At 43.7% G+C, this 256,793-nt stretch overlaps 1 protein-coding gene across 1 annotated transcript; it reads right to left on the bottom strand.

Moving 5' to 3' along the window:
- Window positions 1-15,191: 15,191 nt before the first annotated feature.
- Window positions 15,192-188,232, bottom strand: LOC126184394 (voltage-dependent calcium channel gamma-7 subunit-like). Its single transcript, XM_049926778.1, has 5 exons — window positions 188,022-188,232; window positions 119,265-119,382; window positions 28,821-28,945; window positions 15,732-16,039; window positions 15,192-15,533 (listed from the first exon to the last, which is right to left on the bottom strand). Exons 1-5 carry the CDS (start codon window positions 188,230-188,232, stop codon window positions 15,192-15,194), a joined length of 1,104 nt encoding a protein of 367 aa, XP_049782735.1.
- Window positions 188,233-256,793: the final 68,561 nt, after the last annotated feature.

The raw sequence follows: 256,793 nt of genomic DNA, 5'->3' as shown, positions 1-256,793 counted from the left end.
TGACAATAAAGGTCTATATCTTATCCAGTTACTTCTGTAGATCCAAACATGAAGGTGATGGAGATTCCATATCTAATAAAAGAGTTAAGTCCCTAACAACTGCAAACAGTAAAGGTGTGGGATTACTCACAGTTAGAGAAAAAGACTTTGAAATTACAGGTGCTGTGATGTAGTGACTGATGATTTTAGATTGTTTTGTGTGTACAGATCACCAAGTGGCAAGATTAACATATTTCTGAAAAAAAAATGGTAACTTACTAAGAAAGAATATGAAGAAAAACATTGTTATATGTGGAGACTTCAAAACTGATATGGGAAAACAATTGAAACCAAGACAAGATTTTGAAGAATTGTTAATCCAATACAATATTAAGACGCCAATATCCGCACCAACAAGAGTGACCTCAAAGTCAGACAGTTATTGCCAACATCATTACCAATATCAGTAGGTGTAGCTATGAGATATATGTAGTACAAACAGAAATATCTGATCGTCATGGACAGCTGATCTGCTTCCACATTAATAAAGACATAATATAAGAACCAAAACAAGCAACCAAAGAAATCAGGAACATCAGTGAGCAAAATATTAATATATTTAGAACAATATTAAGCAGGGAAACCTGAAATGAAACCCTACAGGTGCAGAAAATGAAAAGTATGATTCATTTGCTAAATTTTATGTAGCATTCGCCAAAGTAAAGAGAAGAGAAAAGATGCAGGATCAGACAAAGTGGATAACCAGTGACATAACAGAACTGCAAAGAAAGCTGCAGGATCTGAGATGGAGGGGTGAAGCTGAAAATTACAAAATGCTACGAATAAAGTATAGAAAAATAGTAAGAGACGTAAAAGCAAGAGCAGTTAATGCCACCATAATGAAATCAAAAAACAGTCAGCTTGGAATTAATGGTGAACGAAATGAAAAAGCTTGATTGAGAAAATGAAAGAGATATCAGGTCAATGAAAATAGACAACATAGTGGTTACAGGCGGTAGAGAAATAGCTAACATACGCAATGATAACTATATAAATGTGATAGAGAACTTAAAATTTGAATGGAATAGTCCACTAAAGAAGGTTAGTTATCAAAACAGCAAACAGAAGCATGTTCTTGAAACCAGTCACAGAAGATGAATTGAAGAAAACTACACAAAAGCTGAAGTCTAAGGAATCAGCTCGTGATGACGAAATATCTAATCATAGAATAAAACAAGTAAGTGGGGCAATTATCTCACAAATGCTGGATATGGCAAACAGGTCTTTTAGAGATGGAATATTTCCAGAGAAACTGAAGATAAGTAGCGTGGTATCAGTGTACAAGAAAGGGGATAACAATGGCCCCAACAACTACAGGCCAGTTTAAATGATACCAGGTTCCCCATAAATCCTGGATATACTTATGTATAACAGATTAGTTGATTATCTGGACAAATACAACATTCTTATACCATCACAGAATGGTTTCAGGAAGAGTAAATCTACAGAATCAGCGATTGCTAGACTGACAGAATAAATTATAGAGTCCTTAGACGAAAAACAAGTTGTATCTGCAATGATTCTGGATCTCTCCTGAAATACTGATAAGAAAGTTGGAAAACTATGGTATCCGAAGGCAAGCAGGCGAGTGGGTAGAATTATACTCTTGCAACAGGAAACAATATATACCAATAGGGAATGCATATCATTCATAAACCAAAGCCATCAAATATGGGATGCCGCAAGCATCCCCAATCGGGCCATTGCTGTTTAATCTGTTTGTTAATGACATAGGTGTTGAAGAGAGAGAGAAGAAAATATTGTATGCAGATAACATGACAATACTGAACAGTGATCAAAATGTGGTACAGCTTGAGAGACGAGCACACTTGTCTGCAAACACCACAGCTCAGTGGCTCCTTGAAAATGGACTTGTTATAAACCTAAAAAAAGATTATGTATACAGTGTTTAGAAATAAAGAGAAGGCTGTGCGCATGGGTTAGAGGTGGATGAAATGAATCTGGAAGAAGCATAATACGCTAGACTCTTAGGTATTACTGTGGATAACGAACTGAAATGGAAACAACATATTAATTCTGGCTGTAATAAACTCAGCTCCGTCATATTCATAATGAGGCAGCTATCACAATATACAAACAGCTTCTGTGCAGTATACCAAGGACTCTTCGAACCATACCTGTAGTATGGAGTGATAGTGTTGGGAAAATGAAACTTTCAAGAAATAAAAAGGTGTTCACATTACAAGGAAAAAGCAATCAGGAGCATATTAAGAAGAAAATGTCCAATGTAGCTTCGGACGAAACATCAGGGTAGAAGAGTTCCATGGACCATGGTCATACAACCCGGAAGAATTCTCGGCAGTTGTTACTTATAATCAGTGGTGTTAGAATGTAAGAAAAATGATTAGGAAGTATGTGATAATAAATGTCTTCTATTTTTGACGTGTCATGTATTACATGTACACTCACTGTACGCTATGTAATCCTATCAAATAAAATTCAATTCAATTCAATTCAAGATTATCACACTAGATATTGACATATTATTTACAGCTATAAACATCCCTCCACCAACTGGATCAAACCCATTTTGTAATTTACATTCCAGTCAGAAATAAAAATGTCAGTGTTGTTTACTTCCAGTTTAACTCAGCTTTCTATTCCTAGTACTGGCATTACGAATATCAGAGTTTATAAGCAAGACTTTCTTGAGACCTCTCCATGGACTCTCCTGCAATTATCCGATTCTCTCATCTGAAATAATTCAGTAGTAAATGGGGTGAAATGCTCTCCTATTCAAAACCAGTAACTAATTTTTTATTGGGGCTGAGGAGTGGTTACTCTTTCACAAGAATCCATGTGTGTACACCATACATATTTGGCTACCATTGTAACCACTTCCTGTCTTTAGAGTGAATATAAGCTGTTGGGGGAGGGGAGGTTCTATAGGTTTCCATTTTATAGTGGATGTTGAGAAATCCTCCTCTAAGGCATTAAAGAATCATCTGACCTGTTATTTAAGCCCTGAACTCAGCTACAAACCAGACGACCATGATCAGTTTTAGAAACAATGCTGCATAGTGCTAACTCAGCTTACAATTCATATGCAAAATGCAAAGTTATCTGATTTTACCAATTCAGCCAGCTACTTGTAAGAATCAAGAATGGCCTCCGATTCCAGATGTTGGGCATTATTCGTGCCAGTGTGAGCCATGATTTGCAGTCAGCTGCACCCTGTACATTCAGCCTTCTCTAGATCTTAGATTACACCCCCCCCCTCCCCCACCACCACCAATAAATATATCAAGTAGGCAACTGCCTTTCTTCGAGGTCTGTCTGCTATTTCCCTGAGGAATTCCATCACAAACCTAGTGCTGAAGGTCTCAGTGACTGGCAACCATACCTCTTTGTTGTCCAGAGCTTCCAAGGTAATCGCCCTCAGTCCCAACGCTCAAACGTATTCTCAGAAATAGTTATGACTTCAAATTTGGTTTTAAGGCGTAACGGAATAGCTATGCAGCCAGGACCCACTTTCACTTTCTACCCAGAGATTCACAATACTGTCACTTTTCATCATTCACATTGATTCATAGCAATGAACAGTCCTATCCCACTATCATACGTTTTCAAGATACTACACCCTACTAAAAAGCAGAGCAATATATTAAATAAAAAGGGAACTGGCATCGTTTGTGTGAAATCAACAAATTTCTGAAAATACATGAGTCATAATGGATATACAACAAGAATGATGCACCCAAAAGGAATTGATGGATTATTGTTGAGTTATGAAAGGGATTTGAGTGAAAAATGGTCAGGTGTAAGATGTCAACTGTTAGATAGCTATTCTAGCATAAGAGCTTTTCTTGTATGGGCACAAAGATTATATGTGGGAAAATGAAATATTGGCGTGATGTCCAGGCCATTACTGAGACTCGTGGAGGAAGTGTGGTAAACAGTTCACTATATCAGCACTATTACTTCTTAAATTTTCAGTCATCTCATGTTATGGCTGTTTGTAATAGAATCTAACTATCCAATACTTGATATTACATTTAGCTCTTCAGCACTGACTAATATTTCTCTTTATGGCAGCGGCAGAAGAGGTATAAATTACTAAAAGCATCTTCAGAGGTATGAGACATATTTAGGTTATTTGAAGGATTGAGCACCGTGTGTTGAAACTTAAATGTGGGTTTATCTCTCTATCCGTCAGAAAAGTCACTGCTCGTAGTAACTGATGGAAAGTCATCGAGTAAAACAAGTAATGTCTGGTGTTCGTCAGGGAAGTGCTATACGCCCTCTGCTGCTCGTGATCTACATACATGACATACGAGACAATCTGAGCTGCCTACTTGGATTGTTTGCTGATGATGCTGTCATTTGCCATATTTTAAAATTGATAGATCAATAAAACCAATCGCAAAATGATTTAGACAAGATATCGGTATGGGCGAAAAGTGGCAATTGACTCTAAATAATGAAAACTGTGAAGTTATCCACATGAGTACTGAAAGACATCTGCTAGATTTCGGTTACATGATAAATTACACAGATCCAAAGATTCTAAACTCAACTGAGTACTTAAGGATTACGATTGCAAATAGCTTTAGCTGGAATGATCACCTAGATAATGTTGTAGGTAAGCAGACCGAAGACTGCGAGTTACTGGCAGAACACTTTGAAAACGCAACATATCTACTAAGAAGACTGTTTACATTACGCTTGTCCGCCCTCTGCTGGAGCATTATCACTGCGTGTGGGACCCGCATCAGATGAGGCTGATGAAGAACATGGAAACAGTTCAAAGAAGGGCAGTTCGTTTCGTATTATCACGAAATGGGGGAAAGGGTGCCAAGGACATGATACGTGACCTGGGGTGGCAGTCATTAAAATAACGGCGTTTGTCATTGCGACAGGATCTTATTGTGAAATTTCAGTCAGCAACTTTCTCCTCCGATTGCGAAAGTTGCGCTCACCCATGTAGGGAGAAATGATTATCATGATAAAAAAAAGATAAATCAGAGCTCGCATAGAAAGCTCGTTTTCTCCTGATCTACGTTAAAGTGTGGAACGGTAGAGAAATACCTCAAATCTGGTTCAGTGAACCCTCTGACTGGAATTTAATTGTGAATTACAGAATAATCACGTAGATATTATGTGGATCTGGCATATGCTTTTAGTTTACTACAGTATGTCATTTTCAGTGTGAATTCGTGCAGAGCTTACCTTGTACTAGCAGTTTACTTCACTTTTATTTAGAATCAAATAACAGTTGCAAATTAGTTTTTTCCTCTTTATTTCAGTCAACTTGAGCCATTTTGTGTGTACAAATGGAAGAAAATAGTAAGCTTAAAAATATCTTAAAGCACTAGCGTTGGGGGAGTTCTCAGTCATGCTATGAAACACTACTGTATGCTGACAGCTTGCCAACAAGCTTCAAAACATTGCAAACATCCAATCATTTTCATTTTATACATCACTGGAGTTTTCTGGTTTATAAATGTCCAGAGCAGTTACTGTAAAATACTTACACAAATAGTCTTAATCTTTAAGCCACATTTACTGCATAACACAGTTTTTGAATGTGAAGTGTCCATTACTTGCTGTTTTTATATACAGCTTAGAGACATTTGTTTTTATAGTAATGTTTCAAGAAGTCTTTCATGATTATACTTGCAAAGATGATAGAAAACCACAGTACAACATTGTCTACTTATTGAATAATGCGACTAGATTACAGATAAAAGTAAATTCAACTACTACATTTGAAATACATACACATCATTCACAAACATTTTTATAGAAATAGTGAAGTATTTAGAAAATTCTAATATATATTTGATAGGTGTCTCATGTATAGTTAAGTATCAGAGAGTCATTGTAGGGTGACTGACGCTATTCAAATGCCATATGAAAATCGTTTTGTGATCCAATGGAGTCGTTATCAGAGTTTCAACTTTCATGTCCGATGATTTGGAAAATATTATATTTGCCGATGCTAAACAATATTGTTTCAATAACATTTGACATTCAAGCATGGTAATAAACTTACGGTGCTGGATATAATAACAAGTACTAGTCTTGGTGTGATATAGTTATTCACGCAACTGTGAATTTTTCAAATTATAATTTCTGTAATAAATAAATAAATATTCATATCAAATAAAGTGTAATAAAGGCTGAGTCCAGTATACCTGGCTGTCAGCACTATTCATTTAAATGAATGTTGTTATATTGTCTGAAGTCATTGGCTACACATTAATGAATAAGCCATTTCATTATCTAAAACAATAATTTTTTCCAGACCTCTTCTCCAGCAGCTGATATAGTATTCTCAAAAGGGTAACACTGAAAGAAACAAATTTTGAAATAGAAAATACTTTCGCCTGATGATTGTGTTTAAAGTAGCATTTATGAAGAAATTTTGTCAAGTACGTTATAATGATAAGAAATAATTGTTTCTATATGATGAAGTAGGTTGGTCACAAAAGTACTGTATGTAATATAAAAAACCAAGGAGACAATCCTATAGTTATTTCTGTAATGCAGTGTGATGAAGTGCTTTTCACATAGACTCAGAATCCTTTACTGCAAATCAGTAGTGGTCCAATGTTACTGGATACAAAATACGAGAAACAGAAGCTCAGGCCAGGTGCTAAATGATTTATGAATGTCGGAAAGTAGAACTCATATGGGGTCATAGTTTTCAAATCTGAATGGTGTATATGTATGGAAGAAACTGGAAACTGACTGCAAACTGTACCTAATTGAAAGTGAAAGCTATGAAATAACAGATAGTATGCAGCAAATTATTGGTATTCATTCTTGTCAAATACACTGATCAGCAAAAACATAATGACCGCTGCTCACCGCGGTGGTGCTACGGGCACGTGACTTGGCAACAAAATTGGAGCAGGATCACCCTAGCGAAGATATGGGTTGCAAATGTGGGAATCCACTGTATAAGCGACTTTGACAAAGGAAGATTATTATTACGCTGATCCTGTGAACTAGTATCTCGGAAACGGTGAAGTTGATCGAATGTTCACATGCTACTGCCGTGAGCATCTACGGAATGAGGTAGAAGCACAGTGAAATTACCAGTAGGCGCTAATTGGTTGGACTTTCACGACTCTTCGCAGAATGTAGGATAAATGGCGATCTGTGGCATCTCTGCCGAAAGAGCACAATGCTGGTGCACGCACAAGTGTTTCGGAGCACACAGTTTATCGAACATTGTTGATCATGGAGCTCCGCAATGGTCCACCTCTACATGTTCACATTTTGACCAAACAATATCGTCAATTACGATTGCACTGGGCACGGGACCATCGGGATTCGACCGTCGATCATTGGAAAGGTGTCGGCTGTTCAAGTGAATCACAGTTTTGCTACACTGGGTCGCAGGTCGTCTCCACAATCGCCGTCATCAAGGTGAACGGTGGCTTGTAGCTTGCAGCGCGCCAAGGATGTAGGCTGTTGGGAGCGGTATTATGCTATGGGAGACATTATCCTGGGCTTGCATGGGACATGTGGTGGTACTCGAAGACACGCCGATAGCTGCAAACTACCTGTATCTCTTCATGCTTGATGTCTTCACTGACGACGAGGTCAGCTTTCAGCAGTATAATTATCCGTATCTAGGAGTCAGAACCATGCTACAGTAATTTAAACAGCATTATAGTGAGCTCACGCTGATGTCTCGGCCACCAAATTCGCTTGATGTAAATCCTATAGAACCCATCTGGGTCTATATCGGCCACCATCATCGCGTACGCAAATCAGCGGTCCGTTATTTACGAGAATTACGTGACCTGTGCGTAGATATCTAGCGCCATATACCACCACAAGCCTACCAACAAATCGTCGAATCCCTAGTACGCAGATTCTGTGATGTATTTCGTTCCAAAGACTGTCAAACAAGCTATTTCGCAGGTGGTCATAATGTTTTGGCTCATCAGCGTATGTTCTTCCACTCTTGTAACAATATTGCAACATATTTTAGCACCATAGCAGTTATGTAGAATATTATCAATTCTTCTAACGAATTTTATGTGGAAACATTCATTCACATACTTTCAAAAATGTCAATGACATACTTCTTCTTACAATCCAAATTTAGTATCACATAAATAGTTAAACACACAATAAAATATTAATGGAGGAACTGTTTCACCAGAGCATGAGTCTAAGTGGCAACTTGTAAAGGATACAGTATCAAAAAATGAGAACCAGATACATGTTGTTTGTATATGACAAACATATTTTGACTGCAGACTGCATGAGTTAGTAACGTAATTTCAGTGTTATACATTATCTAAAACAATGGATACTAGGGAAACCATTGTAGTAATGGTAAAGAATTTGATTGACAGAACAAGTAAAAGATCAAGAAAGGTATCATTCCAGTATGAAATCAGTGAATATGAGCTTGGAATGATATTTTGTAAGTCATTCAAGAGTAGATTATGAACTTTTCGTGTTTAACAGATGACTTAACTTCACTATACTTCTCAATTATTCCCTTTATTGACTTAGAGGTATCATTTTATTATGCATATGCAGTAGAGATCACAGAATTCAACCTTTCAGTTTCAAACATTCTATAAAATCATCCCTTTAAGTACAAAGTATTAGGCTATGGTGAATTCTGTAACTGGTCTACAGTTAGCAACACCTTTATTATGCTCATCATCTCTTCCATTTGGTTAACGGTTATCCTTTCACATGCCATTGTCTAAACTGTAAAGAGATATCCATTATGGTATGTGACAAAAAATATATGTGCCATAACTGTCACATACAACTCGGAACTGCGATGTTTAAATTTTAATAAACTGTACTTTTGAATGGTTGGTTACGAAACTACCTGAATTTTTTTGTGATATCAAGTGCGTGATGAATTAGATAAAGAATGAAAGCAGAAAGCACTTTGACTGAGTCACTTTCATGGTAATCACTGAATGGTGATAACTGGTAGGAAGTACTTATGTACATTATGTTGAGCATTTTTATTTTTCAGAGTAGATTGTCTTGAGGGTACTGTGGTAAGGTTTATGATTTATACTTCATTAGAATTACAGTGCAAGAACCACATTAGGTTTAAGGTTCATTAGATAAAGTAAATAAAGTTGCAAAAAAAAGAAATTCTGTTACCCGAGTATGTGGACCCATTTATTAGAAACTTCTTGTCATTTTAGTCAAAGCCATAACCGTGCCTCTACTTCAATTTTTGATCTCATTGAAAGTAAGCTCATGACCAGACATTTTCTCCAATCATGAAACTCATACAAATCAAACATGGACCATTTGAGATTACAGCACTATGTGCAAGGATGTCCTAGTTCAGTAGAACACGAGAAATTCGAAACTTCCAAGAAGATTAAGATCACATATGGATTCAAGGCTCAAACCCGCACCTTTCACAGGCAGTGCTAACAAAAAGTTGGGTTCAATGTCCAATCTGGTACACAGTGCTAAAACTGTTAGGAAGTTTCACAACTAAGTACACTCCTAAGTAGGGTGAAAGTTTGATTCTTTAGACAAGGAATGCTCATTTACAGTCTAGCATTAGTAAGAATGAAGGTAATAGCTCTCATAAAGAAGCCTTTCCTGATGGGCTTTATCAGTTTCAAGAATATAACGAAGTTATTGATGTAATAATTACTGGTAGATCAAACAGACAAGTAAAATTTTAAACAAATAGTGCAAAATTTTATGAAAGCACTTGGTCGTACATAACTAAAATATGCTGAAATACTCTGTTGAATACATTTAGCTATAACATTGTTTTGGTCCGTACGATATCCATATGTTTAGAAACGTGAATAGAAAATCGGAGATGGGCACTGCTGAATAGAGTAGCAGACAGTAGAGAACATCACTGAATCACGACATAGTCACCTAAAATTTCTTCGGTTAACTAGCCGTGATATGGTGTCCCTGTGAAGATGCAGAGTTATAATGAGAGTAGACAAGAGTGTACCCTGGACCTAGGAATCTGAGTTGGAAGGAGGGGGGGGGGTGGCAACTTGTATTAGTGAATGCCAAAATAGTTTTGATATTTCACAACAAATAGTTCTGTGTGCATTTGCTACTATCGTTTTCCACTACATGCTGCTCTTTCTTCAAATTGATCTCAATTACGAAAGAAATTTCAGACATTTAGCTGCAGTGGGGCACTGAGCGAACTCTAGGGTCGCGGATGAAAATTTGTGTCTGATCGGGAGTGCAACCCGTATTTACCGCTTTACAAGAGAGATCGCCTTAACCACATCGGCTACCCGAGCGCGTTCTCCGTTATCACACGCTACAGAATAGCGCCCCCTATCCATTACTCCACTTGTTCGCAGCCCAGCTGTGTTCCTGCAAGGCTTCAGATACTCGTGTGCATGTGCACTGGAACACCGCAACGTCGTTTGGTGTACGTATTAAATATGAATGGTGTGTGTTCTTTCGGACACGCATCTGGACATGTAGCTGCACTGAAATATTGCAACGCCGTCTGGCGTATACTTTTTCTGTGTTTGGTTCTGTTTTTTCGAACATGCATGTCCGAAGCAACAGACATCATTCACATATAATTTATATGCCAGACGATGTTTCGATATTTCAGCGGAGATGCACACCAGTATCCGAATTCTTGCGGGAATACAGATAAGCTGCGGGCGAGTGGAATACTGTAGCGTGTGGCACACGGAGATCTGGATCGGACGAGAGACGTGTTCGGATAGCTGAGGCGGTTAAGGAAACCACTCGCTTAAAGCGGGAAATCCGGGTTACACTCCTGGGATGGCAGAAATGTTCATGTGTCGCATTAAGTTCACTGAGTGGCCCACTGCAGCTAAATGTCTGAAATTTCTATCGTAATTCAGTATCAGTTTGAAGAAAGGTGGAGCATGTAGTGGAGAAAGATAGTAGCAAGTGCACCCAGAACTATTTGTTGTGAAATCTCAAAAGTATTTTGCCACTCACCAATGTGAGTTACCACCCCCCTCCCCTCCTTCCAGCTCAGATTCTCGGGTCCTGGGTACACTCTTGACCACTCTCATTGTAACACTACAGTTTCACAGGAAAGCCAGATTGTGGATACTTACCTGAAGAAATTTTGGATGACTAGGTCGAGGGTGCCTTCCCCCCCCCCCCTCCCCCCTCCCCCATGGACTTTCCGACGGTGGGGTGGCTTGCGCGCCTCAGCGATACAAACTGTCGTACCGTAGGTGCAGCAACATCGGAGGAGTATCTGTTGAGAGGCCAGAGATACGTGTGGCTTGAGAAGAAGGGTAGCGGCCTTTCCAGTAGTTGCAGGGACGATAGTCTGGATGATTTACTGATCTGTGCCGGTACTGCGAAGAAATGAAAGCAAGTGGAAATTACAGCCGTAATTTTTCCCGTGGACATGCAGTTCTGCTGTATGTTTAAATGATGATGGTAACCTCTTGGGTAAAATATTCCGGAGGTGAAATAGTTACACATTCGGATCTGTGCGTGGGGACTACTTAGGAGGATGTCGTCATCAGGAGAAAGAAAAACTGACATTCTACGTATCTGAGCGTGGAATGTTAGATCCTTTAACCGGGCAGCTAGGATAGAAAGTTTAAAACAGGCAAATGTACAGACTGGAACTAAACATAATGGGGATTAGTAAAGTTCGGTGGCAGGAGGAACACGACTTCTGCCCAGAAGAATACGGGGTTACAAATACAAAATGGCTCTGAGCACTATGGGACTTAACAGCTGTGGTCATCAGTCCCCTACAACTTGGAACTACTTAAACCTAACTAACCTAAGGACATCACACACATCCATGCCCGAGGCAGGATTCGAACCTGCGACCGTAGCAGTCGCGCGGTTCCGGACTGCGCGCCTAGAACCGCGAGACCACCGCGGCCGGCTACAAATACAAAGTCAGATAGGATAATGCAGGAGCGGGGAAATGCGGGTAAGGTGCTATGAACAGCATAGTGAACACATTATCGCAGCCAAGATAAACACGAAGCCCACGCCTACCACAGTAGCGCAAGTTTACATGCCAAGTATCTCCGCAGGTGGTGAAGAGATTGAAGAAGTGTATGGTGAGATAAAAGAAATTATTGAGGTTGTTGAAGGAGCCGAAAATTTAATAGTGATGGGGGACTGGAATTCGACAGTAGAAAAAGGAAGAGAAGGAAAAAAGTAGAGGAATCCGCCTGGTAGAATTTTGCACAGAACATAATTTAATCACCGCTGACACTTGGTTTGAGAATAATAAAAGAAGACTGTATACGTGGAAGAAACCTGGAGAAGCTGGAAGTTTCAAACTGATTATAAAACAGCTAGATTTAGCAACCAGATTTTAAATTGTAAGATATTTACAGGGCCAGATGTGGACTCCGACCACAATTTATTGGTTGTGAGCTGTAGCGTAAACCTGAAGAAATTGGAAAAAGATACGAAATTAAGGAGATGGGACCTGGATAAGTTGAAAGAACCAGAGGTTGCTGAGAGCTTCAGAGGGAGCTGTAGACAATGGTTGATTAGAACAGAGGAAAGGAAACCAGTAGAAGACGATTGGGTAGCTTTAAGACATATAAATAGTGAAGGTAGCAGAGGATGAAATAGGTAAGAAGACAAAGACTAATGGAAATACTTGGATAACACAAGAGATACTGAATGTAATTGACGAAAGGTGAAAATTTAAAAATGCAGCAAAAGATGCAGGCGAAATGGAATACAAACGTTTAAAAGATGAGACTGACAGGAAGTGCAAAATTTCTAAGCAGGAATGGTTAGAGGACAACTGTAAGGATTCAGAAGAATATTTCACTAGGTTAAAAAATAGATACTGCCTTCGCAAAAATTAAACAGGCCTTTCGGGAAAAGATAAGCAGCTATATTAATATCAAGAGCTCAGATGGGAAAGCGGATAGGTAGTAGAAGTATATGGACTCTCTATACAAGGGAGATGAACTTAAAAGCAATACTACAGAAAGAAGTGGACATAGATGAAGATGAGGAGGAGGATCTGTCAAAGCTCTGAAAAATCTTAGTCGAAACAAAGTCCCGAGATTAAACGATATTCTGTCAGAACTGCTGATATCCTTACGAAAGCCGGCCGTGACAAAACTCTTCCATCGCGTGTGTGAGGTGTAAGAGACAGGCGAAATACCTTCAGACCTAAAGAAGAATGTATTAATTCCAATTCCAAGGAAATCATTTGCTGAAAGGTTTGAAAATGACCGAACAACCAGTTTAATAAGTCTTGGTTGCAAAATACTAACACGAATCCTTTACAGAAGAATGGGGAAACTGGTGGAAGCAGACCTCGGGGAAGATCAATTTATCAATTTAGATTCCAGAGAAATATATGAGCAAGCGAGTAAATACTGGCCCTACGACTTATCTTAGAACAGAGTTTAAGGAAAGGCAAACCTACAGTTACAGCATTTGTAAAATGAAATTCTGAAGATAGCAGGGGTAAAATACAGAGAGTAAAGGCTATTTATAGCTTGTACAGAAATGAGACGGCAGTTGTAAGAGTCGAGCGGCATGAAAGCGAGGCAGTGATTGAAAATAGAGTGAGACAGGGTTGTAGCCTATCCCCGATGTTATTCAATATGTACACTGAACAAGCAGTAAAGGAAATCAAAGAAAAATTTCGAGTAGGAGTTAAAGTTCAGGGAAAAGAAATAAAACTTTTGAGGCTACCAATGAAATATTAATTCTGTCAGAGACAGCAAAGGAAGAACAATTGAACGGAATGGATAGTGTCTTGGAAGGACAATATAAGATGAACATCAACAAAAGCAAAACAAGGATAATGGAATGTAGTCGAATTAACTCAAGTGATGGTGAGGGGCACACATTAGGAAACGAGACACTTAACGTAGTAGATGATTTTTGCCATCTGGACAGCAAAACAACTGATGATGGACGAAATAGAGGATGTAAAATGTAGACTGGCAACTGCAAGAAAAGCATTTCTGAGGAAGAGAAATTTGCTAACGTCGATTATAGATTTAAGTTTTAGGAAGTCTTTTCTCTGGGTATTTGTCTGAAGAGTAGCCATGTATGGAAGTGAAACACGGACGATAAACAGTTTAAATAAAAAGATAATAGAGTTTCCGAAATGGGGTGCTACAGAAGAATGCTGAAGATTAGATGGATCGATAACGTAACTAATGAAGAAGTTCTGAACAGAGGCAAGAAATTTGTGGCACAACTTGATCAAATGAAAGGATTATTTGATAGGACACATTTTGAGACATCAAGGGATCACAAATTCAGTATTGGGGGGAAACGTGGGAGCTAAAAATCGTAGAGGAAGATCAAGAGATGAATACAGCAAGCAGATTCAGAAAGATGTAGTTTGCAGAAGTTTTCGGAGATGAAGAGGTCAGGATATAGTAACATGGAGAGCTGCATCAAAATAGTGTTCGCACTGAAGGCCAGAACAACACATGTCGAGGTTCAGTGATGTTCTGTACTGCCTGCTTCTCTATCCAGCAGTGCCCATCTCCAAAAAACTGTTCAAATCTTATGGGACTTAACTGCTAAGGTCATCAGTCCCTAAGCTTACACACTACTTAATTTAAGTTATCCTAAGGACAAACACACGCACCCATGCCCGAGGGAGGACTCGAACCTCCGCCGGGATCAGCCGCACAGTCCATGACTGCAGCGCCTGAGACAGCTCGGCTAATCCCGCGCGGCTGCCCATCTCCGACTTTTTATTCACCTTTCTAAACACATTGACATCGTATGAGTAAAAAAAATGCTATAGTTAAATGTGTCGAAAAGAGCTTTTCGGCCCATTCTTAGTTATGTACGACTAAGTGCTTTCATAAATGCAATCCTATTTGTTTGAGTTGTTTGATCTAATAATGATTATCACATCAATAATTTCATTATGTTCTTGGAACTGGATATTTAGGGAATACGCTTCGAAAACAGTCTGGTTTGAATGAACTACTGTGAACCTGAACGTAGGCCTAGAAGCGTCGGCTGGTCCAGTTTTGTCGAACGATCACACAATGGCAGCGAAGAAGCTAGGAGCACACTGCTGCCATCTACGAACGAGACGGAGGACGTGTGCTACTCTAGCACAGTCAGTAAGGACGATTTTCACTCAGTACGTTTATAGGAAGACGAGGAGCGCTGGAGAGCTGGGCGTTCCGAGACTATAGCCTCGTCTCGGCCTCGAGCAGAGGCTAGGCGCGCTCCTGCGGCTGCTGCAGCGGCGGCGCGCGCCACAGGTCGGCTCCGGCGGCGCCCCATCCGCGCGGCGTGTCGTACTGCTCCAGGGAGCTGAACGTGCTCACGTTCACCGCCTTCTTCTTGGCGGGCGGCCGCAGCGTCTCGTAGCGGCCGGGGCGGAACGACTGTCCTCCGAACTGCTGCTGCAGCTGCTCCGCGAACAGGAACGGAGTGGGCGTCGGCGTCGCCGTCGCCGAGGGTTGCGCGCCCGCCGCGGCGGGGTCTTCGAGGCGCTCCGGCGCCTTCTGCTGGGGGCCCATCAGTTTGATCGGCACGGTGACGGCGGCCGACGCCAGCTCGTAATCGGCGACGGCGTCCGCGACGATGGCGGCGTCTGGCTGCGCGACGGGAGGGGCGCGCGAGGCCAGCGGCCGCTCGGCGTCGGCGTCGGCGGCGTCGGCGTCGCGGCGCGGCTGCGGGCTTCCCGCCGCCTCCTTGGCAGGGTTGGAGGAGCAGACGTCGGGCGCGGCGGCGGCGCCGGCCCCGGAGGCGGCGGCGGGCAGCAGCAGCGGCCGCTTGGCGTACAGGCCGCGCGGGCTCGTCCACAGGTTGCGCACCAGCCGCTCGGCGCCGGGCACCGCGGCGCTCACCATCTCCTCGACGGACGGGAAGCGGCGCAGGTAGGCCGTCACCGACAGCAGCGCCGCCAGCTCCGACATCAGGAAGGAGGCGCACGCCACGAAGAACGACCAGCCGTAGCGGTAGTCGAACAGCGCCGCCTGCTGGGTGCCGCGGGGGCGCTCCAGGTAGGCGTCGCTCAGCACCGACGCGAACACCACCAGGCCCCCGCCCAGCGACAGACCTGAACACCGAGAAATTCTGTGTCCTCTTCCCAAGGAAACGTCTCTCTTATAACGGGAGACGATTAGGTTTGTTTATAAATAAATAAATCTTCTGCTACCAGCCACGATTTTTTCTTTATTTTACTACTCGCTCGACGCGTTTCGAGAAATAATTCCCCTTCTTCAAGTGCGGTTTTTGGTGTCTATTAAGCCATTTCTTTTGATGTTGTCAGTGTGTGTGAGTGTGCTTCATTTTGTTGACTTTTACTGTAATACATAAGAAACACGCGATTTTTAGTCGGGTATCAATTCTTTTAGCTCTGATGAGTGGAACGGGGAATTGTATCTATGCTTTATAGATCTAGAAAAGGCATATGTCCGGGTTCCTAGGAGGAGGTTATTGTCTGTTCTACGAGATTATGGAATAGGAGGCAAACTTTTGCAAGCAATTAAAGATCTTTACATGGATAATCAGGCAGCAGTTAGAGCTGACGGTAAACTGAGTTCATGGTTCAGAGTAGTTTCAGGGGTGAGACAAGGCTGCAACCTGTCGCCACTGTTGATCATATTATTTATGGATCATATGTTGAAAACAATAGACTGGCTGGGTGAGATTAAGATATGTGAACACAAAATAAGCAGTCTTGCATATGCGGATGACTTTGTTGTGATGGCAGATTCGATTGAAAGTTTGCAAAGTAATATTTCAGAGCTAGATCAGAAATTTAAGGACTATGGTATGAAGATTAGCATCTCCAAAACGAAAGTAATGTCAGTGGGAAAGAGATATAAACGGATTGAGTGCCAAATAGGAGGAACAAAGTTAGAACAGGTGGACGGTTTCAAGTACTTAGGATGCATATTCTCACAGGATGGCGACATAGTGAAAGAACTGAAGCGAGGTGTAGCAAAGCTAGTGAGTGCTCAGATACGATCTACTCTCTTCTGTAAGAAGGAAGTCAGTACCAAGACTAAGTTATCTGTGCACCGTTCAATCTTTCGACCAACTTTGTTGTATGGGAGCGGAAGCTGGGTGGATTCAGGTTACCTTATCAATAAGGTTGAGGTTACGGATATGAAAGTAGCTAGGATGATTGCAGGTACTAGTAGATGGGAACAATGGCAGGAGGGTGTCCACAATGGGGAAATCAAAGAAAAACTGGGAATGAACTCTATAGATGTACCAGTCAGGGCGAACAGGCTTAGATGGTGGGGTCATGTTACACGCATGGGAGAAGCAAGGTTACCCAAGAGACTCATGGGTTCAGCAGTAGAGGGTAGGAGGAGTCGGGGCAGACCAAGGAGAAGGTACCTGGATTCGGTTAAGAATGATTTTGAAGTAATAGGCTTAACATCAGAAGAGGCACTAATATTAGCACTGAATAGGGGATCATGGAGGAATTTTATAAGGGGGACTATGCTCCAGACTGAACGCTGAAAGGCGTAATCAGTCTTAAATGATGATGATGATGATGAATTCTTTTTGTGAGGTTAGTGGTTAAAATTTAGAAGAATTTGTACTTACAGTTTTCTAATGGTCCATTTGTATAAGGTCTCACACACACTTAACATCACACACAACTTGTTATACACTTTACACATCAAAAATATCTTATATAAACAAAACCTACAAAGATCTTCTTACAGGTACTATTAAAGAACACACATTTCCTGTTGACAGAAACTGAAAAGAAATACCTTACATGTATGAATCCAAAAGCACCACGCCTAAGAGCACAGCCAAAATTTAAACTGTGGACTACCTGTAAGAAGATCTTTGTAACTGTTTTGTTTATATAAGATATTTTCGATGTGTAAAGTGTACAACAAGTTGTGTGTGATGTTAAGTGTGTGTGAGACTCTATACAAATGGACCATTAGAAAACTGTAAGTACAAATTCTTCTAAATTTTAGCCACTAACCTCAAAAAAAAATTGATACCCAACTAAAAATCGCGTGTTTCTTATGTATTACAGTAAAAGTCAAGAAAATGAAGCAGACTCACACACACTGACAACATCAAAAGAAATGACTTAATACACACCAAAAAACGCACTTGAAAATGGGAATTATTTCTCGAAACGCGTCGTGCGAATAGTAAAATAAAGAAAAAATCGTGACTGGTAGCAGAAGATTTATTTATTTATAAACAAACCTATTGTATCTACAGTCGCAGGCTTTCAAAAACCACTTATAATGGATCAAATCAGGGAGAAGATTAGGCAGTGCTTGTCTGCGGGCTTAGGGAACAACGAGAATTAGTAAACGCAGACATCACCCGCGGGGGACACAGTGGACGTTGTAATTAAAGTACAGAACGCACCACAGGTCGCGTATTATTTGGTTTACTTTGTTGGTTTTGCTAGCCACACGCAAATATCTTCAGATATTCACTGAGCTAGTGGCAATATGTTACAAGTCAAAAGCACCACTTTGTACCTGGTGAAATGGGTTCTGCCTGAAACCAAATACACTACTATCCATTAAAATTGCCACACCTTGAAGAAATGCAGATGATAAATGGATATTCATTGGACAGATATATTATACTAGAACTGACATGTGATTATATTTTCACGCAATTTGGGTTGCACGCTGAGAAATCAGTACCCAGAATAACCACCTCTGGCCGTACTAACGGCCTTCATACGGCTGGGAATTGAGTCAAACAGAATTGGATGGCGTATACAGGTACAGCTGCCCATGCAGCTTCAACACGATACCACAGTTCATCACGAGTAGTGACTAGCGTATTGTGACGAGCCAGTTGCTCGGCCACCATTGACCAGACATTTTCAATTGGTTAGAGATCTGGAGAATGTGCTGGCCAGGGCACCAGTCGAACATTTTTTGTATCCAGAAAAGCCCATACAGGACCTGCAACATGCGGTCGTGCATTATCCTGTTGAAATGTAGAGTTTCGCAGGGTTCGAATGAAGGGTAGAGGCCGGCCACGGTGGCCATGCGGTTCTAGGCGCTTCAGTCCGGAACCGCGCGACTGCTACGGTCGCAGGTTCGAATCCTGCCTCGGGCATGGATGTGTGTGATGTCCTTAGGTTAGTTAGGTTTAAGTAGTTCTAAGTTCTAGGGGACTGATAACCTTAGAAGTTAAGTCCCATAGTGCTCAGAGCCATTTGAACCATTTTTTTGAAGGATAGAGCCACAGGTCGTAACACATCTGAAATGTAACGTCCATTGTTCAAAGTGCCGTCAGTGCGAACAAGAGGTGACCGAGACGTGTAACCAATGGCACCCCATACCATCACGCTGGGTGATACGCCAGTATGGCGATGACGAATACACGCTTCCAATGTGCGTTCACTGCGATGTCACCAAACACGGATGCGACCATCGTGGTGCTGTATACAGAACCTGGATTCATCCGAAAAAATGACGTTTTGCCATTCGTGCACCCAGGTTCGTCGTTGAGTACACCATCAAATGGCTCTGAGCACTATGGGACTTAACATCTATGGTCATCAGTCCGAGTACACCATCGCAGGCGCTCCTGTCTGTAATGCAGCGTCTAGGGTAACCACAGCCATGGTCTCCGAGCTGATAGTCCATGCTGCTGCAAACGTGGTCGAACTGTTCGTGCAGATGGTTGTTGTCTTGCAAACGTCCCCATCTGTTGACTCAGGGATCGAGACGTGGATGCACGATCCGTTACAGCCATGAGGATAAGATGCCTTTCATCTCGACTGCTAGTGATACGAGGCCGTTGGGATCCAGCACGGCGTTCCGTATTACCCTCCTGAAGCCACCGATTCCATATTGTGCTAACAGTAATTGGATCTCGACCAACGCGAGCAGCAATATCGCGATACCATAAATCGCAATGAGCGATAGGCTACAATCCGCCTTTATCAAAGTCGGAAACGCGATGGTACGCATTTCTCCTCCTTACACGAGGCATCACAACAACGTTTCCCCAGGCAACGCCGGTCAACTGCTGTTTGTGTATGAGAAATCGGTTGGAAACTTTCCTCATGTCAGCACGTTGTAGGTGTCGCCCCCGGCGCCAACCTTATGTGAATGCTCTGAAAAGCTAATCATTTGCATATCACAGCATCTTCTTCCTGTAGGTGAAATTTCGCTTCTATAGCACGTCATCTTCGTGGTGTAGCAATTTTAATGGCCAGTAGTGTAAAATAAAAAAAAGCACCACTCGGTAGTCGTCAACATAAAGTAGGGGGAATGCCGGTGGCTGACGAGGGAAACCAGTCAAAATAAATCAAATAATACGTGACCTGCTAGTGTGTCCTGTACATTAAAGAGAAATTATTTGATTAAATTATACGGGAGTTATTTAGAAAGTTAGGTCCGATCGGTCGCGAAATGGAAACCACAGTGAAAATATGATGAATCTTTGCATAGATGGGTTGGATAGTGCCTCCAGTATGCCTGTCGATCGCATCAAGTCGCCCTTTTCATTTCTAAGATCACAGTGAGCACATACAAATGCCTAGAAAATAGCGTCTCCCATTAAGTGTGAGTGCCTATGAGAGATTTCGCCTGATTTCATGCATCCCACACAACGTAACTTCCGTGCATTTCCTTCTTCGTGACAATTCCCTACCGCACTCTGCAGGGGCAATATGAACGCTCCTGCAGCGTTTTCTGCATCTACATCTACATTTATACTCCGCAAGCCACCCAACGGTGTGTGGCGGAGGGCACTTTACGTGCTACTGTCATTACTCCCTTTTCTGTTCCAGTCGCGTATGGTTCGCGGGAAGAACAACTGCTGGAAAGCCTCTGTACGCGCTCGAATCTCTGTAATTTTACATTCGTGACCTCCTCGGAAGGTATAAGTAGAGGAAAGCAATATATTCGATACCTCATTCAGAAATGCACCCTCTCGAAACCTGGACAGTAAACTACACCACAATGCAGAGCGCCTCTCTTGCAGAGACTGCCACTTGAATTTGCTAAACATCTCCGTAACGCTACCACGCTTACTAAATAACCCTGTGACGAAACGCGCCGCTCTTCTTTGGATCCTCTCTATCTCCTCTGTCAACCCGATCTGGTACGGATCAAATGGCTCTGAGCACTATGGGACTTAACATCTATGGTCATCAGTCCCCTAGAACTTAGAACTACTCAAACATAACTAACCTAAGGACAGCACACAACACCCAGCCATCACGAGGCAGAGAAAATCCCCGACCCTGCCGGGAATCGAACCCGGGAACCCGGGCGTGGGAAGCGAGAACGCTACCGCACGACCACGAGATGCGGGCAGGTACGGATCCCACACTAATGAGCAATACTCAAGTATAGGTCGAACGAGTGTTTTGTAAGCCACCTCCTTTGTTGATGGACTACATTTTCTAAGGACCCTCCCAATGAATCTCAACCTCGCACCCGCCTTACGAACAATTAATTTTATATGATCATTCTACTTCAAATCGTTCCGCACGCATACTCCCAGATATTTTACAGAAGTATCTGCTACCAGTGTTTGTTCTGCTATCATTTAATCATATATTTCGATGGGAAATGTTTGATCACCCACCATACAGCCCGGACTTGGCTCCCTCTAATTTTCATCTCTGGCCACATGAACTACTGGCTATGAAGACAACATTTTAACACAGACAAAAAGCTGCATATCAGCGTAGAGAATTGCCAGAAAGCACAGGCGGCTGCCTTCTATGATAAGGGTAGTGGGAGGTTGGTACAATGCTAGGACAATTGCCTCAGTCTGAGCGGTGACTATGTAGAAAAGTAGAGAAGCAGCTGGAAGTTGTAGCCAACTGTTGTAAATACAACATTTCTGATTTTCACTGTAGTTTCCATTTCGTGAGCGATCGGGTCTTACTTTCCGTATAGCTCTTGTAGTTTATTTATAAACTGGTTATTTTAAATGGTATAAAAGCAGAAATCAAAACGAAAAATCAGTTCAAATGGTTCAAATGGCTCTAAGCACTATGTTACTTAACATCTGAGGTCATCAGTCCCCTAGTCTTAAAACTACTTAAACCTAACTAATCTAAGGACACCACACACATCCATGTCCGACGCAGGATTCGAACCTGCGACCGTAGCAGCAGCGCGGTTCCGGACTGAAGCGCCTAGAACCGCTCGGCCACAGTGCCCGGCGAAAAATTATTAATATGAGCAGTGTAAGTAATGTGAAACTGTTTCCACAAAACATACGATTCCTTTTTAAGGGGAGTAGGACGTCAAACGGGACGACTTGGAGTAGGAGAGACACCACAGGAATTTTTAATTTCCACTGTCTATGCTTTTAAAAATAAATTCATAAAACTTTGTTAGAATGACCAGAAAGGATTCAGGATTTACACTTATAGTGGTGGAAGTTCAAAAATATAAGAAAATAATTAATTTTTTTACATTTGTATTTCACCTTTTTTTCACTTACCATTGGCTGCATTTGTTGCAATAGGTGCACTTTTCTTCATAAGTGAGGGAGATTCTTCGCGGAATTTTGTACAGCATACAAACCATACGTGCAGGTGTATGAAACTCTAGAATTTTCCAAATCTAATAAAAACTGCGGTAAAATTGAGATAATTAACTATAAAATTTGAGTTTTTTTTAAACATGAAGTTTAAAATGTAACAGCACATTCATTGTTTCATAAATTAAATAATTTCTAGGGTTTAATACACCTGTAAGTATGGTTTGTACGCTGTACAAAATTCATCGAAGAATCTCTCTTACTTATGAAGAAACGTGTACCTATAGCAACAAACGCAGCCAACGGAAGTGAAAAAATGATGAACTTCCACCTGCAAAAAAAAGAAAATAATAAATAAATAAATAAATAAATAAATAAATAAATTATTTTGTTATTTTTTTTTGAACTTACATTGCTATGATTGTGATTCCTTAATCCTTCCTGGTCATGCTGACAAAGATTTATGAATTTATTCGTAAAAGTATAGACAGTGGAAATTAAAATGTCCTGTGGTGTCTCTCCTGCTCCAAGACGGCCCGGTTGACGTCCTACCCACCCTTAATGAAAATAGTTGACGAAATATTGATAATACGTAGAACTGCTGTAGGTGGTGCTTGGGTAAGAGCTATGAGCAGTACTTCATCCTCGAAAAAAGAAAAGGAAGGAAGATTAGTGTTTAACGTCCAGTGGACATAGAGGTTATTAGAGACGGAGCTGAAGCTCGAATTAATTCAAGGATGAAGCCGTCATGGAATTCGCCTGGAGCGATTTTGGGAAACCACTATAAACCTAAATCAGGGTGGCCGGACGCGCGTTTGAACAGTCATCCTCCCAAATGAGAGTCTAGTGTGTTACCTACCGCGGCACCTCATTGGCCTCTTCATCTTTGATACTGTGAAATAAATTTCTTCTTTTGGAATCTCTTCGCTTTCCATATTTTGAGAAGTGGTTGTATGGACCAAAAAAGAACAAAATGTCCAGTGAATATGGGCTCTAAATTGAATTCCTTAAGAGCTGTGAGCACTTGTTCACCTTCGCTACCGTGAAACACATCTTTTCTACTGAACAAGTGCTCATCGATCTTTAGGTATGCATTTGAGACCCCATGTTTACTAGACGATTGTTTCTTGTATACTTGACTTTCTTGGATCGAATGATGGTTCCTGTCACATCCCCGAAGATTGATCTTTCCTCCTGGGACATCCTATATAGTATAGTGGAAAGAATACACGATAAAATTTGTATTTGATTTGGCAGTACACGAGGTTCGAAATTTAGTGCACTGTGCAGCCATCTGGCCTTGGATCGAGTCAAACTGAGCTTCAGTGACAGATGCATCCGCATCATTCCGTGATGCTTCAACTCTATACCAGAATTCATCAATCAGACGATTGCCAGTGGTTGCGCGGCAGTCTCATGGCAACCCATATCCAAATGTTTTCAATGGATGAGAGATTTGGATGAGGTGCTGTCCAGGGAAACAGTCGAACACCCTCTCTATTGAGGTAGGTGAGGACAGCACATGCAACGTGCAATATTGTGTGGTCTTGTTGAAAGATTGTGGTGTCACCGCCAGACACCACACTTGCTAGGTGGTAGCCTTTAAATCGGCCGCGGTCCATTAGTATACGTCGGACCCGCGTGTCGCCACTGTCAGTGATTGCAGACCGAGCGCCGCCACACGGCAGGTCTAGAGAGACGTCCTAGCACTCGCCCCAGTTGTACAGCCGACTTTGCTAGAGATGGAACTGACAAATCGCTCTCATTTGCCGAGACGATAGTTAGCATAGCCTTCAGCTACGTCAATTGCTACGACCTAGTAAGGCGCCATTTATCCTTTGCTATGTATCGTGTGAAGCATGTACCATCAGACCGATGTACACCAATTATGGATTAAAGTTAAGTATTCCAGAAGCTATGTACTATTTTTGGCTACTATAATTTCTTGTCATTTTCCAGACCTCACGCCAGCCTGCGTGAGCTTAAACGCGTGCCTTTCGGCTTCCTCCAAACTCCGTGAATTGGCTCCTGCCAATTCACAACAAAGATAATATCACTGAGATGTAGAAGATAACGCACAGCCATCGGCCTTTACACACAGGAAATGTAACGCCGCTGTCCAAATTACTGGTTAATCAGACCTAGTCAAGCAGCGCTCCGCGAGCGAGAGACTCCGTCTGGACTCCTGCTTAGTGCTCCGAGAACAGCGGAGAGAGGAGCTGAGGTATTAGGAGGAACAGGGAAATGAAGGTTGCAGCCAGAAGCAAATCACTCGCCTTGTCACTTGCTAAGCAGTTCGCTAACAGTACTATTTGCGTTAAATCAAATTAACCTTCTGCATTTGCAATATTACGGTGTCTACGCCATTGTCTAAGAAAGATAAAGTAGAGAAGCCACATCGTTAAGCTCCGAATGGGAACTGACTTACTTTCTGCATAGTTTAAAGGCCATGCAAAGTACTTAATATACCATTATGAGCTTGAGAAACACTTCTTGGAACATCATTACAACACCAGCCACAAAGGCGGTATGATGGAACTTGTCTTCTGACGAACGACAGTAAATGTTGGCTGAACTGAAGACGGCCATTAGGAAAAAACTGGGTGAAGAGAAAGTAGAGTGGTGACAAAATCCCTTATGGTCGACATCATCAGTTATTCGTACTCATGGAGAATCATTTGGTAACAGACATTGCAGACAAGATTGATGCTGTCAAATAAAAAAGTAATCCTATAGAAAAATCAGCTTCAAGTTCGTGATGCGGAACATTTCCCGTAACTCAAGGCAGTCATTTGTGGACCATACATGAGTGACTACGTTTCACGAATTGAAACATTTCATCATGAGTGCTCAAAGAGATGCCAAGACATTGCACGACTGAAGACCGATTTTGATTTATTTGTCAGACCGTTCTCGCTTTTGGCTGCTAATGATCTTCATTACTTCAAACTTGAGCTGATAGTCGTACAGTGTAGCGACCAACTCAACGATCTGTTTGTCCAATCCAGGAATTTATAAGACTTTTATAAAGTGTTACGCCAAGAGCAACATCAGTGAGTTGAGCTCACTGTACTAGCCCTATATAATGTACTTATTTAACCAAGTAATAAAAGTTATTTCTTTAGCCAAAAAATAAAAAGTTGAAAATAAAAATACGTGACAAAATCCTGCTTGTAAAAGTACGCTGCAATAATCGCCTCTTATAAGTAGTTCCACTATGTTTGCAAAGACGTCTTGAAAAGCTTCTGGCGCGTGCAGCCTTCACATATACCCGTCTTACCTACACACCTGATCGGAAGAGCGCAGTGGTAGGCGAAGCAGGAGTGCTGAGCACACTCGGCTGCAATCGCAGAGTGCGAGCGCAAATCTTGGCCAGGCATGATCTAAGCGAACTAGAGGCTTAGTGTACTCATACCATCACGCCTGGTGCTGGATCCGTACGACGGTGACGAAGGAAATGTGTCAACGTTCGTTTTCCACGGAACCTCCACACATGGGTATGTCCTTCGTGATTCTGGATGCCGAACTGGGGCTTGTCCGAAAATACGACGTAATCTCACGCCTGTGTCCACTGTTGTCCCTGGGCACACCACTGTCGGCGAGACTCACATCCGTGGTGCTCCAGTCGTCGTTATATTATCCTCATCGCAAGGAGACCTGTATTTAACACCCAGTCGACAATGAGATCATTAGAGATGGATCGCAAGCTCGGATTAGTGAAGGAATGGAAAGGATGTCAGCCGCCTCTTTCAATGTAACTATTCCCCGGAATTTGCCTTAAGCAATTTTGGAAAATTACGCAAAAAGCAAAATCTCGACGGCTGGGATGGGATTTGAATGGTTGTCCTTCCGAACGCGGGTACAGTGCGCTATCAACTACGCCACCTCTCTCGGTATATCAGAATGGATGCCTGTCTTGTGCAAACAAGTCCATTTCCTGATCCAAAGTACAGGACATGTTTGTGAGATCCTGAATAGCCGAGCGAATAATACGTCTGTCCTCTCGGGAGCTAGTTGCACAAGGCCACTGCGATCCTGCATGGCTTTGAGTACGTCCCTCCTGTAATAATCCATTTCATCATACTCGCATGACAGTCGTGTGACCCCGAGCATCGCGAGCAGCAGTATCGTGGAATTATACGCTGCAGTTTCGATAGACCTCGTTGCTACCTCCGTCGAACTCCGACACGTGCTGCTAAACGTATCTCCTCCTTACACGAGGCATAATACGATCTTATCACAAACAAACAACATTCAAATGGTATTTATGATGAGAAACCCGTTGTGTAATTCTTTTTACACAGGACACAGATGGCGTTATTCCTACGCACATTGTACAGTTGAGGTGAAACGCTAATCATTTGTATGTCGTCTTCATTGCATTACAATTTTTATGGCTAGCAGTGTAGTTTCCGTCTAATGGACGAACTGAGTAAGAGCAAGAATGAAAGTAATCGAAAGGGGTCAGTTTTCTGAACTGGTTATCTCCAAAAGTGGGACCATTACCTACGAAACCTCTGAGACTAATAGTTACGAAAAAGTTGTAGTCCTTTTCACGTGTGTTATAAAAGTAGTTTAGGGAGTTTTGGAGTCGACATTATAATCTAAAGCTAAATTGTGAATTACAAAATTCACAATTTAGCTTTAGATTATAATGTCGACTCCAAAACTCCCTAAACTACTTTTATAACACACGTGAAAAGGACTACAACTTTTTCGTAACTGGAGGAATGAAGTGGATTATAAGGGGCAGTGAAATGAAAACGAGACATATGTATAAAAAAAACCGTAAGCACAGTGTTTATTATTTCAAAAGTGTTCGCCTAACTGTTAACACATTTACCCCACTGTGAGAGAAGACGGTGGGTGCTTTCATGGGAAAATGTTTGTGGTGCCAAGGCGTACACTACTTCGCCCGAAGCCGCGCGGTGTTCAAAAATGTTCAAATGTTTGTGAAATCCTATAGGACTTAACTGCTAAGGTCATCAGTCCCTAAGCTTACACACTACTTAATCTAAATTATCCTAAGGACAAACACACACACCCATGCCCGAGGGAGGACTCGAACTTCCGCCGGGACCAGCCGCACAGTCTTTGACTGCAGCGCCTGAGACCGCTCGGCTAATCCAGCGCGGCCGAAGCCGCGCTGTCTGGGGCGTCTTCTCACGGTCCGCGCGGTTCCCTCCGTCGGAGGTTCGAGTCCTCCCTCGGGCATGTGTGTGTATGTTGTCCATAGAGTAAGTTAATTTAAGGTAGATTAAGTAGTGTGTAAGCTTAGGGACCGATGACCTAAGCAGTTTGGTCCCATAAGATCTTACCACAAATTTACAATTTTTTTTCTTCAAAAAAATGGTTCAAATGGCTCCGAGCACTATGGGACTTAACTACTGAGGTCATCAGTCCCCTAGAACTTAGAACTACTTAAACCTAACTAACCTAAGGACATCACACACATCCATGCCCGAGGCAGGATTCGAACCTGCGACCGTAGCGGTCACGCGGTTCCAAACTGAAGCGCTTAGAACCGCACGGCCACACCGGCCGGCTTTATTTCTTCGCCAGAAACAAATCGACGGCCACGAATGTCTTTCTTCAGAGCTGGAAAAATATGGAAATCGAACGGGGAGAGATCGGGATTGTATGGAGGATGTGTAAGGGCTTCCCAGCGAAACTTCTGTACCGTGGGTGGATCCACATTTTGCCAAGGTTGTTTCGACTACGCTGCACAAGTTTCTCAGGAAAGCTCTTACACATCGTGTATACAGTCCTGATGTCATGCCATTTCCATATTTTTAGAGCTCTGAAGAAAGATTTCAGTGGGTATCAATTTGCTTTGGACGAAGAGGTGCACACCTGGGTACTATCATGATTCCGTGCGCGCGGCCTAGGGTGCATTGCGACGGTCCTGATTTGAGCGGTTCATCGCGTCGGAGGTTCGAGTCCTCCCTCGGGCATGGGTTTGTGTGTTGTCTTTAGCTTAAGTTAGTTTGAGTCAGACTAAGTAGTATGCAAGCCTAGGGACCGATGACCTCAGCAGTTTAGTCCCATGGGAACTTATAACAATTTTTCAAATTTCCATGGTTCCGTAAGCAACCAGAAACATTTTTCCATGGAGACACTGACCGTCTTGTCTCACAGTGCGATGAATGTGTTAACAATTATGGCGATTACTTTTGGAATAATGGACGGTTTACTTACTTCATTTCCATCCGTCTCGTTTTGATTTGACTGCTCCCTATAATTAACAATGATACTTACCTATGAGCCTAGTTCATAAATCGTTCCTGTGCTTATACCGACTATAAATTGCAATCGGACGACCAGAACAAGGAACATGGGCTTCTTTGGCGACATATTAAACTGTTACATACCTCCGAGGATGTAGAGTCCACATGCGATGAGCATCTTGTGGTCACAGCTGCAGTGTCCCATCACGGCGAACAGCGTGGCGATTAGGATGAGTAGCAGACCCACAGCTTCAAACGGCATTGAAAGCCTGAAGAAAGCCAAAGAGAAAGTGTATATAGATAGCCATATCACAAAAGACTGCTTTAATTTATCTGTAAACTAGTAGTGGTGCTTCTTAACTATAACTTGGAAATACTTCAGTGTAACAATTTTCCACTACCAATGTATTCCACACGACGAATCTTCTGAGACGATTCTCATACAACGTGAATACAACGTGAGTAAAAACAGCTAGTTAAATTTCTGTGTTGGTTTAATCTTAATTGAAATATGTAGAATTATGACTTGGGATGTTACTTTATGATATATTACTCGCTAGCTGTTTGCGAAGTGTGTAAATTTAAATACAGCTCGAGTAAAAACATGAATAACTTTGAAAATTCAGCGTAAACAATATTTTGTCAAGATATCGCAGAAAATAGTAGCCAGCGAATCGTTTTTTTTTAAAAGATCTTGTTCTTTCGGTCAAGGACTGGACCCTTGACCGTTTCGATTAAAGAAAATAGTAACGTATATTATCTGAATTTACTCTAGTAGCAGCCAACTCCTCTGTTTCCATTGTTTCATATTTTATCCTGCTTGATATATTATGTGACATTTCTTCGAATGTACAGATGTGGACGAAAATAATAAAACGCCAAACCCACGACACATCACCATCCCTAATACGGTGTTGGAAAGCCGTTGGCATTGAAAACAATTTCCAGTCGTCGTCGAATTGATAAATACATGTCCTGTATGGCTTTTAAGGGAATCTTATACCATTCTTCCAGCAAAATAGAGACACGTTCAGATAACGATGATGGAGGTGAATTGCAATCACGCACCCGTCTCTCCAAAGTAGACCAAAAAGGCTCAATAATATTGCAATCTGGCGCCTGTGGTGGACAGAGAAAATGCGACAGTTCATCCTCTGCTCACGAAATCAATCCTGGATGATGCGAGCTGTGTGAACAGGCGTCCTGTCGTCTTGGAACACAGCACCATCATTGGTAAACAAACATTGTACCATGGGACTGACTTGATCAGCGAAACTGGTCACACAGTCTCTGACAGTAATGCGACCTTGCAGAACAACCATGGGACCTCTGGAATACCGCCATATGACTACCCAGATGATCATCAAACTTCTCCCATGTTCCACTCTCGGGACGTAAACTCGGCCAGAAGTTGGAAACGCTGGGGAACAAAACTCAATCGAGTAACTGGCTTTCCTCCATTGCTCCATAGCCCAGGCTTTAAGGCTTTGGTGCAAAGTTTTCCTGTTACGGGCAAGTGCATCTTTAATGAGTAGCTTGGAATTCTAGCTCGACCTGCAGTTCCCTGCTTATGGACCACCTTCCTGTTATTTTGGTGGTGACAGGGTTCGCGGCTGCGACATCCAGCTCTGCAGTGACTTTCACCCCTGTCGTTCGCTTATTTTTCGACACAGTCCTCTTCAACGACCGTCGGACTCGATGTACTTAGACCGTTGATGACCTGCAGCCGTCTAGAACGAAATTAGAATTAATTTAATACCTTCAGCTGCTGACGGGCGTTGATATATATCAACGGTGATAGGTGAAAATGGGTGCCTCGACCGGGACTCGAACCAGGGATCTCCTGCTTACATAGCAGACGCTCTATACATCTGAGCCACCGAGGGCACAGAGGATAGTACGACTCGGGCACGCCTCCTGCGAGACCCACATTCTCATCTGGTATGTCCGCACACTACATTCGTAGTGTCCCACCCCAACACACTCATTACTCGTGGAAGACATTCTTACCAAGTCCCGTAAGAGTTCGGGGAATATGTGTGAATCCACACTGAAGAAGAAGGTCATGGCTGGTATTGCCAGAACTACATACACTCCTGGAAATGGAAAAAAGAACACATTGACACCGGTGTGTCAGACCCACCATACTTGCTCCGGACACTGCGAGAGGGCTGTACAAGCAATGATCACACGCACGGCACAGCGGACACACCAGGAACCGCGGTGTTGGCCGTCGAATGGCGCTAGCTGCGCAGCATTTGTGCACCGCCGCCGTCAGTGTCAGCCAGTTTGCCGTGGCATACGGAGCTCCATCGCAATCTTTAACACTGGTAGCATGCCGCGAAAGCGTGGACGTAAACCGTATGTGCAGTTGACGGACTTTGAGCGAGGGCGTATAGTGGGCATGCGGGAGGCCGGGTGGACGTACCGCCGAATTGCTCAACACGTGGGGCGTGAGGTCTCCACAGTACATCGATGTTGTCGCCAGTGGTCGGCGGAAGGTGCACGTGCCCGTCGACCTGGGACCGGACCGCAGCGACGCACGGATGCACGCCAAGACCGTAGGATCCTACGCAGTGCCGTAGGGGACCGCACCGCCACTTCCCAGCAAATTAGGGACACTGTTGCTCCTGGGGTATCGGCGAGGACCATTCGCAACCGTCTCCATGAAGCTGGGCTACGGTCCCGCACACCGTTAGGCCGTCTTCCGCTCACGCCCCAACATCGTGCAGCCCGCCTCCAGTGGTGTCGCGACAGGCGTGAATGGAGGGACGAATGGAGACGTGTCGTCTTCAGCGATGAGAGTCGCTTCTGCCTTGGTGCCAATGATGGTCGTATGCGTGTTTGGCGCCGTGCAGGTGAGCGCCACAATCAGGACTGCATACGACCGAGGCACACAGGGCCAACACCCGGCATCATGGTGTGGGGAGCGATCTCCTACACTGGCCGTACACCACTGGTGATCGTCGAGGGGACACTGAATAGTGCACGGTACATCCAAACCGTCATCGAACCCATCGTTCTACCATTCCTAGACCGGCAGGGGAACTTGCTGTTCCAACAGGACAATGCACGTCCGCATGTATCCCGTGCCACCCAACGTGGTCTAGAAGGTGTAAGTCAACTACCCTGGCCAGCAAGATCTCCGGATCTGTCCCCCATTGAGCATGTTTGGGACTGGATGAAGCGTCGTCTCACGCGGTCTGCACGTCCAGCACGAACGCTGGTGCAACTGAGGCGCCAGGTGGAAATGGCATGGCAAGCCGTTCCACAGGACTACATCCAGCATCTCTACGATCGTCTCCATGGGAGAATAGCAGCCTGCATTGCTGCGAAAGGTGGATATACACTGTACTAGTGCCGACATTGTGCATGCTCTGTTGCCTGTGTCTATGTGGCTGTGGTTCTGTCAGTGTGATCATGTGATGTATCTGACCCCAGGAATGTGTCAATAAAGTTTCCCCTTCCTGGGACAATGAATTCACGGTGTTCTTATTTCAATTTCCAGGAGTGTATATGGATATGGTGTCTGTTCTTTCGGACAAATCCGAAAGAACAGACACCATTGATGACCTGCAGCCTTCAGCCGGCACGGTAGCTCAGCGTGTCCTGTCAGAGGGTTAGCTGCCCTCTGTAAAAAAAAAAAAAAAAAGCCCCGAATAAATACAACGATCCGTTATGACCAAAATGAGATAAAAAAGAAAGAGAGAGATGGATAGACCGTTGCCATGTAAGCAGGAGATCCCGGGTTCGAGTCCCGGTCGGGGACCATACGAGCACCAACAGTTCGCTCACGTTCGATTTCACTTAGCTCCGACATAATGCACTCACAACTACACAGAACACTTTTGTGACAACGGCTGACAGTTGCAAATTACTGAGGACATTGCACATGTGCTGTTCGTGGCCAAATACAACAGCGCAACTTTAATGCTCTGCTAGCGTCTGCATTTATGTCCAAGCATGCATTTCTCGCTTACATTTCTGTCCAAAAACCTGTACGTTAATCATGAGAATGTTACGAACTTCGAATGATTGTTTGTTTAGTAATATTCTACGAAAAACTGATCTATAATCACTGTCTGTTTCACCTACTACAAGCTGAAACGATGAAGTACCGTGAATGGTACGTTTCTGAAATACTAAGGCCGGCTTCGTAGAGAAACTAAAACAATCAAAACAAATACAAGAGAAGCTTCAAGGAAGATTTCCTGTCCATATTACAAATAAATATTTCTAAAGGGCACTTACATCTTCGTCCTTTTGCCTGCGACAAATTCTCGTGTGTTTTACCTAAAACGAACTAGTTTAAGTAAAGAAAATCACATAGCCCTCCAAAGTAGTAACTTTCGCAGAACTCGTCTTAAGATTCCGCAAGTTAACTTCGTCGAATCCAAAATGACGCTGAAGTCAGGTTAGCGAGGTGCTTTCAGCTAGTGTTGTGAGGAACACTTTTGCCAGTTAAACGAATTAGGTCGTGTAAAATTTTAGGGATCGATGCATTCCCTCGGTCTCAGTTTTATTAGCTGACAGACTATTGGGTTGATTCTTTGCGTCTAGGTCATCATCGGAGATAAAGTGAATCACTAACAAGCTATTCTGATTTGACAATAGCACTGGGGCGGGGGGAAGAATATGGGGAGAAGAGAGCTTCATTACACTTCGCAGATCCGCCTTCCTCTCTGGAGGTGCTTGATTGTACCATTGAGGCGCTCTTTAACTGCTGATTCATTAATATGAAGAGTGTAGCAGATATAAAACCAAGTTTCAAGAGGAAGCTAATTTTGTTCTCCTTCTTCCGCCCAGCTAGTGATTTTAACTACAAGTGATTGTATAGTGCAATAACAACGGAATAGAGCAACATTCATGATGACTTATCAGATCCACGTATTATTTTATGTTCTTAAATATACGTGTCCAGCACGTACATTCGTGTCTACATATGACAAGATTTTGAGAAAACTTATATGATCCACATCTTCGTGTCCCCCGTGGGTGGCAAAAGTGTACTGGTCGCTTGAGTTTTTAAGCAGGATCTGGCAGATAATATTGCAGAGTCAAGGGACATACAAGGATTGGACAAAAATACGGAAAAAAACACGAGAAATGCATGCTTGAAAGTAAATGCAGATGCTAGCCAGCCCCGCAAGTTCTGCTGTTGCATTTGACATTGAACGACACCCGTGCAATGTCCTCAATACGTTACAAGTGTCAGTGTTTGTGTAGTTGTGAGTGCATTATGTCGGAGCTAAGTGAATTCGAGCGTGGGCAAATTGCTGGTGCACCTATTGTGGGTGCTTCCGTAAAGAAGGTAGACGAAGTGTTTGGTTATCAAGAGGAACCGTATCGACGGCTTATATTGCATAAAGGGAAAGTGGAAAAATATAATTTCCCCTACAATTTCCTGCTTATGGAGCTGCCTTCCTGTTGTTTTGGTGCTGACAGGGCTCCTGCAATGTCTTCTAAGTCATTTTTTAATGCTTACAATTAATAAAACCGTAAAAACTGTTTAATAGCATGATATGCAAAAAAAATAAGTCTAAAACAGTTACTGTAGGGCTGTCCGCTAAGAACATCTACATAATTATCGAGTTCACCTTTCCTCAAAATATCGATGTATCTTGAAAAATATTAACATTGTTTAATTTTTTAAACAAATGGTTCAAATGGCTTTGAGCACTATGGGACTTAACTTCTGAGGTCATCAGTCCCCTAGAACTTAGAAGTAGCGGTCGAGCGGTTCCAGACTGTAGCGTCTAGAACCGCTCGGCCACCCCGGCCGGCAATTTTTTTAACAAGTACTTTTTTGGCTTACCGCGGGCTATACTTACAGTAAAAGTCAAGAATGCGAACGTGAGTGTTAACGAGTTATAGAGAACCAAATTATTAACGTTCTTTTCGATAGGTCTCGAAACGAAATAAAGAGTCGGTGATTACAAAAAAGATCAACAAGAGCCTCTCGATATATCTTTTTAAACCCTACTACTTTCTCAGTGAACCTTTTTCGACCGGTGCAATAGCTTTTTACATATTTAAGAAAAACCGTGTTTTATAGTTTTGCGGATTTTTTTGACTATTTTCGTCATTGTTGATAGAGTTTCATGCAAAAGAAACTCGATTTAAAATTTAATTTATTTCACGCTCATATATTTTGTTTTCAGGGAATAATTTTTGCAACAACTTCTCCATAATGCTTGGAATATGGTGCAAGCACGAGTTTCGAAGCACTGCGTTGCAAATTTAACATTATGCTATTGCAGAATACTTGGACTACCAGTGTTGTACTTTGTTGTGAGATCTGCCACAGATCTCCACTTACTTTTCTTTACAGAGTGGGCAAGGATCCAACTTCAGCTTTCTGTCATAAGGCGTGGACTTGCAACACCTTGTCGCCTATGCGTCGTCTCACTTCTTCCAACAACTTTCCACAGATGCTCACGACAGTAGTACGCGAACAGCCGATAAGCTTCGCTGTTTCCCAGATGTTCGTTCCCTGGTACCGCGTCATAACAGTCTGCCCCTTGTGTAAAAGTCTCTTATGCCAGTGGATATCCCTGTTGCAGCTAGTATTGTTATTAGAATGATTCCCCATTCGTCTCTGCTCCGCCTTTTACATGCATTTCTTACCGCGTCACATGCCCGCAACGCCACTTGGCCTTATTCAGTCTCGCGGGGGGCATATGTCATAATGTTTTTGCTTATCATTGAAGACATGTATGCTGTATACAGTAAGGGCGCGCCATTATAAAAGTGCTGAAAATTGTAGCATTTGTGACTGGATTAAGAATCTTTTCGTAGGGAGAATACAACACGTTATTTTGCCTGGAGAATCATCAATTGTTCAAATTTGTGAGAATTTCTAAGGGGCACAACTTAAACTAACTTACGGTAAGAACAACACACACACCCATGCCCGCGGGAGGACTCGAACCTCCGACGGGAGGGGCCGCGCAGTCAGTGACATGGCGCCTCTAACCGCGCGGCCAATCGGCGTGGCGGAGAATCATCGAGCGATGTGGGAGTATTATGTTGGTGCATAAGTTCGTGGCGGTTTTCGTTTGTATTTTGGTATTCCGGTTGCTGAGTGTTTATTTATCGATTGTTATTTTTTATTTGTAGTTCGCTGTTGCTATTTGAGTTTGCATCTTCTCATTTTGTTCAAATGGTTCAAATGGCTCTGAGCACTATGGGACTCAACATCTTAGGTCATAAGTCCCCTAGAACTTAGAACTACTTAAACCTAACTAACCTATGGACATCACACACACCCATGCCCGAGGCAGGATTCGAACCTGCGACCGTAGCAGTCCCGCGGTTCCGGACTGCAGCGCCAGAATTCTCATTTTGTCATTTGGAGATAAGTGAGTGGAGCTGTGGACGCTGGGAAACGTAGTGACAAGTGGAGAAATCGGAACATTTCCGGCATATTCTTCTATTTTAAGTCAACAGAGGGCTGACAGCAGCGGAGGCAGCCAGAAACGTTTGCGGCCGGCCGCGGTGGCCAAGCGGTTCTAGGCGCTTCAGTCCGGAACCGTGCGACTGCTACGGTCGCAGGTTCGAATCCTGCCTCGGGCATGGAAGTGTGTGATGTCCTTAGGTTAGTTAGGTTTAAGTAGTTCTAAGTTCTAGGGGACTGATGACCTCCAATGTTAAGTCCCATAGTGCTCAGAGCCATTTGTGCCAAACGTTTGCGCCCTGTATGGGAATAATGCCATTGGACAGAGCACGGCTAGAAAATCGATTTCTCTTTTTAAGGAGGATCGTTTTGACGTGACTCTTCACGTTCAGAAAGACATTCGGGGTTTGACGAAGATGGTTTAAAAGGCATTAATCCACAATGATCCGCGTCAGTGTACTCGAGAACTGGCAAATGTGATCATTCCACCATCGTGTGACGTTTGCATGCAATGGGGAAGGTTCAAAAATCGGGTGTATGGGTACCGCATGCTCTAAGCCAAAATCACAAAAATCAGCGGATGGCCATACGTGCATCTCTGCTCGCTCGTCATCAGGTGGCTCGTAAACAACACCGAATATTCCTATCCTGTATCGTTAATAACGACGTCTTTATGCTAACATAAGGAAAAGAAGGGACTGGATGAGCCCAAACAAGTACAAAGACCTGCAAACATCCACAAAGATAATGTTATGCGTGGGGTGGTGGAGCAGCGACGGTGTGGTGTACTACGAATTGTTTCTCCGAAGTGTAGCCAGCCCTGCTGAGTCATTATCAACAACTGAAACGTCAAACAGACGCAGTCCGAGAACAACGACAAGGAAGACTGCGTGACGTCATGCTACTCCACGATAACGGCCGCCCGCATTTTTCTAGACTGACAAAAACCACGATACAGGAGTTGGGTTGGGAAGTCATCCGGCACCCCCTTATTCACCTGAACTTGCGCCCTCAGATTTACACCTTTTCTGCTCACTATCGAACAACCTCTAAGGAACTTTCTTTCCCGATGTAAATGCGCTCTGAAACTGGCTCGACGAGTTCTTAGCCTCAAAACCACTTGATGTCTATAGTAGCGGAATCGAAGTTACCCCAGAATTGTCAGACTGTTGTCAATAGTGACGGAGACTAAAGTTTCTATTTCGTGTACCTGTTGCGTTTATTTAACTTACGGAAAAACGCTATGAACCTGTGCACCAACCCAACAACTTCGAGTGTGCCCCACTGAACTGTGTTGTGACTCTTGCTGTTCATGCTATGTATTAATGGCCCTGCGGACACTGTCAGTAGTAACCTCTGACTTTTCGCAGATGATGCAGTTATCTACGAGGTGCATTCAAGTTCTAAGACCTCCGATCTTTTTTCTCCGGACTCGAAAGAGATAGAAACATGTGCATTGTTTTAAAATGAGGCCGCGTTCATTGTCAATACGTCCCAGAGATGGCAGCACCGTACGGCAGATGGAATTTTACCGCCAGCGGCGAGAATGAGAACTGTTTTAAATACTTAAAATGGCGACGTTTTCCTTACTTGAACAGCGTGCAATCATTCGTTTTCTGAATTTGCGTGGTGTGAAACCAACTGAAATTCATCGACAGTTGAAGGAGACATGTGGTGATGATGATGATGATGATGTTTGGTTTTTGGGGCGCTCAACTGCATGGTTATCAGCGCCCGTACAATTATCCAATCTTTGCTCAGTCCAATTTCGCCACTTTCCTGGATGATGATGAAATGATGAGGACAACACAAACACCCAGTCATCTCGAGGCAGGTGAAAATCCCTGACCCCGCCGGGAATCGAACCCGGGACCTCGTGCTCAGGAAGCGAGAACGCTACCGCGAGACCACAAGCGGCGGACACATGTGGTGATGGAGTTATGGATGTGTGGAAAGTGCGTTCGTGGGTGCGACAGTTTAATGAAGGCAGAACATCGTGTGACAACAAACCGAAACAACCTCGGGCTCGCACAAGCCGGTCTGGCGACATGATAGAGAAAGTGGAGAGAATTGTTTTGGGGATCGCCGAATGACTGTTGAACAGATCGCCTCCAGAGTTGGCATTTCTGTGGGTTCTGTGCACACAATCCTTCATGACGACCTGAAAATGCGAGAAGTGTCATCCAGGTGGGTGCCACGAATGCTGACGGATGACCACATGGCTGCCCGTGTGGCATGTTGCCAAGCAAATGTTGACGCGCAACGACACCATGAATGGGACTTTCTTTTCGTCGGTTGTGACAATGGATGAGACGTGGATGCCATTTCTCAATCCAGAAACAAAGCGCCAGTCACGCGGTCCGGAACCGCGCGACTGCTACGGTCGCAGGTTCGAATCCTGCCTCGGGCATGGATGTGTGTGATGTCCTTAGGTTAGTTAGGTTTAAGTAGCTCTAAGTTCTAGGGGACTGCTGACCACAGCGCCAGTCAGCTCAATGGAAGCACACAGATTCACCGCCACCAAAAAAATTTCGGGCAACCGCCAGTGCTGAAAAAATGATGGTGTCCATGTTCTAGGACAGCGAGGGCGTAATCCTTACCCATTGCGTTCCAAAGGGCACTACGGTAACAGGTGCATCCTACGAAAATGTTTTGAAGAACAAATTCCTTCCTGCACTGCAACAAAAACGTCCGGGAAGGGCTGCGCGTGTGCTGTTTCACCAAGACAATGCACCCGCACATCGAGCTACCGTTATGCAACAGTTTCTTCGTGGTAACAACTTTGAAGTGATTCCTCATGCTCCCTACTCACCTGACCTGGCTCCTAGTGACTTTTGGCTTTTTTCAACAATGAAAGACACTCTCCGTGGCCGCACATTCACCAGCCGTGCTGCTATTGCCTCAGCGATTTTCCAGTGGTCAAAACAGACTCCTAAAGAAGCCTTCGCCGCTGCCATGGAATCATGGCGTCAGCGTTGTGAAAAATGTGTACGTCTGCAGGGCGATTACGTCGAGAAGTAACGCCAGTTTCATCGATTTCGGGTGAGTAGTTAATTAGAAAAAAAGTCGGAGGCCTTAGAACTTGAATGCACCTCGTATAATGAAGTACTATCTGGAAGAAGTTCTAAAAATATTCTGTCACATCTTGATAGAATTTAAAAGTGGTGCAAAGATTGGTAACTTATTTTAAATCAGTCCACTCAGACAAATACCTGAGTGTAAAAAATTGTAGGAATATGAAATGGAACGATCAGATAGTCTCAATTGTAGATTAAGCAGGTGGCACACTGCGATTCATTGGCAGAACACAAGGGAAAAGCAATTAGCCTACAGAGTAGACTGGATACAAAACACTTGTGCGACCCATCACTGTACCAAACAGGACTAACAGAGGTACAAAGAAGGGCGGCACGAATGGTCGTAGGTTTGTTCCATCGATGGGAGACTGTTACAGAGATGCTGAAAGAAGTAAAATAGCAGGCGCTTGAAGATAGACGCAAAGTATCCTATGAAATTCAACTTAGAAAATTTCTGGAACTAACTTTAGGTGATGAATCAAAGAATACGTTGCAAGCCCCTGTCTCACTCACAGAGACAGCGAAGACAAAAGTAAACTAATTACAGCGCTCGCAAAGGATTTGAGCAACGATTCTCCCCGCGCTCCATACGTGAATGGAGCGGGGAAAAGCCATAATAAATGTTACAGTGGGTAGTACCCTCTGCCACTCACTTCACAGTGGTTTACAGAGTGCGGATGTGGATGTCGCTGTAGCTGTAGATGTACAACTGCAGGTGACCAACTGCAGTGTGGGTAGCTGTCCTCGAACGAAAAAAGTTAACTGAAAACTGAACGTTGTTTGATTACACTAGCAGCAATCAATCACAGGAGTCAGTCACAGCAGTTAAATATATAAAGGTATCCACGCAGAGAGATTTAAAGTGAAATGGCCTTACACACACATCAAAAAATGTTCTGCATCAAGCGGGTTTCCAGAACTCCTGACGATAGACGTTGACTGTGGATATTGTATCACAGACACAGTCACTTTGACTGTTCAGAAATGTTACTAAATCCGCCCAAAGATGTAAACAACCATGCATGAGCAGCGCCTGTTAGACGGAGCCGATCAGTTCCAGTTATTCTACTTATTCCAGGAAGGAGGTACACTGCACCTGTTGTCAGTAGTTCAACCATCCCTAGACGGTCGATGCCGCGGTTCGACCGCGCCCGCATTGTTACTTTGTGCCAGGAAGGCCTCTCAACAAGTTAAGTGTTTAGGCGTCTCGGAGTGAACCACAGCGATGTTGTTCGGACATGGAGCAGATACAGAGAGACAGGAACTGTCGATGGCATGCCTCGCTCAGGCCGCCCAAGGGCTACTACTACAGTGGATGACCGCTACCTACGGATTGTGGCTCGGAGGAACCCTGACAGCGACGCCGTCATGTTGAATAATGCTTTTCGTGCAGCCAAAGGACGTCGTGTTACGACTCAAACTGTGCGCAATAGTCTGCAGGATGCGCAACTTCACTCCCGACGTCCATGGCGAGGTCCATCTTTGCAACCAAGACACCATGCAGCGCGGTACAGATGGGCCCAACGACATGCCGAATGGACCCCTCAGGATTGGCTCAAAAATGGCTCTGAGCACTATGGGACTTAACTTCTGAGGTCATCAGTCCCCTAGAACTTAGAACTACAAGGACATCACACACATCCATGCCCGAGGCAAGATTCGAACCTGCGACCGTAGCGGTCGCGCGGTTCCAGACTGTAGTGCCTAGAACAGCTCGGCCACTCCGGCCGGCATCGGTAGGCAGGGGGATCGTCTTATTAGCCAATAAACAGAGTGTAATAATACTTAGAAAGTTTATTTTTTGTGCAAACATACACTTTTTTAAATGAACAATGCCTATTGACATTAACAAACTAAAGGAAGGGCAAATTAGAATGTCAGTGGTGTTTGTTGCAGGACTCTATGGGGAGTCGTTTGCGAAATATCTGATTTTGAAAAGTCCCCACACTGACACTTGTTTGTGGCATTCAACCTGCGTCGTTGCTAGGCATGATGTTGTTATGTTTGCTTACAGTGTGCTTGTGTGTGCCTCGAGTGCAGTGCTACTTGCTGGACATTTAGTGTGTGACAGTCCAAGCGGCATGTCTTGAGTCGAAGATGGGATTTGCCAATGCAGAAAAAGCCTACATGCTCGTGATATATGGAGAGCGTGGGAAGAATGCAGTTCGTTGTTGTACGGTGTATTCGGCAAGATATCCCAATACACGTCGCTCATGACGCCAATTATTTATCAACCTTTTCAACTAGTTACATGAAAGTGGTAGTGTAACACCTAGACGTCCTTAGGTTAGTTAGGTTTAAGTATTTATAAGTTCTAGGGGACTGATGACCATAGATGTTAAGTCCCATAGTGCTCAGAGCCATTTGAACCATTTTTTTTTTGTAACACCTAGAGAACGTAAAAGAAGAAAACAAGTGACGACAAAAGAGGGGGAATTAATGTTCTTGCTGCTGCTGCAGTTTATTCAAAATTTAGCTTTCGCGCTATCGCACGAGGAATTGACAAGAGTCAGGCAAGCCTCCTATGCATTCTCCTTAGGCACAGATTCCGTCCCTATCACATCTCTCTCCATCAAGTGCTGCATGGAAATTATTATGGGAACCGTGTTAGCTTTTGTACATGGGCGTTAAGACAGGATATTCCAGATATATCAGGTATCTTGTTTAGTGATGAAGCCACATTTACCAATCATGGTCAGGTAAAAAGCCGAAACAAGCATTATTGGTCTGTTGACATTCCCCGCTGTCTTCCTCAGATGGAACGTCAGCGTTCATGGAGTGTAAACGTGTGGTGTGGGATAGTGAACCATCAGATCATAGGCCCGTTTTTCATCGACGGCAGACTGAACGCTCACAAGTATCGCAGCCTCCTAACAGATCACCTTCCACGGATGCTAGAAGACGATCCTCCGCAGGCTAGGAGGAAGCTGTGGACCAACATGATGGCTATCCAGTCCATAGTGCACGAAGTACTGCAGCATGTCTTCACGAATTCTTTCCAAATCGTTGGACGGACGCTAATGACCTGTACCTGGGCCGGCCCGTTCCCCGGATTTGGCGCTTGTAAACTTTTTTCTATGGAGAAAATTGAAAGACGGCCTACAAGGACACACCAACAACATCCGAAGATATGCGACGACGTATTTCTGCAACCTGCTCGAACATCTCGCTGAAATGTTAGCACGTGTTAAGCAGTCGTTCCATACCAGACTGGTAATGTGTATTGCCGCTGCCGGTGGTGATTCTGAACACAACCTGCGATGGTCAGTTATCTCATTACTGGTCAGAATCCACATAAGTACTGTATGCACTTGTGTTGTTCCTTAGTGTGTGCTACCACAGGTATTGTAAAAGTGTCGTGTGGGAACTTTTCAAAATACGATATCTCGTAAACGACTCGCACTAAAATCCTGCAACAAACTCCTTGACATCTAATTTGCCTGACTTTTAGTATTGTAGTGCGAACAGGCATTTTTACATTTTAAAAAGTGTATATCTACACAAAAAATACACTTGGTAAGTACTATTATAATCTAGGCGAAAACTGAACGTCGGCGACGAATCAGCTTTGCGAAGCCCTTTCACTTTGCAACCAGACAGAAAATGTTAAATTAAATGAGCTAAATTATACACTAATAATAATGATAAACAAATTTTATTATTGTAATATACAAGGAATATACAAGGATTATTACGATAACAAAGTTACATTAAACACACACACATTAAAATGAACGAAACTTCCGCCTTTTCGCCACACTGAGTTCGTTTAAGATTACGTCGTAGTTAATATCAGCCGCTATTTTCGCTTCAGTTGATACTACTGACAAAGCAGATAGTCTTTCTTGGCTCATAGTGCTTCTTAAGTATATCTTAATCAATTTGATTTTGAGAAACTTCTCTCGGCAGAAGCTGTCCTGACCTGAACTGTGAGCATTATTCTGATTGTTATGTAAAGATTTGGATATACTACTTTCAAATCATTTTCTAATACGTACTGAGTAAGTTGTTTTGCGTCTTTGACTGAGTCCTGTAGGTTGGATTTTAAAAGTTGGAGTTCCTCATAAAGTTAGAAAGGCTCTATGTCGCTATTTTCGCCTTCTCGAAGTATTATACCTAAACATTACAATTTTTGCGAAGGTTGTCCTTGGATAACGATTTCAAATAATTAATATCGCAAATAAAACCAAATCGTTCAAAATATTCGTCGAGCACTTTCAATCGACATTCGGTATAGACTGTTATAGCGTCTACAAAAAGCTAACTCTGTACTGCATTTCAGCAGATTTTATAGGTTCATCAATATGTTCGTAACCGAACACTCGGTTTTCCTGTGCTATTCTTTTTTTTTAAATTGAGACTGAATTTCGTAACTACTATCTGCGATGTTGCTTTTCACCGTTGCTCAATGTTCTAGTACAATGAAATTTAGTAAAATGTACTTTATTTGCGTCTTTGGGGTAACTTTCAGCAGGTTTCTCTAGGGTTTGTTGGGAACCATTTTGAATTAAATCATGACGCAGCGAATCTGTTACTGGAAATACCCACTTTCCCGGATCTAATTCTATAAATGACTCTCTTATGTGAACGCTTTGCTCTTCATTATCACTTCTGAAGTCTTGCTTTGGCTCAGAATCTCGGATCACAGCAGTTTCACCAAACTCTGATGCTGTATCAGAAAGGGTACCAGATTCAGTCGACCCTGAAGCTGGTCCTGTTTTAGAAACTAAAGACACTTGGATAAGAGCTTAATTGGAGGCCTCTGGAGTAATTACACCTGAAGTTTTCTTACGAAATTTCATCATACTTAAACTCGTAGCTTGGTTGATATAATCGTCTCGGCCTTTCTGTATGTTTTTGATGCACGGGATTCCCATTTTCTCCCCACATCTCTAACTCTTGAGTGTCCTCCAGACATGATGATCTAAAAAACATATTGTGCTAAGTACGTTGATAAGTACACTAGGGTACTTAAAATACTCAGTGTCATAGAATAGAGAGAATAGGCTGTGCGATTTTCACACATGGCAGAATATCTTTTTTTTTTATTCTGTCATATATGACAGTAGCCAAATAAATACGCCAAGAAATGTATTTGTATTCTAACTTACCATAGAATGGGGTTCTTTTTAGAATGTATGGCTGAAATTGATATAACCACACCTTCAGAAATAAAAGACTTGTTCACTTGTTCCAGTTCAATAACTTGAAAAAAGAGTGAAGTGTCACTTGGTAGGACTGGTTTCAGAGACAATGGCCACTACAATGCTCCTGCCTGTACTCTCTCTTCCTCTCAGCATTGTTGCATTTGCTTGTTGTTGGATCGAAGTGGCAACTTGGAAAAACTGTTCGTACCAAGCGAACTGTGAATATGGTATAAAGAAAGCTAAGTGTTTTTTCCGTTTAACATGCATCTTTATTTAATATGGCAATCAGCTTCCTCTCTAAGTATATAATTTAATAATTTATTTTGTAAAATTTTTTTGGTCTATATGAACGACTTTGCAAAAAAATAGTCTCCTTCGAGTACCATGCGTTACTGCCGTCTAGTGAGCATGCGCTGATTCGCGACAGGTATATCCAGCGCGAATCGTTTATTGTAATAGGCCTGCCAGAACCAGTCTGCAGTCGCAAAGTTGTACGACTGGAGCGCTGGCGCAGAGGTGTGCGCCTTAGATGCGTCTTGTAATGGGGCTTAATGTTGCCAGACGATCCTTGATAAATAATATTACATTCGTACGGAAATAGAGACGCACAACTAAGTACCTAAAATTTTTACAGCTTCAACAACTTTTATGCGAGGCCTGCACAGGCACGAGGCCGTCAGCGGTCGCCGACGTTGGCGATTTCTAATACCGCCGCTGACTACCAATATATTCTGGGAATACCACACATCAGTAGCACTTTACATTGCCGAAATATCTGCGGTGCAAGTCCTAGGTGATTCACCTCGTATATCTAGTTGCAGATGTGGGGAAGAAAATTATGGAAATGTTTTCCAACCACTAAGGAAACCACGTCAGATTATTCGCCTGAGCGATATTTGTGCACTGGTCATCAATATGTGACCTTTACAAAGTTTTCTTATGGAAACAGAAAAAAGAAAATTTAAATCAAAAGAAAAAAGAACTGGACGATTTTGACACAGATTGTTGAGGTAAACGTGAGAGCTTGAAAGAATACTCAATAATCTCCAGAGGGAGGTGCTGTAGTGAAGACGTTGTGTATCACTTAATGGCATACTCTTGAAATACTTAAAGTGGTCGTTTCACGAGGAGTCAAGAAATGCACCGCTTCGCGCCAAATAATCTCACTAGAGATGCAGACTTACACGGAAATGTTTCGACTGTCTGTCTTCTCGCACTCCATCAACAAAGGCATATGGAAATGGAAATGAGCGTTTGGCGTCTACATCTACATCTACACCTACATTTATACTCCGCAAGCCACCCATCGGTGTGTGGCGGAGGGCACTTTACGTGCCACTGTCATTACCTCCCTTTCCTGTTCCAGTCGCGTATGGTTCGCGGGAAGAACGACTGTCTGAAAGCCTCCGTGCGCGCTCTAATCTCTCTAATTTTACATTCGTGATCTGCTCGGGAGGTATAAGTAGGGGGAAGCAATACATTCGATACCTCATCCAGAAACGCACCCTCTCGAAACCTCGCGAGCAAGCTACACCGCGATGCAGAGCGCCTCTCTTGCAGAGTCTGCCACTTGAGTTTCTTAAACATCTCCGTAACGCTGTCACGGTTACCAAATAACCCTGTGACGAAACGCGCCGCTCTTCTTTGGATCTTCTCTATCTCTTCCGTCAACCCGACCTGGTACGGATCCCACACTGATGAGCAATACTCAAGTATAGGCCGAACGAGTGTTTTGTAAGCCACCTTCTTTGTTGATGGACTACATTTTCTAAGGACTCTCCCAATGAATGTCAACCAGGCACCCGCCTTACTAACAATTAATTTTATATGATCATTCCACTTCAAATCGTTCCGCACACATACTCCCAGATATTTTACAGAAGTAACTACTACCAGTGTTTGTTCCGCTATCATATAATCATACAATAAAGGATCCTTCTTTCTATGTATTCGCAATACATTACATTTGTCTATGTTAAGGGTCAGTTGCCACTCCCTGCACCAAGTGCCTATCCGCTCCAGATCTTCCTGCATTTCGCTACAATTTTCTAATGCTGCAACTTCTCTGTATACTACAGCATCATCCGTGAAAAGCCGCATGGAACTTCCGACACTATCTACTAGGTCATTTATATATGGTGTGAAAAGCAATGGTCCCATAACACTCCCCTGTGGCACACCAGAGGTTACTTTAACATCTGTAGACGTCTCTCCGTTGATAACAACATGCTGCGTTCTGTTTGCTAAAAACTCTTCAATCCAGCCACACAGCTGGTCTGATATTCCGTAGGCTCTTACTTTGTTTATCAGGCGACAGTGCGGAACTGTATCGAACGCCTTCCGGAAGTCAAGAAAAATAGCATCTACCTGGGAGCCTGTATCTAATATTTTCTGGGTCTCATGAACAAATAAAGCGAGTTGGGTCTCACACGATCGCTGTTTCCGGAATCCATGTTGATTCCTACATAGTAGATTCTGAGTTTCCAAAAACGACATGATACTCGAGCAAAAGACATGTTCTAAAATTCTACAACAGATCGACGTCAGAGATATAGGTCTATAGTTTTGCGCATCTGCTCGACGACCCTTCTTGAAGACTGGGACTACCTGTGCTCTTTTCCAATCATTTGGAACCTTCCGTTCCTCCAGAGACTTGCGGTACACGGCTGTTAGAAGGGGGGCAAGTTCTTATCTTATTACATTCGACGCCACATTGGGTGACCTGCTCGCCGGATGGGGATGAAATGATGATGAAGACAACACAACACCCAGTCTCTGAGCGGAGAAAATCCCTGACCCAGCCGCGAATCGAATCCTGGCCCGTAGGACGGCAATCCGTCACGCTTACCACTTTTTTTTATCGTTGTGTTTGGTCGTTGCGGACGTCGCAAGACATCCTGTCCCAGTTCGGTGGTTGATCCTTCCACTCAGTTTTATATTACAGAGGCCAACCGGCTCTCTGACCGAACACGCTGAGCTACCGTGCCGGCTGTCCACTCAGCTATCGGGGCGGACAACAAAGGCATGTAAAATAATACTAGTATACTGTGTATCTTTCCTTGCACTCCTTATGATGGCTTGCGGAGTACATGTACTCGTGTACATTATCTTTGCAACAAGGGGAAAGAAAAGTGTAACCTCAATCGCTACTTGCGTTGAAACGAGAGCAAGAACTCAACTAGGCGGCAATTACTGGGAACGCTATTGGTATATTTAAATTAAGGTAAGTACAGCGAATAGATAGTGTCTTAAATATTTTTCGACAGCATATACGAAAATAAGGTGTCCATGCCATTATTATTTGCATCAGGCCAATAAGAAAAAACCAAAAAGCTGTGAGAGGCAACGAAGACTTCACCGACTTTCGATAATTATATAGTTGAGCGTGCAGTTATTACGTAATCAACTACAAAAACTCATTTGTGATCGAGAAAACATAATTAGTAATACATCTGAAAATTTTCTATTTTTTCTCATCAATATAGTTGTAACGATAATGATTAAAGAACAAAAACTCTTGTATGTCATAGGGTAGACACTACTGTTGCGGAGGAGAGCATTTACTGACTCTTGCTTGCTCACGAGTATCCATAATACAGTAAAACGAAATCGACAATCTTCGAGGGGCCCTAATGCTGTTTCTAGGAACAGTTTGGAGTTAGCCGGCCGCAGGGGCCGAGTGGTTCTAGGCGCTTCAGCCTGGAAGCGCGCGACGGCTACGGTCGCAGGTTCGAATCGTGCCTCGGGCATGGATGTGTGTGATGTCCTTGGGTTAGTTAGGTTTAAGTAGTTCTAAGTTCTAGGGGACTGATGACGTCAGATGTTAAGTCCCATAGTACTCAGAGATATTTAGTTTGGAGTTAAAAACCATGTCCGGGAACAGTGTCCGACGAGGCTGCAGGGCATCTAATTTATAGTGGCCAACGCCTGTCAATAAACTACCCCTTTGGTAGCGAAATTTGTGTAAGCTCACGCATTGGTTATTAATTGAAACCCTCAGCTGCCGAGAGGTGTTGTTAACATACCTCGATGGGGACAGCTGAAAATGTGTGCCCCGACCGGGACCCGAACCCGGGATCTCCTGCTTACATGGCATCTGAGCCACCGCGGACACAGATGATTATCGCTTCCCGTGAGACCCACCTTCCCAACTGTCCACAATCTACATACGTAATGTCCCGGTCGGGGCACATATTTTCAGCTGTCCCCATCGAGGTATATCAACAGCATCTGTCTGCAGCTGAGGGTTTCAATTAATTATCATTTATTCTAGAGAAGCGGCACCGTCATCAATGATATCTGTTCTTTCGAGAATCTTCATATATACTCGGCGTTGGTGTTTTGACAGGCGTGGAGGTGTTTGACACCTTTTAACGCCCTGAATGCTGTCAGGCCGTTTGCGAGAAGTTCCGTTTGCAGCACCTCAGCGTACTACCTCACGTTTACTGTCGAAGTTGTAGTCTAATGGCAGGCTCTGGTCCTTAAACTTCGATGCCCGTTGGTGTATTTGGATGACGTTACCGGACATAGGCTCCTACCACAATTTGCCCAGCAAGACGCCATCTATCAACCCTCGAAGTTTGTTGCAATTTTTGTTGTTGCATCTTGTATATTTCTAATAGTGGCAAGCCATCACTCGATCTTTCCTTCAGGTAAAACAGACAGAAAGACTCAGTAGTGTATGATTACAACAAAATTGCAGAACAGTCATTGGAAGCAGTTGTTTCCGTAAAAATCTAAGAGTCTGTGTAGGGAGCGATGTGATGTGGAACGACAACACAAAATTAATAACGAGTAAGCCAGATGCCAGACTGAGACTCATTGGTAGAATCCTCAGGAAATGTAGTCAATGAACAAAGGAAGTAGCTTACAAAACATTCATTCGACCAATCCTTGAATATTACTCGCCAGTGTGGGATCCCTACCAGATAGGACTGCTAGAGGAAATGAAGAAGATCCAAAGAAGAGCAGCACGTTTCTTTACTTTTTCATTTAAAGAGATGGTCAGCCAACTCCAGTGGCAGACGCTGCAAGAGAAGTGTTTTGCATCACGGTGTGGTTTATCGTTAAAGTTCCGAGAGCGTACATTCCTAGAAGAGTCAAGCAATATATTGCTTACTCCTAAGCGAAAAGACCATGAAGATAAATTAGGAAGATTCGAGCCCACACGGAGACTAGACAGCAATCGATCTTCACGCGAACCACACGCTAATGGCGCAGGAAAAGGGGGGAAGTGAAACTGGTACACAAAGGACCCTCCGCCTCACTCCGTAAAGTGGCTTGCAGAGTATAGTTGTAGATGATGTAATTAGCACTGGTATTACGGGGTCACCATAAAGTCGCATAGTCATTTAAAAAATCATCACTTGCAAAGTATTTGAGATTGAGCATCAAATTTGGTTGTAAAACGTTTACCAGGTCTCAAAGATTTTATCTGTTATGCGACAATACTAATGTGTGACTTACTAGTGGATCGTGGAACATCAAGGCGATATTCGAGTTCTGCCCACTCATAGGTCATCGTTGCATCACCGACAGTTCTGATTCCTTCATTCATTCGTGCAAGAAGGCTAGCATTGTCATTGTGCTGTGTACACGTGATACTTGACATAATCCACAAAAAGAAGTGTAATGGCTTGACACAGGGAGCGCACGGGGGCCATGCGCTGCGACCATCACGCCCCTTCTATCTCTCAGGAAATGTGTCATTCAGCACATCACGCACGTTTCAAACTCCAGTGTGGGGTTGCATCATCATCCTGTACGATGATGCACCGTAGCAGATCTTTCATCTGTGGTAGCACGAACTGTTCGAGCATGTCTAAGGAACATTTCCTGTTACGACTTTCTCAACGACGAAATTGGACCTATAAGCCTATAATGCATTATACCACCTAAGCCTTAGACTATTGTGTCCGTGTGTGTTGTGTGGGTTTCGGGGCATCAAATCCTACTGTTCTTGTCTCTTCCAATGACCAAAAATGTGGAACGTCGCTTCTTCTGAAAATAGCCACTTCTTCAGTAAGTAGTTTTCAGCATCTATGGCGGCCAGCATGGAACACGCGAGTGCATACCGCAGAGAACGGTCGTTTGGCTGCAATGCTTGGACCATTTGCACTTTGTATGCAAAAGTTGATCATGCTTCCTGCAGTTCACGTGATGCACAATGAATTGACTTCCTGGGGGCTGTGTCTAAATGCAACTTGCACTCTGTTAACACGTGTTTCAGGTACAGGGTTACGTCTACTTCGAGGAAGGTCTTCGACGAGGCCAGTCTCTTTGAAGTTTTTGAACCACCTCATTATGCTTGTTTTTACTCGTGGTAACCTCCCATACTGTGTCTATAATACCGCAGTATCTTCATCACAGATTTGGATTCTGCATAACAGATGACGCATTGCTCCTTCTCCTGGTCTGTCGCAGTTTTGATGGAGTGCAAGTAAAATCCGCAAGTAAGGACAAATGAAAAAAATCTTTGAGAGTTGCTAAACGTTTTACAGCAAACCAAAATTCTCTAACAGTTCCCAAGTTATGAGTTTTTGGAGTGATAGCGGGACTTCATGGATGTTTTTTGGTTTATTCAGCACCAAGAGAAGTGACGAAAGACTGGGGAATTTACGCCTTATACTATATTTTTGGACAACAGCCCCGTTAGGGTTTACCAGTGCATATGGCTGACTGCTTCCTCACCAATGACACTCTATTGGTGTTGCTATCTCCTGCTGCGGTACGAGTCTGTCCATCGTCCAATTCCATGTATGCCAAACTTTACCTTTTAGTTTCTCTTGTCTTTATACAAACAGCGTTTACTACACATTTCCAGCAGCGAAATCTGCGCAATTTCGCAGCGTAGCCTAAATAAAAATATCGAAACTGTTACTTTCTTCTTCAGCCTACTCATCTAAGGAAATAAGAGAAATGTTGGAGAGGACATAAGTCAACTGTAAGCTCGGAGAAAGGGAAACCGAGAGTAAATATGCCGATTATATTGGGGAAACGAGGAATTCAGAAAAGCCTAATTAAATCATTTCTATGAATGCGTGGCGTCTGTTCTTTCGGACACAACACATTCGTGTAATTGACTCGCCCCGATGGACAGTCAATCCACAACTTTCAGTGCGGTTGCACATTTACATCCGACTGCCTGAGAGAATCTAAAATTAGAGAGCTTGGAGGACATGGACAGGGACTGCGAACAATTGGCGCTGGATGAGAATGTGGGTCGGCAAGGGAGCGTAGCCAGATAGTCTGAGCAGTTGCGCTACACACTGAGTTCGGATGGGGCAGTGGTTAACACAGCTGCCTAGTAAACAGGATATTCCGCGTTCCAGTCCCAGTCTGGTACACATTGTCACTCCACGCTGCTGATTCCTCATGAAGTCCTGATGCAGCTGATATCATGATTCACCTACCTTGGACTCACCACTGACCGTCACCTCACCCAGATCCCTCATCTCAGCTCTATCCAATCCAAAGTCCACAATCCCCTCTGTCTCCTAAACTCCTCTCTGGCTGGACATGAGGGTTGAACCCCTCTACCATTCTCCACACCTACAAATCGATAATCTGTCCCATCCTCTGATATGCCAGTCCCTCCTGGATATCAGCCCCCCCCCCAAATTCTGTAAGTCCCCCCAGATCCTCCAGTACCACGCACTCTGCCTCGCCTTCTGTATATTCCTCCCATCCCCCACTTGGATCCTCTATGACCTGGTTCATTTCCCCCACCTGCTCCTTTCCCTCAAACACGTCTGCATCCTCTACACCTCCTGCTGACTTGATTCCCCTCATCCCCTGGTTGCTCCTCTCCTCTCCAACACCCACCTGCTGTCATGCCTTCACTGTTGTGCCCCCCTACCCTCCACCTCTACACCCTTCATCTTCTTTCCCAAGGTGGCTTCCATCAACTCCCCCTCCTGGATGATGCCCTCTCTCCCTTCATTTATCCCTCGTATCAGCTATGATCCTCACCTCCCCCTCCCTCCCTCTGTCCTTTCCCCAGGCTTCCTCACCCCCTTCCATCTTGTTTTTTCTCCACCTTCCCACTCCTTGACTCAATTCTCTCCCCTTGGTCCTTTTTCTTTCCTATCCATTGCCTTCCCCACTCCTTCTCGCATCTGCCCTGCCCCTCTTTACCTGTGTCCTTTCCCTCCATTGGCTCCCTCCTTTTTTCCTTTCCTCTCCTCCCCCCCTTTTTCCCCTCATCAGTCCCAGTACTTACCCTCCCCCCCTCCATCTGCCGCCGTGTCTCCTCTACAGTGCTGTTTTAAGAGCACATTCAGTGTTGTGCATCCCCCATCAGTGCTGCGAACGGACACCATACTGTCGCTAGGTGTGTTTTCAAACTGCTGCGAACAGAAACCAACTGTCGCTGTGTTTTTTTAATTGTGCCTGTTTATTTACTACGTGTTTTAATCAGCATCACCGACCGTTTGTTTTTATATTCTTCGCAATTTTTCGCCTTGTTCCATTTTTAATCAGTCATAGTTTTATCGCCTTTTTTTATTTTTATGATATCTCCTAATTTTGTTTTTAACTTTCCTGTAGGCTGCTGAGCGCCCCCCCCCTCCCCCCCATGGCCGAGGCAGGATTCGAACCTGCGACCGCAGCGGTCGCGCGGTTCCAGACTGCAGCGCCTAGAACCGCTCATCCACTCCGGCCGGCTGCGATCTGGACCTGGATAGTATTTCACCTCGTGATCTTCGCTGTCAGTCACCACTGGAACCACCACTTTCGTTCCGCCGGTTTCCTCGTCACCATCAGTGAGAGTAATCATGATCTGTGTTTCTGCTTTCGCAAAGTAGGATAGATAATTTAATGTGCCCCCTGAATGCTCGAATGAATTGATTGCTTGTGCTCTTACTCAACACTGTGTAGTCCTATCAGTGGCAAATGAGAAATGGTCTGGTGCCTACAGATACAAAGATAACAATGGCGACACATGTGTTCGCGTAACCTGAAGAAACACATCCCCTTATATGTCAACACTAGCGGACGTCGAGCTCAGATCACGTACTTTGGTCAAACCCGAATCTGTTCCATCAGTCATTCTACGGAACACTTAAGGATGGACTCTACCCGTAGACCCCGCTGCAGCTTCCTTGTGAGCGTGTTGTGGACCGTGGTAGCACTCTTGTTCCGTTATTGATGAGGAGAACACGACAAGTGCCACATCCCGATTTCCCAGTAACCTCGCTCAGTGGAAAATGAGCCAAAATAAGCGATCAGTATCTCGAAATGTCCGTAGATCTCTGTGATAACGACGTTCAGTGTTTTCATGGTACTTTATGTGCCTTATAGCGAGCAATAAGTTGAACCGAAGAGTTGGAACAGGTGCTAGCGGCGCAGCTTCAAAGTTTTCCGCCTGGTGTTCGAAAGCCGATTATTAGTTTCACTTTTGTTTTTCATTTTTCTACCCATATCCGTAGAAGATTACTACACACATGTTTCCAGTGTATGTTGAAATAACGTTGTCCTTATTTGTCTACTAACTGTGTGTCTGGTGGATGAATTAAAATAATAAATAAATTAATATAAAAATTATTTGAAATTGTTTCCGGTGAAATTCTTGCAGTATATCTTTCATTCATAATCAGCTGAAAGCACCAGTTTTCGGTAAAGTGATCCGTCATGCGTGGTTTGTGGCGAAGTTATTGTCAACTCATGAAATCTTCAGCACTGTTAACGACGTTTCTTTCCTGGATGAGATTCATACGAAGAAATATCACTGTGGCAAACCTGCCCTCGTGCGATGTTCCTGGTGATCGTAATTTCTATGTTTCGTATGTTTTTACGATCTATATCGTCTAAGGAAATGCACCAAATCTTCCTGAAGAATACACATAAGAACAAAATGTAAGAAGTAATATAAGAATTGATATAAGAATGAAATATAAGAGCCGGGCGTTGGAGCCGAGCGGTTCTAGGCGCTTCAGTCTGGAACCGCGCGCCCGCTACGGTCGCAGGTTCGAATCCTGCCTCGGGCATGGATGTGTGTGATGTCCTTAGGTTAGTTAGGTTTAAGTAGTTCTAAGTTCTAGGGGACTGATGACCTCAGATGTTAAGTCCCATAGTGCTCAGAGCCATTTGAACCATTTTTGAAATATAAGAATATGAGAATTTAAAAATATTGTGAACTCTGAAAATACCATACGCGTATCTCTTATATAAAAAATGTGGGACACTTAGTGTGAAACACAGTTGTAATCTTACAATTAATAAGACTCTCTTCTATCCCATAACCTGACGACACACGTTCGGGTACTAACCTTCTAGAGACAAGGGCAGGTAAATGAAAAAATAAATAAATAAACACAATAATCGGGTTTCGAACACAAGGCGCAAAACTGAGAAGCCCCGACGCTAGGCACTGTGGCATCATCTCGACTTAGCGTATCGTGCGGTAAAAAGCAGATAAAGTGTACCTCGAAAATTTTGACCGTTTTTTTTTCTCAGAAACGGTTGAGTATGTACGGATAAGCCGAGACAAGTGTTCGTTTATTTTGATTCTCCTTCCACTGACCGAAGTTCTTGGGAACTATGGCACTTGCCGCCCTCTCCTCGCGAGATATTCGCGGGCACGATAGCACAACCCAACAAACTGCACAAGTAGACGAAATGAAAGCTCCTGTTTCTTTACACACCGTCACTAGTGAGACACAGGAACAGATGGAGGTAACTCCGGCTCCTTAACCCTCTTCGGAACAGTTACAGGGTGCACACCAGGAAGCACCGGTTGAAGTGGAAAGCACTCCGAGTGAGTTTCCGGAAGAAATGGAGGCCTCTTTACCTCCGCCGCTCTCGCCGGAAAAAGGTTCCGGTGGACAACAAAAAATCATGGAGGAGGAGGAGCAGAGGTAATAGCGGCAAAGAACAGAACACGGATACTTTGCTGAACATCCCTGTGTCGGAAAGCAGAAGAGAAAGAGAAAGTCAATCTTCGTGTTTTACGCATGACGAGAGCGTCATTTCGTCAAGTCCGGATCCTTGAAGAAAACGAACACTTGAACATTCATCTTAACACGGCAAAAGTGCGGGCTACGGCACCCGATAAGCGGAGAAACGAAGAGAGTGGCGAGTAGCTGCTACAGAGCACATTCGATGGCAGTTTCTAGCAAAGAAATTCTTAGTAAAGAGACACACGGACCCAAATAACGTGGCGATCAGGATAATCCAGCAACTACCTCAGGTCCTGTACCAAAAAAGAAGGCAATCATACTCATAAAACTCCTCTTCTAGAAACTATCATCAGCTCCAAGCATTATTACCATTACTACCACGACACAACGATGTACCAGAATTAAGCCGCCTGTACGACCTAGCTTCTTTGGGAAACAAGGTATACTCAAAAACTTGTCACACGACGCACCACGAAGGAATTATCAGAATGGCACGAAATCTGAGGATGATTTCGCCACTTTCCTGGATGATGATGAAATGATGAGGACAACACAAACACCCAGTCATCTCGAGGGAGGTGAAAATCCCTGACCCCGCCGGGAATCGAACCCGGGACCCCGTGCTCGGGAAGCGCACGAAATCTGTAGATGTAATGTAAATATACAGACAAATAAATGATTATAATTTCAGAAAAATTGGATGATTTATTTAAGGAGAAGAGCTTCACAAATTGAGCAAGTCAGTAACACGTTGGTCCACCTTTGGACATTATGCAAGCAATTATTAGGCTTGGCATTGATTGCTAGAGTTGTTGGATGGCCTGCTGATGGATATCGTGCCAAATTCTGTATCCCACCGATGTCCAGGGCGTCTTTGTTAGTCATCGAGGCTCAGTTCGAAGCGGGACTCATCCACTGGGCTACATATTGGTAATGGTCGGTTCTTTTCACGTTTAGGGTCCAGTTTAGTTTGCAAAAAGATAGAGGTTTCTATTTGCCGAGTTGCTGCAAGCCGTCACCATATATCAAGCATTAACTTAAAACGAAATGAATGCCTACGAACCGCTGTACTCTTCGGCGGTCACACCTAACTTGTATTTCGTTTGAAAACGACACGGCCGTCCTCCTTTCCCATCGTCCACGAATCCGAACTTGGGTTCCGTCCCTAACGACCTCGTCATCGACGGGATGTTAAATCCTAATCCCCTTTCATTTTTCTTTCCATATGGAATACTGTGGCTCCGTAACTCAATAACTATGAAATCTTGATGAATATGTACAGTCTTACGATAGCGCAGGACGCGGTAATTTTATCCAAAATTATGGTGAGTGACTCGCAGGGCGCACAGCCAGCTGTTCAGTGCATGGAACCACTAACTCCAAATCTCGGTCTCATTATCAAGGACCTCCTCAAGAGAAACACTAACAGCATCACACATAGTTGCATGTCCTCTGTTGCTGTTTGGTATAAATATTCTCCGATTTGAAGTTACTTGCGTTATGCTAAACTGGCAATCTGTTTTGTACAATTAATGTACGTGTCGAATTCTCACATTACTTCTTCTGTTTTGTTTGTGTTGCGTTTTCATGTTTTCGTCGAAATTTAATAGTGACGGTAGACTGTTACTTGATTTGTGGAAACTAGTGTATACAGCATGTTTCTGAAGAAACCGGTTTTAAAGACTGATAGTATAAACAGTAATGAAGTGCAAAAAAGTGTTGACCTGCTCTCAAACGTTTGTAACATACAGTAGTTTCGAACTGTCTGGAATGGGAGCGGTGCAGGGGATCAAAAACAACAGACCATTACTTATTATGTTGTATTATCAGTTTCACTTTACAACTCGTGTTCAAAAGTGCCAATGATAACTTCAGTGTGCTCGTACTTAAAAATAGCGCTCGCGTAGGCAGATAGTGTAACGCAAATCCGGTGTTGGTGCTATGTTCTTTCACACAAGCACAACGTTTGAATCTCAGACAAGAAATTACTTTCTTCTGTACAGTTTTTGCCTGCAGAATACACACTTTAATCAACTTCGTAAGCAACCTAGAGGACTGGCATGAAATTTATGTGCATACAATACCACCATGATCATACCAGAGGTCAGCCTACTCTTCGTTTTGTAATGTGGTACTAATCCTCGCGTTATGTTGGAAGCACACTTTAGTCCACATTTTAGTCCATGGTTGCCAAATAAACATCATTCAGATACTCCAACATGAGATTATTCGGGAATTTCAGCTGCCTTGTTTTGTAAAGATGACTGCATACGCCGGCCGCTGTGGCCGAGCGGTTCTAGGCGCTTCAGCCCGGAACCCCACTGGTGCTACGGTCGCAGATTCAAATACTGCCTCGGGCATGGATGTGTATGCTGTCCTTAGGTTAGTTAGGTTTAAGTAGTTCTAGATCTAGGGGACTGATGACCACAGATGTTAAGTCCCTTAGTGCTTAAAGCCATTTGATTTTTGACTGCATACAATAACTGAACCACTCAGTTTCTCATCAACCATGCTCCGTTATCCCATCCTTTTAATCAAGAATTTAGTATATGTGTATCTCAAAGGCGTTGAGAGTAGAGCATCTATGTACGTTATGAGGTCTTCCTTTAATGTGGCCCATACTTCATCATTTAACGTGGCTCAGATTCCTCCTCAAACATACTGCTAGTTTTTTCGTTTATGTGGCTGCCTGTGGTGTTCTCTGACGAGAAAATACGAAATACCGAGCTCATTGCCATATATATCAGATACTGTGTCGGTATTAGTGTGAACCAAGAAAATAAAAGTCGTCTAGACTGTGATGTAAACGACGAAGTAAGAAAGTGAGAAAAATATACCTAGCAAATATTCTGTCTGGCATTAAAAAGTCAAGGAACTATTGGATTTAAAATAAAGTACAACACTGTAGTCTGGCAGCTGTTAATTCAGACATTATTGAAACTTCCTGGCAGATTAAAACTGTGTGCCCGACCGAGACTCGATCTCGGGACATTTGCCTTTCGCGGGCAAGTGCTCTACCATCTGAGCTACCGAAGCACGACTCACGCCCGGTACTCACAGCTTTACTTCTGCCAGTATCTCGTCTCCTACCTTCCAAACTTTACAGAAGCTCTCCTGCGAACCTTGCAGAACTAGCACTCCTGAAAGAAAGGATACTGCGGAGACATGGCTTAGCCACAGCCTGTGGGATGTTTCCAGAATGAGATTTTCACTCTGCAGCGGAGTGTGCGCTGATATGAAACTTCCTGGCAGATTAAAACTGTGTGCCCGACCGAGACTCGAACTCGGGACATTTGCCTTTCGCGGGCAAGTGCTCTACCATCTGAGCTACCGAAGCACGACTCACGCCCGGTACTCACAGCTTCTTCAGAAATTATTGTTTGTCAAGAGGGTAATGTTTGAATCTTTAGGGAGTACCCTAACAATGCTATCATACAGGGTGTTTCAAAAATGACCGGTATATTTGAAACGGCAATAAAAACTAAACGAGCAGCGATAGAAATACACCGTTTGTTGCAATATGCTTGGGACAACAGTACATTTTCAGGCGGACAAACTGTCGAAATTACAGTAGTTACAATTTTCAACAACAGATGGCGCTGCAATTGATGTGAAAGATATAGAAGACAACGCAATCTGTGGGTGCGCCATTCTGTACGTCGTCTTTCTGCTGTAAGCGTGTGCTGTTCACAACGTGCAAGTGTGCTGTAGACAACATGGTTTATTCCTTAGAAGAGAGGATTTTTCTGGTGTTGGAATTCCACCGCCTAGAACACAGTGTTGTTGCAACAAGACGAAGTTTTCAACGGAGGTTTAATGTAACCAAAGGACCGAAAAGCGATACAATAAAGAATCTGTCTGAAAAATTTCAACGGACTGGGAACGTGACGGATGAACGTGCTGGAAAGGTAGGGCGACCGCGTATGGCAACCACAGAGGGCAACGCGCAGCTAGTGCAGCAGGTGATCCAACAGCGGCCTCGGGTTTCCGTTCGCCGTGTTGCAGCTGCGGTCCAAATGAGGCCAACGTCCTCGTATCATCTCATGCGCCAGAGTTTACACCTCTATCCATACAAAATTCAAACGCGGCAACCCCTCAGCGCCGCTACCATTGCTGCACGAGAGACATTCGCTAACGATATAGTGCACAGGATTGATGACGGCGATATGCATGTGGGCAGCATTTGGTTTACTGACGAAGCTTATTTTTACCTGGACGGCTTCGTCAATAAACAGAACTGGAGCATATGGGGAACCGAAAAGCCCCATGTTGCAGTCCCATCGTCCCTGCATCCTCAAAAAGTACTGGTCTGGGCCGCCATTTCTTCCAAAGGAATCATTGGCCCATTTTTCAGATCCGAAACGATTACTGCATCACGCTATCTGGACATTCTTCGTGAATTTGTGGCGGTACAAACTGCCTTAGACGACACTGCGAACACCTCGTGGTTTATGCAAGATGGTGCTCGGCCACATCGCACGGCCGACGTCTTTAATTTCCTGAATGAATATTTCGATGATCGTGTGATTGCTTTGGGCTATCCGAAACATACAGGAGGCGGCGTGAATTGGCCTCCCTATTCGCCAGACATGAACCCCTGTGACTTCTTTCTGTGGGGACACTTGAAGACCAGATGTACCGCCAGAATCCAGAAACAATTGAACAGCTGCAGCAGTACATCTCATCCGCATGTGAAGCCATCCCGCCAGACACGTTGTCAAAGGTTTCGGGTAATTTCATTCAGAGACTACGCCATATTATTGCTACGCATGGTGGATATGTGGAAAATATCGTACTATAGAGTTTCCCAGACCGCAGCGCCATCTGTTGTTGAAAATTGTAACTACTGTAATTTCGAAAGTTTGTCCGCCTGAAAATGTACTGTTGTCCCAAGCATATTGCAACAAACGGTGTATTTCTATCGCTGCTCGTTTAGTTTTTATTGCCGTTTCAAATATACCGGTCATTTTTGAAACACCCTGTAGGAACTATCACCAAACACTTTTAAAGTGGTTGATGTCATTTTATTGCTCATTACTATCAGTTTTTTAAGTCTCCTTAACTGCTTCTTAAATGATTGTAAACCACAAAAAAATACTTCTGGTGGATATAAACACCAAGATGTTACAAATCAACTGGTTAGACATTTACAATAACAGTGTTCATACAGTGTCTGTATATCACTGCAGTCAACTAAGAAAGAACTCCCCAACTGCGATTGTGGTTTCGCATCAGCTGCTGAATATTTTCGAACAAATGAAAAGTTATGCCGAACCGGGACTTAAACACGAATTTTCCGCTTGTCGCGAGCAATCGCCTTTACAAATTCGCCTATCTCTGCAGGCTTCCAGGAGCGCCACAGGAGTAGGCACAACCACAAATGGATTTCCTGCTTATCGCAGGTGGTCGCCTTTACCATTTCTTTTTATTTATATGTTGGGTCCATGTTTCTGTGTACACTCGGATGCTGGAATTGTGGTGGTAGGAAGCAAAACGCCTCTTTTGCTCCGTAACAATAGAAAACTGAAGGAAATTTAACATTTTTAAAATTTCCTTCTGAGAAAAGCAACGAACTCCTCTTCCTCGCAGAGTAAGGTGTTCATCTTCAGTTGTAGCCAAAATATGTTTTCTTTTTCAAAAATTGAAACATTTCAGCATCTAATTTGAAATTAATCCTTCCCTGGAAACAGTGAGCGGCTCTGTTGCGTTTAAAATTGAAATTGTTGATTCTTCCTGACAGAAATGAGCCACTTTACCAACACATAAATTAAGAAACGAAAGAAGAAGAAATAAAATCATGCAACAACAGCTGGGAATGAAAAAATATTTGCCTTCTGCAAGCCAAAGGAAGCTCCAATACGAACTGGCTAAACTCCTCTTGTGATAAAAAACGTGAAATGATAACGTCCAGTCTAAAACCTAGCAAAAGTGTTCTGCAAAACAAAAACACTCCTCTTCAGAGCACTAGAACTAGTCCACACTTAGCATAGCTCCAGGGCAACAAAGTAAAATCTAGTAGATTCCATCCCTGAAAGCTGTTACTAAGATCAAGTACGAAGAGCCTTCTTATAACCATACCGTAGGACAGCCGACAAAAAGATGGCAAAGAATTCTTGATATATGTCAAACTTTTAAACTTTCAGTTAGTATTCCTATAAATACACCAAAAAAGAAACAGCATCACTAGTTTGAATACCTATGACGGCATAGACTGCATGGCCGAGCAACCGCAATTTCGTATTATGCTTCGCCTTTGGATAGAGTTTAAAATCGGGCAGGATAACACTGCTGACGGGCGCATTTCCAGGAATGGTCCGTCGACGAATGCCACCATGATTCGGCAGAGTTCTCTCACTGCTTTGACAAAGCGACGGTGAAATCAGTGTTCCTCTGTGTCGGGGTCACCACACCTTCCACTTGCAGTTGATGCCCGTAGACTGAAGTCCACGAGTCGCTGCTTTGTTGTATTATTCACTACTTTGTCCCACAGCACCCGAATATCTGGTGGAAGCGCTGGGTGACAGATGTTCTTGCACGTCTGCTGCCAGTTCGCTGTAGGCAATCGAACTTGCAGCTTGTGGACTTGTGATCAACCGAGAATGGCAGCATAAAGTCGCCGAACCGTCATATGCCTGTCGTGGCCGTCCATAAAATGTAAATACTGGCGCGGAAGTACTCACGTGCAAAAGACATGTGGGTGCGGGATGAAATGAAATGTCGTATGGCTAGGGCCTCCCGTCGGGTAGACCATTCGCCTGGTGCAGGTCTTTCGAGTTAACGCCACTTCGGCGACCTGCGCGTCGATGGGGATGAAATGATGATGATTAGGACAACACAACACCCAGTCCCTGGGCGGAGAAAATCTCCGACCCAGCCTGGAATCGAACCCCGGCCCTTAGGATTGACAGTCTGTCATGCTGACCACTCAGCTACCGGGGGCAGACGGGTACAGGATGCCCGACGCTGACACTAGGGCTCGCTCTGACTGCGGCCAATAGCTGGCCGGAAGTCCTGCCGTCGATCCATCCGAGTTGCCGGCTTGCCATGCGGCTGCGCGGTGGACGATCCGCGCCGCGCACTTGCGTTTCAAGTCGCCCAGTACGAGGCCCCCAAGTGACAAGGCCCCCGCACTAACTTCAAAAATCTTCTGCCTCCAGGGTAGCCGCTGTACAACCTGCGAGACTGACCTGCTGAGATGCTTTGGTACACCTAGGGATTGAGCAATGTGCCAGGGCTTGGACGGGATGAACTTAATTAGTATCACGTTTCGAAGTAGGTTGAGCTTCATATTTGCGTGGATTCTGCAAAGATCCTTTGTAGTAACAAGGATTTGTAGTCCGGTTCGTGCCTGCATTTGTTGCAGACATGCAGTGACGTCATTTCCCATTATCGTGTGCTCTCGTACGACACAGCACTAAGATCGTTCGTAGTCAGTTCCATGCTCGCCAGTTTGGAGGAGGACTATTTTATGACGATTGAGTGCTGCACCCGAAGAGCGTTCTTACTCTCTGAGTTACTGTCGAAGTCACATCGGGAACGGTTGCGGACCAGGATCGCTTTCGCCTGATGGATGCGAAGGACATTTATTTTAATTTTACTGAGACGCGGGTGGAGGTTGGCATCGTGACATGCAAGGGTGCCGGGTGTATCTTGGAGACATTGTTGATAAAATGCAAACGCAAGCCTTTTCCAGAAGGATACTTCGCGACTGTAACTCAAAGCAGCAATCCTCAACTGTGGTTCTGCAAGGTTGGTCCATCACGCGAGGATGGAGCTATAACTGCCCACTTTTTGTATGCAGTGTTGCAACACAAGATGTACCTCCGCGTGGAGACCGGCTGCCACAAGATGACTTGTACTGAATTTTCAGAAACACTGAGCTGTCACGGAACTATCACCCTCCAGTTTCATTTAACATGCAAATCCACAGTGGTCACTGAAAGCCACAGAGTGCACTGCAACACTTCGCAAATCGTCTGTGAGCCACTTTGAGACATAGATCCTGTCGATCCTACTGGCACCACTATTAAAGATATGCGTGAACTGGAAGTTGGATGAAAGAGACGCAATGTGTCCGATAGTTCTCTAGTAGCCAAGGTCTCCGCGGGTTCGGGACATTTAGTAGGCATAGGATGCTGGTCGGCCGAGGCTGTGACAGAGTTGAATCGCCGCCGATTACTGTTGGCTGGGTCGTGGCCTAAAAGGGACAGGAGCCTTAATAAAAAAAAAAAAAGGCTCATCTGGCACGTCTGTTATCTGCGCCAGACGGCACATAAATATTGAGAAATTGAACCACCCTGATACACGATATGGGGCGGCCATTCCATAAAAGTTGGATGTCCATTGGAGCAATCGCGTCTTTATAAAGAATTGCGGTTCCACATTTAGTGCTGAGGTTAATACTGAGGACAGCTTCATAGCAGTTATACTATCAAAACTCTTAGCAGTCACTTCTTGAAGTAAAATTATGTGTTTATTTATTGCTTAGTTAGCCTGACCAAATTAGGGTCTTAAGGCCCTCTTTTACATTTGACCAAGAACAACACATACGAAGAAAATTTACGTAAAAGTCGCAATAATAAATTGCAGTGTTAATAAAAATAATAATAATTGGCAATAGTTATATTAATAGTAACATTGACAATGGTGATAAAATAATGGAGGAATTAAGAATGATATTAATTAGTTATTACATAAAAAACTCAATAATTTTCATTATTAACAAAAGTAATAATTTGCAGTAATAATAATAACAGCGACAATAATAACAACAAAATAATGGAGGCAGTGAGAGTGATATCGATTAGTTTAGCACTTTCGAAGCCTTTCTTGCTATTGGAAGAAGTGGAAGGGATAATGAAAGAGGAGAGAACTGAAATGAAAGTGACGATGGTTTCGCCGGCCGGTGTGGCCGAGCGGTTCTAGGCGCTTCAGTCCGGAACCGCGCGACTGCTACGGTCGCAGGTTCGAACCCTGCCTCGGGCATGGATGTGTGTGATGTCCTTAGGTTAGTTAGGTTTAAGTAATTCTAAGTTCTAGGGGACTGATGACCACAGATGTTAAGTCCCATAGTGCTCAGAGCCATTTGAACCATTTTGACAATCGTTGCTAGAAAAGAAGACAATTTCAATAGAGAACTCTGCAGGTAAGGGAAGGGAAATGTGGTTGGGGGAGAGGGGGGGGGGGGATTGACGAGAATGAGCTACAAGAAGGAACAGTTATTATGATAGAAGGTAGGCTATTAGCTGACTTTTCAATTTTGAAAGGATTTTAATTTCTTTAATATTTTGAGAAAGATTGTTCCGAAGTCGAGTTCCTGATACAAAAACTCATTTAGAGAAAATGGCAGTGTTATGTAGTGGTACAGAGAGGTAAATTACTATGAAATCGCCGTACTTTAAAAAATTAATAAAAGATACTATTTTATACAGAGTTGAAATTGCATTAATATTAAGTGTTAAGTGGAAAACACTTAGAACTATATGTTATTAAAGGCATATAACGTTGTGCACTCAGTATATGGCGTAAAGAAACAATCATTTGCTTCTATAAGTAAAACCGGCGTAAAAAAACAAAACTAGCGTAAAATTAAAAACTAGCTTAAAATTATTGCTTTGTAGAAAACTCACATGATTCACTGGTTTTCAAAATTAACAGAGCCTGCCGGTGTGGCCGAGCGGTTCTAGGCGCTTCAGTCTGGAAGTGCGCGACCGCTACGGTCGCACGTTCGAATCCTGCCTCGGGCATGGATGTGTGTGATGTCCTTAGGTTAGTTAGGTTTAAGTAAGTTCTAGGGGACTGATGACCTCAGATGTTAAGTCCCATAGTGCTCAGAGCCATTTGAATTTGAAAACTAACAGACACTGTAAGAATACCGAAATCATGTCACTACTTTATTACTAGGCCTTTGTGTAAACTTGAAGACATTTCTTCCGCGACAGACGACGGCGGGGCAGGGGAATGCTACGGCATGTTTTCCTCCTCCTGCTGGCTCCACGGCCCGCGGCCGTCGACGTAACGTGCTGATGACGCGCTATCCTGCCCACCACCGTCCCCTGTCGCGTCGCTCGAGTGGCCGCTTCCGCCTGGCCGCCGCTAGGGGTGGAGCGCGTCACTGTCGTAGTCGAATATACACGTGTGCGCTGTACAGCTACTCGCCACTCTCTTCGTTTCTCCGCTTATCGGGTGCCGTAGCCTGCACTTTTGCCGTGTTAAGATGAATGTTCAAGTGTTCGTCTTCTTCTACAAAGACTGCACTGATCAATGATTTTTTCCTAGCTCCCAAATACTTTCTCATAGCTCTGTACTGTAGTTTGGCCAATCCATCTAAAACATTATTTGGCGCATTTCCGCAGCATGTACACTTACAATCTGGAAATGATCTTAATAAGGACATGTAGAAGATCAGATGAGAGTCTGTCGCAGCTACCTACGATGAGCGGGTGGCGGATCGAAGGACATTCAGTACGTGATTAGATTTAATGTTAGGTATTTGATGTATCGGTACTGTGACAATTTTCAATCTAGATGACAGCCCTAGGAACGTGACTGATGGTTCATTAGAGAACGTATACGGAGCCAGTCGAATAGTGTCTGTTGTCGAGGTCAGATTTATCCTTGTAAAGGAAATTTGCTGATTGTATGAGTCCAGATTTTAGCGATCATGTGCAGAGTGCTATCATTGCGTCATTAAGCCAAAAATGATTAACGCATAAGATGTAACGTAACTGCATATATCATCTGCAATATTGGAGAGATTTGGTATTAGGAGAAAATATATTTTCAGTGTAGGTTCAGATATATGAGGGGCGTTGCGACAGTTCCTAATGGTTACTGCTCGTGTAGTAAAAATGGTTCAAATGGCTCTGAGCACTATGGGACTTAACTTCTAAGGTAATCAGTCCCCTAGAACTTAGAACTACTTAAACCTAACTAACCTAAGGACATCACACACATCCATGCCAGAGACAGGATTCGAACCTGCGACCGTAGCGGTCGCGCGGTTCCAGACTGTAGCGCCTTTAACCGCTTGGCCACCACGGCCAGCTGCTCGCGTAGTAGCTCTTCCTAACTGCATCCCATACGAGCAAACCAGTTACGTCTTTACGTGTGGTTACTAGTACTTTAGGTATTTGAGCTATACACGGCTCTGTTTAAAAAGAATAGCTCGAGGTAGTCATAGGGTCGAGCCACGCACATCTGCTTTATTGCTCCACAGCTAATTCGCTGCTAATAATAACTTGTCGCTGTGATTCTGCGGTCAAACAATCTACGCGTTGTACAGAATTGCGAGTTAATGAAACACACAGAAACACAAAATAAAAGTCAAACCACATCTGAAATAAACGGGAAGCGGTCCTACGAGATTCAGTTAAAACAGACAGAAAATACCATTATCAAATGCAATAATGTTACGTTGAGAGCATTACGAGAATGATAGCTTAATCCCCAAACTAAATTTTAGTCAAAGATAAGCGAAAACTAAGTACATTTCGTAATCAGAATACACGAAATATTCACCAGCTCAAAATAGTTCAGAGTTCAACACGATTATTTACAAATTAACACTCGAGAGATAACTCATACTCTGTCTATCCTCAGCTCCGTAATACAAACGGGAAAAGTCAAGAATCCTATTCTGGAAAATATTCAGACGTCTCGAGATATAAAATTTGTTCGGAAGTTTAAGTATGGTAGTGGCCGTTCCCCACCTAGAATCAATCTCCTAGACGACCGAATCACGCACGTTGCTGTAGACAGGTCTGCCTTATTCCAGAACTCTCGTAAAAGTGTCAAGAATAGCTCCCTTGAGCTCTTCACCCGAAAAGACCCAGTCTCCACTTAACTCCCATAGTGTCTGCTTTTCCACTGGCTGAGGACCGACCCCACCAAAATACATCGTCCTTAAGTGCTACAGACATGATTTCACTTGAAACTTCCTGGCAGATTAAAACTGCGTGCCCGACCGAGACTCGAACTCGGGACCTTTGCCTTTCGCGGGCAAGTGCTCTACCATCTGAGCTACGGAAGCACGACTCACGCCCGGTACTCACAGCTCTACTTCTGCCAGTACCTCGTCTCCTACCTTCCCGGTGAGTACCGGGCGTGAGTCGTGCTTCCGTAGCTCAGATGGTAGAGCACTTGCCCGCGAAAGGCAAAGGTCCCGAGTCCGAGTCTCGGACGAGCACACAGTTTTAATCTGCCAGGAAGTTTCATATCAGCGCACACTCCGCTGCAGAGTGAAAGTCTCATTCTGGATGATTTCACTTATCTTGACCACTTTCCCTCAATAAATTAATAAATTACAACAATAGTTAAATAAAGAAATGTTATAAACATTCGGTCACACTCAGACCATTTATAATAAATATAAGGGTTTGTCCATGAATAAATAAGCCAGTATTCTTGAGCAAATGTGCTCACTATAAATGAACAGATTGTCGTTAAATATTTAAACAATTATTCAGGTCTGCTTGTCTGAAGTATCTTTTTTTTACAAAGGTGGTGTCAGTTTAAAAAAAACGATTGATGATTTTATATTGTTGTTGTTATTGTCGTTGTTGTTGTTGTTCTGGTCTTCAGTCCGAAGACTAGTTTGATGCAGCTCTGCTCTATCTTGTGCTAGCATCTTCACCTCTGAGTAACTACTGCAACTATACACGCTTCTGGCTCTGTTTAACGTATTCACCTCTTGGTCTCCTCTACGATTTTTTTACCCCCTCCCCTTCCCTCCAGTACTAAATTGGTGATCCTTTCATACCACAGAATGTGTCCTATCAACCGATCCCTTCTTTTAGTGAGGGTGTTCCACAAATTTCTCTCCTCCCCAGTTCTATTCAGTACCTCCTCATTAGTCATATGATCTACCCATCTAATATTCAGCATTCTTCTGTAGCACCGCAATTCAAAAGCTTTTATTATCTTCTTGACTAAGCTGTTTATCGTCCATGTTTCACTCCCATACATGGCTACAGTCCATACAAATACTTTCAGGAAGGACTTCCTGACACTTAAATCTATACCCGATGTTAATAAATTTCTCTTCTTCAGAAACGCTTTTCTTGCCATTGCCAGTCTACATTTTATATCCTCCCTGCTTCGACCATTATCAGTTATTTTGCTTCCCACACAGCAAAGCTCATCTACTACTTGAACTGTCTAATTTCCTAATCTTATTCCGTCAGTATTCGACTACATTCTATTATTCTTGTTTTGCTTCTGTTGATGTTCATCTTATATCCTCCTTTGAAGACACTGTCCATTCCGTTCACCTGCTCTTTCAAGTCCTTTGCTGTCTCTGAGAGAATTAAAATGTCATCGGTAAACCCCAAAGTTTTTATTTCTTCCTCCTGGACTTTAATTCCTACTCCACTCCCTTCTCAACCACTGCTTTCCTTTCGTGCCCCTCTACTCTTATAACTGCCGTCTGCTTTCTGTACAAATTGTATATAGCCTTTCGCTCCCTGTATTTTACTCCTGTCGCCTTTACAACGCTGAAAGAGAGTCTATCAGTCAACATTGTCAAAAGCTTTCTCTAAGTCCACAAATGCGATAAACGCAGGTTCGCCTTTCCTTAACCAATCTTCCATGAGAAGTCGTATGCTCAGTATTGCCTCGCGGGTTCCTACATTTCTCCGGAATCCAAACTGATCTTCCCAGAGGATAGTTTCTACCAGTTTTTCCATTCTTCTGTAAAGGCTTCGTGTCAGTATTTCGCAACTGTGACTTATTAAATTGATTGTTCGGAAATTTTCACACCTGTCAGATCCTGCTTTCTTTGGAATTGGTATTATTATATTCTTCCTGAAGTCTGAGGATATTTCGCCTGTCTCATGCATCTTCTTCACCAAGTGGAAGAGTTTTGTCATGGCTGGCTCTCCCCAGGCTATCAGTAGCTCTGACGGAATGTTGACTAGTCCAGGGGACTTGTTTCGGCTTAAGTCTTTTAGTGTTTTGTCAAATGCTTCACGCAGTATCATATCTCACTTCTCATCTTCATCTACGTCCCCTTCCATAGCCATAATACTACCTTCAAGGTTATCTCCCTTGCACAGACCGTCTGCATACTCCTTCCACCTACTTTCCCTCACTGGCTTAGAGCTGTTTTTTCATCTGGCCTCTATATATTCATAGAGGTGGTTTTCTCTGCCACCATGCTTAGCCATTTTGCATTTCCTGTCAATTTCTTCTTTTATTCGTTTGTATTCCTTTTCGCCTGCTTTATTTACAGCATTTTTATATTTACTCCTTTCATCGGTTAAATTGAATATCTCATGTGTTACCCAAGGATTTCAACTAGCCCATGTCTTTTTACCTACTTGATTCTCTGCTGCCTTCACTATTTCATCTCTCAAGGCTACCCATTCTTCTGCTAGGGCATTCCTTTCCCCTGTTCTCGTCAATCGTTCCCTAATGCTCCCTCTGAAACTTTCTACGATTTCTATTTCTTTCAGTTTATCCAGGTTCCATCTCCTTAAATTCCCACCTTTTTGCAGTTTCTTCAGTTTTAATCTGCAGTTCATAACCAATAAATTGGGGCCATAGTCCGCATCTGCCCCTGGAAATGTCTTACAATTTGAAACCTGGTTCCGAAACCTCTGTCTTAACATTATACACTCCTGGAAATTGAAATAAGAACACCGTGAATTCATTGTCCCAGGAAGGGGAAACTTTATTGACACATTCCTGGGTCAGATACATGATCACACTGACAGAACCACAGGCACATAGACACAGGCAACAGAGCATGCACAATGTCGGCACTAGTACAGTGTATATCCACCTTTCGCAGCAATGCAGGCTGCTATTCTCCCATGGAGACGATCGTAGAGATGCTGGATGTAGTCCTGTGGAACGGCTTGCCATGCCATTTCCACCTGGCGCCTCAGTTGGACCAGCGTTCGTGCTGGACGTGCAGACCGCGTGAGACGACGCTTCATCCAGTCCCAAACATGCTCAATGGGGGACAGATCCGGAGATCTTGCTGGCCAGGGTAGTTGACTTACACCTTCTAGAGCACGTTGGGTGGCACGGGATACATGCGGACGTGCATTGTCCTGTTGGAACAGCAAGTTTCCTTGCCGGTCTAGGAATGGTAGAACGATGGGTTCGATGACGGTTTGGATGTACCGTGCACTATTCAGTGTCCCCTCGACGATCACCAGTGGTGTACGGCCAGTGTAGGAGATCGCTCCCCACACCATGATGCCGGGTGTTGGCCCTGTGTGCCTCGGTCGTATGCAGTCCTGATTGTGGCGCTCACCTGCACGGCGCCAAACACGCATACGACCATCATTGGCACCAAGGCAGAAGCGACTCTCATCGCTGAAGACGACACGTCTCCATTCGTCCCTCCATTCACGCCTGTCGCGACACCACTGGAGGCGGGCTGCACGATGTTGGGGCGTGAGCGGAAGACGGCCTAACGGTGTGCGGGACCGTAGCCCAGCTTCATGGAGACGGTTGCGAATGGTCCTCGACGATACCCCAGGAGCAACAGTGTCCCTAATTTGCTGGGAAGTGGCGGTGCGGTCTCCTACGGCACTGCGTAGGATCCTACGGTCTTGGCGTGCATCCGTGCGTCGCTGCGGTCCGGTCCCAGGTCGACGGGCACGTGCACCTTCCGCCGACCACTGGCGACAGCATCGATGTACTGTGGAGACCTCACGCCCCACGTGTTGAGCAATTCGGCGGTACGTCCACCCGGCCTCCCGCATGCCCACTATACGCCCTCGCTCAAAGTCCGTCAACTGCACATACGGTTCACGTCCACGCTGTCGCGGCATGCTACCAGTGTTAAAGACTGCGATGGAGCTCCGTATGCCACGGCAAACTGGCTGACACTGACGGCGGCGGTGCACAAATGCTGCGCAGCTAGCGCCATTCGACGGCCAACACCGCGGTTCCTGGTGTGTCCGCTGTGCCGTGCGTGTGATCATTGCTTGTACAGCCCTCTCGCAGTGTCCGGAGCAAGTATGGTGGGTCTGACAAACCGGTGTCAATGTGTTCTTTTTTCCATTTCCAGGAGTGTATAATAAATCTGAAACCTTCCGGTCTCTCCAGGTCTCTTCCACTTATACAACCTTCTTCCATGATTCTTAAACCAAGTGTTAGCTATGATTAAATTACACTCTGGGCAAAATTTCTACAAGGCGGCTTCCTCTTTCATTCCTTTCCCCCAGTCCATATTCACCTGCTACTTTTCCTTCTCTTCCATTTCCTGTTATCGAATTACAGTCCCCCATGACTATTAAATTCTCGTCTCCCTTAACTACTCGAATAATTTTTTTATCTCATCACACATTTCCTTAACCTCCTCCTCATCTGCAGAGGTAGTTGGCACATACATTTGTACTTCTTTGGTGGGTGTGGGCTTCGTGTCTATCTTAGCTACAATAATGCATTTACTATCTGTTCGTAGTAGCTTATCCGCGTTCCTACTTTTTTAATTCATTATTAAACCTACTCCTGAATTACCCCTATTTGATTCTGTATTTATAACCCTGTATTCACCTGACCGGAAGTCGGATTCATCCTGCCACCGAACTTCACTAATTCCTACTATACCTAACTTTAACCTAACCATTTCCCTTTTTAAATTATCCCACCTACGTGCCCGATTGAGGGATCTGACACTCCACGCTCCGATCCGTAGAACGCCAGTTTTGTTTCTTCTGATAACGACGTCCTCCTAAGCAGTCCCCGCCCAGAGATCCGAATGGGCGACTATTTAACTTCCTGAATATTTTACCCAAGAGAATGCCATCATCATTTAACGGTACAGTAGAGCTGCATACCCTCGGGAAAAATTACGACTGTAGTTTCCCCTTGATTTCAGCCGTTCACAGTACCAGCACAGCAAGGCTATTTTGGTTGTTACAAGGCCAGATCAATCAATCATCCAGACTGTTGCCCCTGCAACTACTGAAAAGGCTGCTGCTCCTCTTCAGGAACCACACGTTTGTCTAGCCTCTCAACATTTACCCTCTATTGTGATTGCACCTACAGTACGGCTGTTTGTATCGCGCCGGCCGCGGTGGCCGTGCGGTTCTAGGCACTTCAGTCCGGAACCGCGTGACTGCTACGGTCGCAAGTTCGAATCCTGCCTCGGGCGATGTCCTTAGGTTAGTTAGGTTTAAGTAGTTCTAAGTTCTAGGGGACTGATGACCTCAGATGTTGAGTCCCATAGTGCTCAGAACTTACTTCAAAGGAAGTAGGTTACAGTACGCTTGTTCGCCCACTGCTTGAATACTGCTCAGCAGTGTGGGATCCGTACCAGATAGGGTTGATAGAAGATATAGAGAAGATCCAACGGAGAGCAGCGCGCTTCGTTACAGGATCATTTAGTAATCGCGAAAACGTTACGGAGATGATAGATGAACTCCAGTGGAAGACTCTGCAGGAGGGACGCTCAGTAGCTCGGTACGCGCTTTTGTCAAAGTTTCGAGAACATACCTTCACCGAAGAGTCAAGCAGTATATTGCTCCCTCCTACGTATATCTCGCGAAGAGACCATGAGGATAAAATCAGAGAGATTAGAGCCCACACAGAAGCATACCGACAATCCTTCTTTCCAAGAAAAATACGAGACTGGAATAGAAGGGAGAACCGATAGAGGTACTCAAGGTACCCTCCGCCACACACCGTCAGGTGGCTTGCGGAGTATGGATGTAGATGTAGATGTAGATTTTTTGTTTGTATCGCACAGGCACGCAATCCTCCCCACCAACGACAAGGTCCATGGTTCATGGGACAATTGTATTTAATATTTACATAAAGTTACCGGAAAATTAGTAAACTGTTCGTTAAATAAATATGCAAGTATGACAAAAGGTGAGATACTCATAGGTCAATAAACAAAACGGATACAGATGAGTGGCTTTCTGGGATGATAATTATCATGCAATGTTATCATCTGATATACTGTTTGTTGAAATCGCATGAAGAGTTTCAAAGCAGTTATTTCAGAAGTTGATTATGAAGATGTTTATTCGCTGTGAAATATTAACTTCTGTAGTCTTAAAGATAGTGGAATACCGTTGTCTCTCAGGATGCGGTTCATTTTTCTGAGATCGCAGAAGTATTCAGTTTTGCTTTATTGTTTAACTGTGAATTATTATAGATTCTTGAAGAGCTGTAAAAACCATCTTTCAGCTTGTCTGACACTCCACCATTGTCTGCCCTGTTAAACACCAAAATTCACTGTACCATCCTTTTCCCCACATCCGGCCCTTTGCTGACGCCCTTGCACCTAGCTGGCCTGTACCGGTTGCTGTGGCTTGCCCAGCAGCAGCGCTTTGGCAGGAGCGGCCACGCCGCTCCCTAAGCACCAGGCCCCCACAAGAAAATTCATTATATCTCCTGCAAACTCAAAGCAGCCAAATCCTCGCCTACATAGGCGTAACGTTACAGCGTTCAATAAGTAATGCAGCACATTTCTTTTCTCGGCCACTCTCGGTTGAAGAAGTGCGGAGTTTTTGTAGGGCATCGTGGAAAATTACCGCTTGAGTCCCTATGGCTTCATGAAATTCCGATAGGTGGCCTTGCTATGCTTAACCTTCAAAATGTCGCATGTAACAGAGGTGCGTTCCAGGCAGAGAGCTGTCATTGAGTTTATTTTGGTGGAAAAACAAATCATCGCAGATATTCGTAAATGCTTAAAGACTGTTTACGGAGACGTGGTGAAAGGTCTCTGTTGGATTCCTTTCATGTTATTTCTTAGAACTGTTGTCATTTACGGCATACATTCCACTTCTAAATTTACTGTTGTGTTTTTGACTATCTGGGAGGAGACTGAGCAGTGTTACTTTTACACATAAACAAGAACGATCTGTCACACTACTACACTTTAAAACACAGTTTATATGTAATTCATGTCACACAGTCTCATACAGAACCTAAATCCGCTTTCTTTTATATACTGTATATGATAAGATACTGTCATCCCCCTTCCCGTCTGTGTGAGAGGATGAATGAGCAAATGTATTTCTAGTTGCGTGCTTGATGGTAGCAGAAAAGCCTGTCTGCTAGGGAACAGTAGGACCAACGTCGGAACAGGTAGCTACGCTTTCTAAAAGCAGAGAGGTTTCTATTCTTGGTATGGTCCTGTCCGTCCCTTGTCATGTTGGTATAGGAAGCTGCCTCTCTGGTCACTTCCGTTTGTATCTGTTAAGCACCCTCGGTAGGGGCCCAGGCAGTCTGTCCGCAGCGAGCGTCTGAAGTGGTAAGATCTCCGGCTAAGCGCGTGTCTGCTAAGTCCGTAGGACAATGGATTTCTTAAGTTCAGCCTAACTGAAAATTTAATCACCTTTATTTCAGGTTTAGATCTAAAATATCTAATGTTATCTTAAATTGCAACGCAGTGTAATTCGAGTGTGAAGTTCAGAATATCTTCCAGTAGTTGTTTTGTCACTACTTTGTGAGTAAAGTGGAACAACGTGTGGATGATCCGTAACTCTAACTAAGATCATCAATCTTAAATGCGAATGTGCGTGATATTATAACGTCTCGTCTTGACAATATTTTTCAATATAGCAACTTTTCTTTATGTTCAACCCACGTGGGGTGTACTTTGTGAGACCAGTACCACGTGCTTATACAGTTGTTTGACCCATCAGGTTAATAGTAAGACGATAGTAACCAGTTCGAGGTTTTCTTTTATAATTTGTGTTTCGATGTAATTTATTTTAATTATCAAAATTATTGTGGAGTTACACTCTTTGTGTAGACCAAGTTGACCACGTGAAGCATGTAGTGTAATCATCAAAGTAGCTGTCAGCTATTCTATACGGGAAGATTTCACAGACAGTTAGTATGAATTTAGTATACTAGTGTGTGGTAATTTCATGACGGACAGGATTGCGCTACGAACGTAACTTCTCTGGGTGAAAATTGAATCGGTTGGTTGTGGTTAATTTCCTCTTGCATATGTTTCAACGTCCTTCGTGTGTTATTTTATGAATGCAGTGTTGTATGCAGTCTCCCAATCTTGGCTTCCTATTTGATGTGTTCCGTAAGATTACAAACTCACATTTTCACAATCCTGAATAAGGCACCAGTTTATTTATGAATCAAGTTTAATATGCTGAAATTTTAACGGAACAATGATCAATGTTAAAATAAATGTCCAAATATAAACTGATTTATTTCTTTTTATTTAAATTGTCTTTTCATATATATATATATCACCGGTTATCGTAAGATGACTACTAAAAGATTATAATTAATGTTAGTCTGGTTGGGAATTTGGTAAGCTAGACTGGATACCTGGTGAAACAGTTGCTCAGTAATGCAAGGTTAACTTCCCCAGATAGCTCACAGCTTTTAACTCGCTTTTATTGTCTTGAATATCAGCACCGCTTCCAGAACAAATTAATGCATCAACATTACAGTGGCAGTTATCAAAAGCACGTTGAGTCGTTGGGTGTGGCGTCTTTCGTCATCGCAACAAAGTCACGCAAACCTGTCCGATCTGCCGGCCGCGGTGACCATGCGGTTCTAGGCGCTGTAGTCCGGAACCGCGCGACTGCTACGGTCGCAGGTTTGAATCCAGCCTCGGGCATGGATGTGTGTGATGTCCTTAGGTTAGTTAGGTTTAAGTAGTTCTAAGTTCTAGGGGACTGATGACCTCAGATGTTAAGTCCCTTAGTGCTCAGAGCCATTTTTTGAACCTGTCCGATCTCCTGCATGCCAGCTGGCCACCACAGTTGTGACTGCTGCCGTGTTGGAATCTGCGAACACTCTTATTCGAGATGATCGACGAATCACAATCAAATACCTCGCAGCTCATCTGGACGTCTCTGTTGGTAGTGCCTACATAACTACACTGGACTGTTCTTCCTCATCCACTCTACAGCCCGGATCTCGCAACTTCCAGCTACCATCTGTTTGGCCCAATGGGCGGACGCACTCTGAGGGAAGCAGTACGTGGATGATGGGGAGGCTATTGATTCAAGGAGACGTTGGCTCCGACGTCGATTAGTAGAGTGGTACCATGCGGGCATACAAGCCCTCCATCAGGATAATCTCGCTGTTACCATACGTTCTGCTTACTCGTACATTGAGGAACGTCGCTGCCAGGGATCCTTGTTCCAGAAATTTACGTTCTATGTCGAGTTTTAGGATAACAAGATCTTTTCTTTCCTAAAAATAAGCTGTGTGTGGTAACAAGGTGTGTTTTTTCTAACAATCATTCTAAACGTACTTTTACAAATTTTCAAACTTCTGACAGATTCAGAACGACAGAGAGATGGTTAGCGAAGAATAGACCTTGCAAGGATCCTTTCCTGGTTTCGGAATAGGAATTAGTGTGAGTGTGCTCTGCTCTGTCGGAAATGTACTGTTACACCACAGTACAAAATAAATTCCGATGAGCGTTTTCTTAGCAGAGTTCAGGAGTCGAGAAATCATTGAATAGGTTATGTAGTCGAATACTGCTGCTGTATTAGTCCTTAACTTCATTGCCAGTTCCATCTGAGCTGTCGCAAATGGTTTTTCCAGTATCGGTACTGGATTTCCGTGGGTGTTGGAGGGTCCAAATGTAGGCCGGCCTCTTATAGACGGCCATTGCGGGCGCGGCGCGACTCTGTCCGCGAATTCCTCAATCCATCATCTCTGAGAACGATGTTTATTTGGTTTCTTCTCCAGATAAAGCGTCTGACAAAGCAATGTCTTTACTGATATTTTGACAAAAATCGTGCCAAATACACTACCAGGAAAAAAATTAGTACATCCTTTTAGAGGTTTGCAGTTCACTCAAGATTTATTGTTGCAACAGTGCATATGGAGTGCATGAAATGATTACATTTACGGATCTATAGCACAGGTGGCTCTGATGTACCAGGTATCGACACATGCTAAACCCTCATATTAATACGTGGTATAACCTCCGCGGGCGGCAATGCAGGCGCCGAATCTGACATCCAGTCAATAGTGCAGATGGCGAATATTGTCTTGGAATACGTTATGCCACACCTGCTGGACCAGTTCACGTTGTTCTGTAAAAATTGTTGGTTGACGACTTGCACGAGTTACTTCTCCTCCCATCATATTCCACACATACTCAACTGGAGGCAAGGCCGGAGATCGTGCCGGCCACGGAAGTTGCTGTACGTCTTGCAAAGCACGTTGAGTGTGTGGGCGACCGTTATGCTGCTGGTACATCACCTTCCTGTTGCAAGAACGACAATAAAGCATGTCTAACAACATTCTGCATGTACTGAGTGCTGGTTAGCGTCCCCTCTAGAAACACCAAAGGTGAACGAGAGTTGAGGCTTATCGCAACCGAGACCATAAGGCCTGGGGTGGGGCCAGTATGACTTGAACGAATGCTGTCTATGAGACAACGCTCATTAGGTCTACGTCATAGCGCAGACGACCATCACTTACGTGCAGGAAGAATCTGCTCTCATTGCCGAAGACCACAGCAAGCCATTCCATCTTCCAAATGACCCTCTGATGGCAGCAGTCGAGCCGTGCACGTCATTGCTGTGGTGTGAGTGGAGGACAGGCTAAAGGCGTGCGTGCCCGTAGTCCCACTGCTAATAACCGGTTCGCAATGCTTTTTGTTTACACAACTGGACTCTCAGTCCTTCCTATCTATGCTGTGGCAGCTGTACGGTCTGCCACTGCTGTCCTCACAGTATACCGAATCTATTATCTCCCAGGCGGCATATGCTGCCATCGAATCAAAATCGACGTCGTCTCTCCTGATGTACTAATCTCTTTTACGGCAGTGTATAAATGTGCGTTTCGATTGAAACCGGATTTTCTTAAGCATTTCGTGAAATTATCCAAATCAGATGTCTGTTTAAATACATTACTGGCCATTAAAATTGCTACACCACGAATATGACGTGCTACAGACGCGAAATTTAACCGACAGGAAGAACATGCTGTGATATGCAAATGACTAGTTTTTCAGAGCATTCACACAACGTTGGCGCCGGTGGCGACACCTACAACGTGCTGACGTCAGGAAAGTTTCCAACCGATTTCTCATACACAAACAGCAGTTGACCGGCGTAGCCTGGTGAAACGTTGTTGTGATGCCTCGTGTAAGGAGGAGAAATGCTTACCATCACGTTTCCGACTTTGATAAAGGTCGGATTGTAGCCTATCGCGATTGCGGTTTATGGTACCGCGACATTGCTGCTCGCGTTGGTCGAGATCTAATGACTGTTAGCAGAATATAGAATCGGTGGTTTCAGGAGGGTAATACGGAACGCCGTGCTGGATCCCAACGGCCTCGTATCACTAGCAGTCGAGATGACAGGCATCTTATCTGCATGGCTGTAACGGATCGTGCAGCCACGTCTCGATCCCTGAGTCAACAGATGGGGACGTTTGCAAGACAACAACCATCTGCACGAACAGTTCGACGACGTTTGCAGCAGCATGGACTATCAGCTCGGAGACCATGGCTGCGGTTACCCCTGACGCTGCATCACAGACAGGAGCGCCTGCGATGTTGTACTCAACGACGAACCTGGGTGCACGAATGGCAAAACGCCATTTTTTTTCGGATGAATCCAGGTTCTGTTTACAGCATCCTGATGGTCGCATCCGTGTTTGGCGACATCGCGGTGAACGCACATTGGAAGCGTATATTCGTCATCGCCATACTGGCGTGTCACCCGGCGTGATGGTATGGGGTGCCATTGGTTACACGTCTCGGTCACCTCTTGTTCGCATTGACGACACTTTGAACAGTGGACGTTACATTTCAGATGTGTTACGACCCGTGGCTCTACCCTTCATTCGATCCCTGCGAAACCCTACATTTCAGCAGGATAATGCACGACCGCATGTTGCAGGTCCTGTATGGGTATTTCTGGATACAGAAAATGTTCGACTGCTGCCATTGCAAGCACATTCTCCAGATCTCTCACCAACTGAAAACGTCTGGTCAATGGTGGCCGAGCAACTGGCTCGCCACAATACGCCAGTCACTACTCTGGATGAACTGTGGTATCGTGTTGAAGCTGCAAGGGCAGGTGTACCTGTACACGCCATCTAAGCTCTGACTACATGCCCAGGCGTATCAAGGCCGTTATTACGGCCAGAGGTGGTGGTTGTTGTGGGTACTGATTTCTCAGGATGTATGCACCCAAATTGCGTGAAAATGTAATCACATGTCAGTTCTAGTACAATATATTTGTCCAATGAATACCCGTTCATCATCTGCATTTCTTCTTGGTGTAGTAATTTTAATGGCCAGTAGTGTATTTTAAAGGTTTCTTTCCGTTTCCTTAGGACTTAGATGCAGTCTTTATTTCAACAATGTTTCGATGGTTCTTTCGGTGAGTAGACTGGATTAGTTGCAGAAAATGACACAGTCGTTGTGTCACTGATAATACAATACTAAAAAATATCGTAGTAGCTTTCTAATGGTGACGATATTGATTTTAGCCTCTTACTTCTTTCCTCTTGTATTCCTTAACATTTCACGCATTACATTTTGTTAACTTTCCACTTAATTGGTGCGTTAGTGGGCATCCGAGGATAATCTCGAGTTGTTCATATTTCTATTGTACAGTGATCTGATTCCATGGGATACTCGAGGATAATCCGCAGGAGATCTGTAGCAATGTTTGGTGAACACATAGCTACGTCGGTAGCGGGCAGGCGTCTTCCTGGTTTCGAAATCCATCATTCAAAACATCTCTAATCTATGAAGACCGAAGTCATCTTCAATTTTAAGTAAAGCTGCTCCGTAACTTTCTTGATAGTGACATCACCGAGCATGACTGCGGGCATTAAAATCTCCGCACACAATTCATAGTGATTTTATGTATCTCATGAAATTGTGCAATTTCTTTCTTGGATAACTGGTCTCATTGGGCAATACAAGGACACTGTCGTTATATCTTTGTCAATTATTCTGGACCTAGTGGCCACATCTGTTAAATCACTAATATTCGGTAAATCCATTTTTATTTCATCAAAAGTAAAATGTGATGTAGTAATATAATTACTCCTCTTCTTGCATTTTCCCGATCACATCTAAACAAACTGCCTATTGGCTTCTGTCTCCGATTCTTCAACCGACGTTCATCTAATGATTTTACTGACGTTTCGCCAGCACGAGTGGCTGGCATTGTCAGAGGTTCACCCTACACTGCCGGTGGTGAACAGGAGCCGAGCTCGCGGGCGCAGACTATGCGTACCTGGCGCACCACCGTCCGAGGGCTTCTCCGAGGTCATTTCCGGTGCGGTTCTCCTCTTGCTGCCTGCGACATGTCACACACAGTGGTCAACCTCACTGAACAACAGATGGCCGAAGAGGAAGTGTCTGTTCTTCAACAAGGAGGGAATTTCGCTATCATCCCGAGAACTATACCTATGGAGGACATCATTGCCAACACCGAAGCAGCCATTCGGATCCTTCCTTGTGAAACGGCAGAGGAAATACGCACTGAAACGGCCAGGATACTGCCCCGAGCAAAACCACCAGCTTGCAACCTGAAGAAAGAAGAGGTACAAGCCATTAAGAATCTCAACGCCGACAAGAGTATATTGTTACTGCCTGCCGATAAGGGAAATGCGACCGTCGTAATGAAGATCGAAGATTATGAGGAAAAGATCCGAGACCTATTAGATCCGACGACGTACCGCAAACTAAGCGCAGATCCGACGCAGCGTATCACACGGAATACGAATTGATTAATCAAGGCGTCTTCTCTGCCGGCGGACGTACAGAGAAACCTGCGCAGCACAGAAGCCCTACCACCTCGGCTGTATGGATTACTCAAGGCCGGCCGGGTGGCCGAGCGGTTCTAGGCGCTACAGTCTGGTACCGCGCGACCGCTACGGTCGCAGGTTCGAATCCTGCCTCGGGCATGGATGTGTGTGATGTCCTTAGGTTAGTTAGGTTTAAGTAGTTCTAAGCTCTAGGGGACTGATGACCTCAGATGTTAAGTCCCATAGTGCTCAGAGCCATTTGATTACCCAAGATCCATAAGAACAACGTTCCACTGAGACCGATTGTTAGCGCTCCTGGCTCACCGACGTATAAACTGGCAAAACACTTGGCCTCTCTGCTCCAGCCACACGTGGGGAAGACCGACACATACATAAAGGACTCAGGACATTTCATTGAGAAGCTGATGAAACTAAAACTTGCACCAAACGACATCCTGGTCAGCTTTTATGTTGTTTCGTTGTTCACGAAAGTGCCACTCAGTGACGCTCTGGAGCACATCGGTTCCTATTTTCCCGCAAGTCATCAAAAAGCTCTTCCGTGTATGTCTCACCACGAGCTATTTCACGTGGAATGGCGATTTTTACGAACAGCTGGAAGGCGTCGCCTTGGGTAGTCCTCTTAGTCCAAATGAAATGGCTCTGAGCACTATGGGACTTAACTTCTAAGGTCAGTAGTCCCCTAGAACTTAGAACTACTTAAACCCAACTAATCTAAGGACATCACACACATCCATGCCCGAGGCAGGATTCGAACCTGCGACCGTAGCGGCCGCGCGGTTCCGGACTGTAGCGCCTAGAACTGCTCGGTCACCACGGCCGGCCTCTTAGTCCAGTGGTGGCCAACGTCTTTATGGACCAATTAGAAGCAGAGCCACTGGAATTGGCGACTTGCAAACCTAAGGTGTGGTACAGATACGTCGATGATACTTTCGTGGTGTGGAGCCATGGTGAAGAACAGCTCGGTGACTACCTAAGACACTTGAACAGCCTCCATCCCAACATAAAATTTACCATGGAAGTAGAAAAGGACAAGAAACTGCCATTTCTGGATGTGCTGGTCACAAGGGACGACGAAAATCTGGGACACAGCGTGTATCGAAAACCAACACACACGGACCGGTTCCTGCACAAAATATCAATCCACCACCCGAGCCAGAAAAGGGACATGATTAATACGCACGTAACGCGAGCAGGACGAATATGTGAGCCGCAGCACCTCAGACGAGAAATGCAACACCTGGAAAGTGTTCTGAGGAGCAATAGGTACTCCACAAATTATATTAGTAGTGTAACAGAGCCAAACACTCGGCGAAGTAAGGAATCAGAAAAAGAAATGTCGGGTACGGCCTTTCTGCCATACATTCCCAGAGTGACGGACAGAATCGGCCGTATATTGCGCAAACATGGCGTAAAGACGATTTTCAAACCGACAAGGAAGATCAAAGAGCGTCTTAGATCGGAAAGGAGAAAAGGGACCCACTTGCAATGTCGAGAATATACCGTACACCATGCACATGCGGAAAAGTTTATGTCGGAATGACTGGACAATCAACTGCAGGTTGGGGCAGGTGGAGAAATCGGCCGTTGCGGAGCACGCACTGAGTGAGACCGACCACGTCATAAAATTCGCCGACACGGAAGTTCTGGCTGTAGAGAAGCACTATCACACGCGCTTGTTCAGAGAAGCTGTAGAAATACAAAAACACGCGACCAGTTTGAACAAGAAAGAGGAAAGCCTTAAGGTAAACGGATCCTGGCTTCCCGTACTGCAGCGAACGACCGTCACAGGCAGCAAGAGGAGAACCGCACCGGAAATGACCTCGGAGAAGCCCTCGGACGTTGGTGCATCAGGTACGTATAGTCTGCGGCCGCGAGCTCGGCTCGAGTTCACCACCGGCAATGGAGGGTGAAGCTTTGACAGTGCCAGCCACTCGTGCTTGCGAAACGTCAGTAAAATCATTAGATGAACGTCGGCCGAAGAACCCGAGACAGAAGCCAATAGACAGTTTGTCAACAAGTGGCCACGAAAGCCTCAACAATTTCTCATCTAAATACATAAAACGAACATTCCACTGTAGAGGGTGTTTTTCATACCTAATATGTTACGTTTTTACTTTTAGATCGACTGTAGATGAATGGCCCCTGATGGCACTAACTTAGCTTCTTCAGTTATGTTTATTATAAATTCAATGATTTTTCTATTAATAACCGGTTCCCACTTATTGAGATCGTGAGACTAAGAGGTTGTGGTTGGTATCGGTCATGTAAGACAGGGGGTATGGGAAGACATTATGGCATAAATATTTCTAGATTCATCTGTGCGTAATCCTGTTAGCATTCACCGTTACAGTTGCGTGATTTAAGCTGATTCCTAGGGTTTGATGGTAGGCTCGATCCCTCCAGCGACCGTTCTCTGTACTGTTGTTGCCCTGGGTGTCGTACTGGATGCTTTATTTGCTATTAATGTTGTTGTCGTCGTTGTTGCTTTGGTATTGGTTGCGCTACATCAGTTCGTCAGTCTTGAGAAACAGGTGCTCTTATTGACTGGCAGATTCATGTCTTAGTGGTGAAAATTACGTATAAGTATTATATGCGGGGGATTTCTTCACGATTTTTGCATTTTGTTCATCAGCAAGAAAGCTGACGAGTCAAAAGACGGCAGTTTTTAGTTTTTGTCACTGAAAAATACGTGTGAAGTGCCTCAGCGCGCATTAAGAACTTCACATCTCTATCTTGCGATTTGTCCACTTCAGGGCAGTTTTGTCAATTTTGCTTCAGGCTAGTTCATGATTCGCCAAAACAAGAACAGCGTCACCTCACCGGTCCTACTGGCAGGTGTGCATGCATCATTCAAGATGAGCGACGCACTCTGACTTCTGACACTTTTCGCGTATTAAGTAAGTTGAATGTCGTTTTCAATATTGTATCACTGATTATTACAATATCTGATTTATACTATGTCCGTATCTTACACTACAGCGTCCTTCAGACATGCATGCACTGACAGTGCTTTGACCATTACAGCTGTTGTAATATTCATAAATTTCGTGCCTTGCAGCGTACAAGAAGGAAAGGAAATTTATGCTATAAAGAAAGTTTATATTGAATCCCTTTTCTTGGAGAAAAGTATTCCTACATTATGTAAGCCCATTTATGCTTCCAGTTTTTCGTAAACTGTGTTTCTTAAATTGTATGTAACTCATGTTGTTTTTAAACTGTATTAATTTTCATAAAATGTTCAAATGTGTGTGGATTCCTAAGGGACCAAACTACTGCGGTCATCGGTCCCTAGACTTACACACTACTTAAACTAACTTATGCTAAGAACAACACACACACCCATGCCCGAGGGAGACTCGAACCTCCGGCGGGAGTGGTCGCGCAATCCCTGACATGGCGCCTCTAACCACGCGGCTAATTTACATAAATCACAATTTTGCGAGTAATTTTCTAATACAACAATTTCAAATTTATTTTGACTTCAGTGGTAAGTTTGCCTTATTGAGGTTCGAAGGTATTATATGACATTAAGCAAAAAAAAAAAAAAAAGTATATTATTTGGAGTGGAATAGTAGCAAAAGTATTACATGAGGTGTCATAAAAACAGTTTTTAGAAAATCGAGAAAAGTGACGCAACTAAAAGAATTAATAATAATTACCTAATAGCACTTTACATTCGGCGAGAACAGAACTACATGTCCATATTGCTGTTATATAGACTGTAATGGAATTTACTTCCGAAATTACTTACTTGAAATTTAAAGGACGCTTACACTATTTCAGTAAGTTTTATAGCATTCTTTAAGTCGATTTTTCTTAAGTATTGCATTTTTGAGTTGTGTCATTTCTTTCCGGGGTGCGATATGTGGTCTGCTGTTGGTATGGATTTCTCATCTTTATTGCTGTCATACCGCGTTTTGTTTCTTGTTGGCGTTTATACGCTTGATGTATCTTGTCGGTGTTTTTTTCCTTGCAAACATCTATTGAATGCGGTCCGCCGCATTTATTGTATTTATTTTAACTTCTTCACTACGGGTTGAGTTGTGTCATAAATAATTCCGGCATTGTATAAGTAGGGCAAAATATGGTTCTACAGAACCTCGTACCAAAAATTTTAAAGTAATGCGATAGAATTTGTGGCCTAAACGCAATCTTTCAGACCGAGAGCGGCACATTCCTTTCTAGGTTTATACCAACTTTCCACGTAACGCCAATAAATAGGTATTCACTCCGTATTTCCGTTTGATTTCTTTATCTGTTGGATTTGTATCAACGTCATATATGATCTCGTGTTTACGTAGCAGAAATTAGGGATATCCTCATTCAATTTTTTAAAAATATGGATAGTTTTTGTAGTGTATTCGCAGTCATAGCTGATTTCACTCTGTTCCTGGGTGTCGGACTCATGTTTGTGATATTTTTTTTTAATTGGGTGCTGTACGAATACATCAATTTCCCAATGGATAAGCGATATGCATCTCCAGTATTTTTGTCTAGGCTTTCAATGAACACAAAGAAAGACCCCAGGCCCGTTCTGCTGTACTTGTTGTTATTACTCCTACGTTCATGCATATTTTAGACTGGAGGAGATTGCTGGCTCCTCACCTGATTACTGACTTCTTGAACTGATACTGTAAACGAGCTACTTTCAACGGAAGGTATCTACTGTCTTTACTGTGTCAACATATCCATTATATTCTGCGTTGGATTCAGTACAAACGCATTTATGTTGTGATTCAGTACGTTCTTGGATTATAGCAGTTGCACCTGCATTCGACAATAACCTTATGCTACTTCCACGGTGCTTAAGGTTTTCTGAAATTAACATCATCTGAATTTTTGCTCCAGGTTGTGTTGTTGTCCTTGTAGTAGAAACTAGCGTTGCTCATGTCGCTGTTACAGCAGTTCGTGCTGATGTAGCTCCTGTTGTTACTGATGTAGAATCTGCTGTTGCCGGCACTGCCGACATTGTTTCCCGTGATGGTGTACTGTCGCTGTTGTAGAGTGTGCTTTGGAGATTTTTGTTCTTGTTGTAATACCACCGTTGGCTGCAGTGTACCATGTTGTACAGGAGTCTGGTAAAAGGCTTCTGTCGCTGCCTGTATAATCTGACCCGTGTCTGGTGGAACCACCATTTCTTCTGTATATAACACACTGTTAGGCACACTTCAATAAAACTGAATGTCGCACTCGCTTGCTGGAGGAAAGTAATTCTCTACCTCGTGGAGCGCACTGAATAACACGTCCTTATTGCGCGAGAGTTTGCACATTGACGGACAGTTTGCGGAACTCCTGGCAGTGGGCCTTATAGCAATGAGTGCGTTGGATGGCGTCCATTGGGTTTACTTCTGTCACAACACTTTAGAGAGTACAAGATCACTGCAATTGCTGAAGGGATGGCATAGCGCAGACGTTTGCCTCTGTAATTTCAACACTCTGTAGCGAAATTTGATGACTTATCCGGACATGGAGTTCCAATCTTCAGTTTTCTCCTCATAAAACGTTCTATAATCCCTGACAGTTTGTCGTTATCGGTTCGTTTCACTCTAAAACGTAAAGCATCGATTATTGGCTTGGTACGCAGCCATGAACCGATCCTTGTGGTTGGAGAACGTGTAACTAGAAATTGTGTCTGCTGTCTGTAATAACAGAACAACGAATATTTAAGCGTTTAGAAACCTTAGAATTTGAGCTACCTAAAATCTCCCCTTGTTACGAACGTTTACGCAGCTTGCGGAGATTATGTCTGAGTGAAGAACCAATATGTCTCTTAATAAATCTCGCTGTTGACTCCCGATCTAAGTAAAGATAATGGGATAATGATAACTCCTGCACTGGAGTATGTGCGGGGCCTAAGGATTACGTTGCAGGGGAGGCTTATGTTAACAAGCTGTACTTTATTATGCCAATAGCTGTGTTTGTGCTTGATCCACAGCGGTATAAAATTTTTTGAGAAAATTTTTGTTGCGTGAGGGTGTTTTTTACTTGAAACAAACATTTTATTTAATTGGGGATTAGCTAATTGCATCTCTTTCGGTATTAAAAGCAACATCTACATTTAAATGACTACCACTTTTTATTTATTTACTTTTATTTCATTTATTTATTGAGTTATTTAACCTGGTAAGATTAGGACCATCAGGCCTCTCTTACATCTAACCAGGCATTCTACTTATATTGCTTTCATATGTTTTAGTAGGCATGTTAAGCCACATCCAGTACAAAAAGTGAAATAAACAATTACAAAGGTACACTTGGAAAAATACATACACATACAGTTTATATTCGTAGATGATAAGTACTGCTATAATTAGACATTATGGTTCAAATGGTTCAAATGGCTCTGAGCACTATGGGACTCAACATCTTAGGTCATAAGTCCCCCAGAACGTAGAACTACTTAAACCTAACTAACCTAAGGACATCACACACACCCATGCCCGAGGCAGGATTCGAACCTGCGACCGGACAGTCCCGCGGTTCCGGACTGCAGCGCCAGAACCGCACGGCCACCGCGGCCGGCCATTATGACACAGACACATTTTAGATAGGAGTACTAGCAGCAGGGGGTATAAGGGAAACTGATGGTGGAGGGTGGAGAAGAATAGGGATATGATGAAACACAGTTAACGAAATAAAGGAAAAGAAGATTGTGTGGCTGATGGAGACAGGTGAAAAGGAAGACGAGAAAGGAGCAAGATAGGAGACACTAGCTTTGCTATTTGACAGAGGGGAGGATTGGACTTGTACATTAATTTAGTGGAAAACGCTATCAGGATGATAGTAGGAAATGCTTCAACTTCTTGTTAAAAGTAGAAGGGGACTGAATTTTGCGCAAGGTAAGGGGCAGTTTGTTCCAGAGGCGAACAGCGGCAACAGAGAAGGAGTTTGCAAATGTTTTTGTTTTATGAGTGGGCACAGTTAGGATACCAAATAACAATGACCTCGTGTTTCGATTATGATGGCATGAAAGGTGTTTAATCTCTGAAGCAAGATACTGGGGTGCTTGCGTGACAAGGAGCCGGTGAAGTAGACACAGAGTGTGGTAGTCATGCAATTTTTCTGGCCGCAGCCACCCTAGCTGGGAGTATGAAGCACTAACATGGTCATATCGGCGAATGTTGCAGGTGTAATGCACACAGGCATTCATTATTAGTTCTAACCGTCTTTTGTTTTCACTACTCGTGCCTTGCTAAATTACATCACAATAGTGGAGGTTCAGTAGAACGAGTGCTCGCACGAGCTGGCGTTTCACGTCCTGTGGAAATACGTTCCGAAACTTTTTGAGATCATAGAGGTAAGCGGACGTCTTCTGTCACACTGCGACTGTATTCTCTGCCCAGTTGAGATGCTCATCCAAAGTTACTCCCAAGTTCTCAACTGTTTTCTGGTGTGGTATTAGAATACCGTCGAGAAGAATAGAGGCCAACCGATCGCGGAAATCTGAACTTATTAATTTCTGATGAGCTATTAAGATTACTTGTGTCTTTTTTCCGTTTAGTTTACGCCCCAGGTTTTTCTCCCATGTCACCACTGAAGACAGATCATCATTTATCTGAGCGATTGCAGTGTTTATATCATCAGGTCGGACGCTTAGGTAAAGCTGGAGGTCGTCGGCATAGAAATGATATTTACAGGAGGACAGAACCGAGGAAATATCATTGACATATAAGGAAAACATAAGTGGTCCTAAGACTGATCCTTGTGGCACTCTTGAGGAGACATGTTTCCAGGAAGAGTTTTCATTTACACAGACAACACATTGCTGTCTGTCTTTTAAATACCTTTCAAACCACCTCACTGCAGCCATCGCATTTTTCTGAGCAATATGTCGAAGTTAACAGTGTCAAAAGCCTTGCTGAAGTCTAGTAGGGTCAATATTGTTACTTTTCGGCTATCGATGGCATATTTCAGGTCATCAGTTATTTTAATTAGAGCAGTGTTTGTGCTGTGGTGTTTACGGAAACCGGATTGAAATTTGTCATATAGGTTGAGTGCATTCAGGTATTCAGTGATTTGATCATGAACAATATATTTAAGTGCTTTGGAAACAGCAGGCAGTATGCTAATTTGTCGGTAATCACTAGACACTTGAGGGTTTTCGATCTTAGGGATGGGTCGCATGATGCTTCTTTTCCATGCAGTGCGGTATATTCCGTTCACGAGGGAAAAATTAAGTATGTCAGTTAATACAAGTACTAAGACACCAGCAACATTTTTAATCATGGTTATACTGATACTGTCAGTGCTTATCGCATCAGAAGAGATTCTCATTATTTCTTTTCTTGCCGTATTTATTGTCATGTGTTTTAGATGGAAGGTATCGTGGTTTGTTATCCAGTTAGGGGATTCTTCTGGACGGTAATTATCAGCCGTATGGGTATTCAGAGGTGCAGAGAAGAATTCATTTAATTCGTTATCTGAGACATGAAAAGCAGTTTCCAATTTTGCCTTTCCGACCCCCAAGCTACGGAGATTCTTCCACAGAGTCGTGGGCGTCAGATCGCTGCATACAAGGGAGTGAGCGTGCCTGATTTTAGCATTACGAATGCATTGTTTCACTCTGCTCTGTAGCTTTCTATACTCCTCGAAACGCTCGGGTTTCGGATCTGCCTTGAAACGCCTGTGGACAGCATCCCTATTATTCATCATTTGACGTAATTCAGTTGTCAGGCATGGAGCAGGAGATTTTCTTACACGGATTGTGCGTACAGGTGCATGTTTGTCATAAATGGAGTGAATTTATCATCAAGGTCGTTAATTTTGCCATCGATTGTAGGTTCTTTGATTATTTGATGCTATAAGATTTCTGAGCAATCGTCTGTTAGTGCGTCAAGATCAATACGTTTCATGTTCCTACAAGTTACGTAACACAACGGATGCTAATGGGAAGAGATCTGAAGGCGAAAAGCCTTCTTTGCCAGTGACGAATACCATTCTTCGACTGTTTCCGTTTATAGCTCCACACAGCAGTAACTGTCAGTGTATATTGGCTTATTAAAAGTATCCGGATATCCCTAAGTACCACAGAATTGACCACTAGAGGTCACGAAGAAGTGCAGACATGCCAGCTATAAAGTGAAGCGGGGAGTATTGTGTTGTCGATAGAGAAGCAGTATCAGCATAATACGAGGTGCTACAATAAAGTAATGAGACTGATTTTCTTTGGAAGATGTGGCAACCCTGTAGGTTTGTGTAGGCACAATACATTTGACATTGATCTATAAGCTGCTTCTAGTCCAAGCGGCACATCGATGCAACTGCTCAGTTGTGAGTTTTGCTGTAATAAGTTAACACGTGTTTGTGTCTCTCGTCATGGAAATGGAACTGAACAATATTGCGGAATGGTATGCCATTTCTTTTTGCGTTAAATTGAGTGAAAACGCGACGACAACTTAAGGTAAGCTTCAGAATGCTTTTGGACAGGAGGTTATGTCAAGAGCTCAAGTTTTTCGTTGGCATAAAATGTTTAGTGAAGGCAGAACGAATGTTGAAAATGAAGACCGCAGTGGGCGACCATGCATACTTGTGTGCTTTTTTGATTCCAAGGGAATCTTTCTGGACAAACAGTTAACCAGTATTACTACATACAAATTTTAGAAAGACTTCGTAAAAGAGTTCTTCGTGTCCATGCTAATAATTGCTAATTGCTAATAATTGGATTCTGCATCACGATAATGCGCCATCCCATACTGCTCTGTCGGTACAGCCATTTTTAACCTCAAAACAAATTTCAGTACTACCACAGCCACCTTATTCACCAGATATCGCCCCGTGCGAGTTTTTTTCTATTTCCAAGAGTCAAAATGGCGGTCAAGGGACACCATTTTCAAACAACACAAGATGTCCAAAAAGCTGTGACGAGGGTCTTGGAGGATATTACACAAGATGAGTTCCAGAAACGTTACCATCAACGGCAGAAGCGCTGGAAAAAGTGTGTGCAATCAGAAGTGAAATGCTTTGAAGGAGACAACACTAAACTTGACTAAAACGGTAAGCAACATTTTTTTCACATCAGTCTCATTACTTTATTGTTGCACCTCATAGGTCGGTCAGGAGAGCTCAGTGACTTTGAATGTGGACTAATTAATGGATGTCAAATGAGCAACAGTTCCATCAGGGACGATTAAACCCTTCTAAGGCTGCTCAAGTGGACTATTGGTGATGCGATTATAAAGTGGAAACGCGAAGGAACAATCGCAATTAAACAAAGACCAGGCAGACCTCATGTACTGATAGACAGGGACCATCGAGCACTGCGGAGGGTGGTTTTAAAAATTTGCATGAAATCAGCATGAAGGAATCACTACTGAGTTCCAAAGTGGTACCAGCAGGCTAACTAGCACAATGACTGTGCGTAGGTAGTTAAAAGAAATGGGGCACAGTGGTCTTGCACCTCCTCATAAGCCACACGTTTCTGTAAACGACGGCTGAGTTGGTGTAAAGAGTGACGCCACTGGACGGACTGGACGATTTGAAACAAATGATTTAGAGTGATGAATCACACTATATCCAGTGTCAATCCAATGGAAGGGTTTGAGATTGGCGAATGCCAGGAGAACGTTACCTGCCATCATGTGTAGTACAAACAGTGAAGAACAGAGGAGGTCGTGTTACGGTATTTGGGTGATTTTCGTGGTTGTGGTGTCATCCATTTATTGCGCTTAAGAGAATGCTAAATGCGGACGGATATGAACTTGTATCAGTATGGCAATGTACCCGATCATAAACCAGCATCTGTGAGGCAATCGTTTGTGAACAATAACGTTCCTGAAATTGCCTGGCGTCCTTCAAGTCCCGATCAGAACCTAATGGAACACCTTTAGGGTGGATTAAAACACTGACTTCACTCCAGTCCCACGCGTATGTCACTACCATCTCTGGTTTCGGCTCCCGAGAAAGAATAGCCTACCAACCGTTCACAGACATTCAGACACCTAATCGAGACTGTGCTAAGCAGAGTTCAAGCCGTCATAAAGGTGAACGAGGGAGAGTGGGACACGCCATAGTAGTGTCCACTAAGCCCGCCCGGCTAGCCGCGCGGTGTAACGCGCTGCTTCCCGAGCGGGAAGGCGTGCAGGTTCCCGGCACGATTCCGCCCGGCAGATTAGCGTCGAGGTCCAGTCTGCTGGCCAGCCTGTGGATGGTTTTTAAGGCGGTTTTCCATCTGCCTCGGCGCATGCGGGCTGGTTCCCCTTATTGCGCCTCAGTTACACTATGTCGGCGACTGCTGCACAAACACTGTCTCCACGTACGCGTACACCATAATTACTCTACCACGCAAACATTTGGGGCTACATTCGTCTACAATAACCATGAGTTCGGTGTGGGGCGACGGTGGGGCGGGTGGACTGCTGTTGCCTGTTGTGGTGTTGTGAAGTACTGAGGGCTACGGCGGGCAAAATGGCCACTAAAACGTGTCCGAATACTTTTCATCAGATAGTATACGTACCTACTTTGGCTTTCCCCATGTTACATGAAGCCCTATAAGAAGAGGTTCTCACCAGTACTGAGATGGAGTTTCTCATAAGTTTAGAGATGATCAGCTTGCTGAGAACCTGACCGTAATTAAATAAAAATTGAAGTAGCCAGCAGTTCATTTATTCGTGTTTTCTGAAATAATTAATTTCAACCTAATAGCAATCTATCTTGGTAACAAAGCGATAAAATTAACTTTTGGTGACGTGCTTCCATAGTAAAAGAAACCATTTTTCGTCTTTGGTTGTAACTGTTTTTATTGTTCTATTGAAATTTCAGTTTATGTGCCATTGTTAAATTCAAGGCTGGACGTCATATTATGGCATATAACTAAGTTAAAAATAGGAACGTCCTAGTAGGGCTGTCACCGCTGACGGTAATATAGTCAAGTGTGATACACCACTGCAATGCCTTTGTTATTTTAACCTGTCTCTATGCCGTAATGTGACGTCGAGTTTTATGGTTGACAATGGTACACAAGCCGAAACTGCAGTAGCAGAATGAAAAAAGTTACTACCAAAAAGGGAAAATGGTGTCATTTAAAGTGAAAAAAGATGATTGTACGGCACTGACGAATACTGAATTTTTAGGGTCGATGTACACGGGCGATATATTGTCGTTAGCTCTCAGCGTCATTTCCTGACACGTTTTAGCAGTACATGTGAAACAATGGAACCACGCGAACGGCGGTAGTGAAAGTACGAACTCACAGAGAGCATGCTTCTAGAGATTTGTGCTCACCAATCACAGCTCCTTAGCGATCTCGCCACTGTACTTCACTGGAGCAGTTCTTAACAATGTCGCACATAGGTTATAATGATCCAGTTGTGTCGGATCTTTTGCTTGTTCACAGAAAGCTACGATACCGTCTGAATGTTGTCCCAATTTTAACACATTATAATTTGTAAATTATGTAACCCACATTTGAGAATGATTACTGATTTTTATGGTTTTAAAAACATGTCCCTGTTTATATTTTTATTTATTTACTGTCCATGTGTAATCGATATTGCAACATGACAGGAAGTTTCCCATTTTAATATTTAATATCTGTAAATTTTGTAACCTTTGTTATCAGCTATTGATACTAAAAATCTTGACTTAAATACATATCTTCAGACATTCAGTACACTAGATCTAATTCACAATTTAAAAAAGGAGGTCACTTTAGCAATATTTTGAGCCATCGAAAACAAAGTATGTAAATTACATTACGTCTTTTTTGCGTCAGTTGAGGCAGTCTTATGTAAGACTCGCATATACTGTTTTTGACATGGCGTGAGTTAACATATAGAGAGACACTTTGGAATGTGTGATGTGCTCTAAGTTTTATGTTCCGATATTTACCTGTGGCATTGTGAAAGTACGTTTGAAATGTTATGTGGAATGATGAATAAACCACACTTTGAAACAAAATGGTTCAAAGGGCTCTGAGCACTATTGGACTTAACTTCCAAGGTCATCAGTCCCCTAGAACTTAGAACTACTTAAACCTAACTAACCTAAGGACATCACACACATCCATGCCCGAGGCAGGATTCGAACCTGCGACCGTAGCGGTCGCGCGGTTTCAGACTGTTGCGCCTAGAACCGCTCGGCCACCCCGGTCGGCACTTTGAAACAGAAGAACTATTTTTTCCATGGCGTTTCATTTGACATAGTGGATCTCATATATGATTTTACGCAACGTTTCATTGTTTCTGGATACTGATGCCACCTTAAGCTACAGGGCGACAATTATTGACATCGTCATAACTTTTGAACGGTTTGCGTTAGGACGTTCGTATTGCACGGTAGGCTGCTGGGCACAATGGGAATTAGTATGTGAATATGTTTTGGTTTAGTGACCAAGACCACTTTTATTTGCATGGGTTCGTCGATACGCAAACTTGGTGCATTTGGGGGACTGAGAATCCGCATTAGGTGATCGAGAAGTCTCTTAATCCTCAACGGATGAAGATACTGTGTGGTGTGCAATGTCCAGTCACGGAAAAATCGGTGCGATATTGCTTGATGGCACGGTGACTATCGAACGGAACGTGAAGGTTTTGGAAGATGATTTCATCCCCATTATACAAAGTGACCCTGTCACTGGAGTACCCAGAGGCCACTGGCATGGGCCTCGATTGGCCACCATATTTTCTGGATCTGATCATAAAAAAAAGAAAAAGGCTCTGAGCATTATGCAACTTAACTTCTGAGGTCATCAGTCGCCTAGAACTTAGAATTAATTAAACCTAACTAACCTAAGGACATCACACACATCCATGCCCGAGGCAGGATTCGAACCTGCGACCGTAGCGGTCGCCCGTATCCAGACTGTAGCGCCTAGAACCGCTCGGCCACTCCGGCCGGCGGATCTGAACACATGCGACTTCTTTTTGTGGGGCTATATTAAAAATAAGGTGTACAGCAATAACCCCAAAACCATTCTTGAACTGGAAACAGCCATTCAGGGTGTCATCGACAGCATCGATGTTCCCACACTTCAGCGGGTCATGCAGAATTTCGCTATTAGTTTGCGCCACATCAACGCCAATGATTACAGGCATATAGAACATATCATGACCTAAATCCGAATATCTGTGGTGACGTTCACATGTTGAATAAAGTGTATGCACGCCGTAGTTTGTGGCTAATTTATATTTTTTCATGTAGTTAAATAATTGTCACCCTATAAGTGAACATTTTTCTATTTTTTTAATGTCACCTTCCTTGGGCTTGAATATACATTGCCAATTATACAGTAAATGTTTTTGAGCAATGTCGACGTGCATTGTAATCGTAAAATTATTTAACAATAGCATAGGAGGTGCGTCATAAGGTGCACTTGGTTTGATGAAACTAGTATCGTTTACACGCTGACCATTTCGTAAAATTCTTGTGATTCCTCTGCCATTAGTTACGGAATATATACAGATACCACAGTTTCTTTTTCGTAGCTCCTCAGTTTATTATTTATCTCCACCGCTGTTATTCCGTTCTTAGTACGATTTGAAATGGTGAATACCTGAGGTCAAAGCCGGCCGGTGTGGCCGAGCGGTTCTAGGCGCTTCAGTCTGGAATCGCGCGTCCGCTACGGTCGCAGGTTCGAAGCCTGCCTCGGGCATGGATGTGTGTGCTGTCCTTAGGTTAGTTAGGTTTAAGTAGTTCTAAGTTCTATGGGACTGGTGACCTCAGATATTAATTCCCATAGTGCTCAGAGCCAGTTTTGAACCTGAGGTCAACAGTTCATACCTTTTACTCTGCAGCACATAATAGTTCATCAGTTTCGGCGTACGAAGTAAAGCCTTTTGCACCCAATGAACTCTGACGACTCATCACTTGTTGACTCCACAGAAAACTGATTAACATACCTTAACGAATCTTCAAGTATCTTAACGTAATTTTTGGAGTTCTTTGATTCACTGAGGAGCGATTCTGTCACAACTTCGATACACATTTGAACTGCTGATTCACGACCGTTACATTTTAGTTTGCAATTACGTGCTTTTTCTACTTAGTGACTTACACGAAACATTCAGAATGATACCATTTCTGAAGCGTTGATCATATCCGGTCACAATTTATCGGCTTTTCACGACACAAAAGATACATAGTAGAGATAAAGTAATAGTGCAAAACAATAGTCACGGCAGGATTGAGCAGTGCACATGTGTTTGCAACCCTAATGACAACTCACATCGGCCTGCCATGGATACAGCCGGTTTGCATTTGGAACACTTATCTAAGAGGTCAACATACCACGAAATATGGGACAAATCTCGCAAGGAGTGCCATGATTATATTAAGAAGAGAACCGCGTGGTTTCAAAAGTATGAAAAGTTTTGTGAGGTTATTGCTGCGAAACTGGATCAGGAGAGAAATATGTAGGCAAAAATTATTCCATTTCACCTAGGCGTGTTGGTACAGCAAGCTTATGATTGCTGTTATTTAAAAAACGGTCATAGATTTCCCAATGGGCAAGAATGACGCCTTTCACCTGGATAGTGCATCATCAGGTTATCTGTCCATTCTCACATGAATCATTGTCAATGATTTCCCGTTCTCTTCCACGCGGATATAGATTTGTTCTTTCTCTGCAAAGTTATGTAGTGCGATAACTCCTCCAACAGAATACAATACATCGTTGCCCATAATATACGGAGTATTTCCTTTTATTGCAGTCTGTAAGCCCAGAACTAGATGTGGATGAAATATACTACTACAATGGCTGCTGCCAGTTTTCATCCACATCTTGTTCTGGGCTTATTTTTTGTAAATACTGGAATAAAAAGAAATGCTCACCATATTAAGGGCGATGATGTATTGTATCCAGTTGGAGTAGTTCTCGCACTACATAACTTTGCAGAGAAAGAAGAAAGCTATATCCTCTAAGAAGAGAACGAGAAATCTTTGACAATGATCAATGTGAGCACGGACAGATAACCTGATGATGCCCTCTCCGGACGAAATGCGTCGTTCTTGAGTTAATAAAGAACATTTGTCATCTGTTTTTAAATATTAATATAGACAAGTATCACTCTTTAACAATTTGTGTTTCTGTGCTAGTGGTAACGGTTTTGCTCCAACGTGACCAATCAGAACCTGAGACAGTCCTAACCAACAAACGTTTTGCTTTCGGGCGAGAGTCTTTCCATCTAAAAGTGGAAATCTTTATACCATGATAAAAGTTCAAAATACATTTTCTTATTTCGGCCGGTTCACTGTAATCACTGCTTTCTTGTACAACAGCCATACTGCCTGCTTTCTCTTGCCTACGTTCACAGCGGTTGCCTTCCAGTTTAGTATACTGCTGCTCGTTTATCGCTGCGGTGTCGTCGTCTGTGTACTGAACGATTTCTGACGCTGAGAAGTCGATGCGAGCACGCGCATTTGTTACTCGCTCGTGTGTATCGGGCCATACAGAGGCTTCCGCAGCACATGTGAGACATTTATTGCCGCCAGTAGAATGAACTTTTGGAAGCTTCCGTACGAACTAATCTAAGCGGGATGCAGTGAAAATGTCCCCTTTTGTGCAACCGAGTCTGCCATGTTTCCGTCAGACTTCGTGCACGGTCAAGTTAAAGTTTGCTAACTATTAAGTCGCATTAGTATTCAGCTTTGTGGTCGTTCTGGCAGAAGAGCGAGCAGGGGCGCAGTTAGGTGTTAACAGAGACTGCGACCAAAGAACTTGTTGACTCGGCGGTGGGGCGGTCGGGCTGACAGAGGCGTGGGGAATCCGTGCAAGAACCCGCAGCCGCAGCCCGGCGCATTCCCTGCAACGCGCCGTTATTGATCTTGCATCCGGCGCAGCACTCACCACAGCCTGTTTACTTCGACAGTCCCGGCTCTTCCCGTCTTCCCGCTGCCCGACTGATACTTTCACTAGCGGTCCATCCAAAGTGAAACAGTGTGGCGCACTTCGAGGACTGTGCTGAATTGGTGACTATGAAGTTCGATGTTCTTCCAGTGAACTACTACTTGGAACCAGTTAAAAGCCTTTAATGTCATCATATTCATAAAGGCTTAAAATATACAAGAAAAATGCAGACGAAGAGAAGAAAAATGGAATTTATTAAGTAGGCTTAACACATAATCAAGTCTCTACGGTCGCAGGTTCGAATCCTGCCTCGGGCATGGATGTGTGTGCTGTCCTTAGGTTAGTTAGATTTAAGTAGTTCTAAGTTCTAGGGGACTGATGACCTCAGATGTTAAGTCCCATAGTGCTCAGAGCCATTTTTGAACAGAATCAAGTTCTGACAATTCTGCCGCATTTCGAAAAATGGAATTTATTAAGTAGGCTTAACACAGAATCAAGTCGCTACGCCGGCCGAAGTGGCCGTGCGGTTAAAGGCGCTGCAGTCTGGAACCGCAAGACCGCTACGGTCGCAGGTTCGAATCCTGCCTCGGGCATGGATGTTTGTGATGTCCTTAGGTTAGTTAGGTTTAACTAGTTCTAAGTTCTAGGGGACTAATGACCTCAGCAGTTGAGTCCCATAGTGCTCAGAGCCATTTCAAGTCGCTACGGTCGCAGGTTCGAATCCTGCCTCGGGCATGGATGTGTGTGCTGTCCTTAGGTTAGTTAGGTTTAAGTAGTTCTAAGTTCTAGGGGACTAATGACCTCAGATGTTAAGTTCCATAGTGCTCAGAGCCATTTTTGAACAGAATCAAGTTCTGACACTTCTACCTCATTTCGACTGGAGCTTTTACAACATCGCCTTCATTTACGCACAGTGTCAACAATAATTACTGGCACGACGCCTTTTCGCATGTAATAAAAAATGTATAAATACTAGGAACATTATTGTATACCATTAACTCTAATTCAGTATAGGAAATAATTTGTATATTAAAATATTTTTCCAACACAACAGAAACACGGGTAATTAATTGAATGTGGGTTTTTCTCATATTGAAAAAGTTTTGGAACACTGTACGACGTTTGTTATTGTGCTTGAGACACAGAGCCGCACGTACAAGATTTGTGCGATTGGAGTAGGTAAACAGTTCAGTCGCTTGCCTGACGGCCACTATAAGGGACATTCACTAGTCACGATGAGTCCGTAGGGGAAGCGGCATTCCGCGTCGTTCCGCAAGAAGGCAGTTTTATTGCATTCGCAGGTTAGAAGTTACTGTGAGATTGGTAAAGAACTTTCTTAAGACACAAAACAGTTACAGACATTGGCTGTGAGTGAGCATTGACTTCAATAAATGGGGAAAGTTGAAAATTTGTGCCGGACCGAGATTCGAACCCGGGTCTACGGTTTACTAGACAGATGCTCTGACAAATTTTTTTGTTTTTTTTTTTCTTTTTCAGTCTGTTCGTTATTATTCGTTGCGTTTGGTTTGGGTGTTTGGTGGAAGCCACATGACATCCGTTCAAGTCCATCGTTGATTCCTTCACCCAGGGTATTTTTTTTTTTTTTCACACAGAGCAGGAAGCCCCAAGACCGAACACGCTGAGCTACCGTGCCAGCTAGCCATTTGGACACAGTTCTCATTGCCACCTGCACGGGCTACCATAGCACACCTCCACCTCCGGTCAGACGCAAATTCTCAACTTAAGTACACACTACAGTTGTAGTGCCCCTTGCCAAGTATCCTCATAACTCGCTGCATTTCGCCGATTCTCGTAAGAGTTCGAGCCAGGTTTGCTTCCGCACTGAAGAGATCATCCGCGTCTTAATTATGTATATAAGATGTATGTTCTATCGGACATGTCCGAAAGAACAGACAACACATATGTGAAGGACTTCATGTTAATTATACAACAGTGCGGGTAATCGTCAAGAAGTTTGAAGAGACTGGTACAACACACAATAAACTCAGATGTCGACGTCCAGGAGGGCTTAAATGTAGGGAGCGTCGAAGGATATTTCGTCTTGCACAAAAAGATCCCATTAAAAGTGCAGTCGACGTTCAACAAACGGGTCAGTGCTCAAACTATTAGGAATGTTTTGAACGCAGCTGATATTCAAAGCAGATGTTCCAGAAAGAAATCATTTATTTCGGGAGTTAACCGAAGAAAACGCTTGCAGTTGGACAAACATTATGACAATAAATCGATTGAATTTTGGGAAACTCTGCTATTTCTAACAAATCCAAGTTTAACTTGTTTCGGTCTGATGGAAAGGGAAAAGTAAGGCGCAAACCAAATACAGAGTTCCAATTACAACACATCCAACCTACAGTATAACATGGGGGAGGAAGCACAATGTTTTGGAGACGCATGGCAGCTTCTGGTGCCGGTGACTTGGCAATCATTGATGGTGTCTTGGATCATCAGAAATATATCGATGTGTTGCGAGGCCAATTATGTAGCAGTCCACAGAAAGTGGGTCTTGACGCCGTCTTTTACTTTCAACAAGACAACGACTCTAAACATACGACTCTAAGAGTTCGGGAGTGGTTATTATATAATGCTCCGGGATTAAACCGTCGTCCTCCCGAATGCGAGTCCAGTGTGCTAATCACTGCGTCACCTCTCTCGGTCTAGAATTTGAGATACATGAATTAGGGAGAGACTAACCTAATTTTTAAGTAGGCGTACCAAAACTTTTTGATGAGTAGAGCAACAGATTTCATTTTGTAAACTAATATTTTTGTTGTGAAAAACCAATTATGCTAGAAGAATCTTGTGTTTACTACTGTACATTTAAATAAATATAACATTGTCTTGGCACCACCTTTATTTGTTTGTAATGTATACACTTATATAATAGCAGGTTAAACAATACTTTGTGGTGCCGCTTTAAGCCTGTAGTGTCCATATATCTCCAATTGTACTTACTTTTCTATTTTCTCTTTGTCCTGGGAATGCCCTTATGAAGGAAACATTCAGTTGCAAGATAGCAGTCCCTCTGTCCTCTTCACACACTAAATGGAAATGCCGTGTGGCTAGGGCCTCCCGTCGGGTAGACCGTTCGCCTGGTGCAAGTCTTTCGAGTTGACGCCACTTCGGCGACTTGCGTGTCAATGGGGTTGAAAGGATGATGATAAGGACAACACAACACCCACTCCCTGGGCGGAGAAAATCTCCGACCCATCCGAGAATCGAACGTGGGCCGTTAGGTATGACATTCCATCGCGCTGACCACTCAGCTACCAGGGGCGGACTTCATACATTTATTAAGGGCATAAAACCAGCCTATCTTGCATTTCTGAAATACGTATTTGCATACGTGCAAATTAATGTCATTTCGCTACCGTATTACATCGTCGTGCAAAGTTGGTACTCTGATGCTATGTACCGGGATGTACATGATTGGGAGTAGGATGCATGCATATCGTAATTCTGTTTATTTTACGAAGGAGATGAGGGGAATTTTTTGGGCTGGGAGGAGGTCAACTGCTCACAATAGCAGAACCAATACATATAACTGAAGTTATACGAGGATTATTACAAAAGCATGTTTAATTTAGTTACCTGCATATCGATTTTTTATTCCTGGTAATTCATAAGAGTAGTTTTAGAAGTACATGGTGACGGGTAGCATAGGATGCCCGATTTCGTTAATGATAAATACTACTTAATAGTCCTAGAAGGAAGCCACCCATCCATTCACTTCTAAGTCCTTTACTTGCGCAAGTTAGTAATTGATACACTATTTATGGCAAACCATAGGATAAAGCTGCCTATCTTGTTCATTGTTAGTTATCTGTGAGTATAGAAATTAGATTATCATTGTCTAATGTTAGGGTATTCCTTTTTGCATCTACAAGAGTGAGAAATACTGAGATCCATAGTACTTTCATTCACTTGCATATACAGGGCTATTACAAATGATTGAAGCGATTTCATAAATTCACTGTAGCTCCATTCATTGACATATGGTCACGACACACTACAGATACGTAGAAAAACTCATAAAGTTTTGTTCGGCTGAAGCCGCACTTCAGGTTTCTGCCGTCAGAGCGCTCGAGAGCGCAGTGAGACAAAATGGCGACAGGAGCCGAGAAAGCGTATGTCGTGCTTGAAATGCACTCACATCAGTCAGTCATAACAGTGCAACGACACTTCAGGACGAAGTTCAACAAAGATCCATCAACTGCTAACTCCATTCGGCGATGATATGCGCAGTTTAAAGCTTCTGGATGCCTCTGTAAGGGGAAATCAATGGGTCGGCCTGCAGTGAGCGAAGAAACGGTTGAACGCGTGCGGGCAAGTTTCACGCGTAGCCCGCGGAAGTCGACGAATAAAGCAAGCAGGGAGCTAAACGTACCACAGGATGCTGCTCCACCGCACTTCCATCATAATGTTCGGCATTTCTTAAACAGGAGATTGAAAAACCAATGGATCGGTCGTGGTGGAGATCATGATCAGCAATTCATGTCATGGCCTCCACGCTCTCCCGACTTAACCCCATGCGATTTCTTTCTGTGGGGTTATGTGAAAGATTCAGTGTTTAAACCTCCTCTACCAAGAAACGTGCCAGAACTGCGAGCTTCCATCAACGATGCTTTCGAACTCATTGAAAGGGATATGCTGCGCCGAGTGTGGGAGGAACTTGATTACCGGCTTGATGTCTGCCGAATCACTAAAGGGGCACATATCGGACATTTGTGAATGCCTAAAAAAACTTTTTGAGTTTTTGTATGTGTGTGCAGAGCATTGTGAAAATATCTTAAATAATAAAGTTATTGTAGAGCTGTGAAATCGCTTCAATCATTTGTAATAACCCTGTATTTTTAAGAGTTGTGGACTACGCAGTGTTGTACAGTAATCCACAATGGGGCTCGAGAAGCGACGAAGCGCGGCACAGTACGCGAGCGGTCGACAGAGAGGTGAGCTGGAGGGAGAGAATAGCTGAGCAGCTGACTGATGCGCGGAGCGAGGACGGAGACATTCCCCAAGAGATCAGGGTAGCATAATCCCCGGCCGCTACATTCGCTGTAGGCGAGAAGGTGTAGTGGATATGGGCGTGGGACTGTTCACAGACACAGGTCGCGCCAGACACGGTAGCGCCACAGTCCGCCAAGTGGGCCTGGCACGCTCCACTGATTCGAGACTGCTTATCTCCCCAGGGGAGGCAGACAAGAAGGGGCTGACGCGACACGCGCGGGGGTAGGCAGCCTGTAGCAGCCAACGAACCACGCCCGCCTGTTGACACTGGCCTGGAACTGGCATCTGGCTCATGGGAGAGGACTGAACTGAGGCAATGAACTTCTACATCTAGATGGATACTCTGCAAATCACATTTAAGTGCCTGGCAGAGGGTTCATCGAACCACCTTCACAATTCTCTATTATTCCAATCTCGTATGGCGCGCGGAAAGAACGAACACCTATATCTTTCCGTACGAGCTCTGATTTCCCTTATTTTATAGTGGTGATCGTTTCTCCCTATGTAGGTCGGTATCAACAAAATATTTTCGCACTGGGAGGAGAAAGCCCAAATCCTGTATCATACAATAGAGTCGGCCAAGGTATGCCTCGCTACCCAACTCTTTCACATGGCTAATAGGCTAATAGTGTACCACATGGGGAACGCACACGGCTTCATGTGGTGCAGCAGTAGTGGGAAACTTGTACCGCAATATCTCGCCATCAAAGAGCTATCCAATGGACGCCTGACGAGAGTCTGTGCAGTTGACAGCTGCATTGCTCCAAATGCTCTCCAGCGGTCGTGGTACATGTGACCACACCATTTGCAATCATCTCTTCCTCTCTCGCCACACGCTCAACATGGTTCCACTCACCTTTTACTTGGACAAACCACGCTACATTGTAGACACTGCGTGTGACAAATGTTTTGTGTTGACATGTGCACGTGGAACTTCCTTCACATTACAGTCGTTATCGCTGTTTCATTGGTTGTTGTTGTTGTTGTTGTTGTGGTCTTCAGTCCTGAGACTGGTTTGATGCAGCTCTCCATGCTGTGCAAGCTTCTTCATCTCCCAGTACCTACTGCAGCCTACATCCTTCTGAATCTGCTTAATGTATTCATCTCTTGGTCTCCCTCTAAGATTTTTACCCTCCACGCTGCCCTCCAGTACTGAATTGGTGATCCCTTGATGCCTCAGAACATGTCCTACCAACCGATCCCTTCTTCTAGTCAAGTTGTGCCACAAACTCATCTTCTCCCCAATTCTATTCAATACCTCCTCATTAGTTATGTGCTCTACCCATCTAATCTTCAGCATTCTTCTGTAGCACCACATCTCGAAAGCTTCAATTCTCTTCTTTTCCAAACTATTTATCGTCCATGTTTCACTTCCATACATGGCTACACTCCATACAAATACTTTCAGAAACGACTTCCTGACATTTAAATCTATACTCGATGTTAACAAATTTTTCTTCTTCAGAAACGCTTTCCTTGCCATTGCCAGTCTGCATTTTATATCCTCTCTACTTCGACCATCATCAGTTATTTTGCTCCCCAAATAGCAAAACTCTATGCATGTTATCCTCTGTTCACTAAGAGCAACGTTGCATTCGACAATTATGCATTTTATTATCTTACACAGCCCTACTTTTGTGATGTGGATGTATGGGATTTGACTCTTGCTCTACACGTGTTTTTTAAATGCATGAACATGATTGGACATTAGGTCAACTTTAATGGATTATGCACTAAACATTTGTTGTCCTGGGACACATGTTTGTGTGTTGTACTTACATTAGTTGGTCTCCATACTTTTTCTTTGGGGATGTCTGTGGTGATTTCTTAATGATACATGTAGACATTTTGATTATTGTAGTTTGTTATTTGTAAACATTAATTGTAATGACCTTGGTCCAATCTGGCACATTCTCTTCAAATATCTTGGGTAGCAGCCCGGTGTTCGGTTCTCTGATTGTGTGAGGTAAACAGAGAGTAAGTTTGGTGCCCCAAAGGATGCCTCCATGTTGTCTGTTTTTGTTGTGATGAATGTATACAGGGTTGGTAATTCTTAACCTCTGTTACTCCATTGAAACCTTTGGTTCATTTTGGAATGCTGTGAAACGTTCGAGTTAGGTGTGATTTTTTGTTGGTACTGTGCCATACTATCCTCGTTTTTGAAGTGTGAGATACACACTCACACACGATACAAAGAGAAATCTAGTGTGAGCGGCGGAGTAATGCAGTATGACAGACTTTCTGGCCTCTTCACACACTTATTATGGGGCATTAAACCAACCTATCTTTAATTTCTGAAATCTGAATTTCCATACATGCAAATTAATGTCATTTCACTGTCATATTACACTGTCACGCAACGCAGGTAATCAGTTGCTATGTATCGGCGTGTACATAATCGGGTGCAGAATGCATGCATATCACAATTCTGTTCATTTCACGTAGGAGATGAGCGAGAACTTTCTGGCCGTGAGGAGGCAAACCGTTCACAATATCAGGACGTGGGGGGATATCCGACCCTGGCTGGCGACTTTCTCTGTTGATGTCAGGTCTCAGGAGCCGGAGCGATTGATGCTCGCTATTTTTACAATTGCTGGGGGCAGTTTTCTCGTGAAGACTTTTGATTTGTGCAGCTCGGAACCACAGCTGTGCTTTATTTTGGACATTTCGGAGAAATGGTCGCCGAGCTCCACGGGATAGCTGACAGAACGGCGCCACACGTAACACCCAAATTACGAGGTGCATTCAAGTTCTAAGGCCTCCGATTTTTTTCCTAATTAACTACTCACCCGAAATCGATGAAACTGGCGTTACTTCTCGACGTAATCGCCCTCCAGACGTACACATTTTTCACAACGCTGACGCCATGATTCCATGGCAGCGGCGAAGGCTTCTTTAGGAGTCTGTTTTGACCACTGGAAAATCGCTGAGGCAATAGCAGCACAGCTGGTGAATGTGCGGCCACGGAGAGTGTCTTCCACTGTTGGAAAAAGCCAAAAGTCACTAGGAGCCAAGTCAGGTGAGTAGGGAGTATGAGGAATCACTTCAAAGTTGTTATCACGAAGAAACTGTTGCGTAACGTTAGCTCGATGTGCGGGTGCGTTGTCTTGGTGAAACAGCACACGCGCAGCCCTTCCCAGACGTTTTTGTTGCAGTGCAGGAAGGAATTTGTTCTTCAAAACCTTTTCGTAGGATGCACCTGTTACCGTAGTGCCCTTTGGAACGCAATGGGTAAGGATTACGCCCTCGCTGTCCCAGACACCATCATTTTTTCAGCACTGGCGGTTACCCGAAATTTTTTTTGGTGGCGGTGAATCTGTGTGCTTCCATTGAGCTGACTGGCGCTTTGTTTCTGGATTGAAAAATGGCATCCACGTCTCATCCATTGTCACATCTGACGAAAAGAAAGTCCCATTCATGCTGTCGTTGCGCGTCAACATTGCTTGGCAACATGCCACACGGGCAGCCATGTGGTCGTCCGTCAGCATTCGTGGCACCCACCTGGATGACACTTTTCGCATTTTTAGGTCTTCATGCAGGATTGTGTGCACAGAACCCACAGAAATGCCAACTCTGGAGGCGATCTGTTCAACAGTCATTCGGCGATCCCCCAAAACAATTCTCTCCACTTTCTCGATCATGTCGTCAGACTGGCTTGTGCGAGCCAGAGGTTGTTTCGGTTTGTTGTCACACGATGTTCTGCCTTCATTAAACTGTCGCACCCACGAACGCACTTTCGACACATCCATAACTCCATCACCACATGTCTCCTTCAACTGTCGATGAATTTCAATTGGTTTCACGCCACGCAAATTCAGAAAACGAATGATTGCACGCTGTTCAAGTAAGGAAAACGTCGCCATTTTAAGTATTTAAAACAGTTCTCATTCTCGCCGCTGGTGGTAAAATTCCATCTGCCGTACGGTGCTGCCATCTCTGGGACGTATTGACAATGAATGCGGCCTCATTTTAAAACAATGCGCATGTTTCTATCTCTTTCCAGTCCGGAGAAAAAAAATCGGAGGCCTTAGAACTTGAATGCACCTCGTATAATCCATCAGCACCCATTGGTGGTAAGCTTTCCGTGCAAAGTGCTGGCGGAGGATATAATAGACTGCTCGAATGTTACGTCAGCACACGTTTGCAGTCACCATCGGGATTTGCTGGGAAGGAATGGTGTTGCCGGCCGGAGTGGCCGTGCTGTTCTAGGAGCTACAGTCTTAACCGAGCGACCGCTAGCGTCGCAGGTTCGAATCCTGCCTCGGGCATGGATGTGTGTGATGTCCTTAGCTAGGTTTAATTAGTTCTAAGTTCTAGGCGACTGATGACCTCAGAAGTTAAGTCGCATAGTGCTCACAGCCATTTGAACCAAGGAATGGTATTGGCGCGTAGCTTGATGGAGAAGGGCAGAGGGAGTCTAGACGAATTTGTTCTAAGGCAATAATTGGTGAAAGCTTCGTTTATCGGTGACGATTGGCCGAGTTCTGGCACGCCGGATCGGTCGCTCTGTGGGCTCGGTGCGGAAAATAATTTTGAGAGGAGTTGGTTCCTGCTTGCCGCAGGTGCTGGTCGCGTACTTTGCCGTCCTTGCTTCAGAGCAATTTCATTCGCAGCTTCACTTGTCCGCCCACCCAGACAAACACTTAGTCTTCTCGCGTTCGCGCTTCGATCGGTGTCCAAGGCGGTGCCCATCTTCAAGCAGCGGCGCCGACCACGAGTAGCAGCTGTCATCAGCACGGCTCCTTGCGCCATATTGCGGATTTCAGTTGATTTTTCAGCTGTCCAAAATTCGAAGTGAGGTTTTTCAGCAATGGTATCTGTAGAATCACTTTGCCTCCTTACGCCATATCGTGGTACTGGATCCGATTACCCACTTGTTTATCGTTATTAACCTTTTCACCTATTCTCTTCGATCATCCTTCTCGTAGTAGAGAAGCACAGCATATTCAATGCAGTGTCGTTTGTACTAGGTTATTTCCAACACCTCTATCAAGTGATGACTACATACATGTTTGATTTACGTTAATATAAATGACTATTCCTTCTACAAATTCATGATCAATTTTGTGTTAGATTTAAAGAAAATGGCAACGGCCTTGCCACAGTGGCTACACCAGTTACCGTGAGATCACCGAATTTAATCGCTGTCGGGCGTGGTCGGCACTTGGATGGGTGACCATCCAGGCCGCCATGCGCTGTTGCCATTTTTCGGGGTGCACTCAGCCTCGTGATGCCAATTGAGGAGCTACTCGACCGAATAGTAGCGGCTTCGGTCAAGAATACCATCATGACGACCGGGAGAGCGGTGTGCTGACCCCATGCCCCTCCTATCCGCATCCTCCTCGGAGGATGACATGGCGGTCGGATGGTTACGGTGGGCCAGTTGTGGCCTGTAGACGGAGTGGTTTTTTTTTAAAGAAAATAAATGTAAATTTGTAGGACGGCGTTTATCTGTCAAACACTCACACTCACCAGAATCCTTCCCCATCATCATTTTTGGAGGAGAGCTTTGATGAGTTAATTTAATGAAAAAATTTCATGAGAGGCTAGCCACCCCAAGCAGCATTTATATCAGGGCCATTATAAGATTGAATTACACACGTTGTGCAGATACAGTGTAAACCCACTTCGGTGCGATTTGCATACTATTGTCATTCTGCCCCCAACTTGCACTATAGCAAGCATGCAGCTAGTTTCCATAGTTTCCATTGTTTGTTTATTTTTACAAATCTCACATTCTCGTTCGTGCGATGGCTACCACAAGCCGATCATCGTACTCAGTAGACGAAAGGTAGGCTGTATATAAATTCCAAAATTGTCATCTAATTATTATTGCAGTAGCAAAGAACAAAAAACTGTCATGAAAGCATTATAACAAATATCGTTTTACCTAAGATTCGTCATTTTTGTTTCCAGCGTTAGAGACTGAATGCAAATAAAGAGGACAGGATAAGCATACAAGTAATTCCATTGCTGAACAAATCGTTGTGGCATTATCACAATTCAAGATGATTGGGGAGATTTCCGAGCTCATGCCTCCCAAAAATCGATCATAGTGTCTCGATCTCTGTGACCGAGCGAGGCTACGCAGCGGCTGTATTACGAGGCTCACATTTGCATGACTATGGTTGAGATTCCCATCTTACAACACAGATACAGGATTTAAGCCGATTTCGTAAAGTACTGCATGGTGGCTGTTGCAGTGGTTGCTTTAGAAAAGTCGCCTATTGAGTTCCTGTCCCACCCTTTCCCAATCCGAGTCAGACTCGAATCCAATTTGGGGTGGGGTGGAGGGGGGGGTGAAAGGAGTGGTCATGGGGGTTATATCCTCCCCCCAGCTAATATCAATTTTATTACAAGCGTTCATGTTTTTCATCATCATCATCATCGTCGTCATCGTCATCGTCATCATCATCATCATCTTCTGAGTGTTCTACTGCTAACGCCGCTTCTCGCTTCCCGATTTCCTCTTCTTCAGACCATACCAGTCTCCTTAAAGCCCTCTCGCATCTATCACATCCCCGACGTCTCGACTCGCCCGCGGTTTCTTCTTTTCGCTGTGGAACAACTGCCAGACTTTCTCTGGCCATAGACTATCGTCCATCCTTTCCAGATTTCCGTACCATTTTAGACGTTTCATCTCTGTGGTGTCCATTATTTATTCGTCGACACTCAGAGCCTCTCTTACGTTGGTATTTGGTACTCGCTCCGACAAGGAAATGCCACAACTTCGTCTCTAAAAGTCAATCGCTAGTGCAAGCAACTTGTTTCTCTGACGCTTGTTTATTACACACTTTCTGTTCCGTACTTTGCAATGTTAGCAACAACTGAACGACGTATTACCAGTTTGGCTCTTTTTGTTATTCCAAAAGGCTGGGGACTAAAGTGGCATGAAAACCAGAAACCTAGAGAGTGGAAAAGATTGTGGAAAATTACTGTCTACTTTTCAGTTGCTTGCCTGAGGGTCTCCCGTCGTATACACATACTCCAAAAAGTATTCGTCTAATACAGAAGTTTATGTCTAAGGGTGTGTAGATAGTGGGACATTGTCAGAATGAAATGCGGCAGGGACATGGACTTGTTTATTAACCAGTGAAAAGGAGAATATAATAAAGAACCACAGATTTTTGTTTAAATAAATATAGTTAAACGTCCAAAACCAAAGATAGGCAATTTAGAATGCAAAATAAGTATTCATCTGCAATACTAAAAATGACATTCTGAACGTAGACTGTTATAATCAGTTCTTAGTTGGACTCCCTTTCCACTTTATGATCTCTTGCATTCTTCTTTGCACGAGCTTCAAAATAAATTCTGTTATTTGCACTGTAATTTTACGCCATGCTTAAATCTACTCCCTTCAGTAAGTATAACCTTCTCCCAGAAAGCAAACCCACTGGATTTATGTTCTCTTGCAAGTCCAACTCGCTTCCTTCTGTTGATTTTACTGATATATGCATTTCTCCGGGCTGTTCAGTCTCCGTACTTACATTCTAAAGCACATTTATTACAGTTTGTGCTAAAACTACTTTCGTGTATCCATTTGAATTGCAGGAGAAAGTTTTGGAGCGCTTAGTTTTGAACTTTTCTTGACTTCTTTAAGTAGCTGTCGCTTTCCTGCCTCTGACAGATCAACAAATCAGTGAATTACAATTAATGTACTTAAGAAAAATTTTACACACCAAAGTATCTGAAAACAAAGAAAAGAAAAATCCACTACAATTTCAATGTTGCTAATTTTACGCATAATTCGGTCGTTTAACTTACTACGGAAAAGGACAAGAGAAAGGTGCCCGTGAAACTCGCATCTGCTGCACTGAATGGTTTTTCTGCTGTGCCATTAATTCCTGTCACAACGGCATAGAATACGACCCCTTTTAGAGATGCGTGTGCTTCGGCTGAAAACGTTATGCAAAAGAATCTCTTGTATTTCGCTTGTAGTCATAAGATATATGAGGCGATTATATTGATAGTTCTGAATTAAGCACGAATTCTCTGCTCGAAAAGCCATCTCAGAGTGTATCTTTCCGTGCTCCAAATGGATACATCGTGCACTATGGATGGCGAAAACCATTTATGTATTGAAAAGTTTTGTTACTTGCTGAAGCTGAATTGCGACCACAAGAATAGAATGCTGCTGGTTCTGTTGGTATTTTCCTTATCACTATGTATGTTGAAGCGTGATCCGGTGACGCTTCAGAAGCCAAAGCCCCATATTTGGATTTCAGAATTCTTTCAAAAATTCTCATGTATATATCAAGTTGTCGAAAGGGATATCCTGAGTGTCGTCGTAACTGCCGTCTACTTCACATCTCCTGTGCAGCAAGCTATGTAAATTTAAGTATTAACTGTGTTTTTCTTACTTGTCACTTCTTTTTTCGTGTGTTTTCACTTTTAGGAAGCTTTAATTTTCGAGTACTTGTAATAGTGTTCCATATATTTCGTGTTTGTTTTAAATACAGTCCAGAGACAGTTAGTGCTTATTTTGATTGTTTCCAACAAGAAGTGTCCAGTAACCACAGTTTAGGCAGCTATCAGCCGCCTTTAGTGAATTAGCAGTATAGTTAAAAGTTAATTACTTAATTCTCTACAGTAAATTGTTGATTTCTTAGGATGGATAGGATGTAAGACTGCTGTGCACGGACGCAGGAGGGGCTGGCAACTGTTCGCGAACAGCTGAACGTGCTGATGGCCGCGGTCAGCCGTCTTCAGGCTGCTGCCTCGGAGTGTAGCGGCAGTGGGGAATCTGGTGCGTCGCATTGTACACCCCAGGTCCATTCTGTCGAGATATCTTCGCGGGTACTGGGCGCGGTTGGGTCACCCCCTCCCCAAGGGGAGTGGAGGGTTCAACGGTGTTCGCGTCCCACGAGGCGGAGGGTCAAGTGGAGGCTCTCCGTGTGGCATCGCCCGCTCTGCCTGTGCGTGGACATGTGGCCGCTCCTTCAGCAACAACCGAGCATGCACACGGGGGGAGGGGTTTATTAGTGAATGGAAGCTCCAATGTTAAGTGGATGATGGAGACCCTTAGGGAAATAGCGGAAAGGTCGGGAAGATGGCCAGTGTTCAATCTGTCTCCTTGCTGGCGGGTCTCATCCGAAATGTGGAGGAGGCCCTGCCGGCGGCGATAGAGACCACTGGGTGCACCTGACTGCAACTTGTTGCTCATGACAGCACCAGTGCCTCCTGCCATTTGGGTTCAGAGGTCATCCTCAGTTCATACAGGCGGTTGGCGGAGTTGGTGAAGGCGGAAAGCCCCGCTCGCGGGGTGGAATCTGAGCTAACTATTTGTAGTGTCGTTCCCAGAACCTATCACGGTCCTCTGGTTTGGAGCCGAGTGGAAGGCTTAAACCAGAGGCTCAGGCGATTCTGCGGAGATCTGGGGTGCAAATTTCTCGACCTCCGCTATCGGGTGGAGAAATGTAGGGTCCCCCTGAATAGGTCAGGTGTACACTACACGCAGGAAGCGGCTACAAGGGTAGCGAAGTACGTGTGGAGTGCACATGTGGGTTTTTTAGGTTAGAGAATTCCCTACCTAGGCCCGACAAGACGCCTCCTGAGACGTGGCAAGGTAGCAGTAAGCAAAACGCAACAGGGAATGACAATATTAATGTAGTAATAGTAAACTGCAGGGGCGTCTATAGAAAGGTCCCAGAACTGCTTTCATTAATAAACGGTCACAATGCCCACGGAAAGTTGGCTGAAACCAAATGTAAACAGCAATGAAATTCTAAACTCAGATTGGAATGTATACCGCAGAGACAGGCTGGACAGTGAAGGGGGAGGCGTGTTTATAGCGATACAAAGTGCAATAGTATCGAAGGAAATTGACGGAGATCCGAAATGTGAAATAATTTGGGTGAAGGTCTCAGTTAAAGCGGGCTCAAAACATGGTGATTAGATGACTCTATAGGCCCCCTGGCTCAGCAGCTGTTGTGGCAGTACACCTGAAGGAAAATTTGGAGCCTGCCGAAGTGGCCGAGCGGTTCTCGGCACTACAGTCCGGAACCGCGCGACCGCTACGGTCGCAAGTTCGAATCCTGCCTCGGGCATGGATGTGTGTGATGTCCTTAGGTTAGTTAGGTTTAAGTAGTTCTACGTTCTAGGGGACTGATGACCTCAGAAGTTAAGTCCCATAGTGCTCAGAGCCATTTGAACCATTTTTGAAAATTGGAAAATATTTCGAGTAGATTTCCCGACCATGTTATAGTTTTGGGTGGAGATTTTAATTTACCAGATATAGAGTGGGGGGGGGGGACTCAAACGTTTATAACGGGTGGCAGGGACAAAGAATCCAGTGAAATTTTTTTTAGTGCATTATCAGAAAACTACCTTGAGCAGTTAAACAGAGAACCGACTCGTGGCGATAACAAAGACTTTCTGCTGACAAACAGACCCGAACTATTTGAAACAGTTGACGCAGAACAGGGAATCAGCGATCATAAAATGGTTACAGCATCGGTGATTTCAGCCGTAAACAGAAATATTAAAAAAGGCAGATGCCGTGTTTCTTGACTTCCGCAAGGCGTTTGATACAGTTCCCCACAGTCGTTTAATGAACAAAGTAAGAGCATATGGACTATCCGACCAATTGTGTGATTGGATTGAAGAGTTCCTAGATAACAGAGCGCAGCATTTCATTCTCAATTGAGAGAAGTCTTCCGAAGTAAGAGTGATTCCAGGTGTGCCGCAGGGGAATGTCATAGGACCGTTGCTATTCACAATATATATAAATGAGCTTGTGGATATCATCAGAAGTTCACTGAGGCCTTTGCGGATGATGCTGTAGTATATCGAGAGGTTGTAACAATGGAAAATTGTACTGAAATGCAGGAGGATCTGCAACGAATTGACGCATGGTGCAGGGAATGGCAATTGAATCTCAATGTAGAGAAGCGTAATGTGCTGCGAATACATAGAAAGAAAGATCCCATATCATTTAGCTACAATATAGCAGGTCGGCAACTAGAAGCAGTTAATTCCATAAATTATCTGGGAGTAGGCATTAGGAGTGATTTAAAATGGAATGACCATGTAAAATATATCGTCGGTAAAGCATATGCCAGACTGAGATTCATTGGAAGAATCCTAAGGAAATGCAATCCGAAAACAAAGGAAGTAGGTTATAGTACACTTGTTCACCCACGGCTTGAATACTGCTCACTGGTGTGAGATCCGTACCAGATAGGGTTGATAGGAGAGATAGAGAAGATCCAACGGAGAGCAGCGCGCTTCGTTACAGGATCATTCAGTAATCGCGAAAACGTTACGAAGATGACAGATAAACTACAGTGGAAGACTCTGCAAGAGAGACGCTCAGTAGCTCGGTACGGGCTTTTGTTGAAGGTGTTCACCGTGGAGTCAAGCAGTATATTGCTCCCCCCTACGTATTTCTCGCGATGAGACCATGAGGATAAAATCAGAGAGATTAGAGCCCACACAGAGGCATACCGACAATCTTTCTGTCCACGAACAATATGGGACTGGAATAGAAGGGAGAACCGATAGAGGTACTCAAGGTACCCTCCGCCACACACCGTTAGGTCGCTTGCGAAGTATGGATGTAGATGTAGATGTAGATCTAGATCATGTATGCGGTTTTACTCAAACAGTAAAATCATTTATGATACCTGTATATTATTATCAGGTTACCTTACGTTAGGAAAGTGGGTGCACTCAGCGACTGTTATGTTTTTTTTGCAGGTTGTATTACGCAGATCCAGATTTCGCTTAGTGCCTAGCCATTATCAATGCTAAAAAATACAAGAAGTACATGGTCAGGTGATACAATAAAATGTTACAGCTCATGGCATAACCTACGTAGCTTATATATTAGATTACATACCACTATGTTTTGAACTCGATGCATGTTAATTCCCTGTTGTTCGGACGTCAGTCACAGTTCTTTGAATACTGCTGTATAAAGAAGGTAAGCTGTGTGGAGAACACATCGATTGGCTGCATGGCGCCCTCTATATTAACTACGTATATAAGATTTAAAGGAAAGTAAACAGCTTCAAATTTGCATAGGAATGACATAAAATAAAACATAAGTAAAATTCTTTACATTGCTGTCCGACTTATTTCACATTTGCCAGTAAACATAGAAAATATAAGAAAATTTTCAGGTTCACTCCTTGTGAGTCAGTTGTTTTATTCTTTAAACACATGTGTAACGTCAGATGGCTAAAACCTTTTTTTAATTTTATTTATAAGACACAAGGAGGTACATGCCATGTGCAACTATTAGAATTGATTTGATTTAAATGTTTTTATCTTTGTATTATTTTTTCTTTATTTAATCATCATTTTACTGAATAGTTGGTTGATGGCGCCAAATGTCAGCCAGATGGATGGTTGGTGTGACTTGGATTTCCGTTACAGATGTAGAAGTACTAGTCTCTGTGTCACTTCAAACAGATTGTACTTATAAATACAATAAAACCAATACACTGAATTGCTGTTATTAACAATGTACATGCTTATAAGCTAAGGTCCCATGGAGAAACTTCTGTAGGTTCAATGTTATAACCATCATACTTGTACAGTATTGTTCTAATGTCTGCTACATATTGGCAAGATGGCAGGACCTACTCTCCTACCCACATCCCCCCTCCCCCAAATTCTATAACTCCCTCCAAATCCTCGAGCGCCATGCCCTCTGCCTCGCCTTCCATATAGGCCTCCCGTCCCCCACGCAGATCCTCTACGACCTGATTCCTTTCCCCCATCTGCTCCTATTCCTTGAACATATCTCCATACTCTACACCTCCCGCCGCCTTGATCCCCCTCATCACCTGGTTGCTCCTCTCCTCTCCAGCCTCCGCCCTCTACCAGGCCTTCACTGTTGTGTCCCCCCTACTCTCCATCTCTACACCCTTCATCTCCTTTCTCAAGGTGGCTTCCGTCAACTCCCCCTCCTGGCTGATGCCCTCTCTCCCTCCATTTATCCCTTCTATCAACTCTGATCCTCACCTCCCCCTCCTTTCCTCTGTCCTTTCCACGGGCTCCCTCTTCCTTCCCCCCTTCCATCCTGTTTTTTCCTCCCCCTTTTCCTCCTCATCTGTCCAGGTCCCCCCCCCCCCCCCCATTCTGCCCTTGCATGCGGTATGTCATCTTCGTGCCGACTTTTTAGTGCAGTGTTTCCAGTGATTGTTAAGTGTTTTGCGTCTTTTCCGAAATGTTGCGAACGGACGTCATATTGTCGCTGGGTGTGATTTTTATATCTCTTGCGAACAGAAACCAGACTGTCACCATATTTTTTAATTGTCTGTCTACTATTTTCCCTGTCTGCTTCCTGTGTATGTTATTATCATCGCCCACCATTTGTTTTATCTTTCAACTTTCCACAATTTTCCGCCATTTTACAATTTACGTCTCCGTTTTATCGCCTGCTTTAATTGTTTCCTATCTTCTTATGTTTTAAAAATTCTGTAGGCTGAAGAGCAGCGTACTAAGCTGCTGCTAGCCCGCCCCCTTCGGGGGGAATCGAAATCCAATAAAGGAAAAAAAAGGACCTGCTCCATTTTCTGTGAGTGAAACCTTACATTGTTTCCTAGCAACAAGTTTTCAAACAATTTCCAGAATAGCGCATTTTTCGGAACGACTTGATCATTAATCAGGTTGTTGTCGGCATTCTTGTGATAGTAGAAAATCTGCAGCTCTTCTAGGAGGTCGAGGAATTTGCCCTTCTCGCATTTATGCAGCAACCTCAAATCAGGTGTCAAATTCGGCACTTTATGTTTCGTCGTAAGTAAGTGAGCAGCCATACGCGAATTTTCCCTGTTATCTTTTCTGCCTAACGCGACGTGTTCCCCAAACCTAATTTCCAGCCTCTCTCCTGTTTGGCCATCATAACAGGCCCTACAGTGTGGGCAATCAATTTTATAAACTCCAGAAGCATGAAATATGTTCTTTGCATCTACAGAGTGTTGCAAAATACATCCTAAGTTATTTCTGGTTCCAAAAGACACTGTTACATTGTGCTTTCTAAAGATAGTTGCTATTCTTGTACTCGTTTTTAGAAGCATGTACATTGTTAATAACAGCAATTCAGTGTATTGGTTTTATTGTATTTATAAGTACAATCTGTTTGAAGTGACACAGAGACGAGTACTTCTACATCTGTAACGGAAATCCAAGTCACACCAACCATCCATCTGGCTGACATTTGGCGCCATCAATCAACTATTCAGTAAAATGATGATTAAATAAAGAAAAAATAATACAAAGATAAAAACATTTAAATCAGATCAATTCTAATAGTTGCACATGGCATGTACCTCCTTGTGTCTTATAAATAAAATTAAAAAAAGGTTTTAGCCATCTGACGTTACACATGTGTTTAAAGAATAAAACAACTGACTCACAAGGAGTGAACCTGAAAATTTTCTTATATTTTCTATGTTTACTGGCAAATGTGAAATAAGTCGGACAGCAATGTAAAGAATTTTACTTATGTTTTATTTTATGTCATTCCTATGCAAATTTGAAGCTGTTTACTTTCCTTTAAATCTTATATACGTAGTTAATATAGAGGGCGCCATGCAGCCAATCGATGTGTTCTCCACACAGCTTACCTTCTTTATACAGAAGTATTCAAAGAACAGTGACTGACGCCCGAACAACAGGGAATTAACATGCATCGAGTTTAAAAAATAGTGGTATGTAATCTAATATATAAGCCACGTAGGTTATGCCATGAGTTGTAACTTTTTATTGTATCACCTGACCATGTACTTCTTGTATTTTTAGCATTGATAATGGCTAGGCACAAGCCGAAATCTGAATCATGCAAAAAAAAAAAAAAAAAAAAAGACGACTGATCGCTGCGCTGTATCATTTTATAAACCTGTACATTATTCTGTCATCTTAATCTCCTGAATCAAAAATTTAAAGTCGTTACACTGAATCGTGAAGCAGAACCAACAGACAAAGATACATAAAGATTGAAGTATGAATCGGTCAAACATAAAAAATAATGACTCTGGGGACTGAACTGCTCGTTTTTAATAAAATAATGGTGTATTTAAACAATTTGATTTGAGCGACAATTTCCTTAAGACAGATTCTTCACAGACAGTGACGTGTAAACGAAGATGTCAACCCTCTACATCTAGTTATCCGACTGAGACAGGCATCAGTTCTGTGGAACACAGTAATAAATAAATTAAAAAAAAAAGAAAAACGAGGAATAAAAGCTAGACATACTTCTGGTTGTTTCTGATTATCCGCTTAAGGGTAAAAAGACACACTTCATTGAAGAATAAGTTTTTTTTAATAATATGTGGTTTTCTCATCATATCCGCCTCACACTCTTAGGAAAATGCAGGTTTATAGGTAATATTATTAAAGTCAGTGCAGCAGTATTGTATTAATTATTAAGTGGAAGGTAATAAAGTTACGTCCGAACAATATTTTTTTAAATAAAAGGTAAAACTATTTTATATCATTCTGCGACTTTTCAAATTAGAAGGCATCTTTTCCCCTTTTCCTGCGAGTCTGAAATAACGAACAATTCATTTTTTGTGGAAAGATACCAAACTGTGTTATAAACAGACGCAGGCTTTTCGATGTAACTAACACAAAAGTGACTCAGTTCTCATCTTAGGAACTTGTTTTAACTGTTTTAATTAGGTGCTAGGTCCAGTTATACTTACGCAGTACTTTCCGTGCGCGGTATTAGCCGAGCGGTCTGAGACGCTGCAGTCATGGACTATGCGGCTGGTCCCGGCGGAGGTTCGAGTCCTCCCTCGGGCATGGGTGTGTGTGTTTGTCCTTAGGATAATTTAGGTTAAGTAGAGTGTAAGCTTAGGGACTGATGACCTTAGCAGTTAAGTCCCATAGGATTTCACACACACACACACACACACACACAAAAACACTACTTTCCGTTACATCACTTTTTGTTGTAGGGCATCAACACACTAAGGAACAAAGGAACATTCTCCACAACGACAGTTAGTTAACATCGCTTCTACTACATAAGCTATACATAAATTTAAAAGTAAACAGTTGGCTGATTATGAACCTGTCGGTTCGAAACCGAAAAGAAAGCAGTCCCTCTTTCTGGTGGGCAAGAATAATATACTAGTTCAAATGCAGAACAGGTCTGTGCACGTCGAAAATTTTGAGAACTGGATTCATATTATGTATGTGATCTCCAGACACATAAACGCTGTGTTGACTGTAACTGTGATGTGTGTAAATTTATGTATTATTAACGTATCCATAAGCTGTAAAGGAACCTTACCACAAATGTATTCGTTAAATGTTACAAAGTTAAACTGTCCCCTACTTGGAAAAAAGTTTATTTCATTTACTGCATGAGGGTTAAAAGTGCACAGTTGCTTTCCTTCTCTCGAAGAGTATTCTAGCCTTGCATTTGTGCTTGCATTCAACCAGACGTGCTTTGTAAGAAGTAGTGTTATTACATCCTGCTTCTTCCTGTTTGTCAATCAGGATGAAAACTCTGCTTATTGAAATGTTTGTTATGTGGTAATAACACAGAGTTGCTAGCACAAAAGCTAAAGAAAGGAGGAAAGAAGTAATTTTAAATATTTCGTCTCACCTCATGCGCGTGACGAAGATGGGCGTGAAGTGTAGCGGCGCCCATAAGCCCAGGTCGGAGTGCTTCACCTCGTCCCAAGACGAATACTTAACGAGAGAACACGCCGGCGACGCCACCGCTGCAATCAAAACACCCCCATACATTAACAGCAGCCACATCTAAATTATACACGTAGCTATTTAAAGACCATATCTGACTAGATTCAAGAATTTAAATCGCGTTCTTGAATAATATAAAGGCAGTTTGATATTGTTTTTACATGTTCGAATAATTAGAGACAGTGGAAACGTGAAACTGAATCTATAGACTGTTTCGATGTTCCTATAAAAATATTTTAACACATAAGTATTATTCAATCCCTTTTGCATCCAGATGTGTAACTGAGAGTCTGCCATTGCAAATTATAAAATACATTTTGCAGTACAGAGCCTATACAACGTTTTCTACACAATGACAAAACAGTCTGCTAATGTTTACTTCTCATTCCCAATGCTTTTCACCAGTTTGGGAAATACAGATGTGTAGACAACGAGCTGTGAAGAGCCGTGTTTTAAATTAATTTGAAGAAACCTATCTTCACCAATGCTGTTAATTGTTAGGTTTGAAGATTTATTAAGTTTTATGTGACTAAATACACGGTAAGTGCACACAGTCGAGTGTTTTGGCGTTTGACATATTTTAGCTGTGATTCGCGAAATATAAAAAAGATAATATGAGCGAATCTGTTTTGAGGATGTAATTTTGACAGCATTCTAATTCTTGATAAAATTTCAGTACTAATTTATTACAGATAATATGTTGGATTTGCCTCTTCCTGGGTGACGATATCAAGATGCAACAATGTAAATCTTATTTTAATATGTGAAACACATATATATGGCGAACTAGAATTTCACCGACAACATTTCAGAGGTTGTTCGAGGACGTTTTCGAAGTGTTCTGATATGGGGAAGCCGGGATGTCGCAAAGCTCGTTACAGAGTAATTGTATATTTTTTAACTCCTATTTCAATTTATCTTTATATCTGTATAGAACTGAAAAAACTGCGCGCGCCGGCCTCTGTGGCAGAGTGTTTCCATTCGCTTCAGTCCGTAACCGCGCTGCTGGTACGGTCGCAGGTTCGAATCCTACCTCGGGCATGGATGTGTGTGATGTCCTTAGGTTAGTTAGGTTTAAGTAGTTCTAAGTCTAGGGGACTGATGACCTCAGATGTCAAGTCCCATAGTGCTTAGAGCCATTTTTTGGAACTGCACGAGAGTAGATGTCGACACAATACACGCTGTCTTATTTATAAACAAACTTGATTCAATCACTCACGGTACTATTCATCCATGTTGCTATTGCACTTGGGCGTTATCGGAAACAGGCGGTGACATTACAGCAAACAAGCACAGTGGTGACTAAAGGAAACGCATTGCACTGTCAATGCTTTCCAGTCAGTTGTGCTTATACGAGGGCTATTCAGAAAGTAAGGTGCCATAGGTCACGAAATGGAAACCACAATAAAAACCAAAAATGTTTCATTTGCATCAGTTAGCTACACATTCCAGCTACTTCTCTAGATAGTGGCCTCTCCGACTGAGGCATTTGTCCTAGCATTGTATCAACTCTTAATGTCCTCGTAACCGCAAGACCGCTACGGTCGCAGGTTCGAATCCTGCCTCGGGCATGGATGTTTGTGATGTCCTTAGGTTAGTTAGGTTTAAGTAGTTCTAAGTTCTAGGGGACTAATGACCTCAGCAGTTGAGTCCCATAGTGCTCAGAGCCATTTTTTTTTTGTCCTCGTAAATGGACGTTCATGTCACCTTTGTGACCTTCGTTGACTTTCAAAGACCTTACTGTTATACATCACTGGATTCGTCTCGATAGCCGCTGTCAGAAAATAGGTGCCAAACTACAGCATCCCATTTAAAAAAACGAAGTTGACCTTCATATTTCTGAAGCCACCCCACCTAGCAACAAAATACCAATGTATAATAAGGCCCCCATTATTCCAGGCAACTTTTGTCCCACAAACTTTTCAGCTCATATCATACTTTCGGAGTTATTCTTGGTGGCAATCCTGTATATTACGAATTTCATTGGCGTATATATGTATTGTGGTGGTGCAGATAAAATACGTAACTCCTTGAAGAGGCACGTACATGACGTCTGTGAGTAACCACCATTGTCGTAGCTGCCCCTTATCAGTTAGAAAGCATGGACAACAGACAAGCAAGGTGGGCTGCCGATCTTCCTTCAAGAGCTCATATCAAACATCTGCATAAACACGGCACTACTTTGTGAAAAGCCATGTGACAGAGATCCACCAATTGGAACTAATGTGACTAACCGTAGCACTCAGCAGAATCGGTGTCAATAAGCACGCCAGCAGTGTGAGACTGGTAGTGTGTACCTACAGCTAGGACCGCTCCAGCCAGTATCTACGCTGGCTCTAGCCCACTAGACACTCGCCATAGTCTTCTGTAGAAATTTGTATCTTGTTGGGCGTAACACCACTTTGGAATCGTGTAGCGTACTATTTTGGTTCTCATTATTTCTTTTCATTCTGTTGTAACTTTTATCTGGCTTTTGCCTGTCGGATGACATACTCACACGTCTTGCGGGTTCAACAGTTTTCGCCAAAATTGATGTGCCCGATGCTTATTTGTAGCTGCCCTTGGATGAGGAATTGCAGCAGATCCTAGTCATCAATACCCCATGCGATCTTTTCCAGTGCAACCGCTTCCTGTTTGGCATTGACAGCGCCCCCACCACTTTCCAACGTTATTTGGAACACCTCACAAGTCACGTGCCCAGTGCGGCAAATTTCTGGACGATGTCATCGTTGGTGGCTCGTCCATGGTGGACCTCGTGGACAAGTTTGTTACGCTGTTTCAGGTTTTTTTCCGAGGGTAACCTGCGTTGCTGGAATGAAAAATGTGACTTTTTTGCGAGTGAGCTCAGTTTACTTGGGTTCACAATTGATGTTCGCAGTCTCCACGCCTCTAAGAAGTATATCGAGGTGACTCAAACCCTGCCTCCTCCCGCCAATGTGGAGCAACTGCAATCCATCCTCAGTCAAATTAACTATTATCGGAGTTTTATACCCCACACCGCCGAGAATTCGGCGCCTCTGACTGGGTCGTTGTGCAAGAGTGTGCATTGGGTTTTGGATGTGGCGTGTGAGCAGGCTTTCACAAGTCTCAAATCAGCTCTCTCCTCGCCTCCTTGTCTGGCTGCTTACGACCCTTCCCTGCCCGTCATCATTGCCACTGATGCATCTGACTATGGCCTGGGTGCGGTCTCCTCGCAAGTGGTCAACGGCGTTGAGAGGCCTGTGGGCTTCACATCCAAAAAATTGATCTATGCTCAAACCAAATAAAGTTAAATTGAAAAGGAAGCTTTGGCGCTGTTCTTCACGCTAACAAAGTTCTATGATTTTGTGTGTGGTCGTCATTTCACTCTGCAGACCGACCACAAGCCTTTGGTTTCTTTGTTTCACAGTGCTCACCTGGACAGTGTGGCCCCTCCAGCCTGCCTGCCAGAGCGGACTGTGAGCTTGACATCTCCCACTTGGTTTGTTCTCATGTGGAACCAAATGTGGACGCAACTCTGGACAGGCTTTCATTGAATACCAATGCTGTCTGGTGGGCCACCACTCAGGATCAGACACTGCAAGCTTTCTGCCACCAAATCACTGTGGGTTGGCTGAACAGCCTTCACAGAGTCCATGATGCGGAAGTCCAGCGTTTTTGGGATCATCTGCACCGTCTCTTTTTAGTAGTGGCATTATCCTTTTACATAGTGATCCAGACGTTCCCCAGGTGGTCATACCCCATGCACTGCACCGCCATCTTCTTGACTTTCTCCATGCTAGCCATTGGGGAATCGTCCTCACCAACCAGCTGGTCAACCAACACCTTCATTGGTACAGATTGGATAAAGACATTGCCTTCCTCATATCAGCCTGCACCACATGCCAAACATGTCAGGCAACAACCCCCAAAACCAGTATTTTTCGCAGCCAGATGCAGGTGCTTCGTGGGAATGCCTCCACTTGGATTTCGCAGGGCCATTTCATGGATCCCAGTGGCCCATCCTGATTGACTCCAGATCAGGATTCCCTCATGTATCCCACATGATGAGACTGAGACTGCTAAGACTATCAAAATACTCCAGTGCCTCTTTGCTGTCGAGGGACTCCCCAAAACAATCGTTACAGATAATGGTACAGTTTACTTTAACCGAGTTTAAGCAATTCTGTGCTGCCAATGGGATTTCCCTTGTCCACAACAGCCCATTTCACCCTGCGTCAGGCTGGCCAAAGTGGCCGAGCAGTTCTAGGTGCTACAGTCTGGAACCGCACGACCGCTACAGTCGCAGGTTCGAATCCTGCCTCGGGCATGGATGTGTGTGATGTCCTTAGGTTAGTTAGGTTTAAGTAGTTCTAGGTTCTAGGGGACTGATGACCTCAGATGTTAAGTCCCATAGTGCTCAGAGCCATTTTTGAACCACCCTGCGTCAAACGGCCAAGCAAAATGTTTTGTGCAGATGTTCAAGACCCAACTCGGTGAGCTGCTGAGGACCTCCTTCTTTTTTTGGGTACATATCGCACTGCCCTGCATGCCAGTAAAAGTCCAGCAGAGATGTTTTACGGTCAACCATTCCACTCTCCCTTATCTTCCTTGTTCTCAAGACTTCTCATCCTCCCACAAGCACTCCGGTGCACACATTCCGTGTTGGGCAGGAGGTCTGAGCGCAGATCTTCTCTCATCCACGGGTGCGCTGGGCGCCTGCAATCATCACTAAGCTCTGCGGCCGGGCAATGGCATCTCTCTTGGGGGCTGATGTGTATGCCACTTGCCGGCACCTGCTCCTGTTGCTCCTGGGGTATCGGCGAGGACCATTCGCAACCGTCTCCATGAAGCTGGGCTACGGTCCCGCACACCGTTAGGCCGTCTTCCGCTCACGCCCCAACATCGTGCAGCCCGCCTCCAGTGGTGTCGCGACAGGCGTGAATGGAGGGACGAATGGAGACGTGTCGTCTTCAGCGATGAGAGTCGCTTCTGCCTTGGTGCCAATGATGGTCGTATGCGTGTTTGGCGCCGTGCAGGTGAGCGCCACAATCAGGACTGCATACGACCGAGGCACACAGGGCCAACACCCGGCATCATGGTGTGGGGAGCGATCTCCTACACTGGCCGTACACCACTGGTGATCGTCGAGGGGACACTGAATAGTGCACGGTACATCCAAACCGTCATCGAACCCATCGTTCTACCATTCCTAGACCGGCAAGGGAACTTGCTGTTCCAACAGGACAATGCACGTCCGCATGTATCCCGTGCCACCCAACGTGCTCTAGAAGGTGTAAGTCAACTACCCTGGCCAGCAAGATCTCCGGATCTGTCCCCCATTGAGCATGTTTGGGACTGGATGAAGCGTCGTCTCACGCGGTCTGCACGTCCAGCACGAACGCTGGTCCAACTGAGGCGCCAGGTGGAAATGGCATGGCAAGCCGTTCCACAGGACTACATCCAGCATCTCTACGATCGTCTCCATGGGAGAATAGCAGCCTGCATTGCTGCGAAAGGTGGATATACACTGTACTAGTGCCGACATTGTGCATGCTCTGTTGCCTGTGTCTATGTGCCTGTGGTTCTGTCAGTGTGATCATGTGATGTATCTGACCCCAGGAATGTGTCAATAAAGTATCCCCTTCCTGTGACAATGAATTCACGGTGTTCTTATTTCAATTTCCAGGAGTGTACATCACGATTCGCCCTGTCGCGTGACGCCCCCACCAAATCCATAGGAAACGCGTTGTCGGTGTAATGATCACTTCTCGCCCGCCAAAACTACTATCTAGGCTACCCACTGTAGACGACCCTTCAGATGGGTAAGAAAAATTATCATTCCCCCCCCCCCCCCCACTCCCGGAATCCCGGAATAACGCGCGTCTTGCACCCATGTATATGTCAGCACCACATCTCGACATGTACCTGTAAATTAACATAGACTGTACAGAACTAGGCTGTCACGCTGCCAGTAGCTCTATACTGAGCGCATTTCGCAAGAAGTTGTGTCCCGCACGCCTGTTTCAACTCGCCATCGACGCATTCTCTCTTGTTCCAGTTTCGCGATAAGCGAATCACATGAATTATAAGCATTGGGACGTTTACATGAGAATGAAATCCATTACTCCAATCGGAAAGCATTTTATACGCTCGTGTAGTGCAGAATAGTAGTTCGTAGTATGCTGTTGTGATGGCGCTGCTTCACAATCCACATAAAACACGGAGAATGTGCGAAATGTGTGCAGAATTAGATAGCATTTCAGTCTGATAGTTGTTCAGAAGTACGTATACGTAAGCACTGGACTGGTTTACTATTCCAGAAGTAAAATAGACTTCCATCTTATTTTCTCACGATAACCGAGGGGCTGAGAGTACAAGCAATACAGCAAAATTTCGCAAGAAAGTGATTTGGAACGCTAAAATGTGGATCACTTCTGAGTAAAAGAAGTAAAGGCGATTTCCTGCCTATTGCCGCACCCTGTGATGATACAGTTTAATTTCTAAGACAATGCCAGGACTGCAGTTAGAATATAACTCGTGTAAGTGAAATAGTGTTCAAAGAGAATTGCTGCTATCTTTAATGAACGTTCAGGTATGTATTTTTCTGACAGTACAGCAATAGCCTAATGTCTATTCTTTTATGAGAACTAATAGTAAATTGAATGCATGTTTAAATAGGGCATACTCTGAAATGCCGCTTGTACATCTTGAGGGAAAATCAGAATACTAACAAAGTGGATCATAAGGTCCCGAACCTGCCCATAAATTATGGAATGTGATGAACATTTGTCTCTCTCTGAAAAGGCAAAGAAACACTTCAGACATATATTTCATCCCGAAGACAGAATGGAAACATTGCACCAGCTCTGCAGAAAGATTTGTGGAAATGAAAACAGAAAACTTTCTTCCTACTAAAGCCATGTTGCCATAGCAAAGCATTATTAAAGACACAGAAGGAAACATGGTACAACGCAGGAATAACAGGCGGATCTGAATCAGCAAAGAAAATCATCTTACAGTGCAGCTCAGGTATTCACTAAACCACGGTCTTTAGTTTACTGAAGCGGATTTTAGGAAGTCCAGTATTGGTTCGCTGTCAGTACCCTTTCTGCAGCCTCTGCTTCAAGATGAGTTTGAAATAAGGTTTGAGAAATTAAGGAGAAAAAGAAACTTCAGGAGATGGACTGGAACACTCCATTTTATCTTGAGTTCTGTATAAATATACTCCATTTGCAGACAGCAGTTACTATGTGAGTAAGAAGAGGATGTGGAGGGAGAACAGGAGATGGTCAAAGAAGGGAACAGGGAAGATTAAAAAATGCACCACACAATGGTACAGTATCACGAATGCTGCGAAGGATGGTCATTCTTCAAGAGATACCACAGAAGGAAATGATTATGATTTTATACACACAGACTGTATGGGATTATAGAAAGTGACTATGAATAATGTGTTGGAACAACCCCAGCATATTTTCGTTTTGGTGTTTTAATTTTAGCTGCTACTTATCTATCTTTTCAGCTCCTTATATTAATCCGCTTTCATTATTCACATATCGTCGTGTTATAATGAACGTGTCAGTACTATATGCATCACATGTGTTGTAGCAAAAAAATCTTCAAAATATAGCGCAGTAAATAAATTTTGTACTTGTACCCGTTTTACTCTAAAACGTTTTAAGACACAACGAGCACAGGTATTTTTAATTTACAATAAAAAATAATACAGGAACACTAAAATCTCTAAGTATACCTACGATTACATACAGACTAACTGACCATTAGGAAAGAATATCTGCTGTTTCAATAGTAACTCGCGTAATTTATAAATAGCCATTTAACTGTGACAGTCACACATTCAGTTTGCTTCAGCAAACACTTGGACCACTTGTACCCTCACCTCTCAACTATTATCAGTGGCGGCCGGTAGTTTCCGAAGTTAGGTGTCGCACCGTAGTTTCGATGCTGCATTTTTATATGAGACGGTTACAAGTGTGAAAATTTATCTCGGCGCCTGGCTTCCTAACATACGTTACGATGTTAACACATCTAGAATTCATAGTGTATGACGGCACAAAATCCAATTTTTTAAAAACCAATTCACAATCCTGCGGAATATTACAGATATGCGGTCGAGTCACATTAATGTGACCACCATCTGTGTTCGACGTGAACATGCTGTAACCACTCACAAACGGCAGGTGGCAACACTAGCAGTGGAGGGTATATAAAGCGTGTCAGGGGGACAATGCAGTCGTGGTCGTTATGCGGAAACGGAGCGATTTATCCGACGTCCAAAGGGCATGATCATTGGCTTTCCGGTCAAGGTTCAAAATGGCTCTGAGCATTATGGGACTTAACATCTGAGGTCAACAGTCCTCTGGACTTAGAGCTACTTAAACCTAAGTTAAACCTAAGGATAGCACACACATCCATGCCCGAGGCAGGATTCGAACCTGCGACCGTAGCAGCAGCGCGGTTCCGGACTGAAAGACCTAGAACCGCTCGGCCACAACGCCGGCTCCGGTCAAGGGCAGAAGCATTTCCGAAAAGGTTATCCTTGTAAACTCTTCGCATGCCGCCATAGTTCAAGTATTCTTTGCCTGGTAAAATGGGGCTATCCAAAATCGGCGCCGAGACTACAGTGGTGCACCACTGGTCATAAGTGACAGGGGTGTAGGACGGTTGCGGAGATGTGTACGGGCGAACAGGTGTGCAAATGTCGAGCAACTGAACTCCCAGATGAACGAAGCGACTACCAGTAGTGTCTCCTCAACGACCGTTCACCGAAAGTTGCTGCGTATATGCCTCCGCAGCAGATGTCTGAATCATGTCATCATGCTCACTGCTGTTCGTCATCGACGAAGGTTGGAATTTGGACTCCAATACCGAAACTGGACGTCCATTGAGTTGTGACAGGTGGCCTTTTCAGATGAATCACGGTTTATGCCCCATGGGTGTGGAACGTTTGGAAGCAAATAACAATCGACGGGGGAGTCCAGGCCAGATGAGGGAGTGTTATGTTCTGGGGAATGTTTTCGTGGCATCCTCTGGGTGAACCCCTTATTCTGCAAGGCACAATGAATCAACACAAGTATGCATCTATTCTTGGGGACCATGTTCACCCCTGCATGTAGTTTTTTTTCCTCGACACGATGACATCTACGAGAAGGACACTGCAACGTGGCACGCAGTTCGCGCGGTGTACGTGCGTAGTCGCAGCTTACCGCCCAGGCTTCATACAGGGGATCACATTAATGTGACGGGACAGTGTATATCTATGAGAGAAAAATATCTGTGGCAAAGAGCATGCTACGATGATTTTGCCATATTCCCTTGGCCACCAATCACCCAGGATTTAAATCCAATCGAGAATCTATGGGACCTCCTCGATCGGGCTGTTCGCACCATGGAAATGTAACTCAGCTGCCCACGACATTGGAGGAGAGGGACGAGATTAGTTTTTAACGTCCCGTCGACAACGAGGTCATTAGAGACGGATCACAAGCTCGGATTAGGGAGAGATAGAGAAGGAAATCGGCCGTGCCCTTTCGAAGGAACCATCCCGGCATTTGCCTGAAGCGATTTAGGGAAATCACGGAAAACCTAAATCAGGATGGCCGACGCGGGTTTGAACCGTCGTCCTCCCGAATGCGAATCCAGTGGGCTAACCACTGCGCCACCTCGTTCGGTACCACAACACTGGAGTCAGCATGGCTGCTCGTTCCTATGTACCTTCCAGAACCTTATTGACTCTCCTCCTGCAGATCTTGCAGCGTACCGCGCTGCAAGAGGTGATTACCCAGGCTTCTGACAGGGTATGACATTAATGTGACGGGACAGTGTATAGCTATGAGAGAAAAATATCTGTGGCAAAGAGCATGCTACGACTTATAGACTATCTAGGGAAATTGTTACCGGTATATAACGAGCTAGATTCCCAGTAGAACTGAAATACATTCGCCATTTAAAAGACTGGAAATAAGGGACAAACTACACGTTGTAAGTGCACTTATTTTTACCTCACTTATATTGAACATCTGCGGTAATATATATTATTGATGGTAACTTGCCAGTCACCCGCTGATTGAAGTCTGCCATCTCCTCACAAGATCTCTTTCAATGGAAAGCATAGCCACGACCGACAACCTTTCTTGGCTCAAGATAAGAATGATTTTATTCTTTTAAAAGTTGAAAAGCACGTTTTTGCTTCGGTCGACGTGATGGGAATCGAGAGAATTACCTTCAGCAGTTTAGAACATTCAGTGAACGTCTTCTGTAGGTTCTTGATTATCATGAACTTGGTCATGTTGATTAATCGGGTTTCTGCCGGTTATTCGTGTCTTTCCTGCACGATATTTCAACTGCGTGACTCGCAGTCTTCTTCAGGTGCAGTCTTCAGTATCAGACAGCACCTGAACGAGACTGCGAGTCACGCAGTTGAAATATCGTGCACAACCGGCAGAAACCCGATTAATCAACATGACAACGCCTCGCCGGGAGAGCATGAAGAATTACATTATAAACTTTGCTAAACCTACAGCACCAGACAATGATTAAAGTTCTTGCGCTAGGTGGATAGAAGATGGTTCACGACATAGTTTCACCTTATCCAAAAACTTATACACTGAACACACTTCCTTTGAGGTATCTTCGGGAAACTTAGAACAGTAAAAGTGCAATTTTTTTGGAAGAGTGGTTACAGCATGTTGATGTCGAACACAGGCGGTGGTCACATTAATGTGACTGGACCGCATATCTGTAATATTCCCCAGGGTTGTGAACTGGATTTTAAAAAATCTTCCAAATCTACAAGACGACCTGAGAAACTAAAATGATCTTTAGCCTCAGAAATTATCACATCGTACAACTCCTTTGCTTCTCTTTTCCACTCAGTCTTGTCCAACCTTCTTTTCTTCAATGAGCAATCAGCAGGTTCAATACCACTGGTGATGTCAGTTTCTTCTCGGAACTCGATGATAATTATTTTAAATTCCGATATGGCATTATGAGCAGAGCACGCAATACTACCGCTACTTCAGAAGGCCCCCATGACAATCGAGTGATTATAGCACAATGAAACATTGTCCAAACGTTTGTAAGTACATGCGGAAGAGATATAACAAATAAAGCATTGACAGAAACACATTTTAATTTCCAATTATGAGTGAAACCTTTGTTAACTGAGTACCATGTTTACGTTCCATGTTCCAACTGTTGCTCAATGTGACGATCATCTGCTTCCTTAACATTCTGGAACTTCACCAGAGGTTGCTCTAATGTTGCCCGAAACAATGGTAGACCGTGGAATTTTCAGTTGTCGTGACGGAGCTCGTGCACTGCTTGGAGATTGCACATTGCGTTCAGCATTGCCAGCCATGGCAACATTTGCTTCTTCAACAATTTTTAGCGTATCTAGCCGTCGGCCTCTCCCAGCTGCAATTCCAAAATCTCCAGTTAATTCGAACTTCCGACTCATGTCTTAAGCTCCAGTGACGAAAGAGGGCCTCATTATACTCCTTTGACGCATCGATACTAGCGAAGAGCAGTAGCACTGTTGCTGTAGTTTTAATAAGGCAACTTTACGAATAAACCCCTGCTCACCTGTCCAGACGCATGTTGACTACCTGCAACTGTAGTAAACTCAGATGCTGATGTTTCAGCCCTACGTCGCCGTACCAGAACCGGCGCCTAATAGCAAGTCGTGACGCAAATACTACTAATAACGCAAATCCTGCAGCGCACAGTCTGAACATCATTTCTATAAAGATGAGCACCCATACAGTAAACAGTTTTCCATCTACAGTGGCTCAAGTAGCGGAAGTTTAATCATAACCACCCTGAACTCCAGTTTTTCCGTTTCTTACACACGTGCCATAAAGGAAGAATATAATCTGCAATTGGAAAAAGAAGTTGCTACTGCAAATACACAAGCAAGATTTACGTATTGGAGTAACACTAGAACAGCGGAAAGGGTCAAAATAACCCCGTCATAATATTTTCTTAAATGTCAAATCCACTGTGTGACTTTCTGTTTTCTTCTCCTATTTACTATGATGTATTAGAATTTACAAAACATTATGTTTTCTTCCACATTTCCCTCGATACTCCTACAACGGTGGAAGGAGCCAATTTGACATCGCCGTAATCAGTCTTCGGAAAATATGCAGATAATACAACAATGAAGTGACAACAGTCAGCTGTCATGCAGAGTTGTTGCTGCTCATTGTTGCATCTTGGCACGTGTACAATCCAGTCTGCCACATTCAGATAATATACTTTGTCCGTGGAAGACATTTTCGAACATGCATCGTCAGAGTTTGATGAATAACTGTTACGTCTCTTAGAGAATTCCGACGTTGAATCGGAAACTGGCGTGGATTTTTTACCACAGCCAAATGAATATAAATCCGAAGACATGAATAAGAAGGGATTAGTGGAGGATGCTGACCTACGCCAAACTTTACCTCATCCATCACTACAGACCTAGGTGAGTGCTAATACATTACTGGCCATTAAAATTGCTACACCAAGACGAAATGCAGACGGGTATTCATTGGACAAATATATTATACTAGAACTGACATGTGATTACATTTTCACGCAATTTGGGTGCATAGATCCTGAGAAATCAGTACCCACACCAACCACCTCTCTCCGTAATAACGGCCTTGATACGCCTGGGCATTGAGTCAAACAGATCTTGGATGGCGTGTACAGGTACAGCTGCCCATGCAGCTACAAACACGACACCACAGTTCATCAAGAGTAGTGACTGACTGGCGTATTGTGACGAACCAGTTGCTCAGCCACCATCGACGAGACGTTTTCAATTGGTGAGAGATATGGACAATGTGCTGGCCAGAGCAGCAGACGAACATTTTCTGTATCCAGAAAGGCCCGTACAGGACCTGCAACATGCGGTCGTGCATTACTCTGCTGAAATGTAGGGTTTCGCAGGGATCGAATGAAGGGTAGAACCACGGGTCGTAACACATCTGAAATGTAACGTCCACTGTTCAAAGTGCCGTCAATGCGAACAAGAGGTGACCGAGACGTATAACCAGTGGCACCTCATACCATCACGCCGGGTGATACGCCAGTATGGCAGTGACGAATACACGCTTCCAATGTGGGTTCACCGCGATGTCGCCAAACACGGATGCGACGATCATGATGCTGCAAACAGAACCTGGATTCATCCGAAAAAACGACGTTTTACCATTCGCGCTCCCAGGTTCGTCGTCGAGTACACCATCGCAGGTGCTCCTGTCTGTGATGCAGCGTCAAGGGTAACCGCAGCCATGGTCTCCGAGCTGATAGTCCATGCTACTGCAAACGTCTTCGAACTGTTCTTGCAGATGGATGTTGTCTTGCAAACGTCCCCACCTGTTGACTCAGGGATCGAGATGTGGCTGCACGATTCGTTACAGCCATGCGGATAAGATGCCTGTCATCTCGACTGCTGGTGATAAGAGGCCGTTGGGATCCAGCACGGCGTTCCGTATTACCTTCCTGAACCCACCGATTCCAAATTCTGCTGACAGTCATTGGATCTCGACCAGCGGGAGCAGCAATGTCGCGATACGGTAAACCGCAATCGCGATAGGCTATAATCCGACCTTTATCAAAGTCGGAAACGTAATGGTACGCGTTCCTCCTCCTTACACGAGGCATCACAACGTTTCACCAGGCAACGCCGGTCAACTGCTGTTTGTGTATGAGAAATCGGTTGGAAGCTTTCCCCATGTCAGCACGTTTTTGGTGTCACCACGGGCGCCTACCTCGTGTGAATGCTGTGAAAAGCTAATCATTTGCAGATCACAGCATCTTCTTCCTGTCGGTTAAATTTCGCGTCTGTAGCACGTCATCTTCGTGGTGTAGCAATTTTAATGGCCAATAGTGTACAAAGATGGTCGCCAGGGATGGAATCGAACTGGATATTGCCAGTTTTTCATGCTCTAGAAGAATATCGGCTGTGAACGTTCTAAAGGAGAGAGGTAGTCCTACTACATACGTTTGTCAACGATAGACGACTCTGACATCAGTTCTTTCCGTCTTGTTTTTGACGAACCAGTTCCGCGTCTCATCAAGAAAGGCACACAATTAAATGCTCGAAAAGCATTAAAAAAATTATTGGAACATGTTACTTGATAGCTATCATGTAGTCTCGGAATGTCATATGTACAGAAGTTATGTTTGCGGATGTAATCTGGTCGCTTTCTTGGGGGTTTACTTTCATGAAGGACATTATGGCAAAGGACAGATTTCAGTAACTTCTCAGATTTCTCCGTTTCAATAAAAATCAACTGTAGCTGAGCGCATGCCAGCCAACACATTCGCTCTTGTATCCGAAATTTGGGGAAGTTAATTCTAAACAGTATTCGTTCTTAGCGAATTAGAGAAAATACAACCATAGACGAGCAACTCTTACCAAGCAAAGCAAGTTGCAGGTTGATTCATTTCTTACTAGACGAAGCAGACAATATGGTCTCAAATTGTCGATTGCTGTCGAAGTATCGACGAAGTATAAATGTAATGCTTTTCCATACGTCGGAAGGGCAGCACACGTAGAGAGAAGAACTCACTCAGACTACGTCGTTCTCCGTCTCATGGGACGGTTTCTGAATTGAGGAAGAAACGTGACGAAGGAAACTTCTTCACGTCTCTTGAACTTGCTAAGAAGCTGAAAGAAAACATCATTAGGTAGTACAATGGACAAGATCTGTCATGAAAACCCTAATGAGGCAAAGAAGCCAAATGTTGAATCAACTACCATCCCGGGCCAGACTGGCAACACAGACTGCTCTATGTCAGTATACCAAAGAAAGAAGAATAAAAATGTCAGCTTTCTAAGTACGTGGCATGTTGAAGTATCAATAAGAAGGAAAGAAGAAACCTGAAACCATAATATTTTACAGTGCAGCAGTATATGGGGTAGACGTGACTGATCAAGCAGCCCGAAAATATGTTACAAATGTTGCATGTAGTAGACTGCCGATGCATGTCTTCAAAAACATCTTGGACATGTCGGTAATAAAATCATGGGTCATCTACAAAATGGTAACAACCTGAAAGTTAGAAGGGAAAAAGTTCATACTACAGGTGGCGAACGAGCTCAAGGGAACGAAAGAGCAAGACGAAGGAAGGAAAAAGGACGAGAATACTGACCCAAAATCTTCTATAAAGCGGATGAAGTGCCTAATCAGCCGCTGCAAAGGCAACGAGGCCAGCGACAACTGTGAAGCGCCATGAAGCCGTGTGCGGAAAATGCGCGTAAAACAGAAATCACCTATGGTAAGTGCGCCCAGCTGAGTCTAATAACTTGATTAAAATGTGGAAAAAAGCCACGTGTAGAGCATTTGAGTGTAATATGGACCATACAACTAAGTATGTCTAGAACGTTCTACAAATAGTTTAGTCCACTATTTGGGAAACTTGTTACCATTACCAATAATAAATTTGTAAGATTTTGTTGCCGAAGTAAATAAATAATATATTGATTACCGTGTTAAATAATTATTCTTATAACTCGAAAAAAGGTAGGTATTAACACAAACTAAAATAAAGTATATGTTTAAGTCAAATATGAAAATATTTTATGTGGGGTCAAAACGCCCATTTCTGCCGTTTACGGAATGTGAGAAACTTTTGTCACTCTACTGTTAAATAGGATATGGAGAACTTTGCTTCCGTACTTCGAAACGCCATCACGCAATAATACTGCTTGTCGGATCCAACCTTCAACGGCGCGGATATGCGTAATTTCGGTAACTGGAATCACGCCGCGGTGTTCACGTTATTTAAAGTGCACCGTATGCAGTATTGACAGCTTCCTGGAAGAGAGCCTGGGGGTAGTCGGCCATTGATATTCATGCTAAACAGGTCACGTGCACTCTGGCCAGGCAGCGTAGAACATGGAGTCTAGCATAAAGAGTACACGTTCCAGATGGGTTGTGTACATCAGTTACTTATTAAATGATTGTCATTTTATTCACTGGAATATAGCAGCAGGCTGCCATGAACCGCTTCCACTTCCAGTATCGTATGACCATGTAGAACTTCTTGATAACAATTTTTACAAACAAATTACCGTTAAAATCTGTTATTCTGTCGGTTTTAAACGCTGCAAACGATTTTTGTGTTGCTAGGTGTGTAACATCCAGGTCGCATTTAGATGAAATGTTACCATCCGTTTTAAGCAGATAGAGATTTGAATAGAAATTTATAAACAGCTCTTTCGTGCGCCCCTTAATGCAATAAATGGTCTGGGTTCTGACATTTTCAACCAGAACTCCAACGTATGGCTACATACTAATGCTGCTTACAGTAAATCATGTATTTCCCAGTTGTAGTCACAAAAATTTGGAAATTCGTGGTAAGGTCTTATGGGACCAAACTGCTAAGCTTGCACACTACTTCATCTAACTTAAACTAACTTACGCTAAGGACGAAACGCACACCCATGCCCGAGGGAGGACTCGAACCTCCGACGGGGGAAGCCGCACGGACCGTGACAAGGCGCCCTAGACCGCTCGGTTACCCCGCGCGGCTATAGTCACATTTCTCCATATTTATTTCGATATGTAAACCTTGTTTGCGCATTTGAAACAGCATATTTTTGCAGTTGCAGCTTATATTCTTTCTCTGTGACATTTGTCTAAGCCATATACACCAATTTTTCGTTTCTTGACTTTTATGTCCTCCTTTCCAGTTTTCTGTTTCATACGCCTAACACATTAACCGTGCTTAGGAGCATATTACCGAAGTAGAGCACTTGCAGAACACTGTTAACCACACACCAGCCGTTCCATAAGTTATTTCTTCATTGATACCACATGGAAATGACTGGTAAAGGTTACAGTGAAGCATGTTGAAAATAGTGTTTGTTGGTCTTTGCTCATGGTCAAACACATGATCTACTCTTTTCCCAACTATAGGGTGGCACTCAAAAACCAGCCCCGAGTACCGGACTGCTCATTGTTTTCCGCCAATTGTCACGGACTGTTTCGAAGCTGTTGCGACTATGTTTTGTATTGTCAGTATTATCATCTAATTATTACATGTTTGTCTATTTGTTGTATCTGCTCATGGGGGCAACAATTAGTGCGTAACTGACGAGCAGTTTGTACTCTAGACCGGTTTTTCGTGCAGCATCCTGTATAACTTCAGCGTAAAGTGGTAGGCATTCATTTATTTGCTGAATCGCTACTTCCATGCCTAGGACTAGGTGTAAGACATCTAGAAAGCCACAGTTAGATACAATGTGACCATACCGTTTTAAGCAGATCCGTATCCGAATGACGTTTTGTAATGAGATTTTTCGTGAGTCACTTAATGCAGTAAACAGTTACTATTCTGACATTTGCTACCAGTACTCCATCATATAGCTATTTTTGGTTATTATGCCTGACAAAACCACCACCTTCCCATGGGTTTTCTTTGTTGGGCTTAAAAATGACGACAAAATCTAGTAAGTCATTGTCTCCATGGCAGTCATTATGGGAATTCAAATAGTAGCTAACATCTCTGGAGACCCAGACTTAACACATTACCTATTAAGAGCTTGGATTGATAGATGTGGGGTTTAATTATCATAGGAAAAATATGATGGACTCCTACTTTACTGTGGAGATGGTAAACCAGTCCCTGTGCTTACATGTACATATAACCGAAGAGCTGTCAGACTGAAACGCTAGCTAATTCTGCACACATTTCACAGATTATTTGTGGTTTATGTGGGTTGTGATGCAGCATTTTACGAATTAGTCCTCATATAAATATCCCAATACTTACATTTTATGTGATTTATCTGATATAATTAGTGCCGATTGTTGTTACCCAAATACGTATGATAAGCCGTACTTTCAAGTGATGATCCACAGAATTCTGAAAATGGTTCAAATGGCTCTAAGCACTAAAGGACTTAACATCTGAGAACATCAGTCCCCTAGACTTATAACTACTAAAACCTAACTTACCTAAGGACATCACGCACATCCATGCCCGAGGCAGGATTCGAACCTGCGACCGTAGCAGCAGCGCGGCTCCGGGCTGAAGCGCCTAGAACCGCTCGGCCACAGCGGCCGGCCATAGAATTCTCAAACTACCGTTGAAAATAAACCGAAATTGAAAGCGATATTAATATACCAAAACCAATAGCAAAAATCAACAATCTTAAAACTGAAACCGTAGATTCATTATTGGTGGACTTACAGGAAACATATGTTAATACCAAATATAATGAGTGAAATACACAAGTATAATGTACAGGGTGAAGGTATCATAAAAAGTACCGGTAAGTAGATTATGCAAAAATACAGATTTCACTGGCCTTTACTGTTCACAGTATTTTACAGAATGAACTAAAACACACAATAAAGAAATGTCATAACATGTATTTGAAATCTGAAGTTTATGAAGTAATATACAACACTTGAGACAAACAATACATCGAGCAAACAAGACGTAACTCCAGCATGAGATTTCGTGAACACACAGTAGGTATAGCTAGCAGCAAATCGTAATTTGGACAGCTTGTAATGCAGAACAAACACTTTCACGGATCTACTGAAGTTAATCTCCAAATTTTGCACAATGCCCCTGAAGTTCTATAACAAAATACAATAGGAGAAATTTAAATTTTCACGCAGAACAAAAATATCGATAACTATTGCTCAATAAACAAACAGATCTCAAAGATATTTTTTGATCTGTTTGATGACCTGCTATAGGAAAAAATGCTTGCGCCTTTTATATTTTGCTTTATACTGAAGATCACGTATTACGTGAAATAAGATTAATTTAGGCATATACATTAAGCAACCTCCAATATATTTTAACTTCAATCCAAAAACCTTTTCAGACAGCTATTTGTAATTAAGTTCAAGATAGCGACTACACAGCGCTTTGTATGTATTATAAAGGTGTATACATTACAGGTAATGCTGGACAATGGTTACATATGTTTTCTACAGGTTCTAACACGTCAAGCAACTAGCAATGTTAACACTCAGCGCTGAAGGACGACTTGTAACCAATGCGAATATGAAGACCATTCGACGCCAAACCGAAAGCTGTACAGTAGCGGCATAGAATCTATGATCACTGTCGATAAGCCGCTCATCTCACTAGGTAACCAGCGGCGTCCTGCTTTGGTGTACACAAAGTTCTACAGAGAGCTGTCCATTAAGGTGTCAACTGATTCTACTGGCTGGTCTATTACACTTTTAAACAGTATGATATGCAAGGAGATAACTTACGATAGTACCAAACGTTTGTTAAGGTTTATATTGGCTTGGCTCTGAACACTATGGGACTTAACATCTATGGTCATCAGTCCCCTAGAACTTAGAACTTCTTAAACCTAACTAATCTAAGGACATCACACAACACCCAGTCATCACGAGGTAGAGAAAATCCCTCACCCCGCCGGAAATCGAACCCGGGAACCCGGGCGCGGGAAGCGAGAACGCTACCGCACGATCACGAGCTGCGGACGAGGTTTATATTCATGCTCTCTGACATGTATAGCATATATTATATTCTTCTGGCTGAAGATGATGTAGGGTGACAGGCAAGGGGTAGAGCATCTTCTGTTGAACTCCATGACACCGCCACAAAGTGGTCAATATCAGCGGGTGGTATCCACAGTTCCTGCTCTGTGCCGCCATTTCCACACGGCCCACTGGATATAACATCAGAAGAGTCAGAGGCATGAGCGATAGTGGTGGTGAGCTCAGTGGGAACACTAATGACAATAAAGAATGATTTTATTTAACTCCGGCACATGAAGTGTCGCAGTTCAGAGAGAGAAATGCGCCTCCATGTGATAACTCTGGCCAGAGCTGATATGTGGGTACTGGCTCCTGCCCTGGTTGCTGAGATGGGACTGACGGCATACCTGTGGTAGTCCAGCAGCCTTCAGAGGCCACGGCCATTGATGTCAGTGCTGCATTATTTCTCTCACCAGCATGGAGTCATGGCGTCACCATGGCAGTGTGGGGTACGACTCGCTGCCCTCTGACAGGAGTCAGATGGAGGCTGTTGCTGAGGAACCAAGTCCGGCTAGTAATTCAGTATCTGCAGCAGCAGGCATGAACGGCAGGTCGGTGGGCTGTGGCACCAAGTCCCATGAAGCACTTAGTGCTGGTGGCAGGTGCAGTCCTGTCTCGAACTCATGGTTGCTGGTGGTGGTGCCCAGTTGTCTCGCTGTCCGGTGTAGCTCCGGCATTGTGGTAGTGCTGCTGGTCTCCGACTACGAGAAGTGGTCACTGTTTCAAAATTCAGACTTATTTATATGCCTCTGGTACGTATTTGTTTCACTAAAACCCAGCACCTAATGAAGTCATCTATAACAAGATACTTAGCCTGGTGTAGTGACATCACCCTGGTTTCTATACAATTACCGCTGCAAGATGCAGTTTACTGCTGCACTCTACTATCTTTGCCTCAAAATTCACTGTGTGTGTCATTGCGACCCACATGATGCCACACTGCCACCTACTGGCCAGCAGCTGCTACTGTAATGCTGGCTTTCTCCCTACATATTATTACTTTTGTTGAATACTTGTAGCTTTTGTTCAAAGACTGCGTAACAACACTCAAGTGCCTCCCTCAATAGAGAAGACTCAGTCCCTCGGCTCTTGCTGTGGTCCAGTACTCTACTGTAATCATCTTTATCCATAACCTGTAAAACAAGTACATAATACTAAATCGACTATTCATAACTACGAACCAATTACTATATTAATCTGCAATTTCATAAATATATATGTTTCATCCCTCGCTTGGCGGATCCAGTTTATGGGAAACTGGATTACCCCTGGATAAGGGCTAGACAAAACAAACTCCGCCTTCCTGTCTCTGTTCTGGCTAGTCATGTTGAATGACGACAGCATCTTCTTCCAATACACATCCTCGAATGGCGGCAACCCTGTGATTGTGTGTACTTTGGAGTTGTAAACACTCACTAAGAAGGATAGATACGTGTCCCACCCCGAATGGCGTGCATGAAAGTAATAACTAAGCGTATTTACAGTTGTTTGATGAACTCTTTCCGTCCTTCCGTTAAGCTTGTGGGTGAAGTGGACTAGTTCGCAGCTTATACTAACAACAGCCGACACAAATATTTCATCGGGTCTGACGAAGTTCGTCCCTTGGTCCATAAGTATTGTCTCCAGCCTCCCAAACCTCAATATCCACCTAGTAACCAACGCCTGTACGAACTGCTTGTTGGACCAGCATCGGCACCATCTCGGTGTAATGACAAAAATGGTCTATTATGGTCAGCACAAAACTATTTCCTGCTGGTGTTCAGTTGAGTTGTTCTATTACACGTCTACCGTAATGAAACTAAACTGTTCCGTTGCTTCTGGCAGTCACTGTTAACAGTACCTGCTTCCGATTTAAATCCGCTTGCTGTGCAGAATCCAAGCAGTTTGTGGCATACTGATCGACATCACTCTTCCTTCCTTTCCGCCAGCACTTTTCTGCCACTCTCCGATTCGTCGCTCTGCGTCCTTCATGGCCCGGCTGGTAGCACAATTCATGGTCCAAATTTCGTTTCTCTACACAATAATCCGTCATGCATGCTAAACCGCTGTTGGTTGCTATAATGTCTACACCCTTCTTTGGCGCTCTGAGCTGCTTGCCACTCCCCAAGGCCATGACCTAGTGATTGTATTACTGCTATTTTTCTGCTTAACCCGTGTGCATTTCCTTGCTTCTTTTCTGGTTTCTAGAGTTTAGTTCATTTAAGTAATGTTCCGTAGATCATTTTCACGATTATTTTATCGGTATGATGTGGAACAAGTCGTATTAGAAGATACATATACACAAGTGAATAGTGCTAATATTAATATTACTGAAATTTTTATGCAACTACATCTAGAGGCACAATTGTTTTTTACCAGTTCTGAAACAGAAACTCGTCCATGGAATAGATTACTTCGTACCCAAATTCACTAAGTTTTAATGCGTATCTCGTCAATCTACTGGATAGGTCCTTCAAACCTAGTAATCCCTTCAAAGCAACATAGTCTGTCACTTCCTTGGACTTACTTCCATACAGCTAACAACGGAAGTATGTGATCTCGTACACCAAGTTAAGCATTTCCCTCTCCGTCACAGAATAATTCCTCTCTACTGCATTCAACTGTCTTAATGCAAATGCAACAGTGTGTTCCTGAACATCGACTCCTAGCTCAACGCGAATCCAAGAGCGTTGTTCGATGCATCACATGACAATATGAACTCCTTCTGAAAAGTCTGGAAACACCATCACCAGACTCGACGTTATAACCTTTATCAGTTCCACAAATGCTCCCCGACATTCCTCCAATGACACAAGCATAACCCCCTTCTTCAACAACTGCGTCTTGCAGTATCTGAAAGCCCCTTCATGAACTTCCTATAATAACTTGCAAGACCCAGAAAAGATTGTAACTCATTTGGTCGTTCCTGGTATTGGAAAATCTTACACCACTTGCACTAACACAGTATAGGATCAGTTCTTACACCATCCTTACTAATCACATGCCCTAAATAGTTGACTTCTTCTAGCACAAAATGACATTTCTCCATAGTTAGTGTCAAACGAGCTGCTCGTAATCTCCTAAACACTTCCCTCAGTCGCTGCTTATGCTCCTGCATATCCTTTGAAAAGACTATTATGTCATCGAGATACATCAGACACTGACGCAGTTTTACTCCTTTCAGCATTCAATCCAGTAAACGCTGCATTTTTATCCCAAAAGGCATCCTTATCTGTAGATAGTGTTCTCAAGGTGCTGCAAATGCCGTTTCCGGTCTATCATTCAGAGCAAATTCTAACTGATGGTTCCCACTCCCCAGGTCCATTGTCGAGAAATACAGGCGTTGCCCTAGATTACCTGTCGTTTCTATGTAGTTCGGAACTGGGCAGGCATCTATTGCAGTCCTACTATTCAAATGGCGGTAATCGCAACAAAAGTAATACTGCTTCGAGCCATCCATAGACTTTTTGGGCACTATCACAATTCCCGTACCCCAGGGACTACTACTTTCCCCTAATACCTCATCAACCAATTGCTGATTTATAAATTCTTCCAAAACTGTTTGCAATGATCATGGTATTCTGTACAGCCATCGATACACCGTTGCTTCATTCCCGGTCGGAATCCTGTGCTGTGTTACTGGTGTAACAAGTAATGGGCCTTATGGAAAAAAACAGATTCTGAAATTCTAGCAACAGGTTCTCTTCCTGTGTCCTTTCTGTTCCCTTTAAATTCTTCAGTTTCTCACAAAATGCAAATGTATCCTCTCCTAGCATGTGTGGCAATCCTCGTCATCTGGATTCTCGAATGTAGCCAACAATGTTCTCTTCAACAACTTAACCTCAACGGTACTACTTTGCTTCCATCCCTCTCTTTTACGCGTACTATACTACATTTCACCGAACAACATGCTGCAACCAATACCTCACTACCCTCCACCGGTCCCACAACACGAAACATTTCACTTGGTAAGCCAGGATCCACATTCAAACCTAGCGACTTTCTGGTGCCATTTAACACATAGACATGCGAATTAAGCCTTAAAGCCATTGTTCACGGTCTAACTGGATTGTTGGGCACAGTAAACGCTCCTCGTAACAGATCAACATTGACAACAACTTCCTCTAGCCGCAATGCCTTGCCACTAAGCTCCATTATACAGTACATCGTCAGAAGCCAATTATGGCATAATGTGGAAGCAGAAAATCTGACGCTAGGATCATGCTGTAACCCTCGCTAACCTGAGACACCACTTCCACACATTGCTTAAACTTGTGAGCAATGCAACTTACATGTTGGGGGGAGGGGGCGGAGTGCTGATGGTTCCGTCTGAGGTGGCGTCGATACGTAGCACTTTCTCCATTTTGCCCCGTCGGTCGTCGTGGCCTTCCTCCTCCGTGCGGTCCAATTGACGTTTTTGCGTGGGCTGCAGGACTTTTGTTGTAGGTGCATCGATAGGTGGAACATGTTGGTGCGTGTCTGCATTAGGTGATGCGATCAATACGTTTCTATCACTTCCCTGATGGGTGAATGAAGAGGATTAGAATCCACTGGGACACTCTGCGGCTGGTTTTGCAAAGTTCGTGTAGCAGGAAAGCTGTAATTGCCACTTTCCATGGTGGAGATCGCAGCGTAGCAAACATTTTAGCGATTTGGCAGAGCCTATAGAAGTATATCAGATACTGGTACGAGTTATCACTCTTTACACTGATTGAGTACTAGCCAGGCAGGAAGTGTTTACACCGTCGTAGCGCACTGATGTTCCCTCTTACGCGTTTCGGAGCGAACTAAATGAGCAAGGTTCTGGATATGCTTATGTCCTCACTGTGCTCGTTCGGGGCCAATATTGCTGGTCAATTTTGTGGCACCTCATTCTGATGGCCTTGCCACTGCATTGTGAATTAAGATAACTAATATCTACCACGTCCGGTCGTTCTCGATAATCACTTTCGTTTCTTCTTTCATAGTTCCCGTAAGTCAGTGGCGAACGACTTTGCTGCGACTGTTTATTCCACCTGGCAGCGTTTTGCCTCAGAGGATTCGTGGCTCCTAAGTTGTAATTATCAGGTCCCTGCCTTTCCGGCAGAAAATTATTGTGCACAAAATGCACTAGTTGCAGTAGTTTCTGCATACCGACCGTAGCCCAATTCCTGCAACAAACCCTGAAAGGTTTTCACATCTTGCATGCTCCTTCCTGCTATTGTAATCTCACGCTACAGCCAATAGGGTAATATCATAAGGCAAATTCGTACAAGCTGCAGTCAATCGTATGGTACATCCAAGAATTGATTGCGATGGACCATCTTCTTGAAATATTGTATAGGATACCTGGAGTTACTATACTTTTCTATCGTAGGTATCTCTAATTTCAGTTGATCTTGGCTCGCTTTTGACCAATATTCTGCCAGAAAAGCTCACCTGAATTCGTCACAGGTCTTAAATTCTCCTATAATTATACTCATGTCTGCCACGGATTCTTCACACACATGTCACCACACAAAATTAATTTTTAGAGCTTCCAACCATGATATCTGCAATAAGTCATGTAATTAACCGATTCACATCTGCCGCCCGGAGTGGCCGAGCGGTTCTAGGCGCTACAGTCTGGAACCGCACGACCGCTACGGTCGCAGGTTCGAATCCTCCCTCGGGCATGGATGTGTGTGATGTCCTTAGGTTAGTTAGGTTTAATTAGTTCTAAGTTCTAGGGGGCTGATGACCTTAGAAGTTTAGTCCCATAGTGCTCAGTGTCATTTGAACCATATGATTCACATCTTTGGACGCAAATAATTTGATGGGTGTGGAAAGAGCAAGCACTTTTGAAATGACACAAAATGCCAGTGGCTCTCATGGTAATCATTATAATATACACACACGTAAGCGGACGGCTACAACGGCGTGCCCCTAATGCGGCATAACCTGTCAGTCAGGTCGCATAATTCTCTCTCTTCTTTTCTCCGCTTCACTCGTACTAGATCCTACATTTGCGCACTGTTATCAAAATTATCATTGCGCTTCTTGTCTCGTTGTAGGTGGAGAGACATCTCCTAATTCCTTATATTAATGTTTGCCTGAGCTTAATTGAACTGGAGTAATTCTTAAATTTCTTCATATTCTTTTCTATCAGTCAGAACTGTATGATCATACTCAGTGACTTCTTTTTTCTTATTTCGTTAGTGGTTCCTCTGATCTCTTTGACAAACGTTACTAATTTTTGATTAAATTGGTCGTTAGTTTTCTTTGTCAAATTATCGTGGATCTGTTGGCTTTAAGCATCAATTTTCATGCCTATACTCACGAATAGTTCTTCACTTATTTCGCTTAGGTGCTGGAATTGCTCACTATGGTTTTTGCTTAGGTTTTGGAATAGCTCCATATTCTGTTTATTTATATATAATAACAATGAAGTGGGTGCAGGAGGAGTCGACTCGTTACCCACGGCGCTACGCACAATCTCCCACAGCTACTTTGGGTCCTGACATTAGTACTGAGATAACCTTCGTTCTGGGGCGTTTCGATAGCACAGGTTGCATACATTCAGGGGAAAACTTGATTGATTTATAACCAGCTACGCTACCCTTGACCTATTGTTCTGCTAAGTGGTTTATGACTCCCTAAGGGTTGATTTATATCCTTCTGGGGATAATCTGTCCTTCTGAGAACACTCCCCTCACACCGCCCACACAGCCCCTGCCCTCAACCTACCCCGTCCCCCTCTGGGAGCTCCCCTCCCTGATACAAGCACACCTTTGATATCAGATTAATTGACTAATTAATTAAATTGATAAATTAACTAACCCCTACCCCTCTGGTAAATCCTCCCCAGCATCCCCCTCCCAACCCCCTCAGCCTCTCTTCCTCTCCCCAACTGGAAATTGGTGGAAAAAGGACCCTGTGCTAGAGAGGAATGATCTCACGACAGGAAATTCAATTACGTAGCGGAGGATACACTGTTTATTTATAAAATGCAATTTGCAGGGGTTGGAACTCTCTTGCTAATTATTCTCTGCTGTTTGGGAAGATGCAGGTTTTGTAAAATACATCAAAAAGAACTAATTAAATAGATTGCTTTTTTCCGATCGCGCAAAGAATACCGTCACTAAATCAACGTCATCATAACTCACTGCACGAAATTACACTGTTATTAAGCTTTCACGCTGACCGCAGGGCACAGCGCGCCCATGCCCTGACCACTTCGCCAGGCTACACCTCACGCTGGTGTCCAAGAGACCGCACTATGCCTGCTCGGGCCCAGCGACAACTGTCGGCTGCCGTACCGCCAGCCAGCTCATGCAGCACACAGATCAGAAGTCACGCTAATCCTCACACAAAGCGTTAGGTGATACCTGAGAAATTCAAGTCAAAACACTTCCCGCTGGTCCCGGCGGAGGTTCGAGTCCTCCCTCGGGCATGGGTGTGTGTGTTTGTCCTCAGGATAATTTAGGTTAAGTAGTGTGTAAGCTTAGGGACTGATGACCTTAGCAGTTAAGTCCCATAAGATTTCACACACATTTAAACATTTGAACAAAACACTCCCTCTTCCTCTCTCAGGTGGTTACATAACTCCCAGCGGGCGTCTGTCTTGTGCCACACTAACCACTCCTTTTTCCTGAACAAAGTACGGGATATCTGGCAAATTCCCAGTCATGGCTGTCTTGGAAATATTCCCTATCTCTGTCAAACTGACTTATTAATTAATTAAATCGATATCCTTTGTGTGTAGGCAATTTTTCTTTGCATCCTATTGATGGATACTGGGACTGATATATGTAGATAGATTTGATTCTGCAGCTGCCTGGTTTCCACACGCTCCCAGACTTTTTCTTTTTTTTCCCCTGGCGTCCAGTTGGTGGATAATGGCACAGAGAGGTCGTCTGGAAGGGGGTTCATCATGTTGGAGGTGGCTGAGAATTCCAAATTTCAGCTCAGTTGTATGCTATGTCCTGAAACAATCTGTGGAGGGGTCGGATTGACGTGTGTGCTCTCAGTACTGCTATTGGAAACAATAAATTGATAAATCGGGGATTTGACACCTCAATTGAAAGCGGTGCTGTATAAAATGATAGTTTGAATTTCAAATTCCAGCATTGATTTATACGGTCATGGTTGTGGAATTCCCAACTACTGCAGATCTGCAAAGTGTATGTTATAAAGCAGTGCAGAATTTCTAAGTTCATTCTCTCAGCTACAGCAGGACGAAGAACGAGGAGGAAAGGGTCTACTACATGATAGGATAGTAACAACAACAAATACCACTACAAGAGAGAGAGCACAGCAATGTATTGAGAAGTACTAAACCACATAGTTGCCCATACCCTTTTAAATTTCGTTCAATTTCTGTATGTCAGGAAGGATTCGGTATGTTTGAATGTGCAATGCAGCAGCCTCAGCTTTCAAAATAACTTTATGGTATTGTTGTTGAATCATGTCAGGTTTTTCATATCTCTCAGTACTTTCCACGGCACAATCGTATGTAGCATATAACCTTTAATATTTCTGAATCTGTGTCATAGATTGTTCGCGTTATTCTCGCCAGAACGAGCGACTGCATTCATCTGCTGAGGTGGTTTCTAATATCTCTTTTTTTGCAGCCATTGTTATGTAGGAATAGCTGAAGTGATCCACGCCGAGTTCTGTGCGGAAAAATTAACATCCAAGTAGACAGTCAACAACAAGTTTATTATTAATAACATAAATTCATTCTTCTTCGTTTTGGAACATAAACCCATAAGAACACTAAAAATACGAGGGTAGGCTGAAAAGTAATGCATACATGCACAAGGCGACCTAAATTACACACACACACACGCCAGGTGGCATGTGGACGATTATTTCCCCCTCTACAAGCATGCGCAGTTTGAACGCGTTGCGTTAGTCCAGTGCACTTAGAGTAGCGAAAGTATGGATGCGTGGTATGACACTATGTCAACACGAGTTAAACAGAGTGATGTTATCGAATTTTAGCTGCTGTAAAAGTGACTATTATTGAGGTTCATCGTCGTTTGAAAGGTCTGTGACGGGGCCACGGGAAATCAATGGTACGGGATAGCACAGAACGTTGAGGAAGGACGGGAGGCGCAGATGTGAAGGGGTTAAGATGTGCTTGGTAAATAGTACGGCGATCCTCCAATGTGGGTGTCAGATGTGTCGATCTGAACCTTGACGACGAGCATACGGGCCCCCACGTTCCCATGGAGTCCAACATCGGAACTCTTGTCACATCGCAATTGTCCAAAAATGTGGATGTTGCACGATTGGACTAGTTGGCAGAATAGAGACCCCCAATGACGCCATTTAAAACTCCATTCAGTGGCAGTTAGTCTACAACTTGGCATGTCTCTACACCCAGTAAACTTCTATGTTAAGAAACTAAAGTTAGGTAACCCATTATACTGGAATGATGTTTCAGCTAACTGAGTAGTTCATGTTTATTAAGCGATTAGAGTTTATCACAGATGACACATGAAGCTAATTTCCATATATTTCTGCTACTTCATCCGTGGAAAAGTGAACTCCGATTGCAGTATATTTTGACTTAGTACCAGGAATCGTAGATAGAGACTAATTTCGAAGATCGAAATCCTTTCACATCTGCTGGTGAATCAAGACAGTATAGTGGCAACGAAACACTCTTACCAAAGTTCATGAAGTAAAATTTCCTTGGCATCTCCCCAGAATCTGGTGTTCCCTAGTTGTAGCTGTCCAGAAGCAGTCTACGTTGTGAGGTCTAATATGAGAGTATATGCGACAAGAACTGAATTTTAAAGCACAAAAGTTTTTGTTACGTAGTTTTAGTTGCTGGCTTGAACAGCAGTTAGCATGTCTGGACTTCAGCCATCATTATATTTCTACCATCGTTCTGTCTACCCCTTCAGGTGTTTTTTTCTCACTATAAAATTTAAATGACGTAGATCTGTGCACAAATATTCTGCCTGAAGCTACTGTTTCTCACCTGTTCTGCTAATGTTGCTACGAACAGTGGCTTACAATAGCTATGGTTTATGCTCTGAGTCGTCGGCGACTGGAAGTTATTCTCATTTGCTGGGTGCCGGAAATAATTTGATATCCAAAGTTGTATGATTTAGGATGAAGAATGGTTCAAATGGCTCTAAGCACTATGGGACTTAACATCTGAGGTCATCAGTTTCCTAGACTTAGAACTACTTAAACCTAACTAACCTAAGGACATCACACACATCCATGCACGAGGCAAGATTCGAACCTGCTACCGGAGCAGCAGCGCGGTTCCGGACAAGCGCCTAGAGCCTCTCGGCCACAGCAGCCGGTCAGGATGAAGAACATACTGAACTGGCTGTTATTCTTATATAGTGGCAAATATAGAAACTTTTACTACCGACATACATAATTTTCAATTTTTAGATGATTTGTTGGATGCATCTCAAGTTCTTTAAACTGTTGTTGCTAATGTAGATATGATATCAAGAACATTCCTATGGCCTAAAACAGCATTTGCAGCTATTATAACACAGTGTGGTGCACAGTCGGCTTACGATGCGACATCTGTTTTGCTAGATAAAACCTTTCGTGCAACTTCACTGTTAAAAGTCTGCAACCTTGCTGTCTACAAAATATTCTAAACAAAATAAATCATTCAAGTTGTTTTTACTACCATTAATTCATTTTCAATACTTTCGCAACAAAGAACTGTTGGTTCCACTAAATTTACGAGTTTCGACTGATGTAACTGTCGATGTTACCTACAGTATTACTGACTACTGAACGCAGACAACGAAATGACGGTTAAAGTGTTGGTTTATTAGGAGTAGTGGCCGTTACAGCCTAAATGTGTAAGTGATGTAATATACACACAGGCTAGAGCCGTGTAGTGGACGTCCAATCGATCAAAATCCATCATCGGAAATGCGACATTATGTAGCTACATCTATAAAGCGGCAGCAAATCAGCGACAAGCGAATCAAAGTGAATGAGTTTAAGCTAGCTTGTTCCAGCTAATACCTGTTACGCTAAAGAGCGCAATTACAGGTTAAACAGCTTACGCTGAGTGTTTAAACTGTACAGTCAAATGCTGGAAAATTCCAGTACACAGCTGGTTTCGTTAAAAAGGTCAAGCTTTGCGGGTGGTTCACAGTTGTCAGCGTATCTTCGAACACTTCCACAGGTCCCATGTAACGCAGGAGAATGTCTCCCACAGCATAATACTGCTCTCACCAGCCAGTATCCATGGCGTGCTGCACGTTTCGAGCCGACATTCACCTCGATGATGGTGTTTGTGGGGAGGACCATCAACATAATGTAGCAAAAATGTGTTTCACGTGAAGAGTCGACACGTTTCCATTGATCAACAGTTGAAACTCGATGGTCCCGTGCTCACTGCAATCTTATTTGACGATGTCGTTGGATCAATAACTGAACGCTCAGGGGTGGTCTGCTGCGGAGCTCCATGTTCAACAATGTACGATAAATGGTGCGGTGTGCTCTGGAACACTTCTGCGTGTGCTCTTTCGGCAGAGAGCTACAGATCATCATCTAAAAAAAAACAACATCTACATCTACATTTATACTGTGCAAGCCACCCAACGGTGAGTGGCGGAGGGCACTTTACGCGCCACTGTCATTACCTCCCTTTCCTGTTCCAGTCGCGTATGGTTCGCGGAAGAACGACTGCCGGAAAGCCTCCGTGCGCGCTCGGATCTCTCTGATTTTACATTCGTGATCTCCTCGGGAGGTATAAGTAGGGGGAAGCAATATATTCGATACCTCACCCAGAAACGCACCCTCTCGAAACCTGGACAGCAAGCTAAACCGCGATGCAGAGCGCCTCTCTTGCAGAGTCTGCCACTTGAGTTTGCTAAACATCTCCGTAACGCTATCACGCTTACCAAATAACCCTGTTACGAAACGCGCCGCTCTTCTTTGGATCTTCTCTATCTCCTTTGTCAACTCGACCTGGTACGGATCCCACACTGATGAGCAATACTCATGTATAGGCCGAACGAGTGTTTTGTAAGCCACCTCCTTTGTTGATGGACTACATTTTCTAAGGACTCTCCCAATGAATGTCAACCTGGCACCCTCCTTACCAACAATTAATTTTATATGATCATTCCACTTTAAATCGTTCCGCACACATACTCCCAGATATTTTACAGAAGTAACTGCTACCAGTGTTTGTTCCGCTATCATATAATCGTACAATAAAGGATCCTTCTTTCTATGTATTCGCAATACATTACATGTTCAAATGTTCAAATGTATGTGAAATCTTATGGGACTTAACTGCTAAGGTCATCAGTCCCTAAGCTTACACACTACATAACCTAAATTATGCTAAGGACAAACACACACACCCATGCCCGAGGGAGGACTCGAACCTCCGCCGGGACCAGCCGCAAAGTCCATGACTGCAGCGTCTATGACCGCTTGGCTAAGCCCGCGCGGCATCATCATCTATCCTACTTTACAGAGCAGCCAAGCCTTCGAACCCCGCGTCCTGTGAAGACTCGTGGACGTCCAAACATGTAACGCCTAGTGGTAGTTTCACTGCCTTCTACCACTTTCTGCAGATGATCACGCCAGTAGCGCGTGAACATTCGAGAAGCTTCATCGTTTTCGAGATACTCGTTCACAGGCTCTGCGAAATAATAATCTGCTCTTTTACAAAGTCGCTTATCGCAATGGATTTCCCCATTTTCAGCCCATACCTTAGCTAAGGTGATCCCCTGCCCACGTCTGCTACGCTTACACACTGTTGTTACCGCGTAGCGTGCCCCAACGCCACAAGACTGCACCCAACGTCGCGGTGGGCAGTGGTCATAATGTATTGGCTTATCAGTGTAGTCACTGGATGTCAACTGAGTAAAAAATCCATCAGAACATTTCAAACCTTCCACAGCTGTCCAAGTAGACTCTTGGTGAAGTAACTGGGAAGTGGAATCGCGAAGTAACGGTCAGAGCCAAATCAGGACGAGGCAGACCTCATGTACTCATGGACAGGGACCGACGAGCATTACTGAGGGTCTTTGTAAGAAATCGTGTGAAATTAGGGAAAGGAAGTGCTCTCGAGTTCCATATTCCTACCAGCAGTCCAGTTAGTACAATGATGTGCGCAGTGAGTTACGCTACTGGCCATTACAATTGCTACACCAAGAAGAAATGCAGATGATACACGGGTATTCATTGGACAAATATATTATACTAGAACTGACATGTGATTACAATTTCACGCAATTTGGATGCATACATCCTGAGAAATCCGTACCCATAACAACCACCTCTGGCCGTAATAACGGCCTTGATACGCCTGGGCATTGAGTCAAACAGAGCGTGGATGGCGTGTACAGGTACAGCTGCCCATGCAGCTTCAACACGATACCACAGTTCATCAAGAGTAGTGACTGGCGTATTGTGATGAGACAGTTGCTCGGCCACCATTGACCAGAAGTTTTCAGTGGTTGAGAGATCTGAAGAGTGTGCTGGCCAGGGCAACAGTCGAACATTTTATGTATCTAGAAAGGCCCGTACAGGAGCTGCAACATGCGGTCATGCATTATCCTGCTGAAATGTAGGGTTTCGCAGGGATCGAATGAAGGGTAGAGCCACGGGTCGTAACACATCTGAAATGTAACGCCCACTGTTCAAAGTGCCGTCAATGCGAACAAGAGGTGACCGAGACGTGTAAGCAATGGCACCCCATACCACCACGCCAGGTGATACCCCAATATGACGATGACGAATACACGCTTCCAATGTGCGTTCACCGCGATGTCGCCAAACCCGGATGCGGCCATCATGATGCTGTAAACAGAACCTGGATTCATCCGAAAAAATGACGTTTTGATATTCGTGCACCGAGGTTCATCGTAGGCACTCCTGTCTGTGATGCAGAGTCAAGGGTAACCGCAGCCGTGGTCTCAGAGCTGATAGTCCATGCTGCTGCAAACGTCGTCGAACTGTTCATGCAAATGGTTGTTGTCTTGCAAACGTCCCCATCTGTTGACTCAGGGATCGAGACGTGGCTGCACGATCCGTTACAGCCATGCGGATAAGATGCCTGTCATCTCGACTGCTAGTGATACGAGGTCGTTGGGATCCAGCACGGCGTTCAATATTACCCTCCTGAACCCACCGATTGCATATTCTGCTAACAGTCATTGGATCTTGACTAACGCAAGCAGCAATGTCGCGATACAATAAATCGCAATCGCGATAGGCTATAATCCGACCTTTATCAAAGACGGAAACGTGATGGTACGCATTTCTCCTCCTTACACGAGGCATCACAACAACGTTTCACCAGGCAACGCCAGTCAACTGCTGTTTGTGTATGAGAAATCGGTTGGAAACTTTCCTCATGTCAGCACGTTGTAGGTGTCGCCACCGGTGCCAACCTTGTGTGAATGCTCTGAAAAGCTAATCATTTGCATATCACAGCATCTTCTTCCTGTCCGTTAAATTTCGCGTCTCTACCACGTCATCTTTGTGGTGTAGCAATTTTAATGGCCAGTAGTGTATATCGTATGAGGTACCTTGGTTCAATACTTCTCAATAATCCACAAATTTCTATGGTCAATGCCAAGCGACGTTTGAGATGGTCTAAAGTAAACCGTCACTGGACAGCCGATTAACGGAACCAAGCGATCTGGAGTGACGCATGTCGCCATATTTTGTGACAATCCAATGTAAGCGTTTGGGTTTGCGAGTCTCAGGAGAACGTTTCCTGCCATCATGTGTTGTGCCAGCAGTGGAGTATGGAGGACATGGTGCTATGGTTAGAAGGTGTTTTCCGTGCTTAGGCTGTGATCCCCCTACTGCGCTTAAAAACCACTAAATGCGGAAGGGTATAAACATATTTCAGAGCATTGTGTAATGCATGCAGCAGAGGACTATGATCCTTTCATCATTTCGCTCTTTCACAAAGCACTATCTGTGAGGCGATGAGCCGGCCACTGTGGCCGAGAGGTTCTAGGAACTTCAGTCCGGAACCGCGCTGCTGCTACGGTCGCAGGTTAGAATCCTGCCTCGGGTATGGATGTGTGTGTCCTTAGATTAGTTAGGTTTAAGTAGTTCTAAGTCTAGGGGACTGATGACCTCAGATGTTAAGTTCCATTGTGCTTAGAACCATTTTTTTTAGTGAGGCGATGGTTCGTGTACTGCGACATTCCTGGCATGGACTGGGCTGTTCTGCTCCCTGACCTGAAGCTATTGGAGGACTTTTAGAACGTGTTACAACGTCGACTTCGCTCAAAACCTCAGCATCCAATATCACTATCTTCTCTGGTTTGGGTTTTCGAAGAAAGAGAACGGCTTCCATTTCTCGAGAGACATGAAAGAATTTAAAGACTAGTGGACAATGAAAGAGCAAAAAATTGCAACGACGACAGATGGGATTCATTGCTCTGTACAACAAGAAGCACTTCGTGCTAAATTGCAGGCATGGAGCACGTGCAGACATTGGTGGTACGAATAGTAAAATTTTTGAAGTCGTACGCATTATTCCATCGTCAGTTTTCAACGGAACTGAACAAAGAGTTGGAGACTGCATATATTACTGTGAAGTACATTGGTTAAGTCAAGGGACATGTTTGGAACGAGTTTTCGATTTAGACACATAATCGAAAGTGTCCCCAAAATGGCTCAGACCTTCACAAAGGCGAAAGATGGATGTACCCAATATTAAAGGCCAGTAATTGGCGTCCATATACTTTTGATAAGACAGCAGATACGACCTTATCTTCGTCAGGATCTTAAACCCTGATCTTCCTTGCTTTGTATAAATTACACTGGTAGATAATAAAGAAGACCAGTAGAGTCAGTTGATAGTAATATGTATAGTATCGAATACACTAAAGCAGGGCCGGCCATGGCGTGCTAAATTTCATGCACGCAGCGTGCGCGGGCCGCGTGGGGGGCAAAGCCTGGCCTGTCACACGGCTTTGTTCGATCCTACTCGGAAGTATCCGGAATAGCGTCAAATTTAATTTAGCGTTGCAGTACGGCATTTTTCTGTCGGCGCAACTCTCTGAATTCTGCAGAACAGCGTTGTTTACCCTTCGCTATTTGTTTATGATACGAAGGACTTTCACGGGTCTAGTAGCTGTTTGCTCAAAAACAAGCAATACAGCGATCTATCGTCTCAATCCCTTAAAATGAATGGGAATGACAGAAGGGAGGGATAAGATTCTCAGTTCGCATTAGCGATGGGTACTGCATATTTGCAATGAAACGACATTACAGTCGAATGCAGAAAGAGTTTAAAGATGTAGTGGATAATGAAAGAGCAAAAAATTGCAACGACGACAGATGGGATTCATTGTTCTGTACAACAAGAAGCACTTCGTGCTAAATTGCAAGCACGGAGCACGTAAAGAAACTGGTGGTACGAACGGTAAAATTTTTGAAGTCGTACGCATTATTCCATCGTCAGTTGCAACAGTTTTCAATGGAACTGAACAAAGAGTTGGAGACTGCATACATTACTACGAAGTACAATGGTTAAGTCAAGGGCCATGTTTGGAACGATTTTTAGATTTAGAGCACGCTATTGTTGAAATTATGAAGGGAAAAGGAATGCAGGAACGAAAATTAGAAAATCCGGAATGGATTGCAGACTTCACATTTTAAGTGGGCTTGACGGCACATTGTTCATAGTAAGACTTTTCAAAGTAACATCTTTCTGATTTGATGGGGATGTACTTAAAAAGGAAGCCGCCTTTATAAGGGACACATTCCAATTCCCAAAGCCTACTGGCGTTAAAAAAGACACGAGGTCTGAAGAATTCATTTAGGCCTATAAATAATTACAAGACTACTTCTCTAAATGCTCCGAGAACACTGCCAATCTTACATGTTTTCGAAACCGTTTGGCATTTCAGTTGAAAGCGCCCCTGTGCATATGCAGATGTAACAGATTGACATTCAAGGTAATTCCGGTTTAAATGACAAATTTTTCACTTAAAATTGTCTAGGACATGTACATTGCTTTCCTCGGGCAGAGTTTCCAAGTCTCCGTAATGAGGCTGAGGAAATGCTATAATATTTCGACCGAATAATTAAGTCACGATTATGTGGCAACGTGAGTGCGAAACTCTGAAACTGTCTGCGTCTGTCCGTCTATGAACAGTTTGTACCAGATAAAAATTATATTATGTCTTTAGCGCCCCGAAAATAATTAAATAATGAAAATTTGTTTTGTTATCTATGTTGTTGAGAAACGTGAACTATGAAACCAAGTTGTACGCAATGCGACTGCACTGCCATTTGAATAGGGCGCTATCGTAGTTTCCCCCTCTTCCCCCTTCCAGCGTGGTAAGGTGGTGGGGAAATGTGCAACAAGGCTGAGAGCCTAGGCACTCGGACCTGGGCGTGGCACGCAAGCCGAAACCTTAAGCAGCGCCTGCACAAGAGGCAAAATCCAAGGCCGATACTAACATCACTTACATCGAGTGCGGGGGTACAGGGACTTCGTAGACATATTCAAACAACTTTTTCGGTGGCCTGCTCCCAGGCTGTTGTAAGCTGTTATTAACTGTGCAATAGTTTGTTCTTAGCCAACCCAGATTGTGTAGTTCTCGCTGCTAGAGACTATTTAATAGATGTATTTATCACACACATTAATAATGGCTCGTGAACATAAAAATCCTTAAGCACTGATCAGCAGAATATTTATTCTCATTGTAAAGCAGTTCAAAATGGTTCAAATGGCTCTAAGCGCTATGGGACTTAACATCTGAGGTTATGAGTCCCCTAGACTTAGAACTACTTAAACCTAACTAACCTAAGAACATCACACACATCCATGCTCGAGGCAGGATTCGAACCTGCGACCGTAGCGGTCCCGCTGTTCCAGACTGTAGCGCCTAGAACCGCATGGCCACTCCGGCCGGCTCTGAATAACTATTACAAATAGCTATGGAGCATGTAAGGACTGGTGAAATGAATTGTTTTAGAGATTCCTAAGAATATGGCATCCTATACAGAATTCTGAAACAATGTCTGACGAAGAACGATGAAAAGAAGATGAAATTATCACAGAACCAGTCTAACTGAAGAGGTAAGAGCTAGGTCACAGCAAATTAAGTATAAAAGCAATCTAGAATCAGCGAAACAGGCAGGCCACAAAATTACAATGATTATTGCGCTCATCGTGCCATGGATTACTACGATAAGAGTGGACCACATGTAGACCTGTTCAGCATCTCATGTGCAAAAAGGGTTGCATTAAACCTGTACAGAAGAAGAAAACATGTGCAATAACTGTGCAAAGAAACTGATTTAATGTGGAAACAGTTATGTTATTTGCTGGTTTCTTAAATCCATTTATATGTTTATTTTACATTTTCTTCTTTTTAATCTATAAATCTTGGTTTCTGAATTATGTATTTTGCTACATTGTATCCTAAATCCACAAAAATAGAGCTGGAGTCTGCTTCCGATATAATTGACATCTCATCCCGGTGCTCAAGGTGAGATGTCTAAACTACACTATTCATTAAAAAAAATCAGAACGCATGAAATTAGTAATGGCAGCATAATATCAAGTCACCTCTGCACAGAAAAGGCCCTGCCGTGAACATCAATTTAGTGTCCAATCTAAACTCGCAATTCTTAGTAAGGTTTTGATCCTCCAAACCTTAAGTTGGGCATCTTCCCCCGATCTACACTAAGTGTTTCATTCATGGACATTTATTCCGCGGTGAGGCAAGACGGGCTGTGCCTTCATGAAAAGCTGTCCGAGATTTCCAAGGAACCATGCTTGTACACAGGCTGCAGCTTTCCGTCCGAAGCAAATTGACGGCCATGGATGTCTTTCTGCAGGGCTCCAAAAATATGGAAATCGCATGGGGAGACATCGGGGCTGTATGAAGGATATGTAACGACATCCCAGCGAACCTTCTGCAGCACAGTTGAACTAACCTTGGCAACATGTGGGACGGTATTATCCTGCAAAAGAATGATGCCGTCCATCAACGTTCCTAGGCGTTTGACTTTAACGGCGCTCTTCAATTTTTGCAAAGTGTCTACGCACCGCTCTGGAGTAATTGTGGCACCGTGTTCCAGAGAGCCAATGAGCAGTGTTCCCTTGCAGTCAAAGAAAATGGTTATGAGGACATTCCTGAGCTGGCGTGCCTGTTTCGACTACGCTGCAGAATTCAAAAATGGCTCTCAGCACTATGGGACTCAACTTCTGAGGTCATTAGTCCCCTAGAACGTAGAACTAGTGAAACCTAACTAACCTAAGGACATCACACACATCCATGCCCGAGGCAGGCTTTGAACCTGCGACCGTAGCGGTCTCGCGGTTCCAGACTGCAGCGCCTAGAACCGCACGGCCACTTCGGCCGGCACGCTGCAGAATTTTCACTGGAAAGCCTTTACACATCATTCATACAAACCCAATCTCTCCCCACGCGAATTCCATATTTTTGTAGCCCTGAAGAAACACATTCGTGGCCGTTGAATTGCTTCGGATGAAGAAGTGCACACGTGGATGCAATTATGGCTTCGTAGGCAACTGCAAACATTATTCCATGAAGGCACTGACCATCTTGACTCACAGCGGGACAAATGCATTAACAGTTATGGTGATTACATTTGAAGGATAAACGGTTTATTAAATTTCTTTCTGTGTGTCGTTTAGATTTTACTGCCCTTTGTAGACAGCCTAATTCATGAGGAAAGTATGTGTACATAACCTGTAAAAAAATGGTTCAAATGGCTCTGAGCACTATGGGACTTAACATCTGAGGTCATCGTCCCCTAGAACTTAGAACTACTTAAACCTAACTAACCTATGGACATCACACACATCCATGCCCGAGGCAGGATTCGAACCTGCGACCGTAGCGGTCGCGCGGTTCCAGACTGTAGCGTCTAGAACCGCTCGGCCACTCCGGCCGGCCATAATCTGTAAATATTTCGTGCAAATTGATTGAACTGTGATAAATTAATATTCCCGTCGATTTTTCTGTCTATATGTGAAGGCTACAGCGGGATAAATGCGTTAACGATTACGGCGATTGCATTTAAAATAATTAATAGTTTACTTACTTTTCTTCCATCAGTCTAGTTTTCGTATTAATGCCCCTTATACTAGTGAAAACAGTATCTGAATTACTGTAGGGCTTTTCAGACGCTTTTCACTAATAGACTGATTCACGAGGAAGCTTTGCGTATGTAGGGTGTCTCAAGAGGAATGATGAGTATTCAGGGATAGGAACGATCATTCGAAGCAAAAAAATCTAGTAAACATGTCCTGTAAAACACAAAACTTTAAGGGCTATAAGCGCTTCATCTTCAATACAGTGAAACAAGTACCTTTTACTGCAAGCTTTTTGCTTCCCATGTTTTGAGACGTGGTAGTATGGATCAAAACAAGAAAAAATATCGAATGAACATTGGCTGTAATGTGGATCTGTTAAGAGCTACGAGCCCTTCATCTTCGTTACTGTGAAACACAGCTCTTCTATTTAAGAAGTGCCCATAGCTCTGAAGGCAAGCATTTTAGAGCCCATGTTTGGCACATCGCTGAATATTGACCATTCCTCTTGGGACATCCTTCCTAATGTATTACCACTGCGCCGTACAAGCCATCCGGCCGTACATAGAGGTACTTAAAAATAAACTTCCGCTATTTCAGAGGGCTCCCATGACAAACTTGTTGTTATAGGACAATGAAACTCTGTTGAAACATTTGCAAGGACATGAGGAAGACAGATAAGGAATAAACCACTGGCCGACATTTTAGTTTCTATATAAGAGGGAAACAATTGTTAATTGAGTATCATGTTTACGTTCCAGGATACAAACGTTGCTCAATGTGACGACCATCTACATCCATGACAGCCTAGAACAGTATTAGAGATTTCTCTAATACTGCCCGAAGCAGTAGTGAACCAAGTAATGTTGAGTTGTTGCGACTGAGCTCGCGCACACCATTAAGATAGTACATTGCTTCCAGCATTTCAGCCATGGCAACAGTAACTTCTTCAACAACTCGTGGAACAATTGGCCATTGGCTTCACACAGGAGCAATTCGCAAACGACCAGTTAGTTTGAACTTCCGAATCATGTTAAACATCGGTAGGGAAAGAGGACCTCTCCGTATTATTTTAATGCGTCGATACTCGCGAAGAGCAGAAGAACTATTGCTGTTTTATCAAAACAGCTTTACGAGTAAAGCCTTGCTCATCTTGTCGGTTCTAGGCGCTTCAGACCGGAACTGCGCTGCTGCTATGGTCGCAGGTTCGAATGCTGCCTCGGGCATGGACGTATGTGATGTCCTTAGGTTAGTTACATTTAAGTAGTTGTAAGTCTAGGGGACTGATGACCTCAGATGTTAAGTCCCATAGTGCTTAGAGCCATTTGAACCATCACCTTGTCGAGATCCATGTTGACTGTCTGCAACCCTAATTCACACTCATGCTTGTTTCAGCCCTATGTCGCCGTACCAGTACTGATGGTTAACGCCAAAACATGACAGTAACACTACTAACAACTCGAATCCTGCAGCATATAGTCGGAACATAATTTCTGCTGAGCGGGGTACCCATACGGTAAACAGATTTCCGCCTACACTGGTTCAAGTAGCGAAAAAGTTTAATTATAACCACTCTGTACTTGGTTCTACCCGAGAAAGGCCGGTGTGGGTTGCTAGTTACGTGATGGAAGGCACATGGGTAAATGAGACGGCGCATAGAGTCGAATCTTATGTTAGCAACGTAGAGCTGTTGAACCAGCATCACCTCGGCAGGATCTCAGCGATATTCTCACGGAATGATGCAGATAGTGGTAGCTGATAACCACGACTTTATGCAACTGTCTTTCATCCAACGGCACGTGCAGGTGCGATTGAGGCGGCGCAGTTGCACGAATTTCACTCAGCACCCTTTACTTTACGCGGGATTATCATTGAGGTAAGTGCTTTCTCGACACGAACACATACTAAATAACTCGCACGTTATTTCTTACCAATGCTTCAGTGGAGCGCACGCATCGTTGAACAATACTAGACAATCGTCCCGCTCAGCTTTGGATAAAGGCTTAACTCCTTGTGCTTCTCCTGCGGTTTTTTGTGTAATTTTCCCATTTATGTACACTACTGGCCATTAAAATTGCTACACCACGAACATGACGTGCTACAGACGCGAAATTTAACCGACAGGAAGAAGATGCTGTGATACGCAAATGATTAGCTTTTCAGAGCATTCACACAAGGTTGGCGCTGGTGGCGACACCTACAACGTGCCGACATGAGGAAAGTTTCCAACCGATTTCTCATACACAAACAGCAGTTGACCGGCGTTGCCTCGTGAAACGTTGTTGTGGTGCCTCGTGTAAGGAGGAGAAATGCGTACCATCACGTTTCCGACTTTGATAAAGGTCGGATTGTAGCCTATCGCGGTTGCGGTTTATCGTATCGCGACATTGCTGCTCGCGTTGGTCGAGATCCAATGACTGTTAGCAGAATATGGAATCGGTGGGTTCAGGGGGGTGATACGGAACGCCGTACTGGATCCCAATGGCCTCGTATCACTAGCAGTAGAGATGACAGGCATCTTATCCGCGTGGCTGTAACGGATCGTGCAGCCACGTCTCGATCCCTGAGTCAACAGATGGGGACGTTTAAAAAATGGTTCAAATAGCTCTGAGCACTATGGGACTCAACAGCTTAGGTCATAAGTCCCCTAGAACTGAGAACTATTTAAACCTAACTAACCTAAGGACATCACACACACCCACGCCCGAGGCAGGATTCGAACCTGCGACCGTAGCAGTCCCGCGGCTCCGGACTGCAGCGCCAGAACCGCTAGACCACCGCGGCCGGCTGGGGACGTTTGCAAGACAACAACCATCTGCACGAACAGTTCGACGACGTTTGCAGCAGCATATACTATCAGCTCGGAGACCATGGCTGCGGTTACCCTTGACGCTACATCACAGACAGGAGCGTCTGCGATGGTGTATTCAACGACGAACCTGGGTGCACGAGTGGCAAAACGTCATTTTTTCGGATGAATCCATGTTCTGTTTACAGCATCATGATGGTAGCATCCGTGTTTGGCGACATCGCGGAGAACGCACACTGGAAGCGTGTATTCGTCATACTGGCGTATCACCCGGCGTGATGGTATGGGGTGCCATTGGTTACAGTTATCGGTCACCTCTTGTTCGCATGGACGGCACTTTGAACAGTGGACGTTACATTTCAGATGTGTTACGACCCATGGCTCTACACTTAATTCGATCCCTGCGAAACCCTACATTTCAGCAGGATAATGCACGACCGCATGTTGCAGAATCTGTACGGACCTTTCTGGATACAAAAAATGTTTCACTGCTGCCCTGTCCAACACATTCTCCAGATCTCTCACCAACTGAAAATGTCTGGTCAATGGTGGCCGAGTAACTTGCTCGTCACAATACGCCAGTCACTACTCCTGATGAACTGTGGTATCGTGTTGAAGCTGCATGGGCAACTGTACCTGTACACGCCATCCAAGCTGTGTTTCACTCAATGCCCAGGCGTATCCAGGCCGTTATTACGGCCAGAGGTGGTTGTTCTGGGTACTGATCTCAGAGGATCTATGCACCCAAATTGCGTGAAAATGTAAGCACATGTCAGTTCTAGTATAATATGTTTGTCCCGTGAATACACGTTTCTCACCTGCATTTCTTCTTGGTGTAGCAATTTTAATGGCCGGTATTGTACCATTTCCTTCCATAGAGAGACAAAGTCTGCAATCTTTAGATAACGTGAATCACTGAAAACTGGTGACGAAATGTGACAGAATACGTAAGTAAAGAGAAGTAAGACCGGAGTCTTCAAGCGGTAACTTCCCACTCGATGTAATGATCCCTGAAACTCACTCACTCACTCTCATTTTCTAACCCCCCACCCGTCTCTCTCTCTCTCTCTCTCTCTCTCTCTCTCTCTCTCTCTCTCTCTATTTCTCTCTCTTGGTTAGCCAGTCAAACAACTCCTGCACAGATCACAATTAAATGGAAACTGTGTTTTTCTATTTAAAACCACACGTTTTTCGCAGCACAGTTACGGTCTAACATCCGCACTGCATCTTCAACACACATCAAGGAAATTTAACTTCCAGATGATTTATTGTATGACCGAGGTAAGTGTATCAGTGGAGAGAATAAGGATTCCTATTTGGTAATCGGGAAGACTAAGTCTAAGCATAGTGTAGCAATCCTGATTGCTGTAGGTTTCCTCTGGTTCATTCAAATCACTCTAGTCGAAAATCTTCGTGTAAAAATCTTCCTGGCAGATTAAAATGTGAACCGGACCGTGACTCTACAGACCTACCGACGAAGCTACCCAAGCACGACAGCTCTACTTTCGCCAGTACCTCGTCTCCTACCTTCCGAACTTCACAGAAGTTCTGCTAAACTTGCAAAACTAACACCCGTGGAAGAAAGGATATTGCGAAGACATGGCTTAGCCACAGGCTAGGAGGGTGTTACCAGAATGAAATTTTCAATCGGCAGCGGAGTGTGCGCTAATATGAAACTTCCTAAAACTTAACTAAATTAACTATTGCCAATTGAAAGTGGCATCACGTATTAGTTCACCCATATCTGCTAAAGTGAAAGAGTAGTCAACTGCCTACACCCCGCTTTCCACAAAACTTAAAAAAAATCGTGTAACTGTGCGATATGAGGAAATATGTTATATCCATACTGACATCGCTAGTCGACTAGATGTCATTTAAAGTTTCATGGAGAAGACGAAAGATAAAATAATAATGTCTGTTTCTGACTGCTGATAGGTAAAATGGGTAGATTTTAAGCCTCAGAAGAGAAGGAGAATATGGTATTTTACGAAAAACGAAAAGCCTGTAACACAAAATTAACACATTCAAACGACAAACTTGGCGTTTTTCGTCTCTACGATAGGCAATGTCACAGCTACCATGTGTAACGTAAGGAAAGGAAGCTACCTCGCGAGAAGAAATTAAGAGAAAGACTTGTGTTAAGGCCAAATCAAAAAAGTAAGGGGATCGGATCAGGATAATACGGTACCAAACTACGAAAAAAGCAACTGACGATACGCACTAATGGTAAAACGTCAAGCCTTTCATAGCAAAGGCACTGTCATTACAAATTAACACTCTGACTTGCGGTGGAAAGCGCAAAAATGCTCGCTGTGTAGAAATTACTTTACTGAGTGATCACACACAAGAAAAGATACACATACATTAAAATACAAAAACAGTTCATATAGTAGGAAGTGTATTATTTCTTCTAATGGTAGAGCCGAAGTTGAATAAAGCAAGCAGGGAGACGGGGGGACACAAAACGAGAATATTTAAGGCGTCGGTTATACACCGGCCACTGGAAGTGGGGTTAGTAAGGTCAAGTGCCAAACAAGACTTCAAGTTGGACAGAGGTCGCTGACACACCGCTCCGGCGGGACTTCCTTCTAGGAGAATGCATTTGAGTGTCTGCGTTAGGCGTGTGACAAATCTCTGGCGCATATATAATGAACAGTTAATTCACAAATGGTTAAATGGAAACTGTGGAACTCGTTGAAAGTATGGAATTCTAATTCAGTAGTGTTAGTGGACTGCAGCGACGAACAACTGAATTAGAGAGAGCTGCCATGTTTCAGAATGACCTTTTCCACCACCTCGTCCCAAGAATGTCACGACAGTGTTTTCTAGATGAGTGATAATCGAGCAAATAATGAGTAAGGCACCCGGCCGGACAGCAGAGCGCGTTAACCCGCCGCTACCGAGACACGGGAAGAAAAGCCTGACCCCGGTCGAATCCGCGTCTCTGATCAACGACGAGGGCTGGTGAGCTCTCCAGACTGGATTTGTTTTCCATGCCGTTTCCCGCATACCAATAGGTAAATACCGGGCTGGCACCCACGTCCAGCCTCAAAGACACGTCATACAAACATTTAGGAAACGTTCTCATACTTTCAAAGTGGATTTACTGCAGATGCAGGCAGATGGGGCACACAGATTCGGTACCGGCGGTGAATAAAAGACTGGTGACCGTAGAGGTTTAGTCTCTTTAAATCCACAATGCCCATTAATCAGGAACGCAACATCCCAGTCATATGATGTTATATCCATGGGATTTCTCCTCTTTGAAGTCATATGAACACACGTGTCCGTGTCAACAATTAATACCAAGTACCTTAGTTTGAGTTAAACTGCGGTTCTAGCGTTAACTGTCGTCGTCGAAGATGTGCGGAAGAAAAATGTCGCTACTTACAAGCTCGGTTTGCTGGAGCAGGTCCCTCCGCAATTCTGTGCTAGACTGAAACAACATCCAGAGACTACCACGATTCGTTTGTGCGCGTTGTGGTAAAGGAGCCACTGTTCAAATTTAAGTATCTTTAAAATTCTTACGTTACGTGGCCCAGAGATTACAATGAGCACAAGAGGACCGTCACTGATTAAGGTCATGTGAATTAATTATTTGTTCTACATATCGGCCCACGGCGATTCAGGAGTATGATTGTCTTGCACAACAGGGTATGTTTACTAGGTGTAAAATGAGGCTTCTCTTATGAGATGATACGCAACCTACAGCTTTTGCTATCGTCCGTCGCACGTTTTTTTCTGTAATGGTCTACTGAAAGATCGAGCGAATCCCACTGTTGTTCACTTGTATGCTAAACAAATAATCACACCCTGGCTTCCGAAACACAGTCAGGGTAATTAGATTACCACTTCGCGAACGTACGGGAATTTGTCTCGCCTTCGGGATCACATATCTTCAGCTCTGTTGATTACGTAAAGGGGCTGGCAAGATCTGGGGGGGGGGGGGGGGAAACTATAAATCATCAACCGTTGTTGCTGTAGGATCGCTAACAGAAGTTAGATGCCAATGAATCAAATACCAGAAGCGGACTACAAGTTAGGTGAACATGCAGGTTAAGGCACAGTTTTATGCATCATTCTTAGCAGAAGACTTGCACTGCACATTCATCCCAATATGTATCCTAGGACAGTAGTAAACTTAAATCGAACAGCTACATATTCGATTTAAATTAAAGAAAATGACTAAATCATTTGAAGGGAGGATAAAGGACTTCACATTTGTTGATGCTGTTGCTCAGAAAATTTTGAATGGTTTTCCCAAATTCAGTTTCCCAAGTCATCAGTGAACACTGGGCAGGTGTTGAAGCCTTTCTCCTAATTATTATAGATCTGAGGGGAAACGCAGTTTCTATGAAACACTGCAGAAATTACCCATCTGTTAGGAAACAAGCACACATGAATACCAAATGTGGAGTCCCTCCAAGCTATACCGTATCTGTAGAGCGTGTCTTTACAAAATCTCCAATCCCTAAAGGAGTCAGGCAGCTCAAGGAACGGAATTACATTGCGTGGCGGTACGTCAAAGAAGAAACTGAGGGATTCCTGCGGAACACATTCTCCGGACATTTCTTCCCGATGGCGACGCTGATAGTGACAATGTAGATGATACTCGCTTTCGAAATGAAATGCATATTGCCTAAATTAACAATGTGGTTGTACTTCCTTTTACAGACGAAGAGAGATCCTCTGTCACCTACAAGATGAGGAAAGGAAATGCTTCAGGTCTTGACAACATATCATTAGACAGCTTGTAGCAAACAGCTCCACAGATAATGCCTTCTTTAACATATATTCTTACTGTCTCACTATGACGTATTTCATATTTCTAAAAAACAACAAGAGCAGTAATTATTAAAAAACTGAAGTGATGAAGACTCATTAAATCGGAAGAGCTATAGAATACTACAGCTGAAGTCCAGGAAAGGCTCCACTGTGACCGTTTTCAGGTGCATAGAGATTCACGGGCTACACACAGTTAGTTTAAACCTAGAAACTGAGACTCTATTGCTGACATATGATACCTTAAAAGGAATGCGCGCTTGGTGTGTGGCACCGCTTGGAAATAATAGTGGCTACGATTGTGGACATGGCAGACACCTTTGATAATCTGCAATTTTTATTCGGCTAAAATATTTCTAAACCCAGAAATGCCTTTATATTGTACAAGGGATTGATGTAGTGGAAGGACTTTTGAGTGGCAAGCTGGTAGGTGAAGGTTATTAAACTCATTACTAAACACTGCCTACGGTGTTCTATCTGCTGGACGCTTTGTTGGAACTTAATCGTCGAGCCCTTGCTAGCCAGTTTATATCGAGAGGATGTCTCAGACGATGTCATCTCGTACGCAGACGACGTTCAGACAGATGTCTCTGAATATTCGAGGTGAAAGCTGGAGAAAAAAGAAATACTTTTCTATGTTTGATGCAGCAATGGTGTGAAAAGAATACTCAAAATCTGCCCATAAGACAACCTTTTTATTGATGAGGGATAGATTATCTCTAACTAGAAATCCTAACATCAAATAATAAGGAATTTCCATTCAGTGGAGTCAGATGTGCAGTTATTTAGGCTAATACTTGCAAGGAAAACGAAATTCTTCAGCTCACCGCAATGGAATCACTCAAAAGGTAGCTCGAGTTGACACTATGACCCACAAATTACTATTACGAGCAGTGGGGCCATACCATGGTGCCATCTTTACAGTCACTGCCGGATTCGCAGCAAGCAGTGGGGCCATCTGTTGCACTACCACTGTGAGAAAGCATATGACGTATACAGAAAGGGATACTTTAAGATTAAAATTAACATCTAGTACAACACCAGTAGAAGCACCGTTAGCTATTTCAGGTAGTGGGCTGCACGGTATTGGTAGCGGAAACGGGACATTGGGAAGATGAGGCAGATCACTGGCGACCAGATCTACGAACAAAATTCAGTTTAATTCCTAGAGAACCAGAATAACAGAAAGGAACTGGGACAATAAAGACACTGACGGTCGTTATACGGTTTGCTCCTAGACAGTGGCCAAAGAAAAAAAGTAGAGGCATGATACATTTCATGTTGTGTGGTGTTAATGTGTCCCCTAAATTCTGATATTAGAGACAACAACGCTGTAATAGTTCGCCTTCACTATACAATAGGAAACTGATTTCTGGACAGCTATAACATCTCCAATCAAATACCCCAAAGGGAACTGTTGAGGTTCAGGACATAAAGGAATATAAGTAGCTGATGCGTCAAGCACTTCTTAGGTGTCCTCGCATTTTCAGACACTGATGACAGGTATTGCCACCTAATACACTGAAGCGCCAAAGGAACTGCTATAGGCATGTGTATTCAAATATAGAAATATGTGAACAGGCAGAATACGGCGCTGCGATCTGCAATGCCTATATAAGACAACAAGTGTCTGGCGCAGTTGTCATATCTACTACAATGGAAGGTAATCAAGATTTAAGTTTAAAATGGTTCAAATGGCTCTGAGCACTATGGGACTGAACAGCTGAGGTCATCAGTCCCCTAGAACTTAGAACTAATTAAACCTAACCAACCTAAGGACATCACACACATCCATGCCCGAGGCAGGATTCGAATCTGCGACCGTAGCAGTCGCGCGGTTCCGGACTGAAGCGTCTAGAACCACTCGGCCACCGCGGCCGGTAAGATTTAAGTGATTTTGAACGTGGTGTTAGCCGGCGCACGAGCGATGGGACACAGCATGTTGTAGAACAAGTAGCCATGTAACACGGCGTAAGAAGAATGGTCGTTATGAGATCCTAACAGAGAGACCGGAGTACGCATCTCGTGGTCGTGCGGTAGCGTTCTCGCTTCCCACGCCCGGGTTCCCGGGTTCGATTCCCGGCGGGGTCATGGATTTTCTCTGCCTCGTGATGACTGGGTGTTGTGTGTTGTCCTTAGGTTAGTTAGGTTTAAGTAGTTCTAAGTTCTAGGGGACTGATGATCACAGATGTTAAGTCCCATAATGCTCAGAGCCATTTGAACCATTTTTTTTAGAGAGACCGGAGGCGACTGTCACACCTTGTCAATAACAGTCGGTCTCAAACCCGACAAGAAGTGTTGCTGTCAATGCATACAGGTCCGTCTCAGCCAGTTTCCGAGCTAAAGGAAACCGCATGCAATGGACATTCGGGGTCGGGTATTTTACAGAAAGAAGGTTGTTCCAAAATAGCTCTCCACACGAGTGACATCATTTGGCGCCCATTACCTTCTTATGCGACCGTTTTTTTCCGAATTGTAACTTATGTAAAACTCGAAAGAAAGACTTAAATCAAATCGGTATGAATTAATCTCCATCAGAAAATGAAATATTGGTCAGTACCAGTGAATACCAACACTTAAAAGGCCAATGATGTCTAGGGCATTCGACGCCCCGCATACTGTCTACCACGCAACTACAATATTGGCTGTTAATGACAATAGCGGGCGGGACTGGAGGTATCCAATGGTGAGCACAGCATGAGGCTACGGAACGTTGTTGAACCGCTTAGTTGACGAGTAACTCACAACAATGCTACAGCGCTACTGGTATTGATACGAAGCAGAGCAGTGGCAGCGATAAACAAAGCAAACAAATGCTTCCAATGGCCTAAGCACTATGGGACTTACTACTCAAACCTAACTATTAAGGACATCACACACATCCATGCCCGAGGGAGGATTCGAACCTGCGACCATAGCAGCAGCGCGGTTCCGGACTGAAACGCCTAGAACCGCTCGGTCACCGCGGCCGGCACAAAGCAAACATTGCGTTATATCTACAACAACAGTTGCCGAAGTTGACATTTAGTCAGAAAGGAACCCAAGGAATTTCGTACAGAGAAAGAAGCGCGAGTTGAAATACAAGCGTTTGTGGAATATGAGTCAGTGGACTGCGCAGACAATGTATATGAGGAGTACTGTGATGGAGATATGTGCTTAACAAGTGAAAATGATATTAAAACAGATGTTGAGCCAAGCTTTACATCATCCTTGTCGGACAGGGAGCCACAAATCCAGTCTCCAGCGCAACGTAGTAAAGGACAGTCGTCGTCCAAGAAGCGGGTGCTAAGCAGTTACGTACCTGGAAGATCATTCGCAGCATAGTACAAAAACAGTTATGAACATATCTGAATTAAGTCCGCAGCAACATGACCGTGTAGTGAATAAGAAAAACTATATAAATTCAAGGGAGTACAAGGCGTACTTTTTATAAAAACTGGTATTTGTGCGTTTCAAAAATGCTCGATACAATTAACAGGACGTGCCTAATAGTGACCTATTACGTTATGCACATCAAACTGCGCCTGATATAGATTACAATCATTTCAAGGGAAGCAGTGGATGGTCGCATAACTTCAGACAGTGTTACAGAACTGGAAGACGTAAGATGATAAAATTTCGAACAAAGCATCAACTTGACGATGCCAGCAAACTGCATAATCGACCCGAAAATTTGTTACGAACTTATTGCACCATTCAGTAAGGAATTTATAGAACTCCGACAACAGGGATTTGAAGAGGAAATACATGTGAAAGGCACCGTGGAAATTATAGTCCGGAACCGCGCTGCTGCTACGGTCGCAGGTTCGAATCCTGCCTCGGGCATGGATGTGTGTGATGTCCTTACGTTAGTTAGTCATCCGATTTGATCCCATATAAAATGAATGCGACTATTTTGAACAACATCACAGCAGTATGGTACCTCCACGGGATCTAATCATCGATGAATGGCTTTAGCTGGATATGGCATTCCTGAAGTACTTCCTCGCCTTATAGAGCCCATTATCGAGGATAGAGACGGTGGTAAATGGTGTTTGCGTGATGTGTCCTAGGGGTGACTCATTTTTGGTCCGTTGTGGCTAGCGTTAGATGGAAAAACGCCTCAAAAACCATCCACAGACTAGCCTGCTCACCGGACCTCGACAGTAATCCGCCGAGCGAATTCGCGCCGGGTACTGGCACGCCTTCCCACCCGGAAAGCAGCTCGTTAGACCACACGGCTAACCGGGCGGGCGGATGGTACTGAGTACAATATCATCCAGTAAATCTGGAGAATATTTTCAAACCTGTAATGTTATGTATAGATCTAGATTGATTGCCGTAGCTCCCAGTGGTGAGGGTAGCTGTAAGTGCTGCTCGTAAGATGCACCAGAAAACGCTGATCTCGATATTTTCGATATTCTGTAGTGTCGTTCGATGTGGTTTCTGATTATGGATTCATTTCCTTAATTTATTCTCCTAGACACCCTATGGAAATACTGTAATTTTTTTCAGCATCCTTTTCAATCACTCAGTACAGTGAGTGGATCACTAAGACCACTCCAAATACATCCAGAACAAATAATATATCGACGTAGCGTATTTGGTAAGTTATATGAGACGTGTGTCGAGTTTTGTGACGTCTGCAACTACCCCATTACTATACCGACACTGATTCTTTTAAAACCATCACTAGAGTGGAGTGGCCGGCCGGTGTGGCCATGCGGTTAAAGGCGCTACAGTCTGGAACCGCACGACCGCTACGGTCGCAGGTTCGAATCCTGCCTCAGGCATGGATGTGTGTGATGTCCTTAGGTTAGTTAGGTTTAAGTAGTTCTAAGTTCTAGGGGACTTATGACCACAGCAGTTGAGTCCCATAGTGCTCAGAGCCATTTGAACTAGAGTGGAGTGCCAAACTTAAGGACGAAAGTAATGTTCGCATAATGTGTCACTGCCAAGAAAGATCGTCGAAACTTGGAGCGCACATAGAGACAACTGCTGCAGTGTAGTACAGAAGGTAACGAAGAAATACACAATGAGACGAACAGAAATGACACTGTCGTTCAGAGATAATAATTACACTGAAGCCACCGCGATTAATGATGGCCCCATTGACATTACGAAATGAGAGACTTCATTCTTCATAGGGTGTGTGATGATCACAGGCGGCAGAGCACGCTCTGCAGTGAGCTCCCATGCTGGCCACAATGTTGCTAAGAAGTCCTTGTGGTAGATTCTTCCGTCCTTCCATCAGCGAGGTTGACAACTGCTGGATGGTCGATGCTGTATGTTGACTGGCTGCAATAGTCTCCCTAACGAATTCCAAATGTGCTGGAATTGAACGCCCTACCACGAAAACCCCTTACCAACCTGGTGGCGGCATGACAGCACTTTGCAGAGCATACATTACTGTTCGTGGTGATCACAACCCCTATTAAGGACCATGTCACGCCTTTTGTAATTTCCAGGGGACCAATATTAATCGCGTTGAGTCTTTGAATGAAAGTGCAATTTCTGTTCGTCTTATTAAGTATTTTTTTAGTTATCTTCTGTGCTATACTGCAGCAGTTGTTTCTTGTATGGTCCAAGTTTTATCGAGTTATGTTACTCCGCTGTGACATCATGGGAACGTCATTTTCGTCTTTAAGCTTTGCTCACGTGGTATTTACTATTCCAGGATATATTGGGGGTGGGCTGTTTTAAGTGCCTCACACTAATCGCTAATGCTCCTTTTGTATCCCGCCTGGAAGGCGGCGCGTGGGTCTGCTCCTGTAAACTGAAGGGTAGGCCGAATGTAGTAAGTGAGTAGGAGCAGGAAAAGGAGAAAATCTCTCGGTACTGCTCTTAGAAATGGTTTTACTATATCACAATATTAACTGAATACATAATAACCTGAATACCTAACTTTGCACTGAGGAGCACGTGGATGCGAAGCCTTAGACCCGTCGTAAGTAGTGCAAAGTCTCTATATGAAGCGAAACTGAAGCGAAGTGTCCCGGCCGTCTGCTTTTGATCAAATGGGTAGAGTTTGCAGCGGCGCGCCGTAGAGCTGAACAACGCCTGCTAGAGGGCGTTCTGTCGTCGGTGTCGGTGTCGTAGTGCCAACCTATGAACTTGCGCCTACGCCGTGGCGTCGTAGCTATCGATACCACAGCTCCCTTTTCGGTTTGTGAATAGGTAACGTGGATCGAGTTAACGTCTTTCAAACGCAATGGGCGCTGTATTGCAGTTTGGTCTTTGTGTGGCAGAACTGCATAACTACTGTAATTTGAGGCACGTGTTACGAGAGGTAGGATTTTCCCTGGGGAAAATGTGACGAGACAAGGAGCTTAACGAACTTTATATTTTAGGCTTCTGAAGGTTTTGTCCCAGTTTACGGACCATGTCGACACCACGTCTTTCTTCGGCAATGTGTTTAATGATTTAAAGCTCTGGATTACGTTTCAGATGAGATGACTATAGTATTAATTAATCCTAAGAACGCTTTTAGTTCTTTAAAATTCTGGGGACGTAGCATCTCGTCTGTTGCTTTCATATACTGCTTCGTGGTTAGCACTCTGTTCTTCGGAAAAGCAAACCATAGGAATTGGACTGCTTCTTTAAAATTCACCACTTTTTAACGTTTCACGTCAATTCGGCCGTTTGTATTCTCAGTATGCTGTCACATATTTATGCCCATGTTAATAAAGGCGTTGAGATAATGTGATGAAATGCTGCTGATTAATTCTTTTGAAAATCTCTGAAAAAATCAAAATGTCGATGTGGATATTTGTAGAGGCCAGAAGGATTGTTCAACACCAGGAACTTTTGAGACACTTCGTCTAAGAGTAACTGGAGATATGCGTGCGATAGTTCTAACCTAGAGACACATTTACTACCATACCTTGGAATTCACAGCTTTAAAGTCACCACACAAGCAGATAGACACGATGGATTTCCTTACCACAACCTGTGGAGAAGTCCAAGAACGTCTATGAAAGGCACCATTATGTTTTGCTACTGCAATACTATTGAGTTCTACTTTAACAGATTCGCTCAACACAAGAAAGATCGGGATCATCTGTATATACATGTGTGTCTTTCGGTTAACCTAAACCTGACAAGAAAAATCAGCGAATGTGGCAAAGAGACTTTCTATTGGTTTTTCTGTTGGGATTATATGATCACCACCGAGTAAATGCTCTATTTTTGTCTCTAAGGGAGGTGATCTTAACAGGGTATAGATATTCCAGTAAAGCAAGGAAGCTCAGGCACCTGTGCCCACTAGACAAGTAACCCTGTACTAACCTGCTAGAAACTATTAACAGATGCTGTGGAGAGCGTGTAACTATTCCACAGAGTTATTATCTTATTTAAATGTTAACATTTCCGTGCCTTTGCTTTTTTAGATCTGTAAACACTGTTTCCCCATACTCCGCACTGAAAAAAATGCATCTCTAAAAACGCTCGGTGGACCAGTTGTTAACACACTCGACCCTCATTCGGGAGAACGACGGTTCAAACCCGCGTCCGACCATCCTGATTTAGGTGCAAATGGTGCAAATGGCTCTGAGCACTATGGGACTTAACATCTGAGGTCATCAGCCCCCTAGAACTTAGAACTACTTAAACCTAACTAACCTAAGGACATCACACACATCCATGCCCGAGGCAGGATTCGAACCTGCGACCGTTGCGGCCGGCCGGGGTGGCCGTGCGGTTCTAGGCGCTTCAGTCCGGAGCCGCGCTGCTGCTACGGTCGCAGGTTCGAATCCTGCCTCGGGCATGGGTCTGTGTGATGTCCTTAGGTTAGTTAGGTTTAAGTAGTTCTAAGTTCTAGGGGACTGATGACCTCAGATGTTAAGTCCCATAGTGCTCAGAGCCATTTGAACCATTTTTTGCGACCGTTGCGGTCGCGCAGTTCCAGACTGAGGCGCCTAGAACCGCTCAGCCATACTGGTCAGCCCCTGATTTACGTTTTCCGTGAATTCCCTAAATCGTTTCAGGTAAATGCCGGCATGGTTCCTTTGAAAGGGCACGGCCGATTTCCTTCTCATCCCTTCTCTAATACGATGGGACCGACGACCTCGCTATTTGGTCCTCTTCCTCAAATCAACCAACCTATCTAAAACTGCACTGCAAACGTGTTTTTGACAACAGTGAAAGACATGAGGAGAATCTAGCCACTTTCTTTTGTGAGAGTGAGTGACAATGAGGACGAATAATCTTAAAGCTTTATTCTCACCGAACACTGCCAGAGGGAAGTGCTTTCTTGCTGCTCGTCACGTAAGTTCCGCAATCGGAGCTGGCTCGTCGTAAGAGAAAATTCAAGACACATACACTTATTTCGACTGACTTATATACAGTTCGAAAACTCAAAACACATGTTGTTTCTCGATAATTTGCATAGTTGCCCGGCAGACATGAATAATAAAGACCACTTTGAGTGAATGTGAAAGCATCAAGAACAAAATTAATGTTATTCATTGGAAAAAGACGGAAACAAATGCTCCGGGTGGTCATTCCCAGGCAACTCACCTGTAAATCAACACACCATGTATTTTGATAAAACCATCCAAGCCATCTGACGAATGTGTGAATTCGAAACAATTAACCGTGCTTTTCGAATAGAGGGAGACAGAGAGAGACAAAACCAAACTGCAGCTGTTTCTCCTGTGTCCTATAAACATTCAGTAGTCTATAACATTCACTTTCGTCTTCTTTAATATCCTGCTTACTCTTACAGAAATGTCGGCACGTGCAAGAGAGAAAATGATATTTGTAGAAATGGTTCACGGGCGGGACGTAAGATGTTGTGAAATTACCTCAATATCTCATCGGCGCAGCTGATCGTTATCTGCAGGTGCTGCCAACACACTCCTGAACTGTGACTGAAGTCTCGTTTGCGTGGCATATGCAAGAGGCTTCTGTCACAGCTCAGAAGTGTGTTCGTCGCACTTGACCTATCGATCAGTTACGCCGATGAAATATTGTATGAAATTCACAACATTCGACGTCTCGCCCGAGGACCATTTCTACAACTAGTCCGTTGGGAAAGCCTCAAGCAATCCAAGTTGATATTTGTACTAAAATTCCGTGAACAGGCCGAGTACGCCACGCAATTTCGGTTAACGGACGTGTCGTGCTATCCCTACGGCCTCAGTAGACGTTAGTATGGAGATGCACGTAGTCATAACATTGCACATCTGCTTCAAGTAACACATCAGCTGTACTCATGACGCTGAGATACATCGCTATAGTACTCCCACAAAGGAAAACACGTATAAGACAAAAATCTTAGACGGATGCACTCCGCGGTAGTCAGACACGCTGACTGCTCGGCTGCAGGAGGGTCCACAATCATAATCATCGTCATCATCATCGCCATCATCATCGTCATCATCATCATCATCTCATCATCATCATCATCAGTATTACTATTATTATTGCCGAACAAAGAGCAGGAGAGCGTCTCCGATGAGTGTATAGCCGACAAAAGCCTGCATTCTGTCTATAAGCGACATGGTTCATGTTTCGTTGCCTACTATAAAATTCGCTGGTTGGTTATAAAAGTTGTCATATAGAAGGAAAATACGAGTAATACGAGTATACATGTAATTTATTCACCTTACACTGTCAGGGACGTTGTGACAGGAATTATTCGCCAGGATTGAAACATCACTCTACTCCCCGAGTATACGCTGTAACTAACTTCAAACAGGTCATCACTTTGCGTCACGTAGTAAATCAAACATAGAGCGCTTACAAAGTAAATATCTGGATTAGAGTTAGGTCCAGTACACAATTTTTATCTTTCAGGGAGTTCTCTGAATTACTCTGATGGGAAAAGATCTCAACAGTAAAAATTAATGTCCAGTAATGAAATTTAGGGAACAGATTAGTCTAGGAAACATATTTAAGTTATTAACATTGCAAGAGCACAGGTTAATTCAAACGAGAGAAGCCATTGCAAATGTGGAGTGATGGTACGTTAATAAACGATGTAATCGCCGGAATTTTTAATGCAAGCATGCAAACGTGCATGCATTGTGTTGTACAGCTGCCGGTAGTCAGTTTAAGGGATGGAGTTCCATGACTGTTGCATTTGGTAGGTCAATACAGGGACGGTTAATGCTGTTTGTGGATGACGCTGGAGTTGTCGCCCGATACAGTCCCGTATGTTCTCGATTGGAGACACATCTGGTGATCTAAAAGGCCAAGACATGTCGACACTCTGTAGAGCATGTTGGGCTAGAACAGCGGTTTGCGGGCGAGTGTTATCACATTGGAAAACACCCCCTGGAATACTGAGTGGCAGCACAGCAGGTCGAATCACCAGACTGACGTATGAATTTGAGATCAGGGTGCGTGGGATAACCAGAAGAGTGCTCCTACTATGACACGAATTCGCAGCCCAGACCATAACTCCAGGTGTAGGTTCAGTGTACCTAGCACGCAGACAGGCTAGTTGCAGGCCCTCAACTGGCATCTTCAGTCTGGAACTGTGCGACCGCTACGGTCGCAGGTTCGAATCCTGCCTCGCGCATGGATGTGTGTGATGTCCATAGGTTAGTTAGGTTTAATTAGTTCTACGTTCTAGAGACTGATGACCTCAGATATTAAGTCCCATAGTGCTCAGAGCCATTTGAACCATTCAACTGGCCTCCTCCTAACCTTCACACGGCCATCAATGTCGCCAAGGCAGAACCAGTTCATCAGAATACACAACAGACCTTCACCACGCCCTCCAGTGAGCTCTCGCTTGACACCACCGGACTCACAAATGGCGATGGCTTGGGGTCAGTGGAACGCACGTTACTTGGCGTCTGGCACGGAGCTGTTCTTGAAGTAACCGATTTGTAACAGTTCGTTTGTCACTGTGGTGCCAACTGCTGCTCAAATTGCTGCTGCAGATGCAGTACGATGCGCCAGAAACATACGCCGAACACGACGGTCTTACCTCTCGGTAGTGCCACGTGGCTGTCCAGAGTACGGCCATCTTGCGACCGTACAATCTCGTGACTATCGCTGCCAGCCATCATATACAGTGTCTACATTCCCTCCAAGTCTTCCTGCAATATGACAGAAGGAACTTCCAGCTTCTCGTAGCCCTATTACATGACCTTTTTCAAACTCAGGTGTTGGTAATGGCGTCTTCGTCGCCTTAAAGGCATTCTTGACACCATAAATCACCACGTCCAATCTCAGAGGTAACTAACGCTCACGACCGTTACGTGAATTCAAATCAAACCTGCTTTGCATTATCGTAGTGGCGCTAGTAGTGCCACTCTTATGAGACAGACACTAATATATACAGCTTTCGGATGTAGATACAGGCCTTTTTTCCTTCAGTGCACATGTATAAAGAAATGGTGTATCATATTAATTTAAATTAGACGTCTAAATGCCGATCAAATCCTCGTTCAGCCTTCTTCATTTAGGTTTGTGTAGTGTCCAGAAATCACTTAATGCAACTGCTAGGCTAACCCCTTAAACAAATCGCGGCTGCTTGCTTCCAGTATTTTTTGAGCATCAAGAAGTTTGCTTAGTGGTAGCTTATGATGGAAGCACTGTAAATGAGATCACCGAACAAAAAATAAGTCATCCTTTTAAAAGAGAGGGCTGGTCACTTTGGGGCACTGTAGATGGCGTAAGACGGGTAGTGGGTGGTAGTGTGACGCTCCACCGCTGACTAAAGTTATTATCAATGAAGTGGTGCCGGCCGCGGTGGTCTAGCGGTTCTGGCGCTGCAGTCCGGAACCGCGGGACTGCTACGGTCGCAGGTTCGAATCCTGCTTCGGGCATGGGTGTGTGTGATGTCCTTAGGTTAGTTAGGTTTAAGTAGTTCTAAGTTTTAGGGGACTTATGACCTAAGATGTTGAGTCCCATAGTGCTCAGAGCCATTTGAACCAATGAAGTGGTGCGTTTGGGCCAGAGGGTTGTATGGACTCAGCGCAGTAAAATAGGTTGGTGTGGAGACGTGACAGTGACTGATATGAACTGTATTATTTGGACGTGTCTATGACCACACCTTGAATCAAGTTGCCCAATTTACTGGTGCACCATCGCGGACTATCCATCAAACAATGTGTGTTCAAGGAATGGTGTAACAATCGCATCCATGCAAAGTGGCGTGAAAACAATTGTGATTAGATCCTAAAAGCCAGAGACTGGAAACTATTATTACTGTTCGTTTCAAACACAACAGGAATTGCCGTGAATGCAGGTGTTCCTCAACCAGTTTCCGAGCGAATATTACGAATGGAACCGTATGTAATGGATACTTCACAGAAGTCTATATCTCACAGAGTGACATGAAGGTGCACGTCATCAATGGACCAAGAAAAACAAAACAATTGCTAACAAGGGCGTGTAATATGGTCCGACAAAACCATTTTGCCTCTATACATGGAGGGACGGGCCAGTGAGACTTTTAGGCTGCGGTGTACGTAGGCTGTAGATCGGATGGAAGTAATTCCGTTATGTTTTGAGGACGTTTTCCTTCCCATGACCTGGAACACGCATATTACCACGAACGTGAATCTGGATGCTTATTTCGTCACTCTTTGTGACCAAGCGCTGCCCTTTGTTTTACACCTTCTTGACGAGTATACTGTGGACACTCCAGTCTTCCATGGTGAAAACATCCGTGTTTTAACGACAACACATTTGACTATACCCTGTCGCACCTAGACTGGCCTATTAAATCACGCTGACTTAATCTCATAGAAAATCTCTGGCGTTATTTGGAACAGCAGACGAAGCATAGCTATCAACATATTCGCAATTTGCTGTCTCTACAGTGACTTCCGGTAAATGTAACATACCTACAGAAATTTTTAGTGTGATCTTCGCCAAATTGAATCCATTATCAAGGCTAGACTTTACAATGCTATGTGTCCTGGACCTGCCAGTATTTTTTTTTTCTGGTGTGCTTATGCAACTTTGTTTAACTGGACTCTTTGGGATGTCCTACCACACATTCTTGTGTGTGTTAAAAATTATCTTATTTACTTATTTGCGGCTAATAATGTAAGTAAAAGTTGAAACATTCCGACAATTTAAACTTATTTCTTTCCTGACGATATTAACCGAATGAGATGGCGTAATGCTGAAGATAGTAGATTAGCATTCTATAAGGGGCGTTCAAAAAGGACCGAGCTGGAGGCATAATTACGGAAACCAGAACCTGTATGTTAGAAGTATTGACTCTGGCTGTTGAGACACTTGTCCCACTGTGACACAAGGTGGTGAAAGGCTGTCTCATAAAATTTCCGGGGCTGCGATGTTAACCAGTTCGGCACGTACAGCTGGACATCGCCGTCCACACGAGTGCAGGAAAGGTTATGCTGCCGTTCTTCTTTGGCCAAGATTCACTCCCTGCAGCACGGGACAACAGTGAATGCCCAGCGCTACTCGCAAACCTTGATCACCCTTAGCCAAGCGATCAAATTAAATTGACCAGGCCATCTCACAATTGGGGTCATTCTGCTCCACGACAATGTAAAGCCTCATACTGTCAACACAGTCGCGGCACTCCTGCAGAAATTCATATGGGAGGTTCTCGGCCACCCTCTATATAGTCCAGACGTGTCTCCCTGTGATTACCCCATGTTTGGTCCCCTTAAAAAGGCTCTGAGGGGCAAACGATTCACCTCGGACGACGACATCCAGGTGTACGAGCGGAACTTCAAATGGTTCAAATGGCTCTGAGCACTATGGGACTTAACATCTGAGGTCATCAGTCCCCTAGACTTAGAACTACTTAAACCCAACTAACCTAAGGACATCACACACATCCATGCCCAAGGCAGGATTCGAACTTTCGACCGTAGCAGCAGCGCGGTAACGGACTGAAGCGCCTAGAACCGTTCGGTTACAGATGCCGGCTACGAGCAGAACTGGTTAACATGGCAGCCCCGGGAATTCTACGAGACAGCCATTCACCGCCTTGTGTCACAGTGGGACAAGTGTCTCAACAGTCAGGGTCAATACTTCTAACATACAGGTAGTGGTTTCTGTAATTATGCTTCCGGCTTGTTTCTTTTTGAACGCTCCTTATAGAATAATAGCGTTCAAAACCCTATGAAGTCCGTCGGATGTTTATTTTTCGTTATTTCTATAGATTGCTTCAAAATAATGCAAGAAATGATCTTTTCTGCATGTTTCACTCGGGTTTCTCCCCATTCTTCTCCGAGAAAGCCGCTGTTTTCTAAACAGCTCGACATCTACAGGGCGTTACACCCTACTCTTCCTTTGTTCCTGACACAACGTCATCATCTGCCTGTCAGCGAGAGATTTAAACGGTTTCATGTTTGTTGATGTTTTCATTGGTTTGTGAGAGTATTTTTGAAGTGGTGACATATTGAACCTGACATTTGTAAAGCAACTCTGGAGCATGAACAGTGATTTTGTTTGTTGTGGAATAACATTTCTTGCTACCAGTAAGGTCTCTTCTTTAGTCTCTGCACGATACATTTCAGGAAATACGAGAGCGTGCTGAAAAGCAATGCCTCGAAATTTTTTATGTGTAAAGTCTTAAAGCTTTTTAAATAAAACAAACGTTATTAACATTCTACATCTTTACTTCTTCATGTCTATTTATTTGCATTCCTCTGCCGCTAGATGACTTGGAACTGTAGCGTGTTACATTTCGGTTTGGAACGTAACTATGTCGGTGCGCGAGATAGCGTGCCATAATCGAGTTTCGAATTGGAAAAGTTCGTCCACACATGGAGTATCCTATCCTTCAGCATGACAATGCCAGGCCACACAGGAGCACTGCGACAGCTGCAAGAATCCGACGCCTTGGGTTCACTGTCATCCATTATCTTCCACCAGTCCCGACTTGGCCCCATGCGATTTTCATCTGAGTCCAAAACTTGAAGAATACTTTCGAGGAATTCGCTTTGCCAGTGACGAAGCGTACGAGCAGAGGTGAGATTGTGGCGCCTTGAACAAAGCAAAATATCCTACACCGACAGTATCAACAAGCTGGTCTATCGTACGGAGAAATTTATTCGTGGCCAGGGTGCCTATGTTGAGAAATGTAAATAACATTCGTTTTATTTAAAAACGGTTGAAAGTTTTCAAGTAAAAACTTAGGAGGAATTACTTTTCAGCACGCCATCTTAGTTTCCACTATCGAATGAGTTTTTAGTGCGCTATGAAATTTTTAGGAGTTACGTTAGCCATGTGCGAGCTGCCACATTATTCTGATAACTGTACTGTAATGTGAAAATGTGTAATTTATACACTACTTGATATTAAAATTGCTACACCACGAAGATGACGTGCTACAGATGCGAAATTTAACCGACAGGAAGAACATGCTGTGATATGCAAATGATTAGCTTTTCAGAGCATTCACACAAGGTTGGCGCCGGTGGCGACACCTGCAACGTGCTGACATGAGGAAAGGTTCCAACCGTTTCCTCATACGTTGTTGTGATGCGTCGTGTAAGGAGGAGAAATGCGTACCATCACGTTTCCGACTTTGATAAAGGTCGGATTGTAGCCTATCGTGATTGCGGTTTATCGTATCGCGACATTGCTGCTCGCGTTGGTCAAGATCCAATGACTGTTAGCAGAATATGGAATCGGTGGGCTCAGAAGGGTAATAATGAACGCCGTGCTGGATCCCAACGGCCTTGTATCACTAGCAGTCGAGATGACAGGCATCTTATTCGCATGGCTGTAACGGATCATGCAGCCACGTATCGATCCCTGAGTCAACAAATGGGGACGTTTGCAAGACAACAACCATCTGCACGAAAAGTTCGACGACGTTTGCAGCAGCATGGACTATCAGCTCGGAGACCGTGGCTGCGGTTACCCTTGATGCTGCGTCACAGACAGGAGCGCCTGCGATGGTGCACTCAGTAACGAACCTGAGTGCACGAATGGCAAAACATCATTTTTCCGGATGAATCCAGGTTCTGTTTACAGTATCATGATGGTCGCATTCGTGTTTGGCGACATCGCGGTGAACGCACATTGGAAACGTGTATTCGTCATCGCCATACTGGCGTATCACCCGGCGTGATGGTATGGGGTGCCATTGGTTACACGTCTCGGTCACCTCTTGTTCGCATTGACGGCACTTTGAACAGTGGACGTTACATTTCAGATGTGGCTCTACCCTTCATTCGATCCCTGCGAAACCTTACATTTCAGCAGGATAATGCACGACAGCATGTTGCAGGTCGTGTAAGGGCCTTTCTGAACACAGAAAATGTTCGACTGCTGCCCTGGCCAGCACATTCTCCAGATCTCTCACCAATTGAAAACTTCTGGTCAATGGTGGCCGAGCAACCGGCTCGTCACAATGCGCCAGTCACTACTTTTGATGAACTGTGGTATCGTGTTGAAGCTGCATAGGCAGCTGTACCTGTACACGCCATCCAAGCTCTGTTTGACTGAATGCCCAGGCGTATCAAGGCCGTTATTACGGCCAGAGGTGGTTGTTCTGGGTATAGATTTCTCAGGACCTATGCACCCAAATTGCGTGAAAATGTAATCACATGTCAGTTCTCGTATAATATATTTGTCCAAAGAATACCCGTTTATCATCTGCGATTCTTCTTGGTGTAGGAATTTTAATGGCCAGTAGTGTAATTAGTGATGTAGATAATGACGAATTTGGAAACAGCTATTACTTACGGATTTCTTGTTGACGTGTTATGTAGAAAGTCAGATTATACATCATTTTCACAATTCAGAGCCTACAGGACACAAAAACTGACACATACATAAACGATCGCAAACATATGTTACATATTGTGACAGTTATATTATATTACAGATCGACCACAGAGAATACATGATATTCTCTAGTGTACAAGCCATTGTGCGTATATAATCTAAAACCATAATTTTCTAACATATCAGCCACAAGGGTGTTTAGTTTTAAGTATTACTGCTTTATTATGCCTATTGTATACGTAGGAATAAATGACCTTGTAGTTGTACAAACACTTAAGAAAATGCTGCCTGCACTAAGGAACAGCATAAATTGTCTGCAAAGCATCTTTAAAATCGTATCTCTTGACAATATGCAACATCTCTTTATAGCTTTTTGTTTTTACTGGGTAGTCAGAAACAATCTAAAGCTTGTAAGCGTCTTCTATGAGAGGCTGTGCCGAGAAATAATTGTTGTGAAAAAAATTCGACATGTTGCGCCGTCCCCGAGTTCATTAGCATTGGAGATGGGCAATCAGGCAGACGTGCGAGCCAATTCAAGAGGCTCGCCATATACAATAATTGTCCGTTGTTCTAATGTTGTCGATGATACAGCAGCAAACAGCTCAGCTTCTGGGTCGGGTTCGAGCCTTACTACCGTCCCATTTCCAATTTTTGTGCTGCTTTCTCGTTCGGTTTTAGAAGCCGGAAGAAAAATGCGTTTGGCTAAACCGTCTCTGGCGGGCGGCTTGAATTTTCGCGTGCAACGGCCGGATTGGCTAACTTCAACGCTAATTAACTCGGAAACGGCGCCGCAACACCATTAGAAGCTTTTCACACTGTTTCTGACCATCCTGTGTCGGTGTGTTTTTAACCTATACTATGGATGAACTGAAATGTGTAAGTACTATCTAAAAAATCTGGAGTTGTTAGTAACAGGCCATCAAGAAATGCATAATCAGAAGCTGATTTCGAATTATCTGGTAGCTTTTTGAAAAGCTACATCAGTAATTATGAAATCCCGCCTGTTTGCCTTACAATAAAGTCAACAGAATAATTTAGCAGCTCACACATCGAAATATCGTGCGTAAAAGTGTCATAGCATAGGCACTCGATAATGGGAAATATTTCCCGAAATGCATCGTGCAGCAGCACTAAAAGTTCCTGTACAAGAAACAAAACCATAGCCTGTAGTCACAGACGCTAAGCACCATTTCTTCTTCTTTCATTACGGTATAGGCCTTACGCACGTTCCATCTTCTTTTGCTTAGTCTGCCCAAGGATCTTCTACTTGAAGTTCTGAAATTTAAGATATGTTTTGGTAGCCTCGAACCACATTCTTCGTAGATGTTATAGTCAGCTTTGTCGATTAAACTTTATCTTATTTCTAGAATGTATCCAATGTCTTCGTTTCCTTGTCTATATAATCTTGCATAGCCCTTGACGTCTCTTAGAAATGTCATTTCTTCCGTTTCGATTCTCCTTTCTTGCTTTTTAGTAGTTGCCCAAGATTCATTTGGAAATTACCACATAAAACTTTATTTTTGTGCCTTTCGTAACTTTATTCCTCCATGTTCTATTGACTGTTCCGCATTCGTTTAAGGGGGGTAGGACGTCAAACGGGCCGACTTGGAGCAGGAGAGGCATCACAGGACATTTTAATTTCCAGTGTGTATAATTTTACAAATAAATTCATAAAACTTTGTCAGGAACACCAGGAAGGATTCAGGATTCACACTCATTGCAGTGAAAGTTCGAAAACATAACAAAATAATTTTTTTTACGTGCGAAATTTCATCTTTTTTCACTTACTAATGGCTGCATTTGTTGCTATAGGTACACTTTTCTTCATAAGTTAGAGAGAGTCTTCCATGAATTTTGCACAGCATACATACCATACTCACAGGTGTATGAAACTCTAGAATTTATTTAATTTATGAAACAACGAATGAACTGTTATATTTTAAACTTCATGTTTAGAAGAAACACAAATTTTATAGTTAATTACCTCAATTTTTACCACAATTTTTAATAGATTTGGAAAATTCTATAGTTCCATACACCTTTAAGTATGGTTTGTATGCTGTGCAAAATTCATCGAAGAATCTCTGTTACTTATGATGAAAAAGTGTGCCTATAGCAACAAATACTGCCATTAGTAAGTGAAAAAAATGATGAAATTTCACATGTAAAAAAAAAATCATTTCGTTACGTTTTCGAAATTCCACTCCTATGAGTGTGAATTCTGAATCCTTCCTGATCATGCTGACAAAGTTTTATGAATTTATTTGTAAAAGAATAGACAGTGGAAATTAAAATATCCTGTGGTGCCTCTCCTGCTCCAAGTCGGCCATTTGTCGTCCTACCCCCCTTAATACCTCTGCCGTCTGTTGTCAACCTAGAGTTCATTCAGATAGCTTATAATATTACCAGGTAACTAAAGAGACGAACAAGTGCCATTGTTTTGTTTCCTATTATGATATTAGTTCTCAGCGATTTCGTCCCTTTGAAAAACATCACTTTTGTTTTTGTAATGGATATTTTAATATTACGTTGTTTAGAAATTTAGTGAAGTATGTAGATGGATATATTTGCAGCGAAGTTTAAGTTTCGCTATCCTGTACGATTGCAAGGTCGACTGCAGAAAGCACTGTATTTGCAATTTCCCATGTGATAATTCTGGTATCGATAGCTACGATTCCACGGCGTAGGTGCAAGTTCTTAGGTTGGCACTACGACAGACACCGACGACAGCGCCCTCTAGCCGCTCCAGATTCAGCGCATTTGATCAAGAGCAGACGGCCTAGACACTTCGCTTCAGCTTCGCTTCATATAGAGACTTTGCTCTACTTACGACTGGTCTAAGGCTTCGCAACTACGTACAAAGTTATGTATGCCTCTGTATATATTCATGTACCAGTAAACCACTTTTACTTACTTGCACTTTCGACGTGTTTTACCTCACCTGCTCCTACTCGCTTCCTTCAGTCGGCCAACCTTTCAGTTTTCAGGAGCAGACCCACGGGCCGCCTTCCAGGCGGATACAAAAATAATCTTACTCCAGGATCTATTTAATGAACTACGATTCCGTAACGAACCGTTGGGCACAGCGGCTGTAGTTTAAGGAAGGATAGGAACAGCAATCAGTGGCAATCCCACACGTGTTTTATTATTCTTGCATATACAGATTTCAGCTATAGCCATCGTCAGTGCTAAAATTCAAGGAAATTGATTTCTGTGTCCCTATCCTTCCGGGATCAATTTGTTGTTTCCATGTCTAAGTCATTTCGTCAATGTATATGTTATAAAGTGTGAGTGCTAAACGACGACCTTCTCGGGTCCCTTGGCTTATAAAAATGTTTTCTGATACAGCGTGATTAGTCTCTAGTATTTTGGGGCCATTTCATTGCGGATAAAAAAGTTCAACAATCAAAGTGAGGGTCATTCTCCATCCCGGTATCTTTTAGAATCGCAGACAACTATCCAACCACACTACTGGCCATTAAGATTGCTACATCAAGAAGAAATGCAGATGATAAACCGGTATTCATTGGACAAATATATTATACGAGAACTGACATGTGATTACATTTTCACGCAATTTGGGTGCATAGATCCTGAGAAATCAGTACCCAAAACAACCACCTGTGGCCGTAATAACGGCCTTGATACGCCTGAGCATTGAGTCAAACAGAGCTTGGATGGCGTGTACAGGTACAGCTGCCTATGCAGCTTCAACACGATACCACAGTTCATCACGAGTAGTAACTGGCGTATTGAGTGAGCCAGTTGCTCGGCCACCATTGACCAGACGTTTTCAATTGGTGAGAGATCTGGAGAATGTGCTGGCCAGGGCAGCAGTCGAACATTTTCTGTATCCAGAAAGTTCCGTACAGGACCTGCAACAAGCGGTCGTGCATTATCCTACTGAAATGTAGGGTTTCGCAGGGATCGAATGAAGGGTAGAGCCACGGGTCGTAACACATCTGAAATGTAGTGTCCAGTGTTGAAAGTGCCGTCAATGCGAACAAGAGGTGACCGAGACGTATAACCAATGGCACCTCATACCATCACGCCGGGTGATACGCCAGTATGGCAGTGACGAATACACGCTTCCATGTGCGTTCACCGCGATGTCGCCAAACACGGATACGACCATCATGATGCTGTAAACAGAACCTGGATTCACCCGAAAAAATGACGTTTTCCATTCGTGCACCGAGGTTCATCGTCGAGTACAACAACGCAGGCGCTCCTGTCTGTGATGCAGCGTCGAGGGTAACCGCTGCCATAGTCTCCGAGCTGATAGTCCATGCTACTGCAAACGTCGTCGAACTGTTCGTGCAGATGGTTGTTGTCTTGCAAACGTCCCAATCTGTCGACTCAGGGATCGAGATGTGGCTGCACGATCCATTACAGCCATACGGATAAGATGCCTGTCATCTCGACTGCTAGTAATACGAGGCCGTTCCGTGTTACACTCCTGAGCCCACCGATTCCATATTCTGCTAACCATTGGATCTCGACCAACGCGAGCAGCAATGTCGCTATACGATAAACCACAATCGCGATAGGCTACAATCCGACCTTTATCAAAGTCGGAAACGTGACGGTACGCATATCTCCTCCTTACACGGGGCATCAAAACAACGTTTCACCAGTCAACGCCGGTCAACTGCTGTTTGTGTATGAGAAATCGGTTGGAAACTTTCCTCGTGTCAGCACGTTGTAGGTGTCGCCATCGGCGCCAACCTTGTGTGAATGCTCTGAAAAGCTAATCATTTGCTTATCACAGCACCTTCTTCCTGTCGGTTAAATTTCGCGTCTGTAGCACGTCATCTTCGTGGTGTAGCAATTTTAATGGCCAGTAGTGTATTTTAAACCTAAGGATAAGAATAACGGGTGGCAGGCACTCACGTTGGGAGGAGTTGTCGCGCCAGACGGTGGGGCAGACGTGCCAGAGGCCGATGCGGAAGGTGACGGTGGCCGTGGCGGCCGAGTTGAGCGGCTCCCAGGTCCAGAGCCAGCCGCTGGTGACGAAGGCGGTGAGCACCGTGGCCAGCGCCAGCAGGCCCCACGCCACCGCCAGCCGCGACACCGCCGCCGTGCTGCCGCTCGAGCACGTCATTGTCCTGCGGACACGTATACACACACCGTACTACTAGCGGCATCGTTGTGGGGGCAAAGGGAAAGGTTCCCGGTCTAACAAACAAACGGCGCACACATCCATATTAATGGAGATATACAGCGTGCTTCAACTCCGTATTTATTAACAAAAAAAATGGTTCAAATGGCCCTGAGCACCATGGGACTTAACTTCTGAGGTCATCAGTCCCATATTCTCTGCCTCGTGATGACTGGGTGTTGTGTGCTGTCCTTAGGTTAGTTAAGTTTAAGTAGTTCTAAGTTCTAGGGGACTGATGACCATAGATGTTAAGTTCCATAGTGCTCAGAGCCATTTGAACCATTTCATCAGTCCCACGGAACTTAGAACTACTTAAACCTAATTAACCTAAGGACATCATACACATCCCTGCCCGAGGCAGGATTCGAATCTGCGACCGTAGCGGTCGCGCGGTTCCAGACTGTAGCGCCTAGAACCGCTCGGCCACCCCGGCCGGCACTTTTTAACATGCTGTAAACATGGAATGAATTGCAAAACACTCAAAAAATCTTAAAGTTTTAGCTGTGCAGTTACAAATGCTCTATTGTCCAACAGCAGCAGCACGAACAGCGCCTAGATGACAGCTAAATACGCCAAACTTTACACAATGTATCTGCGTTTACAGAAGTTATGGCGGCTGTTATTCTGTTCTTCACGTAACGAAGTAAATGGGAGATGAACACTTTCCTTCACATATCCCCACAAGGAAAAAATTGCACAGGATCATGTCTGGCGATCTTGGAGGCCAAGATTGTAAGGCTGTGTCACGGGGTTCCATGCGTCCTGTCCAACGTTGAGCTACATCTACATCTACATCTACATCCACATCTACATTCATACTCCGCAAGCCACCTAACGGTGTGTGGTGGAGGATACTTTGAGTACCTCTATCGGTTCTCCCTTCTATTCCAGTCTCGTATTGTTCGTGGAAAGAAAGATTGTCGATATTCCTCTGTGTGAACTCCAATATCTCTGATTTTATCCTCATGGTCTCTTCGCGAGATGTACTTAGGAGGGAGCAATATACTGCTTGACTCCTCGGTGAAGGAATGTTCTCGAAACTTCAACAAAAGCCCGTACCGAGCTACTGAGCGTCTCTCTTGCAGAGTCTTCCACTGGAGTTTATCTATCATCTCCGTAACGCTTTCGCGATTACTAAATGATCCTGTAACGAAGCGCGCTGCTCTCCGTTGGATCTTCTCTATCTCTTCTATCAACCCTATCTGGTACGGATCCTACAATGGTGAGCAATATTCCAGCAGTGGGCGAAGAAGTGTACTGTAACCTACTTCCTTTGTTTTCGGATTGCATTTCCTTAGGATCTCACAGTCTGGCATCTGCTTTAGCGACGATCAACTTTATATGATCATTCCATTTTAAATCACTCTTAATGCCTACTCCCAGATAATTTATGCAATTAACTGCTTCCAGTTGCTGACCTGCTATATTGTAGCTAAATGATATGGGATCTATCTTTCTATGTATTCGCAGCACATTACACTTGTCTACATTGAGATTCAATTGCCATTCCCTGCACCATGCGTCAATTCGCTGCAGATCCTTCTGCATTTCAGTACAATTTTCCAATGTTACAACCTGGCTATACACCATAGCATCATCCGCAAAAAGCCTCAGTGAACTTCCGATGTCATCCACAAGGTCATTTATATATATTGTGAATAGCAACGGTCCTACGACACTCCCCTGCGCACACCTGTAATCACTCTTACTTCGGAAGACTTCTCTCCACTGAGAATAACATGCTGCGTTCTGTTATCTAGGAACCCTTCAATCCAATCACACAATTGGTCTGATAGTCCATTTGCTCTTACTTTGTTCATTAAACGACTGTGGGGAACTGTATCGAACGCCTTGCGGAAGTCAAGAAACACGGCATCTACCTGTGAACCCGTGTCTATGGCCCTTTGAGTCTCGTGGACGAATAGCGCGAGCTGGATTTCACATGACCGTCTTTTTCGAAACCCATGCTGATTCCTACAGAGTAGATTTCTAGGCTCCAGAAAAGTCATTATACTCGAACATAATACGTGTTCCAAAATTCTACAAGTGATCGACGTTAGAGATATAGGTCTATAGTTCTGCACATCCGTTCGACGTCGCTTCTTGAAAACGGGGATGACCTGTGCCCTTTTCCAATCTTTTGGAACGCTACGCGCTTCTGGAGACCAACGGTACACCGCTGCAAGAAGGGGAGCAGGTTCCTTCGCGTACTCTGTGTAAAATCGAACTGGTATCCTGTCAGGTCCAGCATTTGTAATAGCATAGCTAAAACTAAGATTTTTTTGAGTATTTTGTAATGTACCCCATGTCTGTGATATGTTTTTATCAATAAATGTCGAGGTTTGATATCAGGTCATTCTTTTTGAAAAACCCTGTATTTTCGTTGTGTCGGTACGCCTTTGACAATAACGTAAGTGGAATGTTTTCTTGATCTGAGTAATAGTTTTGTTTATACAGCTTTTTTAAAACAGAAGTTGAGGTTTGGCAAGTAGTCATTTAAGAGGCATGCGACCATGTCATATATATGTGTCTTTTCTATTCACTGTTATGATCTCAGACATAACTTAATCATAGCTAACACTTGGTTCAAGAATCATGAAAGAAGGTTGTATACATGGAAGAACCCTGGAGATACTAAAAGGTATCAAATAGATTATATAATGGTAAGAAAGAGATTTAGGAACCAGGTTTTAAATTATAAGACATTTCCAGGGGCAGATGTGGACTCTGATCACAATCTATTGGTTATGAACTGTAGATTAAAACTGAAGGAACGGCAAAAAGGTGGGGCTTTAAGGAGATGGGACCTGGATAAACTGAAAGAACCAGAGGTTGTACACAGTTTCAGAGAGAGCATAAGGGAACAATTGACAGGAAAGGGGGAAAGAAATACAGTAAAAGAAGAATGGGTAGCTTTGAGGGATAAAATAGTGAAGGCAGCAGAGGATCAAATAGGTAAAAAGATGAGGGCTAGTAGAAATCCTTGGGTAACAGAAGAAATATTGAATTTAATTGATGAAAGGAGAAAATATAAAAATGCAGTAAATGAAGCAGGCAAAAAGGAATACAAACGTCTCAAAAATGATATCGACAGGAAGTGCAAAATGGCTAAGCAGGGATGGCTAGAGGAGAAATGTAAGGATGTAGAGGCTTATCTCATTAGGGGTAAGATAGATACTGCCTACAGGAAAATTAAAGAGACCTTTGTAGAAAAGAGAACCACTTGTATGAATATCAAGAGCTCAGATGGAAACCCAGTTCTAAGCAAAGAAGGGAAAGCAGAAAGGTGGAAGGAGTACATAGAGGGTCTATACAAGGGCGATGTACTTGAGGACAATGTTATGGAAATGAAAGAGGATTTAGTTGAAGATGAAATGGGAGATATGATACTGCGTGAAGAGTTTGACAGAGCACTGAAAGACCTTAGTCGAAACAAGGACCCCGGAGTAGACAACATTCCATTAGAACTACTGACGGCCTTGGGAGAGCCAGCCCTGACAAAACTCTACCATCTGGTGAGCAAGATGTATGAGACAGGCGAAATACCCTCAGACTTCAAGAAGAATATAATAATTCCAATCCCAAAGAAAGCAGGTGTTGACAGATGTGAAAACTACTGAACTATCAGTTTAATAAGTCACGGCTGCAAAATACTAACGCGAATTCTTTACAGATGAATGGAAAAGCTGATAGAAGACGGCCTCGGGGAAGATCAATTAGGATTCTGTAGAAATGTTGGAACATGTGAGGCAATACTGACCCTACGAATTATCTTAGAAGAAAGATTAAGGAAAGGCAAATCTACGTTTCTAGCATTTGTAGACTTAGAGAAAGCTTTTGACAATGTTGATTGGAATACTCTCTTTCAAATTCTGAAGATGGCAGGGGTAAAATACAGGGAGCGAAAGGATATTTACAATTTGTACAGAAACCAGATGGCAATTATAAGAGTCGAGGGGTATGAAAGGGAAGCAGTGGTAGGGAAGGGAATGAGACAAGGTTGTAGCCTATCCCCGATGTTATTAATCTGTATATTGAGCAAGCAATAAAGGAAACAAAAGAAAAGTTCAGAGTAGGTATTAAAATCCATGGAGAAGAAATAAAAACTTTGAGGTTCGCCGATGACACTGTAATTCTGTCAGAGACAGCAAAGGACTTGGAAGAGCAGCTGAATGGAATGGACAGTGTCTTGATAGGAGGGTATAAGATAAACATCAACAAAAGTAAAACGAGGATAATGGAATGTAGTCGAATTAAGTCGGGTGATGCTGAGGGAATTAGATTAGGAAATGAGACACTTAAAGTAGTAAAGTAGTTTTGCTATTTGGGGAGCAAAATAACTGATGATGGTCGATGCAGAGAGGATATAAAATGTAGACTGGCAATGGCAAGGAAAGCGTTTCTGAAGATGAAAAATTTGTTAACATCGAGTATAGATTTAAATGTCAGGAAGTCGTTTCTGAAAGTATTTGTATGGAGTGTAGCCATGTATGGAAGTGAAACGTGGACAATAAATAGTTTAGGCAAGAAGAGAATAGAAGCTTTCGAAATGTTGCGCTACAGAAGAATGCTAAAGATTAGATGGGTAGATCACATAACTAATGAGGAGGTATTGAATAGAATTGGGGAGAAGAGGAGCTTGTGGCACAACTTGACTAGAAGAAGGGATCGGTTGGTAGGGCATGTTCTGAGACATCGAGGGATCACCAGTTTAGTATTGGAGGGCAGCGTGGATGGTAAAAATCGTAGAGGGAGACCAAGAGGTGAATACACTAAGCAGATTCAGAAGGATGTAGGCTGCAGTAGATACTGGGAGATGAAGAAGCTTGCACAGGATAGAGTAGCATGGACAGCTGCATCAAACCAGTCTCAGGACTGAAGACCACAACAACAACATGATCTCAGGAGAAAAATGTAGTCCCTTTATTTTGAGCAATTCAACTTTATTGAAGCGTTTTGAGTTAGCCGGCCGTTGTGGTCCCATAGTGCTCAGAGCCATCTGAACCACTTGTTTTGAATTAAGTCACCTTCAGAATATCAGCGGAGGTAGGGAGTTTCATACACATGTATAGGGTCAAAAAATAGTTCAAATGGCTCTGAGCACTATGGAACTTTACGTCTAAAGTCATCAGTCCCCTAGAACTTAGAACTACTTAAACCTAACTAACCTAAGGACATCACACACATCCATGCCCAAGGCAGGCGTCGAACCTGCGACCGTAGCGGTCGCGCGGTTCCAGACTGTGGCCAACCCGGCCGGCATATAGGGTCACGTACAAATCCAACAGCATAGTAGAATCAGTTCAAACCTGGTGTTGGTACTTGCAGATGACACCATACCATGTGAATGCAGCTCCCTGCCTCCTGAAGACGAGTTTACTCGAAACACGTCAATAAAATTGAGTTGCTGAACATCAAGTGTTAATTTTTTTCCAGCAACCATAATAGCAGTGTATAGAAAAGCTCCATTAAAAAAAATAGAGCAGTTTCTTCTTTTCTTAGCCGATAGCATATTTCATCCTCTTTACGGTGTGCATCCGGACAGCATTCGTTCCTCTTCCGACGTCTCTTTTAATAACTATATCGTGAGTCTGTGACAGAAGTAAAACCACTTTGACACAAAGCTGTGGAGTAAACTTGCATGCGCCAGAGGTAAGACCATAGCCCACTGGCCAAGACGGCAGCTCTCCTGGGATTTAAGAAAGATGGTCTGATTTTACGAAAGTAGGTATTTGTGAAATTCCTTTTCAGTGTGGTAAAAGTATCATAGTACAAACAATACGTACTGTACAAGAAAGGTGCACCGAACACCAACGACAAACTCCCCTTCTACAGCCCAGCAAAACTGCGGTGGCTCAACATTGTACATCCATTTACCAATCCATGGGTTACGAGCAAGTCGAGATTTTCGTTACAGCCTCATTCTATTGGGACTCTGTGGTCAAGGAACCTGTGGAAATATAATTATCAGAAAACCCTCTCAAACAAGACCTCGGTCTCTAGCTCGACGAATCGTGGAAAGCACCCTTTCACTTATGCGCTCTCAAAGAAACTGTTGCTCTGCGTCTTTGCTGCTTAACATCCCAACACATACGAGGGCTGTCCAGAAAGTAAGTTCCGATTGATCGCGAAATGGAAACCACCTTGAAAATGAGAAATGTTTTATTTGTAACAGTTAGCTCCATTTTCCAGCTGCTTCTCTACGTAGTCACCGTTCTAACTCAGACATTTGTCGTAGCGTTGTATCAACTTACCAATACCCTCATCATAGAAGACAGCCGCCAGTGCTTTCGGCCAATTCTCTATGCTGGCCTACAGGTCGTTTTCTGTGCCAAAATGTCGTCTTCATAGCCAGCTGTTCATGTGAGCAGAGATGAAACCCAGAGGGAGTCAATTACGGGCTGTATTGTGGGTAAGCAAACATTTCCAATGGAAACGATGCAGGAGCATCTTTATTGCCCCTGCAGAATGCGGCTGAGAATTGTCTTGAAGAAGAAACCGCACGACAGTTATGTAATGTTGGCTGCATAGCTTCAGGCGAAATTTCTCACCACGCCCTCGTACTTGGCGGGAGACACTAATTTCTAGACATCTTTACGCACCCAATGTGACCTCAGAAATGAAAAGAGCAACGTGATGCTATCTAGGGTCATACTAGAGACGCCGCCCAACACGCTGTCCAAAACTTTATCGGATTTTCATAGTCGTTTCCATTTCGCGACCGATCGGAAGTTACTTTCTGGACACCCCTCGTACCATCCACTTTGATAATTAACTACATAATTCGTAGCCACTACGAATTCACTGACTTCGCGCCTGCTTTATTTTATTCTTAGATGCATGAAGTTTTAGCTGTGACTATCGCTCTTGTTAACAACTGTGTTTATTTGACACATGAGCTTTTATTTGACAGCATTGTGTAAAGCGGTTTTTATTCTGCTACCGACTCACGTCTGGAGGTGAGTTATCAGGCGAAATATCCAAAGCAGAAATACGAGAGCTATTTTTCTTTTCTTTTCGTTTTTTTTAAACATCCGATTGATCGTGAAATGGAAAGCACAATAAAAACCAATATTGTTTTATTATTTGCAAGATTTACCTATACATTCCAGCTACTTCTCTACTTAGTAGCCGCTCCGACTTATTTGTCGTAGCGTGGTACCAACCTTCCAATACCCTCGTCATAGAAGGCAGCTGCTTGTTATTTACAACAATTTCCTATGCTAATCTGCAGCTCTTTGTGCCAAAATGCTGTCGGCAAAGTGGGCGTTTCATGTGAGTGAAGAGATGAAATTCAGAAGGAGACAAGGCCAGGCTGTATGGTGGGTGATCAAACAATCCCCATCGAAAATGCTGCAGGAACGTCTGTGTTGTAGCTGCAATGTGTGGGCGACCATTTTCATGGAAAGGAACAATTCCTGACGACAACATTTCTCTTTATTCGTTCTGGATTTTATCAAATCGCCTGATCCACTCGCTGAATAATATCTTCGGTTGATACTCGCTTCCTTCCCTGACTATCTGCATTATAAACATCTGTATGTCCTGCCTCTAATTCCTGCACCATTTGTAAGTAGACTGTATGTATGTTTGTATCTTGGCAGCGCTATAGACTATATTAATATCGCTGACAGTGCTCTGCGCCCTCGGTAAAAGATTCTGAGGTTGGCTGGACTAGCCGTTAGCGAGCAGACGGAGAAGCTTTCGGACATGTTTTCTTAGTGGAGACTCAGTGTTGGTAGGGCATGCATTGTAAAATAAGGATGGCTGTAATTGGTAATGTTTGGGTAGTGGAATTATTGACAACTATATAATTTTTGGAACTGGATGCCACATGAATAAGCTGGCTGTAGTTGTTGCTTACTGTAATAGCTGTAGTTCGCGTTATGAAGATTTTCTGTGAGGTAAGTGACTTATGAAATAGTGTGGGTCATTGTTAGGATTTCTTGTAATTCAGGGTCATTGTTTTGTGTTAATTATTTGAAGCCATGTTGTCATTGTATAGCAGTCAGATTGCGTTGGGTTTGTATATTGTGGGTAATATATAAATAGGTTAAGAATGAGTTGTCATTGTCAGGGAAAATTCCGTGGATCAGTGTTAAAGAGACAATAGTTTCACATTGTCGCACTTTGCTGTTACACATGACAGGTGTGTTATGTGGGCTGCATGAAATCAGGCGAAAACCTCAGGTGGACTTCACACTTGGCATGAGAGACTATTTTCTAGGCTTCTTTAGGTCCTCACTGTGCTCTCAGAACTGAAAAGTGCTATGTGACACGATGGATGGGCATACTAGATGCAATGCGCAACACATCTGTGCAAAGCTTCACTAGATTTTCACTGTGGTTTTAATATAGAGACCGATCGGATGTTGAAAAAAAAATAGCACTCTTAATGCTTCATTGGACGCACACCTGAAAGATGATGGAGTAGTGTTGTTTGTACAACGAGTATATCATCGTTTTCAGAGATTAAGAAATGATCAGCTGAACTTAAATGTGGATGTAGGAGGGGACTTAGACAGTAAGTTACAAATGCCGTACATGCGTGTAGAGGTTTTGGGTTTCCTGCAGACAGTTCTGCTGCGGTAGAGCTAACAGGTGCATCACAGTGTGGGAGTGGAATGGCACAGCAGTTAGAAACGTACACCAAAGTTGAATTACGCTGGGTCATGCGTTTCTTCTGTGCAGAAAGTCTGAATTGCACACAGACTCACTGTGAAATTCTGTTGGGATATGGTCCAAATGCACTGTCACGTGCAGCCGTAGTGAAATAATGTGAAAAATTTTACGAAGGCCGCACGGACGTGAGTGATGTTGATCGGAAAAGAACGCCATCGACATCTACTACTGACAATAAAGTCCAGACAGTCGGGGAACTGATTCGCTGCATTCTCAAATTTTCCAACGATGAGGACGTTCATATAGCTTTTCTCGAATGATTCCGTGACCAAGGAGAGGATGTCTGTCGTCGAGGGACTGAACGATTGGTAATACGTTCCGGACTCTATTTATAGAGACCTGCCGACTATGTTGAAAAAGTTGTGTCGTATCTGTGTTACTTTGAAGTGTAGTGCAGCATTCAATAAAAGTTACTTGGCTTGCCACAATAATTTTTAACTTGCTTTTTGAAGTCCCCTCGTGCTTCTCAGATGGTTCGCGTAGCGGCATCTCGTAACTGCCACTACAGCTGAAAATATGGAAAAGTGCAGAATATGGTGTTAGATCATTTGAGACAGCTGATCCCATAGGTATATCAGAAGAGGAGTTAGCACTCGTCGCATTCTTGGCATTCAATAAGCCACCTATGTGACGGCGATCCCCTCAGGGAACTCATCTTGATTGTATACCGATTTTGCGAGTTCCGTGTTCCTGATGGTTCAAATGGCTCTGAGCACTATGGGACTCAACTGCTGAGGTCATTAGTCCCCTAGAACTTAGAACTTGTTAAACCTAACTAACCTAAGGACATCACAAACATCCATGCCCGTGGCAGGATTCGAACCTGCGACCGTAGCGGTCTTGCGGTTCCAGACTGCAGCGCCTTTAACCGCGCGGCCACTTCGGCCGGCTCCGGGTTCCTGAGCTAAGAATAAATGAGTGCTGTCAGTCTCTTATTACCGCAAACTCTGGATATGCTTATGGTGTGTTTACATCTATGCAACTTCCCGGTCGCACAGAGAGACCATTGCAACGGTGCAAAGTCACACACGCCTCTAACCTGTGCGTACAGCCGAAGTCTTCCCATCCCAGTCGAGAAGACGTATGCAATAGTTGTACGCGGTTCTGTTCATTTGGTTCTTTGTTTTACTACATCTTACTGTTGAAAGATTCAGATTTTCGGAAGCACTCAAATTTGTCTTTTTATTAGCACTTTGACTGAGTGATCTGACGAGCAGAATTTGAGGGTATTATCGTGCTTTTCCTTGTTTATGGCTGGTTAATTCTGCGAATTGTACGGACAGAGAGAAGCGAAATGACTCAACAAATAAGAAGAAAGACAAACCTGCGTTCACACCTTCGACGATTACATGTTGAGGAAGAAGACTGATTTTGGGGCCCTTAATGTGCCGAAGCCGTTCTGGTTCCTTTACGAACCGCTTTGTTTCATGTGAGTAAAATGAAAACGAGACAGCTGGAAAAAAGTAATTGTTTATTATTTTTAAAGTAATAAGCAGACTTTAAAATCAGGGCAGCCTAACCATGGATATATCATTTTGAACAGGTAAGACCGCTTTAGCTGTAAGTCCTTTATTTATAGGAACCACCGATTTCGCAGTATTTCAGCTGCATCATCAGTTGTTGTCTGTACAAACTGATGGACAAAGGCTCATGTAAGCAAGAAAACCTAACAAAAATGACATGTCTCTACGGAATGAACATACAAAATCAATTCATTTTCCGATCAAGAAAAGAGAATTGGATGACCCAGCGCTCATCGTCAGCAATTTTTCGCTAAGTAGCAGACGTTAAACATAAAATAACATAGGACGCACCCGTGATACCTAGAAAGGACGGAAGCTGATAAAAATAAAACCCTAATAAGATACTTTCGGTTAGGTAAAATACTAATAAATTCCACTGACCACGAATTACAATATCTGGTGAGTTAGCGGGATCCCCATATACCAAAATAGTGCTCAAAGCACCGACCGTATATGACCTATGGGATAATGTGAAATTTGAGCAGCTAACGGTCCCTCATTTGCCTAAAATGGAGTGAAAAACATACTGGTGAGGAATCAATCATTCTAAATTGTAGTTAATCCTCCAAAAAATTCCAATATAAAACTATTTTCAAGTTTAGCAAGAAACTGCCTAAGTTAAAGGGGACTGAATACCGTATCGTACCTGGACAACTCAACTGGCAGAAAACAACGCATTGCGAAGCCAGATGACAAGAGGCTCAACTTACCAAAAACAAGCACATGCACTGCATTGTGTATTAACAGGCGGCGTGTCAATGGGCAATTACAAATGCCCCATATAGCGACATGGAGTGATGGGTCATGTAGAACGATCATGGGCATACTCGGATAAGTAGCAAAGAGAATGACAGCTGAGCTGATGTGAAGACTGGATATTCCATTATAACGTGTTAAAACCAATGTTAATTCCAAAAACTTATTAGTGCCAATGTTGTCAACAGAAAAATAGCACTTTAATGCCTACTAACTATTAGAAGTTCTAAGCTAAGGAATGCGAAGATAATTTATAAAAAGAACTAATAAAAGCCAGGATCCAGACTAGCACTATACGTTTTACAGTTATCGTGTTGGTGCTACTTTTAAAATTTTTTGTGATTACCTTACTTTGTTGGTGAGTTTTTCACCATTTTTGGTTAATTTTAAATCGAGCGCGATGGTTGTTTGGGTGTCTCTGCACGTTCCCTGTTGGAGTCCGGACACTTGTGAATGTGGATATTTGCGATCCCCTAACATTTGCGGTTTTACCTGTTCCCAACCGAAGGGTTGGATGCCCTTGTCTTCTCCTCCTCCTCCTCCTCCTCCTCCTCCACCACCACCTCCCGGCCCTGGAATTCCCCTGGACGGTGTCCAGATACTAGCGGTTTTACGTGCTCCAAAGGGATAACGCCACACTGGTCGAAACTTAAGTCTTTATTCTCACTTTTCTTCCGAAGTTCCTAGTATAACCATCAGTATTAAAATTATGAAAACGACCAAGAGCAGGCCTTCTGTTCATTAGTGGTTAGGCATATCGTAAAGTGAAGGAACCTAAACAAGATGGTGTTACGGAGGTGTGCTTACACCAAAAATGGAAGGACAATTGCAGAACGGAGAAGTGTTTGACGTATCAGAACATCTGTGGACACCTGATGCAGTTATCGAAGTGAAGAAGCAGGTGGAGAATGCGAAGAGGAGGGCTCGAGATGAAAGTGCGCAGCTATCCGACAGATACGTGGATGGAATGGGAAATCTTCATAACAAATGTCATGACTTTGTTACAGTGATGCCTGACTCAGAATTTATGAACAGGACCTTGGGTCGTCAACTGAGTCAAGGGCGGGGAAACCAACTAGAGCTTAAGAGCTCTTACGAACTTTATCTTCATGAAGATCTCTTAAAAATTGGGTATAGTAGTAGTTTTCTTCTATAAGACGATGGATTGGAGGAGAGGATACTCATTTTGGTGGAAACAAAGAAAAATAAAGCTTAAAAACATCTTCCCATTTTTATGGATGGAAAATTTAAGAGCTGCAGCAAGCAGTTTGCACAAATGAGTACCGTTCACGCACACTTAGGAGGCCCGAGTGGCGAAACAAACTTTCTCCCTGCTGTATTTGCACATCTCCCTAATAAAAAGAAAGACACATTTGTTCGCCTGTTTAGTCTAAGTGAACAAGCAGTTTCTTAATGGTGTCCTAGAGAAGTTAACGTCGATTTTGAGGCAACTGCGATATCGGCCCTTCGTTAAGTTTCCTACTCAAGTAAAACAACTGAATAAATGGATGTTTTTTCATATGAAGAAGGGTATATATGGAAAAAGACGTCAATATCTCTTTCTAACTGAGGATTTCGCCAGAACGAAGATTTAAGGCTTCTCATCAGTATATGCACAGCGCTGGCATTTGTAAAACCGGAGGACCTAAGTAAATGATGTGGTGAGATTCATGCAAAAGCCCTTAACGAAAGGGTCTCTCAATTTTTTGAATACTTTAAGGATATCTAGCTACAGCATGAGGATATCCCCATGGCAATGTGGAATCGCTACTGAAATGTACCGAACGACGAATGCTGCTGAAGGTTGGCACAACAAAATAAATAATGTTGATAACCTTCATCCTAGAATCACTTATTTGGTCGAGTGCCTCAAGGAGGAAGCGGGACTCACAAACTGCATGTATATGAGGTTAGAGATGAATCCTAAACGAAAGGAAAAGACGAAGGAACACTTTTAGCTGGGCGACTGGATAAAGAGAACCATAAAAAATTATGAAGAGACTGGCAACTTTAGGTCCTGCTTGGAAGCTATTCCCCATATTCAGGCACTGGAGTAAACTATATTAGAAGTGAAACTTCCTGGCAGATTAAAACTGTGTGCCGGACCGAGACTCGAATTTGCGACCTTTGCCTTTCGCGGGCAAGTGCTCTACCATCTGAGCTACCCAAGCACGACTCACGCCCTGTCCGCACAGTTTCACTTCTGCCAGTACCTCGTCTCCTACCTTCCAAACTTCCAAGGTTCGCAGGAGAGCTTCTGTAAAGGCACCGAGTTCGAGTCTCGGTCCGGCACACACTTTTAATCTGCCAGGAACTTTCATATCAGCGCACACTCCACTGTAGAGTGAAAATTTCATTCTGGATATATTAGAAGTAATGCATTAAAAGGCTATGAAGACCACTGAGTTCTCGCAGATTATTTAGTTAAAGTTATTAAGTATACTAAAGTAGCATTATCGGCGCAAATATTTAGTTATAGTTATTAATACAGTGTATACTGTAGTTCTTGCATAAAAAAGATGAAGCCTATTTAGACTTATGTTAAACCCGCCAGGATGGTAAATGATCATTTATCACATTGTTAATCAAAAGGCTGTGTCTAGAGTGATGGGAATTAGCCTTTATTGCTTGTAAAAATCAAAGAGTGTTTCAGGCCTCGAAACAGAATCCCTAAACAGCTTATTGATGAAAGTAGCTGGTCGCAGCTTGGTTCACTAGAGTTTAATCAATAACCAGTGGGATTTAGCTTAGCGAAGCAAACATTAAATATCACTCAAATGATTCCTCTCAACATAAATTACAGTTGCATCTAACTTATTTTCGCTCTCTCTTTGGACTTTGTCTCGCCGAACATTAAAGAATTTTTGGCCGCAAGGGATATCGAATTTTACATAGTAAATTAACATGGAGTACGTTCTTTTCAACCATTCACATACCCACTTCTTCTTTCGTTGTTGTTTTTGGACTATCAGTCATAGTAATTAAAATAAACAAAAACGTAGCGTTCAAAATGATTAGCGAACATTCTCTTTCTTTTTACTTCGTTTCCTTCCTGCTCCTCCCATGGCGATGGGCTGTTTCTATCAGGAAATCTGGAAAGAAGCTATCATACAGACGGAAGTAGGATGGGGTTATATTATGCTTGGAAGAAATAATTATATATTGACATGGTATTGCTTCAGTTTCCCAAAAGTTTTAAATATTTCGATTTCCCAGTATTGAAAAAAGCACTACATTTCGATACAATGGATCGTTGACTGGAAATATGTTAGTTTTGGATGAAAAACTATACCTAAAATACTGAAACTGCTTGTTCACTTCGACTAAACAGGCGAACATATATGTCTTTCTTCTTAGTAGAGAGCTATGCAAATACAGCAGGGAGAAAGTTTGCTTCGCCACTCGGGCCTCCTAAGTGTGCGTGTACGGTACACATTTGTGCAAAGTGCTAGCTGCAGCCCTTAAATTTTCCATCCATAAAAAATGGGACGACGCTTTTATGCTTTATTTTTCTTTGTTTCCACCAAAATGAGTAGCCCTCCTCTTGTCTATCGTCTTCTAGAAGAAAACTACTACTATATCCTGTTTCTAAGAGATCTTCATGAAGATAAGTATCCCTCTTCTAGTCTATCGTCTTCTAGAAGAAAACTACTACTATATCCTGTTTTTAAGAGATCTTCATGAAGATGAGTATCCCTCTTCTAGTCTATCGTCTTCTAGAAGAAAACTACTACTATATCCTGTTTTTAAGAGATCTTCATCAAGATAAATTTCGTAAGAGTTCTTAAGCTCTTGTTGGTTTCCCTGCCCTTTACTCCGCTGACGACCCAAGGTCCTATTCATAGATTCTGAGTTAGGCATCTGTAACAAAGTCATATATGCAGTGGGACACCATCAATAATTATATCAGTATTTTCATTAGCAACGTGATTACCAGAAGCCAAGGTGTCTAAGAAGGAGGTCCCTTACGCACTGTATGTCGGGAAATATGCGAAGACGGAGGCTTGGAAGCGAACATTAGGATTACGAGGCCTCCCTTGGCTGAGGGATTGCTGTTCAAACTACCTGGCGATTGGGGTGACCGCCAGTGTCCGGCAAACTGACCGCAAATATCCGCGATCACAACTGGCCAGCGTTCTCCCTAATGAAGGCAGCGGCGTCCATGATGCGACCAAATAGTTCATCTCGTGTATTCATCTTTCTTTTGTACACCTCAGGCTTCTACCAGCCCCATAAATAACTTGTGGCGTGAGATCTGGCGATCTTGTGGCCAGTTAATTGTACCACCACGACCAATAAAGCGATTAGGGTATGTGGGATTGAGATGTTCCATCACGCGTCTGGTAAAACATGGAGAGGCTCCGTCGTGCTGGAAGCTAATGCAGTCTGCGTGACCGAAGGAACGTCCTCTAGATATTCAATAAACGAAATTTGAGAAATGCAAGTAATTCTGTAAATTAAACTTGCGTGCGGGCCACTAACGCCCAAAAACAAATGTACATTAAATGTGTCCTATTCCCGAAAACATTCGAAATAGGGAATATGACCATCTGAAGTTTTTAGCTTAAAATAGGCGTTCCTGTCATATTCCTGAATATTGACCATGCGTTCTCGGAGCCCCTCCTCTCCGCCCCGTTTAACACTTTTAGAGATACTGGCGAAATTATTTGCACCTATTTAATTATTGTTTCCACAGCTAAATAGTCTATTTTACTAATTGTAAGAATTTTGATTACTCTCGTCCCAATACTTTAACAAATGGGCGTTAATGAACTTGCTTTGTTTCGACCCAAATTAAGGAATTCAAAATCACATAAGGAGAAATACCACTCACATTTTATATCATGAATTAACTACGAGAACATTTTATACAAGGCAGATGTGCATTTGTTGAATTATAATCACAGGCTAGTGCGCAAAAATGTTTCAGCAATTTTTCGACCATTTCAATGACATACTAACTGAAACAGCAATAAAAGCAGGGGGTGGAATCCGGTGGGCTCGCAGCAGAGACTACGAACTCGCTTTCATCTGCAAGAAAGGTTAAAGGATGTTTCTTCCTGGGTCTCGTTAATCACTACTATGAAGAAGGTAAAATAACTGGGATATACTGAGGATGTTTTCTGCACCTCAGTGAAAGAATAAGTATGAAGTGGGCTGGATTGCAAAAGAAGAAATTCAACATAAAGCCTTATTCGGTAATGGGAAAAGAGAGAACTCAAGAATCAATCACGGAACATACACTATCTCATCAAAAGTGCCCGGACGCCTCTATGTAATGCAAAGTTGGCCACTAGATATGAGATCAGTGTCTGCCAGTAGAAACAGTGGCGAGGTGTATTGTGTTTTCAGTAGAAAAGCAGTAACAGCAAAATGGATCGCTCAGAAAGCTCAGTGACCTCGAACGTGGACTAGTTATTGGATGTCACCTGAGTAACACATCTATTGGGGACATTTCAAACCTTCTTAAGTTGCAAAAGTCCATTGCTGGTGCGCCAGCCGCTGCGGGCGAGCGGTTCTAGGCCCTTCAGTCCGGAACCATGCGGCTGCTACGGTCGCAGGTTCGAATCCTGCCTCGGGTATGGATGTGTGTGATATCCTTAGGTTAGTTAGGTTTAATTAGTTCTAAGTCTAGGGGACTGATGACCTTCTATATTAATTCCCATAGTGCTTAGAGCCATTTGAACCATTTTTGATTGCTGTTGATGTGATTCTGAAGTGGAAACGTGAAGGAACAACCACAGTTAACCAAGACCAGTCAGACCTCGTGTACTGATGGACAGAGACCGGAGGGGGAGGAGGAGGAGATTAGTGTTGAACGTCACGTCGACAACGAGGTCATTACGGACAGAGCACAAGCTCGGATTAGGGAAGGATAGAGAAGGAAAACTGCCGTGCCCTTTCGAAGGAACCATCTTGGCATTTACCTTAAGTGATTTAGGGAAATCACGGAAAACCTAAATCAGGATAACGGACGCAGGTTTGAACCGTCACCCTCCTGCATGCGAGTTCAGTGTGCTAACCACTGCACTACCCCGCTCCGTGGACAGAGACTGTCGAGCATTGAGAATGGCTGTAAAAAATCGCGTGAAATCACTCGCGGGTGTCCAAGTGCTACCAGCAGTACAGCCAGCTGGACGACTATGCGTACGGAGTTAATAAGAGGATACAGTGGTCGAGCAGCTCCTCATATGCCACACATTTCTGACACGACGCTTGTGGTGGTGTAAAGTGTGATGCCAGTGGACAGTGGATGGCTGGAAACGAGTGATTTGCAGTGATAATCACGCTATACTCTGTGGCTATTTGTTGGAAGGGTTTGAGTTTGGTGAATGCCAGGAGAACGTGGCCTACCTTCATGTGTAGCACCAACAGTGAAGTACGGAGGAGCTGGTGTTATGATACGGGTGTTTCTCGTGGCTACGGAGTGATTCCCTTACTGCACTTACGAAAACGCTAAATGTGGAATCATGTGAACACCTTTTTCCGTCCTGTGTACTACGTACAGCAGAGGAGCAGTTCGGAGACGATGAATATATCAGCATGACAGTACACCCTGTCAAAGCAGCCTTTGAGAGCAGGGGTTTGTGGACAATAACATTGCTCAAAAGGAATGGACTTCTCACACACTTAACGTGAACCCACTGGAACACTTTCGGAGTGAGTTAGATTGTCGGCTTTACTCCAGACCCCAGCATCTGACATTACTATCTTCTGTGGTTTTGGCTCTTGAAGGAGAATGAGCTGTCATTCCTTCACAGATATTCACAAACCTTACTGAAAGTGTCCGTAGCACAGTTCCAGCTGTCATAAAGGCGAAGGGTGGATGTAATCCGTATAAACGTACACTAAAAGGGGTCTGGATGCTTTTAATTAGATACTTCGATCTTCTTCACTTGATTCCTGGAACATTTGACGTCCACTTGGTCTTGCATGAAAATAAAACTGTGGTAGCGTTACGAGGCCAATAAAGAGCTTATGACACACGTTAAAGGTTATTTTCAGACCTATAACAGCGCCTCAGTGATGAAATTTACTTACCGAAGGAGTTGGATAAAATGTCCTGCCCTAAACGTGGGCGATGCCGAGAAAATAAGTGCAACTTTAAACCAAATCTCATTTTTTCAATGCCAGGCCAAGAAAGTTTTCACCTCGCCCTCGAGTGCAGAAATTATAGAAGTTGAAAACAGCTTGGGACTCAACAAATAACAAAACAGCACGAAATGTGTAATATACTACAAATTAATTTAAGGAATCAAGCAACATGTATATATACCATCTGTCCCCGTAAATGAGGTCACATTGTTTTTTGAATCCTGATGGTGGAAGGAATTTTCACCTCCAGTCTTTTGGCATACAAATAAGATAAGGATATATGTTTTCAGATAATCAGAATGTCAGGTAATGTTCTGCGTACTTTCAGAAACCTCTCGACAGTATTGCACGATGCTATGGCCTGTAAAACTTCGTAGTGCTTCATCTCCTGTGGGGGCGTTAATCTCAGCGACAATCTTAGTGCCATTTAAGAGGAGTAGGGTATCTGCAGACGCTGGGCTTCATCCCCCACCCCCCTGCTTTGATTCCCATAATGGTGTATGTTGACAACGTTAAATATTGTAACCTCCAAATCCTCCAAAAATAAACGAAAAATATACCTATTCAAAAACGCAGATAAGAAATCACTTGACGCCTTTCTGAGAGAGAATCTCCAGTCCTTCCAAATTAACAATGTAAGTGTAGACCAAATGTGGCTTGAATTCAAAAAAATAATACGGGAAAAATTGAGAGCTTTATACCAAACAAAGTAACAAAGCGCGGATCTGACCCTCCGTGCTTCACAAAGCAGGTCAGAACACTGTTGCAGAAACAACGAGAATAACATGCCAAATTTGAAAGCACGAAAAATCTCTAAGATTGGCGATCTTTTACAGACGCTCTAAATTTAGCGCGGACTTCAATGCGAGATGCTTATAATAGTTTCCACAACGAAACTTTCTTTCGAAACCTGGCAGAAAATCCAAAGAGATTTTGGTCGTATGTGCAGTATGCTAGCGGCAAGACACAGTCATTGCCTTCTTCCGAAATTCCTTCACCAAAGAAAACGAAGTAAATATTCCAGGATTCGAATCAAGAACAGCTGCCAACATGAGTAACGTAGAATTAGATATCCTCCGAGTAGTGAAGCAACTTAAATCACTTTACAAAAGCAAGTCCAGACTATATACCAGTTAGGTTCCTTTCAGAGTATGCTGATACAATAGCTCCATACTTAAGAATCATTTACAACCGTTCGCTCGACGAAAGATCCCTGCCCAAAGACTGGGAAACTGCACAGGTCACATCAGTATTCAAGAAATGTAGGAGTAATCCACTAAATTACAGGACCATATCATTAACGTCGATATGCAGCAGGATTTTGGAACATATATTGTGTTCAAACATTATGGTGGATTACCTCGAACAGAGTCTATTGACACACATTCAATACGGATTTAGAAAGCATCGTTCTTGTGAAACACAACTGGCTCATTTCTCACACGAAGTGTTGATTGCTATTGATAAGGGATTTCAAATTGATTCCGTATTTCTAGATTTCCAGATGGATTTTGATACTGTACCACACAAGAGACTTCTAGTGAAATTGTGTGCTTATGGAATATCGTTTCAGTTCTGTGACTGAATTCGTGATTTCCTGTCAGAGAGGTCACAGTTCGTAGTAATTCACGGAAAGTCATTGAGTAAAACAGAAGTGATTTCTGGTGTTCCCCAAGGTAGTGTTATAGGTCCTTTGCTGTTCCTCAGCTATCTAAACGATTTACGAGACAATCTGAGCATCCGTCTCAGGTTGTTTGCAGATGACGCTGTCGTTCATCGACTAGTAAAGTCATCAGAAGATCAAAACAAATTGCAAAACGATTTAGAGAGATATCTGTATGGCGCGAAAATTGGCAATTGACCGTAGATGATGAAAAGGTGAGGCCATGAGTGCTGAAAGGAATTCGTTAAACCTCGGCTACACGATAAATCAGTCAAATCTAAAGGCCGTAAATTCAGCTAAATACCTAGGAATTACAATTACGAACAACTAAAAATGTAAATGTCGTGTGACTAGGGCCTCCCGTCCGGTAGACCGTTCGCCGGGTGCAAGTCTTTCGATTTGACGCCACTTTGGCGACGTGCACGTCGATGGGGATGAAATGATGATGATTAGGACAACACAACACCCAGTCCCTGAGCGGAGAAAATCTCCGACCCAGCCGAGAATCGAACCCGGGCCCTTAGGATTGACATACTGTCGCGCTGACCACTTTTTCTATCTTACTTTGTTCTATATTGTTCGTTGAATTTAATCGTGGCGGACGTCCGATGACACTCGTTCAGGTTGTCCGTAGGTCCGTTCACTCAGTTTTTTTATTACAGAGGGTAGATAAACCCTCTCACCGAACACGCTGAGCTGCCGTGCCGTCGTAGGGGAGAGAGTGTCACTGAAATGGTACAGGATTTGGGGTGGACATTATTAAAACAAAAGCGTTTTTCGTTGCGGCGGAATCTTCTCAAGAAATTTCAATCACCAACTTTCTCCTCCGAATGAGAAAATATTTTGTTGACGCCGACCTCTATAGGGAGAAACGATCACCGTAATGAAATAAGGGAAATCAGAGCTCGCACCGAAAGATAGAGGTGTTCATTTTTTCCGCCCGCTGTACCAGATTGGAATAATACAGAATTATTGTGGAGGTGGTTCGATGAACCGTCTGTCAGGCACTTAAATATGATTTGCAGAGTATCCATGTAGGTGTAGAACACAGCATCAGCGCCACATTGCACGAACTTTTATCATAGTCATGTACCGAGTAGTTTTAAACTTGGCACAATTCCACAAGAAAGCAACAGCACATTACGTCTTTTTTTTCTCCTTTATTTCTTGTAAACATCCATAAAATAGTGTTTCGAAATTCGTTGTCAAAATATGGCTAGGTATGTAAAACATAAAGCTAATAATGACTAAACATATTAAGTTTTCTGATTGACCGTCGGGCTTAGACAGTGTGCTGAATAATTTCTAGACTGTCATGTGTCAGAGTATTTTTGAAATCTACATTTACGAAGCACATTAAGTGTCACACTTTCAGGTTAATTAAAAAACTTCCAGCCCATATTGCGTTCAGGTGGAAGACTGCAGCCGGCCGCTGGTGGCCGAGCGGTTCTAGGCGCTTCAGTCTGGAACCGCGCGACCGCTACGGTCGCAGGTTCGAATCCTGCCTCGGGCATGAAAGTGTGTGATGTTCTTAGGTTAGTTAGGTTTAAGTAGTTCTAAGTTCTAGGGGACTGATGATCTGACATGTTAAGTCCCATAGTGCTCAGAGACATTTGAACCATTTTTGGAAGACTGCATGGTGTTACACTATCCAGCCACAATATGACCACCTGTCAGAAGCATGAATAACCATCTTTTGTAAGCCGACCGCTGTGACCGAGAGGTTCTAGGCGTTTCAGTCCGGAACCACGCGGCTCCTACGGCCGCAGGTTGGAATCGTGCCTCGGGTAAGGATGTGTATGATGTCCTTAGGTTAGTTAGGTTTACGTAGTTCTAAGTCTAGGGGATTGATAACCGCAGATGTTAAATCCCATAGTGCTTAGAGCCATTTGAACCATCTTTTATAGCGCGGACGTGCTTGAAGGGAGACAGTGGATTTCTGGAAAGTACTGACAGGGTTATGGAGCCATACCGGCTCCAGTATCATGGCAGCTGCGCTACGTTTCTAGGTTGAGGATCCATAACGCCTGATCGAGGAGGTTCCACAGATTCTTAGTTGGGTCTAAATCTGGCGAGATTGGTGGCCAGGAGAGTACAGCAAACTCATCCGGGTGCTCGTCGAACAACGCACGTACACAGCGAGCTGTGTGACACTTTGCATTGTCCTCGTGGTAAATGCCACCGTGCCGAGGAAAATCGAACTGCATATAGTGGTGAACATGGTCCCCAAAGATAGATCAATAGTTGTATCGATCCATTGTGCCTACCAGCATGACGAGAACACCCAGGGAATGACAAGAAAACATTTCCCAGAGCATAAAGCTATTTTCTCCAGCCTCGACCCTTCCGAAGATTGTTGCAGGACCGTACATGCCAACGGCCAACTGCGGAGTGGACCATGAACCGTGATTAATCTGAAGTGGCCACCTGTCCCAACTCAGTTGACATCCAGTTAAAATTCCAGCCTTTGTAGCCAATGAACAGCAGTTAGCACGGGTCCATGAAGCAAGCGCCTGCGGCGGAGGCACATATGCAGCAATGTTCGCTGAACGGTCGTGGAGGGGACATTGTTGATAACCTCTTGGTTCACCTGGGCAGTCAGTCGCTCAGTAGTTGCATGTCTATTCGCCCTTAAACTATCCGCAGCCGTCGTTCAACCCTGTCATCTATGGCCCGTAGTGCACATAGGTGCCTCGGCGCTGGTTTTGGATAGGGCTGTTTTTCCATTCACGGTATATTCCTACCACGGTGGCACACAAACAGTTTACAAATTTGGCTGTTTCGGAAATGCTTCAGTCCTTGGCTCGAAAGCCAATGATCATTCCCTTTTGGACGTCAGATATATCGCACCGTTTCCGCATTACGACAACCACTGCAGTGTTTTCCGCGTCCCCCCACCCTCCTCCACGCTTTATATACCCTCCACTGCTAGTGCTGCCATTTGTCATCTGTGAGTAGTTATTGCATATTGACGTCGAACATAGGTGGTGGTCACATTAACGTGAGTGCACCGTTTATTTCCCTTAGCTATTGTAGGTTGTGCCTCGTTCATTACTGTGCAAGAGCCTGCCGGAGTGGCCGAGCGGTTCTAGACGCTACAGTCTGGAACCGCGTGACCGCTACGGTCGCAGGTTCGAATCCTGCCTCGGGCATGGATGTGTGTGATGTTCTTAGTTTAATTAGGTTTAAGTAGTTCTAAGTTCTAGGGGACTGATGACCTCAGAAGTTAAGCCCCATAGTGCTCAGAACCATTTGAACCATTTTACTGTGCAAGATATTGCGATAAGTACACCTAAGTGTAGTGTGATGTTTGTATTTCTGAAGAACTGAAAGTAATGAGGATAATGAACCATGTTTTTGGGATGTAACCCACACTAGTTAGGCAACAGTGTGTCCATCAGTATTTCAGATCCTCATACTATGTACGAAGCATTGTCAAGCGTACCGTACGTCCTTTCGTATGGAAAGAGGTCCGAAGCTCTGTGCCCGTAAAACAGTGAAGGGTAAATGTGGGCGAAAAGTGGTCGTAGGCGAGATAGTAAACAGAATAATGGATCGACATAACTGGACTCGCATTCGGGAGGACAACGGTTCGTATTCCCGTCTGGCCATCCAGATTTAGGTTTTCCGTTATTTCCCTAAATCGCTTAATGGCGGGACGGTTCGTTCCAAAAGGGCACAGCCCATTTACTTACCCATCCCTCCCTAATCCATGCTTTTACTCCGTCTGTAATGATATCGTAACCGACGCGACGTAACTCTAATCGTCCTCCTTTTGGGCTGACGTAACATAATAAACAACAAATACGTAAACCTTCCGGACATTTCAAAACAATATCTGACGGGGATAACTGTAATACAGTCTCGTAATCATGTACAAAATTAGACTTCTGTGCATCAAAACTTCGTTATGGAGTAAAGAAAGTATTCTTAATGTTAATTGTATGTCTATGGTGAAAGGAAGAAAGGAAAAAGGTGACTGATGGATAGCAACGATAGGAAGGTAAGTAAAAGAGAAGTAGACTAAATGCTATTATACACAAATGATAACGGTAAGGTTTTGATGTTGTTGGCCGGCCGTTGTGGCCGAGCGGTTCTAGGCGCTTCAGTCTGGAACCGCGCGACCGCTACGGTCACAGGTACGAATCCTGCCTCGGGCATGGATGTGTGAGATGTCCTTAGGTTAGTTAGGTTTAAGTAGTTCTAAGTTCTAGGGGACTGATGACCACAGCAGTTGAGTCCCATAGTGCTCACAGCCATTTGAACCATTATGTTGTTGTTGTTGTTGTTGTTGTGGTCTTCAGTCCTGATACTGGTTTGATGCAGCTCTCCATGCTACTCTATCCTGTGCAAGCTTCTTCATCTCCCAGTACCTACTGCAATCTACATCCATCTGAATCTGCTTAGTGTTTTCATCTCTTGGGCTCCCTCTACGGTTTTTACCCTCCACGCTGCCTTCCAATACTAAATAGGTGATCCCTTGATGCCTCAGAACATGTCCTACCAACCGATCGCTCCTTCTAGTCAAGTTGTGCCACAAACTCCTCTTCTCCCCAATTCTATTCAATACCTCCTCATTAGTTATGTGATCTACCCATCTAATCTTCAGCATTCTTCTGTAGCACCACATTTCAAAAGCTTCTATTCTTTTCCTGTCCAAACTATTTATAGTCCATGTTTCACTTCCATACATGGCTACACTCCATACAAATACTTGCAGAAACGACTTCCTGACACTTAAATCTATACTCGATGTTAACAAATTTCTCTTCTTCAGAAACGCTTTCATTGCCGTTGCCAGTCTACATTTTATATCCTCTCTACTTCGACCATCAGCAGTTATTTTGCTTCCCAATAGCAAAACTCCTTTACTACTTTAAGTGTCTCATTTCCTAATCTAATTCCCTCAGCATCACCCGACTTAATTCGACTACATTCCATTATCCTCGTTTTCTTTCGATGATGTTCATCTTATATCTTCCTTTCAACACACTGTCCATTCCGTTCAACTGCTCTGTCTCTGGCAGAATTACCTCAAACTTTTTATTTCTTCTCCATGAATTTTAATACCTACTCCGAATTTTTCTTTTGTGTCCTTTACAGATTGAATAACATCGGGGATAGGCTACAACCCTGTCTCGCTCCCTTCCCAACCACTGCTTCCCTTTCATGCCCCTCGACTCTTATAACTACCATCTAGTTTCTGTACAAATTGTAAATAGCCTTTCGCTCCCTGTATTTTACCCCTGCCACCTTTAGAATTTGAAAGAGATTATTCCAGTCAACATTGTCAAAGGCTTTCTCTGAGTCTACAAATGCTAGAAACGTAGGTTTGCCTTTCCTTAATCTTTCTTCTAAGATAAGTCGTAGGGCCAGTATTGCCTCACGTGTTCCAATATTTCTACGGAATCCAAACTGATCTTCCCCGAGGTCGGCTTCTACCAGTTTTTCCATTCGTCTGTAAAGAATTCGCGTTAGTATTTTGCAGCTATGGCTTAATAAACTGATAGTTCGGTAAATTTCACATCTGTCAGCACCTGCTTTCTTTGGGATTGGAATTATTATATTCTTCTTGAAGTCTGAATGTATTTCGCCTGTCTCATACATCTTGCTGACCAGATGGTAGAGTTTTATCAGGACTGGCTCTCCCATAGTTGTCAGTAGTTCTAATGGAATGTTGTCTACTCCCGGGTCTTGTTTCGACTGAGGTCTTTCAGTGCTCTGTCAAACTCTTCACGCAGTATCGTATCTCCCATTTCATCTTCATCTACATTCTCTTCCATTTCCATAATATTGCCCTCAAGTACATCGCCCTTGTATAGACCCTCTATGTACTCCTTCCACGTTTCTGTTTTCCCTTCTTTGCTTAGAACTGAGTTTCCATCTGAGCTCTTGATATTCATACAAGTGGTCCTCTTTTCTCCAAAGGTCTCTTTAATTTTCATGTAAACAGTATCTATCTTACCCCTCGTGAGATAAGCCTCTACATCCTTACATTTGCCCTCTAGCCATCCCTGCTTAGCCATTTTGCACTTCCTGACGATCTCATTTTTGAGACTTTTGTATTCCTTATTGCCTGCTTCATTTACTGCATTTTTATATTTTCTCCTTTCATCAATTAAATTTAATATTTCCTCTGTTACCCAAGGATTTCTACTAGCCCTCGTCTTTTTACCTACTTGATCCTCTGCTGACTTCACTACTTCATCCCTCAAAGCTACCCATTCTTCTTCTACTGTGTTTCTTTCCTCCATTCCTATTAATTGTTCCCTTATGCTCTTCGTGAAACTACACAACCTCTGGTTTAGTCAGTTTATCCAGGTCCCATCTCCTTAAATTCCCACCTTTTTGCAGTTTCTCCAGTTTTAATCTACAGTTCATAACCAATAGATTGTGGCCATAGTCCACATCTGCCCCCAGAAATGTCTTACAATTTAAAACCTGGTTCCTAAATCTCTGTCTTACCATTATATAATCTATCTGATACCTTCTAGTATCTCCAGGGTTCTTCCATGTATACAATCTTCTTTCATGATTATTGAACCAAGTGTTAGCTATGATTAAGTTGCGCTCTATGCAAAATTCTACCAGGCGGCTTCCTCTTTCATTTCTTAACCCCATTCCATATTCACCTGCTATTTTTCCTTCTCTCCCTTTTCCTACTATCGAATTCCAGTCACCCATGACTATTAAATTTTCGTCTCCCTTCACTACCTGAATAATTTCTTTTATCTCAGCATATATTTCATCAATTTCTTCATCATGTGCAGAGCTAGTTGGCATATAAACTTATACTACTGTAGTAGGCTTGGGCTTCGTGTCTATCTTGGCTGCAAATAAACAAATTTCAGGAACGATTGATGTCTACGAATGCATAGTTTCGCTGTTTGCTAACTACCTTGTCCTAAATATAAATACTTCCCTCCATACAACACGTTTTTGTAACCTTGATAAGGATGTCATTGTTGAACATGGTTAATTGTTATCAGATGATTGATGTGAGAAACTAAAATTATTTTCCAGATTTACTGTAAGTCACTGCTAGCCTTCAAGGTGAGTAATGACTGACATAGAGACAGCAAAAGGAAATTGATTCTTTAATTACTTTCAGTAGCCATCGCTTGTTTAAATTAGGGTATGCAATATTCAGATCTGAGACGCTTCTCGATATTTCATTTTATGACTTTACAAAAAACCTGTAATCTCTCTGGTATACGTGAGTGGATACGAAACAATTGAGTAATTACAATAATACATATTGAATTAAGCCCACTCAGTAGAAATTAATGATTAAAATTCAGTTTCAGAATTACTTCATAGATATGAATAGTATTAGTTGAAAACAGTCTTGGTTGCTATTTTAATTTTTTTATTTATCAACTACGCGTTTCACCTTATTTAGGCATCTTCAGGCTGATCTATATTTCAGCCTGAAGATGCCTGAATAAGATGAAACGCGTAGTTGATAAATAAAAAAACTAAAATTGCAACCAGAAATGTTTTCAACTAATACTATTAAACACTGGTTTGTTGAGTCAAGCCACAGATGGATTGGAAGAATTTCGATAAATATAAATCATGCTTCTAAATGCACGTTAAAGATGAATTCTAACGAATCTGTCCTAATGTAATCCCAGCGGACAGAGTACTGAAGTTGTGAGCTTGGAACCGCGCCCTGTAGTCATTCGATGCCAGTATTTACTTTACTGTGGTGTCTAATATATTTTATCACCGCAGTAGTATAAAAACCAGCTCGCAGAGAACAAGCGTTGAATCCACAAAACGAAAAATAACATGAGAAGTTTGTTCATATATTGTCAAGAAAGCATCTCAGACTGGCTCAGAAAAGAAAGACACTGCCGCGCTGTAAGCAATTCGTAAAACTATACAACATTCCCTTAACTGTTTTCCTATTGTTGTCATATCGTAGCTTTGAAGATTAAGTATTCGTGCACAGTTTGCAACTGTTATGTGCAATTTTAGTGGCCACATTTGATTTTAAAAAATTAGTGAAGCATCTAAGCGTCGTAACGGAAGCGATGCCAGGCGGTACGCGTTGCTAGCGCACACTTACTTTGCGCGTGGCTCATTGCTTCAGAGCGGCGCTTGGTTCTGCAACTGGACGCGAGGAGTCAGCACCGCGTCTGCGATTGTACGCAGTAGCAGCTCGCCGGCTGGCGGACTCGCATACAGCTGACACCAGACACCGCTCGCCGCTCTCGTACCCCCTTCCGCTAGCGGACCTCTCGGGAAAGGAAAATAATAACGCGTCAATAACAAAAAACGTGAGAGCGCGGACCCGCAAGAGGCTGCGTGACTGCTACATGGCTGCGCCCGGGAAACTGCCCCGCCCAGGCCGGTGGCCGCGACGCGGGATGCTGCGCGTGCGCACGCCGCCGGCATTGACCGACGCGGCCGCAGCGCCCTCTGTGGGGGAGTGCACCCTGTTAACACCGTAAAAACCCACCCCATTGTGCTCGGCGTGGCTCTGACACGAAAGGCCAGCCATTGGCCCGTGACATGACGTCCCAATAGGGCAGATCCGCCTGAGTAGCACAGGTCGCAGAGTCAAGCGCCCGAGCTAAGCGCATACTAAACGGAAATGGAACTGGCGAAGGGCGTCAGCTCCTTATGGGCTTCTCACATCCGAATTGCTTTTCTAAATATCTCTGACGTCTTCAAACAGCTGTCCGAATGACTGAGGCTACGTCACGCCTACTGTTTGACATATTATGCTCCACATTTATCCTGTATTGGGGAGACGAACTACACATTATTCACAAGCACAGTCTCCGAAAGGGGGATCAAGATGGGTCAGGCAGTTTTCCCCTCATAGAAGCTTGAGGTTGATTTCTTATTCATTAGCGAATTCTCACACATTTCAAGCAATAATTGTCTGTGACATCACGAAACTACAGAGTCTGAACTGAAAAGAGCAGTGGTCAATAATTTGGCTTTAGCAGTTACTGTATAATTTGGATTTATTTCGTTTTAGCCCGCATCTCGTGGTCGTGCGGTAGCGTTCTCGCTTCCCACGCCCGGGTTCCCGGGTTCGATTCCCGGCGGGGTCAGGGATTTTCTCTGCCTCGTGATGGCTGGGTGTTGTGTGCTGTCCTTAGGTTAGTTAGGTTTAAGTAGTTCTAAGTTCTAGGGGACTTATGACCACCGCAGTTGAGTCCCATAGTGCTCAGAGCCATTTATTTCGTTGACAGCCGGCAGCGGTGGCCGAGCGGTTCTAGGCGCTTCAGTCCGGAACCGCGCGACTGCGACGGTCGCAGGTTCGAATCCTGCCTCGGGCATGGATGTGTGTGATGTCCTTAGGTTAGTTAGGTTTAAGTCGTTCTAAGTTCTAGGGGACTGATGACCTCAGAAGTTAAGCCTCATAGTGCTCAGAGCCATTTGAACCATTTTTTTTTTATTTCGTTGACACCACATCCTGTTCACAGGATATTACGCCGTTGGCACAGGATCCATTTCGGCGCCGTCCTGTAGATAGCCCTTTGACTCCCAACACTATGAAAAAAATATATAATTTTAAAATTTTTCACAAAATTAGCCTTACTTATAGTAGTAAGGAACGAATACAAGAAGTATTGGCAAGAAGGAAACCATCAGTGACTTTAAGGAGGTGGTTTCACATTCTTGCTACTGGGACATACAGTTTTCAACCACCGATCCTTTAATGTGATATTTGCAAGCAAATTCACATTTTTCCTACACAAAATCCCTCAGCTCGTAACTTCGATGAACTTACAACGCCTAAGATAAGTTACAGGAATCAAGAACAAGCAAAAATGAGCCTAAAAGTTAACAAATGTTGTATCAGAACTACATACTGCCTCAGTGATTTCATTTCGAAACCACCAACAAAAGCAGTACTACAAACTAAAGCATACGTTACAATAACTTTAGATATACTTTCACTGTCAATGATCTCAATATGGCCACTATAAAAAAATCCGCATCTCACAGTCTATGGCCGGCCGCGGTGGCCTAGCGGTTCTAGGCATTTCAGTCCAGAACCGCGTGACTGCTACGGTCGCAGGTTCGAATCCTTCCTCGGGTATGTATGTGTGTGATGTCTTTAGGTTAGTTAGGTTTAAGTAGTTTTAAGTTCTAGGGGATTGATGACCAGAGATGTTAAGTCCCATAGTGCTCAGAGCCACAGTCTACGTGTCGGCTGTTGATTTTAACTCTTTATGTGACTGCTACAATGCCTTACATTCGTAGAAGTACCTCAGTGTACTACTAGATGTCTGTCTTCCAATAGCATCGGTGGTTTCACGCTAAAAGCACTGCTACTTCAAAAAAATTAATGAAGTAGTGGTTCCAGGCAGGAACCACTGGTACTCGAAGGGTTAAGGTGAATGTGAATCTTTGCGGCACAGAATCGAAGTAAAGTCCCCAATCTTCTCTCTATTGCTTCTACGCACACCCTTTATCGAGATGTGGAAACGAATTGGCCCAACACCCTGACGAGTGGACTAGATGGCAGCTCCCAGACATTTTGATCAAGGCTCCCGTTTACCTGTATAACATCCGTCCCGAATCCTACAAGGCCGCTCCCTTCTTTTTACTGCGCCACGCAAACAACACAGTAGTTTCCCATTTCTCTGTGGGCAAAGAAGACACGCGACAGCTTGCTGACTTTACATTCTATTTTACACGGCACACCTACTTTTTGCCCGAAGAACACTTCCACGCTGTTCGAAAATGCGTTATCTCCAGGAAACACTATGGGTGGTGGTGGTGGGGGGAGGGGGGGGGGGAGGGCAACATCGCCCAACATCCATCATAGAGTTGCTAACCACGCAGTGCCGTTGCTGTGGATCAACGATAAACCGCGGAAACGACAACGGCTTTAGTTCAGTCCTATACTGCTAATTATAGCGGTCAGTTTAGGGTAGTTTTGGAAGATTTCCCATATTTATGTACTTTAATACTCATCCTGGGTTATGCTTTATTCAATCAACGCAAAAATATGTAGTGTCGAAAACATTTTACTCTACTTTATTTATGCTAGCTAACATTAAATAGTAAGAAGTATTAAAATCCATTTAAATGGCCACATGTTATGTTTTCGAAGCAAACAAATTATGAGGGGCAGTAGAAAGAAGAAGAGGAAGGAGAAAGTAAGTAAACTCTGTTATTTCAAAAGTAATCGCCCTAACTTTATACATAACTGTGATGCGACGGTCAATGCCTTCAGTGCACCTCTTCTTTCGAAACATATCGACGGCCTGAAATGTCTCCAAGAATTTGTAAATTGCACAGAGAGATCGGGACTGTATGTAGCGCGTGTTAGGACAACCTTGCGAAACTTTACAACACAGTGCAAACAACTGACAACAAATTGACCGCCCACTTGTTACCAAGGTTGTTTCGACTATGCTGTACAAGTTTCGTTGGGTAGCCCTTAAACATTCTCCACACAGTCCTGATCTTTTCCCATGCGATTTCCATATTTCTGGAGACGTGAAGAAAGACATTCGTGGCTGTTGATTTGATTCTGATGAAGAGATGAAAGCCCGGCTACAATCATTGTTCCGTGGACAACCGCAGACATTTTCTCATGAAGGCATTAACCGTCTTTTCTCACAGTGCGATAGATGTATTAACAATTATGGCTATTACTTTTGAAATAAATAGTTTACTTTCTTTTCCATCTGTCTCTCTTCCATGTGACTGCCCCTTATCTTATAATGTAGTTGTCATCACAGTTGAATACACGTTTTTTAAAGTTTATTTCCTTTCTCTCCACTTCGAAGAGATTTAATAGTGTATTTTTTGCAAGTTACTTTTGTTGCTGTCCAAAAGAATTTTCTCAGTCATTTCTGTTTTGTCCTGTTTTGGATTTTTAATTTTCGGAGTATACATGACGTCGCTGGTATATAAATTAAAAAAAATTGTGGTAAGTCGGATATCCTGGGTTTAATTATAAGAGAGATGTACTTTCACATCATTGAACTTAGCATATACCAATGAAATATGTATACCTTTTAGATTTCAAAGCAGTCCACCCTAAAACATTGAGATACAACAAGTTTTGTGGAAATCATGCCAAATTTCATTCTTGGGGCGCGATACGATCTCACAATCGTCGATAAACCTCCGCGTGAACTCTAATCTTCCTGAATTTCTTGTCGTAGCCGTTTTTAGAGAAGTATGTCGGAGGGAATAAAGGGAGAAATATGTTGTCCGAGCCTTCTTGGAAAACAGGCTTTCGGAATTTCGACAGTAGACTTCTCCGTGATTTTCAGTGCCCCTCTTGTAGCGTCTGTCACTGGATTTTTTATTTTTTTTTTTTGACGAAACGTGCCACTTTTGGTGGGATATTCTAAATCTCTTTTCCTAATTCCACCTCGCAAGGTTCACAGATTGACACACAGTACTCAACAACCGATTGAATAAATGTTCTGTACGCCATTTCTTTCGTGGATAAATTACCGGTCCGTGGACTTTTGTCTCTGTTTTTTAACCTAGCAAACACCTCCAAACGATGGTGGAGATTTGCCGCAAACGACACATGTTTCGGATTCCACGTTCTGCTGCGCGTCGTCTATTCCCAGTCGGATAACTGGGTAGGGAGACCCAAGTCGCTGAAGTGACATTCAATTGAAAGACTTGCATCAGGACTTTGAGCCACACGAAATAATTATTATTACTAAAATTTATTCTCCTCCTATACATATACATTGAAGTCCCCCGTCGAGTGTCGCTGTCTGTATGTCTGGATTCAGTTGCTGGTTGCTATATGCATCTCTTCCCTTTTCTGCATGTATAAACTGAAGGTCCCTACTCGCTTTGTGTACGGCCTAATCCCAGGAACTACTGTAGAGATGCTGCTATTCGCGGCGGACTGGCGCGACCGCCCGCCGACAAGCGAATGGCAGCGGAGGAACAGCGCCTTTGATCCACGGCTCGCATAGTTATCAGATTGCGGTAGGGTAGTCCGCTCACGCCCTTGGGCAGTGCAGAACGCCGACAAGTGGTGATTATTACTTAAATCATTTAATATACACTGAAGCGACAAAGAAACTGGTATAGGCATGCGTATTCAAATACAGAGATATGTAAACAGGCATAATACGGCGCTGCGGTCGTAAACGCCTATATATGACAATAAGTGTCTAGCGCAGTTGTTATATCGGTTAATGCTACTCAAATGGAAGGTAATCAAGATTTAAGTGAGTTGAACGTGGTGTTATAGTCGGCGCACGAGCGATGGGACACAGCGAGGTAGCGAGGTAGCGATGAAGTGGGGATTTTCCCGTATGAGCGTTTCACGAGTGTACCGTGAATGCCAGGAATCCGACATCGGTGCGGGCAGAAAACGATCCTGCAAGAACGGGACCAACGACCACTGAAAAGAATCGTTCAGCGTGACAGAAGTGCAACCCTTCCACAAATTTCTGCAGATTTAAATGCTGGGCCATCAACAAGGGTCAGCGTGCGAACCATTCAACGAAACATCATCGATATGGGCTTTCGGAGCTGAAGGCCCATTCGTGTGCCCTTGATGCCTGCACGACAGAAAGCCTTACGCCTCGCCTAGGCCCGTCAACACCGACATTGTACTGTTGATGACTGGAAACATGTTGCCTGGTCGGACGAGTCTCGTTTCAAATTGTATCGAGCAGATGGACGTGTACGGGTATGGAGACAACCTCAAGAATCTATGGACCCTACATATCTGCAGGAGACTATTCAAGCTGATGGAGGCTCTATAATGGAGTCCGAAAGAACAGACACTATATCCATATAAGTACCCAGTTCTGGCAATACCGGCCATGACCTTCCTCCACTGTGCGGATGCACACATATTACCCGAACTCTTACGGGACTTGGTAAGAATGTCTTCCACGAGTAATGAGTGTGTTGGGTAGGGACACTACGAATGTAGTGTGTGGACATATAAGGTGAGAATGTGGGTCTCGCGGGAGGCGTGCGCTAGATAGTCCCTTCAGTCGCACTATCGTCTGTGCCCTATGGATAGAGCGTCTGCCATGCTAGCAGGAGATCCCGGGTTCGAGTCCCGGTCGGGGAACACATTTTCATCTGTCCCCGTTGATATATATATATGAGCGCCCGTCAACAGCTGAAGGTTCAAAAATGGTTCAAATAGCTCTGAGCACTATGGGACTTAACTGCTGTGGTCATCAGTCCCCTAGAACTTAGAACTACTTAAACCTAACTAACCTAAGGACATCACACACATCAATGCCAGAGGTAGGATTCGAACCTGCGACTGAAGCGGTCGCGCAGTTCCACACTGTAGCTCCTAGAACCGCTCGGCGACTCCGGCCGGCGCGAAATAACTACAAATAGGGTTCTGAGTGAGTTCATGCGTGTTTAACAAGTGTACGGCATCAAACTAGATGGATCATGAATTTTGGGACAAGCAGAGTATCTTACATCATAGGCGACAAAAAGGTTACAAATAGCGGCAGTGTCTCCTAGTTCTACATAGATAGCAAAGGGTGTTGGCCGATGTCAGACCATGTAGATACTAACTGCTCAACTTCAGCGGCGCAATAGGCTTTATTGTTAGTTCATCTCACATTTGCGAAATATAACTATATACAGTTGCGTAGGAAGTGACTGATTCCTGTTCAAAAGTTGAATTTTTAACCTGACCATAAGCACAGTTTTAGCGGTGGTAAAACCAGAAGAACAAAGCTCATGTGGTGCTATTACCACACGTCTCGCATTGTTAGTGGTTAGTAGGATTACGCTTAGTATCTTACTCTGAATATACTCTGTTATGGTAGACAGTTGCTGATAGCCTTCTTGTTGCAATTGAATGAGAAACTTTAAAACTATGCGCGGAGAATCTCTTAAGTCGAGCTGCTAAGCAATACCAGAACTACCCTCGAGTATCTCTTACAAAGTCCCGTGTCGCAGCACCTTCTGTTTGATATCCCATTGAAGTCGTTCTACTAACGTTGGGAACACGATTATTTTGAATTAGTGGCTTCCGCGACAGCTCCGTTAATTCTGGTGTCACGCATATTTATCTTTGATTTGCAATTGCTACTGATGTACACCGACTTCACTGGAGGAAACAAGGGTCAACAATAGAGTCTGTTTGTGACAGACGCATTGGGTGTGTTCTTGCTGGCCAACCGAGCTCTTCCCAGGTTCGTCATTTAGTCCAATGATTGTATTTGTGCTGTAAGTTGGAGCGCTACGTCAGAACGATTGCAAACCAGGTAAGACAGGTGAGACTGAACAGGTAGCAGCAATGTGGATATGGACCGAGTTTCAGAAACCATCAGATTGATTGACTGTAGCGCTAGATGGTACACGTCTGTTACTACTCCTGTTGTGGGGTCTTTTCATCACAGAAGGTGCATGTTTTTGTTCTTTTCCCCTATTTTGTGTAAGTCGATGCATAAACGTTAATAGAAAATGTGAATTACGTTACAGGATGAATCACGTTTCTTGTTACACTGGTCGATGGTCGTGTTCGGATACGCCATCATCCAGGCCAATGGCTACTCGAAACTTACATCGCACCACGGACACAGGCTGGTGGGTGCGGTACTACGATATGTGGAACATTCACTTAGTCATCTACGAGGCCTGTGGTAGACGCAGTAATAGCTGTGGACAATTGTCCCTGTCTCAAGGTCAGAATCGAGTTACAGTGGTGTCTCGGACACGAATTTTGCCTGATCTGAACCTGATGGAACACGTCTGGAATGCTACTGCTTGCCAACTCCGCTCTCACAAACTACCCATCTGTAATTTACGGGCCGACCGTGGTGGCTTAGCGCTTCTAGGCGCTACAGTCTGGAACCGCGAGACCGCTACGGTCGCAGGTTCGAATCCTGCCATGGGCATGGATGTGTGTGACGTCCTTAGGTTAGTTAGGTTTAAGTAGTTCTAAGCTCTAGGGGACTGATGATCTTAGCAGTTAAGTCCCAAAGTGCTCAGAGCCATTTGAACCATTTTTTGTAATGTACGGTAATTGTGTGACCTTTAAATAGACATCTGGTGCCACATACCTCCGGAAACCTTTCAAGTGCTTGTCGAATCGCTGCTGTATTGCGTTCCGAAGGTGCTCCAACGTATTGTTATCTTGGTGGCCATAATTCGAATAAAAATATTTTGAGTTTTAGGTCGCGTCATTATGAACTAAAATACCGACGTCTGATTGTTTTTGTAGCGATCCTGTTCAGGGCGACTAACTACTGGATTCTAGTGATGGCCTTCCCCTATTGCTCTCTTATTTTAGTTGTCACATGACTACGAACTTCAGATCCCGTGATTCTGCTGAACAATTCGAAGTAAAGATTGTTATAGAGGGGTGGTTGTACGGGAGACTATCGCCTGTGCTACTTTGACATGTGACTGGTAGCCAATAGCGAATCGGCAGCTTGAACTCGGGCCCAGTCGTTTCCCCGCAGCGGGACGTTGATTGTATCTATGACTTCGTGGAACTGTTAATGTCATCAACATATTTTATTTGGCAGGGAAAATTCTATAATCAGACAGGTGGAGGGACAATGAGCTTCTGTTGCTTACCTGCAGCAGCTGACTTATTCATGGAAGCATTCGAACAGACAGCGGTAAGTTCTGCTCCATTGCGTTCACATTGTTGGCTGAGGTACGGAACGATACGTTTGTCATATGAACGCGTGGGAAGTAGAACGCAGCAAAGATTAGCTCCCCAACAGTTTGCATAAAAACACACATTTCACGCTAGAAATAGAAAATGACGGCGCTATTCCCTTTCTGAATGTAGAAGCGTACAGGACGTCTAGCGACAAACTAGGACACAAAGTTTGCAGGAAACAACATATCTGTATGCGGAGTTGCACTACTATGCAAAACAAAAGAACGATTAGAGGCCGAGTTCATCGGACTGGCGACACTGATAACCTCCAACATAAACTGAACAAGCACCGGACAATATTCCAAGCAAACGGATATAGAAACAACATATAACGAGCTGTATGGTATGGTGACGATAAATCAGAAAAAGGAACAGAAGAACTTCATCCTGTTGCTCGCTTACTTTGTGTGAGAAGCGACAGCGTCCTTGTAGGCGAGTTACTCCGCCGCAGTAGGAATTAAACCAATATTCCAGAGCGGCCGCAAGACCCGAGGTCTTTTGAGCTACACAAAGGATTCCGTAGATGCTCCCGGTGCTGCAGGGTTCTAAGAACTTCGATTTGAGCTCTGCGAAGCCTGTGTTTATGAAACCGAGAGACCGATTAGAACTTGCGTTGGAAGACTATTACTTGGAATTGGTGACTTCCATGAAGCCTCCGTGAATTCTGATATGACACAGATCCTTCTTCAATTTACAGTCGTTACTCAGTTACACCAACTTACTGGGGGACACAGGGCCTCGACAGTATTGTCTGTTGCGAATGGGACAACACAACAAATCAGCTATAGCTGAACGCCGCTAGGGTTGTGGGTGATCATGCGTTTGCTCGGCAGCTGTGGATGTATCAGCTAAAAATAAGGAGAGGCTATCGAAATAATTTAACGCCCTAACGTCTTGTTACAGGAAACACTACTCGTGGGTACAAGTTGCCAATTCACTGTTGCCTTCCAGTCACCTGCAGAGTAGCACAGGAAATAGTCTACTGTACAGCTTCCCCAACACAGCAATGTTTACCTCTAATTCTCCAGTTGCATCGCAGAATGTAATGCCAGTAGTAGCCTAACAGAAAGAAGACAGTATACAGGAGAAGACCATCGCCTGAATCCCCTGAACAGGACTGATCCAAAGACGGTCGAAACGTCGGTATTTTAGTTGGTTTTAGTGTTCCGCAATGACGCGTCCTAGTACCCACAATGACTATTCAAATTTACACTGATCATAGAAGACTTAGAACTTATGTTGGCGGTCAAAGTTTTGGTTAATCAGTGCATATTGTCCGTTGTAATCAACATTTGTGTTCTTTTTTTTTCAATTTTGGTTCTAATGTACTCGTCAAGAGAATCGTTTCATCTAACTTCAGATATATCGAAGTGAATAAAGTTATATTGGCGAGAATGTTCGGAATTTATAATGGTGTGTGTATTTAACACTAGTAAATCGACGTTTGTGGGTTACAATTACGCATTCTACGAATTGCAGCTGCATTATCTGGTTTGAAAAACCGTTTACCCTTAATCACAGCTTAGCTATTTATGTAATTAGTTCAACATTTTCACCTCTTTTCCGCTAGTTGACTAGTTCGTTGAAAGTGTAGGATCGCAAAGTAGTAAATACAGCTCTCTCTCATTCGACTGCTGTGGTATAATAGTGTGTTATGCGCATATTGTAACGATCGTATCAAGTTTCATTTGGTTACCGATTTCAACAGCAAACGATAGTCTGATGGAGAGCGGGGAGGGGAGGAGAAGAGCTAAACCTGGGGTATAGAGTATTATTAATATTTTGGAAGACGGCTTTAAGTGCCCATGAGAAAGTTCCAGTTCAGACCCTGGTAGAAACCCTCGTAATACCCACTTTTAAATCATTTACTTGAAAGGAAACAAACCTGAGAACACTATACCTTTTTACTTTACGTGATAACTAGGAGGGGGCCGTGACGTTCCCCCCTCTCCCCACTCCCCCCCCCCCCCCGCTCCCCCTTGCCCATGAGTATGGGCGTCCTTGCAACAGCAGCATGTATTTTCTGCATTTGTTATAAATTTCCACTACTTTCGATTTCATTACGTGTATTCTTTAGCGAGCATGACCATATATTTTATGAGACAGCAATATTAACGTCAGGTGCTGTGTTTGTGTTCAAAACTGACCTGAGGGCGAATGCTGGGGTGGATTTTCGGCTAGACAGGCTGGCTGGTGAAAACTCTATGGCCCTTTGTGAACAGATTGCGTTTTCACCGACAGGACGGCTCCAAACGTAACCGTTGACCGTTCAGGGCTAGCAGTCAGTGATCCAGCCGGCGTTAGTCGCCTAAAAAATATTGGAGTTCGCCAAACTCGGAGCCAAAGTAAATCAATTTATTGCCGTTGAAGTGTGTGAGTTGTAGTAAAAGCAGTGTTATCCTGGCTTAGCTTTGTCTGTTCTGAGTTCAGAACCTGGTGGAAACTTTCGCATTTAAAGGTAAAGATATAGGTGGAGGTCAATTGGGCTTCAGCTGTACAAATCAGATCTCGATCCACAGAATTCCCGAAGTTATGGATCAGCTTTTAAAACCCCTAATAATGCTGTGTGGCTATGGCCTCCCGTCGGGTAGACCGTTCGTCTGGTGCAAGTCTTTCGAGTTGACGCCACTTCGGCTACTTGCGTGTCGATGGGGATGATATGATGATAAGGGCAACACAACACCCAGTCCCTGAGTGGAGAAAATCTCCGACCCAGCCGGGCATCGAACCCGGCCGTTAGGCATGACATTCCGTCGCGCTAACCACTCAGCTACCAGGGGTGGACAAAACCCCTAATGACACAAACAATTCGTACCATCCCATCACCGAACAATTTTTTGACACTGTGCAGGTCTGAAATATTACCCAGAGACAACAACCTCTAACAGTTCCACGAATGTAACTTCCAAGGAAGTCTTCCATCTTTATACAATCTTCATTTCCCCCCTTCCCCCTACCCCTCTCCCCACCACCCATACCCCACCCTCTACCGAATAGAGAACGGGTGACATCCTATCTGTGGTCTTTGAACAAGAGAATGGTATCCGTCAAAGTAGTGTTTTTATTGTGACTGTCTTTGTTATTACAACTGACAATAAAATGTTTCTGTCAAAGATTGTTTATTTATGCATGCAAGATTTCTGTCTTTTGTTCTTTCTCTAGCCATGGAATAACGTTCTATCAGCTGCAAATGACAGTAGGAGATAGGATAGATGGAGAAGAAACTGTGTCCTTTTTATCTGTGTTCTGTTTATAAATTTTCTGAATTCAAAACGATTTTGAGCTTATCTGCTTTCCCGAATTTAGAAACCTGAAATCACAGAACCAAAATCTTTGAATATTTAAAGTGTGTTAGTTCATGGAGGGTAGACAGTGTTTACATAGCATTTGTACAATCTCCCCTTGATTATCCTTACATGACCTACGAGTCTACATCCAAACTCTGCAAGCCATCTTATGATGTATGTGGTGGAAGGTATTTGCGTCGTTTCCTGTTACACTCACGAAAGCTGCGTGAAGCACTAATATTGGTAAGCCTGCATGTGGTCTCGAATCTCTCAACTTTTATTTTCACGGTGTTTTGGTGAGGTATATGGTCTAAAGTATTTGGATACCTATTAGAGGAAATTAAACTGGGGTACATCCATCCTTTGCCATTATGACGGCCCGGACTCTGCTGGGGACATTTTCAGTGAGGCGTCTGCACGTTTGTGGCGGAACGTCAGCCATTCTTCATCAAGAGCCGATATCAGAGGCTGCGGCGAAGACGACGTTCTAACTCATCCGAAAGGTGTTCTATTGGGTTCATGCCGGAAACCTGGTCAGTCCAGTCCCTTTCAGGACTGTTATTGTCTACAAACCGTTGCTTCAGAAATGCTGCTTTATGATAGGGTGCTTTGTCTGCGAGTGGAACAGGAGAGGAAATGGCTTGTAGTGGTACAGGGTACCCTCCACCACGCACCGTACGGAGCATTGCGGAGTATCTATGTAGATGTAGATGATACAGTCAGTCATCGTCTCCAGTGTTTTCCTAAGCGCATAAAGCGGACCACACATTATCCACGAAAAACACCACCATACCGTAACCTCTTCCGTACTTCACAGTTGGCATTACATTTAAAAGCAGATAACGTTCTCCAAGCATTCGACAAACCCAAACCCTTCCATCGGATTGGCACAGGGTACAGCGTGATTCGTCACTCTAAATCACTCGTTTCAATTCATCCACTTGAAACGTCCCCTTAGAAAAATTATACAAGACTGTGCTTAAACTGACAGACTGTGCTTAACCTGACAGACTGTGCTTAACCTGACACACAATATTTTTAGCGCAACGCAATCTGACTTCCAATAATCCCTACAAAAGAATGGCCCTGACTAACATTAACCTATACCTTTCATAAATCACTTACCTCACAAAAATCTTCGTTACTGGAACTACTGCAATACAGCGAGCGCCACTACTGCCAGCTAAATAAAAGATTCAATCTACAGAAGGCACTAACTACTGATAGGGATAGTTAGCAAATGAAAGATTTTAATAGAGAACCAACAATGTATTTATCTTAATAGTCATAATATATATATAGCAGTTCATGACAAATTACAAAACTCCGCCATCTCTCTCCCCACATCCACCACTGCTGGCGGCTCACCTCCAACTGCCCAACACTACAATGGCAGACAACAATGCAAACTAGCCACAGACTGCACACAGCACAGCCAGTGATTTTCATATAGAGCGCTACGTAACTTTGCCAATAAGAAAACGTAAACAGCCTACTTACATAGGAGAAAACATAAACAGCCTACTTACATAGCCCCCATGCTCCCCACAAAAAATTTTACAAATTGTTTTGGCCAGTGGCCAATACAGATTTGAAAAAATTTTTCATAATTACAGTAAGAAAGATATCAAATGCACACACTTATTAATACAATGTTGGTCAACAGCTAAAATTTTCTCGCAGTCCATAAAGACAGTCCTGATCATTCATCACAGTAAAACTGCCGTTTCTTTTATCAAAGTCTGAGCAGTAAAAGACAATGCAGACGGAAGTAGTGGATGTCCATGCAGTCTCGAAGAAGTAGTGTTGTCCTTCCAACAGAAAGACAGTGCTGACTCTTGACATGCTGACAGGTAATGGGCCACAATGGAGCAAACCCACAGCAGAGTCATTCGAAGTTCTGAAGAATATTGGTAGGTAGGTCATCACAGAGCAGACCCACTGTAGTCCTGGTAGAGATTATGGTATTGGTGGGCCACCAGAGGTGCAGACCCACTGCAGTCCTTGTAGAAATAATGATATTGGTGGGCCATCAGAGATGCAGACCCACTTTAGTCCTTGTAGAGATGGCCAGCAGCCATCTGTTGTGACTGTGCAGGTGCACAATCACCATTGAAGAGTCTTGCGGATAATATAGCAAGTCCATAACCCACCACTTTTGCACTCACCAAAAAATTTTTTGAAATGTCCTTAGAACCAGCAATGCTGTTATCCAGTCCCTTGCTAAATTATTAACACACGTGCAAACACTAACAGTCCCTACTTCTCACATATTTTCCATATAGTATGACCAACAGAAACGTGTGCAGTGAAATGGAACTTACAAGTTACTTAATTTGATTAACTGCTGTCAATTACAATTTTATAACATAAGAATACAATAACAAAGGTACAAAATACATCATTAAAAACATAATAATACAGATAACATTTGTGGTAATATGGGCATTACAAAAGAATTGAACTAACATATACATCAGTGTTACAGGAATTATGACATAAGCAAATACATAAAAGATCAGAATAACTTTTGAAACATCAACTTTACACATGAGCATCAAAACAGAATAAATAATGTCTAAGCATCTTTACAAAGTAAATAACATATTATTAATGCCAATTATATTTGAGGATAACAGTATTCCTCATCATAGTGAATGTAGCTTAATATTAAATGAAGAAAAAATTCTATGAAACTACACAGAGGCAGAAAGAAAACAAATACACAAGGGTACACAAACACATAGTGGGATAACACAAAAGGAAAGGACAGGGTTTGTTTTACTGCAGTATTTTGCGTAGAGATCTCCCTTCGTTCATCATTATTCCCAAAAGTCCTATCTAAGCCTGCTTTCTGTATTCTGTTCACATCCTCTGTCAAAAATAGTTTTTCTCCACTGTACAGTATACTTTTTTTTTGCTCAAACCATTTTCATATAGCTTCTCAATACATTTCTTCCAAGTCATCATAGTTAGTTTCTTATATAGTCTACCCCTCTTAAGCTAACTTAAATCTACTGAGCTCAGATATATATACCAAGGGACGAGGCAATGCAGCATCACATAAAACAATTAATATAAACAGCAATGAAAAAAAACGCAGATTTGTGAAGCAAACAGCATTAAGAAATTAGCAAAGCAATTGTAATATTACAACTCATATAAGGCAATGTGCAGCAAACAATAAAAATAAATCATTAGTAAAACTGGCTTAACAGAATAATACAAAGTCAAATTCAATAACACTATGCCTGGCAAACAGCAGCAACTTATACCTAAACATGACATAGCTCAAGCAGAAAAAATATTACAATAAAAACAACAATGCAGATAAGGGAAATATATATTCACATCTTAATGTCTATGTAATTAAAGTGGTGCACCACAACTATTTCTACAAAAGAAATTACCAAGTACTTGAAAAGAAAATTATAGATGCAGTTACTGTTATTAGTCCCTTCTTATTGTTCTTTCCATTCCAAGAGCTCCTTTTTTCGAAGAATGTGGATCATAAAATAATTATTTAATAGATCTGTTGACAGAAAGTGTTCACATTAGCAAATGCATCGAAGTTTATTTTATAAAACTAACGCTGCAACACAGCTGGAAACCAGATATTAAATGAAATAAGCATTTACGCAAACCAAAACATAAAAATATCATTCAGTAGTCATGTGACATTTCACAAGTTAGTAGAAATTCTCTCAACTCTCGTAGAAAGACGCTTGTCATAATCAGGTGTGCAGATGTAAGTATCCTTCCAAGTAATGAGGGTGTCGCATTTGCAATGTTTTCTCTAAAGGAATGTCAATGGCGAGGATAATGGCCTCCCTTTTTTTTTTCACCTAATGGCTTTCTTTTGTCAGACGACTACCTCTCAGCTGGGCGCCCAAAACGCATTACGTGCAGGTGGTCACTCAACTTTCTTACGGAAATATTTACGACAGCAGTTTCCGCTACAGTGACAGTCTCATATAAAAATATTTCACAGGTCAAGAATTTGCGTTGAAAATGTGTAGAAGCAAAATCTTACAGCATAATACACATCATCGTCGTAAAAATATCATAACATCTCAGTCAATTCTCATAATCGTCGTAGCTTCCTCCAATAATTTCGAAACCTAAAAAAATTCTCTGCTCATGTCAAAAGTGTCATCTGCCTCAAACGTACTTTAAAAATCGTGATCCCATACCAAATATATCATTCAAAGCACTCATAATATCACAATGAGTCCGAAAAAATATGAACAGTTTACAAAGTACAGACAAAATACAATTTCGTAAGTGTGAAGTTATCCAACGCTGTAATTGCGTAAACGTGTGTCACTGATGTAGTAAAATAAATGTTTGTCTCTCTCAGTTAAATGATCAGATAGCTGTGTAATTTGTTTTAGAGAAATATGGTGCCGATGTGTAAAGTTGTATAAGCAAATACCATATTAGCTAGGGCTCCTTGTGCTTGCCAAACACATGATACACAAAGTAAGCGTGTACCCCCCTGAGGATTATTGTAATTATACCCTCAGGTGTTACAGATTACAGCAACGGAATGAAATGTATCACGGAAAACTTTCTTTGTAATTCAAAAATCTTTAAAAATAAATGTTTTAAGTACAAAATTAATCACTTAAATACGTGTCCTGTAGTGCTAGATGTGCGTCTTGCTGTAAGATAATCTCTGTGGAAGTGTCGTAGTTATCGTCCTCCAAAAGCTAAGTTCTGCAGAAGTCAATGTACTTACCTCATGATAAACAACATTAACCTATACCTTTCATAAATCACTTACCTCACAAAAATCTTCGTTACTGGAACTACTGCAATACAGCGAGCGCCACTACTGCCAGCTAAATAAAAGATTCAAACTACAGAAGGCACTAACTACTGATAGGGATAGTTAGCAAATGAAAGATTTTAATAGAGAACCAACAATGTATTTATCTTAATAGTCATAATATATATATAGCAGTTCATGACAAATTACAAAACTCCGCCATCTCTCTCCCCACATCCACCACTGCTGGCGGCTCACCTCCAACTGCGCAACGCTACGCGCTGTTCACATCCAGCTGCCGCTACCCAACACTACAATGGCAGACAACAATGCAAACTAGCCACAGACTGCACACAGCACAGCCAGTGATTTTCATATAGAGCGCTACGTAACTTTGCCAATAAGAAAACATAAACAGCCTACTTACATAGGAGAAAACATAAACAGCCTACTTACATAGGAGAAAACATAAACAGCCTACTTACACACTGTCCAGTTACATCGCTCTTTACGTCACCTCAAGCATGGCTTAGCAATGACTACAGCAACATTTGGCTTATGAGGATCTGCTCAACTGTTGCACCTCATTCCTTTTAACTTCCTACTCAAAGCCATTGTGCTCTCTGGACAGCTGGTTGCACTCTGGAACTCACGAGTGGTTCATTCCGCTAATTTCATGCGGTTTTTTTACAACTGCCCTCTGCACTGCTCAACGGTTTCTTGTGCGTCAATATATAAGGTCTGTCTAGTCTCAGTTTAGCTTTGGTTGTTGCTCCGCGTTTCCACTTCATAATCACATCAACAGTCCACTTGGACAGATTTAGAAGGGTGAAATATCCCTGATATGAAACTTCCTGGTAGATTAAAACTGTGTGCCGGACCGAGACTCGAACTCGGGACCCGAGTCTCGGTCCGGCACACAGTTTTAATCTGCCAGGAAGTTTCATATCATATCAGCGCACACTCTGCTGCCGAGTGAAAATCTCATTCTGGTAACATCCCCGAGGCTGTGGCGAAGCCATGTCTCCGCAATATCCCTTGTTTCAGGAGTGCTAGTTCTGCAAGGTTCGCATGAGAGCTTCTGTAAAGTTTGGAAGGTAGGAGACGAGGTACTGGCAAAAGTAAAGCTGTGAGAACGGGGCGTGAGTCGTGCTGGGGTAGCTCAGATGGACAGTCGGGTTCAGGCACTCGGCCAGTGCACATCGCGCGGTGACGGGCGGTAGCGCGGGCTAGTGTTTACGTCGCGAGCAGTGCTGAGGTGGAGAGCTGAGCAACGTGTGCGAGCGCTGTATTACTGTTGTAAGTACGATGTCGACAATTAACAGAGCGAACAGCGTTCACACTTTTCCGATCGCGCTGCATTGCGAGCGACGGCGTTTGAAATTCAAGAGTGGATTTTTGAGGATTTGATATTGCCTGAAGATATAGTCGACACGTTCCAGTTGGACTTTGTGCAGTACTCGTTATTTGTCAAATTTATTTCGAGTGACACTTATGAGAAATTCGTTGAGGAGCATGCTGGCGTGAGACCATTTCGTCATAATGATGGCAGTATTAGTAATTTCCAAATCGTGCCTTCAGGATATGGAGTGAGAATCGTCAGGGTATTTAATGCGCCGCCTGAGTGCCCTAATGATCTGATTGCACGTTCTCTGTCACTGTACGGCGCTGTTTTGTCAGTTACCAATAAAAAATGGTAGAGTGCATGTCGCTAGCAAGTTAACAGCGGCGTGCGAAGTGTACGTGTAGACTTAAAAAAGCATATACCTTCAAAAAATGGCTCTGAGCACTATGGGACTTAACTTCGGAGGTCATCAGTCCCCTACAACTTAGAACTACTTAAACCTAACTAACCTAAGGACATCACACACATCCATGCCCGAAGCAGGAATCGATCCTGCGACCGTAGCGGTCGCGCGGTTCCAGACTGTAGCGCCTAGAACCGCATATACCTTCGTATGTTGTCATTGGCGGCTGTCGCGCACAGGTAACTTACATTGGACAACCCCCTACCTGTTCGATCTGCCATTCAACAGAACATCTGCTGATGAACTGCACACGTCGACGTCCATTTCAGCTTCCACGGGAACGTCCTGCAGACGGTAGTGATAGGCTTGTCCCATTATTGAGTGAGGTAGTCGGGGGGACTGTACCACAACCCCGGCAGCCGGAACATGTTTTCGAGGCGGATATGCCAGTTCAGGTGGAATGCAGTGCCAAAGACATTCACGGTAGGACGGACGTCGATTCGGCCCCGTCATCATCGTTGGGACAATTACCGCTGGATACCAACGGTGCGCCAGCCAACTCTGAAACTAAGCTGCGTGAGACGCATTTCAGCTTCCACGGGAACGTGTTGCAGACGGTAGTGAAAGGCTTGTTCCATTATTGAGTGAGGTAGTCGCGGGGACTGTACCACATTCCCGGCAGCCGGAACATGTTTTCGAGGCGGATATACCAGTTCAGGTGGAACGCAGTGCCAAAGACATTCACGGTAGGACGGACGTCGATTCGGCCCCGTCATCCTCGCCGGGACAGTTACCGCTGGATACCAACGGTGCCCCAGTCGCCTCTGAAACTAAGCCGCGTGAGACGCAGGAGCGCCGGCCGGAGCGACCGTGCGGGTCTAGGGGCTACAGTCTGGAACCGCGCTACCGCTACGGTCGCAGGTTCGAATCCTGCCTTCGGCATGGATGTGTGTGATGTTCTTAGGTTAGTTAGGTTTAAGTAGTTCTGAGTTCTAGGGGACTTATGACCTCAGCAGTTGAGACCCACAGTGCTCAGAACCATTTAAATTTGAACGCAGGAGCGGGTGCAGATCAGTTTGCCTGAACCACCCCTACCGGCAGAGGCTGCAGCAGAAACGAAGAAAGGCCGCCGAAGGAGAAGCAAAGGGAATAGTAGCAAAGAGGAAAAGTCGGATGATTTGAGACCCGTACACACGTCAGAAAGTGGCAGCGAGACTGAACCTCAATCTTCTTGCTCAGTGCGCTGCGAGAACACCGCGAGGCAAGAACGCATTCGTGAGCAAACCAAACACCTGAAGGCACTACTGAGCACTGAGAGGGAACAGAGCTCCGTAACGGCTAAGAGGAAGAGCGAGCAGAGCAGGGAGCAGCTGCAGCAGCGCTCCCGCAGGAACTCGCTGCCGTCAGTCGCAGCCCCGCGTGGTGGCCAGGCGGATGCGACCACGTTGACAGACTCAGCTGGCGGTGGCGGGCAGGGCGGCGCGCGCACCGCGAAGCACCCCGACAGCAATGAGGCGTGGTGGCAGCAGGACGAGGAGATGCAGAAGTAGCTGCTCTCGCGCATGACGATCGCGCTGCGACCTTTTCCACTCCCTGACCCGTTATGGGTTTGACGTTTCGCCTCATACTCCAGACGTTACCAACGAGCTCGGTTCAAAGCCGTAGAGAAGAACTATCCCAATACTCAGAGCTCATTGTCCTCAAAGCGCAGTGAAACTCCATTCGCTAACTGATTTCTTGTATGGTACCAGCGTTGACATTGCCCTCCTACAGGAGGTAGTCACAGTCTTAGAAGTGCCCGGTTACGTTCTTATTGATAACATCAATGTCCAGAATGCTGTAGGCACTGCCATACTTCTGCGCGACGGTATACCCTTTACGGATGTGCAGCGGCTACCTAGTGGTCGTGGCATTTCTAAAAATGGCTCTGAGCACTATGCGACTTAACTTCTGAGGTCATCAGTCGCCTAGAACTTAGAACTAATTAAACCTAACTAACCTAAGGACATCACACACATCCATTCCCGAGGCAGGATTCGAACCTGCGACCGTAGCAGTCCCGCGGTTCCGGACTGAGCGCCTAGAACCGCTAGACCACCGCGGCCGGCATCGTGGCATTTCTCTTCGAGTGAATGGTGTGCAGGTTGTTAACGTGTATGCCCCCTCAGGTAGCACTCATAAGAGAGATCGTTCACATTTTTATAAAAACGACGTTCCCATTCTTCTTAACGCTTATCGTGCGCATCTCACCCTTGTTGGTGACTTCAGTTGTGTGCTTAACGACAGAGACCAAACTCCTAACACAAACAGATGTATCGAACTTGAACATTAAATTCATGGCATGCGTCTTCACGATACATGGGAACAACTGCACGGTGGACGGGTAGCGTACACCTTCGTAACCAGTCATTCTGCCAGTCGGCTGGATAGGATCTATGTGTCCGATGCCCTCCAGCGACACACTGTGAACTGTGACTTAGCTCCTGTCTACATCTCCGAACATTGCGCATATCAGTGTTACCTTAACCTACAACGCCAGCAGCCGGCCGCGGTGGCCGTGCGGTTCTGGCGCTGCAGTTCGGAGCCGCGGGACTGCTACGGTCGCAGGTTTGAATCCTGCCTCGGGCATGGGTGTGTGTGATGTCCTTAGGTTAGTTAGGTTTAAGTAGTTCTAAGTTCTAGGGGACTTATGACCTAAGATGTTGAGTCCCATAGTGCTCAGAGCCATTTGACCCATTTTGAACAACGCCAGCAAATTAACCGTGGGAAAGGGTACTGGAAATTGAATGTCAGCCTTCTGGAGGATGGCCAACTTGAAGAGGAGGTGAACATAAAATGGCAACAGCTCCAGCGGCACCGACGTCGTTACGCTAGCGTTCTACAGTGGTGGATTTAGTGTGTCACGCCTAAATTACGCCTCACCCTCATGAGCTTTTCGCAGAAACAGACTATTGAATGTTATTATCGCTGTTTGAGAGAACTGTACAGTCGCACTACCAATCCTTCTCGCCATATCGATGTAAATATCAAACGATATAAAGCGAAAATCACGGCGATACAACACAAACGAATGGAAGGCATCATCGTGCGAGCCCACCCCAAAGACGTTGCCGCCGAAGAACGGGCCTCTCTGTACCACATCCTGAGAACGACGAAACGGTGTGAAGCCATGTTGATCGAAGCCGTCGTTGATGACGCCGAGAATGCCATCACGAAGCAACGTGACATCATCTCGCACGTCTACGACTATTATAGTCAACTGTACAAGAAGCAATTCGTTGATGAACACTCGTGCAACGATTTTCTTAGGACCTTGAGCTGCCGCTTGTCACAACAGGATAATGCAAATCTGGAATCTGTTTTCACAGAGGACGAAATCTGACTGGCGGTCCACAGTGTAAAGAAAGGGAAATCACCAGGACCCGACGGTCTCAGCGCTGAGTTTTACCAGCGATACTGGAACCTCCTCGGTCCGACACTCCTCGAGATAGAGAATGAAATCTGTCACCTGGAAGTCATACCCAAGGCATTTACGGAAGGTATCATCTTGCCCTTATCGAGAAAAGGTAACAGCAGGAAGGTTGAAAACATGCGACCCATCACACTCCTGAATGCCGATTTCAAAATCATTACCAGATCGATTAAGCTACGGATGCAAAACGTTATGTACAAGGTTTTAGGCAGTTACCAGTACAGTGCACAGCAAGGCCGAAGTGCAATCTCAGCTGCTTGCGATTTGAGTGACATCATCTGTTCATATGCTGAAACCAAAGGACAGGGCGCTCTGATCTTTCTAGACTTTGAGAAGGTTTATGACCGTGTACGTCATGACTTCCTCTTTAAAAGCATGACGAAACTAGGATTTGGACCTCATCTCATAGAATTAATTCGCAAACTTACTACAAACGCCTCTTCAAAGGATTCTCATTACTGGCCATTTTACAAAAGATGTTTCCATTGGGCAATCCATCCGCCAAGGATGTTATCTGTCAATAATTTTGTACGCCATTGCAGTAGAGCCGCTAGTGAACAACTTAGCGCATAGCCTGTCACTATCCCATGCATCGCGTATGCTGACGATATATCAAAAAATGGTTCAAATGGCTCTGAGCACTATGGGACTTAACATCTGAGGTCATCAGTCGCCTAGAACTTAGAACTACTTAAACCTACCTAACATAAGGACATCACACACATCCATGCCCGAGGCAGGATTCGAACCTGCGACCGTAGCAGTCACGCGGTTCCAGACTGAAGCGCCTAGAACCGCACGGCCACACCGGCGGGCGACGATATATCAATGCCTAAAACAATGAGAGACAAACAACTGCAAAATAAGAAGGAATGGCTAGAGGACAAAGATAAGTTCATAGAAGAATGCATAACTAAACGAAAGATAGATAGATACCGATGACAGGGATACTAAAGAAGCCTTTTGAGAAAAAGAGAAACAGCTGTATGAATATCAAGAGCACAGATGGGAAAACATTACTAAGCAAGGAAGGGAAAGCTGAAAGGTAGAAGGATGCTACAGTATACAGGAGCTATGTAAGGGAAATGAACTTTAAGGCAATATTACAGAAAAGGAAAAGGAAGTAGATGAAATGGGAGGTACACTGCGGGCAGAATTTGACAGAGTACTGAAACAAGGCCACGAGAATAGACGATATTCCGTCGGAACTACTGATACCCTTGAGACAGACAGCCATGACGTTACTATTCCACCTGGCGTGCAAGATGTATGAGACAGGCGAAATATCCTCAGACTTGGAGGCGAATAAAATGGTTTCTGTTCCAAATAAACTAGGTGCTGAGAAGAGTGAGTACTAGCGAACATCTGTTTAATAAGGTATCGTTGCAAAATACTAACATTATTCTTTACAGAAGAACTAAGAAACTGGTAGAAGCCAACCTCGGGGAAGATCAGTTTGGGTTCCATAGAAAGTTAGTAACACACGAGGCAATACTGACGCTACGACTTATCTTGAAAGACAGATGAAGGAAAGCCAAACCTACATTTATAACATTTGTAGTCTTAGAGAAAGCTTTTGTCAATGTTAACTAGAATACTCTCTTTGAAATTCTGAAGGTAGCAGGGGTAAAACACAGGGAGCGAAAGGCAATCTACAACTTGTACAGAAACCAGATGGCAGCTATACTTGTCGAGGGGCATGAAATGTAAGCAGTGGTTGAGGAGGGAGTGAAGCGGTTGTAGCCTATCCACATTATTCAGTTTGTATACTGAGCAAGTAGTGAAGGAATCCAAAGATAATTTAGAGAAGAGCAAGAAGTGAAAGAAACCAAAGATAATTTAGGGAAGGAATTAATGTTCAGGGAGAAGAAATAGAAACCGGGGTTTCCCGATGACTTTGTAATTCTGTCAGAGACAGCAATGGACTTTGAAAAGCAGTTGAATGGACTGGACAGTGTCTTGCAAGGAGGATAAAAGATTATCAAAAGCAAAACAAGGGTTAATGGAATGTAGTGTAATTAAATCAGGCGATCCTGAGGGAATTACATTAGCAGACGGAACACAGAGTAGTAGATTAGTATCATATTTGGGCAGCAAGGTAGCTGGTGTTCGCCGAAGTACAGAGAATGTAATATGTAGGCTGGCAATAGTAAGAATACGTTTCTGAAGAAGAAATTTGTTAACATTTAGTACCGACTAAAGTGTTATTAATTCTTTTCTGAAGGTACTGTATTTGTCTGGAGTGTAGCATTGTATGGAAGTGAAACGTGGACGATAAACAGTTTAGACAAGAAGAGAATATAAGCTTTTGAAATGTGATACTACAGAGGAATTAAGGATAAATAGGGTAGCGCAATTAACTAACGAGTAGGTACTGAATGAAACTGGGGAGAAAGCTGTGTGCCGCAACTTGTCTAAAAGAAGGGATCATTTGATAGGACGCGTTCTGAGAGATCAATTTAGTATTGGAGGGAGGTATGGGGAATAAAATTTGTAGAAGGAGACCAGGAGATGAATAAGTTAAGCAGGTTCAGTAGGATGTAGATGGCAGTAGTTATTCGAAGAAGAAGAAAGAAGAAGAAGAAAAAAAAACAACAACGATCGAACAGTGATAGATACTTGAAGTCGCCAGGCATCAGTATTGAGTCGTTAGGCATTTTATTACCATGTCTGTCGCCCATTGTCTAGATGCAGTAGGTATTACATCACGTGAAGTTTACACGATCGAGTTCTACTTTGGCAATTTCCTTCATACCAAAAGGCACAGATCTAGCAATGAAAGAAACAATTAGCATTACGTTTTAATGCTGCGTGCTTTCTAAATGTTCAAATGTGTGTGAATTCCTAAGGGACCAAACCGCTTAGGTCATCGGTCCCTAGACTTACACGCTACTTAAACTAACTTATGCTAAGATCAACACACACACCCATGCCCGAGGGAAGACTCGAACCTCCGGCGGGAGGGCCGCGCAATCCGTGACATGGTGCCTCAAACCACGCAGCCACTCCGTTCGGCTGCGTGCTTTCAATTTTGTGTCTAACCACTATCATATTCATATACTTTACATAAAACGTCAAAATTACTAACGAAATATTATTAGCCGTGATGTTAACTGAATATTGTATTTGAAAATCTAAGCCGGTAAAGGCGTCTAGTTCAAAAATGTATGTTGCCCCTAGTGCAGACACTACAAAAAATGACTTTCTTAGCCACAGATGGAGTGTTTATGATCCCCACCAGTTCGGACTGAAAGAAGACATCGAAGGAATTCAGATGCGCAATGCAAGGTTTGTACCGGTAGGTTCGATGAACACGCGATTATTACGGAAATGATTCGTGATCTCAAATGGAAATCCCTGGATGGTAGACGACGTTCTTTCCGCAAAACACTTGAGGTAATTTAGAAAACCGGTATTTGTGATAGACTGTAGAAACGTTCTACTGTCGCCAGCGTACCGCCAAGACGATAAAAATTTGGGCTCGTACGAAGGCAGATACGAGGGCTGGAACTAAAATAGTGGCAACTATTTATTCACAACCGATACAAAAGAGTTACAGGTTTGTACCTGTTACTGTCCTTCAAAGTAGTCACCAGCGTTGTGTAGAACCCGTTGCCAGCCAAGTTGAAGGCGTAATACACCGTTATCAGAGCTTGCTCTGTAGATGATGCGAATGGAGCGCTCTACTGCCTGTCTAATCTCTGGAACAGTTCTGAAGCGAATGCCACGAAGTGGTTCCTTCATCTTCGGAATCAAATCAAAGTCACAAGGACTTAGGTCCGGGGAGTATGGTGGATGGTACAGTACTTCCCAGTCCCATCGAGTGAACAGAGCAGCCACAGCTTGCGCTGTATGCACCTGCGCATTGTCATGCAAACTGATGGTTGGGTTGCGCAGAAAGTGTTGCCGCTTCTTTCGCAAAGCTCGTCGTAGGTGATGCTCCAAAAACGAACAGTAATACAACGTAAGTCCTTGTGACTTTGATTTGATTCCGAAGATGAAGGAACCACTTAGTGGCATTCGCTTCAGAACTGTTCCAGAGATTCGGCAGGCAGTAGACCGCTCCATTCGCACCATCAACAGAACAGGCTCTGCTAACGGTATACTACGTCTTCCACATCACTGGCAACGGGTTCTACACAACGCTGGTGACTACTTTGAAGGACAGTAACAGGTGCAAACATGTAACTCTTTTGTATCGGTTGTGAATAAATAGTTTCCACTACTTCCAATAGTTCCAACCCTCTTATATACAGTTGTTTTTTCCTCGCTCTATCTGCGCGTGGAACAGGAAAGGAAAAAACTAGTAATGGTACAGGGCACCCTTCGTCACGCACCGTACGGTGGCTTGTGGAGTTTGGATGTTGATGTAGATAACGGAGAGGAGTGTGGACAGAGCCTTCGCCGGCCGCGGTGGCCGAGCGGTTCTAGGCGCTTCAGTCCGGAACCACGCGACTGCTACGGTCGCAGGTTCGAATGCAGCCTCGGGCATGGATGTGTGTGACGTCCTTAGGTTAGTTAGGTTTAAGTAGTTCTAAGTTATAGGGGACTGATGACTTCTGATGTTAAGTCCCATAGTGCTCAGAGCAATTTGAACCATTTTTTTGACAGAGCCTTCGGGCACTTCTGCCGTAGGGTGGAAGGTACGGAAATTCGTAATGTCAACAGTGACAAAGGTTGGAGTATTAGATAGCAAGGATGCATTAAGGCGAACACAGTTAACTGTAGGTCCATTCGCCTGGACTTGAAAAAGGAGTTTGAAAAGGAGGCTGTGCCGCGCGGGAGTAGCCGAGCGGTCTAAGGGCGCTGCAGTCGTGGACTGTGCGTCTGGTCCCGGCGGAGGTTCGAATCCTCCCTCGGGCATGGGCGTGTGTGTTTGTCCTTAGGATAATTTAGGTTAAGTAGTGTGTAAGCTTAGGGACTGATGACCTTAGCAGTTAAGTCCCATAAATTTGACACACATTTGAACATTTTTGAAAAGGAGGCTGTAATGCCAACTAGGGTAGTAGGCTTTCTCTATGTCGAGGGAGACAAAAAGAGCGCATTTGCGGGTGATCAGCTGGTGGGATAAGAGATGGGTGAGGTGCAAGCCCTGGTCATCCGAGGAGAAACTGGGACGAAGCCACGCAGGTTGTCGGGAAGGAGGAGGAGGAGGTGGTGGTGGTGGAGGTGGTGCAGGTGTTTATGAATGCGCCCGTAAAGGATGGATTCGAAGACCTTACTAGATAAAAAGGTGAGGCAAATAGAGGCGACGTGTGGAGGTATCATTAAGAGGTTAGTGAGGTTTGAGGTAAAGCGGGATGTTGAAGGTTTTAGCATTCTTTGAGGCGTTTATAGATAATGCAGTCGTCACCAGGGGATGTGTTGTAGTTTTTGTAGTACTTTTTTTGGGGAAGGGATGGTACACTATGTGATCCAAAGTATCCGGACACCTAGCTGAAAATGACTTACAAGTTCGGGGCGCCCTCCATCGGTAATGTTGGAATTCAATATGGTGTTGGCCCACCCTTAGTCATGATGACAGCTTCCACTCTCGCAGGCATACGTCCCTCAGGTGCTGGAAGGTTTCTTGGGGAATGGCAGGCCATTCGTTACGGAGTGCTGCATTGAGGAGAGGTATCGATGATGGTCGGTGAGGCCTGGCACGAAGTCGGCTTTCCAAAACCTCCCAAAGGTGTTCTATAGGATTCAGGCCAGGATTCTATGCAGGCAAGTCCATTACAGGGATGTTATTGCCCTGTAACCACTCCGCCACAGGCCGTGCATTATGAACAGGTACTCGATCGTGTTGAAAGATTCAATTGCCATCCCCGAATTGCTCTTCAGCAGCGGGAAGCAAGAAGGTGCTTAAGACATTAATATAGGCCTGTGCTGTGATAGTGACACGCAAAATAATAAGGGGTGCAAGCTACCTCCATGTAAAACAGGACCACACCATAACACCATCGCCTCCGAATTTTACTGTTGGCACTACACACTCAAATTCGGAGGGTTGGCACTACACACTGTGGTTCATGGTGTGGGTTCCTGTAGTCATGTCCTAGTTCATGAACCACGGGCAACGTATGAGTGGCCAAGTAAGTGGTCCCGACAGTCGGGATACCAGTTACTTTGGAATAAGGCTGGGCATCTCGGACATATTCTGAGTCGTGGTCACCTTTGTGCTCATAAGGCAAAGACTACCAAATCCACCGGTTAGTCCCTCAGCCGTTAGGGGTAAAACCCAATGGGACTCGGGGCAAGTAAGGCTAGCAACCTGCTTCCCTGGTACTCTAAATATGATGCTGGCAATAATCAGAGCAAAATGCCTCGGACCTTTGGAGGTGACGGAGTCCCACCTCTAACTGACAAACCAGGGACTCCTAAGATACGACTTGGCAAACAAATGGTAATGAGATGGGGAGCTATTAATATCAATGGGGGCTACTCTGGGAAGAAGGTAGAGCTGGCAGAGGCTGCAAGTAAGATGGGGCTGGACGTTTTAGCTGTTAGTGACACTCGGGTAAGGGGTGAGAAAGAAGAGGAAGTGGGAGAATACAAGGTCTACCTGTCAGGCGTCAAAGCAGGAATAGCACAATGGGGTGTAGGGCTTTACATCAGGAAAGAAATAGAAACCAGCGTAGTTGCAATAAGGTATGTAAACGAACGACTGATGTGGATAGATTTGACAGTGTCTAGCAAGAAAATTAGGATTGTGTCAGTATATTCGCATTGTGAAGGGACAGATCAAGATAAGATGGATAGTTTTTATGAGGCACTCAGTGATGTAGTTGTTAGAGTAAAGGACAAGGACAGTGTTCTGCTCATGGGTGATTTTAACGCCAGGATTGGAAATCGAACAGAAGGGTATGAAAAGGTTATGGGTAAATTTGGAGAGGATATGGAGGCCAACAGGAACGGGAAACAACTCTTGGATTTCTGTGCCAGTATGGGCTGAGTAATCACAAACTCCTTTTTTAAACATAAGAACATTCACCGGTATACTTGGGAAGGCAGGGGAACCAGATCTGTCATTGACTATATAATAACGGATCAGGAATTCAGGAAGGCTGTGAGGGACACACGTGTATTCAGGGGATTCTTTGATGACACTGATCATTATATAATCTGCAGTGAAATTGGGATTGTGAGGCCGAAAGTGCAGGAGGTCAGGTCCATATGTAGGAGGATAAGAGTGGAGAAACTTCAGGATAAGGAAATCAGGCACAAGTACATAACAGCGATCTCAGAAAGGTACCAGTTAGTTGAATGTAGTCAATTACAGTCATTGGAAAAGGAATGGACAAGGTACAGGGACACAGTACTAGAAGTGGCTAAAGAATGTCTTGGAACAGTAGTGTGTAAAAGTAGGATGAAGCAAACAGCTTGGTGGAATGATACAGTCAAGGCAGCCTGTAAAAGGAAAAAGAAGGCGTATCAAAAATGGCTACATACCAGAACCCAGGTAGACAGAGAAAGTTATGTTGAAGAAAGAAACAAAGCCAAACAGATAATTGCAGCATCCAAGAAGAAATCGTGGGAAGACTTTGGAAACAGGTTGGAGACTATGGGTCAAGCTGCTGGAAAACCATTCTGGAGTGTAATTAGCAGTCTTCGAAAGGGAGGTAAGAAGGAAATGACAAGTATTTTGGACAGGTCAGGAAAACTGCTGGTGAATCCTGTGGATGCCTTGGGCAGATGGAGGGAATATTTTGAAGAGTTGCTCAATGTAGGTGAAAATGCGATCAGTAATGTGTCAGATTTTGAGGTAGAATGGGATAGGAATGATGATGGAAATAGGATCACATTTGAGGAAGTGGAAAAAATGGTCAATAGATTGCAGTGCAATAAAGCGGCTGGGGTGGATGAAATTAAGTCGGAACTCATCAAATACAGTGGAATGTCAGGTCTTAAATGGCTACACAGGATAATTGAAATGGCCTGGGAGTCGGGACAGGTTCCATCAGACTGGACAAAAGCAGTAATCACACCAATCTTTAAACATGGAAACAGAAAAGATTGTAACAACTACAGAGGTATCTCTTTAATCAGCGTTGTGGGTAAAATCTTCGCAGGTATTGTTGAAAGGAAAGTGCGAGTATTAGTTGAGGACCAATTGGATGAAAATCAATGTGGGTTTAGGCCTCTTAGAGGTTGTCAGGACCAGATCTTTAGCTTACGGCAAATAATGGAGAAGTGTTATGAGTGGAACAGGGAATTGTATCTATGCTTTATAGATCTAGAAAAGGCATATGACCGGGTTCCTAGGAGGAAGTTATTGTCTGTTCTACAAGATTATGGAATAGGAGGCAAACTTTTGCAAGCAATTAAAGGTCTTTACATGGATAGTCAGGCAGCAGTTGGAGTTGACGGTAAATTGAGTTCATGGTTCAGAGTAGTTTCAGGGGTAAGACAAGGCTGCAATCTGTCTCCACTGTTGTTCATATTATTTATGGATCATATGTTGAAAACAATAGACTGGCTGGGTGAGATTAAGATATGTGAACACAAAATAAGCAGTCTTGCATATGCGGATGACTTAGTTGTGATGGCAGATTCGATTGAAAGTTTGCAAAGTAATATTTCAGAGCTAGATCAGAAATGTAAGGACTATGGTATGAAGATTAGCATCTCCAAAACGAAAGTAATGTCAGTGGGAAAGAAATATAAACGGATTGAGTGCCAAATAGGAGGAACAAAGTTAGAACAGGTGGATGGTTTCAAGTACTTAGGATGCATATTCTCACAGGATGGCAACATAGTGAAAGAACTGGAAGCGAGGTGTAGCAAAGCTAATGCAGTGAGCGCTCAGCTACGATCTACTCTCTTCTGTAAGAAGGAAGTCAGTACCAAGACTAAGTTATCTGTGCACCGTTCAATCTTTCGGCCAACTTTGTTGTATGGGAGCGAAAGCTGGGTGGATTCAGGTTACCTTATCAACAAGGTTGAGGTTACGGATATGAAAGTAGCTAGGATGATTGCAGGTACTAGTAGATGGGAACAATGGCAGGAGGGTGTCCACAATGAGGAAATCAAAGAAAAACTGGGAATGAACTCTATAGATGTAGCAGTCAGGGCGAACAGGCTTAGATGGTGGGGTCATGTTACACGCATGGGAGAAGCAAGGTTACCCAAGAGACTCATGGGTTCAGCAGTAGAGGGTAGGAGGAGTCGGGGCAGACCAAGGAGAAGGTACCTGGATTCGGTTAAGAATGATTTTGAAGTAATAGGCTTAACATCAGAAGAGGCACCAATATTAGCACTGAATAGGGGATCACGGAGGAATTTTATAAGGGGGACTATGCTCCAGACTGAACGCTGAAAGGCGTAATCAGTCTTAAATGATGATGATGATGATGATCACTACACACTTTGGCAGATGACGTTCACCGGGCTTTCGTCATACCCACACCCTGACATCGGATCGCCACATAGTGTTCCGTGATTCGTCACTCCACACAACGTTTTACCACTGTTCAGTAATCCAATGTTTACGCTCCTTACACCAAGCGTGGCGTCGTTTGGCATTTACCCCCATGATGTGAGGATAAGCAGCCGCTCGACCATAAAAAAAGTTTGCTCACCTCCCACCTAACTGTCATTGTACTTGCAGTGGATCCTGATGCAGTCTGGAATTCCTGTGTGATGGTCTGGATGGATGTCTGCCTATTTCACATTGCGACCCTCTTCAACTACCGGCGGTCGGTGTCAGTCAACAGACGAGCTCGGTCTGTACGCTTTTGTGCTGTACGTGTCGCTTCACGTTTCCACTTGACCATCACATCGGAAACAGTGGACCTAGGGATGTTTAGGAGTGTGGAAATCTCGCATACAGACGTAACACACAAGTGACACCGAATCACCTGGCCACGTTCGAAGCCTGTGAGTTCCGCGGAGCGCCCCATTCTGCTCTCTCACGATGTCTAATGACTACTGAGGTCGCTGATATGGAGTACCTGGCAGTAGGTGGCAGTGCAATGCACCTGATGTGCAAAACGTATGTTTTTTGGGGGTGTCCTGATACTTTTGATCATATAGTGTATCTATCGCAGACGGTTGGTAACAATACGTCATAACTGTGAAACTTTATTGGCCCTAGAACATATTAGGCTAGACATAACACAAAGGAAGACTGTAGGAAAGAAGATGTTTATGGGTTCAAAATGGTTCAAATGGCTCTGAGCACTATGGGACTTAACTACTGAGGTCATCAGTCTCCTAGAACTTAGAACTACTTAAACCTAACTAAGCTATGGACATCACACACATCCATGCCCGAGGCAGGATTCGAACCTGCGACCATATCGGTCGCACAGATCCAGACTGTAGCGCCTAGAACCGCTCGGCCACACCGGCCACCCCAATTATTATGAACTGTGACATTTCTGAGAGGGAATCACGAATACAGTCACATAACTGAGGCGATACTCCATAGTCACGCAATTTGATTAGAAGCCGCATGTGAGGAACGGTGTCAAAAACCTTCTAGATATGTAAAAATATGGAATCTATATTACGCCCCCTGTCGATGGCTTCAGATCATCAGTCCCCTTGAACTTAGAACTACTTAAACCTAACTAACCTAAGGACATCACACACATCCATGCCCGAGGCAGGATTCGAACCTGCGACCGTAGCGGTCACGGGGTTCCAAACTGAAGCGCTTAGAACCGCACGGCCACACCGGCCGGCGATGTTTATGAGCTGTCCGGCTTTTCAGTGATTAGTGACAGACAATCAGCGGTTGGCTTCCGGTGGGCATGTTTTCTTCCTGCTGTGACCGGAAATGTACTGCCAGTTCCTCTATTGCAGTTTGATTACGCTTTCGCATCCGTGCCCGTGAGTCCTGCGACCGCTTTCCGTTTGACTGGATAGCCGACATCCAGGACGCCGGAAGTTTATAAAAAAAATGGTTCAAATGGCTCTGAGCACTATGGGACTCAACTTCTGAGGTCATTAGTCCCCTAGAACTTAGAACTAGTTAAACCTAACTAACCTAAGGACATCACACACATCCATGCCCGAGGCAGGAGTCGAACCTGCGACCATAGCGGTCTCGCGGTTCCAGACTGCAGCGCCTAGAACCGCACGGCCACTTCGGCCGGCGGAAGTTTATAGCCATCCTCTATTGATATAAGGTTACTTAATAATTTCAATCATTTCTCGCATTTTTCGTTGCTGTGTCCATGACTGTTTCGCCAGCACACGTGCTTTCTGGAACATAAGTTGTCCAGTGACAGTGGTGTTCCGCTATCGCAGACATATGCTCGAAACGTCGGTTTTACAGTTTATATCTACAGCATTTTATGCAGTAAAGCGATATAATACCCAGAAAAGTTTTAATCATCTTGACACCGGCCGCTGAAGCCTACGTAGTTATGATTACTGTATGTTATCTTAGGACGTTTAGTGACCTTCAAAGACTGTGAGCCTATACGCCGGTATGTTTGAACAATAATTAGCGGTACAGATTATCTTGGTATCCACTTGAAGATCCACATTCGCATTGTTGCTGACCAGTGAGATCATCAGTTTGAATGAGTTCTAGCATTAGCACATAGTACGGACGTGGTGCTATGCAGTTTTGTGCCACGCTGTGGCGTACACCTTGGGCGTCTGACAGACAGCGGCCACATTCCCACAGTTGTTGCGAGGGAAACAGGTAGTGTCGCTCTGAGAAATTGAGGTGGCTGTAACTGCGTAAACCATCCGTGGAGGAATTTACTGTTTCGTTACACTATGGGAAAAAACACCTTATACCTTCAGCGAGAAAAGCTGCCTTCCCCAATTGTATCTCGCAGTCTCCCAGCGATGAGCATTCCGAATGTTCTTAAATTCCCTAGCCCAGTTCCTTTTGACCAACTCTGTGTCCGTTTTCCCGGGAAGCGAATCATTATTCTTCCATAAGTTAGCGACAGGCGAGTTAAACGGATATGTTAACGTAAGTTTAGCTGGAGTGGCCTCATGCGCTTCGTGGACTGGCGAGTTGAATGCAAAGTTCAGGCAACCCAAGGACTTATCAAGATACATTGAAAATCATCGTGTTAATTAACGCCGACTTCAAATTTCGATATTCTTTCAGCAAAGGAAGAGTGCGTATAATACGGGAAAGTAGTGAGAAAGGATACGCCGTTACTGAAACAAAACCTGTGAACGCAGGTCTGAGCATTATCGCTCATCAGCACCCTGGGCGACTCAGAGCGAGAGACAGCCTCTCCAAGACACTGAAGAGTCGCCTCTGTGGTTATTCCCCGGACATGGAACAGCCAGACAAAAAAACTAAAGGCGTCCACGACCACTAATACATATCTATTCCTCTTCGGGTATGGGGCAATGGTCGTAAATCTATAAATTATTTGTCCATATGACCACACTCTCGACTCGAATTGCGTAAACCCTTACGGATGTTTGGGTTTGGATTAGCATTCTCACAGTCCACACACTTGGCGGCCAACTTCCTAATATCCGAAAACAAAGTCGGCCGTGTTACGTGTTCTTTGACCTTCTCAGTAGTTTTATACTTCCTCAGGTGCCCTCCACATAAGGACCTGTGAAAATAATGAAAAACAGCTGGCAGCAACTGCTTGGGGAGACAAATGTTTGGAATTCCATCATTACGGGTATAGTAACATATACCATTTTACTTAAATGGCATCCGCTTAGCGACTTACCTTATCCGTCTCCTGATTTTCACCCAGCGTTCGTCCTCTTCCTGCTTCTGAGGCAAATATTCGAAGATCAGGGACCTCTCAAGACAATGGCATCCACGAAGGCCTCCTCATGATTCTCCTAAACTTCGGGCTCAGTTCTCAACTTCGAACATCCGGGACAACGTACCCGCTACTGCGCTGCCTGATCCTTTAATGTGTGACAAAACTGGAATGCGGAGATGTTCATGGCCCAGCGGGCAATTCGGCCAGTTTTCCGTGGCCTCTGAAGAGCTCAACTCAGACCTTGGTTGTGAGCTTTTACTTTAAAATTTAATGCTCAAGGTCAAAACGAAACTTTTCCGAGCCGTAAAATACCGCAGCCGGCCGGGGTGGCCGAGCGGTTCTAGACGCTACAAATTGTTCAAATGGCTCTGAGCACTATGCGACTTAACTTCTGAGGTCATCAGTCGCCTAGAACTTAGAACTAATTAAACCTAACTAACCTAAGGACATCACACACATCCATAGGCGCTATGGTCTGGAACCGCGCGACCGCTACGGTCGCAGGTTCGAATCCTGTCTCGGGCATAGATGTGTGTGATGTCCTTAGGTTAGTTAGGTTTAAGTAGTTCTAAGTTCTGGGGGACTGATGACCTCAGACCTCAGCAGATAAGTTCTATAGTGCTCAGAGCCATTTTGAACCAAAATACCGCAAGGGCTTCGAGTTCATAATTGTCAAACACTTAGAGGCGTAAGCAATGGGCTGACGCCCTCAGTCGTGTTCTTGTAACAGTACCGCCGCTATTCCAAAATTGGAAGCGTCAGGCTGGAGGACAAACTACGAGTACTTGTGGAAATCCGGAATCCCTAGAACTGCAGTGTTAAAAGTCTCCTTCAGGGCATCAAACGCCGTCTGCTCTGTGTCCGTCCAGTTAAAGATCTGGGCTTTCCTGTGGAGTTAATTTAGAGGTGCTGGCCAACTCAGCGAAATTCAGAACGAATTTCCCCCCAAAAATTAACATTCCTACGAAACGTGCGACTCCCCTATTATCCTTGGGCGATTTGTAGTCTCTATTAGCCTTAGTTTTTTCCTGGTCGATCTTCACACGCCGAGCCGAAATCGAGTGCCCCGAGGAAGATTACGGAATGCGCTAGATTGATTTTAGTGGGATTCACAGACCAACGCCTTTCAAATACTGCAATACTTAGCAAAAAATCTACAATACTTGTCTCATGTAATCGAGATGTTCCGAAAAGGTTTTACTGTACACAACGAGATCGTCCATATACAGTAAGTGTACACAAACTGAAACTTTAATCCTCCAAAACTGAGATCTAACAAGTAAGACAGAAATGGAACTCAAACTACATCTGCGTCTACATAGATACTTCGCAAGCCACAGTACGGTGCGTGGCGGAGGGTACCCTGTACCACCACTAGTCACTTCCTTTTCTGTTGACACGCCGTTAGAGCTAAGGAAAAACGACAGTCTACATTCCTCCGTCTGAGATCTAATTTCTCGTATCTTTTATTAGTGGTAATTGCGCGCAATGTATGTCGGCGGCAATAGAGTCGTTCGGCAGTCAGCTTCAAATACCGGTTCTCTAAATTTTCCCGATAGTTTTTCTTGAAAAGGATGTCACCTTCCCTCCAGGGATTCTCATTTGAGTTCCCTAAGCATCTCCGTAACACTTGCGTGTTGTTCGAACTTACCGGTAACAAATCTAGCAGCCAGCCTCTGAATTGTTTCGATGGCTTCCTTCAATCTGACCTGGTAAAGAACTCGAACACTTTAGCAGTACTCAAGAATAGATGGCACCATCTTACTAGGTCTCCTTTACAGGTGAACCACATTTCCACAAAATGCTCCGAATAAACTGAAATCGACCATTCGCCTTCCCTAACACAGTTCTCACATGCTCGTTCCATTTGATATCGCTTTGCAACGTTACGCCCAGATACTTAAACAACTTGACTATGTCAAGCAAGACACTAGTAATACACTATCCGGACCTTAGAGGTTTGTTCTTTCTACTCATCCTCATTAACTTACATTTTTGCACATGTAAAGCTAGCTGCCATTCATCACACAACTAGAAATTTTGTTTACATTGTCTTGTATCTTCCTACAGTCACTCAACTTCGAGACCTTACCGTACACAGTACCACCATCGGAGTCCGCAGCTCGTGGTCGTGCGGTAGCGTTCTCGCTTCCCACGCCCGGGTTCCCGAATTCGATTCCCGGCGGGGTCAGGGATTTTCTCTGTCTCGTGATGACTGGGTGTTGTGTGATGTCCTTAGGTTAGTTAGGTTTACGTAGTTCTAAGTTCTAGGGGACTGATGACCATAGATGTTAAGTCCCATAGTGCTCAGAGCCATTTTGAACCACCATCGGCAAACAACCGCGGGTAGCTGCCCATCCTATCCGCCAAATCATCTACGTATATAAAGAACAACAGCGCTCCTACAACACTTCCCTGGAGCACTCTTGACGACACCCTTGTGTTTGATGAACACTCGCCATCGAGGACATCTTATTGAGTGCTATACTTAAGAAATCTTCGAGCCACTCACATATCTGAACGTACTCCATAACATTCGTTAACAGTCTGCAATGTGGCGCTTGTCAAATGCCTTTCAGAAATCGAGATATATGGAATCTGCCTGTTGCCATTCATCCGTAGTTCGCAATGTGTCACGTGAGAAGAGGGAAAGCTGAGTTTCGCACGAGCCATGCTTTCTAAAACCATGCTGATTCGTGGACAGAAGCTTCTCAGTCTGAAGAAATTTTATTACATTCGAACTGAGAATAAGCTTAACGATTCTGCAGCAAACCGAAGTTAAGCAAAATGGTTTATAATTTTGTAGGGCCTTTCTTCTACCCTTCTTATGTACTGGAGTCACCTGCGCTTTTCTCCAGTCCCTTGGAACTTTGTGCTGGGCGAGAGATTTACGATAAATGCAGGCTAGGTAAGCGGCTTACGCCATAGAGTATTCTTTTTAAAACCAAATTGGGATTCCATCCGGACCTGGTGATTGTTTGCTTTCAAATCTTCCAGTTTTTCTCTACACCAGGGATGCTTATTACTATGTCGTCCACACGGGAATCTGTCCGATGGTTAAGTGATGGTATGTTTGTACGATTCTCATGTGTGAACGATTTCTTGAACGTGGAATTTAAAACCTCGGCTTTCGTTTTGCTATCTTCAACTGCCACACCAGACTGGTCAACAATAGAAGCCTTAGACTCACACAGGTTCCAGTCGATGCCGAAAGCCATAATAGGTTTAGATCTTTCTGATAAAGACATCTGATAGTACGCCTGATTAAAGCCGAATATAGGAAAGCAACAAGCTCCACGAAACCATGGAAAACAACTATGGAGGTACGGTAAGGGTACTGAATCTAACAACCTCACGATTTAATGCTTGATCATCAACTAAGAGTCGTTAACCCTCACCTCCCTGTTAGGAGCCAGGAAAATTTGTGCCGCATACGGCGACGTGGAGGGTTTCAAATGGTTCACATGGCTCTGAGCACTATGGGACATAACATCTGAGGTCATTAGTCGCCTAGAACTTAGAAATAATTAAACCTAACTAACCTAAGGACAGCACACACATCCATGCCCGAGGCAGGATTCGAACCTGCGACCGTAGCGGTCGCTCGGATCCAGACTGTAGCGCCTAGAACCGCACGGCCACTCCGGCCGGCCGTGGAGGGTTTAACCAGGCCAGCCTCCAACTCAGTAATCTTTTCTAGCTGACGCGCCTTGGGCGGGTATAGCCGGTAACGCGATTGCCGCACTGGAACCTGATACGTCAGCTGAATATCATACTATATGTTATTAGTAATCCCCAACTGCTCTGTCAATACATCAGGAAACACAAATTCAAAATGTATTGTGCCTCGACGGCTCCCAGATGATCTAACGGAAATTGTTTCTCATATCCAACAACCGCATTAACATGCTAACCTGAACTGTGTTCACACAAATCATATTTAACTTCAGGGTGGAACTTAAGAATAATTTTCCCGCGTAATCCACACTCACTGTGACAGTTATAAAATCGCACCCCAAAAATTAAGTTCGTCGAAAGATACCTAGCTGCTAGAAATTTCAGTTGTCAAGTTAAATGAACCCTTAGTGTAACTCGTACCTTCCCCACCAATGATAGATTCTCTGCATTAACAGCGCGGCACTACTTTTCCACCGGCTGTAGATGTAGAAACTTAAAAATGTTTATGCCGTTGGTACCACTGGTAACTTAGAGAAAAGTTACTCTCAGAATCTAATAAGCTGCACACCCATTCCCGGTTAATGGCGGCGCAAATGAAGGGAAGAGCACTCTTTACACCCCTTACCTTATTACAACCTTTAGTGGCCCGCTTCCGCTCCCCTCTGCCAACATCGTCAGCTACTCTTACCGGCGGGGTAGGGACGGGTTCCGGAGTTTCTCAGAAAGTGCCCCGCCTGGTTGCAGCAGAAACAATTCTCTGATCAAACAAACCCCTGACTGCTGCACCTTTGCTTCTTCCTAGCAGAACCCGTGCCTCCTTCACAATCATGCACCACTCATTTTTCATTAAGCAACTGGGAACCTTTCATAGTTGTGACTAATTCATGTAGTTCCTTGAAATCCTTCGGCTTACCGGTGGAAACCAGCTTCCAACGGTCCTCAGGGCACATTCCTTCCAAACTATTAATCCTTTCCACTCCAGTACATTCTAAACAAAGATCAAACCTTGCGTTACGAATGCAAAATTCTCATTTCAAGGTTGCACCCTAAAGTAATGCTGCCTCAACTTATTTGTATTTATGTTTGACAAGTTTCCAGAAATAATTATTTTACTCAAGCTCTGTATTGAACGTTGCTCACTAATGGTCCGAATCACCAAACCACGACAAGACGTCGCCTGCTTTATCATAAGTATATGTCCAAGTGATGCTAAATGTTGTTATCTTTACATATAGAAAAGTATTATCTTCTCAACAATCTTAAAATCGTGAGCTACACCCTTAATTTTTATATATGAAATTAGTGACTTTGCTCATGGAACTTTTGTTGCTTTAGTCTGCAGTCACTTTCAGAACTCTAATTAATCATTTAATTAACTAATTTAGTATGACTGCACACTGAGTTGCTGGTGTATCCATGTATTACCACAATAAAATAAAAACAGTGAATGGCTGAGGGAGTATGAATGAGGACACTGGCGTATTTAAGTTTATAAAAATAATGAAAAGTTTTTATTCATCCTTTTATAACTACAATCAAGCCGATAACTCTTACATAAAATGATAAACATAAATCAGGAAAGGAATGGTGCTTGATTGGCAAAGCATTCTTTGGGGTGGAAACTATACAATTCCTCACCTGAATTAGTCCCTTTTGCAACGCAATCGGACTGTGTTTACATGACTCCATTGTGGCGCTAAATTCTATTCAAATGGAAGGAACCACGATCAGGTACACCACAAACTATATATTTATATGGATATGGTGTCTGTTCTTTCCGAAAGAACAGAAACCGTATCCATATAAGTATATAGTTCTGGCAATACCGGCCATGACGTTCTTCTTCTATGCGAATGCACACATATTACCCGCGAACTCTTACGGGACTTGGTAAGAATGTTTTCCACGAGTAATTTTACACAGAGTACGCGAAGGAACTTGCCCCCCTTCTTGCAGCGGTGTACCGTAGGTCTCCAGAAGAGCGTAGCGTTCCAAAAGATTGGAAAAGGGCACAGGTCATCCCCGTTTTCAAGAAGGGACGTCGAACAGATGTGCAGAACTATAGACCTATATCTCTAACGTCGATCAGTTGTAGAATTTTGGAACACGTATTGTGTTCGAGTATAATGAGTTTTCTGGAGACTAGAAATCTACTCTGTAGGAATCAGCATGGGTTTCGAAAAAGACGGTCATGTGAAACCCAGCTCGCGCTATTCGTCCACGAGACTCAGAGGGCCATAGACACGGGTTCACAGGTAGATGCCGTGTTTCTTGACTTCCGCAAGGCGTTCGATACAGTTCCCCACAGTCGTTTATTGAACAAAGTAAGAGCATATGGGCTATCAGACCAATTGTGTGATTGGATTGAGGAGTTCCTAGATAACAGGACGCAGCATGTTATTCTCAATGGAGAGAAGTCTTCCGAAGTAAGAGTAATTTCAGGTGTGCCGCAGGGGAGTGTCATAGGACCGTTGCTGTTCACAATATACATAAATGACCTGGTGGATGACATCGGA

The sequence above is a fragment of the Schistocerca cancellata genome, chromosome 4 (assembly GCF_023864275.1).
Source record: "Schistocerca cancellata isolate TAMUIC-IGC-003103 chromosome 4, iqSchCanc2.1, whole genome shotgun sequence".
Taxonomy (NCBI): Eukaryota; Metazoa; Arthropoda; class Insecta; order Orthoptera; family Acrididae; genus Schistocerca; species Schistocerca cancellata.
Note: the sequence above shows the minus strand (reverse complement) of the source record. Positions and strands in the feature narration are given on the sequence as shown.

Coding starts and splice junctions, on each gene's coding strand:
- LOC126184394 (XM_049926778.1), bottom strand. CDS start 188,232: ATGACGTGCTCGAGCGGCAGCACGGCGGCGGTGTCGCGGCTGGCGGTG. Junction 28,946..119,264: donor ATCTTCGTCACGCGCATGAG/GTGAGACGAAAT, acceptor GGCTTTCTTCAG/GCTTTCAATGCCGTTTGAAG. Junction 16,040..28,820: donor TGGACTCTACATCCTCGGAG/GTATGTAACAGT, acceptor CTCGGTGTTCAG/GTCTGTCGCTGGGCGGGGGC.